Source organism: Bubalus kerabau, chromosome 4, assembly GCF_029407905.1.
Source record: "Bubalus kerabau isolate K-KA32 ecotype Philippines breed swamp buffalo chromosome 4, PCC_UOA_SB_1v2, whole genome shotgun sequence".
Taxonomy (NCBI): domain Eukaryota; kingdom Metazoa; phylum Chordata; class Mammalia; order Artiodactyla; family Bovidae; genus Bubalus; species Bubalus kerabau.
In genome coordinates this window covers 25,603,950-25,881,884 of record NC_073627.1, presented here as the reverse complement: position 1 = coordinate 25,881,884, position 277,935 = coordinate 25,603,950, and the positions used below count along the sequence as shown (strand labels likewise).

General features: G+C 50.1%; 13 protein-coding genes and 2 long non-coding RNA genes across 39 annotated transcripts in view; 9 read left to right on the top strand and 6 right to left on the bottom strand.

Moving 5' to 3' along the window:
• Window positions 1-9,801, bottom strand: part of SNX11 (sorting nexin 11) — a 30,121-nt gene extending 20,320 nt beyond the window's left edge. Inside the window, exons 1-7 of one of the 7 annotated variants that reach the window (XM_055576088.1) lie at window positions 9,513-9,796; window positions 6,054-6,108; window positions 5,525-5,611; window positions 5,130-5,230; window positions 2,958-3,053; window positions 2,534-2,746; window positions 1,556-1,800 (exon numbers count right to left, since the gene is read on the bottom strand). In XM_055576088.1, coding sequence (XP_055432063.1) covers window positions 1,556-1,800; window positions 2,534-2,746; window positions 2,958-3,053; window positions 5,130-5,230; window positions 5,525-5,611; window positions 6,054-6,095 — 784 coding nt within the window. In that variant the 5' untranslated portion in view covers window positions 6,096-6,108; window positions 9,513-9,796. Of the gene's footprint in view, window positions 1,801-2,533; window positions 2,747-2,957; window positions 3,054-5,129; window positions 5,231-5,524; window positions 5,612-6,053; window positions 6,109-9,512 lie in introns of all 7 variants that reach the window. The other 6 variants (XM_055576094.1, XM_055576090.1, XM_055576093.1 and 3 more) reach the window with 6 other exon arrangements.
• A 10,993-nt stretch (window positions 9,802-20,794) lies between these two features.
• Window positions 20,795-40,717, top strand: CBX1 (chromobox 1). 3 transcript variants are annotated; one of them, XM_055576083.1, is made up of 5 exons: window positions 20,795-21,648; window positions 36,437-36,613; window positions 37,062-37,239; window positions 37,788-37,882; window positions 39,721-39,913. In XM_055576083.1, exons 1-5 carry the CDS (start codon window positions 21,587-21,589, stop codon window positions 39,896-39,898), a joined length of 690 nt encoding a protein of 229 aa, XP_055432058.1. In that variant the 5' UTR covers window positions 20,795-21,586; the 3' UTR covers window positions 39,899-39,913. The 3 variants fall into 3 exon arrangements, with proteins under 3 accessions (XP_055432058.1, XP_055432059.1, XP_055432060.1); XM_055576084.1 differs by lacking the exon at window positions 39,721-39,913 and adding an exon at window positions 40,266-40,717 and having other exon boundaries at window positions 20,816-21,648; XM_055576085.1 differs by having other exon boundaries at window positions 20,830-21,552.
• A 6,898-nt stretch (window positions 40,718-47,615) lies between these two features.
• NFE2L1 (NFE2 like bZIP transcription factor 1) lies at window positions 47,616-60,312 on the bottom strand. 4 transcript variants are annotated; one of them, XM_055576081.1, is made up of 6 exons: window positions 59,868-60,312; window positions 57,359-58,387; window positions 52,407-52,589; window positions 51,897-51,986; window positions 51,513-51,671; window positions 47,616-50,692 (listed from the first exon to the last, which is right to left on the bottom strand). In XM_055576081.1, exons 2-6 carry the CDS (start codon window positions 57,866-57,868, stop codon window positions 49,343-49,345), a joined length of 2,292 nt encoding a protein of 763 aa, XP_055432056.1. In that variant the 5' UTR covers window positions 57,869-58,387; window positions 59,868-60,312; the 3' UTR covers window positions 47,616-49,342. The 4 variants fall into 4 exon arrangements, with proteins under 4 accessions (XP_055432056.1, XP_055432054.1, XP_055432055.1 ...); XM_055576079.1 differs by having other exon boundaries at window positions 52,407-52,622; window positions 59,868-60,309; XM_055576080.1 differs by lacking the exon at window positions 59,868-60,312 and adding an exon at window positions 59,462-59,584 and having other exon boundaries at window positions 52,407-52,622.
• A 9,179-nt stretch (window positions 60,313-69,491) lies between these two features.
• COPZ2 (COPI coat complex subunit zeta 2) lies at window positions 69,492-78,987 on the top strand. 2 transcript variants are annotated; one of them, XR_008712965.1, is made up of 10 exons: window positions 69,492-69,619; window positions 70,272-70,346; window positions 71,962-72,043; window positions 72,737-72,828; window positions 73,276-73,331; window positions 74,028-74,105; window positions 76,055-76,106; window positions 76,710-76,748; window positions 77,387-77,502; window positions 78,662-78,987. XR_008712965.1 is itself a non-coding variant. In XM_055576078.1 (9 exons), the coding sequence occupies exons 1-9, from the start codon at window positions 69,509-69,511 to the stop codon at window positions 78,707-78,709; spliced, it is 633 nt and encodes a 210-aa protein (XP_055432053.1). In that variant the 5' UTR covers window positions 69,492-69,508; the 3' UTR covers window positions 78,710-78,987. The 2 variants fall into 2 exon arrangements, 1 of the variants encoding a protein (XP_055432053.1); XM_055576078.1 differs by lacking the exon at window positions 77,387-77,502.
• A 36,314-nt stretch (window positions 78,988-115,301) lies between these two features.
• Window positions 115,302-124,759, bottom strand: CDK5RAP3 (CDK5 regulatory subunit associated protein 3). The gene is made up of 14 exons (XM_055576076.1): window positions 124,633-124,759; window positions 124,362-124,407; window positions 122,525-122,656; window positions 122,145-122,245; window positions 121,712-121,760; window positions 120,697-120,875; window positions 120,338-120,474; window positions 120,015-120,159; window positions 119,503-119,613; window positions 118,902-118,980; window positions 118,247-118,335; window positions 116,269-116,474; window positions 115,728-115,899; window positions 115,302-115,636 (listed from the first exon to the last, which is right to left on the bottom strand). Exons 1-14 carry the CDS (start codon window positions 124,636-124,638, stop codon window positions 115,571-115,573), a joined length of 1,518 nt encoding a protein of 505 aa, XP_055432051.1. The 5' UTR covers window positions 124,639-124,759; the 3' UTR covers window positions 115,302-115,570.
• A 16,163-nt stretch (window positions 124,760-140,922) lies between these two features.
• PRR15L (proline rich 15 like) lies at window positions 140,923-141,345 on the top strand. The gene has a single exon (XM_055576075.1). It carries the CDS (start codon window positions 140,926-140,928, stop codon window positions 141,226-141,228), a length of 303 nt encoding a protein of 100 aa, XP_055432050.1. The 5' UTR covers window positions 140,923-140,925; the 3' UTR covers window positions 141,229-141,345.
• Window positions 141,346-141,384: 39 nt separating this feature from the next.
• Window positions 141,385-152,851, bottom strand: PNPO (pyridoxamine 5'-phosphate oxidase). 2 transcript variants are annotated; one of them, XR_008712963.1, is made up of 8 exons: window positions 152,583-152,851; window positions 150,052-150,176; window positions 148,905-149,004; window positions 148,003-148,056; window positions 147,621-147,749; window positions 147,247-147,317; window positions 146,811-147,029; window positions 141,385-142,220 (listed from the first exon to the last, which is right to left on the bottom strand). XR_008712963.1 is itself a non-coding variant. In XM_055576074.1 (7 exons), the coding sequence occupies exons 1-7, from the start codon at window positions 152,718-152,720 to the stop codon at window positions 146,861-146,863; spliced, it is 786 nt and encodes a 261-aa protein (XP_055432049.1). In that variant the 5' UTR covers window positions 152,721-152,851; the 3' UTR covers window positions 144,454-146,860. The 2 variants fall into 2 exon arrangements, 1 of the variants encoding a protein (XP_055432049.1); XM_055576074.1 differs by lacking the exon at window positions 141,385-142,220 and having other exon boundaries at window positions 144,454-147,029.
• On the top strand, window positions 152,692-158,489 carry LOC129649084 (uncharacterized). The gene is made up of 3 exons (XR_008712964.1): window positions 152,692-153,062; window positions 157,679-157,758; window positions 157,969-158,489. It is a non-coding gene; the product is annotated as an uncharacterized LOC129649084 (long non-coding RNA).
• Window positions 158,490-159,211: 722 nt separating this feature from the next.
• SP2 (Sp2 transcription factor) lies at window positions 159,212-190,410 on the bottom strand. Of its 4 annotated transcripts, none has more exons than XM_055576071.1 (7): window positions 190,296-190,410; window positions 170,652-170,728; window positions 168,861-169,835; window positions 166,061-166,373; window positions 164,560-164,734; window positions 164,180-164,373; window positions 159,212-160,451 (listed from the first exon to the last, which is right to left on the bottom strand). In XM_055576071.1, exons 1-7 carry the CDS (start codon window positions 190,300-190,302, stop codon window positions 160,351-160,353), a joined length of 1,842 nt encoding a protein of 613 aa, XP_055432046.1. In that variant the 5' UTR covers window positions 190,303-190,410; the 3' UTR covers window positions 159,212-160,350. The 4 variants fall into 4 exon arrangements, with proteins under 4 accessions (XP_055432046.1, XP_055432047.1, XP_055432045.1 ...); XM_055576072.1 differs by lacking the exon at window positions 190,296-190,410 and adding an exon at window positions 189,858-190,066; XM_055576070.1 differs by lacking the exon at window positions 190,296-190,410 and adding an exon at window positions 182,584-187,067.
• A 17,862-nt stretch (window positions 190,411-208,272) lies between these two features.
• On the top strand, window positions 208,273-211,322 carry LOC129651276 (uncharacterized). The gene is made up of 2 exons (XR_008714080.1): window positions 208,273-208,476; window positions 210,869-211,322. It is a non-coding gene; the product is annotated as an uncharacterized LOC129651276 (long non-coding RNA).
• Window positions 211,323-238,231: 26,909 nt separating this feature from the next.
• On the top strand, window positions 238,232-244,283 carry SP6 (Sp6 transcription factor). Of its 2 annotated transcripts, XM_055576060.1 has the most exons (3): window positions 238,232-238,430; window positions 240,686-241,788; window positions 242,506-244,283. In XM_055576060.1, the coding sequence occupies exons 2-3, from the start codon at window positions 240,744-240,746 to the stop codon at window positions 242,715-242,717; spliced, it is 1,257 nt and encodes a 418-aa protein (XP_055432035.1). In that variant the 5' UTR covers window positions 238,232-238,430; window positions 240,686-240,743; the 3' UTR covers window positions 242,718-244,283. The 2 variants fall into 2 exon arrangements, with proteins under 2 accessions (XP_055432035.1, XP_055432036.1); XM_055576061.1 differs by lacking the exon at window positions 242,506-244,283 and having other exon boundaries at window positions 240,686-241,871.
• Window positions 244,284-248,399: 4,116 nt separating this feature from the next.
• Window positions 248,400-252,129, top strand: SCRN2 (secernin 2). Of its 2 annotated transcripts, XM_055576059.1 has the most exons (8): window positions 248,400-248,486; window positions 248,869-249,042; window positions 249,349-249,530; window positions 250,130-250,329; window positions 250,780-250,995; window positions 251,114-251,279; window positions 251,371-251,551; window positions 251,811-252,129. In XM_055576059.1, exons 2-8 carry the CDS (start codon window positions 248,869-248,871, stop codon window positions 251,967-251,969), a joined length of 1,278 nt encoding a protein of 425 aa, XP_055432034.1. In that variant the 5' UTR covers window positions 248,400-248,486; the 3' UTR covers window positions 251,970-252,129. The 2 variants fall into 2 exon arrangements, with proteins under 2 accessions (XP_055432034.1, XP_055432032.1); XM_055576057.1 differs by lacking the exon at window positions 248,400-248,486 and having other exon boundaries at window positions 248,707-249,042.
• Window positions 252,130-252,152: 23 nt separating this feature from the next.
• LRRC46 (leucine rich repeat containing 46) lies at window positions 252,153-257,320 on the bottom strand. 4 transcript variants are annotated; one of them, XM_055576065.1, is made up of 9 exons: window positions 257,204-257,320; window positions 256,770-256,844; window positions 256,564-256,672; window positions 255,167-255,275; window positions 254,299-254,345; window positions 253,905-254,014; window positions 253,648-253,717; window positions 253,333-253,481; window positions 252,153-253,131 (listed from the first exon to the last, which is right to left on the bottom strand). In XM_055576065.1, the coding sequence occupies exons 2-9, from the start codon at window positions 256,777-256,779 to the stop codon at window positions 252,761-252,763; spliced, it is 975 nt and encodes a 324-aa protein (XP_055432040.1). In that variant the 5' UTR covers window positions 256,780-256,844; window positions 257,204-257,320; the 3' UTR covers window positions 252,153-252,760. The 4 variants fall into 4 exon arrangements, with proteins under 4 accessions (XP_055432040.1, XP_055432039.1, XP_055432038.1 ...); XM_055576064.1 differs by having other exon boundaries at window positions 257,107-257,242; XM_055576063.1 differs by lacking the exon at window positions 257,204-257,320 and adding an exon at window positions 257,018-257,131.
• MRPL10 (mitochondrial ribosomal protein L10) lies at window positions 257,116-262,981 on the top strand. 3 transcript variants are annotated; one of them, XM_055576066.1, is made up of 5 exons: window positions 257,116-257,307; window positions 259,223-259,392; window positions 260,582-260,746; window positions 261,000-261,144; window positions 262,026-262,981. In XM_055576066.1, the coding sequence occupies exons 1-5, from the start codon at window positions 257,256-257,258 to the stop codon at window positions 262,280-262,282; spliced, it is 789 nt and encodes a 262-aa protein (XP_055432041.1). In that variant the 5' UTR covers window positions 257,116-257,255; the 3' UTR covers window positions 262,283-262,981. The 3 variants fall into 3 exon arrangements, with proteins under 3 accessions (XP_055432041.1, XP_055432042.1, XP_055432044.1); XM_055576067.1 differs by lacking the exon at window positions 257,116-257,307 and adding an exon at window positions 257,320-257,478; XM_055576069.1 differs by lacking the exon at window positions 257,116-257,307 and adding an exon at window positions 258,820-259,036.
• A 134-nt stretch (window positions 262,982-263,115) lies between these two features.
• OSBPL7 (oxysterol binding protein like 7) lies at window positions 263,116-276,429 on the top strand. 2 transcript variants are annotated; one of them, XM_055576056.1, is made up of 23 exons: window positions 263,116-264,729; window positions 266,084-266,233; window positions 266,347-266,472; window positions 266,648-266,701; window positions 267,299-267,412; window positions 267,725-267,835; window positions 267,930-268,047; window positions 268,685-268,788; window positions 269,117-269,209; window positions 269,287-269,419; window positions 269,496-269,590; window positions 269,787-269,882; window positions 270,522-270,659; window positions 271,229-271,322; window positions 271,991-272,223; window positions 272,343-272,480; window positions 273,219-273,282; window positions 273,383-273,461; window positions 274,334-274,478; window positions 274,576-274,720; window positions 274,807-274,933; window positions 275,149-275,271; window positions 275,446-276,429. In XM_055576056.1, exons 2-23 carry the CDS (start codon window positions 266,159-266,161, stop codon window positions 275,552-275,554), a joined length of 2,514 nt encoding a protein of 837 aa, XP_055432031.1. In that variant the 5' UTR covers window positions 263,116-264,729; window positions 266,084-266,158; the 3' UTR covers window positions 275,555-276,429. The 2 variants fall into 2 exon arrangements, 1 of the variants encoding a protein (XP_055432031.1); XR_008712961.1 differs by lacking the exon at window positions 275,446-276,429 and having other exon boundaries at window positions 274,851-274,933; window positions 275,149-275,270.
• The last annotated feature ends 1,506 nt before the right edge of the window (window positions 276,430-277,935 follow it).

Sequence of the window (277,935 nt, the reverse complement as noted above, 5' to 3'; positions counted from 1 at the left end):
GGCACCTCAGACAGGCTGCAAGGATGGAAGCAGCATCAGGTAAATTATACCTAACAAGGTTCATGCCCATCACTGTGAGAAGAGCTGGATTCTGCCTCTTTGGAAGACAGTCCTTTCTCCAGTGGTGAACTTGAGCTGCGCACAACGCAGGAGAGCTGCCGTGCACAGTTCTGAACCATTATTTCCACGCTGATAAATTCATGATTTATGAAAGTGACTACCGCCAGCCCTCAATGCCTCCACTGCTACAGCTTGTTAGACACCAACTGCAGCAACAGTCTTAAATACTTGAATTTTATTTCAGGCCAAAGCCCCGCAACTCTGAACTAAATGCCATGACAGTCCCACAGCACAGGCGAGTAGTAGAAGAGCCCATGGACAGGATGCGGGGGCCAGGGGAGGGAGGGGCGGGCGAGATGGAGAAGAAACACACACAGAGGCCAGGGCAGATAAGCAGAACGCCAGCGGCACGTCTCCTCCAGCTCCAGCTCTCGGAGGAGAGAATTACGGCAGCAGGAGGGCAGGACGCCTCATTGTCTGAAGGAAGGCGTGTTGTTTCTCATCTCCATCCCCAGAGCCCTCTCTCCAGGCAGAAACAAAGCCCCCACACCCCACTGGACTGAACAGACGGCCTCCCGCAACACAGCAGAGGGACACGTGGTGGCTGAAGCCCTGGGGAAAGGGAGCTGTTACTAAGGGAGAAGAAAAGGATTCAAACAAGAAAGGAGCTCAGCTAACCCTGCAGAGAAGACAGTCCATCTCGGCTTTATAACCAGAGAGGCAGGGACAGTCCAGGGTATCTTTTCCAAAACAAAGCCCCCTGAATCGTTCCCTGTCCTTTGGCTGTGACCAAACCTTTCTCTTTTGTGGATGGCCACGAGCTATTTCACAGGCCTCGGGCCCCATACAGCCAGGCCGAGGTCCTGGGATGCGCAGGAAACCCCAATGTCAGGAGTCACAGCACCGTTCCATTCAGTGGTTATGAGTGGAGGAAAAGCAAGGAGGTGGGAGAAAAAATATTCACCCCCCTGTCCATGCAAGGAGGTAGCAAGAGGCCAGCCTCCCAGAAACCAGTGCTCCAGGGGCTTCAGCAAAAACAGCCAGTTGGAACACAATGACACAACAGAAACACAAGCACTTCTGCTGGAGCAATCTCTGATAAGGTAGCTTAAAATCTGCCACCTACAGGTCCCCACCAGTCACCTGAGACAGTGCTCCTGGACCCAATAACAAACATCTAAAGAAATTCAGCTTCCAGGAGAGTAAATATGGGGTTTGGCTCAGAACCAACAACTCCTGGGTCTTGTGCTTAACTTACAAACACCTGCACAGTGTCTTATCCCTATCGAAGAAGCCTGAGGAGTTATGACCAATCTCCACAGAGCCAACTTGAGCAGAGGCCACGGTAAAACAGGAAGCAGACCAGCCTCCCACCACCAGCCTGTGCCTAACCCCACCTGAGCAAGTCTCCCTGCCTGCATCGCCTTCATCCACCTCAGAGCAGAACCCAGAGCTCCAAGGAGAGCTCACTTTTCCAAAACTGTTTCCAACTGACCAGGGTCCAAAGGCACAGCATGGTCCCCTCCCAGAACTCTCCTCACAGGCTGAGAAGCAGAGATTCCCTCATCAGGTCTTGCAAAACCACAGCATGATGGAGAGGAGGTGGGTGGGAGAGTGGGGCTCTCCAAGGGAGGAGCCTCGGCGTCAACCACAGGAGCCCACACCTCGAATGGATCCTTTTCTTCCCCGGGAGGCGGTGAGGGAGAGCTTCTCCTGCCGGGTCTTGGGAGAAAGCAACAACTGGAAAAAAGTGCGAAAGGGAAAAGGAGGGCATGAACAGGTAAACAAAAATCAACAAACACAGGTGAACGGACAACAAGTGAGGCCTATTCATACAAGGAAGTAGTATTTGGCCACAGGAAGGAACTAAGTGTTGCTATGCCCCGCCACACGGATGCACCGGGAAACGGTGCCAAGTGAGAGAGGTCTGTCACAAAAGACCACATGTATGACTCCATCTGTGTGAAATGTCCAGAATGGGCAAATCCACACACGCACGGGAAGCAGGCAGTAGTTACCAAGGGCCAGGGTTCGGGGCTGGGGAGTGTGGGAGTCACTGCTAACAGGCACCAGGTTTCTTTAGGGCTGATGAGAATGTTCTAAAACTGGCTATGATGACGGACGGCTGCATGACCTCGTGACTAGACAAAAACTACTGAACTGGACATAAAAGGGGGAGTTTTATGTATATGAATACATCTCAATAAAGTTGTCATCTAAGAAAGCGGGGGTTGGGGGAGAGGATAAAGAACAAAACAAATAAGACAGCCTTTTCTTCTTTCTCCCCAGCTTGCAATAGGAGAGCTATCTCCCAGGGACGAGTCAGCACAGACCCAAGGCCCTCTGCATGGGATGACAGGGGCCTCCTGAAAGGCCACCAATGCCATCTTCCTTTCTCTACCAATGGACACCTCACTGGCCCAGGTTACAGTAATCCTAGCCACTGGTGTCTCAGGAAAGAGCGTTCAGTTACCTCTTAGGCTGGTCTCCTTCAGCCAGGTGAGAGGAGCCCCGTCTCTCTTCCTGGGCCCAGCCGCAGTTGGACATAGCGTAGCGCAGGATGGCGTCAGAAACGGACACGGGGCTCCGGCCCTGTACACAGGCTTCTATCTCAGGCACTGAGAGCTGGCTTTGCAGGAAGAGGTGTAACTGGCTGTCTGACAGGAGGACCACGCTCTGCAGGACCCTGGGGCAGACACAGGCAGAAGAGCGCAGAGCGTCAGCCCTCACAGCAGCTGGCTCAGCCCCATCCTCTGAGGCCTTCTGGCTCCAGTGAGTGCTGAGGGCACGAGCATCTGACACAAACATGCCTGTGTGCTCCTGGGGGCCATTGTGTACAGCACACACACCCCTGCCATCCCCCCAGAGGCAAGTGCCAGCCCTCCAAGTCCACTCACTTTTCAAGAAAGTGCTGCAGACCTTGTCTTCGCTTCTCAATGAACTCATCTGAGCTGCCAAAGAAGGTTGACTTCCCAGGAAGTTCAGGTACTGGCCTGTGGGATCACACAACGTAACACATACCCAGGATAAGTAATAGCCCAGTCACTCCAGTCCCTGATCAAGGAAATCCCCTAAGAAGAGACACAAATCAACACAAATAGCATTTGATAAGCGGGCAGGGGCAGAGGGCTAACACCGACTGATGACACGCCTGGTGTCAGGCACTGTGCTAAACGTTTACAAACCTTACTTCATTTACCCTCCTCAAAACCCTGTGAGAAGGATGTCAGCACACCCACTTTAATGGTAAGGAAACAGAGAAGCTGAGTAAATCCCCCAGGCCACAGCTAGTAAGCAAGCAGCAGAGCTGGCATTGGAACCAGGCCTGGGACTTACGAACTCCATGCTGCTAGACTCCACTGTTTACAGAACCCACTCCCACCATCAACTACTGTTTCAAAAGGAAGAAACTTGGACATGGAGACGTGGAGGATGCTGGGTCCTTGTGTGTAAATTAAGGCTACCATCTCCAGTCCCCGAAGATCACACGTTTGGAATTTTCTAAAAGTAGTCAGGTTGCAACAACTCATCCACAAACTCTTCCAGCCTCCCTCACCTCTCCTGTGAGGCATGGCACATGCTTTAAAACAGCAGGCCAGACCAGAGGATGCAGGATCTGTTCAGAGGAAGTTCCGACTGGCTTACGAGGGCCTGACTCATGACGGTGGCCTCACCAATCCCACAGGCTACCTAACTGGCTAGGTCAGCAACAAAGTCACCACAGCACTCAGTAACCACACTGCGCTGGAATCACTGTCATAAACTGCCTCCAGTTTTAGGGCTTATCTGCAGCGTGTAGGTGAGGAGTGAGCAACAGTGCCTGTCCTAAGGCTCTCAGTCTGTCGTAACTCTGGATAAAGGTCTCTACACAAAAAAGAAGACAGGGGAAAAAAGAAAAATCACAATTTTTACATATCAAACGGACTGGAACACCATCCAATCAGTCCAGGTGCTCAAAGTTCCTGATAACCAGTGAAGCACATTTACACAGCCAGCAGTACCTCTGCTTAGCCCTATGCACATAAAAAGAAAAACGTTCTTTAGATTTGCTTGGCTTTGTTAGGTCAACATATTAGAAATGAGAACTCTGTCGTAACTTTTTTTCACTGACTTGAAAACATAATTTCACGCCAGTCAGAATGGCTGCGATCCAAAAGTCTACAAGCAATAAATGCTGGAGAGGGTGTGGAGAAAAGGGAACCCTCTTACACTGTTGGTGGGAATGCAAACTAGTACAGCCACTATGGAGAACAGTGTGGAGATTCCTTAAAAAACTGGAAATAGAACTGCCTTATGATCCAGCAATCCCACTGCTGGGCATACACACTGAGGAAACCAGAAGGGAAAGAGACACGTGTACCCCAGTGTTCATCGCAGCATTGTTTATAATAGCCAGGACATGGAAGCAACCTAGATGTCCATTAGCAGATGAATGGATAAGAAAGCTGTGGTACATACACACAATGGAGTATTACTCAGCCATTAAAAAGAATACATTTGAATCAGTTCTAATGAGGTGGATGAAACTGGAGCCTATTACACAGAGTGAAGTAAGCCAGAAAGAAAAACATCAATACAATATACTAACGCATATATATGGAATTTAGAAAGATGGTAACAATAACCCTGTGTACGAGACAGCAAAAGAGACACTGATGTATAGAACATTCTTATGGACTCTGTTGGAGAGGGAGAGGGTGGGAAGATTTGGGAGAATGGCATTGAAACATGTATAATATCATGTATGAAACGAGTTGCCAGTCCAGGTTCGATGCACGATACTGGATGCTTTGGGCTGGTGCACTGGGACGACCCAGAGGGATGGTATGGGGAGAGAGGAGGGTTCAGGATAGGGAACACATGTATACCTGTGGCGGATCCATTTCGATATTTGGCAAAACTAATACAATATTGTAAAGTTTAAAAATAAAATAAAATTAAAAAAAAAAAGAACACATTTCTCAGCGACCTTAGTACGTCTGCCCAGTTTTCTTCATTGTAAACTCCAGTTGCCAAGGAAGAACCTAAGAAGCCGGCCTCGGACCCAAGAAGGAAGTAAGAGAACTCACACTAAACCCGCATTTCTCTGGAGCTGCTTTCTCAGCCACACAAACTCCCGGTAGCGGCGGCGCACACAGGACGTCTTGGCGGTAAAGGCCTTGCTGTTGGTCTACAGGAGAAAGCACGTGTAAAGGGTTTGGTGGAAAAGCCCAAGTTCACACGAACTCCCCGTCATCCCTCTCACCAAGGACTCAAGTCACCAGGCCACAGTCCCAGTCAAGGGGATCCAAGCAGAGCACAGTGCCACCCAGCAGCCTGAAGACAACTCAGGCAGACCCCAGGCTCTCTTTCCTCTCCTCCTTCCTTTTCTTCTGTCAATACCTCCAGAAACAGGTTCTGCTCAGGACTGGCCCTAAGCCCTGAAAGGTATATTGATCCCAATATCAAAGTCGGATACACTTACATGAAGGAATATCTTATAATCCACATAAGAATTCCAGGAGCCCTCATTCTGCACGCGGGGGTCCTGAACACGCACAGTGATCACCTCCTAGAGGTAAGAAACGCTCCTTCAGCTTCAGCTCAGCCACACACTGAGGTGGTTCCAACACACGGCGGCCAGGGTACTCCACTCAACGCCAGCTTTCACTCCTCTGCTCATTTATTCATTCAGTTCAGCAAATATTTATTGACCACCCTCTATGTGGCAGGGGCCGTGCTAAGGCACTGGGGGCAGAACAAGGACAAAAGACAAAAATCCTTGCCCTCACGAAGCTTATGTTCTAGTGCCTTCCGATGAATAGAAAGCTAGTGGAAAGGGAACCTCATTTCTCAGTCATGCCTTCACTACTGATTTCCCTCTTCTCGCTTGACTCTGAGCACATCAGAACCACTAAGGCATCACTGTCAGAACACCACCACCGAGCAGTATCTGGATCTCCCAGAGCCCCTCAAGCTTTCAGCCAGATGTTCCCCAGAAATCACATGCTTACCTCCTGCTCTTGGTTCTCCAACATCCTACACCAAAAGCCCATTGGAAGGAAACATCTGATGAGAGACAGGAGATACAGGATCAACCTCTGTTAGTATGCATCTACTCTCACCTCTCTTTGCCAGGGCAAAACCCTGAAAATTTTTAAGCGACCCCCCTGGGGAAATCCAGGCAACTTTTTTTGTTCTTGTGTAAAATTTAAGAGGAAGCAAAAAAATCCACCCACACGAGCTACTGCACACAGTCGCTCAGTCATGTCAGACTCTGCAACCCTTTGGACTGTAGCCCATTAGCCCATTTTCTCTGTCCCTGGGGTTTTCCAGGCAGGAACACTGGAGCAGGCTGCCATTCCCCTCTCCAGGGGATCTTCCCAACCCAGGGATCAAACCCACGTCTCCTGTTGCAAGAGGATTCTTTACCTGCTGAGCTTTTGGGGGAGCCCCCACACACTCATGAGCTGGGGGCCAAGCTAAAAGCCCTGAGGGATTTACCGCCCTTCTCAGACCATGGCAGGGACTCTGAACCAGGGGCCACCTCTAGCCAAAACAAGTTCAGGTCAACAATGTCACCTCAGGCGGCCAGAACGGGCAGGCTGAGCTGTAAAACCTTTCTGCCTGAGAACTGCTGGGCCCACAAAGCACAGCTCTCTAACACCACCCCCTCCTGGCTGTCTAGAGAAAACCAAAACCCCACAAACGCCAAGGCTCCTTTCTCCCTTTGTCTTGCTTAAGCACACTCAGGACTGGAGGCAGATCTGAGTTGGAGAGTTCCGGGGGCACCTGAGCGGGTTGCCCAGTTGTGACCTTCTCTTAGCTAATTCCATTTCCAGAACCCAAGCCAATGGTTCTAATCATTTCCTCTCGACATGTGGTTTGTACCTCTGCCCAAGCACCCCAGAGCTGCACAGGTCGATTCAGGATGTTTTCCGCTCCTTTGCAAAGATTCATTAAAGCCTAAGCCACTGATTTCCCCCAGTGTGGCAGTTTACATGCGCAGCAACATCGCCCACTCCAACAAGGGGACCATGAAGGCTGAGGCACAGGGTTACTCAAGTCCAAAGGGGCCCATGATGTCACCTTCTGTTAAAATACAGCACTAATCTTGTTACTCCTAGAACCACTTCAACAGCATCCACTCTGGCTGCTCCCTCCACCCCCTTCTCCTCTCTTAAGAGCGGAACAATAAGGTTTAATTTCCCTTTCCAATTTACCTTGAAATGAAAACTGACTTCAGCCAATATGTACTGCCAACAAATGATCCAGGCTGGCTCCTGGGAAAATGAGACTATCTCTAAGCTCTCCCTGTCCTCCCCCCATGCCCATTCACACACCCACTCATTTTTACAGTCCCACAATTAATTTTAAACACATTCTCTTATTAGTTCTGCTTTACCATTAGAAGAGCATGTAATGAGTTTCCTTCTACTTTATGTTGTGCTAACACAAGGCTAACATTTCAGGAGGAGAGGAACTCGTTTACACCACAAAATTAGCAGGGCATACAGCTTTCCCAATCTTTTCTAGAATACCAGAAGGTCTCTCCACACACAAACACTGCATGCAGAGACGAAGCTGCATGATACAGGGCAAATCCGGGCTATCCTGGAAACGCTGCGCCTGCAGTGCCGTATTAAGTACACTTGCTGACATTCTGACTTTTCATCTGATGCAGTCACTACCACAAAGGCCCTGAACTGAAAAGTGGGAAATCCCAATTCCATAACAACTCATGTACTACATCCTGGATGTAAGCAGTCTAACAGCTGTAACCAAAGGGATCAGGTCGGCTCACTGTGAACAATTAATCTCCTCAGATTAAAACAAAAAAGTTTTTTTCTCTTCTCATTTCAGGCATTTGGTATATTCCCAGCACAGGAGCAAAATTAAATACACCGAAGTGTCTTTCCACAAAAGTAAGGGCAAGAAAGATGACAATAAGGCAATCCACATGCTAAGTGAAGCTCACGAATCTCCAGGGCCTTGAAAAGTTTGCGGAATTCAGGACCACAATTCAGTAACTAAATGGTCATCACTTTCAGGCTCAAGAAGAGTGAGCCAAGGGCTCTGAGAGCAAGTATCTCTCCTTTCTTTTGGGACTCACACCACTTAGAAACAAACAGCTATAAACTGGCTTAAAAAACATCCAAGGGGGGAAAAAATCCAAGGACCCCCAAGATGCTATACACGTAACCCTAAGATTTGGAGAAGGAAATGGCAACCCACTCCACTACTCTTGCCTAGAAAATTTCATGGATGGAGGAGCCTGGTGGGCTACAGTCTTTGGTTGCAAAGAGTTGGACACAACTGAGCGACTTCACTAACCCTAAGATTAAAGGGCACTTAGAAAGCTTCCAATGTAACTTTCCTTAACAACACTGGACAAACACAAAAACCTAGACTTCAAGGAATAATTTCTAGCAACTACTATTCTCCATCAGCTTCCTCCCTGTAGACCCCACTCCTCAGGAGGAAATGAAGCATTTCTGCCCTTGGAGGAAAAAGAGGAAGCTCTTAATTTTAGCTCTATGATCTGGAAGATGGATCCGTGCGTCACCCAACTAAGGACAGAGTCAGTGGCCCTCTCAGCTACTTATGCAGCGCTAACTACATTTCCTGGGCCCTTTCAATCACGTCTGAAGTTTATTTTCTCCACCTGTACCAGCACCAGTATTTCCGGGGAAAATCCAGTTCTTTGCTATTTATAAAGTAACCTGTAAGGCTTTCCAGTGTCTAAACAATTCCAGGCAGGAAGTCAAAGCTTTAGCTCCACAATTTTCACTCCCATTTAAACTAATACTTCAATACTTTCTAAAACTTCAAGAGGCATGTTAAAAAAAAACAAATCCGGTGATAAAAGTATATAAGCCGCCGAGACTCCCATCCCTTCTTGCTCATTCTTCAGCCCTTGGTGCCGGATAGCAACTCAAAAAGCTCTCCTTCTGAAACACCCACAAGTAGAATAGCTCCCCAGGTCTGACCAACATCTGCCCGTTCTCAGCCAAGCAGCTCTGCTCCATCCTTTTGTTCATCTGTAACTTGCCACTCCTTCTACTTCCAGCTAAGTAACAAAGGCAACCACAATCCAGCGCAAGAGTCTCCTGTGTCCCAGTAGAATACTTGCCATTACTCCTAGTCCCAGCGTTTGGGTCAAGGTAGCAAACTCCTGTATTCCTTACGAACGAGGAGCCAAAGGACGACGTGGTCCTTATTCCCCTTTGCCTACTAAGCTTGGGGAGTGGGAAGGAAAGATGCTTTATATATTTTATAAAACTAAATGGAAAGCCAGGTTTCCTTCCTTGGATCCGGACCAAGCACCCGTCTTCATCCCGGGAGGTGAGGCTGCTCCTTTCCTAGGATGTCCAGCAAGGTCCCCACCTCAAGCACCATTGCTGACGCTCAAACCCATGGCCCTTACCAGAGAGTAGCACCCACCCCCCGCGAACCCGTCCACGCCCCCTCACCTGAGAGCAGCGCCCACTCCCCACAGCGACACCGCCAGCGCCCCACCATATAGTAAAGAGTCCCAGCTTCTCCTTCCGGGTGAGCGGCCGGCGCCCCGGTGCACGACGGGAGAAGGCTGCAGGCACGTCAATCCCTGGTGCCCAGGGCGCCCCGCCCCCGCAGGCCCTGGCTCTTAGTGACAAGCACCTCTCGCGGCGGCGCACTCAGCACCGCCCAGGCCCGGGCTGGACTCTGGATCCCGCACCTCTCTCTTGGGGCACTGCTTGGGGGGACGAGAGCGAGGGGAGGAGAAGGGGCTCTGACGTCCAATCCGGAGCCGCGTCCCGCCCATTGTTGTTAAGCGCAGCCAATCAGTAGCCAAGAAGCGTACCTGACTGTCCGAAAGTGGGTCCAGGAGCCGAGAGGTGTGAGGGTTAGTCAGCGGTGCTGAGCGTGGGAGAATCAGGAACGTGGGAGCCTCTCTCAGTCTGGAGAGAGTGCCCGTTTGAACTCTGTAGGTTTCGGTTCCCCGGCGGAATTATCAAGGGGTCGCCCACTCAGATTCGAAAACTCGATTGTCCTAGCGAAAGCTGAACTGCGGACAATCCTGCAAACACTGCAAGTTCGTTCACTTGAGAGACAAACGTAAGGAAGGATCGCTCAGCTAGTCAGTAAAGAAGGAAGAATCCGTTGACTATGATGAAGATTTTTTTTAATACTATTGAAATGTCTTAGCAAAGGTTAATTTCAAGGGAAAAGTTACAGTCACAAATACAAGCTCTGGAATTAGAAGATCTGGGCACTGCAGTGACCTTGTGGCCCTAAACTGGTCTTAAATCTTTGTCTTAGTTTCCTCTTCTGTAAGGTGGAGATAGCTCAGAACGTAAGGTGCACTTAAAGCAACTTTTGCCAAACGTTTTTGTCTCAGGATTCCTTTACATTCTTACAAATGATTATGAACTCCCAAAGAGCTTTTGTTTATGTGGGATGTTCACTGGATTGGAAATTTAAATTGAGAAATTTAAAAGCATGTATTAATTCACCTAAAGCTAATAATGGACTTCCCTGGAGGCTCAGATGGTGAAGAATCTGCCTGCAATGCGGGAGATCTGGGTTTGATCCCTGGGTTGGGAAGATACCTTGGAAGAGAGTATGGCAACCCACTCCAGTATTCTGGCCTGGAGAATCCCCATGGATAGAGGAGCCTGGCAGGCTATAGTCCATGGGGTCACAAAGAGTCAGACACGACTGAGCAAATAAGCACAGCACACAAAGCTAATAATGGGGCTTCCCTGGTAAAGAATCTGCCTGCAATGCAGGAGACCTGGATTCAATCACTGTGTTGGGAAGATCCCCTGGAGAAGGGAAAGGCTACCCACTCCAGTATTCTGGCCTGGAGATTTCCATGGATTATATAGTCCATGGGGTGGAAAAGAGTCGGACACAACTGAGCAACTTTCACAGAGCTAATAATAAACCATTACATGTGGACATAATATATTTCATGAAATATAACTACACTTTAAAAAAACAAGTATTGAATGGGTGCTCAGTCACTTCAGTCATGTCTGATTCTTTGCAACCCCTTCGACTGTAGCCCTCCAGGCTCCTCTGTATATGGGATTCTCCCAACAAGGTTAATAGAAGGGGTTGCCGTTTCCTCCTCCAGGGGATCTTCCTGGCCCTTGACTAGAACCCGTGTCACCTGTGGCTTTTGCATTGGCAAGCGGATTCTTTACCACTGAGACACCTGGGAAGACCCTCTGAGCAGAGTGGCATTATATTACAGTTTTGCAAATTCCCATGTGCTTCCCCATTCGTTCATTGTACTGTTTTTTGGACAAGGAAATTCAGAAAATCTGGTCTCATGCAGATAACACAGCTAGAAAAGGGAGAAGTATCTTTAGCCTTCTCTGATAATTGTGGATACTTTTTTTTATTTTAATCCAAAAATGTCTTATTACTCACTCTCTGAGCTGTTACATGGGAGCAGGTGGGGTGTGCATGGGGACTGTGGACAGCAGGGGATCTCCGGGGTTGGTAAGTACAGAGCTCACACTGGACACCAGGCTGCTTCCCACACTGGAGAGATGAAGGACTTTGGAGAAATTCGTAACTTTTTCTGGAACAATCTGAAGGGAAGTCCTGCTGCCAAGTCTTGGACCCAGCCATGCCTCTTAACCTCCAATTTGTGTAAGATGCCGTGGTATCTGCACAGGTGGCCCCAGTGGTTCTGTGCTGAAAAGAAAGTTACTATTTCCCAGATGCAGCTAATGGTGGAAGAGCTACAGGAAAGGTTCCATGGTGATGGCAACCTGCAGAAGGCTGTCCAGTAAGAATGAGCACCTGTGGGGGTTGAGATGCCAGAGTCCTCCTCCTCAGAGGAAGGGCAGCCAGGAAGTCATGGAGCTCTTCTGAGGAATGTTCTGGATACAGAACTGAGTGTTGGCCCCGCTTGGGATGGGGCAGTTTGCTTACTAACTTTTAAGAAGTTACTTCTCAGATTGCTCAACCATTTCATTTGGGAACACTTTTTTGAAATTGAGGGATCAGATTTTCCAAGTGAAAGTTATCTCATTTATCAGGGCCAGCTAAGGGCCAGCTAGAGACGTTTTTCAGCTTCCTTCCAAACTTGAAAGATGCAGGGAGTGCCCAGCTTCCAGACACTCTTAATGAATCTTGCCCCCCACCCTACTTCCATTTTGCTTTTGGTAGAGACAAGAGGGAAGTTGACCACAGTCTGGTTAAGGCTAGAAAGCATCAGGCTGGAATTGTAGTGGGACAATCCCATATGGAACCATGTGGTTAGTCTCGATGTGGAAGACACCACTGATGGAGAGTAAGATGCCTGATTTCTAAGAAGAAGGGCAGTGGATGAGGGCATATGAGCCTCTATGTTCCCCATTCCTGAACAGCTCTTTACTTTCTTTTGGCCATGCCACAGAGTAAGTGGGATCTAAGTTCCCCAACCAGGGATCGAACCCATGCCCTCTGCATTGGGAGCACAAAATCTTAACCACCGGACCACCAGGGGAAGTCCCTGAATGGCTCTTTTAACCATCTTATATGCTTGGGATTCACTGTACAAGTTAAAAACAAACAAACAAACAAACCCTGGCATGGGGCATAGGTGCCAAGGAAGAGAAATATAGAATTTCAGAGAGAACAGAAACTTGCTCTGGACTCAACCCTCTTTTGTGGCAGAAAGAGAAAAGGACAGTGATGTCTCTAGTCTCTGTGGATTCACAGTAGAAAATCACAAACAGATTTGGAAAAGAACTTCACACCGAAGTCTTCAGTAAAAGGACAGATTTTTCTTCTCTCTGGAGACTGGCTTTTTCCAACTTCAAAGCTGGTACTAGCAGGTCCACCATCACTGGGGAAATAGATTTTCCTAACAGTCCTCAGGATCATCTCTCTGCTGTGGCTGGTTGGGGGCTCTTGACATTGCCCAGAGCTCTGGAGAAGTGTTCTGAGAAAGTGTATGCTGCTAAAGTCCCCTTTGAAATAGGTGAAAAGGACACAGCAGGAGTTCCATTCAGTCTTGACAGGGCTCTGCATTTAGAAGGCGGGTCTTCCTTTTTCCATCATAACACAGTGGAGAGCTAAACTCTTGATCAGGGGCAGAGACAAAGCAAGATGCCCTGGCAGGGTGCATGTTGATAGCCAGAGCTGGGTGGCCAGCTTTAGAGCAGCTCAGTGCTGGCCCAAGCAGAGCTTCTGAATACTCTTATTTGTTAGTAGCAAAACTCAACAAATGGTAGTTCCTTAAAAGTTAGTTGTAATGGGAAATCTAAAACCATTTGGAAAATATTCCTGAATTATACAGTTCTTCCAAATATTTTTTATTTTTCTTGGCCATGCCAGGAGGCATGTGAGATCTTAGTTCCCCAACCAGGGATTGAACCCACACCCCTTGCATTTGAAGCTCAAAGTCGTAACCACCGAACCACCAGGGAAGTCCCCCCAGATCTTCCAACTATTGATCCATTTCATTGTTCAGCATTTTAAAAATCACATTTATTCAAATCATCAGTAATCTCATCAATCTTGTGAAGCCATCAAGCTCACTGGTGGAGCATTTTCCTGTAGAGCAGAAAAGTTTTCCCTTTGTTACTACGTTCTTTTCTTGGTCTACTAATTAAACTGAACTAGCATATTCAAATGGCACCCCACTCCAGTACTCTTGCCTGGAAAATCCCATGGACGGAGGAGCCTGGTAGGCTGCAGTCCATGGGGTCGTGAAGAGTCAGACACGACTGAGCGACTTCACTTTCACTTTTCACTTTCATGCATTGGAGAAGGAAATGGCAACCCACTCCAGTGTTCTTGCCTGGAGAATCCCAGGGATGGCGGAGCCTGGTGGGCTGCTGTCTATGGGGTTGCACAGAGTCGGACACAACTGAAGTGACTTAGCAGCAGCAGCATATTCAAAAGCAGAGACATTACTTTGCCAACAAAGGTCCATCTAGTCAAGGCTATGGTTTTTCCAGTGGTCATGTATGGATGTGAGAGTTGGACTGTGAAGAAAGCTGAGCGCCGAAGAATTGATGCTTTTGAACTGTGGTGTTGGAGAAGACTCTTGAGAGTCCCTTGGACTGCAAGGAGATCCAACCTGTCCATTCTAGAGGAGATCAGTCCTGGGTGTTCGTTGGAAGGAATGATGCTAAAGCCAAAACTCCAGTACTTTGGCCACCTCATGCGAAGAGTTGACTTATTGGAAAAGACTCTGATGCTGGGAGGGATTGGGGGCAGGAGGAGAAGGGGATGACAGAGGATGAGATAGCTGGATGGCATCACTGACTCGATGGATGTGAGTCTGAGTGAACTCCGGGAGTTGGTGATGGACAGGGAGGCCTGGCATGCTACGATTCATGGGGTCGCAGAGTCGGACTCAACTGAGCAACTGAACTGAACTGAAGACGAAGTAATGGGAGAAAAACCAACTTGGTACTTAGGGGAAACCCATAAAAATGAGACCCAAGGGCAAGTTAGGCAATGGAGACTTCTTTGCCATCCTGAGATGAAGACTAGGATAGGGGCCTGGAGCTTCAAAAAAGGAGGCCAATTCACAGTACTAGAAAGAGAGTAGGTGTTTGGTAATTAGAAGTTTACCCAGTCTTGCTGAAAAAGTCTTTCAGGAAAAAAAAAAAAGTTATCTCTGGTAGGAGCTCTTTTTTAATACAGGCCTCCTATCTAAATTCTGTTGGGTAGTTGTTGTTAATGTTCAGTCGCTAAGTCGTGTCCAACTCTTTGCAACCCCATGAACTTCAGCACACCAAGCTTTCCTGTCCTTCACTATCTCCCAGAGTTTTCTCAAACTCATGTTTATTGAGTTAGTAATGACATCCAACCAGATGAAACTTTTTCCTAAGTCTGCTGGGTGTTACTGCCTTCAGCTCAAAATAACCCACAAGCCAATGTACCATATTTGTGGGTGGCATATTCTGCTCTACTTCAGCACAATTTCCAAAAGTATAAATTATACTTGAAAGCTCAGATTTTGTCACTGGCAGAAACACTTTCTTTCAGTCATTTTCCTTGAAGTGACAGGTCCATTTTGTCCAAATATCCAAGTTGAATGACCATACTTTTGTTATTCTTTAAAAAAAAAAAAGATATTTAATGAAAAAAAGCAGCTAGTTCAATTCACACCTCTCAGACAGTTGCACAACTATATACTTCAGTAATTAGCAGAGCTGCTCTATGTATATGTCACATTTATCACATAGAACATTAAAAAGATAGGAGAGATTTCACAAAATTAATCATTTGTACTGCTTCATCAAGGACACCCTTAAGTGAAAGTGGACTCTTGATTGTTTTATTGCATTGTAGCAGTGAAGAATATAAATATAGTATGAGTTGGTGCCACACTGCCTTGATTCCTGCTAAGATGCCAGCAGTTTCATCCGGTTTTACAATCAGTGAAAATACAAACACAACGAAAAAGACCAAATATTGTCTTATTATTATTATGAAAGTAGTTTTGACCATGCAGACTCCCTGAAACCATCTTAGGCACTCCCGGAGTGTGTCGACTATATCTGGAGAACCATAGAATATATCTGTAGAATATATCCACTCATTCATAACAAACAATGAGCCCTTTAGATAGTCTAGGCACTGTCTCAGGCCTAGTAAGTAAAGTAAAGCAGTGAGCCAAACAGGAAAATACCTTGGCCTTCTAGAGCTTGAAATTCTCAGAAATATAAGAGCTTGACATCACTGCACCATGTATTACTCAATAAATGTTTTAAAATAAATTAATTCAATAATTTTCACAAACAGGCAGTGCCCCATCTCTGTCTTGTTTTTTCAACATTTATTTCTAACACTGGATAATGGGGCGAATCCTTACTGTACTTGAAATGCAGGCACGTCACAGCACTCTAAGTATTGATCCCTTAAGAAAAACCAGTCACATCAGGGCTCTGGGTGTGTGATTTGAGAAGTACAGATAATTAAGTCCAGTTACTACCAGCAAATCACTGAGAATCAGTCTGACCAGAGGAGATAAGAGAAATAGCTGTTAAGTATATTTGCCTTTTAAAAGAGAATGCTGGTTAACCCCAAATGAATAAAAATCTTTAACAATAGAATTTCAAGAAGAAGTCAAAATGAAACAAAGAATCTCACACACCATTAGGATGGCTGCTATTAAAGCAAAACAAAAACCAAGACAACAAACCATGAAGGTGTGGAGAAATTCAAACACTTGTGCACAGGCGGTGGGACTGTAAATTGGTGCAGCCGCTGGAAAAATAGTGTGGATTTCCTAAAAAATTAAAAATGGAATTACTAATCATCCAGCAATTCCACTCTGGCTATGTAACCAAAATAATTGAAAACAGGGTCTGGAAGAGATAGCTGTATACCATAAAACCGGGAAGCAACTCAAGTGTCTGACAACAGAAAAATGGATAAGCAAAATTTGATATATACAAACAATGGGACATTCTTCAGTCTTAAAAAGAAGGAAATTTTGACATATGGTGCAACATATGTCCATATGAACCTTGAGAACATTCCAGTTCAGTCGCTCAGTCGTGTCTGACTCTTTCTGACCCCATGAACTGCAGCATGCCAGGCCAACTCCCAGAGTCCACCCAAACCCATGTCCGTTGAGTCTGTGATGCCATCCAGCCATCTCATCCTCGGTCATCCCCTTCTTCTTCTGCCTGCAATGTTTCCCAGCATCAGGGTCTTTTCCAATGAGTCAGCTCTTTGCATCAGGTGGCCAAAGTATTGGAATTTCAGCTTCAACATCAGTTCTTCCAATGAACACCCAGGACTGATCTCCTTTAGGATGGACTGGTTGGATCTCCTTGCAGTCCAAGGGACTCTCAAGAGTCTTCTCCAACACCACAGTTCAAAAGCATCAATTCTTCAGCACTCAGCTTTCTTTATAGTCCAACTTTCACATTCATACATGACCACTGGAAAAACCGTAGCCTCGACTAGACGGACCTTTGTTGGCAAAGTAATGTCTCTGCTTTTTAATATGCTATCTAGTTTGGTCATAACTTTCCTTCCAAGGAGTAAGCGTCTTTTAATTTCATGGCTGCAGTCACCATCTGCAGTGATTTTGGAGCCCAAAAAAATAAAGTCAGCCACTGTTTCCACTGTTTCCCCATCTATTTACCATGAAGTGATGGGACCAAACGCCATGATCTTCATTTTCTGAATGTTGAGCTTTAAGCCACCTTTTCCCTCTCCTCTTTCACTTTCATCAAGACGCTCTTTAGTTCTTCTTTGCTTTCTGCCATAAGGGTGGTGTCATCTGCATATCTGAGGTTATTGATATTTCTCCTGGCAATCTTGATTCCAGCTTGTGCTTCCTCCAGCCCAGTGTTTCTCATGATGTACTCTGCATAGAAGTTAAATAAGCAGGGTGACAATATACAGCCTTGACGTACTCCTTTTCCTATTTGGAACCAGTCTGTTGTTCCATGTCCAGTTCTAACTGTTGCTTCCTGACCTGCATATAGGTTTCTCAAGAGGCAGGTCAGGTGGTCTGGTATTCCCATCTCTTTCAGAATTTTCCACAGTTTACTGTGATCCACACAGTCAAAGGCTTTGGCATAGTCAATAAAGCAGAAATAGATGTTTTTCTGGAACTCTCTTGCTTTTTCGATGATCCAGCAGATGTTGGCAATTTGATCTTTGGTTCCTCTGCCTTTTCTAAAACCAGCTTGAACATCTGGAAGTTCACGGTTCACATACTGCTGAAGCCTGGCTTGGAGAATTTCAGAAGATTATGTCTAATGAAATAAGCCAGTCACAAAAAGATAATTACTGTACGATTGCATTTATATGAGGAGTACTTAGAGTAATCAAAATCGTGGAGACAGAAAATAGAATAGCGATTACCAGGGCCTGGAGGAAGGGAGGGATGAGGGGTTATTGTTTAATGGATATAGTTTCAGTTTTACAGGATGAAAAAGTTATGGAGATGGATGGTGGCAATGGTTACACAACAATATGAATGTATGTAATATTTTTAAAGTTTTATATATTTTAAAAATGGAGGAGAAAAATAATTTCAGATAGTGCAGAGGAAAATATTTTTAAAGTCCTATATTTCCTTCACTCCTTAAGTCGTATTTCAAAAGCAGCTATCTATCTATTGTACTTAAAATAACTACTGTGTACTGAGGGCCAGTTATGTGCCAATCCCCATTCCCTTTACACATTACTATTAATCCTACAGAAATGCTGCATGTTAGGTCTTAAATAATATTTTTGTATTTTATATTTTTATGGAAGCTGATGCTCAGAGAAGTTAAGCAGCTTGTCCAAAGTTACACAGCAGGCAAATAATAGAAACAGAATTAAATCCAGTTCAGCCTGATACCAAGTCCTTGTTCAGTTTTATAACATCACACTTCCTCCTTTCCTCACATTCCTTGTGATTTTGGGAATTTCATGTGACAGATATACTTCCTGCTGGAGCAATGTCACTTCAAATGTTGTCTCGAGCAAGATCATTATGACTGAGTTGCCATTACCCTTAGAAAGAAAAGAAACACTGCAGGTCTGAATAGTTTGAAATGTCATCATTCTTATGGGAAAAGAAAAGAATTAAATCCATTTAACCCCAAAAGACTTTCAAAAAAAGATTTTGTTAATGCAGAAGCTTGGAGGCTTAAGAGTTTGACATCCATCCCTGGCAGAACTCCAGAACAGATGATTAACAAGAGAGCTCTTAATTGATTGCAAATTAGCATAAACTAGCCTATGCTCTGGTACCTAAAAAGAGAAGGTGACCTTTGACTCCTTTAACTCAGGAGAGATGTAGAGCACCAGGGCTGTGATGGCTCCTCTATTCTGAAATATGCTTCTAAGAAGCAGAATTGAACAAACTAGATGCGCTAGATCTGAAACTGCTGTCCTGTGATATACAGTTTAAGAAAACCGTGACATTTAGCTTAGAAAGGAGAGACCTTAAGGAACATGAAGGCTGAATTTCAATACTAGAAATACAATATGAAAGAGGAATTAAGTTAGAGAAGAGAACTGTGCTGCTACAGAAGCCAGAAGGAAGGAAATAGGTGGCATTTCCATGGGGAAGCAGATTCAGCTCAGTATGAGGAAGTGGGGATAATAGCATTTTGTGCAGGCAGAAATATGCCTTTAGAGTTAGAAATAACATCAAATCTTGATTCCAGCACTTTCTTGCTTAATGCCATTGGACACGATCTGCCGCTTCTGAGACTTTTCTGCAAAATGGACATAGCAATTCCACCTCCCAAGATTGATGTCAGGATTAAATAACTTTGCTTTTAAGATAGCACTGTGACAATTTTTAAATAAGAAAAAAATGTATTTATTTGGCTGTGTGGGGGTCTTAGTTGCCACATGTGGATGTAGGATCTAGTTCCCTGACCAGGGATAGAACCCAGGACCCCTGCATTGGGAGCATGGAGCCTTAGCTACTGGACCACCAGGAAAGTCCCCCCATGCACGCTTTTTAAAGAGAGGATTAAATAATATTAATCAAAGACTTAAGATTTGTAGAACTGGGGAATAAGCACTCAATAAGAAGTAAGTAATAGTACTACAACTAAGTTTCTATCACTGGAATTATCTAAAACAAACTAATGTACTTCAGGACAGAGTGAATAGATGAATTTTTGGACACCCAACCCAAAAATGTCTTGAGAAGAACTGCCCTCTTTGCCTCTCTCATAGGTCTTTCAGCAAAACTCTTATGATATTGCTGAGCTGGGTTTATTCTTACATGGCAGTTCTCTAGAACCCACTACGGGTTCTAGAATATTTCTGTAGAACCCCAGTTCTCTACCTTACTCTGTACGGTACCTGACTCAGCAAAACTGTTACATAAATGCAGGCTCCTGCTTTCTGGGGTGGAGTGCAGTAGACTCGTTTCCTTTCTCCTTTTCTTCTGATTAGAAGGATATTTGAATTCCAAGTAAGGGGGGAAGGTCACCTTTTGGTAGACGTTCTGTTTAGATCCTAATTGAACAAGGAAATGTAGAGTAAGGGGGAAATGGAAAAACCCTACGAATGTGATGTGAAGAAAAGAGATGGAAGAAAGCTTGATCACCTCCATTTTCTTTCAAGGAGGAAAAGAACATTAATTTGTGTGCATGCTCAGTTGCTCCTACGAGCGTGTGCTAGGTTGCCCCAGTGGTGTCTGACTCTTTGCGACCCCACGGTATGCAGCACGCCAGGCTCCCCCATCCGTGGGAATTTCCAGCAAGAATACTGGAGTGGGTTGGTATTTCCTCCTCCAGGGAATCTTCCTGACCCAGGGATCCAATCTGCGTCTCCTGCATTGGCAGGGAGGTTCTTTACCACTGAGCCACCTGAGAAGTGAAAGTGAAAGTCGCTCAGGCTCAGTCCTGTCAGACTCTGCAACTGTAGGGAATATACAGTCCATGGAATTCTCCGGGCCAGAATACCGAAGTGGGTAGCCTTTCCCTTCTCCAGGGGATCTTCCCAACCCAGGGATCGAACCCAGGTATCCCACATTGCAGGCATTTTCTTTATCAGCTGAGCCACAAGGGAAGCCCGCATATTCACCTATTTAATCATTTATTCAACAAATGTTGATTTGACTGTCTTATGCTAGGCGCTGAACTGGGCCGAGGTTTCTGCGCTAACGGGAGTGGAGTTTTAAGTCCAACAAAGAAGACAGACACTAATTAATGACAGTCAAGTAGGGTGAACATTATCATGAGACCGAATTTCCACATGAACAGGTTTGGGGACAGCAGTCTAGCTGAAATCAAAACTAGGACACTTGTCTCAAAGAATAAGAAACAGGTTTTTTGCCTATTTCTGTGTGTCTTTGAGGAGGCTGAGTTGAGGGAAGGGTACTCATGGATATTGAGGGTTTCGGCACTAAAGCCTCCCATTCGTACAGCCAGTTTAAGGGGGAAGTTCAGGATATCATGAATGACACCTACCAGGGGGACCTAGCCTAGCTTAGGAGGTCAGGGAAGGCATCGAAGGGGAAGTACTTTAATCTCAACTATGAGAACTAGAAGCCTTATAAAGATCTGGTGAGAAAGCCTTATAGAGATCTGGTAAGAAATAAGATTCAAAATTTTCAAGAATGTGAACTACTGTCCAAAAGTGGTTTATATTTTACACCGAACATCCAGGGGTTCGTTTGTAAAACCACACGTTTTAGTTTGCTAGGTTGCAGCGTTCTGAACTACAGTCTCTTCGGCACTAGCGGTTGAAAAATTAAAACTTCTCGAAACCCTGGCAAACTGTGCGTGGCGCCGTGGAAGGCGCGCAGCACTTCGGGTCTTGTAGTCCGGGATGGACTCCGAGTCCCATATTGCTGTGCGGTGGGTCGTCGCGCCTGCGCAGTGCGGGCGGCGGGCAGCGCAGAGTGCGAGGCTCTTTTGTTCGTCCGAGGGGAGGGCCGTTGGCAGGGGCCTGCGGTACGCCGCTTCAGTGAGGGGGCTCGACAGTGGTCACCCGGCTTGTTGCTTTTCTGGTCGCCACTCCCCCGGCCGGCCGGACAAGACCCGCCAGTAGCGCGACACCGATTCCTCTCGGGCTTGTGGGCGCTGCTCTGAGGTGAAGAGCCCGCTAGAGGCGGGCAAGCGGGGGGATGGCGCGCGGCGGCGGCGGCGGCGGGAGCCCTGGATCAGGGGCCGCGAGCTCGCGGCGGAGGTTAGGAGCGGAGAGCGCGCCCGAGTCTCTCTCCCTCCCCGCGCCGAGCCTTCTGCCGGGCGCAGTGGGTAGGGCGAAGAGCGCGAGAAGATGGAGAGGGCGGGGCGGCGAGTCCGGAGCCAGAGATTGAAGCGATTTGGGGTGGGCCGAGCATTTGCGCGTCGCCCTTCGGCCTGAGTAGACCAAGACAATGCTACGTGGGTTGGGTGGACGGCTGGGGGATTGGGCTGGAGAGGAAACATAGTAAATTGGGGAGAGGACGGACGGGACATCCTGGGCGCTTGAACCAACGTAGGGAGGGTTGACGACTGTAAGACCCGAGGTTAGAAATGTAACCTGAGAATATTGGGTCCCGCCAGGGCTGCCATAGGAACTCCGCTTGCGGAGTTGCGGAGCAGTAACTTCGAGGAAATTGTAAGGGGGTGGGGGGCAGGGCAGCCCAAAGCGTAGTGCTTTGGGGAGGTCTGTTGAGTAAATTGGGGAAGGGCCTAGAAGGAGGGGTGGTATTTGCCTGGTTTTGCTCGGGGACTGGGGGTGGCGGGGAGAAACTGTTAAGAGTAAGTGGGCGGAGGTCCCGAGAGCTTTTCTGTGAGGCTTGCACAAGAAAAGGGAAAAACTGGCCACCGCTTGCTTCCTGGTTGATCGGCTGTAAGAATAATGTGTGGAAAAAAGATGGAACGCATTTTATTATCTTTTCCAGGTTTTCTCCTGCCTCCTTCACTCGGTATTTCCTTTAAGGAGTTAAAAAGACCCAGTGCAACTCTTGCTTTAGTTCATAATTACATACGTTTTTATCTGGGATTGTTGCTGGTCACAAAAGGCAGTGAAATTGTAGAAATGTGTAGATGAGTTCATATTTAAGGAATGAAGTTAGTGAGAGATTGTGAGATGGTGTGGGAAGTTGAGAGAGAACGTGGAAAAGTTCATGAGACTGTGCGATTTTTTTCCTTGAGCTCTGAAGTTTTTTAGCCAGCTTGTCCTTGCTAGAAAATTTGAACACGAAGGGAGCACTACTTTACCCCTTTTTCAAAACTTCAGATGAAGGTTTTTCTTGGATTGCTCTTGCATTCAGACGTGTTACTGGTTCGACTCTGTTGAGGTGGCATTTACAAGAAGATCAGTTATACCAGAACCTCTGGCCGGGGGTTTAAGATAACCCTTCTCAATTGTGTTAAGGCTCAGGTTGGCATTTTGGAATAGTTTTAAAAGGTCCGAGATTTTGGAATGGCTGCAGGAATACAGTTGGGAAATTAGTGTCTGTATTCCAAAGTGCTTACAGGTATTTATATGGAAAGTGATATTATTGAAGAGCCGTTGGAATCGGCCACTCCTTGATAAAGCTTTAGGGCAGTTCAGACTCTTCAGTCCTTTACAATTTTCTCTGTGGTGCTGTTTTCTTCATTGGCTGCTGTAGCCTAATTTTTTTTTTTCCCATTAAAAATGTAAATATCATATAGCTTTGTGCTTCTAGCTTCTTGATTAAAGGAGACCGAGAAAGAATACTCTATCCTTCAGTTTGACTACACGATACTAATATTTTTATCATCATCTAAAGAAAGGAAGCAACCATTCTATCTTCTGGTGACCATTTTAGAGACTAGGAAAATATTTCTTTTTGAATTCACACCACTTAAAGAGAAGTGATGCATTTTTGTCATTTTCTAGTAGTTTACCAATGAAATCTTCCCTTTTTGTATACTGTCTCTGATGGTATAACAGATTTTCCGTTGTATTTGATGAATTTTTACATTGTAGTTTATTTTTCTGGGTAGTTTTTTAAATAAGATGCTAATGGCTAGTTTATGGGTTCGTGTAGGATGAGCCATGGCTCTTGTTCATCCAAGACTAACATATAGTTCATTCATATTGTTGAATGAATGGATAGGGCTTTGAGATCTTCCTGAGAATTCCCTGTGTTAGCAGAATAACTCTGTGCATTTATGTAAGCAATTTGCCTGTTTTTGTTCTATGACATTTGGCAGAGTAAAACTGTTGCCCTTGGCATTCTTGTCTTAGCCTCCATTTTTAATATAGTCACCCAGGTATTAAATACAGAAAAGGTATGCAGATTGTGTAAGTGGCACTTTTAAATACCCTAAGCCAGGACTAGGAGAGCACTCAGGATCTGGGTTTCAACAGCAAGCTATATAGTACTTTGAATATTTTCTGTTATGTAAGTATTTTGAAAATTTTGTGTCCTTTGTATGGAGCTAGGTATTTTTCAATAGCAATGTGTATTGGAAACTTGAATAGCCTTTCCAAGGTTAATTGAAGAAGTTATTTGAATAAGGACAAAATTCTGATCGTGTAAGTATTTGAGTTACTGCCTTTAAGCTTTTGTGATTTGCTGACCAAGAGAGGATGGCCTGATTTGTCTGTGAAATTGTGCCTTTCTTTAATAGTAGCTAACACATTGAAAGCTTAACAACTGTGGTATTTGAGAAGTTAGTGTCATTATTCTGATTTTGTTTTGTTGTCTATGAATGCTTTGGTCTCTGCTTTTAATTCCAACTTAGTCATAATTCTGGTCTTGCTTTCTAATCACTTTTATTTCATTTTAAACTAAAAGATTTGCTCCTGGTATCATTGTGTCTTGCTAATATTTACAGATACCTGTGGCTTATATATATATATAGTTTTATTTACATCAGCACAATGAAAAGGAGTTAGCCAAAGTTTTGGACACATCTCAGATAAAATTCTAATTTTATTTTCACACTGATATTCTAGTCCTAGATCCCAAAATTCGAGGACAGGGGTTCCTTTAAAAAGAAAGTCCTGCTCACTGGGTATGTGGCACAAATTCTTGTTTTTTGCTCAGTAAAGTTTTCCATCTGGAAAGCATTTGCCTCACAAACAGCTACAGCTAACGGACGAACTAAAAGCATTTAGAAACATGAGTCAGAAGGACTACAAATTGAATGTTCTATACATGCCTTCACCTGCCTTTCTATGATCAGTAATGCTACTGATCATAATCCAATTTGTTTACTGAGCTTTCCCTGAAAAGCTAAGAGCTTTCAACCTCTGTTCCTTGGTTATCTGATTCTGAGACATCCATTCTTATTGCCCATATGGGGTTCAGCACCATAAGCCAGGTCCAGACCTACCTTTAATTGAGTGTCTGAGTAAAAATAAAAACAAAATGCTTTGGTAATTACAAGAAAAAGAGAAATAATACTTGGCAAAGTTGTGTAGACGTGATGGAAGAAGTAGCATTTGCTCTAGCCCTTGAAGGATGGATAAGATTTTGACTACTAGTTTTGGACAGGATAGTAGCAACCCACTCCAGTATTCTTGCCTGGAAAATTCCATGGACAGAAGAGCCTGGCAGGCCGCAGTCCATGGGGCCGCAAACAGCTGGACACACTGAGCGTGTGCGCACACACACTTCTAAGTAAAGAGCAAATCCATGCATGGAGGAAGTGTGCAGGTGTGTTCAGGTTATAGTTTTCTGTTTTGACAGGAATGTAAGATTTGTGAGGGAAGTGGGAGTCTGGAATAGGTGAATCTAAAGGGTGTTAGATGTTACACTGAGGAGTTTGGCCTTTCTAAGGAAGGAGGAGGAGACTGCAGAAAATTTTGCAGCAGTTACCTGCTGCTTTCCTATTCAGTCTACTCCCACCCAAGATGGTTTACACCCTGCCTACCTCAGAAGTGCCTCATTGCATTTGTTAACAATAGTTCCCTGGGCTTAAATTGCCTCCCTCCAGTCCCACTTTTCAAATGCTGTTGGAGCCTTACCTCAAATCCTGACTTTTCAAAACCTCTAGTCACCCTAGCTATTTATTTTTCTAAACCCCAGTAATACTTTTGTGGCTACTTATTCTTGCTTATATTTCTTTTGCAAATTATTACATACTCCTGTTATTTCTTCTGTTGAAATGAAAATGAACTTCAGTTGCTTTTGTACTTTTTTGTATGTTTTTAATCTTACAGTCCTGGTTCTGTGTCTTACCCTTGGGAGACTTTGGGAATTTTCCTGTGCTTCAGAAAGCCTTAGTTTCCTGAAATGGACTTAATAGTGTTTGTTGTGAGAGTTGAATTAAGTGCCTTTCTATGCATTAAGTGTTCAGTATTCAGCATAAGTTATATGTTATTACTAACCTTTATGGCATTTTCAAAGGCCTGTACTTCTGTGAGTCTGCAGATCCTGCTACCCTAGCCCAACAGTTCCATTTGCCTGGGTCGAAGGGGTTCCTGTGATGTGGAACTTTCAGAAGCTTTCAGTGCTTTAGCTGGAATAAATTGGTTGGTTACCTTTTACCACCCAGGCTCTCAGTAAATGCTTATTTTTTTTTACTTTTTTTTAATAGATGATATTAAAAGCTAGTAGAGCTGTAGTCATTAACTTTTATGCTGTTAACTGACTAGGCCTTGAACCTAAGCTAGAGGCAAAAGACAGGTCAGGAAAACATGGAATGGAAAAAGGAGCTAGATGAAGAAGGAATGAAGTGGGGAGTGAAATGCACAGTAATTATCATCTGGTTCTTGTCTGCTGCTCCCTCAGTCTAGCTCTTTCTACCTGGCCACACTTGTGTTCCTCAGATAAAGCAAGCTCTTCTCACCCTAGGACTTTGAACCCACTGTTCTCTAAATTTGCTATATGTTTCTAAGTTTTGTCAAGTTGTCTCCTTAAAATCTTTATTGAATTTGTTACAGTAATGCTTCTGTTTTATGTTTTGGTGGCGAAGCATGTGGAATCTTAGCTCCCTGACAATAACCCACACCCTCTGCATTGGAAGGCGAGATCTTAACCACTGCACCACTAGGGAAGTCCCATTAGTGTTATCTTGCTGCTTGTCTGAGCCCTACTCTGCAGACACATGTGTGCATACACTCCCACTCATGCTCACTTATTTGTCCACGTTAGAATATAAACTCTAAGAGACCAGGAATTTTGTTTGTGGTGTTCTCCCCATTTTTCTAGTGTCTCACACATAATAGACGCTCAGTAGATGATGTAGGAGTATGTTCACAGGAAGAGTTAATCTAAACCTAGTCTGGGGCTTCAAGGATGCTTCTTATGTGGGCATTTTAGTTAAGGGAAGTGGTTAAGTGGAAGATGGGGCAAAGGGCAAGGTAATCATGATTGATAGGGTTAGATGCAGTGGTCTTCAGTTCAAATGCAGTTAATGGTATGGAGGTCTTCATTTTTACATCAGTGGCTGCTGTTGAGAATGAACTGGGTTAGGAGTTACCTGGACAGGAGATGGTGGTTACCTGGAGTAGGATGGTAGTAGTGGGACTAGACAAATGTATAAGTTAAAAGATATTTAAGATAAAAAATCAACAGGATTTAGTAAGAAACCAGATACAGAGTATGAATAGAGAGAAATCAATGTCATAATTTTGTCCTGAACTCAGTAAAAGCTACATGAATTCTTAGACCATTCATTTAATTGAGTAATTGACCTTTTTGAAAAGTATATCTGTAAAATCAGAGCCTGAAACCATAATCTCTGAAGTTTATTATAGAACTTTATCATATAAATCATTAAAACTGACTTGGTATTTATGTAGTTTCTCTAGAAATCTTAAAATTCCTTTTGCAAATAATTCTGTTGAAATTTTCCATTGTTTGTATCCAGAATTTACTTCCTTTTCCTCACCTATCTTCATAGGAAGATGGATTCCTTTTGCCGTTTACTACAAGGTCTTTATTTTTCTGCCTGGATGAGATAAAAGAAAGAACATAAGGAATTTCTACACTTCAGGTTATGAAATGTGATTTCTCAGTTTCTGGCAGCTCTTCTCTCTCAGTATTCCAGAAATGAGATCTTGGTTTCTGTTTTGTAATTACTCGTCATTCTTATCAGTCAGATCTGGGTCCTTCTTGAGTGTGTTCTGGAGCTGCTCTGATGTTTTGAAAAACCTAGCCATGAATTTCAGCCATATACATAGGGGGAAGAAAATGGTATTTTCCCACCAAGTTCCCATTGCACTGGATTTCAGAGTTATGCTTAAAGCAGTACATAATTAATGAAGTAGAACATAGGTACAGATATGTAAATAGATAATGAATGCCAGAAGGTCATAAAAAGCTCACCCCAGAGGAATTCCATGGAGTTACTACACCTGTCTTACAGATGAGGAAACTGAGTTTGCAGTAAATACACATAATGCCTATAGGCATAGTTTTGAGAGATCGAGGACAGGAAAGATATGCTTCTGGTGCTCATACTAGCTAGCTTTCATCTGGTTAGAGGAATTATAAGGAGTCTTCAAGCAGTACTCTTCCAGTTTCATTGCTAGGAGAAAAAAGGTCTAGAGTGAATGCTGTTGAAGATGATAGAGAGGTTTTGTTTTCAAGAACATCAGTTATCACTTACTGTTCCAGCCTTATTCTAAATGGGCTGGAATAATGGGCTTTATGGAGAAAGTAAAATGTTCACCTACCTTTTCGCTAAATATAAGAATTGATTTGTGTTTGCAATAATTATGTCATTTTACTGAGGAATGTAGCTTCTGTCAATCCTCTTGTAGCAGTGGCTTTTTTCCGAGGATGTGCATCAGATCGCTTAAGGAGCTTTTAAAGATGAGATGTCGTGATCAAAGCAACACTGTTTGTGATAATAAAAAATAGTAAACAACCAAAATTTTCATCACTAGGTGAATGGTTAGAGTATGGTGTGTCCATACATATGGAATACTTTGCAGTTTAAGAATGGAGATCTTTATGGAACAATGTCAGAGATACATTATATTAAAAGGCAAAGTATAGAACTGTAGTATCTACTTTCACATGTACATCTGGGTCAGTTTACATGTAGAAGGACAAAGACAGATTTTGAGGAAGGAAACTGATTTCCTACATTAAGTAATTTTGTAATTGAATATGAATACATATATTACAATTAGAAAAACAAAATATTTTTAAAAATAATACACATACTCTATTTTTTGACTCACTGGATGTAGACTTCTGTGTTTATAAATTCCATAGGTGAGTCTTTTTCTCATTTAGGTGAAAGTTCTCTGTTCAAGGTCTGCTTTCCTGTGAATTCTTTCTTAATATAGACTCACCAGACCAGTGTGTTTTACCTTAGCATTTACTGAAAACGCCCTACTGGTCTGGTTTCAGAGGTCTGTAGATACTACCTTGTCCTCACATCTGGAGTTTGACCTTTCTGAAAGCTGGCAAGAAATCAGCTTAGAAGTTCTGGGGTAGCCCTTTATAATTCACGTACGTGATGGCAATCAGGAGCTATGCTCACATTGTCTTCTCAGATCCTTCTCATACCCTTTCACTCGGACTTCACTTTATTGCACTTCACTGTATTGTGTTTTGAAGATAATTGAATTTTTTACAAATTGAAGGTTTACAAGTTAAAAGTTTATGGCAACCCTGTGTCGGTCGAATAAGTCTATCAGTGCCATTTTTCCAACAGCATCTGCTCACTTTATGTCTCTGTGTCACATTTTGGCAATTCTCTCAATACATCAAACTTTTCATTACTGTTAAATTTGTTATAGTGATCTGTGACCAGTGATCTTTTATATTACTATTGTGATTGTTTTTGGGTGCCACAAACCATGCCCATTTAAGACAGCAGAACTTAACCTGCCAGCTGTTCCAGTCTCTTCCTCTCCCCAGGCCTCCCTATTCCTTGAAATTAGGCCATTTAATAACACTACAATGCCCTCTTAAGTATTCAAGTGAAAGGAAAAGTTGTGTCACTCACTTTAGAGGCTAAAAACTATTAAGTTTTAATGAGGAAGGCATGTTAAAAGCCGAAGGCCAAAGATAGGCACTGGTTAGCCACGTTATGAATGCAAAGGAAGTTTCTGAAGGAAATTAAAAGTGCTACTCCAGTGAACACATGAATGATAAGAAAACAAAACAGCCTTTTGCTCATATGTAGAAAGTTTTAATGGTCTGGATAGAAGATTAAACCAGTTACAGCATTTCCTTAAGGCAAAGTCTAATCCAGAGAAGGCCCTAACTCCTCATTTCTATGAAAGCCTCGCAAGGTAAGGTAGCTGCAGAAAAGTCAGCAGAGGTTGGTTAGTAAGGTTTAAAGAAAGAAGCTGTCTTCGTAACTTAAAAGTGCAAGGTGATGCAAGGGGTGCAAGTGCTGGTGTAGAAGGTACAGCAAGTTATAGAAGATCTAGCTGAAATAATTAATGAAGTTGGCTACAGTAAACAACGTATTTTCAGTGTAGATGAAACAACCTTCTATTGGAAGAAGATGCCGTCTCGTCATCTTGCTATGATAAAGTCATAGCAAGAGAGGAGAAGTCAATACCTGGCTTCAAAGGATAGGCTGACTCTATAGGGGCTAAGATAGCTGGTGACTTTCAGTTGAAGCTAGTGCTCATTTACGATTCCAAAAATCTTAGGGCCCTTAAAAATCTAATCTGACTGTTTAAAGGGAATAACAAAACCTGGATGACAGCGCATCTGTTTACAACACAATTTACAACATGGCCCCCTGCATTTTTTGGTCTTAGCAATGTATGGTACTTTCCTTATATCCCTTTTTTCCAGACTATTCTGCTTTCCAGTTTCAGACAAAAACTCTTGAGCTTTTTCTATTGCCCAGTGCATCTCCTTAACAGTAACTTTATCATTTTAAATTTTAATTTATTTCACATGGAAAAACTAATACTTGGTGTGAAAAGATCTGCTGCACACAATAAAGTTACAGTATTTTAAGCCCACTGTTGAGGCCTACTGCTCAGGAAAAAAGATTCTTTTCAAAATATTACTGCTCATTGATAATACACTTGGTCACCCAAGAGCTCTAAAGGAGATGTAAAAGATTAATGTTGTTTTCATGCCTGCGAACACAGCATCATTCTGCAGCCAGTAGATCAAGGAATCATTTTGACTTTCAAGTGTTACTATTTAAGAAATACATTTTGTAAGGCTATAATGGCCATAGATAGTGACTCCTCTGATAGATCTGGGGAAAGAAAATTGAAAACCTTCTGGAAAGGATTCACCATTCTAGATACCATTAAGAACATTCGTGGTTCATTGGAAGAGGTCAAAATATCAACACTAACAGGAATTTGGAAGAAGTTAATTCCTGGCCCTTATGGATGACCTTGAGGAGTTCAAGACTTTAGTGAAGGAAATGCACATGTAGTGGAAATGGCAAGATAATTAGATTTAGAAGGGGAGTCTGAAGAGTAAATTACTGCAATCTCAAAATAAAACTTAAACTGATGAGGAGTTGCTTCCTATGGTTGAGCCAAAAAAGTGGTTTCTTGAGATAGAATCTACTCCTGGTGGAGATACTGTGAAGGTTGTTGAAGTGACAACAAAGGATTCAGAATATTATACAAACTCATTTGATAAAGCAACAGCAGGGTTTGACAGGACTGACTCCAATTTTGAAGTTCTGTGGGTAAAAGGCTATCAAATAGCATGAGTACTACAAAGAAAGCACTTTATGAAAGGAAGAGTCAATGTGGGGAACTTCATTGTTTTATTTTAAGAAACTGTCATAACCACCCGATCTTTCATAATGTACCACCTTCATCAGCCTGCAGCCATCAACATGAAGGCAAGACTCTTCACTAGCAAAAAGATTATGACTTGCTGAAGGTGCAAATGATGGTTAGCATTTTTAGCAGTATTTTTAAGGTATATGTATTGGTTATTTAGACATAATGCTATTGCATGCTTAGTAGACTACAGTATAGTGTGAACAACTTTTCTATGCACTGGGAAAAGAGAAAAGTTGTGAGACTCATTTTATTGTAGAGGTTTGGAGGTATGCCTGTATTCAAAAACAGAATGCCTAATCCTGTGTCTGATACTTCACTGTCTTCTGCCTGCAAGCAGCGGTGTTACTCCTTTCCATTTTCTAGCTCTTAACTGTAAGAGTGGAGGGGTGTCTAGGAGAATCTCAACTGTGTTTTTTTCTCTTAAAGAGCTATGAGTTCATGACTCTTGCTTCAGATTTACACTATTCCTAGATTCATTGGGACACCATAGAACAAGTTTGGGTTCTTAAAACTGGCATTAGCCTACTTGCTAAGCAACAAAAATGCAAAATTCTGTACTTGTCAGGGCTTCCCTATTGGCTCAGTGGCAAAGAATCCACCTGAATTGCAGATGTGAGTTTGATCCCTGGGTTGGGAAGAACCCCTAGAGGAGGAAATGGCAACCCATTTTCCTAGCAGTGTTCTTGCCAGGAAAATCCCACGGACAGAGGATCCTGGCGGGTTGCTGTCCATGGGGTTGCAAAGAGTCGGACATGACTGAAACAACTGAGCACACAGCACTTGTCAATTTAAAAGACTCAGAAGACTCCTGGGGCCCTAAAAGCCAAAACTTTGTCACACCTGTTGATTTAATTAACAGCTGTTCATTTGCTAAGTTGCAACCCCAAGGATGCAGCACACCAGGCTCCTCGAACCTCTACCATCTCCCAGAGTCTGCTCAAATTCATGTCCATTGAGTCAGTGATGCTATCTAACCATCTCTTCCTCAGCCGCCCCCTTCTTTTGCCTTCAGTCTTTCCCAGCATGCGGGTCTTTTCAAGTGAGTGTGCTCTCCACATCAGCAGACTCACTGGAAAAGACCAAGTAGATTAAACACCTATACATATTCAAGGTATTAACTGAAAGAAATCATTGTCCGTCACTTCCTTATTTACTGATGACAGATTGTAGAGAGGGATCAAGTCAGATCCTTTCCTTGTACAGACTGGAGGGAAATCTCCCTTTAAGTGTTATGTTGTTTGGTCTAGCTCCTAGATCTGTGTGTGTGGCAGGGTCATTAGCTCAGCCCTGCTAGGAAATGTGCATACTGAAGTGCTATAATTTTATTAATTGTGACCTTGGGAGGTTTATTTCCTGTAAATCTGTTGTGTTATCTCTGAGGTGTCAATGACATCTGAATGGCTTATTTTATAGGATGATTTCAAAGATCAAATGAGTTGTGGTAGCACATTAACTGTAAAGTGCAATATAAATGTAAAGTATTTTTTTTCTAGGCATTTTAAATGTGGCATATCAGACTTCCCTCGTGGTCCAGTGGTTCAGAATCCGCCTGCCAAAGCAGGGCACATGGGTTCGATCCCTGCTTGGGAAGATCCCACATGCCTTGGGGCAGCTAAGCCTGTGCACCACAACTACTGATGTCTGCCCTCTAGAGACCAGCCATCCTCAGCTGCTGAAGCCCCGGTGCCCTAGAGCCCATACTCTTGCAACAAGAGAAGCCACTGCAATGAGAAACCTGTGCACCAAAACTAGAGTAGCCCCCACTCTCTGCGACTAGAGAAAGCCTGCGTGCAGCAGTGAAGACCCAGCACAGACAAAAGTTAAAATTAATTTTTTTTAATGTGGCAGATCCAGTTAAACATCTAGGTAAAAATTATAGCAGCTTAACTGATCATAGGTATTTTTGTCTGAAACATCGTGATGACCCTTAAGAAGACTTGTCCACGGACTGAGATTTCTGAGTTAATTTAGAACTGTTCACCTCTGTGTACACATTGTGATGTTCTGATATATATCTTGACCCTTTGTTCATTGATTTTGGCACTTTTTATGCTATAATTTGGCTGCCAGGATATTTAGAGAGAGTGGCAAATAGAATTGACTAATGGCATTTTTCCATTGTGCTACTACTCTGATCTGAGTTACTTTGAAATTTCCTTGTCAAGCAATTCCAATTGAGAGCCCTCCTTCCAGGTATTACTGCTGGTATTTGGAGACTGCCGTATTCAAGGAGAGGGGATTTCTCTGGACATTATCAGTTTGGAAAGTACATGCAAATGACTGGTCTGTCATAATATTTAAGGGAATGTTGGCTTGTCTGACTTCCCTGGTGGCTCAGAAGGTAAAGAGTCTGCCCACAATGCGGAAGACCCAAGTTTGATCCTTGAGTCAGGAAGATTCCCTAGAGAAGGAAATGGCAATTCACTCCAGTATTCTGGAAAATCCCACAGATGGAGAACCCTGGAGGGCTACAGTCCATGGGGTCGCAAAGAGTTGGTCACGACTGAGCGACTAACACTTTCACTTTGGCTTGTCTGAAAGTGCTTGGTTTTGTGGGAAGAGTGAGTTGTGTATTTAATCCACTTCTCTACTGACTTTGACAAATGGCTTATTCAGGACCCCAGAGATGTACCAGTAAAAAAGGAAAAAACTCACATTGGGAAGCCTGGCTGAGAATCTCCAATATAAAGAATCTAACTTGGAGACGGGTGCTGGGATGAGCTAGTCAAGAAAACTCAAGACAGAAGTGGAGGTCTATTTTCTACATTCTTCACTTCTCATTTGAACTCTTAGGACAATGAGTTTAAATAAGAGGAAAATCAAAAAGTCTCATTCCAGATTTCCCAGTAGCTAGAGATGAGGTAGAAACTGTTGTTATTTTGTAGTAGCAGGACTTTTTGTAAGACAAATACAGCTATTAATGTAGACAACACAGATAAATAGCTCTTAATTCTGAAGCCAGAGTGATAAGACTGCCTTTTCTTTACTTTCTTTAATTGCTTAGAAGAAGGTTGATTAGGGGACAGTTAACTGGTTTGGAGTTGTCTGTAAACCACTGTTCTCTTTCTGTTTAGAAAGGGAGTGGCTTCTAATTTCTGAGTCCAAACTAATGTAGGGAGTTGTGGTACCCTTTGTTATTGAAAGCTAACTGTCAATTTATTTTTCTCTGCACATTAACCAAAGACTGATGATAAATCTTGCAAAGAGAGCACTTGTTCTTGGGAGCAGCTACTACTGCAGCACTTACCCTAAAGAAAAATTAGATTTGTTTTCTTTACTGATAAAATAACACTTATCGTGGCAATCAGAATTCTGAAAACCTGAAAATACTTGCCTCCGGGAAGAAGAAACAGCCTTTGAATCAGAGGCACAATAGCCAATAATTAGCCAAAGTTGACGTTCAATGCATTGATTAGTCTGTTCAGTAACAGAGGAAAAGGAAAACTCATGTGGCACTAAAACATAGAGGGGTGGGGGAGGGGAGGAAAGCAAAATCTTGGGTATGTAAAAGAAGAGAAATGAGCAAATGTAAATGAAGAAGAGTCAGCATAGAGGTGTGTTTGAGCTGTGTGGGCAGGGGCATTGGGTGTTGCCATAGACCACACTAAAAGCACCTCAGAAAACTTTCTTCATGTGAAAAGTTCAGAATGCCTTTAGTGGAAGACGTATCTTTATTTTTAATTGGCAGACAGGTTTCTGGAAAACAGGGACAATTACTTTCTTGAATCTCCAGTCTTCAGCAATGTCTAAAATTTTCTAGCAGCCAACCAAATGTTTGTTGTTTCACTAGTCCGAATTGCTCATATGTACCGAAATGAGAATATCTCAGAATGTAAACTAACTCAACATCTGTAGATACTGTAACTGATTCACAATGGTGAGTCTGATTTTTATGAAAGGTTTATTTCATATAGTCTATAGATGAGCTCTTTCTAAATATATTCTGTCCACATGCCAGTTTAAAAATATGTAGAAGTGTTTATACTTTCACTCAGTAAGACTCCTTTCCCAAGGATGCTAGAAATAAGCAGTTTAACCCCCAAATTGGCACTGCCTTAAATACAGACATGAAACATGGTAGTAACCACTTTCTTGTCTTGGATCATCTGCCATACTTTTGACTCTATAGTTCCTGCTTGGTAGCTGATCTATCAGTTTGTAGATTTCAGCCAGTTTTGTAGATCAGTTTTATTGTATTAGTATCTTATGGCGCCACCTACTGACACAGTTGTAGGCTTTATGCCTACCCAGCAGTTAGATGAGTTGTACAAAGGACCGAAGAGAACAGATTTGTAGGGGACTGGAAAAACCCTTAGAGGTTACTGTGTGTGTGTGCTAAGTTGCTTCAGTTGTGTCTGACTCTTTGCAACCTGTGGATTGTAGCCCACCAGGCTCCTCTGTCCATAGGATTCTCCAGGCAAGAATACTAGAGTGGGTTGCTATGCCCTCCTCCAGGGTCCCAACCCAGGGATTGAACCCATGTCTCTTATGTCTCCTGCGTTGGCACGTGGGTTCTTTACCACTAGCACCACCTGGGAAGCCCTAGAGGTTATCTAGCTTGATGATATATTATACAAAAGAATACAGGTTTTGTTATCTGTGATATCTTTTTTCTCATACTTACTTCCAAAATCATTAGAGAATCTCATGGTCATTCTGGCATTTTTATGAATCTTTCTCAGACTTAGAAATAAAAAGAATAAAAACAAATGAGAATTAATGGTGGCATTCTTAGAAAAGAAAATCACATAAAAAACCTTAAGGGAACTCAAAAGAGATGGTGCTTAACAATGCAGAAGAATTGTATATATTATATATGCATATACAGAAGGGAAAATTAAACTAGATGTCTAATAAATAGGATAAGCTATTTGCCATAGTAAAAATCCAAGTCGAATACTTTGGTGAAATTGAAAAACATTCAGAAAATAGGAGAAAACATGGATCAGCGGGTTATATATATTTTAGGTTTGATGTATAGACCTTATTTTTGGGAAGATTGCTTTTCTTTCAAATTAATGTAATACTTTAGATATCATAAGTAAAGAAGTATTGGGAGTTATTTTTAAACTTAGAATGAGTATAAAAGTTTTAAGTGGATGTGCAGGCATAAAGTTTTGCTGTGAGATTAGTTGGAGCTCTTTTAGAAAACTAACTTTCTAGTTCAACATAATCAGAAAACTCTTGGCTATTGAAAATGAATAGGCATAACATTTAATAACAGCATTGGGCCCTATTAAAGTCATTTTTTATATCCCTGGTTTTCTTATCCGCATATTCCTCTAAGAAGAGTGCCCTAATGTCCTTTTTATTTCCTTTATCATTTTAGCAGCGTCATCCTTTATACCAGAAAGCTGGCGGGCACTATGGGGAAAAAACAAAACAAGAAGAAAGTGGAGGAGGTGCTAGAAGAAGAGGAAGAAGAATATGTGGTGGAAAAAGTTCTAGACCGTCGAGTGGTAAAGGGCAAAGTGGAGTATCTCCTAAAGTGGAAGGGGTTCTCAGAGTAAGTTTGATTCACCCAGAAAGATCTGTTCATCCGATCACCAACTGTCTCTCAGGAGACTGATAATGTGCATGACACAGGGCACAGGGTGCTCTGATGGGTACATTGTGACTCTGGCTTGGCCTCCATGGCTTATAGTCTAATTAGGAAAATGATCTACATATACGAAATGCTATCATGCATGACCAGTTTCTGATGAGCAGTTTTGTGTGTGGCTTAAGACTGATGCAAGTTTGCAAAGAGAAAGCAAACTTTCTTTTGAATGAGGCAGCTTTCGATTTGTGTTAATACTAAAAAGCCCCCTACCACTTACCAAGAAATTTGAACTTTGTCAAGTTCTTGGTCTTGGACAGAATCTAGTTCTCTTCCAAGTACAGCAGCTCTCGTTCTCCTGTGCCTCTCGATGGAGTGTGTACTAACTTTGTGACTCTTGTGCCTCTGGTTTCAGTGAGGATAACACATGGGAACCAGAAGAGAACCTGGATTGCCCTGACCTCATTGCTGAGTTTCTGCAGTCACAGAAAACAGCACACGAGACAGATAAATCAGAGGGAGGCAAACGCAAAGCTGATTCTGATTCGGAAGATAAGGGGGAGGAGAGCAAACCAAAGAAGAAGAAAGAAGAGGTAAGACTTGAAGTAAGAATTTTTACTAGCCCAGAATTCATGCTGCTGTCAAAGAAACTGATAGCCAGATAATTTCAGCACTTTTGTTCTGCTGCTGCTTGGATCTCAGTCCTTTTGCAGTCTTAGATAGGCTAATGCTTTAAAAATGTCTGGGGGCTCTCATGAAGCCACATAATCTACTCATATCTGAGGTTTAAGAACAAGTAAGTGCAAGGGTATTTTGTGTGAGGAGATGCTGTCAATGTTTTAATCATTTCAGGTTTTCATCCATTCAGTACCATAAAGTAAGGTACCTTTTGAGGGTGAAGAAACAATTGTGAACATTTATTTTGCTTGAGATGAATGTCCCTTTTTACACATGGGGAAACCTCAAGCACATCAAAACTTGATGGAATAATCACTCTGATTCTAAAAGGCTTGTGACTTAGAGCCAAAGAATTGGTGAAATGTTGGCAGAAGGATTTGATTACATTGTCATCAAAACAGGAGTAGCTCTAGTCTGGAAAACAATCCCATACAGTTAAAATTGTTCCATCTGGTTTTTACAGTCAGAAAAGCCACGAGGCTTTGCCCGGGGTTTGGAACCAGAGCGGATTATTGGAGCTACGGACTCCAGTGGAGAACTCATGTTCCTAATGAAATGGTGAGTCTGCCAGTGGCTCTGTGTGGTGGTGTTTTTCTCCTTCTTCTCATCTGTTCCATGTCAAAGGAAAAGAGGTAGACCTTGGAAATTCTAGTTGCCCAGGTGTGAAATCTTTAAGATGGCATAGTCCTTCAATAATTACCCTCGGCCTGACTGCCAACCTGGTCTCATGAGTTACAGGTAGGGCCCTTAGGATTCTCAGATTTTTACCCCCCACCCTTTTTTTTTCTTTTTTTTTAAGGAGGTGGGACAAAATCTAGAGTGGAGAGGTATATACAGGAAGGAATCACATTTCATTTCTGTAATAAAGGGGGAAAAAATGAAATGTGATTGAACCATCCTCCCTTTCCACCACCTTCTTAATAGAGATCGGGCTAGCCCCAGAATCAGAAATTCTGTTAACTTCTCAGGGTTAGGAAAGAATTTCTGAAGCTCTTCCTTTGTCCTGGTTAGATCCTTTCCAGTTGGTGCAAATTTTCAATTGCAAAGTCTGCCAGCAGGGGTCAGCAAGGCCCCTTTACTAAGCACAGAGAAGCCTGCTTTTCTTCACTATAACCGGTGATAATAGTACTCCATAAAACATCTTAATGAAAGCAGTTGTCCTGAGACTCTTAAGAACTATAATTAACCCAAAGTTCTCTACTCTGTCCAAAAGGAAGACTTTTCTTCCCTTTTTCTTGCTTGTTGGAAATGCTTGTTCTCCTCTCCTCAAAATGGAGCTCAATCACCACCTTTAAAATATAAATTAGGAGTGAATACTTCTAAGCCTTTGCCAAGGAAGCATTATTCTAGGGACTTTATCCCTTTATCAGTCTAGAACCTTCTTGGAAACTTGTATCTATACTAATTTCTCTCCTTTAGAAGGTGGCAAGAGAGACCTAACTTGAACACTGAAAGCCAGTGTCATAGCTGGCTGCTGCTCCTGCTAAGTCGCTTCAGTCGTGTCCGACTCTGTGCGACCTCATAGAAGGCAGCCCACCAGGCACCCCTGTCCCTGGGATTCTCCAGGCAAGAACACTGGAGTGGGTGACTAAACCTCTTCTTTTTTTCCCATGCATTCCCTAGGTGTTTATTGAACCTGACCTTCTTTTAGCTTATTTATTGCTTGCCTGTAGGAGAAAAGTTAATTTTAAGGAGCTGCATATGGGGGAAAAGAATTAATACCAGGAGTTACTCAATCCAGTTACGATACACTTGTGTGTGGCTGTATGTGACCAGTCTGAGTAATGGTAGCACTTCCTTATTGCTTGACATTACATCCCTTTGGTTGACTCACTAGTATGTGTAAAGATTATAGCTGAATGTAACTGCAAGTTAAGATTGGATGTTGATTATAAAACCAAGTTAATTTTAAAGCTATTTCTCCTGGAGAATGGAGATACTTGTTCATTTCCCTAAAGTAGCTATTTTTCTGTGCAGTGAAATGACTGAACTGTTACCTCAGAGGCTGTTGTTGGATTGTCAGCAAGGGGTAGGCTGCTTCAGGCTCCCATACTGTTATACTTCTTTGCCCTCCCATTCTCTTACCTGTTGTTCAAAAACATCCTTTCCTGGCTTACTCTTCCCTGGATCAGTGGGGCTGTGGGGCTTAGGTATACATGTTGCTGGGGTGCCAGAAGTCTGGTGTGGAGCCTCATCAGAGATCCCCTCATACATGTATCTGTCTGCTGCCTGCCCTGTGCTACTGCTTTCATCTAGGATGTTCCCAGTGGCCTGAAGAGAGAGCTTATGCCTAAGTCCCTTGTAATATGTATGTGGTTTTCAATTTTTGAGAACATTTTAAAATTCAGAAAAATATAGAGAATTACATAACAGTCCCTTTATTTTCTTCCTCCCAGTCTTGAAGCACCATTTCAAAGCACCTGGGAGTTGTGGCCTATCTGTGTGTGCATGGTATTTGGTAGTGTTAAACAGTGTGATTATGAATCAGCAAGAAAGTCTCCACCTGCATTGGCTCTGGCCAGAGCCAGACTGGTATTAAATCTTATTATCCAGCATGGTATTAAATCCTGTTAGCAGGCCAGGATCTCTCCATGGGCTTTTGGTAGCTGGGATATGGCTTTGGGGGAATATGGTAGCCTTCCTTACTCCTTCAGAGAAACTGAGAGTGTCATGTTTTTTATGTGTGGGGGTGTTCAGAGGTTCCCAGGGGTTCAGAGTTAGCTTTTGACAAAGAGGGTATTTTCAATGGGAGAAGATATCCGAGGATATTACTTGACGAAAAGCTGCTAGTAAATGATGCTTTTACCCCATGTTATCATCCTTCCCCGGCCTGACTTCTGGAATTAATATATTAATATTTTTAAAGCCCAATTTCTTGGGAGATCCATGTTAGGAGACCACCAGCACCTGGTCTCAAAGTCTCTTGTGCTTTGTTCTACAGGAAGAACTCTGATGAGGCTGATCTGGTCCCTGCCAAGGAAGCCAATGTCAAGTGCCCGCAGGTTGTCATATCCTTCTATGAGGAAAGGCTGACGTGGCATTCTTACCCCTCAGAGGATGATGACAAAAAAGATGATAAGAATTAACTTTCTTGAATACCAGCCCCTGTCACATCTGACTGTGGGTTTCAAGTGGGGAAAGAAGGAGTTCTCCTTGTCTTGACACCATAAAGGTGGCTTGAGAAGATGTCCTTTGAAGAGCCAGTATAGTTTCTGTGCCCTACAGCAGCCCAAGGGCTTCAAAGCCGTTCCATGCTGTACAGTTTGCACACCCATCCCGGTGGAGGGGAAGGAAGGTCAGTGTTTCAAGGCAACCCGTTCTGAACTTTGCTTTTAAAAAAAGCAAAGGGCCTTCTATGAAGGACAAAACATAGAATGGGATGTGGGAGAGCAAGAGATACTGTAGATCTTCAAAGAGCATCTCCACAACCCACACAGCCTTCTTCCCGATAGTGTTAACTCTGCATTTTTACAGCGTAGCATGTGTGTAGTTTTTGGCTATTACTGGTGTATTATTTGGGGTGGGTGGGGTGGGGTGGGAAAGAAGGGAGATGGGTTAGGATCATTTTTGTTAAAATTTGGGGAAACAGTGAAACAAAGGAAAGAACAACTAATGATGATTGGGTTGTGTCCAGAATATTGTATCCTTTCAAAAAATGTCATTGGCAACCTAAATGAGGACTGTGAGAGACTGTTTAAAAGCTGTGAATGCCTGAAACTTAGAAGCCAAGGTATTCCCTGCCTGAGCTTAATGCTGTTCCCAACAAAGGAATAAGAAGCTACCAAAGCTGCCATTTGGCGGATGGAAACTAGTTGAGGAGGAAAAGTCTTATTGGAGTGTATACACAGGCAGATCATTCTGTCTTAGAGGTGCTACTCATGAAACTGACAAGAAGACCCTTTCTTTTCCTATTGTGAAGTTACAAATATCAGCTTCTCCATCCAAGCCACTGGTGAGGTATTTAGGGAAGGGCAGAGAGTGGTATAGGAGGTAAGTGAGTAGGGAAAGACAAGGGCCGGTGCTCATAGGGTGGGAAACTCTTGGAGCCTCTGTTTTTTGAACTTTGAAACCATTGGTGGCAGGGTTCAGTCACTGACAGCACAAGTTCAAGAGTTGAATGATTTCAAAAGCCCTGGTCTCAGGAGAAGATAAATATTCATACTGGGGCAGTGGTTCACTTTAAAACAAAATAAATTTTTTAATCCTAAGAACTAACTAAAATCCAAAACGCTGTGAGTCATGAGATCCATCAGTTGTTGACATCGTCTTGAGCTGCATCTAGAACTCCATTGTAATTTTTAGGCGTGTGTTAGGTTTTTGTGAAAACTTTTGTTTAAATGTAAACTTCATATCAACTGTCAGTTTTTTGTCTTAATAAAACTATATAGATTTATAATCCTTGATTTTTGTCTTGTCTTGCTGGAAACTCTCCTTGCCTTTTATTATAGATTGACCCTCTTTAGGAACAACCTGCACACCTGAATGGTTTTTCAATACTATAGGCTGGAAAATCTGGTATCTGGCGTGAGTCTTCTGAGTGGTCTCACCATATTAATTTAGTATTTACTGAGCATTTACAATTTCTACAGAGACTGTCACGTCATTCTGTCCTCATACTGCTCAAAATGTGTTTAGCAGTCTGTGACCTGGTAGCAGTTCCAAACTGTGATACATTTGGAAACACAGATTTGGGGGTTAACTTTAGATCCTGACTAATGTTATCATAGATTTGTATGACCTTGGCTAAAGCCAACTTCTCCAGACTTTTCAGGTATTGGTCCTGTGATTGATCAGTGAATTAAAATGTCATCCATTTTCTGCATATAATTCTAGAGCCCAAACAGAACTAGATTCTTTTTTTTGGCTGCGCTGGGTCTTTTGTTGCTTTGTGCAGGCTTCCTCTAGTCGGGGCAAGCAGGGCCTACTCTTTGCAGCACACTGGCTTCTCGTTGCTGGGGGCTGCTCTTGTTGACAGCACAGGCTTCAGTAGCTGCAGCATGCAGACTCAGTAGTTGGGGTGTGCAGGCTTTATTAGAACATGGGCTCAGAACTTGTAGTGTACAGGCTTAAGTTACTCCGTGGCATGTGGAATCTTCTGGATCATCCACTGCACCACCAGGTAAGTCCCAGGACTGGATTCTTGTCAGTTACAAAAGGGGAAATAGGATTTCCACTGAGATCAATTCAGCTCTACTCAATAGTTAAGGCATTTGTTCCAAATAAACTGAGTGTAGGACTTTCCTGGTAGTCCAGTGGTTAAGAATCCTCCTGAAATGAAGGGGACGCAGGTTCTGTCCCTGGTCCAGGAACATCCTACATGCCATGGAGCATTTAAGCGCATTCCCTACACTGCTGAGCCTGTGTACTCTGGGCCTGTCCTCTGCAACAAGAGAAGCCATCACAATGAGAAGTCCACGCACAGCAACTAGAGAGTAAGCCCGTCCACTGCAACTACAGAAAGCCGGGGCACAGCAACCAAGACTCAGCATAGACAAAAATAAGTTTGTTTTTTTTTTTTAAACCATATTATTTCCCAGGGAAGACACTGGAATTGATAATGCATGCAATGAAAACTGAAGCGAAGGGACACAATTTTGTTATCTTTAAAAGCCAATTATCACACATTTCTAGACTCAAGAATGAAGGATAAATTCTCAAGTGATTGTTGAAGCCACAAATGCATGCAAAAGTGTTAGGGAAAAAATATACATAGACACAACAAATCTTAAGTCTCCTTTCAGAAAATATTCGTAGAGCATGTCTTCAGATGTGCAAAAACATATGTCGGACGCCTTTGACAAAACTACATCATAGACCTCTAGCCCAAGAGTCAAGGAGGTATATATGTTGCCCTAGTTACCATTACAGAAGAACAAGAGCTAACTGATTTGATGACAGAATCATTGTCTGACACTGGCAAAGCCAGTCAAGAAAAAATACCTTGCTCCTTTACTGCCTTTAGTTTCAAGTTAATAAATACAAAAACACTCAGGCTCAGGAGTAACTTTCTGCTTTCCAATGGCATTTGAAAGTTTTGACTACCAATTATAAGTAATTTTTAAATAGTTGAGTTTTTAAGTACTTATTTTCAGATGTAATCTTATATTCCAGAACTCATTCAGACTGGAGTTCAACTGATTTTAACCCTTAGCTAGTTAGCATTGACCATATGTACACAACACATTTACAGTCTATGGTCTGTGACACTGGGAATCTGTATTATAAGGTATAGTTATTTTCCTCTTAGAGAAAGGGGTAATGCTAGAAGAAATTGCTGCGTCAAAATTTGGTGGAACTCTGAAATCCAAATTTCTGCAATGGCTCCAAATCCTGAACTATGTATGGAGCTGGGCTGTTTGAGATCAAATCTATCTGATCAAGTCATATTAATCTGATGTGCATGCAAGTTAGCCTTCTCATAAAGATGTTCTCATTTAAAACTCAGAACTGATAGGAATGAACTAAGTCTAGGCTCAGTGTTTTCCCGCCACTAGAATTTGATTGAAATACAAATACCACTACCAGGCCAGCATTCAGCTTACTAAGTAAAAGGAAGTCTTGGCTTCCTTCTCCTTTTCTTTTAGCATCCTGATGTCTGGTGTGTGGTAAGAAGTTTGATATAGGACCTTAAGGTCCTTAGACAACCATCAGTCTCTGATTTGCACATCACCTTGGTATGACTGTGCAGCAAGGTTTTCTCTAAAAGTTAGTGATTCCCTAGCCAAAGAGTTCAGAGTCATTTTCTCATCCGTATGACTTAATTGACTTGGCCTTGGGCACCTCCTTTTGAGTAAACTGATGGGTATTGAAAGCAAATGAAATCGGAAAAAAAAAAAAAAAACCCACCCTACCGGGATAAAAAACATAGTTAGTAGGCCCTGCTTGAAGAAAGTAGAGCAAGGAATGTTTCTAAGGCTTTTCTTTTTTTTTTTTTTGGCTTAGGCCAGTTAGGTGGCAGAACTCTGAGGCAAGGCTAAAACATTTAAGTTTACAATATATGCTGACTAGTTTTTCTTAATAAATAGCTAGTGTTAATTCACCAACTGGTCTGAGTCTGCATTCTGACCTTGTTGGTTTGCATAGTTTGTGATAGTACCAAAGCTGCTGTTCATGCCATGAGGATTTTAAAATCCTAGTTGACTGACCAGTCCTGCCCTGTTTACTGTTTTGCACAGCCACAAATCAGGCTGGGCTACTTGGGGGCCTGGCTCTGGGACATGGGCCTATAGTTGCAGTTACTGCTTCAGCCCCTAGCTGAAGATTGGAAGGCTTGTTAAGACAACTGAATTAGCCTCATTAAATGTGTTTAAAAGGCAGAGCCCCAACACTTGGGTCTTTTCTCCCTCTCTTCAGATGAACTAGATTTTATTTCCTTGGTTAAAACAGCAACTGGAATTAGTAACAAATACCATGCAGCCTACTCCATTATACAGTTAGATTGGAAAAGAACCAGCTTTAAGACTTAATACGTCTGCACATTCAAAAAGGAAGACAAGGGTTTCTATCCTACTGATTGTGAAAATACACCTCTTCAGCAAGGGCCCATATTCTCACTCCACTGGCGACAACTTGTACACTAGATTTGTTTTTCAACTAATTCAGGCAGACATGAACTTTCCAAGTCCTAGATCTAACAAGGACTGGAACTCAAACCACACGTTAAATTTCACATGTATCCCCACATGCTCATTCTCTACTGTAAGGTTCAGAACTAGAGGAAAGAAGAATGACACCTCTGTGTGAGGAGTGGAAGTGAAAGGGGGTGTTGGTACACACAAAACGACAAGCTGAAGGTCTGAGTCCCTTTCACTTCCCAGGTAGATCAGGGATAGGAAAAAAAGGCTTAACCACTCATCATAATCAGTAATCAAACACATGGATTTTGCTAGAGCATGTCTACACTGGGTTGTGAAAATGACTTCCAGGAAGGCAGATGGTACCCCTTTCAGTACCTGCATAGCATCAATGCCCTAGAACTATATATTCAGCCTGAGCTTCTGAAGCTGTTGCTCTAGGTCAGTCCCTACTGGATGAGTTAAAATAGGGTGGTGGAGACACTTTTCTACAAGGCACTTGTTTTTCCAGCTACTTGCCAAACAGACCTAAGAGCAGGTCTGCTGTAGCTGTGGGTGGTAAAAGCAGGGATGAAGGCAGCCTAAGACAGGACTCCATGGTAAGTACCTCCTCATTCAACGGCTGTTTTTAATAGTTCAGCTTTCCCCAGGACGAGCAAGGAGTCAGCTCTGAAGGCCAGGTCTTGACACTGGAGCATGTCTCTAGATTTCTATTTTCCCCCTCAGTTCTGTGGGGTTTTTATCTATTTTTATTGAAGATCTATTTTGATACTGAAATAGCCCTGGTTTCAGTAGTGAGACCTTATGTGGAGCAGAGACTGAAACAATGGATCTGGGACTTTCCTGGTGGTCTAGCAATTAAGACTCCGTGCAGGGGGTAAGCGTTGGATCACCCATTGAGGAACTAAGACCCCACATAGCCTGGGGGGGAAAAAAAAAAAGGATCTACTTCCACTGCCTTACATAGTTGAAGATGTGTGGGAAAATCAATTTGAATGACACCTAGAACTAAAGTCAAGACAAAGCAAGCTTTTGACCCCTCCCCAAAAAGACACCCAGAAGTTTGGTCCTGAGGCCCACTCATCCCCCTATGAACTCCAGGACCTTGCGTCACTTCCTGTCTCAGGTGCAACAGCTTTCACAGGCCTTGCTTGAGTTCTCATATCTTCTTCCTGCCAGAAAAAGCCTTGAAGCTGGAACACCCACTCCACCTGCCAACAGCAAAAAGAGGTCAGCCCCACAGCAGTGCTGACCAACTTGGCCCAAAGCCCCAGCTAATCAGCAAGCTCCCAGACACAGCTGTACATCTCTCCATAAGGGGACATGAGGGAAGGGGGTGACCAAAACATACTTTCTCAGACCAGAAGCAACACTAGCAAAGGGGAGGTAAGGCCTTTTCTCTTAAAATCCTTAAAAAAAAAAAGTTTTAAAAGTTGCAAAACTAAAGTTAAAGCCTAATTGTGTACTAAACAAAAATACATATACACGTTTCTAGAAAGAATTCAAAGACATTACTCTGAATTTTACTTGTCACAGTTTTCTATATATTTTTGTCAGCAGTTTTTCCAACTTAATTTTTAGCCTTTTTTTCCTTTAAAATCTGTTTTATTTGGTTTACAGTCAGTTTTGTTGTTCAGTTGCTAAATTGTGTCCGACTCTCTGCAACCCCATGGACTATAGCACGCCAGGCTTCCCTATCCTCTCCCAGTTTGCTCAAATTCATGATTCATGTCCATTGAGTCCGTGATGCTACCTAACCATTTCATCCTCTGCTGCCTTCTCTTTTTGCCTTACGAAACAGCTCTTACTTGATAGGACGGACCAACCCCTTCCAACTAGAGTTGGGGCAGGAGAGGGTAGGAAGCCATTGTAAATTGAAACAAATTAAGAGCTCAGCCTTATTCCCAGAATTCTATTCCACCCTACAGAATAAACTCTAGTAGCAGCAGCAGCAGCATCACGGAACCAGGTCACACAGTGGTACATGGGGAGTTCCAGATCACAGGTTTCATGATGGAGAACACAGCCTCCAGCCCAAAACCTTGTCTGGTAATCTCACAGACTGCCAAGTGGCCGTTCATTACTTGGGCATTTGTAAAGTACCTACCATAGATGGGCATGAGGCAGTTCTAAGAACCATCTGGTACCTTAAAGCATTCACCACTTCATACGCTTTTGGTTTTTTGAGGGAGAAGATTCTGGTCACCTCAGCCGGAAAGGATTTCAAATGCCTTAAACCCTGGGGTCACATTGTCTGTTTCTCTAATTCTGGGGCCCTGCTGTTACAATGCAGTGCTCGGCGTGTGCCAGTCCGTCCATCTCTCAGGTTTCCATCACTCTCGTCACCGTGACTACACTCCAGCTGGCAGGTGGGACCACCAGAGAAGTTAACAACACAGTCAATGTTAAAAATGTAGTTTGCCGCAGGGGGACAGGTAATGAGCTGGGCCATATGACAAAACCCACCTAGCCCTGTGAGAAAAAGTCCAACGGACACTGAATTCTTCCTCTAAAAGGATTCAGCTGGCAAACAAAAAGGTAATAATAAACTCCTTTTTGGAAGATTTAATGCAGTTTTTAAGACTGCATTGTCAACCTCCCCCACTCTTCACCCACCTTCCCATAAGAGCTTTGCCTTAGCCACATGGTCAGTGCTCTCCTCTTGGGGCCTATTTCCTTTACACTCAGTTTAAATTCAAAATAGGGAAAAACTGCACTTGAGAATGAATCATTCATTTTATTTTATTTTGTCATGTGCTCACAGCATCTTTCTTTCTCTCTCTCTCTCCTCTCCCTGGCAGGTCACAGAGATAAATTAAAAATAAATCTACAAGGAAATAATTTATAAAAGCACTTCCCAGGCTCATGCCTTCTATCCCTACTGCTCAGTTAGAACACCTCCCCCTCCAAGTGAGGAAGAGAATCAGTGCTTCCCCCACTTGAACTCATTCCTGTTAGTCTGGGGCAGACCATGCTCTAGACCCAGGCAGAGGTGGGGACAGCAGTAGGCAACAAAGACACTGGGGTCCAGGAACCACCTGGTCACCTTGGCACTCCCCTCTCTGCCTCCCCCAGGCAGTCCGCCGGAAGCTCTTGCTAAACCGGGGTACGGAGAAGCTGCCTGTGGCCAATAGCCTTGCGGAAGGGGTACCCTCAGCCCCTCTTACATGCACTTCTCATTCTCCTAGAAAGAAACCCAAAAAGAAAGCAGACAGAGACCTCGGGACAGAGGAGAAAAATCCCAAGTGTTCACACGATTACATGGAGTCTTTATGGCAAAGAGAACATTTAGCAGCTTTGAATATTGGGGTATCTCCTTTTTACTCAACACAAGCATTCTAGACCCTATAAGTGAAACAGGGCTCAAACCCTAAAAAAAAATCAAAGCGCAAGAAACTCTAAAAGGACTAGTTTTTGTCGTTGTTGCTGGGTTTCATATTTTTTGTCTTTCCAGTGACAAGCCCAGTTGGTAGGGGAGGCCTGAGGGAAAGGTCACTCCCCAGTGTTGTGCTGAATACTGCCTGGCTTCTCCACATCACCCCCCTGCCTCAGAGCAGCTCCCAGGAGGCTGCAGGCCCAGCACCCCAGCTGCAGAACTCCAGGCAGCCGGTGAGGGGCAGGGGCACGCGGGCAGGAAGAGAACAGCGTTCGCATGCAGGCTCTGATGGAGATGTGGGAGCCTCAGCGCAGGGGTGACTGGGCACAGAGGAAGTTGGATGGCAGGGCAGTTGAGTGACATGCTTGGTTGGGGCTGCTGCAACACAGGGCCTGTGACCCTTGCCTGTTTACTATTTCATCCTAACTCTTCAAGTCAGTGTCGGGTCCCAGTGGCTCCCCTATGACCAAAACCTCACAGAAAATATCATCCAAGAGCTCCCCTTCAGGGATGCCAAAGTGCAGGGGCAGGAGAGCTCAGAAGCCCCTTCCAGAACCCACTCCGTGTTCCACCCCTCGCCTGGGGTGAAGTGGGGTTTACTCACACCAAATGATCTAGTCTCCCCTAAAACCTGATGCCTGGAATCCTGGCCAGAGCCAACTTAACCTGCCCTTTGATTTTCTTCCCGCTTTGATTTTTCTTCCCCTTCTTTCCTTCCCTTCCTTCCCGGAAATGAGACTGACTTTCTACTACTTCCCCCTCCTCTCACAAGTCCCTTCCTTCCCATCTGCCGGCCTCCAGCAATGCCAGCACCACCCCTCCCCTGAAGGAAAGGGGCAGGGGTGAGGGCCCTGTCCACCCAAACGGTCTGGCCACTTCCACCCCCCTCAGCGGGGGAAGCTGAACCAGACAGCGCCTGCCTCTTCCTGTCCACTGACCCGCAGTCATCCCCTCTGAGAAGATCTATTGGATAAGAAGGCATTAAAGTCCCCGCTGTAGGTCCAGGTCCAGGCCCAGCCCTTCTCCAGTTCCCATCTCGGTGAGCGTCAACCCCCTTCCTCCCCAGGCTCACTTTCTCCGGTCCTTCGGCTTCCTCTCCTGCCGTCGGGCCTGCTGGTCGGCCAAGGTGCGGGGGATGAGGAGGACGCTGCCGTCCCCGGCGTACTGGAGCGCGTACTGACTGGGCGAGTAGGGCCGCCCGTTCTCATCCCGCAGCCGCCCAAACACCTCCTGGTACAGGCTCTGGACCTTCTGCTTCATCTGCCGCAGGGACCGGAGGAACTCCACCTTCTCACGCAGCAGCCGAGCTTTATCGCGCTGCAGGTCCTCCACGTCCCGCTCCAGGTTCAAGATGGTGTCCAGCTTGCGCTTGCGGCAATTCTGCGCCGCCATCTTGTTCTTGCCGCGGCGCCGGATGTCACGGATGAGGCTCAGCTGGGCCTCGCTCAGCTGGTACTTGGACAGCAGCTCGTTGAACTCCTCCACCGGCAGGTTGATGATCTTGTCGTTGGTAAACGGGATCTTCATGGCTCGGGCTCGATGCTCGTCCCGGCTCATCTGCTTGTCCAGGAAGTCGGCCTGCTTCTCCTTGCTGCCCTTCTTGAGAGTGCTGGGGGGTGGCAGGTCGGCGGAGTCGAGGGCACTGGGCGCCATGTTGTACGTGTGGTTGTGCCCAACGTGCTCCAAGTAGGGCAGGCAGGAGAGCTGAGACGGGTCCTGGTAGCTCATGCGGCAGAACTTGGAATACTCAGGCTGGTAGCCCACAGCGCCCTCAGCCTCTTCCAGATCCAAGGTCTCAGAGTCTGAGCTATAGCCAACTGCACCTTCCTCAGAAAAGGAGGAAGAGGCTGAGGAAGAAGCAGAGGAGGACGAAGAGGAGGAAGAAGAGGAGGAGGAAGAGGAGCTACCTTCGGAGCTGCTCAGGGAGGAAGGGCTATGGCTGGAGTCCAAGGAGAGGCCTGAGTCAGAATCAAATTCTTCTTCGAGCTGGGAGGCCTGCACTGGGTTAAAGCCTTCTTCTATGGCCAGGTCCATCAAGCTGATTTCATCCAGCATGGCTTCATCTAATAGACCCCCCAGCGGATCAGGCAGCTCAGGGCCAGCTGTGTCGTTGGCCGTGCCATTGAGCTGTGGCGGAAAGAAGAGCCCCGCCAGGTTGGTGGAACCAAAGGTGGAGTTGAGGCTGGTGGAATTGCTGGGGACCAGCGGGAGCAGCGTGGAACTGCTGGCCACAGGCAGGCTCTCCACCTCTGGGCTGAAGAGTGAGAAGTCCTGGCTGCAGCCCCCCAGGGATGCCTGATGCAGGCTGACATTCTGATTGATGGGAGTGTTGGGGGCAAGGCTGTAGTTGGTGCTCAGTGGGTCTCCTGGAGGGGCATTATACAGGACTTCACTTGTTGATGTGTTCACTTCCATGGCCTGGGAGGAGAGACGAGCGTCACCATTCACTCTGGGCAGATTCCCTCCCCTGGTGTGGCTGGGGGCTCACACTAGCAGGCACCCAACACAGGCATGGCCGCCTGGGTATAAATGCAAGAGATGGGAAACCAGAGCCCATCAAGTGGGGCTGGGAGCAGCCTCAGTTCCCAGCCCCACTTGATCTACCATGCCTGGCAGAGATGGGTTCCTCCCTGTGAACTTCCCCCAAGGCAGGACTGATGGGCTCCCGGTCACCTCTGGTCAGACTCCCCCAGCATGGAGGGAGAGGAAAAAAGCTCCTGACACTGCAAAATCAGCACAGTGAAGAGAACACCTGGGCCTGCAGCGAGACAGCCTAGCTGCACCACTTGCTGGAAGACCAGAAGCATTTCACTCAGCCTCTCTCTGAGTTCAGTGTCCTCACCTTTAAAATAATAAAAGGGCTGGCGAGATGATGAGAAGGCCAAGTGACATGACAATGGCTGCAAAGGACTACAGGAATGTCAGCCTGTTTTAATGCTCAATCTAGGAAACCGCTAGCCACATGATTACCTGCCTGAAGGAAAGGAAGAAGGTGCACCTAGGAGGCAGGCCTGCGTTAGAAGCCTCAGTCCCAGGGCTGCTTTTCCCAAACCCCAATCCTGACTGCACCCACTACTGCCCCAGTGAGACACCTGGACAGTGACATCTCAGTATCCCCACTTTCCTTATCAATCAGAAAGGTGTTACTCTTTCTTTACCCAGAAGTGGAAAAGCAACTGAAAATGAAGATACCCCACACAAAGTCCGACATGTTTGTGCCTGGTTCTGATAATCCTACCTGCATTTCCATGATGGACATGAGATCTTGCCACTGCTGTTCCAAATCAAATGGCGACTCTGTCCCAGTCAGCAGAGGAGACAAAAGGTTGTTCTGAAGACCTGGGGGCTCACTCTCACTAGGCACTGCTTCTGTTATGCTGGAAATGTCTGCCGGAAACTAGGGCAAAACACAGAGAAGGTTTAACAGGGGAAGAGGAAAGACCACCTTCTGCTTCCTCCCAGAGACTACCGCCTGAGGCTCTGTATCTTCCTTCCTCTGCATTCACCCCCAGCAGCCAGGACAGGGCCAACACCAAAAGCTGGCCCCTCAGGCAGCCGCAGACACACACCACGTGCAGGCTACCCTGCTGGCTCAGTGGGCTCTCCCTAGAGTCCTGCTCACCTCAGCATTCTCCCCAAAGGGGCAGGTGGCCTCCAGCAGCCTAAGGCACTCTTCCAAGGACAGGGCTGTCTGGTCCTCCCCACCAGGCACCTGTGGCAACAGCAACTGTTAAGTCTGACTGACCCAGGCCTTGGCTGCCTGTGGGCCAAAGCCCCTTCCCCAGCCTTTCCAAGGGAAAGCTGGAAGGAGGCCTTGTGTGGTCGTAGGGCTACACTCTCCCTACGTCCCCAGGCTGTCGGCTGGCCGCAAGTCCCAAACTCCAGGGGAGAAGAGAGAGAGTGGGAGGGTTCTGATGCAAGCAGAGAGCCACTAGGTGCTCTGCCTCCCCTGTGCTGTTCTTTATAAGGTGTGGTCCCTCCACTGCTGCTGCGGCTCTTCCACTCCCACTTCCTCAGCCACCACTGTGACTTAGAGATCCCAACCCAAGAGATACACATTCAGGCCCATCCCATACACACACACTGCCTTCTCTAAAGAGAAGTTTCTAGAAGTAGGCAGAGGGGGGAGTACCTGCTCAGGGAAGCTCTCCCCAGTCTCTCCATCCACTAGCAGGTTTCGTGCCAGAGCTTCTGCACCCTCGCCTGGCCACGTGTCCTCTTGCTCGGCCCCATCTCGCAGTTCCTTATCCACATCCTGCTCTTTCTGGCGATGACTGTAGTCAAAAATCTCACGCCCAGCCCCCAGGTCAATATCCTGTCGCCAAAGGATGTCAATCAGATCTATGTCCTGAAAGACAGAGCACCATGACTTTAGCTATGGGGTCCAGGGGCCCCTCCCTGTCCTGTCCCTCAGAAGTCCCTCCAAGCATCGCCCCAACTACTCCTGGCTGGGGTCGCTTCCAATCTACACCTGCCAGCTTCCACTGCTGTCCCCTCCGCACCAGCAAGGATTCGTTCATCTACTTCCAGACACCAGCCTCCAAAACAAAAGAGAGCTAGCAAAAACCTCTGCATGACTATCATCACACTAGCCTGTGCACTTAGGATCTGGACCAGAAACACAGCCAGGCCAAAAGGCAGGGCAATCTCACCACAACCTAAGAAGGGAAGGGTGAAGCAGAAGACACCTCTCATTTTGGCAATAGGAATCCCTTAAAACTTGGTTTGTAGGAAGATGGCCATGGCAAGCAAGGGTGAACTGTGAAGCCGAATCGCTTCGCAGTGGCCAGGCTTGCATCAGCCTATGGTGCCATTGTATTTGCATAAAGGGGTGGGGTGGCCTGGAGAGGAAAATCCCTGCATTTGCAACCACCTGATGCAACCAATGACAACCACAGGCTACCTCCAGCCCTTCCTACAGCCATTCCCCCTTTCCCTGGCTGAGGCAGGAGTACGGATGAACACCCACAACTCTTAGCCCAGGCTCACCTCAAGATCCATCCCTGCTAGAATGCCCACTCTCAGCTGATCCCAGCAAGCCGCCTCAATCCCCGGAGAGCCTCAGGCGGTCAGATGATCCTCACTGGGCACCCCACCCCTGCCAAGGCCAGCCCCACAGTGTCCCCTCACACCAGTGCTCACTCCCTTACCACACCCCAGGACTCACTGACTGCCATCAGTCAACCCACTCAAGGACATAGCCCCCATCACCGCCCAGCCACAACTGCCGCCTTGGGCACCAAAATGCCTCCCTCCCACTCTACCCTGGCGCCTGCCGATCAGTTCCTGCTCCAACTGCCACCCCCATTGCCACCCAGCATACCAGCATACAACCCCAATAAATAAGAGACATTTGGATTTCCTATACATTCATGTGGCTGAAGAAACCCTGAATTGTTGCCTTCTGCTCAGATGTTAAAAGGCAGATACTTTCCATAAAGCATTATCCTTAGTTTAGAGCTTAGACCCACCTCCCTAGCTCTGACCCGACATCTCTTTCCCACCGTAACCCTAATTCTAAGACCTCCCAGGTGTCTCCCACACCCCCAGTCTCCCCACACACACCAACCTGAACAGAAGCCCTGGACCCAGGAGCAGAGGGGGGCTGGGCCACCCGGTGACCAGCCACCAAAGAGTTAAGGGGCCGGCTCCCTTTGGCATGGCCCCCACCACTGTGAGAGCTGCGGTCCAGGCGGGTCATGGTCTGCGAGATGAGCCCCAGGGCAGCTGGTGCCGGGCAGCCGGACAGGGGGCTCCAAGGAGCTCTTGGCTCTCAAGGAGCAAACCAGGCTGGAAGGGTGGCCCCTTGCTAGCTCCGAGGGGCCCAAGGAGGGTGCCCCGCCCGTGCTGCTGCCTGGGCGGCCCAGCCCAGCCCCCTTTCTCCATCCTGAAGCAGCCCCCTCCCACCTCACAACCCCAGTTCCACTCAGGTGCCTGGCAGCCCCCACCCTGAGCTCACCGCAGAGGCTGCAGTGAGATGGGACTCCCACCCCATGCTCCGTGCTCAAGCTGCAGAGGAAAGCAAGCTCCCTCCTGGGCCTATCCTCCCGCTCCTCCCTTTCTCCCCCTTCCCATGCCCCCCAAACTTGTTACCTAGGCTGCAGCAAGGAGCCAATCCCCTCCCCCTCCCACCCCGCAGGTCACTGCTGAGGCTGCAGAGAGCCAATCCCCTCCCCCAGGTCAGCAGCTGGGCTGCGGAAAGAGCCAATCCCCTCCCACTGTCGTTACCTAGGCTGCGACGAGAGCCAATCTCCTCCCCCAAGTCTCCGCTGGAGATGCGGAAGGAGCCAATCCCCTCCCACCGCCTGTTACCTAGCTGCAGCCGGGAGCCAATCTCTGCACCAGGGCAGCTGGAGAAGCTGCCGCAAGGAACCAGCCCATCCCTGGGCCGCCTCCGTCTCCTCAAGGAGACGCACCCAGGGGCGGGCAGCCCCACCCAGCCCAGTCAGCCAGCCTGGGTGGCGCAGTGAGAGAGCCCTGGGGGGAAGGGGTGCCACTCTCCCTCCTGTCGCATCCTGCTTACCCAGCCCACTCAGGACTGGACAGACACTCCTCCTGCAGCTTCCCTGGGAATCTAAGTTCTTCCCTGGAAGTGGAAGGAGTTTTCCCATTCCTCCCTAGGGCTGTGGCCAGTCATCCTCAAGCCCAAGGATCAAAGCTAGGCTGGGCAGGAACCCAGTGCGCCCAGATCCACTGGGAACCAGGGGCTTTGTCACCCCAGAGCAGGCCAGATGAGAGGAAGGGGGAAGCCAACCACACACACAGGCAGGGATGTCATGGCGCTGGGCAGGCCTAGGCAAGAGGGAGACAGGAGCCTGAAGGCCAGCATGAAGGGTGCGCTGCAAAGTCCAGGACACAGAAACATCCCCTGCCCCCCCACCCCCACCCCCCTTAACCCCAGCTGTTTTCAAGAGCATTCTCTGCCTGAGCCCCAGCTCACATCTCTAAAGCAGAAAATAAGACCCTGGCAGAATCAGGGTCACAATTCTGGCTTCCATCCTCACTGCTGCTCCCCTTGCACCTAAGGTCAGGTCAGGGACAGTATGTTCTCCACGGTCACAGACTGCTCCTCCTCGCCTGCTAAGAGCTGTACACAGGCCACCCCCCGCTCTGGGCAGAGTGCCAACCTCGAGGGGAACCCTATCCCTGACAAGAGCCTGGGCTATAGCTGTCCATCGAATAGGCCTGGCAGCAGGGGAGTGCTGCCACCCCGGGGATAATGCCAGCTCCAGCAGTGCCTGTCACATGCTCTGGACCTGGGTATTTTTATCCCTGAGTTGCTGAGGAAATGTTGTTCTAGACACAATAATCCTCCCTTCCCCCACACCAGCCTGGGCCCCTAATGCTAACCCATCCTCAACCTCCAAAGGGAACAGTGAAGGCCTGGGGTCAGGAAAAGAATGAACTTCATGAAGGCCAAGAAATGCTGGGCAGCAGGGTCAAAGTCCCAACTCATCGAATTATGTTGAAAATGTCCCATCCCATCCCAGGAGAGCTTCCTGCAGGAAGAGGAATGAAGCTATGCCTGCAGGGTTCCCAGGAGCAGAGTTCCCAAGCCCAGTTATACCCAACCCTTGAGGAGCTACCATGGGGTAGGAGGATGGAAGAGGAGGCTGGGAGGCACACTTCTTTAGATCACTGTGCCAGACTGGAGCCCATTTGAAGGAAAAGAACAGAGGAAGCAGAAGAGAGGTGGCACTGGAAGAATCTCAGCACAGGCTCTGCAAGGCAAGGAGTGCTCACAGGCCCCTGGCTCAGATAACTCTAGTCTCCCTCAAAGGAGAGCTAGTTTGAGCCAGCTAAGCACACAGCAACCCTGACACCATGGACATTTGCGGCCAGGTCAATCTGTTATTTAGGGGCTGTCCTATGCTTTTTAGGAAATTAGCAGTATCCCATGCCTCTCCCCACTAGATCCCAATTACACCTTTTCAGTTGTGACAACCAAATCTGTTTCTAGACACTGCCACATGTCCCCTGATACCACAAAATCATCCCCAGTTGAGGACCACGGGCCCAGAGGAAGCCACATGATTTGACACCACTACATGATTTGACAGTCACTAACATTCAGAAAACTGAACTCAAGAACAGACTTGAAGGCAGGATGGGAGGCAAAACCTGGTCTGATTGGTAGAGAGAGCCAAGTTCTACAGCTTCGATAAAGTTTCAACGTATCTCCACACCCTCTTCTTCCCAAACACTCCCCCCATGCACCCTTGCTTCAAGACTCAGCCCTGGAAAACCCAGCCCAGTGCAATCCCTCTTTCCCTAACAGCTAGGCAAGCAAAGCAGACCTTTTTCCAAGCTCCTTAAGACTGCACGGCAAGACAGGGTCAAAAGCAGAGTTCAAAGCCATCTTATCACTGGTGGAGCAGGAGCAGCAGAAGCCATTTAACACTCTTAAAGGCAACTGCATCACCTTCTTTCCAGAACAGAATGTCAGCCACTCGTCAGGAGTTCAGATCTCTGACAGTTCAAAGCAAGCTGACTTCAGCAGCAGAATGCAGTTTCTCTTCTAGCTTCCAGCCCTCCCGTCCCTACTCCCTACAGTGGGCCTTTAGCAAAGAATGGGAGCCTGGCCCTCTCCTGGCCAAGAATAACTATCTAAATCTACCCCCTGGCTCAGGCCCAGGAGAGCCGACTTATCAGGACCTTACAACAACATGCCTGACCACAAAGGAGGAGAACTTTAGGATACGTATGTGTGTTTTGCTGTGGGGGGAGGTACAAGGCAACAGTCCACAAAATATCTGTGTCTTAGCAACAGATATACAGCACATCAAAGCCCATCACAACATGACTCCCTCCCCCACCCCAGGCCTCTAGGACTCATGTTGAAATCCAAGCAGTAAACACACAGGCATGTTCTAGGAACCTCCCACTGCCCTGACAGTACATTTAGAGGTGGGTCGATTCTAGTCTGACAGTCCAGCCCATTCCTAACCAAGAACAATACCCGAGACTCCTTGGAACCTCTCTGGTTCTTTACAGGGCTTAGTACAAAAACCATACTCTTTCAGGACCAGCCCAACCCACCCCCCAACCCGACCCTTCCCACCACCCCTCCACATTGCCACTAACCTCTTTGGTTAAGTCTCCACTGACTGGAGGGGCTACAGCTCCCAAATCCTCCAAATCTTCACTGAATCCCTGCTCCGTTTCACTTTCTCGCACCCCGTTGTCTGGGCCTGTCACATCTTGGAGACCACTGGAACTCTCGAGGGCGAGGCCTGAGCTGGGCTGGCTGCCAGAGACAGACCCCTCTGGATCCCGATGGACCAGCCAGGCGTTAACCTCAGTAGTTGGCACCTGGAACCTGTCCAGGGCCCTCACCTGATTGAGGAGTCGCCGGGCAGTGAAGTAATTGTCCAGGTCTATGCTCTTGGGGTGGATACCATAGCCATCCAAGGTATTCCTCAGGTTGTGGAACTGGGTCTGAGTATAGGCAGAACTGGGCCCCAGGATGATCTCCCGAAGCGGGGGTAGCTGTGAGGTCAGGTAAGTATCCACGTCCACCCGCACCCCAATCAAACTGAGCAGAATGGTGAACTGGAGGAGTCCTTCCGTTAAGTATTTCTTCAGAGAAAGCATTGCTGAAGGACCAGAATGTTTATGTTTTTTGGTTTTTAAATCTTCTGAAAGACAGATCAAGGCCACTGCTCTGCTGCTCCAGCCAGCAAGTCACCCTCCTCAGTGCCAAACCCTGTACCCCACCCTGGCAGAAAACAGGGGCTGAGCTCCCTGATGGCCTCAGAGGAAAACACGCCCCTTGGAGCCAAGGCCACACTCCAGACCACATTCACTTTTCCCTTCTTGACACCTCACCTCTGAAAGTACAACTGTTGCTAACCCAGTCCAGGCCCTCAAGGCCCACGTGACTTACTGTCTCCACAGTCCACATACAGTCACTTCCTCACTCACATTAGTTGTCCTCTCTGTAGATTCTGCAGATTCCACCGCAGGCTGTTCTCAGAAACAGCTGATGATTTTTTTTTCCCCCCTCCTTCTCCTTCCTAAGGTTTATTTTCTTTGGCTGGAGCTACAGGCCTTTTGTCTTGGGTCAGAGTGTCCCGCCTCCTCCACGCTTACCAGGGGGGTTTCCAGAGAAACCTGAAACAGGAATCACAAAAGCAACGGGATAAGGTTCTATATTTTTCACACCAGGTTCAAGGCAGAAGGTAGGAAACATATTAAAAGGCCACTTTTATCTCTTTATTAAAAAATAAATCCAGTTATTATACTCCCAGAAAAACCACAAAATCCTGTACAAATAGAACAACTATGAAAGGAAGGTACTGCTCACAAGAGATCTCAATATCTGGATATTAATTTTGTGATGCTCTAAAAGGTAGCTCATTTTAGATAAGCAGATAATGCCCAGGGCATCCAAAATATTTTACATGTTATCTGATTTACCAACCCTCCCCCACCCCATTACACACTACCCAGCTTCTATTTTTAGCATGAGAAGTCCATTTCCTATCTTAACATAAAGTTTGTTTCCCATCTCTCAGGATAAAACTGCCTATAATTCTTGTCCCTTCAAGTTCTTAAGAGGAGAATTTATTAATGCGTGGGAGTGTGAAAGGACACCACCACAGAAAAGAATAACACCTTTTGTTTCCCAGCTTTAAAATCTGATTTCTTTCCTATTACTTTCACATAAAAAAAAAAAAAGTGGGGGTACTGGCGGGATGGGAAGGGGCCTGTGATATGATTATTCTGTCCAGAATCTGAATACGCATGTTTTATTTTCATTCATGTGACCTTCTGATCCAAATTAGAAGGATATGGCCAACTCTTCAACCCAGACAGCCAAGTGGGGAGGGAGTAAACCTGCCTTTCAGTTCTAGTTTCTACTTTTGAGCTTCCATTAACCTTATAAACCAAGACATAGCCCTCTGATCTCCAAGGCTATTACCCACCTACCAACTTCATCCTAAAGGGAAAAAGACAAACACACACATACCCAAAGACAGACAGAAAGACAGACACACACACCCCTTATCTGGTTAGAGTAAACGTAACTGCGACCCAGAATTCCTGCTTACACTACCCTCCAGTTCTCACGCAATTTACTACTAAAAACCTCCCAAGAGCAATTAAGTTCCAGAAACCGGACAACGTCCCTTAAAGATCGAGTAATGCCAGGTCTGAGCCCGGTCCCACCCTGCCCCCGGATACCCGAGTCCGGCTGGGACCAAGTCGCCATGCCGCTCCTGGCGCCTCGGCTTCTAGCCTTCTGGGCAGCAGCGAACAAGTGCTACTTTTCTGGCCTTGACCCACCGGGACGGCCAAACCCCACCCCGCCCTCCGCCCCTATGGCCCCACCCCGCTCCCAAGCATGGGCTTAACACCACGCCTTCTCAGGCCCTCAGCCCTCCCCAGTCCAACCCACCCCGGAGCTGGAATTCTCCACGGCCTTTCGGCCCCTCCCTGCCAGGCCCAGGGCCCGGCCCCGAGGCAAACCCCGCTCGGCCGCCCGCTCCCGCCTCCTGCCCCTGAGCTCCACCCCGCCGCCCTTCACTCTGAAAGCCTCGATCCCGCGGGGCTGCGCCCCTCCCGTTAGGGAAAGAAATGTGCTTGATACCCGCTGCTGAGCTCGGCGTCCGCCGCTGCCACCACAGCAAGCCCTCAGCCCGAGTCCAGGCCTTGCAGCCGCCACCGCCGGCCGGCCTAGAGCTCGCCAGCCTCCGCTTCCCTCCCCGCCCCCTCCTTCCACCTCACTCGGAAGCCCGCCCTCCGCATCCTCCCCGAGAATACGTTTCTCCAATCAAAGAGCCGAGATCGTGGCCGTCGCCGGATGTCGCTTTGACTGATAGTAAAGAGAGCCCAATAACTGAGTATGCCTCCTTCTCCCTTTACCGGTTTCTCAAGACTGACATGGTCCATGGCCCAATAGGCATGTAGGCCCGCCCCGCGGCGTGGGCCCACCAATAAGTGGGGCGAAGGCCACAGCGCCCGGTGTTTGGGACCCCTCGGCCGTGCTTCGGCCGCAGGCGGAATTACAGCCTGGGCATGGAGTGAAATAAACGGGTTGAGCGCTTCCAGTGCATTCTTTGGCGGGTATAAGGGCTTAGGGCTGAGAATGGGAGGTGGTATCACCGCCGGAGCGCGGAATCCCCCCATTGAGGGTTCCCACGGTGACTTGCAAAAGTCCAGTGAGACCTGAGAGGCCGAGGTAGGGCACAGAGCATGTGTTTCGCGTGGTGTGGACGCTCGTGCCGCCATCTTGGGTGCTGGAAGCGGAAACCGCTCTCCCAGCTTCCGCTCCATGCGGGCCTGGCACTGGGCCCTTTGCCAGTCAGGGATCGCTGCGCCCCGTGTCGGGTGCAAGTCGTGTGGACGGGTTGCCACTACAGTGTTGGGACGTTGGGGATATGAGCGATGTGGCATAATTGGTGGTTTTCGTCACGATACAAACACCTTTTCCTCTGCTCTTCCCCCGCCTAACTTGCCACGCAGGTTAGTTTTGCTTTCCAGAAACTCCTCAGTTTCTAGTGTTCTCCAATCTCTTCTAACCAACATCTTTGATTTCCGAACGTTGGTTTACTCCAGCATCACCTTGGGGAGTTTTTAAGTTTGCATATTTTGAGGCATCACACCAGAGTTTCTAATTCACTTACCCTGGGGTGGCAGCGTGATAACCTCGCCCGTTTAGTAAACGACCCATAGTGCGAAGACCCCTTTTAGACAAGCACTGAGTTGGAGTTCGTAGCACGTTGTTTCTAGCTGTGGGACAAAGAGGCGTCGACTCAAATTCTTGACTCCCTAGAAGATCCTGCTAATCTAGTGGGCAAGTCATTGGTCCTTGTGCAACGAAGGACAAGGCCAACTGATAACTCATTTGATGAGGTCGAGTCCATCACATGTTTGGAGTTAGGCAGCTAAATCTGGGATGGTTCACAGATTATAAATCATTTTCACTATACAGAAGTATAACCATTGAATTCTCTGAAAACTATTGAGCTACCCATTTCAAAGATGGATTCAGAGAGCACATGTTTTTTTTTCTCTATTTGTCTTCCAGAAAATGCTAAAATATGAACTCCATTGAGGACTAGAATTTTGTGCATTAACGGTTGAATCTTCAAAGCCTAGAACTGTGCCTGCAATAGTAGACACTCAATAAATACTTGCTAGGAGTTCCTCAGGGGTCTAGTGGTTAGTGACAGGGGCTTTCACAGTGGCCTGATCGGGAACTGAGATCCCACAAGCCCACAGGGTAGCTATAAATAAATAAATAAAATCTGAAAAAAAAAAAAAAAAAAAAAAAAAAGCCTTGCTCAATAATTGAAGGGGAACTCAAGCAGCCCTGTGATTAAAAGTTCTTGTTAAAAACAGAAATTAATCCTTGGAGCAGGTGTGGTTTTGGAGGATATGGCATATTATCAAGGAAGTGGATGGCCATTCAGCCCCTGAATAAGACCAATATTGGATAAAAATGAAGGAGAAATTAAGGTGAAATCAGTAACTCTAAAAATATATCAAGGGGGTTGAGAAGAAAATATTTTAAAACCAAGGTATTAGAAGATACCAAGGCTAGACTAAAGTTACTGGGCTTAAATACAAGACTATTTTGAGAAGATAGGAGGGACTGCATATGAAGTGTGGCCATCTGTTTGACATAGCAAATAGAGAACAAATTTAAACCTTGACACAGTTCTGAGAAGACAACTGAGCAATCTTTTATCTAGGGGGAGTCAGGGAACCTTAGCACCAACAGAATTGAATGTGTTGGACAGTCTGTATTTTCCAAGTTTCTTTTGAGCTGCACAGTAGGGTACCAGGTGTCTGGGATGAAAAATAAAGTCATTAGTACATGTAAGAGTAACATGAAATCAAGATAAATGTTTATTGAAATGGCAGCTGTGGGTGGGAAAGCTACACCAGGGACATCACATGTGATATTCTCACATCACTGTGGAAGCCTTAATTCACTTGGTCACTTTTTAATCACTCACAGGTTTTGCCCTCTTACCCATTGTCTCCTTTCCTTTCTCTCCTTTCTGGGGTCTTGGGTCTGGAGAGAGTTGCAGGCACTGAGGATAGGAGGGGCTCCCCGTTCATCCTTAGAGAAGGGGTGGGAGAGGTGTGGAGAGGTCTTTTGTTTTGCCCACACTATCCTGTTCATTCTCTTTTCCCTCCCAGCTTCAAGTACTATGTTTAAATGTGTATAATAATTATTTGAGCGTAAAGTGGGAGAGAGCTGAATTGGGAACTGTTTTGCTGGTTAAAGAAGGACTAGGGATAGTCAGAAAAAGTTTTCTGCTTAGCGGTTACTGAAAAGGTGGGAAGAAAAAAAGGAAAGAATTGCTGGCCCATTGCAAGGGCTAATGAGAATCGAGATGTAGAGACACTGTCAGCAGCCGGTGGTGAGGCCTGGCAGGGTGTGGGTGCCCAGGATATTTAATAGTACTCTATGCAGGAAGTGGAGATTGAAAGACTGTCTTCTCTTCCACTCTGTCTATAGAGTTTCAGATCAAGTCTGAGCAGGTGCAAACCTCCTTCCCAGAACCCACTCATTAACCTTGTAAAATCCAGGGTGTATCCTTCTTCACCCAGGAAGCCTCCCTCTCCCCCACATCCCCCCCCTTTCTCTGCCTGGAACAGCTGTTAACAGGACAATTACCCAAGAAGCAAAAGAAAGATCCCGTGCTGATGTGTCATCAGTCCTGGTATATCCATTAAATCAGACCGAGAAGCCCACTGGAAAAAGTGAGCACATGCACTCACTCCCTGAGGGAGAGGCTGAGAGCCACCAGTCGAACCAGGCCCTGCTGAGGAGACGCAATCCAGGCTGCTCAGGAGAAAAGGCAGTGGGAAGCCAGGAAGCTAGTTAGTTCTAATGCACAGGAATTCAGGGTCATACAAAAAGCCAGCTATCCTTGGATATCCCTCCTTGCCCCAGTGATATCTGTGTTGACCCACCTTCCTCCCTGGGGAAAGCTCTACCGTGCAGGCATCCTCCAGTCATCCTGCCATGATGGCTTCTGCCAAGAAACCCTGGGAGAAGGGCACGTGGGAGGGCAGACTGGTGCGGCTCTAGTTCTTCTGGAATAGCAGGAATTGCTTTTTCCCCTAAGGGGAAACTCAAATCTTTCTGCTCTCTTGTGGTTTCTTTAAAAATGTTTTTAAATGTTGTTAACCTATAAATATTTTTCACCACCACCCCCCCAACTTCCAACTAATCCAGGGGAATCCTGAGATTTTCTTACAGCCCTTTTGAGAGATTTTAGGACTACACCCTGTCAATACTAAATGTTATCCTGTTTTGCAAGGAAATCAATTAGTTCTCCAGCTAATCCAGACATCTGGCCCCCTTTCTTACATGGTAAACATCATTAGCAAGCTTGTTACCATTAAACCATCAAAAGAGGTTCTACAAGCCGGTCTCTTCCCTGTGTACCCCTCCCACTGCTGTCTTAGAATATTGCTTCTCAACCCTGGCTGCACATTAGAATCACCTGGGGAGCTTGTAAAAATTATCAGTGCCCAGGTCCCACCCCCAACCAATTAAATCAGAGCCTCCCAGAGCAGCCCTAGGCATCAGGATTCTGTAAAAGCTCCTTAGGTGATTCTTATGTGCAGCCAGAGTAGAGAATCACTAGCTTGGAGCAAGAATCCATGTTGAGTAAAAAAGAACAGCAGTGCTAATCATGGGCACAGACTAGAATCACCACCTGATTTTAGGATGTGTTCTCTCTCAATCCTAACATGTTCTTGTCCTGGACCTATCCAATGAAAATGCTTCACTGATCATTCACATCTTGGTCTAACATTTTACGAAGCTGAGTTCAGTGGTCCTTGTATGTCTCACCGTGTTGTCCCAAACAGTGTTGGGTAATTCTCTTTGTGTAGCTCTCAGTGTGACATGTCACAGTCAGTGAGGTGTTACTGTGATGTGGGAAAAGTGGGTGTTTTAGACTCGGTTGCATTCAAAAACTTACTAGTTGGGCCCTCTGAGATGAAATGGAGATAATACACGTATTCACCAAGTTTGAAAATCTGATCCTGTGTATAAAGCCACTCATGCATGGGTAGAGCTAAGGGTGAGGTCCCTTTTTTGCCCAACTCTTTCTCCAACCCACCTCATAGCCTGGTTATCCCAGAGAAAACCAAACGTCGAAGATATGAGAGCTATCCTTAGATGGTCAACTGGAAATTCATCCTGCAGAAAAAGGATGGAAGCTTTCGTTTTTTCTCTGGAGGATGCCACAAGCACATACAACCACACCTCACATTGCACACACACCTCCCCCTCTTGACATTATAGCAGGAAGGAGAGAGAGAGGCTGTTACCCAAGGGAGCTGTTTCTTCTTGTCACACAAGAACAGATGCTGAAATCCTAGGACAGACAGCACTGAAATGTGGCAGCAGGAGGGTGAGTCAGAGGAAATGGAATGGTCTTACCTCCAAGATACAACCAAGGCCCAGAGGGAAACCTATTTGAATCACTAGCCTCCTGGAGACTCCAGAGGGCAGGGACATGTGTGTGTGTGTTTTCACGACCAGTTCTGAGTCCAGCTTCTCCCTTGACCTCAGCTGAGCTTAGAGATTTGCGCAGCACCTCCTCCTAGCACAACCTGTTCCCCCCACCCCCAAGGAAGGAGAAAGCCGGGAAACAGCAAGCCGCTTTCTTTTTGAACCCAGCTCTGGCTTCTTCTTTCCGAGAAGGCTCTCCAGCAACTTTTCTGTTGCATTCGCATGCTTCCCAAGTGCTGTCAGCCTTACACTAAAGTCCTTGTGGGGTGATGTTCTGTGGGGGCCATTGTCCCAACACCATTCACACTGAACTTGTATGTTTACACAGAACCCCCATTAAACGGGTGCCCCAGGATGGAGAGGCCCTGAGGAGGGAAAGGGATCAGAGGAAGGAAAGGAGTCCTAGGTTCTCTGTTGAGGGAGTTGACTAAAGAGTCATCGTTGGCAGAAATCTCTTCCTTGAAAAATTCTATTTGAGCGCTCTGGATTTACTTATTTCCCAGGGCACTTAAGCAGTAAAGCAGTCCGGATGATGTTAACAATAGCAGCCCAGGTGGTGATGCTGAGTACTTTGTGGTTCCTAAGCTTCTCTCCCTGGCCGCCTCTCTCATCCCCAGCCCCTCTGTCCTCTCAGCTAGTCTCCTGTAACTGACTCCTCCCTCTTCTCTACCGGAAGCCACACCTGCTAAGTCCCCGGTCTTCCTAGATCTTCCTAGATCTCCTCTCCTGCAAGCTGACCCTCTCCCACTTTGGGTACCATCCGCTATACAGAGGCTAGAAAATGCCCCGGAGGCTTTTGGATGCTGTCTTTGTAAACATGAACTAATAATGGACTAGGTCACAGAATATTAAAGCATGGAAATAATCAAATCAGGATTTTTAATAACATATTGAGCTGGCATGATCATTGACATAACGTCTGATGATCTGGAATCCAAACAAAATACTGTCTTTTCCGCCATTATACCAAATAGCACTGATTAATGTTCATTATTATAAGTCTGGTAGCCTGCAGGGAAGATCTGGATATGCCTTCTACATCATCATAAAAAGACATTCAGTAGATGTTTCCACAGATGTCTGTGTGGCTTTTCCCCTCATTTCCTTCAGCTCTTTGCTCAAATGTCACCTTGAAGGCTTTCTCAAATGACCCTAATGAAAATGGCAATTTCCCCGCCTCTCCCCAACCCCTAACATTCCTGATACCCTTTCCAGATCAATTTTTCTTCATAGTATGCACGCATGCTAAGTAACTTCAGTCATGTCCGACTCTTGTGACCCTATGGACTGCACCCCACCAAGTTCCTCTGTCCATGAGAATTCTCCAGGCAAGAATATTGGAGTGGGTTGCCATGTTCTCCAGGGGATCTCCCTGCCAGGGATTGAACCTGCATCTCTTAAACATCTCCTGTATTGGCAGGTGGGTATCGCCACCTGGGAAGCCCCTTTTTTCACACAGTGCTTATCACCAATTCAAACATTACTATTTTATTCATGTATCTGTGTACTGTGGGTATTGCACAAAAATGCATGCATACAAATACTTGAATAAGCTCCATGAGAGCAAAGATTTTGTTTACTTTGGCTGCTATTGCGTCCCAGTGACTAAAAAAGCAACTGGCACATGGTAAACACTCAATAAATATTTGTGCAGCACATAAAATATGGTTTCATTGAACCTGCCATGTGCCAGGCCCTGTTTGGGGCACCAGGGATTCCACAGGCACATTATTTCTGTAGGACATAACACGTGGTGCAGAGAAGGACCACACATTTGTTTGTAAACAAATTAGTAAAAATGGTATTTAGAGATTAAGTACAACAAAAGTAGGGTGCTGAGACCCAAAGGAACAGCAAAGACCTATCAAGTTAGAGTTGGTGGCTGTTAGGGCCTTTTGGTGATGACATTGAAGCTGAGACAAATGAGATAGCTTGATACTATTCAGCAGAGGAAACCCTCATTCCCCAGTCACAGGGGATAAGTGAGTGTGGTACCCAACATAAGATGACCTGAAGAGAAGAGTGGAGAAGAAATTCTTGGTCTGAAACCTGGGTTCCACCTCCATTCAACTATTGATTAACTAAAGGACCTTGAAAGATCACACAAACTCTGAGTTTCCCTTCCTTAAAATGGAGGTGAGAACACCAACCTCATAGGTGTAAGTTATATAATGTACCTTAAAGAGTTTAACTGTAAAATGCATGCCTATCAGTTCAGTTCAGGTGCTCAGTCATGTCCAACTCTTTGTGACCCCGTGGACTGCAGCACAACATGCCTCCCTGTCCATCATCAACTCCTGGAGTTTACTCAAACACACGTCCATTGAGTTGGTGATACCATCCAACCATCTCATCCTCTGTAGTGCCCTTCTCCTCCCACCTTCGATCTTTCCCAGCATCAGGGTCTTTTCAAATGAGTCAGCTCTTCACATGAGGTGGCCAAATATTGGAGTTTCAGCTTCAGCATCAGTCCTTCCAATGAATATTCAGGACTAATTTCCTTTAGGATGGACTGGTTGGATCTCCTTGCTGTCGAAGGGACTCTCAATAGTCTTCTCCAACACCACAGTTCAAACGCATCAATTCTTCAGCGCTCAGCTTTCTTTATAGTCCAACTCTCACATCCATACATGACCACTGGAAAACCCATAGCCTTGACTAGACAGACCTTTGTCAGCAAAGTAGTGTTTCTGCTCTTCAATATGCTATCTAGGTTGGTCATAGCTTTTCTTCCAAGAAGCAAGCTTCTTCTAATTTCATGGCTGCAGTCACCATCTGCAGTGATTTTGGAGCTCAAGAAAATAGTCTGTCACTGTTTCCATTGTTTCCCCATCTATATGAAGGGATGGGACCAGATGCCATGATCTTAGTTTTCTGAATGTTGAGTTTTAAGCCACCTTTTCCCTCTCCTCTTTCACTTTCATCAAGACGCTCTTTAGTTCTTTTTTGCTTTCTGCCATAAGTGGTAGTGTTATCTGCATATCTGAGGTTATTGATACTTCTCCTGGCAATTTTGATTCCAGCTTGTGCTTCATCCAGTCCAGCATTTCTCATGATGTACTCTGCATATAAGTTAAATAAGCAGGGTGACAATATATAGCCTTAACGTACTCCTTTCCCAATTTGGAACTAGTCTGTTGTTCCATGTCCAGTTCTAACTGTTGCTTCCCGACCTGCATACAGATTTCTCAAGAGATAGGTCAGGTGGTCTGGTATTCCCATCTCCTTAAGAATTTTCCACAGTTCGTTGTGATCCACACAGTCAAAGGCTTTGGCATAATCAATAAAGCAGAGTATATATTTTCTGGAACTCTTGCTTTTTCGATGATCCTACAGATGTTGGCAATTTGATCTCTGGTTCCTTTGCTTTTTCTAAATCCAGCTTGAACATCTGGAATTTCACGGTTCACATACTGTTGAAGCCTGACTTGGAAAATTTTGACTATAGTGATGGGTGACTATATAGACTGGAGTGGGGTGCCATTGAAGTACTGTTAATTTCCCACTAGCCTTGAGGATTCTGAAGCTAAAGTCCTCTAGTATACTTAATGGGTTTCCCTAGTGGCTTAGGCAGAGAAGGCAATGGCGACCCACTCCAGTACTCTCGCCTGGAGACTCCCATGGACAGAGAAGCCTGGTAGGCTGCAGTCCATGGGGTCGCTAGGAGTCGGGCACGACTGAGCGATTTCACTTTCACTTGTCACTTTCATGCATTGAAGAAGGAAATGGCAACCCACTCCAGTATTCTTGCCTGGAGAATCCCAGGGACAGAGCAGCCTAGTGGGCTGTCATCTATGGGGTCGCACAGAGTTGGACACGACTGAAGCGACTTAGCAGCAGCAGCAGCAGCAGCAGCAGCAGTGGCTCAGGGATAAAGAATCTGCTTCCGATGCAGGAGACAAGAGTTCAATCCCTGGGTTGGGAAGATCTTGGAGAAGGAAATGACAACCCACTTCTGTATTCTTGCCTGCAAAACTTGATGGACAGAGGAGCATGGGGGTCTACAGTCTTTGGGTTTGAAGGAGTCGGACACGACATAGTGATTAAACCACCTAGTATACCTAGGCCAAAGGAACCAAAGCATGGCAAAGCCTGATGCCATTCACAGGTGGAACATTTGAACTGCTGGGTATCTTGTCTCATTTCAGATTGTGTCCGTGTCTGCAGAGGTGTCCGGGCGCCCTGACCCCCTTCCCCAAGTGGCGGGAGAGGCATGGGAGAAACTCTACTGCATAGAGGGGTCTCTCTAGAGCTGTCCTCATCTGCTCCCGCTGCTAGGACCTGTCTCTGAAGTCCAAAGAATGACCTGATGTGTTTGTGCCAACGGTACCTACCAGGAGTCCAGAGACAAACTGGACTTTGCCTGTGTTTTCTGACGGCCTCAGGGCAGCCTGTGGACGTCGGTGCAAACCAAACCCACAAGCCAGAGAGAAGGCAGGAGAGGGAAAGGGGGCCGGTCTTGGGAGAAACTGAGGATGCCAGGAGCTCTGGGCTTTGAGGGGCCGAGGAGGGCGAGGGGAAGGAGAGCCAGGGGGAGGAGAGCTGGGGTGTGAGCGCAGGGCGGAGAGGGCGGGAACAGAGAGGAGGGAGGGCGAGGAGGGAAGGGCCTCGGGGAAAGGAAAGACACGCGCGGAGGGGCTGAGAGGGGCGGGCGCGAGGCCGGCGGCCGCCGGGGAGGAGCGGCGGCGGCCCGGGGGGCGCGGGGCGGGGCGGGGCGGCGCTGTCAGCGCGAGGCAGCGAGCGGAATGCAGCGGCCAGAGGCCTGGCCACGTCCGCACCCGGGGGAGGGGGCCGCGGCCGCCCCGACTGGGGGCCCGGCGCCGCCCGCCCGAGCTGGGGAGCCCGCGGGGCTGCGGGTACGGAGCGGGCGGCGCCGGGGGCCGGGGGGCGCCAGCTCACGGGTCGGGCGCCGGGGAACTTGGTGCCGCCGGGACTGGCCTGGGAGGGGCGGCGCCCGCGCGGGCAGAAAAGTTCCTCCGCGCTGACTCGGGAGGAGGCCGGTGCGGCGTCCGCGTGGGCGAAGTTCTGGAGCAGTCGGAGCGGGCGGGGGACGGCTCGGCCGGGCTGGATTGCGTCTCTCCCGGAGGGCTAGGGAGCGCGGGGCCGCCCCGGCGGCGGGCTGACGTGTGTGCTTCTGGAGCCCGACGGGCCAGGGCGCCGGGGGCCGCTGGAGGAGCTCGGCGCCGCTGTCCCCCCGGCCCAGGTTCTGTGATACACTCCGACTCGGGCTCTGGAGCAGTCAGTGCATGACAGAACTTGGGCCCGGACGGACCTTCTGCACCCAATGGGCACAGCGCCCACCCGGGGCCTGCAGTGGGACATCTGCCTGGGAGGGGAGCGGGAACCCGAGTGGTCCATGTGGCATAGGGTTGGGCCGGAACCAGCTGTGGACTTTTGGGGCTGGGGTCGCTGGCCTGAGGATGGACTCCTGGGATCAGCAGATCCCGTAGAGCCAATGACACGGGTCTGCGCTGGCTTAGGGGCCAACAAAGCTCTCCCCCGTGTCAGTTGCAGGAACCTTCCCTCTACACTATCAAGGCCGTTTTCATCCTAGATAATGACGGACACCGCCTGCTGGCCAAGGTAACCTCCCACCCTCACCGGAGGGCCCCTGAAGACACTGTGCCACAGGCCCAAGTCCAGAAGTCCCCACCCAGCTGACTCACCTGGCAGGAGAGACCCCACTGTGGGCTCTGCAACACAGAGCAGCTCAGCTGAGATCCTTCCAAAGGTCATTCTGTCCATCCTCCTGCCTTGTCAGACTGCTGGCCCCCAAAGGGGGGAGGGGCTGTCTCTTCTGTTTCTACTCATGTTCCCCAGAATATCTTCTCACCGTCCTTTACACTGGCCTGGGACCCTGGATTCCTGGTCCCCCAATTCTGAACAAGTACCCTCTGCTTTGCTTTTACAGCTTGGTAAACACTAAGGATTTAGAACAAATAGGATTTTATAGCCCAGATTTTAATCCAACTCTTTCATAAATGAGGAAAAGGTAGTCTAGAAAAGCTAGAGTTGCCTGGAGTCACAGGTACTAATATCAGAGCGAGGGATCCAAACTCGGGTATTTTGACTTGAAGCTCAGGAGGATGATTTTATCTGCACCAACTATTCAGTTATCTGGTATATATGCTAGTGATCATGGCCAGGACAAACCAAACTAGAATGATCCAAAAATAAATATCTACCATCAACACAATTAACTGTAGTGGGGCTGTGACCACCTAAGCTAGCTATGAAATGCAATGCAGACTTTTTAGATTGTTTAGGCTGAAACTTTTTGTCTTCATGACATTGCAGTGAGCCTGTTGACCACAACAGTGGCTGGCAGGGAGACCACTAATTTGCCTGCAGATGGGGCACTAGGTGGCAAAATCTACATTCAGAAAATGGAAGCTGAGCTGACTGTCCCTTGCCCTAGCAGATGGTCAGAGGTAGCTCAGCAACCAAAGGTTCCAGGGCCTCCTCCCGGCAGATCACATCCATGTGCAAATGCAGGAACTGAGTCAGAGAGAGTGTCTTATCAAACCCAACAAAACAACATTGATTTCGTTAGGCAGTGTGTGCCAGGAACTCTCCCTTAGAGAGTTCATCTTTCCCATAGTTGTCATTCTTGTTTAGTTGCTAAGTCGTGTCAACTCTTGCGACTGTAGCCACCAGGCTCCTCTGTCCATGGGATTTCCCAAGCAAGAATACTGGAGTGGGTTGCCATTTCCTTCTCAGGGGATCTTCACCATAATCCTGTCTGAAGTCAGACCATCACTGGCATTGCATCCCAGCTCTGTCCCTTAAACTGTGAGGTGTCAGGGAAGTTACCCCATCCATATAATGTGGATAATAAAATAGCTGTTATGATATTATTGTGGTAAAGAGCCCCTGGCTCTGCCTTCTTTCCTGTAGACTCAGGTTAGTGTAGAAACAGTGTGGCCTAGTGACTGCCCCAGCCATCTGCTGAATGCACAAAGGCCTCCAAGAAATCAGGACAGGACTCCAAAAGCAGGCTTCAAAATTCCTCTACTTTTTATGACTCTCTTTGCTCAGAATTTGTGTTTAGGGGGAAACAGCAGACAGGCGTAGAGGGCAGTCAAAAGGAGAGGGGGCATGGCAGCAGGGTCCCACTTGGCCAGCACCCTGCCACCCATCCAGGGAGGAGCCAGATCCTGTGGAACGGCTGTCACTTTTTCCCTTCCTTTCCTCCTAGTATTATGACGACACATTCCCCTCCATGAAAGAGCAGATGGCCTTCGAGAAAAACGTCTTCAACAAGACCAGCCGAACTGACAGTAAGTGTCCTCCTCTTCCTTGCACAGAACTCTCAGATGCACACCGTCATCTCCGCCTGGACACAGCTGTCCCTGTCGGCCTCACATGCCCACAGGCCATTCACTTTTCTTCAGAGGTGCTTTTTCCTGCCTTTCCCAGCTGTTCCCTTTTGCCTTCTGATGAACCTTCACCCTCCTCCCCGTCACCAGCACACACACACCCACCCCCCACCGCCATCTGCTCCCACCTACCTGCTTCTGGCATGCCTGGACTCCTCTCAGTGGAAGAGGCCACCGCCAGCCTGGGGGGTCAGAGGCATTGCACATGTGGGTGAAAGGTCAGCCTTAAACCAGGTTTGTTGACTTCTCAGAGTGGGGCAGTCAGGTGCTAGGAATGAAGTAAAGGGTTGGAGCAGGGACGCAGAGTAGCCCAATGGTAGTATCCCTAGTGCAAGTCTTTCCAAGGGTTCTAGTCTTTGCAAGGATTCTTTTTTTGTTTGGCCACTGCTTGTGAGATCTTGGTTCCCAGACTGGGGATTGAATTCGGGCCCTTGGCAATGAAAGCACAGAGTCCTAACCACTGGACTGGACTGGAATTTCCTTTGCAAGTGTTCTTGGGAAGAAGAAGGAAATAGGGGGAGAGGTGCAGAGCTGGAGATGGGCAGAAGGGGCCAGGCAGAGGTGACCAGAACTGAGACCCCGTTTCTCTTCTAGGTGAGATTGCATTTTTCGGGGGCATGACCATTGTCTACAAGAGCAGCATTGATCTCTTCCTGTATGTGGTGGGCTCATCCTACGAGAACGAGGTGAATTCAGGAGGTTGGGGAGACAAGGAGGGTCTCTCTGTGGGGGAGTGGCTTGGAGTCTGGGTTAGAATCTGGGTGGCTCACCCTTGGTATCCCTGCTTCTAGACTCTGGGGAACTGGAAGCCTCCAGAATGGTTCTTTCTGGAACAATGCATATCCATGATACCCCTCCGATTCCTTGGGTACCAGAAGGAGTCCTCTGCCGGGAGCTTCTGTCTCTATTATACATCACTGGAGAAGGATGTATTCAGTGTCCTACAGCAGGCACTGCAGTGCTTCCCAGTTCGAACACGGGGAGGGACCTTCTCAGGTCAAGTTGCAGCCAGGCTCCAGCCTTGTCCTCCCTAGAGAGGGGCAGCTGTCCAACAGTCAGGTTCTGGGGTTTCCTCTGGCCTTCTCAACCTCAGTCTCTCTCGTTTTCCTCCTCCCATATCCACTCCTCACCAGCTGATGCTCATGTCTGTTCTCACCTGCCTGTTTGAGTCCCTGAACCACGTCCTAAGGTGAGTGAGGTCCTCTGTCCTCCAAGGCTCCCATCCCCCAGACCTTGGTACATCACAGGCAGGATGGTTCCCTGCTTTTTCCTTAAGTCTCCACAAGATGAAATCTGGAGCCAGAGCAACTTCCTGCAAGGCCCCTGCCCTTTATCTGATGAAACAATGGTATGGCCAGAAGATGAAGTCTGGAGAAGCTAAGTGATTTGCCTGAGGTTACAGGTTGTTTATATCAGAACCAAGATTCAAACTCAAGGTTTTTTGACTTGGTGCTCAGGGTGATTTTCCCTCCATTCCCATTCAGTGATCTGGTATCTAGTCCAGTGAACATGGCCTGGGTAAATCAAACTCGGATAACCAAAAATAAGTGTTCACAGTCGACATGTGTAACTACAATAACACTGTAGTACCTGAAGTGCTCTAGGGTGGAAATAGGATCAGTGCCCAAAGCAGCGGGGGCGGCGTGGGTAGAGTTGAGCATGAGGGGCTGAAGGAAGCAGACCTGTCCTCTGCTCAGGAATCCCTTGCCCAGGTGCCACCCTCACTCCCCTTGACATTCTCCTTCCCTGTGCTTGTTGGGGGACAGGGGCTGGAGGGTGGGGAATGAGGCAGTCTTTGGAGAGAGCAGGTCCACCTCACTAAGGCAAGGACCTGGCTCCTCCCGGCCATGCCACAGGGAGGTTCCAGAGCTGTGTCTTCTTTCAGGAAGAACGTGGAGAAGCGCTGGTTGCTGGAGAACATGGACGGAGCCTTCCTGGTGGTGGATGAGATTGTGGATGGCGGGTGAGGAATGGGAGAGGAAAAGGGACTGGTCAGGAACCCTCACAGTGGGAGGTGGTCTTGAGGGTCATCAGCTCGAGGTTGCACCGAGCACGTTGTTGGCTCTCTGGCCAGCTTCTCCCTCTCTTTCTCCAGCATATTCCCTGTGATCCCATCCCCCAACCCCACTCATGATGATGGAAGTTGACTTCAATGTTAGCCAAAGTCAAGCACACAAGAAAGTAATCTGATGTCAAACTATGGCTGACTGTTGACCAGGCAAGGTTTTGGGGGAATGGTTTGCTCTCCAATGCCCAGGAGAAGCAGGCAACACAGACACCCGCCCTTCCTGGAAAGACTTCATTCAGGCAGAGCCCTGCGGCAGCTACACCTCTTGCTCTTAGAGGTTCACTCCAGCATCAACTGCATGCATGACCTGGGCTAGTTGTTTATTTTCCTTCCTTTCCCTAGCTTTGAAATGGAGACAATAAGGAAACTGCCTCAAAGGATGTGGGATTAAATGAGGTGATGCAGGTGAAGTTCATAGTTCTCCTTCAGTAAATCTTATCTCCTCTTATTGGTATAAGATTATAGTCTTAGGAAGCTGGGAGCGCTTATGAGAGGTTGGTTAGTGAATTTCCAAGGGGGGATTGGGCAATATTCAGGGAGAAAAAGAAGTTCTGGCTCTGGGGCAAAGGATAATGGAAACGGATCACCTGTGAGACATCCACATGCCTGTGATTACCTGCATTTAATGGATGAGGAAACAGAGGCTCAGAGATTTAAGTGACTTGCCCAAGGTCACATGACTAGGGGATGGCAGGGCCAGGATCTAAAACTTGTGCATGTTTCCAGAGATTGTGCTCTTCCCGTGGCACTGACGCATATTGCTGGGGGACAGGGGCCCCAGAACATGGGGTGCTGTGGGATTCTTCCTGCCACCCCTCCCTCCTTTCCTCTTTGTCTGTTGACTGCCTGCTGCTGCTGTTGCAAGGCCTTGTGCTAATTGCTAGGACCCAACAGTGAGGGAAATAAGACCAGGTTTTGTGGAATATAAAAGTTGTATATAAAATTTGGTGTGGAACTTCTTCAAGAAACACAGTTACAAATATAAAATGAGGTGCAGGGCTTTCACAAGGGAGATTGTAAGTTTTATCAGCTTCCCATCTGTACTTTTAGAAGGCCCAGTTTTTGCCCCCCTTTCCCTCCAGTGCAAACAGGGAAGCATTCGTGGAAGCAACATTTGGTCCTGAACCTTGGCCTGGAATGGTCGCTGTAAAGGACCTCTCGTGAGGGACTTCAGGCTACAAGTGCCCCTGTGATGAGCCTGGGAGAAGGTCTCTCACTTCCTCTGCCCTATAGGAGGCTCACTGGGTGAGGAGGAGCAGTCACTCAGTTCCTGTGGACCCTTTCTCACCCACAGTGACCAACTCTTCCCCCCTGCACACCCCCCAGGGCATCATCAAAGAGTGCCAACTAGCCGAGAAATGCCTCCATAATTGGGTCTGTCGAAAGGGAAGTTAAAAAAAAAAAAGGGAAGGTAGATTCTGATTTTGCGGTTCCTTTTCTTTCATGTATAGCACAACCCCATGGCAGAAAATAATAGTGAAACCAGATAGGGACCCCAGGGGGCTTCTCTTCCTTCACTGCTTCTGAATCCAACTTTTCATCCCAGAGGTGAAGTGAACTTTCTAGAGCTCTCACTTTTTGAGCCCCTGCTTTTGACAACCTGATCGATCTACACTGGACTACCCTGGCCTGATCTCTCACATGTTTGCCCAGTGATGACAAAGTATGTCAGAATCAGGGCTCCATGGTGAGGGAGAGTTCTGGCTTGAGGAATATGGGCAGGCCAAGTACCTTGGAGGGGGGATGTTGCACGATATGGCAGGGAAGCGAAGGGCTTAGCAGGGAGCGGAGTCCAAGGAAAGCATGGGGCTGATTTTCCTCCTCATTTCTCTCTCACTTTGTAGCGTGATTCTGGAGAGTGACCCCCAGCAAGTGATCCAGAAAGTGAATTTTAGGGTAAGAGTCATCCTGCATCCCCCCCCTTACTCCCATCTCCTCCAGGCTCCCCTTCCCATCCTCTGTCCTTCCTGTCTTCCCTATGTCTGGGCAAAGGGAACCCAAGCTCCTCTAGCAGAAGCAGCCACTGGGTTGATGCATTTCTGGAGGGGAGCAGCAGTTTGGAGGGATGTCAGCCAGTAAAGAGATCTCTGTCCTCTTCCCTTGGCCAATTACAAATACCTCACCATCCTCCCTGGTGGGAAGTACAGACTGAGGAAATAAATAAATCCTCACAGAGACACCTGGTGGCTGCCTTGCCTTGAACTTGGCCTTGGAGGGGAAGAGATGGAATCTCCCCACCCAGTTTGGCTTCTCATGTCTGGATGAAACCTTTCCTGTCATTTTTAATCCCCCACACTCTCCACCCACCATGTCCCAGAGACATCCCTGAGGATGCTGGTTTCCAAGGGCTCTAGAACTTCCCCTAAGTGATACACATGCAGTTCTGGATCCCCTGATCACAGCATCCGCTCACACCCACAAGCTCCTTTCTCTCACCTGTCTTTCGTCACCAGCTACCCTTGCCTTGGCCTGACCACCTTGATTCTGCTTCCCCCATAGGCGGATGACAGCAGCTTGACGGAACACAGTGTGGCCCAGGTAGGCCCTCTCCATCTACCTTGGCCAGAGATGGGCTAGAGGGAGGAGAACAGAACATCCCAGGGGAACCCAGTGGGGCTCTCCAGGCAGAGAAGTCAGGGATGCAGGAGGGAAGGGATGACTGTGTCAGGCCACCTCTTGGAGTCAGTCCACTGCAGGCTGCCAGGGTCTGCATGGCAATGTGGAGCTTGGGTATTAATAAATGATGATGCCTTCCCAGCAGTTCACCTTATCTCCTAGCTGGGTGTAGTTGGGTCAAAGCCCAGGAGGAGCTTCCCACGCTGGAGATGGCTGGGTCACTTGTTCCCCAATCAGTGTGGGGGCTCAGGCCTCTGGAAAGGATCCCAAATAGGAGTCTTCTTCTAACCCCTCACCCCTGCTCTTTAGGGTCCACACTGAGGTTGTTAAGGGACACTTAAATCCACCGTGGGATCTCATTCTCACCGCTGGCACAACCAGTTTGGGCTGCACCTTGTCCCTGAGTGTGGAAAAGTCCATGCCCGCCAGTCCCCTGCATGGTCCTATCTGATGGTGCATGTGGGACAGGGCTGAGGTTTCCAAATCTACGGCCTGACTGGTTTCCTGGCTGCTCAAACTTCCTACTTGTCAGGCTTGACCTCCATTCTGTCTGCCCACAGGTCTCTCTGCCCAGACTAATCCTGCTTTTATGGAGCTTCCTGCCCTGGCACTAACTACCTCATGCTGTAGTGGCCAATGCTGAGATGGGCCCATGCCATTCCGTGTAGGGCTCCAGGTGTGGTGCCCTTTGCTGTACCTGCCCTTCATGCTCACGCGGCCTCTCCCTTCCCAGTTCTCCTTGCCTCCTTCTACCCTGATGAGATGAATGCAGCCACATGGCAACTTTCAGGGCTAAAGAGGTTAAGGGGCAATGAGCAGAGCAGATAAGAACAGGGGCACTGGTGTGAGTCATCCAAAGGATGTATCTGCCTTACCACCTACAAGCTGGGTGGCCTAGGGCAAGTTATTCTACCTCTCTGGGCTTCAAATAATCACAGGACACTCCTTATAGAGTTATTATGAAAATTAGATAAGCTAAAGCATGGAAAGCTCTTGGCATACATCCTGTTTTCCATGGGGGAAAGAATGAAGACATAGCACTTTTAATGGAATTCTTGCACCAAGGGATGTGCAGGTAGTGAATGGGAGATGAAATAAGGAGAAAGGTAGATCTTTACTGAGAACTGCAGGAGAACTCCAGGTCCAGGCTGTCCCTGAGAGAGGAGGGGGAGTGGGGAGGAAGAAGGGACATACAGTGTGGGAGTGAGGCTGGATGGCTGGAGGGACAATCTAGGGACATAGGTGGGGTTCGCACTGTGTTTGCATGGCGTGTGCACAGTTGCATGGATCTGTGTAAATGTGGGGCTGAGGTGGTTTCGCAGCAGGATATGAAAGTGAACACATCTGAGTGCAGGTGGCCTTCAGCAGAGCCTGCCCAGGAGCCCTTTGCCAGCTGTGCCACATCAGCAGCAGCTTGGGGTGGGGTGTTGAGGACTTACTGCCAGCCAAAGCTAGAGCTAGGGGTTTGCTGAGGTGTCTGGGTACAGGAAGTGTCAGGCCTGGGCCCGCCTCTGCCTGGACGTGGCACTGCGGGTGGAAGCTTGCATGGCATGGTGTGGGGAGACAAGGCTGCTGCCACACCCAGGGCTGTAGATGCTGGAACCAGAGGGCAGGCTGGGCCAGCTCCCATCTGGGCTGGTTGCTGGCCGAAGCCAGTTTGGGCGGCTCTTTCCGTCTTGATGGCCCAGCCCCCTTAAAGCAGGCAGAGATGAGCTGCTGCCACCTAGTGACTGGGGGTTGCCAGGACATGTATCCCCCCACCCGCCACTGCACTCTTAATGTACTTGAATTCCACCCAGTAATTCTCTCAACCTTCCACACCCCGCCCTCCCCAGGTTCTTCAGTCTGCCAAGGAACAAATTAAATGGTCGTTACTGAAATGAAGGCTGTGCATTCAAGGCTCCTGCCCCCAGACCATTCCCCCAATCCTAGCAAAAGCACAGAGACCCCAGGGAACACTAGAAACCCATGCCCTCCCAGAACTGACTCCCGAGGTCTCCAGCCAGGGACTTGAAATGCAGAGATTTGGCTTCAATACTGAGTCACCCCTTCTCCCTCCCCTGGCCTGCCCTTTGGGCATTTAGAACTAGCTGAGTTGCCTTAACTCACACCTTAGGCATCCCTGGCCCCAGAGCCCAAATAAACCTGCTTTTGTCTCCTGCCAATGGTCTCGTTCTCTTTTGGCCTGGGAAGTGTGTGTGTGTGTGTTCTGATAAGGGCTTCTGCACTCTGCGGCATCTTCCGGATGCCCAGTACTAGGTGTATCTTTGTGGTTGTATGATTGGGGAGGAAGTGGGTGAAGGGAAAGGAGACGATTTAACTTAAGTGAGGCGGTGCGTCACTGACACTGGGGCCCTGTACGTGGTGTGGAGGTCTAGGTATGATTGTGACAGGGTGAAAGAGTCACGATGGGAGAAATGGTGCACTTGGGAAGAAAAGAGCAAAAGATACTACACACGTGGTGGCCGCACTGGGATTCTTCAACTCACTTTTTCCATTTTCAGTCTCCAGAAGGGAAGGGCGTAAAGGTTTCCTCTGGACAAACTGAGGAACAGCACGCCTGTTTTTCTTGGCTTGCCCGGGAAGTTGCCGCGGAAATCCAATGCTGGCATATACCCTGGGTACTAGAGCGCTGCAAGCCTGGCTAGGCCCAGACACTAGGGGTGAGGAGACACCGACCCAGCTTCCACCTTGCATTTGTGTCCAGAGCACCTAGTGCGCCCGAGGGTGAGAAGAATTGCAGGTACAGGAGAGGGATCCTATAGGCAGATGAGAAAGATGGAGTGACTTTCGGGGGTCACGACTCCTCTCTCCTTGTTCCAGAACCTCTCCCTTTTCCCTTTTCTGCGTGGCATACAGAAGTCCCAGAGAGTGTCGATAACTTTCGGCCCGGGATCGCTAGTTTCCCCAGATCCAGAGCCAACTGCAGATGCAAGTTCACGCCCCGCCTTGGCTCCTCCCCTAGGCGCCCACCGCCGCGGGGAGCCGGGTCCGGGTCCGACGACTTTATCCACGATCCTATAGCACCACCTGGAGGAAAAGGTGGGGAACGCGCTCCCTCCGAGTCCCGCGCCCCGTACTAACTCCGCCCCCAGGGTGGGACAGACCCCTGCTCCGGCGAGTTAATCGCTAGCCTCCAAATTTAGCGGCAGGGCGTTGCCCTAGCAACCAGCGGGCGGGACCCGCCCTGCGAGCTCCGAGGCAGGCACTGCTCATGAATTTCCGCCTGCCGCTGCTGAAAATGATAGACCCTGGGTGTTAGTAGAAGCAGTCCCTGCGTGTCGGCAAGTCCTACATTATAAAAAAACTCTATACAATGGGTATTTGTAAATGGGCCTGCCTACTTTTGTAATTAGAGAAAATAATACAGTTATATAAACAAACAGATTATAAACACTTTGTACACAACCATTCCAATAAATAATGCAACCCTGAAAAAGAAAAAAAAAAAAGTGCAGTTAAGTGCTGTAGAGTTCAGGGGCCAGTGTGGCGACGGGAAATGAGAGATTTTCCAGAAATACTTTGGCTAATGTTCGGCTTCATCCGGTGTCCGGCTCCATCCACCGCCTCTAAATGACCGCAAGAACCGGAGGGGCAAATTCGCTTCCTAGTAACCCTTCGCGCCCAGCTGGGTCCTGCAATTTCAATTGTGCAGGGACTGGAATGGGAAGCCCCGGCACTTCACACAAACTGGCTCACCGAATACTATGCGGTGCTTGCCCATTTTACTGACAGGCACACCGAGGCTCTGAAAGATTAAAGTGTTTACGACAGTTTCCGCAGAGCCGGGACCGCTGGAAAGAGGCGGCTTTCCCACGCTCCCAATCCTAGGGTCGTCCGACCCCCTCGCCCACACAGGGACTACACTGGGTTAGGAGGAATGAGTAGAGGGGTCGTGGTAATGCGGAGAGGCAACCAGAAAGGTGTCCTTGCCCTTTATGGCCAAAGGACTCTGGGGAGGGGGGCTGCAGCGAAGCAGCCGACCCACGCCCGCGGCGGGGAGGGGACAGCTCAGACGGTTGCGCAGAACCTCGGTTGGTGGGAGGGGATACGGGAGGTCCGGGGAGCGCCGGCAGAATGGGGGTCCGGGACTCCAAGTTTGCAGGCCTGGCTCTCCCGGGGCTGAAGCGGACAGGCCTACTGCACCCCCAGCCCCTTCTCGGCGCCCGCAGCCTCGCGGAGCCGCCAGATCGCCTTTGTCTGGGAGTTCTCTCCGCTGGCCCTGCCTCTCCCGCTCTCCCGTGTGAGCGCGGTCTGAGGCGCGCAGCACGCGAGGGTCGGGGCGCCGTCTGCTCTCAACCCCTGGGCTCCTTTCTGCCCTCGTGGGCTACCCCGCGGGTCTCGAGTATCTCTGGGTAAGGGGCTTCAGGGCGCCCCCATTTCCTCCTGTGAATTGGCACCGAGGACGTCAGTAACCCAGCCGGAGGGCGCACACTGAAACACTGGCCCGGGGCTCAGATGTAGGGGGGACGCTATCCACACCTAGACCGAGCTATGGACACAGAGGTAGTACCGCCAGGCCCTTGGACCCCTCTTTATACTACACTGAGCCGGCGGTCCCCAGCTTTCCGGCCATTGGCTGGCAGGAAGGCTGAGCTGGTCTGATTGGCCCGTATCCAGACAGTGATGGATGGCTCCCGCCTGACTGGACCTCGGCCGGGTGGGTGTCTGCTTCGTGGCTCAGTTTGGCAAAGGCGGGACCAGACAGGCCTGGGAGTGTGTTGGTGGATGAGCTGGAGATCGCGTTAAAGGATCAAACTTTCTGTGCTCAATCTCCCTTTAAACTCTACAGAGAAAAAAAAAAAAATCTTACCCCTGATTTCTCATAGATACTCTGTAATTCCGGAACCTGATGTAGGCAAAATTGAATCATTTATCCAAAGCATTTTGGGCACAACCCTACGGACCTCACTTTCACTCCATGGGCCTCCATCATTTAACGATATTCGCGCATTCCTTTCGTTCAGTCAAATATTTGAGTGTTTGCCAGGAGCCAGGCAGTAGGGAAAGAAGGGGAGGAAGACTGATAAGCAAGTGATTGGGCCCAGAGGTGGCAGTGGGGTGGGGTGGAGGATTGAAAGGAGAAAAGGGATGACAGATATTTCAAGGTAGAAATACCTTTTGCAATCAAATTGTGTTCTTTATTTTGATCTGAATGGTGTTAAAAATTCAGTTTGTGCTTAAGACTTGTTCTTTCCTGTAGGTAAGTCATACTTCATGACAAAAGAAAAATTAATCAAATGGCTGCCATACTGTACCCTGTCATCAACATTTGTATGGTCCTCATCTGTTTCCTAATCTCTTCCTCATCTCTATCAACTAAAACTGGAAAATATCTTCCATGAGGATCCACAGAAATGAGAGTTATTGTGAAACATGTGTGGACCTCATATTGTACATACAGACCAGTGGGCTATCCCTCAGAACAGGCTCTTCAGTAAGAAAAGCAGTATTAACACAAATAATAATAATAAAAGTAAAATAACATTTCTTTTGAAATAAGTCATTTCAATAGACATTTACTAATTGGCTGTTTCGGTTCATCTTGAAAGCAATTAGAAACGTTGACACAAGAGACTATGTTTTGTAGTATTTGGCAGAAAGAAGTTGGAGAAAGAGACACCGTAAAGGGAGAAATAGTGTAAGCAAAGCAAAGCGGAAGAGAATCTGTCTAGGGAACTGCGGGTAGGCACATGTAGCTGAAATGGAGGATGCAAATCTCTGTGGGGAGGCCTGGATATGTTCAGACTTGAAACTCCTCACTAAACAGGTTGTGACGGGATCAAGGGCAGCGTTGAATGGCATGCTAACTAATTACTGCCATTTACTGAGTTGACTAATCTGTGCTCCTTAGAAATCCTACTGTCTTCAAAACAGGCTTACCAAGTAGATGCTGTTAGATTTATTTTTACAACTGAGGGCCCAGGATTTGGGATAGTTTGCCTCAGGGCACAGGTGAGATTTAAACCCAGGCTGGTCTGACTGACTCCATTGCCCACTGTTCTTGGACCACAGAGTCTGGTTTGTATTCTGAAGGTAATGCTGCTGCTAAGTCGCTTCAGTCGTGTCCAACTCTGTGTGACCCCATGGACTGCAGCCCACCAGGCTTCTCTGTCCATGGGATTTTCCGGGCAACAGTACTGGAGTGGGGTGCCATTGCCTTCTCCCCGAAGGTGATGGGGAGCCATTAAAGACTTTGAAGCAGTTAAGTGATACCAGCTCAGTATTTTAAGCAAAGAACTCTGCCAGCAATATGGAATGCTTATCGAAAAGGGAAATAAGAATTTAGGGTCAGCATAAGACCCACAGAAGGCAGTCATTTCATTATGGTCCCTTTCCATTCTTTATCTAAACAGTGCCATCCAGCTGGATTGCACATCTTGTCACCCAACAGGTTGCAAAAATCAAGTCCACTCAGAATTTGAAGAGTTAGTGCTTTTGAATTAATTTAGATAATTGCAGGCAATCATTCCACAAAAGGGCTTCCAAAAGGACCGTTTTGTTAGGGAAAATGATTGAACATTTCTGTTCTGAATGGTGTATTAAAAAAGTAATAAACTGGACTTCCCTGGTGGTCCAGTGGTTAAAAATCTGCCTGCCAACACAGAGGACACGGGTTCGATCCCTGGTCTGAGAAGATTTCCCCCATACCGCAGGGCAACTAAGCTCATGTGCCACAACAACTGAGCCCACGTGCTCTAGAGCCGGTGCTCCACAATAGGAGAAGCTGCTGCAGTGAGAAGCCTGGGCACCACACGTAGACAGCAGCCCCTGCTCTCTGCAACTAGAGAAAGCCCACGCAGCAACCAAGACCCAGCACAGCCAAAATAAAATAAATAAATAATAAAAAATGTAAAGTAATAAACCAGTTATTACCAGTGGGAAGAGGAAAAGGGGGAGGAGTAAAATAGGGGCAGATGATTAATAGGTACAAATTACTAGGTATGAAATAAATAAGCCACAAAGATATATTGTACAGCACAGGGAATACAGCCAATGTTTTATCATAAGTATAAATGGAGTATAATCTTTCAAAGTTGTGAATCACTATGTTGTACACCTGAAACTTCTGTAACATTACACATCACCTATGCCTCAATAAAAAGTTTAAAAATAATAAATCCACTCTATAGCTTATGTATTTGGTGCACCCTTATCACCCTCACCTACATCCACTCTAAAAATAGACATACATCAAATGAAAGAAAAAGAAATGGCGCGAGAGATCTGATTCCTTTTGACCAGGCCCACAATTTCTCTTTATCCCAACATCTGACTTTTTAATTAAACTTTTTATTTTGTATTGGAGCATAGTCGATTAACCAGGATGTGAGGGTTTCAGATGAGCAGAAAAGGGACTCAGCCATACATACACATGTGTCCATTCTCACCCAAACTCCCTCCCATCCAGGCTTCCACAAAACATTGAGCGGAGTTCCCTGTACTACACAGTAGGTCCTTGATGGTTATTGATTTTAAATGTAGCAGTGTCAGTCTGTACCTGTCCATCCCAAACTCCCTAACTATCCCTTCCCCTCATCCTTCTCTCTGGCAACCTTTTAAGTTCATTCTCGAAGTCTGTGAGACTGTTTCTGTTTTGTAAATAAGTTCATTTGCATCAAGTCTTTTTAGATTCCATATATAACGTCATGTCATATGATGCTTCTGCTTCTTTGTCCAGACACCTGATTTTTAAGGCTTTGAAAATACACATCTTATTCTCCTGGGTGCAATGAGCCCTCATCCAGAGAAACCTGAGGATAGAAGAAAACCCTGAAAGTCATGGGGGCAATGTCCCTGCTTCCGGGCAAAAGCTTCTTAGTGATTGACAGGGATTCCTGGGGTGGGTATGTTGGGGAGATATGGGGACATACGTGGAGACATGGGTTCACTGACAGAATGATTGAAAGAGACCGGCCTCAGCTGCTCTGAGTCTCGATGGATTAGGGATCATCCCTATCCCTCCAGCTTCCCTGGTGGATCAGCTGGTAAAGAATCTGCTTGCAATGCAGGAGACCCAGTTCGATCCCTGGGTTGGGAAGATCCCCTGGAGAAAGGAATGGCAACCCATTCCAGGATTCTTTCCTGAAAAATTCCATGGACAGAGAAGCCTGGTAGGCTACAATGCATGGGTAGCAAAGAGTCAGACACCTAACACACTACCCCTCCAGAGGATCCAGCCATGTGTTCAGAAAGTTAGAGGGCTTCTGGTACAGTATCTCCTGAGAAATGGCTCAGAAAGGGCAGAAATCAGAACTTGGTTTTGGGGAAGCGGATGAGATTTTTTAAAACGTTGAAAACCAAAAAATAGCTCTGTGTTCTCTGAATGACTGCAAGTAGAATGGACTCACAGGTCTGTCCAGAAGATGGCGCCATAAGACCAGCTCCACATCCTTCCTTCCTGGCCGCGGGGGATCAAGATGAGGCCTTTGGAAAGGCCGGCAGGAACCAGATCTAGCTGAGCTCTGTAGTCCATTCCTAGAGACGCCCTCGACCACAGAGCAGAACCTGGCCCCTGTCGGTGGGGTGGGCGGACCTTGAAGGGCAGAGGGGGTGAGAGACCCTAGGAACTAGAGGCAGTTATGCTGAGAAAACAGGGCCCCTGATAAATACAGTGTCTACAAAACCAGACCTCTCTTCCAACACCCCAGATTTGACTCCATTCAGCTGGAAGTTGAGGGAGGGGGCTGAAGGGCTCGGACACTGAAGAAAGCCTAAACTTGGAGATAGGAAAAGGAAGTTGGGTGATTCTAGGAGAAGAAATGAACAGCTGAGGAAAGTGAAGCTCAAAGGATGATTTAGTCAATGTCACAGAACTAAGAAGTCACAGAGCTGGGTCAGCAGTAAGGGTTCCTTGAAACCCTGCTTACCTCCCCTTATCCCTGTGCTCTCTGCAGAGCCTCAAAATCTAACATTTATACACAGAGTTCCCCCAATAAGGAGTGCCTTCCTGGGCAATTAAAACAAAATAAAACAAGGCTTCTGGATTCAAAACCCCAATAGACTTTTCCTTTGCTCATTTTCAACCAGATTTATTGAGATATAATTTACACACACTGAAATTCACAAATTTTAAGTCTACATATCAGTGAGTATTGACACCTGTTTGTAGGTAGGTTATACAGATTCTAAGTGCAATAACTCCAACTCCAGGAGTAAAAATAAATACCTCCGATAGTGGTTTTATTTTTACTTCTTAAATTTTTCGGCTGTGCCGTGGGGCATGTAGGATTTTAGTTCCCTTACCAGAGATCGAACCCACGCACCCTGCATTGGCAATTTGGAGTCATAATCATTGGACCACCAGAGAAATCTCCAATAGTGGTTTGGGGTTTTTTTAATAATGAAATTAATAAATGAATGTCATCAACTTTGTTTCCTTTCAAAGAAAGGAGGGAGAATTTATATACAAAATAGCTCCTTGTACAGGTTTCTTTAAATAAGACTCAAGTAAATAACTCACACTTGTCAGGTTCTGTAAAAGAATTCTGTTTTCTTCACATATGTAATTTATTTTGCCATCCCAACCTCTGTGAGGTAGGCAGGTGGGTCAGCCCTGCTTGACAGGTGGGGAAACTGAAGCCACTCTCTGGGTCCTGGGAGCAGAAGCAGAGAGGTCGGAAAGCTGTGGGCTTTACTTTCAATAAAGTTCTCTCTTCTGTGAGAGCTCTGCCCTGGCCCCAGTGGGGCCTTCCTGTTTGCTCCCCAGTGAACCCAGAATGTTTGCTGGAGCCAGCAAGATGGGGCATTGGGACCGACAAAATGGCCGGGATCGGGCTACTGGGTGTGTGGGTGGAGGAAGGAGATGGAGAACAGACACACCTCCCCAGATTCCAGGAGAAGCTTTGGGGGCAACACTGAAGTGAATCAGAGAAGGTAAGAGCCCTGGAAAGCCTTGCAGAACAGAGCCATCAGCCCCCACCCTCCCCCCAGTGAGGATTAGGATGTAGGGCATCTTCCTGTATGCCACAAGGATGAAACACAAGTGTTTAGGAAGGCTGTAGAAGCATGCCAGGATGCTAGTCCAGGCACACGATGAGTATCTAGGACCTGAGAGTAATACTACTCCATCCTGAAAAAATGAAAGGAAAAACGTGTAGGTCTCTAGCTTTGAACACCTTTTTCCTCGGGGTGCATTTGGAGTCTCCTTTAAGTTCTAGCCAAATAAATTCAGAGAAGCCTAGGTGTTGCTGGTGGGAAAGAGACAAAGAGGGCCTAGGAAGGCAAGAAGGAAGTAGCAGGGGAGACACAGGGGCCTGAGGCTGAGAGACAGCCCAAGACTTGGTAAGGCTCTTGTCGGCCCTGCCTCCTGTGTGCACAAGCACCCCCTCCAAGAATGGGCCCTCCAGAGGATGCTTAGCTTAAAGCTGAGACCCTGGGCAGCAGCAGGGAAGGGGGATTTGGGGTGTCCCAGCGCAGATCAGCTCAAGGGAGTCCCAGGCTCAGAGTCTACTGCGTACAAGTTGCTTAGAGCTCTGGGTGACCAGAGAGATAAGGAGTTTCCCTGATGACAATCTTTCTCTTCCTTCTCTTTCTGACTCTCTTCTTCCTTCCACTCTCCTTAAACCTACAGAATCTCTTAGGCAGCTGGGATCAACATAAGCTAGGGACTGATCCGTGTACAAGGGAAGTCGGGGAGCCTGGAAACAGCAGAACCTGGGAGAGGAATCTGTGTACAGGGCAAATGAGGGGAGCCTAAAAACAGCTGAATCTAGGGAAATAGAACTGCCTAGTGAGAGAGCAAGGGGGTTCTGGAAACTGCCGAACCCAGGGAGGCCAATTTGTGTACTGGAGAAACATGGGGGAACCTGGAAACAGCAGGATCTGGAGAGATAGTTCGTGTACAGAGGGCAGAGAGAGAGAGAGAGAAGCCTGAAAACAGTTGAATCTGGGGAGGTAGATTTGTGTGCAGGGGGAGCACGGGGAGACTGGAAACCGTACAATCTGGGGAGACAGCAGTGTACAGTGGAAGCCAGGGCAGTCTGAGAACAGGGGCTCTGGAGGGGAGGGATCTGTGTGGGATTACAGTTGGGGGGTGGGAGTGGGTGGAACCTGGGGGATCTGATGAGGCAGATGGGGGTGGGGACACAGGCAAGCACAGGAGTGTCAAGAAGGTGGTCGTGTGGAGTGGGGGGCACAAGGAGACCCCTTTCCAAGTAGGTTTGAGTTAGATGCCTTTGCAGCCCCTTCTAGACAGGGCAGGACAAGGGAGCAGATCTCCAGTGGGGATTCAAGATTTCACATGGCGAGAAGAGACGGGTCTTTGTGGACAGTTGCTGACCTGGTCCTAAATGAGCAAAGCCTGGAATTTCCTAGGGGAGCCAAGGCAGGCAGAGGGGGTGGGATGAGCCGGTTGAATAAGCTGCCTTGTCCCCATCTTCCCCACCCTTCTCTGAGAGGGACAGGCCTCTTTCTCCCTGTCCACCAACCAGCCTGACCTCTCCCCCCGACCAGTTCACTTCTGAGTGACAGACAGACAATGACAGAGCTGCAGACAATCGACTGAGGGAGGGCCCACAAAAGCTCCCTTGCCACCCCCTGCCCCCCAGAGGGGCCCTGAGCTAGCAGGCCGACGGGAACTGTCACTTCACTGGAGCGCCTTCAGGTGACAGGCCTTCAGGAGACAGGGTGATGTCGGGCTGAGAAAGGCCTGAGATTTTTGGGATTCTGCCTCTGCCTCTTGGAAACCAGTTTCCCAGGCAGTGGCCTCTGCAAGGGGAAAGGGAGGGGCCGCAGCGGCCTCACAGCAGAAAGCGAAGCCGCGTCCACTCTGTGAGCTGTGGGATCTCCGGCCAGTTATGCTCTCTGTCCGGGTCTCTGTTTTCTTGCCTGTAAAATGAAGGATTGGGCTCAATCTTTGAAGGCCCCGTGACTTGAACATGTGGATTCCTGGTAGACTCAGGAGAGAGAGCACAGAGAGAGCCCAAAGTAGCATTTCTCCTCATTCGTTGGCACTGCTCAGGACTTCACAGCAAACACACCGGGCGAGGGGTATGGGGGGGGGGAGACTGGCGTTTTGGATGCTGTGGGAGTGTTGGCGCGAGCTTTCCCAGGCCTAGATGAGGACTTTAACACTTATCACTCCGAGGGGCCCCTTCCCTTAAAGCAAAATTATTTTTTGCTCTAAGCCCCTTGGATTTCCTAGCTGGTGAGCCAGCCTGGAAGGTGGCATCCACACCCTGTCTCACATGTTTAGCCCTGCTTCCATGTAGGCCTCACCCCAGCCCCGATGTCCTCTTCTTCCTGTGGCTGCTATTACCCTGTTTGTCCTTAAGCCAGGGATGTCTGGGATCTTGTCACAAGGCTCAAAGTCTCAGGGAGAGGACCCTCCTTGCCCAACAGAGACCTCTCCAAATATCCCAAGGCCCTGAGGGCTCACAACGGCCCCTCACCCACTGCCAAGCCTGGAGACGGTTCATGTGCACCACTCGCAAGGCTGCCTGCTGGGCATGTAGCTGAGGCAACCATAGACCTACCCACCACCAGTCTGGATGAGTGCAGAGTGCACTGGCTATTGATGGGGAAGGGGTGGAAGTAACATGGGACTAACTCAAGCCATGAAGAAGGCAATGGCACCCCACTCCAGTACTCTTGCCTGGCAAATCCCATGGACAGAGGAGCCTGGAAGGCTGCAGTCCATGGGGTCGCTGAGGGTCAGACATGACTGAGTGACTTCCCTTTCACTTTTCACTTTCATGCATTGGAGAAGGAAATGGCAACCCACTCCAGTGTTCTTGCCTGGAGAATCCCAGGGACGGGGGAGCCTGGTGGGCTGCCATCTATGGGGTCGCACAGAGTCGGACACGACTGAAGCGACTTAGCAGCCGCAGCAGCAACTCAAGCCAGGCCTGCATCATTTGAGTAGCAGACACATGCCTCTCTACTCCTCTTAGCCTGAGAAACCAGTGGGTTTAACACAGAGGCACAGCTTGGACTGATGCTCTGATTGTTCCAGAAACCCTCTTCACCTCTAATCTGTGCAGCAGAAATTGTTCCTAGCACTTTCAGAATCAGAACGGAAGAGTCTTGCCCAGGTGGAGGTGGACTAGGGTTGCTTGCCTCATCTCTCCCTCTCCCTCTCTCAGCCCAGGTGACCTGCCTCCGCATACCCAAGCAGGGAGGGGAGGAGGAGTCTCTGGGGACAGTACTGGGAGCTGGACCCCTGGAATCCAGGGCCACCAAAGATGGTCTCAGGTGCACAGAACCTCTTCCCAAGGGGAGCCGGTCGTCCCTAAACACAGGAGAGCTCCTCCTCCCTCTCATTTCTCTTTCCTGGCACTATCAAGGATGTACCCCAGTTTTTAATGAGCCCCAAGGCTGTGGGAGCTGGAGGGGTAGTGGGCTGGCCAGAGGAGGGTGGGCTCCGCCAGGAGGCAGGGAGGAGGGGGAGGGGATCTGATTAGAATCCGGGCCGTATGGCGAACGCTGCGGAGATGGAGGTAATCACTGAGCGGGCGAGACAGCATGCTCAGCGACAGCAGGCGGCCGGGCCGTCGCCATGGCAACCGCGGCCTCCGGGGCGCGCGGCTCGGCGCTGCTCCGCGTCCGCTGCGGAACATCTGCTTTGCACTGGGCTGCTGGGAGCCGGGGGGCGCGGGCGCGGCTGCTCCCTCCACCCCGCAAAAAAGAAACAAATTAGGCCAACTGTCCAATGAGGGGCCGCAAATGTATTTATTAATGCGAGGGAAAGGTTGTTCCGGAGCGCAGTTTGATTAATGTTTGAGTCTTCAGCTTGTCAGTCTGGTTTTGTCTCCCGCAAAAGGGGAAAGGGAGGGGAGGGGTGGGGGGCTGGAAGGGGAGTGGGGAGGAGAGAGACAACAAAGCGGGAGGGGATGTTAATAGCCAAATAGGCTCTTTTTCATGTTTCCCTCAGCCTGCCACCCTTGATGGATGGCTCAGACAGAGACCGGAGCACATCAGGGAGACGCGAGCCCCTCTGGAGAGCTGGGGGAATGGAGGAGAGAGGGGGGCTGCTGGAGCCTGGTTGGGGTCTGCCGGGAGGGATCTCCCGGAGGGTGGCAAGGAAAGGAATGGCCCCAGGAAACAGGCAACTCCTGGAGAAACCCGAGGAAATTTTCATCAACTGTTTACAAGTCTGCCCTGTTTGCAACCTCGGGCCGAGACAACACCGGAGGGGGAGGGTAAGGGTGAGGGTGATGTCCCCTCTGGATTGCATGGAAGGCAGAGAAGCTTTCGCCTGTCAGTTAGGGAGGGGAGGAGGGAATACGGCTCCATAGCCTTCTTTTCTTTCCTCTGCTGTGCTCTCTGTGCTCGCCCCTGCTCCACCGTATTTGCCATCTTCCTGTTTGCCCCATCTTCCCTCCCTCTCTCTTTGTCTCTCCTCCTATTGTTTCTTTCCTCCATCCTCCCCTCCTCTCTTGGTGACATCAGCTGGCTGTAATAGGGCCTGCCTTGCTGAGGTGTCTTCTGTGAACAAGTCTGAACACACACAATGCACCCTGTTTTGTCTCCTCTTTTCTGGAGAAGGAACAGAATGCCCTATTGGAACCCCAAAGTTGACCTCAATTATGAGAAAACACAACCCTACTCCTCTTTCCTCCCCACCAAATCCTCCTCAGCCCCAACCCACTAGGAATGCTGGGCGGAAGCTGAAAACTGTAGATTTCTAGCCAGGCCTGGGACTCAGAAACACTGGAGCCGGTCTGTAAATGTAGATTGTTCTGAGGTTTGAGACTTCCTCTCTACTATCATGTGCCAAAAAACAAAAAGAAGAAAGTAGCCCTTGAAAGACCAGGCAAAATTCAAATATGACTTTGCAGCTTATTTTATCTTCTTTTCATGCAAGGATTGAATGTGTACACCCAAAGAGTTTTGCAAGAGTGAAGTTATTAAACATTAAAACGCTGTTTGAGCAGATCAGAGCCCCACTTTCCTTGGGAAAAAAATGTTTATTTATTATCATCAGCATCAAACATTATTTAAAGTTTTGGGGTGGAAGGGTTACCTTCTTTGTGGGTGTAGCATGGTGGTTGAGAGCCAGGGCTCTAGAATCAAACCATCTGGGTTGAATCCTGGTTATTCTACTCACTAGCTGGATGACCATGGGCAAATTAGTCAGCTTCTCTAAGCCCCAGTTTCTCATCATTAAAATGGGGATTATAATTGTTCCTAGATCACTGGGTTGTGGAAGGGATAAATTAGATAATCCACATAAAGTGTAGAGCATTGTGTCTGATGATTATTGTGTGCTCAATGCATGATGGCTGTTATATTATTTGGTTATAGACCCTTTCAAACAAGCTCCATGATCACCAATACTGAATATGCAGTGTCCCAACTATATAAATGGCATTACTTTAAATATGGGGCTTCCCAGGTGGCCCTAGTGGTAAAAAACCTGCCTGCCAAACAGGAGACCCAGGTTCAGTCCCTGGGTCAGGAAGATCCCATGGAGAAGGGCATGGCAACCCACTCCACTATTTTTGCCTAGAGAATCCCATGGACAGAGGAGCCTGGCAGGCTACAGTTCATGGTGTTGCAAAGAGTCAGACACAACTGAAGTAACTTAGCACACACACACACACACACACACACACATTAAATATAAGAAGATAGGTAAACATGATGTCTACTCTTCCAGAGCTTACAGTCTTTCTTAGGAGAAAGAGTATATACGTTAAATTTACGAATCATCTAAGGAGTCATGTGCCAAGTGCCAAAAAAGTAGTATAGATACCAAATGCTTTCAACACTGAGCTCTGAGAGAAGAGAGGAGAGTTGTAGGATTTGGAGCTTGGGGTTCCCCGAGCCATGGATCCCAGGTCTATGAAAAAGTGAGTGATGGAGTGGAGTGGTGTGGAGAGGGAATGAATGACGACAGCAAAGGCCGAGAAGAAGGCTGTTTGTGGATGAGTGAGTTTGGCTGGATCTAAAATGGAAACTTGAGGAAAGTATTAAGCACGGATTTGTGGGGCAATGTATATACTGTGTGTGTGTGTGTGTGTGTGTGTGTGTATATTTACAGGGAAAATTAGTCTAGTGATAGTACATAGAATGAATCAATAGGAAAGAGACTGGAAAGCAGGGAACCAGTAAAGTGGGACCTGGACCAGAACGGAGAGGAAAGAATAAATGTGAGAGGGACTTTCCTCATGATCCAATGGTTTAGAATCCACCTTCCAAGGCAGGGGACACTGGTTCCATCCCTGGTCAGGGAACTAAGATTCTCACATGCCACAGGGCAGCTAAGCCCACACGCTGCAACTAGAGAAGTCCACACACCACAATGAAGACCCAGCACAGCCAGAAAAAAAAAAGAGAAAACAGTAAACCTGAGAAATGTGAAGTAGTTTGATGATGGATCTGAAATTAGGAAGACAGACAAGGAGAAGAAGAGCAATGAGGCGCTAAGCTCTAAGGCTGTGAACCTGGGTGCAAGGGAGGAAATCCACAGAAGCATGGTTTGGTCATCATTAACCTGAATTCTGGTTGGAGACCAAGATGCCTTAGTTTAGCAAATCCTGTACAGCATGCTGCCCCAGGCTTGTTAATGTGCTTTCATATTTATTGGGTGTCCATGATGGAGCAAGTGGGTGGGAAGTCAATGTTATCCATCCTCCATCAGTGTGACCACATTTTGAGTTGTTGGGAATTGATTACCCTGTACATCTTCGTTGGTCCACCTACCTCCCTCATGCCTGACCTTAGAGGTTAAGGGTTCATCCTATGGCAAGTATAAATAGCTCTTTCGGGGAGCAAAACCTGGGGCTCAGCTCCAGCAGTCCAGGACTTTTAACAAATGGGCCAGGGAGAATGTGTCTATCGTGAAAACCTTATTCTCTGGGAGCTGAAACTCTAAGATGGTGTGCAGTTTGACTATCAAGTCATGAGGCAAATTTATAAGCAAATATCCTAGGAGTCATTCCTCTCTTTGAGGAAGTTTCCTCCCAAGCCATCTCACCCGCTGCCTACACTTGTTACAAATGCATCTATTGCTTGAAACATTTGTGATGGCTTCATGGGAGTTACCTTCAGAGTCTGCCCCACGTTTGTGTTGCTCTCCTCAGAGGTGCCAGATCTTCATCCTTGGAAGGTGGGATGTTTTGACTGTTTTTCATAGGTTGGCATTTAAAAAAAGAAAAAAAAAGCTTCCAAACTGCTTTTAGCAAAATGTTGAAATGAAACCACAGCCTCCTATGAAGAGCTTGGCTACTCAATGATCCCAGACTGGCTCCTGGACCGGGAGTGAAGGGAGGTGGGGGTGGAATCGCTGTAAAGCACATTGCTGAGGAAGTTGATGTAATTTGAATATGGACTGTGAATTACATAATAGTCTTGCAGCAATGTTAAATTTCTGAATTTTGGCAACTATACTGAAGTTGTTTGTATAAGAGTATGCCTTTGTTCTTGGGAAATACATACTCAAGTAGAGAAAAAGGGACAGGAGGTCTCCAACTTCTCTCCAAAACTCAGAGAAATTATGCATATATAAACATGTGGACAGAGAGGAATAAAACAAATGGAGGCGAATGTAAACAGTGGGTGAATCTGGTAAAGGGCAAACGGGAGCTCTTTGTACTATTTTTGATAGTCTCCTGTACTTGAATTTGATCAAAATTAACAGTTACCAGAAAACCAACTACATCCTCCATTTGAAGGAGAGACTCATTTAGATATTGATTCTTTCAAAGTAGTCCTTTCAGGAGGCACAGTACTTCATGGAGGGTGAATGAAGACACGGAAGACAAGCTCATCAGATCTGAGGCTGATATAGAGCTAGTTAATATTTTAGGTGACAGGTTCAGGATCTGAGACCTCAGTAGGATGGAAACATTGGTCCAAAATCGAGCATAGTGAAACATAGTATTGCTCTATCGGTGTTAGTTGAATTGAGTGAGATGAAATTTTAAAGGGTTAAATGGTAAGTTTTCTATTCATCACTAAAAACATTAACTCAGTAGAAGTGAGGACGACATGGTCTAAGGGTGGCATATCCCCTAACAAATCAATTTATTCGACTGCCACCTCAGTATGCTGATAGGATAGAAAGGTTACTGTGATCTGTAGTGGCCATAAAACATTATAGATTCTGAGCTGCATTAATAAAAATACAGTATCCAGAACAAGGGAGGTAATAATCTTTCTCTGTCCTGTGCCCATTGGACTTTAGAGAATCCAGTTTAGGTCTGGGGCTGTATTTATAAAGAAAGGCATTGCTAATGAAAAGGGGTACCTAGAAAAAAAATAGTGAGATTTTGAAATGAGAGCAGTTGAGGAAGAGCTGGAGGAACTAGGGATGTTTAAATCTCAAGGGTTCCTATTGGTTGCCTTCTAGACATTGGGTTGGCATCTGAACTGAGGAAGAAAAGTTTACACATTCTCCATTGCTTCTCAAAGTAAGAATAGGACAGAAGGATGGAAATTACAGGGAGACTTAATACAAGAAAGGATTTTCTAAATGTTAAAATAGTCTGAAGATGGAAAAGGGTTACCTTGTGAGGTAGTGACTTCCCTGTCATTGGAAGTATTCAAAGAAATATACTATGATGGCCACTATAATAAGAATTCTTGCAGCAGGAAGGACTCTGGGTTAGATAGACCTCTCTAGTCCCTTGATATCTTAAATTCTAGGTAATCAAGTTTAGAAAAAAACAACCCAGCAACCTCATTATTCTGTCGTCTTTATTACAGTATGTTTATAGAAACTGCCCGCAAACCCACTGCTTGTATAAGGCTGGGGAAGCTTGGATAAGAAGCTTCCACATTCTAAGTTCTGCTTTTCTGCCCCTGCCTCTATTCCAGCCCTTCATCTGCATGTTGATTGCCTCTGCCCAGACTTTTCATAACTGCCTACAGAATGGCATTTCCTCTGAAAGATTTGTAATGATGACAATTTTAGGTGAAGTTCCAGGCCCCCTACTAGGCTGACTCTAACCCACGTTTCCAGTTGCTTTCAGAGACAGTTCCTGTATGTGAGGAACGTAGTGGGAGTCCCAGCACTCCTGCTTCAGGGGGCAGAAAGCAGGGTAGAAGTGAGTTCTCAACCCCAAGTGGACCTAACTCTGCTGGATGGACTGCAAAGCTTAAAATCAAAGAAAGGTAGAAAACAGAGATAAGAAATAGGCTCCACTTCTCAGCTATAGTCGCCCCCCAGTTCTTTCCTGTTTTAATCACAGGAAGAATGATTAGTTGGCCAAGGAAGGACAGGGGAAGAAAGCAGATGAGTTTTATCTGGCTGGGGTCTGCCTGACCGCAGCCATGTGACTACCTGGCTGACCTGGGGTCTCCATCATGTCCCTGCCTGTCCACAAGACGGATCAGGCTGCCCTTCTCCCGCCCTCCCCTCGCCTCATTCCAGGAGAGGGTTGCTAGGATAATTAGAGCCTACTGGTTTCTCTCCTTCTCCCAACTGCTCCAGGGTCTTAGAAATTTTCTTTCTTAGGGGACTGAGAAACTTCTTCAACACTGTAGCAATTTAGAATCTGGAAGATTCTTTCCAGCAGAAATAGTGAAGTTAGTTTCTCAGAAATCATCCCTAATTTTCACCCAGTGTTAACTGGTAATCTCTGGTTCTGCCCTTCATTTGAGAAGCACAGAGCCTTCCCCCTGCCACCGCCCCCCGCCCCCATACCCAGGCCTTCTCTGCTATCCACAAAGCTGCTTCCCTCACAGGCGCCAGCTCTCTTATTCAGCATCAGCGTAAACAGACCTGGATTTGAATCCTTGTTCTATCCATTGTGAACTCTGTGACCTTGGGAAGATTGTAAACATTTCTCAGAGCATCAATTATGACACTTATAAATGGGAATACTTAAACCTACTTCACAGAATTTTAGTAACAATTCAACCAAATAATATACGTAAAGTTCTGAGCCAGTCACTGGCCAGATCCTCTGGCTGACATTTGTCTGTGTTAAGTGGACCAAACAAAAGGAGATGGTAAAGGTTAGGGAAACAAACCAGGAAGGAAACTCAAAGAAGAGATGTTGAAAGGGATGGATCTGCTTAAATATGGGAGGGATGGCAAAGAAGGAGAAAGAAAAGGGAGAAGGAAAGGAAAGAGAGGGCTTTCTGGAGACTGGCCTGCAGAGACTGATGGCAAGTTGGAATGAACAGAGCAAGACAGAGCCGGGGAAAGGGACAGACAGAAGATAGGGGTGGACAGACAGATGGGAAAGGAAGATATAATGACAAAGATCAGGGAGGAAACCCAGCTGGCTTGAGGCAGACAAGAGGTGCTGGAGAAGAGCAACAGAAGGAAAAGGGAAAACGGGGGGTGATCAGAATGAGATGGGGAAGTCGGGGCAGGACAGACAGACTGAGAGCGGGTGGGGAAAGCATAAGACAGACAGACAGATGGCAGGGATGAGAGGGTGCCCTGGGTTGCCTGCATTCTGCTGTGTTTACCAGCTAATTGAGTTAAATTGTTGTCAGAGATGTAATTAAAGGGTAGAGAGAGCTCTCTGGCAGGCCTGAAACAGATGGAGGGGGCTTTAATTGGTAATTAAATTCTTCCCTGGCAGCTGAGGAAGGAGCCTGTGCTTCAGCCTCACAAGGCCACGGGTGGCCTTCCCCCCTTCCCGGCCCCTCTCAGGGGCTCTTTGCGGAGGGGGCTGAGCTCCACACACCAGCAGCCAGGCGGGCAGGAAGGCCCGGTAACTGCAGGAGAGTGCCAAAGCAGCCCCGCCCGCCAGGGCTGGCTCAGCTCCCACGGGCTAATCCGAGCAGACCCACCCCCAGCCTGCCCCTGCTGACCTCCCCGCTCCCACCCACCGATGAATTCCTCCGTGGCCCCAATTGCTTCACTGGGGATCTCACGGAGAAAGAATGGGCTCTGGCCCCGCATGCGGATTGGCTTGGGAAGGGTTCGTTGGTTTAGTCAGGCACCCAGGCAGACCCATCTGTTGGCATGGCTCCCATGAGCCTCTCAGCATCTGCCCCCTCCCCACTGCCCTCCCTTCCAGGAGGCGCTGTGCAAAGATGCTATTCTGCCTGGCACATCACTCTCTGGTGCTGACTCTGCCCCAGCAGCGAATACGACAGGATGGGATCAGCAGCCGTGATGGGCAGATTGGTTAGACTTTCTAAGATGTGAGCATTTAGACTAATCAGCTTTCAACTCCAAATCTCAGGCTGACCTGTATTTCATTGGAGAAGGCCCCTTGGGATGGCAGATTTCCCTGAAACCCACATGTTCTCTACGTGTTCCACTTCAAAGAAAGAGATAAGTAAAAAGGGAGAAAAGAGACAAGGCTTTTAAAAAGAAAGCTGAAAGGGAAGTTAGGCAGAAATAAAACCCAGGGTAGACAATGTGGAATTATTGTAAAATGCATGGCTGACTGTGAGACAGTAATACAGTGCTGCTCTTACAAAAGCAAGCTCCGTGCCGGATGCATAAATAAAGAAGCTGGGGGTCATTCTCTCATTATAGCTCAGCTGATCAGACAAAAGTTCTTTGTCTTGCTTTGGACTCCATGGAGCCCAGACAGTCATGGAGGCGCTTGGAGGGGTTTCTGGGAAGGGCCATAGAAATGACAGAAAGCTTTAGCTGTGTGGACATTCACTCGGTCAATTGAGGCCCACTCTGCTGTCTTACCTTCAGCCCCCACATGCTGTTCTCTGCTGAAAACAATGCTCCCACCCTTCCGTTCTCCTTCCTAGACTATCTCCTTCCTAGACTATCTCCTTCCTAGACTATCTCCTTCCTAGACTTCCAACCCTACTCTCATTTCTTAAAGACGCTCTCCCTCCCTCCCTCTTCTCAACCCCGACATCTCCCTTGTGCCGCATCCCAATACTGCTAGTTTCGTTCTGATTCCCTCACAAGGCTGTAAGCTCAAAAGTCAAGGATCAAGTTCATTTCACTCATCACTGTCTGCCCAGCACCAAACATAGGTCCTGGCAGTTAGTAGGTGCTGAATTAATTTTTGTGAAATGAAGAAATAAATCCAGAACATTCAGCATGCAGGCAAACTCTGAAAGTCATCAGTAAAATTATTATATAGATAATGAAAAAGATATATATATATCTTTTTCATTATTATATATATAGATAGATAGATATTATATCTATATAATCTATCATATAGATAAAGAAAAAGTGAAAGTGTTAGTCGTATCCAACACTTTGTGACCCCATGGAATTCTCTAGGCAAAAATACTGGAGTGGGTAGCCATTCCCTTCTCCAGACGATCTTCCTGACCCAGGGATCAAACCTGAGTCTCTTATGTCTCCTGCATTGGCAGGTGGGTTCTTTACCACTAGTGCCACCTGGGGCTTCCCTGATAGTTCAGTTGGTAAAGAATCCACCTGCAATGCAGGAGACCCCAGTTTGATTCCTTGGTCAGGATGATCCACTGGAGAAGGGATAGGCTACCCACTCCAGTATTCTTGGGCTTCCCTGTGGCTCAGCTGGTAAAGAATCTGTTCGCAATGCGGGAGACCTGGGTTCGATCCCTGGGTTGGGAAGATCCCCTGGAGAAGGGAAAGGCTACCCACTCCAGTATTCTGGCCTGGAGAATTCCATGAACTATATAGTCCATGGGGTCACAAAGAGTCAGACACAACCGAGCGACTTTCCTTCTCTTCAGTGCCACCTGGGAAGCCCATTATATAGATGAGACGGCTAGAAATGCAGCAGAGACTTAGCTTAGCTGTGGGAAAGCACTTTAAAAATATTCCTTTGCTAAGGGAGAATGAGGACATCTCTTTTAGAAAGAGGACAAAGTTTAATTGATGATTCAGCACTGATTGTAGCCCTCTATCTCGACTGCAGCAGCCAAGAGAGAAAACCTCTCCCCCACTGGAGATTTTGAAATCAGTAGGTCTAGGCGTAGGGGCAAGAAATTGTTATTTTAAAAAATGTTCCCAGGTAATTCTGATGATTTAGAAACCTCTAGATTAAATACCAGATTTCTTTCAGCTTCGAACATTTGTTTTTCTCTTGCTTGTCCCCACCTTTCCACCCCCACAAGAATGAATCAGCTGATTCTAATAGGCTGGAAAGGAGGCCGGCTTTGGGAATATTGACTTTTGTATTCGTCATGGAACTTAGGTGAACACAGGAATGAAGCCTGCTTGTCAGGTGCAAGCACTTTCTCCTTCCCGTGTCGCCTCTGTGGCCTGTCACTTAGACCCACCGCATTTAGAGCTGGCACGAATCTCATCCTTCTGATGTGACGGTTTACGAGTCCTGGACTGGGGCAAGGTTTGGTGGGGAGAGGGCACCCCTGCTTTAACTAAAGTGATTCTGCTCCTCTCTGTTTTCATACCTGTCACGTAAGAGCTGTTCCACAGTGTGTTGTTAAAAGTTTAACAGCCAATTCTTACTGGGGTGGTGATAGAGAAGCTCCAATCTGTAGCATTTTGCAGTTTCCGTGGTGTAAATACTCCCACCAAAGCCCATTTCAAGCTAATAACTGGAAGTCACCCAGCGCAAAGTTAGAAATGCACATCACAGGCTCGTAGAGCCCTTGAGTGGTGGTTTAGTCACTAAGTCATGTCCGACTCTTGCGATCCCATGGTCTGTAGCCTGCCAGGCTCCTCTGTCCATGAGATCCTCCAGGCAAGAATACAGGAGTGAGTTGCCATTTCTTTCTCCAGGCGATTTTCCCAACCCAGGGATCAAACCCCAGTCTCCTGCGTTGCAGGCAGATTTTCTACCAACTGAGCCACCAGGGAAGCCCTTGAGAACCAGTGCAAATTAGCCAGCCACAGCACTAGCTTTGGGCCTTCTATCAATATTTAAAAGAAGTGAGGGGCTTCCCTGGTAGTCCAGTGGTAAATAATCTGTCTACCAATGCAGGAAACACAGATTCAATTCCTGATCTGGAAAGATCCCACATGCCGTGGAACTAAGCCTGTGTACCTCAACTACTGAGCCTGTGTTCTAGCGCTCAGGAGCCACAACTGCTGAAGCCCACGTGCCCTAGAGCCCGTTCTCTGCAGCGAGAGAAGCCACTGCAATGAGAAACCCGCACACCACAAGTAGAGAGTAGCCTCCTCACCGCAACTAAAAAAAGTCCATGCAGCAGCGAAGACCCAGCATAGTCATAAATAAATAAATAAAATTTAAAAAATAAATAAATAAAAGAAGTATAAAGACTATTGTCTAGCACTACCTTTTAAAGATAAAGCAACTGAGGCCCAGAAAAGAGTTGCCAAGGCTCATCCAGCTAAGCTGAACCAGAGTCCAAGCCTCCTGAGGCTGCACCACGAACCTGCTCAGCCTGAACTAAAGAGCTGGGAGGGAAGCCAGAAATCACTGCAGGTGGTCACTCCAGGGACAGACAAGGTCAAAATAGTGGCCAAAGAGTCTTGCAGCCAACTTTTGCTGGGTATCCAGTGAAGACTAAGCTTCTCCGTAGTCTTCATGGGGTTATAAACAACCCCCCTCAAACCCAAAGAGCCCTATTTTCAACCAACCTCATTCCTGTCCTCAGGGAGTGAATTTCTCCCCCCATCCCCACCAGAATGGCACATGAAACACCCTCACCCCTTTCCCCAAGTCAGTCTAATTCCCAAACCTACTGAAAACCTTTGGGCAACACGTCGCGTGTTGAGCAAGGTGGAAGAGGAACTGGGCAAAGCAAGTGCTTTCAGGCAAGTCCAGGAATGATTACTGAAGCAGCTGTTTTTTGTTCTTCCTGGGTATGAAGCAAGGAGGGAGTGTGGTGCGATGCCAAGCTAAGGGCCTCAGCCTTCTTGAACCCTGGATTTTAGCTCTGGCTCCACTACTCGTTGGGTGGGTCTCTTCCCCTCTCTAGGGGTCAGTTTCCCCAGGCGTGGAATGCAAGGTTAAAGCTGATGCCTTCCAGGATCTCCAGCTTATAAAATTCCATGAATCACTAAGAGGAAAAATGCATAGGAGACCCCCTCCAATGTTTCTTCTCCCTCACCCTCACCCATCATCCCGCTCTTTTCCCTGCTTCCAAAGGACCCTTTCCTTACATCTCTGAAGATGCTCCCCACTCTATATAGGGTCTTACAGCCAACCTTTGCTGTGTATCCAGTAAAGACTAAGCTTCTCCTTAGTCTTCATGGGGTTATAAACGACCCCCCTCAAACTCAAAGAGCCCTATTTTCAACCAACCTCATTCCTGTCCGCAGGGAGTGAATTTCTCCCCACTCCCCACCAGAATGATACACGGAGCACCCTCACCCCTCTCCCCAAGTCAGTCCAACCCCCGAACCTACTATAGGCAACACCCCACAAAGGCTCCCACTCTCTGGTTTCTCTACTTGGATAGGAGACTTGGAGTCTCCCAGGACTGCCTTAGGGCTGCCCCAGCCAGGCAGCTGGTCTCCTGTTTCCTAGAGATTCTTTGTGTCTGTGTTTCTTCCCAGGGAGCTGGGGTCACGACGCCAAGGAGAAAGAATACGAGGTGGTGGATCCTCTTTTTTTTCCCAGGCTCTCCTCATCTCTCCCGCCTCAAGTCTGGTTGCCAGTGGAGGGGAGAGAGGGCTGGGGTCGGGGGGAAGTGGCAACAGAATCCTGTGCCCTCCAGGCCTGTATTGCAGCTTCTCCCTCAACGGTTCCTCCACAGAAGGAGCGCAGGTCATACCCAGCAAGGGCCTTTATCACCAGCCTGGCCCTGCCGCTGTCTGATAGAGCCCAGCCCTCCCCCCACAGATCTCATTAAGGGGTCGCCGCTTATGCTTCCCAGCCGCCCCCCATCCATCTTTGGCCACGGTTGACAGACTGGGCCCCGGGGCTGATGTCCGGCAGGTGACAGGGTTAATGGCAGAAGAGGGCAGAGGGCAGAGGCCAGCCAGCTCACAGGGGTGGGAGGGCAGCCTGGGGAGGCCCTGGGTCCATTCCAGCTGGGCAGCCCCTCAAATTACAGCACCTGGGGGAGGGATGAGTCCTGGACCATCCATCCCTGGGGAAGCAAGGTGGATGGTGTCCACCATCTAGGGAGCAGATGGTGGGAGGAGAGCCCCTTAGCCTGGGAAGAGGAGGAGAAAGAAGCTTATTAATAGAAAGGGGAGACGGGCTAGCAGGAGAGGAAAGAGAATCTCTATCTATGTGGGCACATTGAGAAAATTGCTTCCTGGATCCCAGGTGGCTCCTTGGCGAGAAACGCATATCTTGCTGACGTGAATGGAGTCAGGTGAGTGTTTGGAGTGGCTGCCTGTGACCCATCTTGCTTTCCCTCTTAGCCACCTAGTACTGTGGCCCAGCGCTGTAGTTAGGAGCAGGCTTCTAGAGTCAAACAGAGTGAGTCCAAACCCTGTTTAGATCCTCCCTCTGGGAGGCCGGGTAAGTTACTTAACCTCTCTGAGCCTGATTTCCTCCTGCTGTGTAATGTATCCAGCTCCTGTGAGGATGAAATAACATGATGCATGGAAAACACAGAACCTGGTCCACCCTGAGTGTTCAAAAAAATTTTAGTTGCCCTTGGTAGTAAGTAAGAGTATTGTTACAGTATTGCTATCACTTCTGTGGCCTCCTCCATCCCCAGGCTTTTCCCAGGCCTTCTGCCTTGGGAGCTCCCCTTGCGTGACCTCCTGCATGCCCAGGATCACCTCCTGGCCTGCTCTACTCACTCCCAGGGAGCTCCTGAATGCTGCTTTGGGGGCAGCTGCCCCCCTCACAGCTCCCAGAGGAGAGGCCCTGCAGGGGCAAGGGTTCGTCCCTCCAGGCCTTTGAAGCCTGGGGAGGGGAGGGGTTGCCCTGTGCTCCTGACCTGGGGGGCCAGGCTCAGCCCCCCTACCTCCCACCGTGGGAGGAGAGTCAAGGAACAATGGGCCGTGGAGCATTGGCTCCAACGCCGGCCAGCTGGCATTTAGGCGAGGGGTGGGGTGGGTGTGGGAGCTTGCCCTCCCCACAGCAAGCGGAAAGTCCTTCAGGAGAGCTGGTGGTGGCTGGGGTCTCCCCACGGGGGCCCCGGATGTCAAGGGTATGGTAGAGAGAGGAAGAGAGGGGTTATTGCAGCGCCATGTCCTGGGTTGAAATTGTCCAGAGTCCTCCCAGAGGGGGTGCTGCAAGCCCCTCCTCAGTTCCAGGGGCCCCCTCAAGTACACCCAGATCTCAGGGTGGGCAAAGGCACCAACCAGCACGTCTCTGCCCTCCCTCCTAAGCCTGGATGGAGTGGCTCCCCCGGTGCTGATTACCTCCATTAGGCCCTCAATCTTGCGAGGATAATACATGGCCCAGGCTGGGCTGGGGGAGGAGGCCCCTCTGGCAGGGGAGCCAGGAGGCCGGATGCAGGGACCTGAGCAGAATACCAAGCAGCCAGCCTGCCGGCCAGCAAACCTAGGCCAGGCCCAGAGAGGCAAGGAGTGGGAATGGGGGGGAGAGGGGGACCGGGGTCTGTCCCGACTGTCCACAGCCCCTGGCCACCTCTCTACCCTTATGCCAGCTCCACCAATTACCCACTATGGTTGAAATCCTAGGGCCTAAGGGGGGACTTCTCCTTGGGGGCCTCACCTTCTCCAGGCCCATCAGTCCTTTGTGGCACCAGATCCGGGTCAGCAGGAAACAGCAGCATCTGCCCCCTCAGCTGGACCACAGCTCTGCTCAGCTCAGAGCCTCTGAGGATGACCCAGCGAGACCAGAATCAAAAACATCTTGGTAAGAGTGGGAAGACTCAGAACATGAGAAGAGTCTACCCTTTCGTTGTCAAGTGAAACCAACTATCACATGTTCTTCCAAAGGCAGCATTGCCAGGATGCAGCCGGCTCATTGCTAAATCCAGTCCCCTGGGGACGTTGCCAGCTTCTTCTGGTTGCCCATGCCTCTAATCTCAGTTCATCCCACCCCAACTTCTTTTGCGTTCCTCTGGGAAAGCCTTTCATGTCACCGCATCTGACTGCTGTGTGTTTGACAGTGCCCTTCCACCACCCAGGGGCGCATCTGAGTCTCCCACCCTCCCAGGTGGGAGGGCAGGTGTTACTGTCCCCAGCAGGCAGCTCAGCCTGACAGTGAGGGGCTTCGGCCCCGGAGTTAGGCAGACTGAGGTTGCAGACCAGCATCCCTTCTTACCAGCTGTGTGACCTCAGACAAGCTTTTGAATTTCTGAGAACCTAAGTTTCCTTTTCTACTAAATGAGGATTAAACCAGTATTATCATACACACTCCTGAGAATTCATTAAATAAGACAATACTGGGAATTCCCTGGTGGTCCAGTGGTTAGGACTCAGACCTTTGAAAGCCTTTGGCTTTCACTGCCAAAGGCCTGGAGTTCAATCCCTGGGTTGGGGAACTAAGAACCCATAAGACGTGTGGGGCAGCTGAATAATAATGATAATAATATAAGGCATTTAGCACAATGCCTGGCACATTATACATGCTTAAAAATGGCACAGAGGAAAAAAATAATTTTTAAAAATCCTTATCTAATAGGTGAAGAAATGAGGTCCCAGAAACCAAAAGATTGGGCTGAATCATAGGACTAAAGATGGTGTTAAAGTGAGGCCTCTGGATTCTCAGTCAAGTGCTCTGACCACCACCACACCCGATGGGCGCCTTCTCGCCCCGCCTCAGCTGGTTCTTTCTCACCCTCCAGCCCCACCCCTCAGCCAGACTCCCCAAGTTCTCCTGCTCCCAACTTTGGGGCAGCAGGCCCTGCTCCAGACTCTGAGGTCTCTGTGCATGTGGAAGGACAGAGTGGAACTGTTTGCAGTAATGGGAGCAGCAGTCAGAACTCAAGGCCCATAATTCACCAGTGATCAGATGTAGGGGAGGTGCCAGGACAGTTATATTAATAACCGTGTCATTAAAAATTTGCAAGTGATGTTCTCATAAAGCTTGAGGTGGTTGGGGTGGTTGGGTTTGTTTATTTATTTATTTTTCCCTGCAGGAACAAATAGGGCCACCGAGGGAGAGCATTAAATTATCTCCTGAAATGATTCCAGTAATAAGTTGGGCGGGTTAGGAGAGCTGTTGGCAGCTCCCATCAGACCTCCTTCAACCTTTCTGAACTCCTATCTTTTACTTGGCCTTGTTTTATAAGGGGCCAATGACTCCCTTCTGGCTTAGCTGTGTCCCTTGTTTAGAGCTGCTGTCTATATAGGCAAAATATGCCTTTTTTTCATCAACAAGCAAGTGAGAGTGACCGTATATTATTCCTTGCCAGAAATAACAATGTGCTGTATGACATAGAAAAGAGAGGGAACTTGTAGGGACAAAGACTGAATATTTGAAAGTTCGGGAAGATCAGGTCCACAGAGACCCAATAATAATAACATCAATAACCCTCATAACTAACATTTATGTAACGTGGACAACAAGCTAGTTTCCCTCTGGGTGCTTTGCACGTGTTAAACCATTTGATCGTCATAACTGTCGGCAGTATTATCCCATTCTACGTGAAGTCTTACAGTTGGTAGGTGGTGGAGCTGGGATTGAGTCCCAGCCATTCTGACTTCCTAGTTTGTGTTTCCACCAGATCCACTGCCTCGAATATTCTTCTCCGGGGATGGGGATTCCTGGCTTGAGCTAAGTAGATCATTCCTGAAGCCTGAGGACTCCTTCCTGCCTAATACAGTCACAGTTCTGCTACCTGGAGAACCTCCTCTGAGCCGGAAACTAAGCTAAGGAACATGTTATGTGCGTGAGCTCACTTAGCATGTTACCCATGAGGTTGGTGCTATTAGTGTTCCCATCCTGCAAATAAGCACATCAAGGCCCACAGGGTCTAAGCAAGCAAGTACCAGAGTCAAAACCAGGCTGACTCTGCACACCTTGCTGCCCTGTACAGACAGCTTCTCCCACTTCCCACACTGAGATTTTTATGATTCCGATATTCCAGATCAGGTTTGACCAAGCCCCATTGCCAGGAGTTTAACTCATTTCTAAGATGCCCAGATTCCCAGGGGTGGGGTCCCAGGCCAGGCGACCCAGCCTGAGCTGCAAAGACAGGAAGACACAGGGAGTCTTTTAATTTTACATTAAAAGAGAAGGTTCCCTCCCCCATGCCCGTCCTCCCCCTACACCCCCACCCCCACATGCCCCGCCTCAGCTCCATTCCAATCACATTGGAGACCCCAGAGGGGGCTTGACCCCTGTCCTCGGGGGAGGTCAGCCGGGGTGACCCTGCCTATGTGCAGGATCCCATGAGAGAGGCCCAGCTGCAGGCCCCGGAGGGCTGGAAGCGCACCGGAAACGAGCTCGGGGTCACCGGGGCGGCTAGGCTGAGGAAGGGGCTTCCCTGGCCTTTGTGAGCTGATGGGCAGGGAGAGATTAGTTCCACAGGCAGCCCCTGTGTCTCCAGAGAAAGGGGCTATTATGGAGCAACTCAAAATACAGGGCACAGCCCACCACACCTCCCCTTTTATCGCCATGGAGATGAGGGAGGCTGTGGAGGAGGGAAGGGGGTTAGGAGAGCAAAGGAGGGAGGGAGAAGCCAAGGCAGGTGGAAAGGGAGACAGTGGCTGGAGGGGAGTAGGAGTGGAAGCCAGGAGGAGGGGAGCGGGCCGGAAGAGAGAGCTCTGAGCCTTTCTCGACCCAGGAAGCTGGTGGGATCTCTTTCTCATCGCTACCTCTCACATCCTGCCTTCCGCAGGCCATCGCAGACACTGCCTGGGGCTACCAGAGCAAAGAAGGGCTTGCCCACTACCCTGCCGCTGGCCCTGTGACCTTAGAGGGCGAGGGGTCTGACCATCTGGGATTACACGGCAAGATGGCCACATGGAAGGCAGCTGGTGAACAGCTGCTAGGCCTTGTCCAGCTTCCAGACATACCAAGTGCCCCAGTCATTGACTCTCAGAATCATCCCACCAATCTCCCATCCTCTGCAGTGTCCGCACCAGATACTGACCCAGTGCCAGTCTAAGGTCCTCAGTAATGATGACTATCTCACCTGTGTCCTGTGGAGCATCTTTAGTTGTCATAAAAGGCTTCCATATATTAGGCAGAAACCTGCCTCCCTCTTACCTCCACACACAGACCTAGTCCTGTCCTCTGGGGCTGGACAACTGAATAAGGTAGGCATGTAATAAATATTATAGAAAGGAAGGATAAAAGTCTGACACTTCTTGACATGAAATATTTGGGGAAAGCTGCTGAGAAGGTAATTTCTTTGAAAACAAATAAACACACACACACACACACACACACAAATCAGTCCATAGTTTAAAAAAATATCCAAAGTTAACTAGAAGTACTGGGATGGGAAGTGATTCCAGCCTTCAAACACCAGGTGGGCAGAAGACAGAACATTTCAAGAGGCCAGTGTCCGGGGTGCTGCCCTGATGTCAACACAAGGCCTTTGTATGTTTCAGTAAACTAGGCATCTGGTAACAACATAGCCCAACAGACAGAGATGGAGCCCAGAGTCAGAATTTGCCTGGGTGTAGAGGCACAGAGCTGCAAGCTGCGAGCTGGAGAAACATCCTCCATCCCAAATAGGATGTTCTTGAAAAGAGGGGCCAGCTCCTAGCAAGAAGCCTGAGGCCATGCACACTTATGTAGAAAGGAAGGGAATGCCCTCTTTGAGAGCTGGAAGTTTCCAGGCAGGAAGATTTGTGATCCCATCGTTTGAAGAGACTCAGGATTCCGGGCTGACTGGGGTTTTCCAGTTGGCACGATTACAAGTTCCATCTGGCACTCTGGGGAGCCTGCCTGGGAAGCCTCCAGCCTAAGACCCTTGTTCCAAGGTGAGTCAGTCATGAGGCTGCGCAGGGCGGGAGAGTAGAAGAGGGACAGGAGGAAGAAGAAGGTGGGGCTCTCTCGTGACCTTCTGGTTCCTCCCCACACTGCGCCACGTGGGGAGGCCTAGGAAGCAGGTGCGCAGGCAGACACGTAGAACAGGTGCCGTTTGGGTGTGCCGGGCACCAGAGATAAGCTGAGGCTGTGGTCATGCTAACAAAGGCCACATTCTGTGTTTGACAACAGTTGTTTCAAGATGCCAGGCCTCAGCAGATGTTGGAGACGGCCCTGATTCTTGCATTCGAGAGAAAAAGGAGAGGAATCCCGGGCTCCCTGTTTGAGCCTTGGCTGTCAAGGAAGGTAGGCGTCCCTGCTGTTGTCTCTTCCCATTCAGCACTGGGGCTCCTGCCCAAATGCTCATGTCCAGATTGTATTTATGACTGTTTTAAGAAGGAGTGACAGAGCCTTTTAATATCCCTGACAGCCCGGGATGTTTTAATAGATGGTGGAGCTGGGCTGCAGGAGTCAAGAGAAGAGAGTTGAGTCGCTGAGCGAGCTGTCAGGCCTGGTTTCTATGACAGACCTACTGATCCACTTGACGACGACAAAGTAAAATACGGGGCCGTGTCTCTCCTCGGCCCCGTCAGCTTGACAGACAGTCCGTCACCGTTGTATGTCATCTTTCACCTCCTATTCACTCAGGCTTAGGGGACCTTCTCTAACGGGGAATTCCTACAGAATTTCCACCCTCCGGAGCATGAGGCCTCCATTCCACTCACCTGGAATGCCAGGCACCAGCGGCCTTACCCAGGTTTCTGCATTTCAAACCAAACTATTCCACCTACAGTTGTGCCTCACTTGTTGTCTATTAGAGGTGACTGTAGGTGGCTGGTCTTTGGCTCTATAGGTGACCCAGGATGGCTCAAAAGTCAGACAGAATGAGTGGTGGGGATGGTTGTACAGCAATGTGAATGAACTTAATATCACTGAATGGTGCCCACAAAAAGGGTTAAAGTGGTAAATGATATGTTCTGAGCTGGGTCAGATATCTTAACACACACACTCGGATGGGGTAAGAAACAGAGAGGGCTGCCTTGAACCTTTTGACTCCTGATTTGGGTGCTGGACTCTGTAAGCTTATAACCTGTATAACCTGTAGCAAGACTATTCCTAGGGTCTCTACTCCCATAAATGGGGCTTCCCCGGTGGCCCTAGTAGTAAAGAACCTGCCTGCCAGTGCAGGAGACATGAGATGCCGGTTGAATCCCTGAGTTGGGAAGATCACCTGGAGAAGGGCAGGGCAACCACTCCAGTCTTCTTGCCTGGGAAATCCCATGGACAGAGGAGCCTGGAAGGCCACCGTCCATGGTCCACGGGGTTGCAAAGACTCAGATACGACTGAAGTGACTTCGCATGCTCTACTCCCATAAAAACAGTCCCTGACCTCCTTCTCCTTCTCTGTCTCTTCCCAAGTCCCTGGGCTCAAGGTCATTTTTGGAGTTGAACTTCTGGACACACATTTTCAGCCCCAGGTTTGGGGCTAAAGGCGCTGTGGTCACACCAACAGTAGGTCCTGGCAGGGGAAGCCAGAGAGTGCTCACACTTTTGTTGTCGAGGAACAGAAGGCAGCAATCCAGGGCCACTCCCTCATTCTTAGGGCATGGAGTGCTCCCTTCCCTATGTGTTAAGTTGCACTGGATCTGCCCACCTACCCAATTCGGGGCTCGCCTCCCTCCTACTCCACAATGGCAACGACGACACAGGTTAAGGGTCAGACTTCTCGATCCCAGCCTCCTGGGGGCTGCAGCTACACACCAGCGCCTCCCTCCACCTGCACGGCCCAGGGCTCTGCGTTCGAGTCCTCTGCCAGGAGAGAGTTAAGGGCTCGGGTTTAATTTGCCCGTTAATCACAGTTAAAAGAAGTAATGAGCGTCTCCCCAAAGCCTGGGTGTTTCTCTGCAGATTAAGCAGCAATTTGCATAGCCCCTTTATTCATCCCCGCCTCCCCCTGCGGGGCGCTTGTCCTTTCAGACACAGCCAAGCGAAGCCTGCGGCGAGGGCTTTGACAAATGGCTTTGCTGCGCAGGGTTTGGGCAAGAGGGAGGGAGGGGAAGGCTGGAAGGGAGAGGGCAGCTCCCGACAGTAATGGATAGCTGGGGCGTTAAATAGTGCAGAACTTTTTATTAGACACACAGGAGAAGTTTAAATATTCACACTGGTTTTCTTTGGAGCCTGGGGGAGGAGAGAAGGGTGGCAGGCAGGACAGGTATGAGTTTACTCAGGGCCCATGTACCCAGAAGGGCCCTGCTCACCACCTAGAGGAAGGGCACCTGGAGGACACAGAGATCTTCGCCAGGGTCAGCTGGCATCCCAGGCTTCTTTGCCCTGAAGCAGGCTCAACACCCTCCTGCTGCGCCCCCATACCCACCCACCCCCAATTTGCTAGAAACCTGGGAGTGGAGCCTGGGCCCTGATTACCCAGGGTGCAGATCAGCTTGTTCAGAACCCAGCATGTGGGCAGCATTCAGTAAGCGGCAGCAGACCTGGGTCAATGAAGCCATGAAACTTCCAAGAGGTTGAACAGCAGCCCTCTTCTCTGGAAGAGTCCTCAACCAAACAGGGATAGGACAGACCGGCCCAGAAGATCCTCAGGGCAGGCACTATCACTAGACAACTGTGGATCAGACTTAATCTGACCATTGGTTCATTTTTAAAAGCCTAATTAAACCCAATTTTCCTCCCAAACTTCTTTATGGGACTTTTTTTTTTTTTTTTCATTTGTGCACCACGTGATCGTAACACGTCATAAAATGTCATATAATCATAAAATGTCATATAATCATAAAATGTCATAAATGATCTGACATTTTGGAAGTCAGAGTAAACTGAGGGATCACTAAGACAACTGAAGTTCAGAGAAGTTAGGTTTGAGATTCCAAAGTGTGCGTGCTCAGTCATTCAGTTGTGTCCAGCTCTTTATGACCCCATGGTCTGCAGCCCGCAGACTCCTCTGTCTACGAGATTTTCCAGGTAAAAATCTTGGAGTAGGTTGCCATTTTCTCCTCCAGGGGATCTTTCTGCCCCAGGAATCGAACCCAGGTCTCCTGTACTGCAGGCAGATTCTTTACTATCTGAGCCACCAGGGAAGCCCATAAGATTCCAAAGGGAAGGGCACAAAAGGGAAGGAGGCAAAAATGAACGAAAGTCAGCCCCTGCTCTTAAGCAGTTCCGTTTGGGGCTCAGCCCATGGGAAGGCAGTCACGTAGTCGAGAGATGCTCCCTGAGTTCAGGACATCTGCAGACAGTGTCAGGGATGCTGCCTAGGAGGGGGGGACTCATTCTGCCTGGGAACTGGAAACGAGTGTGGGTCTCATCAGCTGGGTCTAAGAGGAGGGCTAAAAGGACCCCAGAAGAGGTCTGGGGGCATATATGGGTTTGGTGTCTTCAGTGGATACCCAGCCTGGAAAGGCAGGTGGACATAGGTGTCAAGGGCTGCCCTGTGACATTGGGAATCTGGGGAGCTGAGGGGGCATCCGAATTTCTAAGTAGGGAAATGATTAGGTCAACAAAGCACACGAAAAAGGTGGATTGGAGGTGAACAGGCAGAGCCGAGAGCCTGTTGATAGAACAGAGATAGGAGATAAGAGAGGGACACAGGGTGGGATGCAGATGCTGATGGGGGTGGTTTGGGATGTGTTGGAATATCCAGGACATATGGAACTGGGACCCGAACGGAAGTTTCTAACCTAAGTCCAGGATGTTTGCATCCACCACCCCTCACAAGCTGCCAGCAGTCTTTCTGCACCAGGTACCCTCTGGGTGCCGCCCATACTCACCATAGCTACCTACCCCGAGGTTGTCTTCCTTTGTCCTCATTTCACTGGTGAAAAAATGAGGTGCAGAGAGGTCCAGGGACTCACCCAAGACCACACAGGTGGCAAGAGTGGAGCTGGGATTTTACCCGGACAGTCTAGCTCTAGAGAAGATGCCAATCACCACTGTTACCGTTATTAGACTGTGTGTGCGCGCATCCATGTATGTGTTTGGAGTAGTGGGGAGAGGAAATAAACAAATGGCAATGAAAAGATGAAGCGGGAATTCCCTGGCGGTCCAGGGGTTAGGACTCTGTGCTTTCACTGCTGAGGGCCAAGACCCTGGTTGGGGAACTAAGATCTGGTGGTGGCCCAGGCAGGGGTAGGGTGCGGGGGGAGAACTTAGTAACAGGACAGGCAAGCGTAAATGAAAAAGCAGGGAGAGCTGCAGGATCCACGCTTCTAGGGGAGAAACTGTAAGGAACACCTGGGGAATTAACAAGAAATTAACAGACACAACCAGGCAGAATCAGCTCCTGCTCCCCTAGGGCCTGGGGTCTGCTTTTTCTTTGGTCCTCTGCTCCGGGCCAGTCCTCTGGAGCAGATCATACTCAGAGGAGTGAGATTTTGGTCTCAATAATACAGATAACCCCTGCCCCACACAGGCCCTGGGACAGTCGTTCTGGGTGTACAGGACCCATCTCCCTGTCAAGCCCTTAGCTGAGTGGCCGGAACCCAGAGGAGCGATCATTAGCACTCTACTTAACCCACCTTCATGGTTGGCCATCACGGGCTGCAGTGCAAAGGAGATCCTACACTTTGAGAACCAGACTTGGAAAGGACAGAGTCTATGCAGGAAGAAAGGCTTCATCTGAACAGAGTCATGGTAAGTGGGCTTGACAATGCCTGGATTTGCCTGGGTGAAAGGATTTTGGAAAGGTGATACTTTCCTTATCTGAAGCAAGTAATGACATGTCTTAGCTAAGCAGTGAGCACCTTAAATCTTCTCTGGAAAGAGGTGGTGCAAAAGCAAACATAGAAGTAGAATGCTCTTGGCAATACAATTCTCATCCAACAAAGGACTGTAAGTGTAATCTGGGCCCATCTCCTCTCTCTCCCTGAATGTTGTTTTGGGAGTTCCAGAAACCTGACTGCTCAGAACTTGGTCTTCAAGCTCCCCAAGGAGCCTCTTCCCCACCCCCCACACCCCCACCCCTGCTTCAAAGAAGGAAGTTAGGACAGGAGGAAGCATCCTTAACATTGTTTCACAAACCCAAAATAAGAGCTCACATATGTCCAGCGAGCACATACGCTGTGCCAGGCATTGTTTTAAGAGCTCTGCAGATGTTAACTCATTTAATCCTCACAACCACCTCTGAGATGAACAGGCAGGAAGCTAAATGCAATCAGAGTGATGCTCTGGGAAATCTGAGAGCAGGTTGGAAAGACACAGAGTTGCCTTCTGCGGGGTCAAACAGCCAGGCGGGCTCTTCAATACCATTGGGTGGTTGGGGAAAGCAGGACCCGGGAAGCAAAGCACAGGGCACAGGCAAGTGGGGCTGAAGGCTCTGGAGAACAAACCCTACATTATGGTTCTTTTAAGAAATCAGTTACAGGAACCTACAGCTAGATGGGCCTTGATTTCACCAGATAAGCAGTGAAATGGGCCCGGTACCCCCTGAGAGAAGTCCCTTAGCCACACTGCTTACCAAGGTGACCAAAATCTGCTGAGAAAACCTATCAAACCCACTTCTTGTCTCCTGCAGCCAAACAGCACCTCCAACATCCCTTATTGGCCCCATGCAGGGCAGAGAAGGCCAGTGAGGTGGTCTCGAGGGCAGGAGCAAGAGCTTAGCAGGCCTGAACCCAGCCTGCCGTGGTCACATGACCACAGGGTTCTCCCCAAAGCCCAGTGCCTGTGAGCAAAGAGCCTGTGTAACAGCTGGTGATTGGATGAGGGACATTAGTGGGCAGGGGTAGCATGCCTCAGTGAGCTGATGGCGGCCGCAAGGGGTAGGTCAGAAGGCCAGTGGAGCCAGCAGCCAAACAGGTGGGGCAGGAGGTAGCCGACATTCTCTCAGAGAGGAAAGACCCCAGAGCCGCAGGCAGCTCCCCAGCTGAGGCTTCACAGCGCCTGAGGGTGGGACACGCCCGCTCAGGCCCCAAAGCCCTTCTATTCCAAGGACAGTTGTACCTGGACATTCCACACCAATGTCTTTCCTTTTTCAATTCCTAGACTTCCAATCCCCGCAAAAGGAGGTGAACAGGCAAAGACTGGGGGGAAGCGATGGGCTGACATTAATTGATAGGAGCGGCTTCGAGCAGTTCATGCGGCCTTATCTCTCTCTCTCTGGATAGCGTGTGTCCGCCGGAGTCCGCGGGGTCGGTGATTAATAGGGGCCATCACTCACTGTCCAGGACGGCTGAAAGGCAGCAGGGAGGGGGCGGCCCTCCCCAGAACTGAGATAACAAGCAGCAGGAATAATGAGTGGTGTCACTCCACTTTTCATTTTGATGGAAAGTCATTACGGGAGTCAACGCCAGCGACAAAGAGCCATGAATCAACTGCTCTGCTATGAAATTAAAATCGAATTGCTGGCCACCCCCAACCCCTACCCTTCCTGGGAAATGGGGATGGGTAGGTGGCCGGGGAGAGGGGTGCTGGCCTAGTGTGGGCTGTACCCAATCACAGAGCAGGCAGTTATGGGTGGGAAGTGGACGGGCAGCTAGCAAAGGCGACAACTCCTGTCTCCACCTTGTTGATCAGACCTTTCCTTCCCAAACCGCACTCTCCCTCTGCCTGGAGGTAAGCTGTGATTAAAAGGAAAATACAGCTTTGCTGGCTCCAACGAGGCTGCCACTTGACTGCTCCCCTTGGGCTTCTGGCCTGAGTGGGGCAGTCTGGGCCTGGCCGTGGAGAGAAAGGGCCCCAGCTGACTCAGCTACCCCAGAGCCCCTTGCTGAATTGTTTGTAGATACTAATCTGTGAGGCCTCCCTGCCACCAGAGGCAAAGAGGAAAAAGACCCCAACCTGGTACCTCACAGGATCAAGAACCCCATGCAAATGGGTACACAGCCTCAACCCCAGGCCCAGAGACGGGCACTGTCAGTAGGGAACAAGAATCTCTCTCTTTTATTAAAGTCCAACTACATTAACAAGAAGGAGCAGAAGCCGTGATTTGAGGCTGAGGGGCCGCAGGACCATCAAGACAGCCTCCTGCAGAGAGTACAGAGTGCTGAGATCACCATCCGGGTGACAGTTCCATCACGGGGCCTTCCATCCTCCAGTCGGCTTAGTCTCTCACCAGGAAGGGCCCCACGCTGTCCCTCCTCCCTCCTGAACGCTGAGAAGATGGGCAGGAACAACAACGGCAGTAGGTCACAGAGAGGTTCCCATCAGGTTCACGGGGCGCCCATTGTACCTCTTGGAAATGTCGGCTTCAATCTGAAAGACAGTGATACCAGGTGGGCGGGAGGCAGAAGGCAAAGGGGCCTCGCTCTGCGGAAATTGGGCAGGTTTGCCTCTCTGCTCTCACCAGCTTCTGCAGCTCCTTTGTCTTCTCCAGCAGCAGATCCAGCTTGGGCTCCAGAACTGCCTGCTCTTGGAGGGCTTCCTGTTGCTTCTGCACCATCAGTTCTTTCTTCAAAGCCAGCAGCTGGGACTGCTTCAGCTTCTGCTGGAGGAGCTCAGTCACTCGGTCCACATACCTGGGCAGGGCATTCACGTAAGTGTTCGGTGTCTCTGGGCAGCCTGGGTGTCCCCATCCAACTGCTAGAACAGGGGAGGCTCAGTCTCTGTTGGCCGCTCAGCCTCCACATCCGTCAGTCCTTCCTTGTATGGAATGCCACTCCTACTTCCCCATCCTACCCAGGACGCAGATTCTGCCCGCATATTTCAAGCCACCCCATCTTGCCCCAAAGAGAACCCCCAACCCCAGTTGGGGTGGTGCAGTTATGGGAGGCAGGGATGAGGTCCAAGGGGTCACGGAGAGGAGGAAACAGGAGGCAGGGCCACCCAAGATGGCAGCACCCTGCAACATGCCCTGGAATAGCCCAACATCAAGGGGAAAGCCAGACCTTGGTGAAGCCAGGATCATAAACAGGTGCTGCATTCGAAGACTTGTGAGCCGGCCAATCAGATCCTGCAGTGCCGACACCATGGCGACCACCTTTGCCTTGGTCTGGCCCTGCAGGATGGCTGGAGCCAGCTGGAACTGGCTCACAGACAGGATGTCTGCCTCCTCACTCATCTCCACTGCTCTCTGGGACAAGAAGATTTCGAGCTGAGGACAGAAGAGGATTTGGTTCAAACTGAGAAACGAACTCGGAAGCTGGGCCCTCAGCCTGCTCAAAATAAAGAATAAGGTAAGGGTTGGATTCTGGAGGAGGCACAGTAGGGGACTGCCTGGTGTGGTATAGTCCATGGTGTCGTATAGAACTGGACACGACTTAGCGAATGAACAGTGGCTCGGACTGTAAAGAGTCTGCCTGCAATGCAGGAGACCCATGTTCAATCCCTAGGTCAGGAAGATCACCTGGAGAAGGGAATGGCAACCCATTCCAGTATTCTCGCCTGGAGAATTCCATGGACAGAGGAGCCTGGTGGGCTACTGTCCATGGGGTCACAAAGAGTCAGACACGACTGAATGACTAACGCACACCTAGTGACTGAACAACAGAGGAGCAGTTATTTCCTCTGAGCATTTCTATTGCTAGAAACTCACCAACTGTAAGGCAGGAGTTTGGGGCAGCCTCCACCATCACCTTTCAGCCCCTCATTGCTGCCTCAGGCCTTACCTAACCCAGGACCACCCCCTCCTCCTCCCAGGCTATGGATCAGATAACTACGAAGCAGAGATTCAAGGGGTTCTCTCTGCTGAATGAAGGTAATTTCATGGGAAAAATGAGATTCAGGGAACAGGAATCCATGTTTGAGAAGCCCTAGATTAAGAAAAGGCTAGGCAGAATCTGAGAACCAGTCACATATCTTGTCAGTTTTATTCACCCATGGAAACCTGAACTAGACTGGTGAGGACAAGACCTTCCATGAGGCCCTCCCCTGCCAGCAGGCCTGAGAAGTGGACAGACTCAGAAATTAACTAAGGCAGGCCCCAGCTTCCTAGTACCACAAAGAACGTCCAAGAACACCAGCTTCTTACTGTGGGCTGCCAGACACCTCAGCCACAGAGATGACATGAGACACAAATTGCTCCAAAGCCCCAGCAGCTCCCAGCTCCCTTCAGCCCCCCAGCTCCCCTGCTCGGCCTCCTTGTTCATCACGTGTGCAGGACACTTCCGCCTCCAAGCTTCTGTGTCGCTCCCCCTGCCTGGAAGGCTCTTCTGCCGGATGTGGGCGTGGCTCTCTCTGCAGGTTTTGACTTACTGGTCACCTTTGCAACAAGGCCTTCTTGACCACAATCATAAAAACAGGCCTTCCCGGCAGCCCCATCTCCCTTTCCAGATCTCCTTCTCCATGGCACTCTGTTAACACCTAACGTGCTGCATATTTCACTTGCTTGCCTTGTTTCCTGCCTGTGTTCCCCACTAGACCACAAGCTCCATGAGGTCAAGGATTCTGCCTTGTTTTCTGCTCAGTCTCCTCAGACAGTGCCAGGGGTTTAGGAAGGATGATAAACATGATAAACACTGCTGAGTGAATACGTGCTCAGTCGCTTCCGTTGTGTTCAACTCTGCGACCCTGTGGGCTGTAGCCAGGCTCCTCTGTCCATGGGATTCTCCGGGCAAGAATACTGGAGTGGGTTGTCATGCCCTCCTCCAAGGGATCTTCCTGACTCAGGGATCAAACCCATGTCTCCTGCGGCTCCTGCATGGCAGGCGGGTTCTTTATCACTGAACCACCAGGGAAGTCCGTTGAACGAATGGAACGAATGGGAAGCATCCTGATGCTCCAGAGTGAATGGGAGTGCCCCTGCTCTGGAACACTGAAAGCACTCCGCATCCTTCACAGAAACAGGAGGGTCAGGTCAGGTGTTTAGAGCAATACCGCCTATGCTGGTGCCAGGCCTCCCCGCACATCATCCAGAGACAAAAGTACCTCCATGAGCTCATCAAGGAACTGATTCCGGGTCTCAGAGTATTCAAGAAGTGTCAGGGCATCCGGGCCCCTGGCAACACCTTCGGGAGCTGCCAGGAAGAGAGAGAAGTGATAAACTGGCTAAAGACTAAACAAGACCATTGGTTTGAGAAGTCCTGGTGCATTAATATGGACACAGACACTACACTAAAGCCACTTCCTGTTCCAACCCAAGAAGGAAGGGTCACCCTTTCCCATTTGTCGCAGCCCTAATCAGGCACCAAGAGCCAACTGCAGTCTGTGAGGAGGACCACAGAGCTGAGTTCCAAAGAACCAAGCGTGCCTTCCCTTTGGTGGGCATCAAGTCTCATCCTGCACTGCCCTCTAGTGGCTCAGATCACCGTCACAGCCTCTGGGGCCAGGTCAGGCTTCAGAGCCGGCTAGCCCTCTCGGAACATCCCAGGCAAAGGCTGACCCGCATTCGATATCCAAAGCATTGAGAGTTTCTAGGCTTCATTTTAAGAACTCTTCTCTATCCACTACACTCACATCATCAACAAGATTTTGAAAAAACAGGTAACTGTATGAGAAGCGCAGTCTTGGCAGCGTACTTTTTCTTTGCTTCTAGAGACACAGGGGTACCCTCTGCCAGGGTTTCAGGGAGCGACGTACTCACCCTGGGTTCCAGCTTCCAGCACGGTGATCTGCAGAGCAGTGGCATCGTCTCCCCAGTCTATCTCATCACCCCCAGCTTCCTGGGTGGAGAGCAAAGAAACCCTGCAGTGTTGGGAGAACTTTCCCCAGCAAAGGGAGCCAGGATAAACTAAAGCCCTCAATAAGCCCAATGATGGCACATTTCAACTGTATGAAGAACCTGCAGCCCTGATGGAAGTGGCAAAGATGGCAGTGGGGCCTATGCATAGAGGTACCACCTGCCTATACCCCCACACCTGCCCCAAACACCAAGAGAAAGAGGTCAAAACTCTGACATGTCACTTTGGAAACTGCCTCCTCCCAAACTATATGTGGTCCAAGAGCTGTGAACTTCAAGTGATGTCTTTAAAGAGAAAGAGAGAAAACTTTTTTTTCCCTTTGGCCACACTGAAAGGCACCCAGGATCTCAGTTTCCCTGACCAGGGATTGAACCCTTGCCCCTTGCAGTGGAAGCGTGGAGTCTTAACCACTGGACCACTAGGAAATTCCCAACATGTTTCTTATGACCAAAACAGCAATCACAGAAACTCCTCAAGAGAGATGGACCAAGAGAGCATCCCAACCTTTGAATCCGATTCCAGGGAGATGCCCCAGTCAATTCCAGCAGTCTGGGCAGAGATGCCAGAGTCAGCCCCTTCAGAAGCCACCTCCACCCCAAAGTCACCCCAGTCAATCTAGAAGGGAAGAAAAGTGTTAGCTCAAAGAAGATGGGTGAGAAAAAGGGGCCTGCCAAGTTCTTCCAGGTCTCAGTACGGAGCACCGGCACACTGTTCAAACATAATGGCCTCCAAGCTTCCCAAAGACAGACTCTCGTCTGTCTTCAGAGAGCTCAGGGGACTGAAGGGTTCCCAGTTCAAAGCTGACCAGCCTCCTGGGCCTCTTCAGCACTCATCTACCCTGTCGTCTCAAGAAAGCCAGAAAAAAATGAAGGAGTAGGGCCTTCTGGGCCCTTCCACCTACAGTCTCTCTCACAGGAACACCCCTTTCTTCCCTCTGGACTCTGAGTTCAAAGGGGACGGGGGAGGACTGAACCGTGTACGAGGGGAAGAAGCGGCTCTCACTCGGCCTGTCTTACCGCATCTTCTTCCACCTGCTCAGGGGGCTCCTCAAGGTGTGGTCTCTCCACTGCCGAGGGCTCCGTGCCCGTCCTCCACTCGTACACTGTGCAGTTCCCCCGCGTCTGCACAAACCGCAGCATCGGCAGCACCTGCTCTGTGGGGCTGCAATGGAGCATGCCGCTGACCCTCCTGCTGCCCCTTGTGAGGCCAGGCCCACTGCTGGGCCTGGCACTCAAGTGTCACGTGGGGAGAGCACAAGTGGAGAAGACAGCACAGCCGGGGAAGCAGCTTGATGGTCCCCGCCCCTCCTCCACGGGGGAGAAGCCAGGGCCCTCAATACCTTTCGCACACAAACCCCACACAGGCCTGGTACAGGTCAATGGCCTCGCCCAGGGTCTGGGCCGCCGCCCCGATCTCGGCCAGCTGACTTGGTAGGTCCTTCACCAGGGCCAGCAGTTCTCTTCGGACATTGTCCCCCTAGAGAGGATCCACGAGGTGGGCTTAGACAAAAGTGGTGGGAAGTGGAGTCCAGCGTATTAAAGACAATGCCTGAAGATTAAAGATGGGCAAGAAACTGGCCCAAGAAGGGCCCAACCGGCAGAGAAGGAAAGCCTTCCCCAGAAGCAAAGGCACTGGGCCCAGGAAGACAGACAGAGGCCCCAGGCATGCGTCCCTCCGCGGGAAACCTGGGCTGCTCACCGTGATGCCGTACTGCTTGCACGAGTGGTAGAACTGCTCCCTCATCTCGGCAGCCCCCGCCTGGCCCTCTTCCTCCTTGCGGCTGTATTCTTGCTGCAGCTGCTGGCACTTGGTGATCTGCTTCTTCAGGGAGGGGATCTCATAGTTGACGTTCCGAACCAGGAGGCTGGAGAGCTCCACTGAGAAAGATGGGCCCAGGATGTTCACTCCAGACCCCCACACCTAAGGCAGGCACGCCCCAAGGACATGCGCAATACCCTGGCCTGGTGGCGAAGAGCACGGGGGTTGACCTCCCAGCTCCTCCCCTTCCTGGCTGTGGAACCTAAGATAGTCATTTAACCTCTCCAATCCAGTCCTCAACTATAAAACAGGGGCAGTGATATTTATCATGAGAATTAAGAGAATTCATATAAAATACAAGTATAATTCCTTGCATTTAGTAAGTATTAATATTTGGTCAATATTAGTCCAGTAGGCTGCAGTCCATGGGGTCGCTAAGAGTCGTGTCACTTTCCCTTTTCCCTTTCATGCATTGAAGAAGGAAATGACAACCCACTCCAGTGTTCTTGCCTGGAGAATCCCAGGGACCGGGGAGCCTGGTGGGCTGCCGTTTATGGGGTCGCACAGAGTCGGACACAACTGAAGCAACTTAGCAGCAGCAGCAGCTATTATAATTATTTACACTGCTAGCAAATACAACCCAAACTACAGTCAGCCTTTTAGTTATTCTCTCAGGCACTTGATACAGGCCCCAGGTCAACCTGTGCTTCTTCCGGGGGAGCTAGTCATCAAGAGGTGACCAGCAGAAGACCCATAAGCACCCGTCCAAATGCCCACAACCTGCCTGGTGGTCATCCTCCTCCCAATACTCATTGAAATTTATTTTCCCACCTCACTAACATCTACACACCAGCCTCTCCCCTCACATGAACTGTACCTCTAGAAGCCCAGTGTCTCAAACTTCGAGGAGGGAGCCTCCCTGTGGACACTGGGACTCCCAGGTTGGGCCCCTTACCTAGGTAGGTGTTGTCCTTCTCATAGAGGGCTACGATCTCCTGCCAATCCTAAGAAAAGAAACAGGAAGTGAGCCAGGAGAGCAGCCACATCCCAGCTCAATCCCCCAACAGGGGACGCTCTCCCAGTCTCTGCATCCTCATCCTCCTTCATAATGCTGGCTAGACCACCCACTTTAAGAGTATGGTGCAAACGAGCGATTCCCAAAGTAAATGTAAACCCAGGGGTAGGGGTCACAAAGAGTTGGACACGACTGAGCGACGGATACTTTCACTTTCAGGATCTACTTTTGGCATGAACTATGGGGACAGAGAGAAAGTTGAGGAAATACTCCACCGGGATATCTCCAATGGATCCTCAGCGAGACCAGACAGCCTCTGGCCCCCTGGACCGGATGCCTCCAGCTGCGCGTTACCACCGTCATCCATACTTGCCTTCATTCGCTGTGAAGAGTACCGGCCGAAAATATTTTTGGTGGAGGCTTCAGTGCCTTTGAGAAGCTCCACAATTCTTAGGCAGTGGAAGTAGTGAATGTCTGGAGAGCAAAGAAAAACAAAGACTTTGGAAATAACAGTCTCTAACCCACCACTGCGGCCACCATATATGGCTGACTCATGTATATGCCAGTAACTTTAGAGGGCACAGCTCTCCCCTTCATCATTCTGTGTTGAAATAAACCAGCATCTATACCCCAAATAGAAGCCTCTCTTTCTTTGGAGGTCAGTCCTATGACTAAAGAAAAGGGAACAGCTCAGCAGATATATACCACCCCAGGAAAGAGGAGGGTCCAGTAATGCAGCCCTGAAGCACTCACAGGATCCAGAGAGCAGCTGGGCGATCTCTTGGCTCTCCGGCATGTCCTGGATGGCGGCATTGATCTTCTCTCGGATGGTCAATACCAGACTCTGCCATTTCAGGTTGCAGTGCCTTCTGTCTACCAGCCAGTCTATAGCACAAACCCAAATTATAGCATTCCCATGGCCAAAATTGCATCACTCATTCAAGTGAAATATGCTAAGGCATTGGCTAAAAGTTGTACTCATATTGGTTAAGGTGTGGGGGGTCACAGGAAGATGGGAATGAAGACAGGCTCAAAGGGATCCTTGGGGCTAAACAGATTCCAGCAACCTAACTTTATCCACAATGTGACTTTTATAAAGTAACTGCCTCAACACAGGGTAAAGGAAAGCTTTGAATTGGTCCTGACATCAAAGTGCCACTTTGGACCACTCTAAATTCTCCATGATATTTTTGCTTCCATGGATAATTATATCTTTCTTACTGACAGAGGATGCCATTCAATTTATACTTTCTCAGGGCTGGGATTAACCATGACAATGAAAAATCCAAGATGGTTACACCAAATACCAGATGAAGGAACAACTGCAAAGCCCCTAAGGACTAAATAATACTGGACTCCTCTTACCAGGGAAGCACCATCCTGCACATATGAATACCAATGTGACTGACCTCCTGGATTCTGGGCCAGACCTGTTTTTAGTTGAGGGTATAGGTGAATGAGAGCCATGTACATTTCCTCATAGGAGAGAGCTAAGACCTAGACTTTGTGGTCAGCTGGTCCTGGCTCTAATCACCAACTTTCTTGGGCAAGTCTCTCAACCTCTCTGTGCCTCAGTTTCTCTACATGTAAAATGGGGAAGATAAATATACTGAGTACAAACGGTAAAACACTGAATGTAGTGCCTGGCACATGGCAAAGGCTCAATGAATTGCAGTGATCTTCATTTTCATAATGTTAAGCACATAAAACAGCACTTGGTATAGAATAAACCCTCAATAAATGGTTGGGTTTCGGGACCAATAACAAGCATGTACATCAAGAGTGTACAGGTCCTGAAGAGCTGGGACAAATCCGAAATGAAGTTAAAGATGCTCCACTAAGTGGCCACCTTGCCCTTGTTAATAAATCTAATTGGTCAAACACTGGGAGCCCACACTAGTTATCAGTTATATTCCCATTGCTGCAGTCCACTAAAATCTTCAAAAACAAAAACTATGTAGATGTCACAGAAGTAGAAGCAAAGGGATGACATAGTCAAACAGATGTCATCTTAATGACACGACTGGCATCAAAACAACTAAACTCAAAGACCATTTAAAAATCCAGGAGCTGTGCGCCGGCCTAGAGGGGTCAGAGTGAAGAGGTCCTTCCCTGGCTCTGAACTGGAGAGAAGGTATATAGACCCGATACAGACACCAGGGAGATGGCCTGGCCACTAAAAGGTTTTATTTTCGACTGGACCTATGTGCCTCTTCCTCCTAAAATCAAAGGTAAAAATAAAAAGGAAGAAAATTGTTTTTCCAGCTTAATACAATACTGGAACCTGACAGACTTAGGTTCTAACTTCAGATCTGCCATTCAGCAGCTGACCACCTTTAAGGTAAGCCTTTAACTCTCTGCTGTCCCTGAAAGATATGATTGACAACATGTTTTATACGTTAAAACAGAAAACACAGGTCAAGTATAGACTCTAAGCGTGGTTCCTTCCCGCTCCTTTTACTGAGGCAGGTCCAGCCACAGATGGGAGCACAGAACACAGCGAGTGGTCGGCGCTTCCGCTGTTGCTGACAGAGGGCAAGGGGGCCAGGTCTCCCCTTGACAGGTAGTTGAGCGGGGGCGCCCTTCCTACCGAGTAGCTTGCTGGTCTGGATGTCGATGGGCACGTGCTGATGGTCCTGGCGGGAAACACGGCGGGGAAAAGTGCGTGAGTGCTGCGAGCGGACAAGCCACTCGCGCGCTCACTTCATCCCCCCAACCGTCACCCTGCGGGGCCAGCACAACGGGACGGGGAGGGCCGCCCCCCGGAGAGAGCCTGAGGAAGCAGGTCAGGAAAGGACCGGCTGAACTCAGCCCAGGGGCCCCAGGGCAGCCCCCCATTTCCCCAGTTGCTGTTCCCCCACCTGCATCTTTCCTTCACTTCCGTTTCCGGCCTCCGACCGGGACACGCCCCGCCTACCACTAATCCAGTGCTGTTGTGGCTGAGCCTCGGTTTAGGCGCAGATGGGTCTTCTCTGGCCACGTCACCGCCTTCCTCAGAGCCAATCGGGACGCGCGCTCCATCCCAGGCCTCAAGCCCCACCCACCCCGGGGTTCCGAGTGGCTGAGCCCGGAAAGGGCGGGAGAAGAGGAGCCAGCCAATGGGAGACGCGAGGCGGGCTCAAGACCTGGCGGGAGCCGGGGCTCCAGGAAAGGGCTGCAGAGGCGGCATAATCCCGGCAGGAGGCGCCCTGGAGCTGGTCCCAGTCGCTTCCGGCCAGGCAGGCACGGAGCCCTCTGCGTAAAGATTAACGAGTCTACCGACAGGGTCCTAGCGCCTACTGAGGAACCTAGAGGTCCTTGATGTTCTTTAGATATGCTCAGTCGTATCCGACTCTGCGACCTCATGAATAGGAGCACTCCAGGCTTCCCTGTCGTTCACCATCCCCCGGAATTTGCTCAGACTCATGTCCATTGAGTCGGTGATACCATCCAACCATCTCATCCTCTGTCGCCCCCTTCTCCTCCTGCCCCCAATCTTTCCCAGCGTCAAGGTCGTTTCCAGTGAGTCAACTTTTCGCATCAAGTGGCCAAAGTATTGGAGCTTCAGCTTCAGCATCAGTCCTTCCAGTGAATAGTCAGGGTTGACTTCCTTTAGGATTGACTGGTTTTATCTTGCAGTCCAAGAGACTCTCAAGAAGAGTCTTTTTAGAAACGCCCTCATTGCCTCACTTTACCGTGGATCATGGTTTAGAAGTCTTTTGTGGCACTTTTGTCACACATTACCTTCTCACTGAATTTATGTAATAGACAAGTGTTGAACACCTGCTACGTGTTATGTGATTAGGGCAGGGATCGGGAGGGAGGAGGGTCAAAGGAGGCATCCCAAAGATAACACCTAAATTGAGTGTTAAAAGAAGAGCTGCAGAAAGAGGGAGATGTGGGAGTGGTGTTCCAGGTGGAGTAGACTGTACAAAGCTTTGCAGGCTTTGCAACGAGGTGCAGGGAACAAGAGGCAGGCAAGACTGGCACGATAACTGCAGGAGTCCAGTGTATAATTAAAATGCCCTTGTTAAAAATTATGAACTGGACTTCCTTGATGGTGCAGTAGATAGGAATCCACCTGACACTGCAGGGGACCTGGATTTGATCCCTGGTCTGGGAAGATGCCACATGCCTCAGAGCAACTAACCTGTGTGTTACAATTACTGGGCCCGTGCTCTAGAGCCCGGGAGCCACAACTACTGAGCTGGTGTGCCTGGAGCCTGTGCTTCGCAACAAGAGAAGCTACCACATTGAGAAGCCCGTGCACCACAACTGGAGAGAGTAGCCACCACTCTCTGAAGCTAGAGAAAGCCTGTGTGCAGCAACAAAGACCCAGTGCAACCAAATAAATAAATAAATATATATATATATATATACACACACACACACATATATATATATACTGCATAGGTCTCACACTTATGAAGCTGGGCCTTCAGACAGGCCAGCTTCTGTGCCATGAAATGTTTGAGGCAGGGGTTGGCTGGAGAAGGGACTGTAAAGGCGGAAGGGTGGTATCATATCATATCATCTCAGGAAGGAACTTGGACTTCACCCCTGCAGGGAGAGAGGAACCACTGGAGGGTTTCAAGGCTTTGAGGCTTGAGGCAAAGAGGGACCTGTACAAACTGACTGCAGAGACTGATGGATTCGTGGGAGGTAAGGCTAAAGGCAAGGAGACTGTTAAAAGGTTATTATGCAAGAGTTAGAGCTTGACTTGACACAATGGCATGAGGAGGAAGAGAAGAACTAGATTTCAGAGATGGTTTGGAGGCAAATGGACAGGTTTGGCAGTTGGTTGGCTGTGTGGGTGGAGACTGGGACAACAGGGTGACGCATAGGTGGTTGAGTGGGAGACCCCCCACCTAATTCAGGGATGCGGGATGCTGAGCATCCTGCAGGGGGTGAGGAGGAGGGCATCTCAGCTTTGAACTTGTGGGGTTGGTGGCCCAGGGAGACTCCCCTGTGAGAAGTGTGCAGGAGGCACTTGGGTCTGCAGCTCTGGATTTCAGGGGGCTGGAGATACAGCTTTGGAGAGCTAGACTGACTCATCTGCGGTCCAGGTTGTGGCTGAAGCTGAGGGAGAGCATGAGATGGGTCCAGAAGTGCAGAGGAAAGAGGGTGAGAGGAGAGAAGAGAGAGGGTGGGCAAGGGGTCTCACAGGGCTGGATGTGCCATTTTGTACCCTTCCCCTTCCAGGTTGTTAACTCCTCCAGGAGGCTCTGCTTGAGTCTTTCTAAGTGACCCATCTCCTCCACCACCTCTGCCCAGCACATCACTTGGGGCTTAGTAAATTTTTTATTGAACTGTGTGATGTGATAGGGCAGTGAGAAGACCTAGATTCCTGCCCAATGAGATCCTGGGCCATTTTGATAAGCTCTCTGCCAGCCACGGTTTCCTCAACATGGAGATAAAACATCCTGACCATCTCAGGGTATTTCTATTTACAAGCTTAAATAAACAAACCCACTAGATGTATGTAACTCTTTATAGTTTACAACATACTTTCATAGATTTTTTTTCTCATTATTTGCAAACTCTGTGTGTGTTTATGAAACAGTAATCATTATTGTTATAGAAGGGGTTGAAAGTCTTCCATAAAAATGGCTCATAGGGCAGAACTAAGAGCCTCTTCAGGGCTCTCTCATGGGAATTTGGCTCCCATCGTAGAGTCCTGACTCAAGCTATAGGAATGACTGGAGCTTCCCCATGATTAAACAAACTTACTGGGTTCCAACTATGTGTTCCTGGCTCCCTGGGACATCCCAAGAAGCATGGCCCTGCCCCACCCTCAAGGTGCATCTCTCCTCCTTGAATCAACAGGCAGGGCAGGGCAGGGCAGGATGAGCCTGGAAGGCCCAGCCCTGGTAAGGTGGTAGAGGCAGAGACCACCAGCACTTCACCCCCAGCCTCTCGAAGCACCCCAGGTGACTCATGCAGAAAGAAGTGTGTTTGAGAACAGCTCTGCCCGGGTGCTAGCGTCAGGGTGGTGGCCCCAGAGAGGGTAGGGGTGCGGATTTTGTGCAGTATCTGCACTGTTCATCCTTTTCTGAAGCCATCAAGAGGCTCAGGGCCAATGGGCAGGTAAGCACACAAGTTGTCTGGCCTCGAGGGCATCGAGATCCTTGGGGCTCCCATCCTCTGGATAGTGGCAGGGAGAGGCTGTGAAAGGCTCTGACTGTGAATCTCAGTTCTCTGCTGATTTAGCAGGTGGGGTGCTGTCGTGGGAGGGGTAGCACTTAGGAAGGTGAGGGAGAAGCTAGGAGGCCTGTGGAGGCTTTAGACAGGAAAGCACAGGGCCCCGGGGTGCTGTGTATGCGGGCTGCCTTGCCATCCTTTGCTGTTAGCTTGCTTATTAAGTGATAGTCTGTGCCCAGTGCCAGTGTAGATCTAAATGTTTTACAAGCCTTATCTAATTTGATCCTTCCAAACAACCTTATAATCTGGGTACTGTTATTAGCCAGGTTTTAAAGGCAAGGGAGCCAAAGCTCAGGTAATTAAGTAACTTGTCCGAGATCATAGAGCTGGTAGTTGGTGAGGCTGGGATCCAAACCCAGGCCTGTCTGGCTCCCCCGCCCGCATTCTTGTTCTCCGTGGGATGTGGCTTCTCCGGCAGCCCTGCCTGCTGCATTCACGCAGCTGGGCCACTGCAGCCGCAGGTTCTTCCTCCCTCCTCTTCGGCCTGATTCCCACTTTCTCCCCTGATGTTGTGTCAGACAGTCAGCACCCCACCCTGGCAATTCCTGGCCTTTACCAAAGTTCTTTCTTACCACGCCCCATTCTGGGCAAGAAGGTCCATTTCTTACATCTATAAAAGGAAGGCTTACCCTTGGCATTCAGATAATCCATTTATTTTATCTACCATATGTTTATGACTTTATGGTCCATGTCTTATGTGTGTTTGCTCACAGTAACACTGACTGTGCTCTGTGTGTGTGTGTGTGTGTGTGTGTGTGTGTGTGTGTGTGTGGTGTGTATCTGCCTGCTGGGCTGAAGGCTCTGAAAACTCAGCATTCTCAGCTGGCCTCTTGCTGGTTGCAGTGTAGTCTCTGGGTTGGTCTTTGCAGTCTGTCTCCCCAGCTAGTCAGTGCGCACCTTGTGGGCAGGGAGTAGAGGCCTGTTCATCTCTGGGACCCCAGCCCCTGGTATGACCTGGACACTGAGTGTCAGCTGCTTAACGGATGCTTGTGGAGGACGGAATGAGAGAAGATGCAGCGGGTGCAGGGAGGTATTTAGCAGTGAGTGGGGACCATGATCACTCGGTCTGGGGGGAGGGCTGTGCATGCCCTGGTTCTTTTCTTCACCCCTCCCCCTACAGCTCAGGACTTGGAGTCACTTGGAGCTCGAGGGAGGAATTTCAGGCGAAGATATTAGGGCTGGTTAGCTTCATAAGTTAAGCATAAGCCAGAAGGTCCATGAGGTGCCAGTCAGCTGGGTGGTGCTCTGGGACCCATGATAAACCCTGGCCACCATGCCCTCTCCTTCCCTTCACCTTTGTTAGTCGTCTAAGGGAAAATAACTCACTGGGGAGTTTCATGAATTGGGTTCAACGTGCCATCTTCTGAGGATTGCCCCTGCGTTCCATGGTTTCTTCATCCCCATCATGGCGGGTGGAGGGAATCTGCTCTTTCACGGGAAGAAAACCAAGCCCATTGCCACACCTCTCACCTCTTTAGCCTCCCTTCTCATTCTGTTCAGTGTTAGTTACCCTCTATTTGTCAAGCACTATTTGCCAAGATGGGCTTTCCAGGTGGCTCCATGGTAAAGAATCCGCCTGTCAAAGCAAGAGAGTCAGGAGACGTGGGTTCAGTCCCTGGATCAGGAAGATCCCCTGGAGTAGGAAATGGCAACCCATTCCAGTATTCTTGCCTGGAAAATTCCATGGATGGAGGACCCTGGAGGGCTACAGTCCATGGGGTCACAAAAAGTCAGATGTGACTGAGCGACTGAATGCACTTGCCAATGTGTTGGAGACCTTAACATGAAGACACGGTCTCAGCCCTCAAAGGAAATGACTGTATGATATGTGAGAGGCCCACCACATTCTAAATCCCATGACAGCACATCCAGAGCCTAACTCTGTGCTCATACATAGTAAGTGCTTAAAAAAATCCATACAGACAAAATAAGAGGGATGCTTAGAGGGTTAAAGAAACAGAAAAGGGGGAATATCCATCTCAACTGGGGGTAAAGGCATGAGATGCGGATGGAAACCGTCAGAGCAGATTCCTGGGAGAAGTAATACTTGAGCTGAGTTTGGTAGGATGGGAACGAACTATGGGAGGAGGGAGAGGATGGAGGAGAGACATGTAAGTGATGGGTGTCATCCTAGGAAGAGGAAGTAAGTAACATGGATAAAGCACATAGGTGAGAGACGGCATGAATGTTCCACAAGAAGTCTATTGTGGGATATTTATGGGAAGAGAAATCAGGTTGAAGAGACTGGCAAGATGAGACCACGAGGAACACTCAGGTCCCTGATGAAGGGTTGAAATTTTATCCTGTAGATCAGATTTCCCAACCAATAGGCAGCCGATATCTGTCAAGCTATAGAGTTGTGCCAAGAGCCCAAGAATCCATAAAAGCAGTTGTATTATTTTAGTGCTAGAAGGACAACAGTGGGCAGGTGGAGATGTTTTTCTGTATTGAGAAAGGATCTTTTTAGAGGACAGGAAACCCAAATGGCCAATACATGTGTGAAAAGACTCTCAGTCTTACTAGAAACTCAGTGTATGGTTAACTGGGGCTGCTGTAACAACTTATCACCAAACAGGTGCTTTAAAGAGCTTCCCTGGTGGCTCAGATGGTAAAAAAAATCCACCTGTAATGTAGAAGACCTGGGTTTGATCCCTAGGTTGGGAAGATCCCCTGGAGGCGGGCATGGCAACCCACTCCAGTATTCTTGCCTGGAGAATCCCTGTGGACAGAGGAGCCTGGTGGGCAGCCCATGAGGTCCCAAAGAGTCAGACACGACTGAGTGACTAAGCACTGTGCTGCACTTAAGGTGCTTTAAAATAATAAATATGGGACTTCCCTGGTATTCCAGGGCTAAGACTCTGGGCTCCCAATGCAGAGGCCCTGGGCTCAATCTTTGTTCAGGGAACTAGATCCTGCACGCTGCAACTGAAAATACTGCATCATGCAACTAAGACCCAGCACAGCCAAATAAATAAATATTGAAAAATAGAATAAGGACTTCCCTGGTGGTCCAGTGTTAAGGATCTGCCTGCCAATGCAGGGGACACGGGTTTGATCCCCTGTTCGGGAAGACTCCACATGCCTTGGAGCAACTAAGCCCGTGCGCCATGACTACTGAGCCCACGCTCCAGAGCCCGTGGACTGCAACCACCAAGCCCTCACGCTGCAGCTACTGAAGCCCGTGTGCCTAGAGTCCACGCTCCACAACAAGAGAAGTCACACAACGGGAAGCCTGGGCACCGCCTCTTCTCATTGCAACTGGGAAAGCCTGAAAAAAGTGGTGAGGACCCAGTGCAGCTAAAAATAAATGGATAAAATAAAATAAAAAAATTTTAAATAAATTAGAAATGTATTCTCTCACAGTTCTGGAGGCCAGAAGTCTAACATCAAGGTGTCAGCAAGGCTGGTTCCTTCCACAGGCTCTGAGGGACAGTCTGTTCCTGCCACTCACTCAGCTTCTGGTGGCTACAGACAATCCTTGCTGTTCCTTGAGTGGCAGCTGCATCACTTCATCCTCTGCTCTTGTCATCGCATGGCGTTCTCCCTTCATGTCTCTCCTCCTGTAAGGACACTAGTCCTTGGATTTAAGGCCCACCCTAATTTAGTATGTTCTCAGCGACTTCACTTTCACTTTTCACTTTCATGCATTGGAGAAGGAAATGGCAACCCACTCCAGTGTTCTTGCCTGGAGAATCCCAGGGACGGGAGGCCTGGTGGGCTGCCGTCTATGGGGTCGGACAGAGTTGGACACGACTGAAGCGACACAGCAGCAGCAGCAGCTTAACTAATTATGTCTGCAAGCACCCTATTTCCAAATAACGTCACACTTCAGGATTCCAGGTGGACCTGAGTTTGGGGGACAGTATTCAATCCAGTGTACTAGAGCATGCTAGAGACTACTCGCTCAGTTGTGTCCGACTCTTTGCGACCCTGTGGACTGTAGCCCACCAGGCTCCTCCGTCTATGGGATTCTCCAGGCAAGAATACTGGAGCGGGTTGCCATTTCCTTCTCCAGGGGATCTTCCCGACCCAGGGATAGAACCCAGGTCTCCCACACTGCAGGCCGACGCTTTAACCTCTGAGCCACCAGGGAATCCCAGGGATCGAACCCACATCTTTTACGTCTTCTGCATTGGCAGGCAGGTTCTTCACCACTAGAGCCACCTGGGAAGCCTCAACCCAGTGCTCTAGGGAGAAGTAAATATATAAGACACAAAAATGATTACTTCACTTCCGTCGCATTGGCAAAAATGTTAATGTCTCTGTCCTGGGTTGTGTTCTCCAGAGTAGGTGAAGTTTAGGGGGCAAGATGCTTACTAGGGATCACTTCCTGTGAGAGGAACCAGACAGAAGCAGGATTGAACAGAGAGAGAAATCCAGCTGTAACGCAGGCCTTACAGAACTTCCGTCAGTTTAGTGAAGTGAATACGGCTCCTCGGCATGTCCTTCATGGGGCTGAAATGGCTGGACCTTACATCCCTAGAAGGGCAGGCCCTTGGGAGAGATTCTCTCTGCAGCTGAGGTGGACCCTGGAAGAGCTGACAGCTGGAGGCCAGCAGCTGAGGAAGGCAGTAAGTCCTTCTTTGCAGGGTATTCTGGTTGGCACACTCACTACCAGTCTGACAGTACAGAAATGGTCAAAATGAAGAGTGTGGTAGGACAAAAAAGTCATCTTCCAGTCCCCCGCCCCACCCCCGCCAAGATGTCCACATCAAATTACTGGAACCTGTGGATATGACTTTGTTTGAAAAAAGAGTCTTTGCAGATGTGATTAAGTAAGATCATCCTGGATTGTCTGGGTGGACCCTACATACTCTCCCGAGTATTCTTTTTTTTTTTAATTTATTTTTGGCTGTGCTGGGTCTTTGTTGCTGCCCCGGGCTTTCTCTAGTTTCAGCACTCAGGGGCTACTGATGCACAGACTTCTCATTGTGGTGACTTCTCTTGTTTCGGAGAACGGGCTCTAGGGTTTGGGCTTCAGTAGGTGTGGCAGGTGGACTTAGTTGCTTCATGGGAATCTGGGAATCCAACCTGTGTCCTCTGCAATAGCCAGTGGATTCTTAACCACTGGGCCACCAGGGAAGTCCCTCTCCCAAGTATTCTTATAAAAGAGAGATAGAGAGAGATTTGACAACATGAAAGAGGGGAAGACGACGTGAGGATGAAGGAGACAGAGAGGGGAGTGATGTGGCCGCAAGCCAGGGAATGCCTACAGGCACCAGAAGCTGGAGGAGGCAAGGAACTGTCCCTGGAGACTCGAGAGTGATCATGACCCTGCTAAGACCTTAGTCTTGGCCAGTGAAAGTGATTTTGGAATTCTGACTTCCAGAACTGTGAGAGAATACATTTCTGTTGCTTAAATCCATCGAGTCTGTAGTAATGTGTTACAGCAGCCACAAGAAACTAATACAAAGAGTAATAGCAAAATTGCTGGTGGGGATGCAAGTTGGTGAACCCAACTCAGAGGCTCTATCTTAGAGTGCAATGAGGATTCAGAGTTCTAAGTATTTGCACAGTCCGCATGAATACTGGCTGCTCATATTCCCACTGCCCACTGAGGTCTCCTTGAAGGAGAGCAATGGCAGCCCCTCCAGTGGCAACTTCAACACCCACCTCAGACCTGCCCTGCCGTCTTCCCAGCTGTACCTGGTATAGCTTCTGGAGACCAGTCTAGCGCCTTGCCCCACTTGCCCCTCAACCACGCTGGCCACCCCCAAACTCTCATCTTCCGGCCTTCCAGAGGAAGGGGAGTGCTGAGGAGGATGGCAGGCCCTCCCTTCTCCCTGCTTTGGGAAATAAATATCCCTGGAGCCTAGATCTACTCCCTGGACAGAGGTCAATAAATTAGGAATGATCTTTTGGGCCAGGTTAGATCTGCAACCCAATGGGGCCCCATGGCTGCATGTCTAACAGGGCACCAAGGTCCTTGAGACTCCCTTAGGTGTATTTTAACTTGCTTTAGCCAACAAGGGCACATTTTTGAAAACTTGCACATTTCATGTTTGTATTTGAAATATCACACTTGAACCTAGCTTTAAGAAGGTGTGTTAAAAGGTGGAAAATTTTAGAAAACAGTACAGCAGCCTTGTGGGGGTGATCTGTTTAAGGGATAGTCATAGTTTATAGCCTTATCTCAAACTCCTCTCCCAACCCTGCTCCTCCCAGAAATAAACCTACCAAAGGTCAGGGGTTGGGCCTAACTTCCCAGGCTGGTCCCTCCCAGGATGGGGAGCTGGGGCAGGCCTCTGCTCCTGTACCTGGCCCTGCTGGCCTTCTCTGAAGGGCAGGTCACGTAGGCATCCGCTTAAATCCCACCCACTGGGGTGCCTCCTCCAGAGTGGAGCTGAGAGAACAGAATTCTGCCCCCTCTGGATTGCACACATCAGAAAGGCCTGGATTTTGAAGCAGGGTGGTGTGGGGTGAGAGGGGTGAAGGGAGTGAGTGTTTTCAGCACAAGCGCCTTCCTCCTGTACAGATGGAACAGTGTCCTGACCCTTGGTTACACTCCCCAAGCTAGTGCTCATCCCATCATCCTTCTACTATTTTCCCAATACCTCAGTTAACTTTTTAGCCTCTTCAGTATCTTCTGGACTGGACACTGACTCTCAACCAGGCTTTTGGAGAAAGTGACAGATCTAGAAATCTTCCTGGGACAGCTGTGTATACCTCTGACGAGAGTTAGGAGAACCTTACAAAACAATATCCTTCATTCTCATAGATCCCCAGGGAGCTGATAACACATCAGCAAGTGAGCGTAGCTGAAACCGCCAGAAGTGAAATAAATGGGTTTTCTCTCACATTTACCTGGGACAAGTGGCTGCAATAAGAATTTCTTTTTTTTTTTTTTTTTAAGAATTTCTTAAAGACAATATTTATATTTCTTATTTGTATTTTAAAGTTTGCATTAAGTACTAACTATACGCCAGGTCTGTATCAGTGACAGACATCTCGGGGCTCAAGGAGCTAACATTTTTTTTAACTTTTTATTTTATATTGGAGTATAAATGACTAACAATGTTGTAACAGTTTCTGGTGGACAGCAAAGGAACTCAATCATATAGATATAGATATAGATAATAGATATATATAGAGATATATATACACACGTATCCATTCTCCCCCAAACTTCTCTCCCATCCAGGCTCCCTCATCACCTTGAGCAGAGTTCCCTGTGCTGTACAAAAGGTCCTTATTGGTTATCCATTTTAAATAAATATAGTATGTACATGTTGATCCAAACTCCCTAACTATCCTTTCGCCTCATCCTCTTCCTTCTCTAAGTCTGTGAGTCTGTTCTGTAAATAAGTTCATTTGTTTCATTTCTTTTTAGATTCTGCATATAAGGGATATCATAGGATATTTCTCTCAAGGCGCTAACATTCTCTAAGGGAGGCAAATACGTGACTGGATCATTACATTACTATATATGTATATGTGTGTATGTACACACTTAATCAATCATGGTATATGGCATGTTAAATAGAAGCATGTGAGGAAGCCCAGTAGGAGTAAGACAATTCTCGGGGGAGTAGGGGGCATAATAATTTAGGCCTTGAAGGATGAATAGGAGTTTGTCTGGGTTTACTCAGGGGGTGGGGAGACCATTCCTAATCTCGTCCTCTTAGACAGCTTCCATACCAAGGAAGGCAGGCAGAGAAAGGCCTTGTGTGCACGTTCAGGGAGAGTTTGGAAAAGAAAGTGCAGACTAGGAGGGCCAGGCCAAGTGGGTTCCACTATGGGCCATGGGGAGTCTCTGCAGGACTGTCTACCTGAGGCCCAGGGACACAGGGGCTGTTTAGGATGGAGGCAAAGATGAACTCAAGAGGCCTTGAGAAGCTGAACCATGTAGACTCAGTGCTGAAGGTGTGGGCAGGTTTGAGAGCTGGTTAATTAGAATTTAGAATACAACTTGGAGGGAGTGCCAAGGATGGGGGAATTGTACGCTTTTCCTCTACCCAGTGCCCACCCCCCACCCCACCCCCACCTCTGGATCTCCTCGGTCCTGGAATGGGCCATATAGTCCATGGCGGAAGGCAGAATTTCAAGGTCTTTTAAGACTGCTTCTAAGCGAGGGAGGCAGGGTTGTAGACACTTGAGGTTGTGGTGGGTCTGGAGAACCTGGCCTAAGGAGGAGCTGGTGCCACTCAACCCCCTTCTAGGGAGAACTTGAGGAAAAGCCTTCAGGTCAGGAGGGAACCACAGCCTCCCACCCAGCACCCGCCTGAGGCTTGGGGTGGAAGCAGGCAGCCTGGGAACCGGTCTGCCAACCAGTTTGACCAGGGACTGGTTTCGACTCTTGAGTTCAAAGCAGCTGGGTGCTCCCGTTTCTCCCGCCAGCCGCCAGCCGGAGCAGCGGCCCTTAACCCTTTCTGGATTGTGCCTGGGGTAAAGTCCAGGTGGCAGTTCATGCTGGAGAGGGGTCTGGCCTCTTTGGGGCATGGAACAGGTAGGGATGACCTCAGTTATGGCTGGGGTGCAAACAGGCCCCTGAGAGTGGCAGAATGAGGTGAGAGGCTCCGGGGTTCTCCCCACCCCCGACTTCCCTTGGGGTTTCCTCTTCCTGGCCAGGTGGTCCCTGGAGGACCCTGTCTTCTGGGTGGGTGCAGGGGCGCTGGGATTGGATTTCTGGGGTAATGAATATTCATCAGCTGAGCCGGCCTCTGTTTACTTAGCCGGGAGGGGCTGGGTTTCAGGTTCACCTTGACTCCCGGAGCCACAGCGGAGCAGGTACCGTCCTGCACCTGTTTCTCAGCACCTGCTGCACAGCTGCTGCTACCCAGCTCTCCCAGCCTGAGCCTTGCCTGGCGCGGCAGTCCGGAGGCACCCCCACCTCCCCCAGTCTCCCGGGGCGCAGCTCCTGCACTCAGCTCTTCTCTAGGGAAGCTCTCGCCTCCAGCCTCCCAGCAGTCGGGCTCACAGGTACCGGCAGAGGGTGGGGGTGAGGGGAAACCAAGGCATGGACTTCTGTCCGGGGGCTCAGTTCTGCTTCCACAGCTGATACGCCCAGCTGGGAAGGGGGATCCAGGCATGCCGGCTCCCATCTCTAGGTGGGCAGGCAGAGCTCGACTCATCCCACTGGTTTCTTGGAGTCAATCCAGGCCTCCAACAGAGCTCCTTCTGGGAAAGTTTTACTCCAGAGCAGTGATCTATTAACTCTTGCTGGACAGGAGCTTACCACCTGCTACCCCCTCCCCCGCTGGAGGATGTTTCTGGCTGTCTAGTAGGAATATATATCCCTGTCCTCTCCAGGGTACCTGAGTGTCACACAGAGTGGAGAAGTACCACAGGGGCCATGCAGAGGTGCAAGGAATAGAGGTTCTGAGTTTTGTCTTACTGCAGGAAGCCGACTCACCCCTTCAATGCCCCCCCCACCCCCCCACCCCCGCTTCCAGCCTTCCACCTCCACCCCAGTCAATGGTTAACTTGTTCCAGCTCAGAAGGAGCCCAACCCTGTCTGGGCAAGGCCCTTAGGGCAGTTCACAGAACCCAGCTGGCATGGTGGGAGCTGTCCTGGGGTGCCCACATACATGCCAGGGTGCTAACCACCATAGGCACGGGGTGGCAGGCTATCCAGTGAGGCCCTTGTGGATTCCCAAGCTGTGCAAACAGTAGAGGTGTAACTTGCATCTTCAGGGCTGATTTCTATCATCTGATGGATTGCAAGGCCCTGGGGCAAGGGCCTTGCCCTCAGTGCGCCTGCTCAGGCCCTGCAGAAGCAGCTATATCACCAGCTGCTGAGTCTGTTCAAAATTCCAAGTACATCCCCTCCCCCAGGTACCTCTAGCCTCCTGTGACTACGCGTGGGCATGCGACTGTTGGCCTCTGGCTTTTTGCAACTTTGGATATCGGGAAAGTTTGACTGTTGTGTCACATTTTTTTTCCTAAAACAAATCAGACTTTACACAATTTTGAGGTAGCTCACTATTTAAAAGAATCTTGTAGCCCCCTTGTTTTGAAAAACAAAGAATAGTCCTCTAATTTATCTATTCTGCAAATTCAGATTTCCATAGATTTGCCTTGCTTAAAGGGCTAAACACCTGCTTACTGGTGTGTCATGTCCTCCTGGACAGAAGGGACAGCAAGGCCTAGCAGAGAGTATTTTGGAGAGACCAGAATTCAAGGCCAGGAGCCAAAGGCACCAATACTTTGGTGCCATGGTGGAGGCTCCAGGGCAGGGCCCAAGGGCTACTCTGACCTCTTTCTGTGGTTTTCTGACAAGTGGCTCCCTTTACTCCAAGGAGAGTTAAGACCCATGAATGCCAAGTTCAGAGACCTGTTAAAGTGGTATATTTTAAGTGGCACAAGCAGAGGGTACTCTCATGGCGCAAGGCAGTTTGGTGGTTACTGTTGTTTCAGGAGCTGAATCCTCCATTCCCCAAGTTCCTTAGCAGTCCCAGATGGGCCGTGGTGGGGTTGTGGGCTTTGCTCCAGACCAGGTGGTGACTGGGGCACCCATAGGCCAAGCAAGCACCCTGACCCTCCTTCCTGGCCCTCCCCAAGGCTCCTTCCAGAAACCTATTCTGGAACACCAAGTTCTGTGCAAGGCTGTGCTAAGCCCAGGTGGGGCAGGCTGCCAAAGCAAAGCTCTCAGGCTGTCTCCTTGGTGCACTCACCTCTCCAGGGTGCCCTGAAAGTATTTACCTGACCACTTACCCCTCCTTCACTTTCTAAGTGGGAGCTGCACTAGATCTCCTTGGGATTTTCTTGCTTCTTGAGCTCAGCTCGAGGGACAGAGCTGGCAAAGTGGGATCTGCTTCCTGGACAGAGAGGTGGGGAGGAACCCCCTTGCTCTGGGCAAGTGGATGGATATATGCAGGGCCAGGGGACAACCACGACAAGGAGGCCACGGATGCAGGCACTCGGTTCATTTCAAGCTAAGGTCAGCATCCTGTTTTCATTTCTTTCTTTCTTTTTCTTTTTAAATACTTTTTTGGCTGAACCACACAGCATGTAGGATCTTAGTTTCCTGACCAGAAATCAAACCCATGCCCTCTGCATTGGAAGCACAGAGTCTTAACCACTGGACTGCCAGCAAGTCCCTCTTTCATTATTTATGAATTTGACCTGCTCCCCCTCTAAAAAAAGCTCCAGGCTCATTATGGAAAATCTGGGAATCAAAATAATAAAATAAAAAATTTATATATATATATATATGTAGAGAGAAAGAGGAGAAAACATCCCATATTCCTACTACCTAAAGAAAACCAATATTAATCATTTGTCATATTTCTTCAGGTCTTTTTAGAAAATGTAGTTAAGACCATCAGTTTTTAAAAGTAGGTGATATATTTGCCTGACCTTGGGCTGGTTGATCATCTAGCTTTCCGATATGCTGTGGCTATTGCACTCTCCTCCTCAGGACTTGCACAGCTCACACTGATACCAGCTCCAAGCTCGCTGTGCTCTCTACATGACAGGCCAATGAATCAGAGAGACGAGGTGTTGAGGCAAGGAATACAATTTTATTCAGAAAGCCAGCTGACCAAGAAGATGGCAGACTAATGTTTCAAAATAACCATCTTTTCGGGGTCTGAATGCCAGGTTCTTTTATGGATCAGAGATGGCAGGGAGGAGGAAACAAAGTAAAAAGGCCATTAATTTTGCAAATATCTCCTAGAATGGCAAGCCTCAGGCAGGGGGGTGTGTTGGTTTTTTCCTTCCTGCCATCTATGGGTGGACAGGGTTCTGAACAGAGGCACTTTAGTTTAACAGTCAGGCAGAGGGGCAGGATTCTCTGAGGCAGGCCATTATGTAGGATTATAATAACAAAAGCAATGGAAAGCAAGTCAAGGAAACAGTTTCAACATGGAGCCAGAATTGACTTCTCCCTTCAGACCACCAACCTCTCCAGGCCCAAAGATGTTTCCATTTCTCATCACTCTGCCTGCTCTTTCATTGATCTTAATATCTCTAGCCTATACTCTCTTTTTCTTGTGTCCAGATAGCTTCATCTGCCAAAACTTCCACCAGCTCAGGCAGCAACTTCATGGAATAGAAAAGGTGAGGCCACTACTGTGTCAGGACACATCACGTTGTCAGTGGAGAAGCTTGGATTTCAGAACCCTGCCCCACCTCTCATGGGGTACCCTTATGGAGGGTCCAGCCTGTGATAACCAGACACCACATGTACCTCTTGGCCCCACCAAACCTCCTTCCAAGTGTTCAGGTTTCCTTCAAACTCCTGTCCTTATAGAAGCTGTATGGGCAAAGGGAACCACCCCTCAATAAGTTTTACTTTGCAAAGCATGTCTACTTTGTGGGCAAGGATTAACATTAGGGCTGAACGTTAGGTCTGGAAAGGACAGGTGGACACAAGGTCCAAAGATGTACCTTGCCAGAGGTCACGAGGCTGGAATAGTTCTCGGGACTTCCTACTCCCAGCCTGATGTTTCTCTCCCTTATAAAAACCCCAGCTGCTTCCTCAGCCCCAGTGGTGACCACTGGGAAGTCCAAATTACTCCGAACATCGCAAATCCTGTTTAATTTTGTAATGAATTCCAAAGAAAATGCATAGGGCATTTCTGTCTGTCTGATACCAGCTGATCACCTGTCTGCTCCTGGCAGCAGGGCCTGGAGGCATAGCGGGAAGAGCTTGGGAAGGTGGCCAAGGCCTAGTTACTCTATGACTTGGCAAGCTATTCACACTCCTGCAGCCCCAAGGGGCCTGGAGTGTCAAGCTGTCTGGCAGCGGTATGTAGTTGTCCCACTGTCCCGTCCGCCTGGCTCAGATGGCTTCCCCATGGATGTTTTCTTGACCGCCTCTTCCCCAGACCCTTCTCTCTCCTCATGTTCACCAAAAGGATTGCATCGCTTACCTAAATCCTGGGTTCACTTGGCCCCACCTTCAATTCTATCAAGCCTGGTTGGGAGACTAGAAAGGGCTGCTCCAAGGCCCCTACCCCTTCTCCCCACTGACCCCTTTCTCTACATCCCCTGCTCCTGCAGGAAGCCCCACACTCAGGTCTGGGAACGCCATGACCGAAGTTGGTTGGTGGAAGCTGACCTTCCTGAGGAAAAAGAAATCCACTCCCAAAGTGCTGTATGAGATCCCTGACACCTACACCCAGAGTGAGGGTGGTGCGGAGCCCCCGAGGCCTGACAGTGGGAACCCCAACAGCAACTTTAACACCCGCTTGGAGAAGATTGTGGACAAGAACACCAAGGGCAAGCACGTCAAAGTCTCCAACTCAGGCCGCTTCAAGGAGAAGAAAAAGGTCCGAGCCTCATTGGCGGAGAACCCCAACCTCTTTGATGACAGGGAGGGCAAAGGACAGTGAAGGGGGCCGAGGAGGACGCTAGCACCTTCCCGCTCCCTGCCGTCAGCTGGGTCTGAGACAGGAGCTCACCACGCTGGCCTCTTTGGCCACAGCTGAAGCCGTGGGGGGACTTGATGCCTGCTGGCAGGAAATGTCTGGTTTTAGGTTTGTATTTATGTGCTCTGGCTTTCTGGAAGGCCTGAGAGATCCCAGGTCCTCCCGCCCTCCCCCACCACATACAAAGGCACTTCAGTTCAAGGTTGAAAAGTCCCACTTGGGAAGGACAGCCCTCCTGGAAGCACTGGCAGCGCCAGCAGGGAGGTGGGCGTGGAAGGAATGGAGCAGGGGATCCGGACAGACCTCACCCCCTGCCGGGGCACAGGGTCAAGGGTGAGTTTAAATTACTGCTCCCTCTACTTTCTCTACCTGTGATTATTCTCTGGATCAATTCTGAGTGCATTTTCCAGAAGCCACGTGATGGGGGTGGTTTCCTGGAGCTGAGGTGGAGATGATGAACTTGAGTTCACCTCCTAACTCAAGTGGGAAACTTCCTGGAACTTTGCCCCCAGGTGTGAAGGGGGAGGGGACCCTGGCACTCCCTAGGAGGTGCTGCAGAAGGCTGGACCAGGGACCCCACAAGTTCTGCATGCACCCTCAAAGGGAAAGTACACAGCCCCTCGGGTCTAAACTTGGAAAGGGGGTGGGAAGTTCTGGCAGGAGCCCTCCTATCCCTATTAGTATTTAAGATGGATCAGCTCCAGAGATGAGTACTGGAGCCTTGAATTTTGTTCAAAAGAAAAAAAATTGTAGGTTTCTTTTTGTAATAAACAATGCTGCAAAAGCAGAGAACCTATATATGCTCTTGTCTTACATTTACTGAAAATGCTGTTTTTCATGACTTTACTCTTTTTTACTTTGTGTTCAAACTGTTTCTTTTGAGCATCAGGAAAGGTCCCCAGGTGAAAAAATATAGTGCACGGGGCACTAACTTCACCACCAAGCCATCTTAGCATCTGGAGATGGAAAGCGCAAAGGAAGGAGCTAGTTATACCTCAGCAACAGAAAGGCCTTTCAGGTGCTCCAAGAGAATGGAGCAGACCTCTGGTGACTGACCCCCAAATCTCAGGGGTTCAGTTTGGGATCCAGATTCAAATTCTGGTTCCTCCTTTAGCAGCTGGGTGATTTGGGGAACATTAAAAAACAAAAACAAAATCTCCTCTGAGCCTCAGCTTCCTCTTCTGTAAAAGGGGCTGTACTAATATCTATTTCACAGACAGTGGCCAGTTTAGGCTTCCCTGGTGGCTTAGTGGTAAAGAATCCATCTGCAATGCAGGAGTCACAGGAGATGCAGGTTTGATCCCTGGATCTTCCCTGGATTGGGAAGATCCCCTGGAGGAGGGCATGACAACCCACTCCAGGATTTTTGCCTGGAGAATCCCAGGGACAGAGGAGCCTGGAGGGCTACAGTCCAAAGGGTTGCAGAGTCGGACATGACCGAAGTGACTTAGCACACGTACATGGTCAGTATCACATGACCCACAAGTAGTCCTATGTATGTGCCCAATGCACATCAGGTTTCCTTTCCTCTCTTTTATGAAGGAACTCCACCACAGCTCATGGTTCCGTTTAAGGATGAAGAGAGAGCTTACTCCCTATGCTGTTAGGTGGAGACCCTCCTCAAGCCCCAGGAGCCGAGAACTGGAAAACAATTGGCCAAATCTCTGGAGCTCATGGTGGGAACAGAAAGAGACCAAGGTGACAGCTAAACAATGTGATTCTGTGGCTTCCAGGTCAGCTCCTCACAGGCTGCTGGGCCACCCCAGGGAGGTTACTCAGGACGTTTACCAAAACAAACAGACCTGTACAAAGGGGGCCTTTGTTAGCTGGGCTCACCCAGGCCAGAGGCAACTCTGAAGAAGAGGGAGGGAGCCCAGGGACTGGAGGGAGGGAAGGCGGGCTCAGGTATATGGCCTTCCCCCAAGCCTCTTCCCCATCCCGCCCCACCACTTGGAACTTTCTAGGGTCCCCACAATCATTCAGTCCATAAAGCCTCCCATGGAGGAGCTGACTTTCCGCCGACTGCAGCTCTGCCCAGAGTTCGCAGCTGATACTCAGAGGGTTTATAATCAGCCGGCTCTGTGGTGAGTACCCCACGAAGTTCCTCCTGTAAGCCTCTCATCATAGGTGCTGTCATTACCACCGTTTTCTAGTTTTCCAGTGGCATTAGCTGAGGCTTAAGAGATCAAGTCACTAGACCTGGGTCAGGAGTTCCTAGTGGCAGAGCTCGGACTGAGGCCAGATCTGTGCATATGGCTGCTGCACCACACAGCCCCCTTCCCCCTGGATTTTTATCTGCTTAGGGAAGGGAAGCCTGGCGTGCTGCAGTTCATGGGGTTGCAAAAAAGTCAGACAGGACAGAGCAAATGAACAACAGGGAAGGGAAACTGAGGCTCAGAACAAGGAAAGGAGTACAGTCACCTTCTGCAGTGGGAAGGTGGGGAGAGAGGGCCATGCCTGGGCCTTGCGGTCCTGGGAGGCGAGCATCCTCTGAGGGGGCCGCCCAGAATCTGGAAGCAGTGAGGAAAAGCCAACCAGTTTCAAGGGTGAGACCCCAAACCATAGGGACCTCCCGCTTCAGCCATCCTGAGGTTGCCTGAGGCAAGGGGTGGGGAGGGGCGAGAGGCTGGGCCCCAGGCCACTGACCTGTGCTTCTGTCTCATACTGGCAACCACCAGGCCACTATCTTCCCTCTTAGGTGAGAGGGTATGTGGGTTCCTCAACCCTGTGCATGCCACTCCACTCCACAGCCCCAAAGTGATGGCCACAGAATCTCCCATGAAAACTCCACACACATCCCTAAGTTAAGGGATGGACGGACAGGCTGGGGGCAGGCAATAAGAGCCAAAGGAGACCTGGCTGCCCAGGAAGTCAGTGCCCAGGCAGCCACAAGTGTTCACCAGGCCAGAGGAGGAGGAAGCAAGAGTGCAAATATGAAAATATGAACAGGAACGGGAGAGGCCACGCTTATTGACCACAGTTTCACTGGGACGGGACCCAAGAGGGGAAAGGGGGCAGGAGGGGCCAACTAGAACTGGCCTGTGCTGCCTAGAAGGGGCCAACGCTGGGCATCGGGCTCCCCCTGCTGGACACCCAACCTCCCCAAGTGGAGAAGCTTAAGGTAGGAGGAGTCACTTATATTCTTCAACTCCACTCAAACATGGGGGTGGGGAATGAGACCAGGCTAGATTGAATATTTACATCATGCATGGCTGATGAACTTTTATTTTAGACTTGGCACAGGGACTGTCAGACAGAGGAAAGGAAAGGAACAGCTGAGACCAGGCTCAAAGCAGGGGATATACACAGACCCCATAACATAACAGGACAAGGTAGAGAAGGGCACTCCAGCACCCTCTCCTGCAAGTGGCCACAAGGCTAGCACTGTGCCTTCCTGCACCCTGGCTTAAGGAAGCTGGTGGGGGTTGGGGGTGGTGAACACCCAGAGGGCCGCTCTTGGAGGAGGCAGTCAGTAACAGACGCCAAAGCACACACCCATACAGTGGAATGAAGCGGTTTACAGAGTTGCAAGCTCAATGGCCAATGTGTGCAAACAGTCAGTTCTCTGATCCTGGCTTAGTCACAGCAAACATTTGCCCAGCCTAGCTCCTCTCCGTAGCCTGGAGGCCACTCATCCACGTTACCCCTGGACACCAGACTTGTGCTCGAAGACTATAGCTCAGCACAGGCCTCAGCCAAATGCTACCGAAGAATCCAGCTGCAGCTGCAGAAGTGGTTGGTTTAGAGGTTGAGGCTAATCTGGTTACCTGGAAGCAGGGGTGGTCCTGTTTAAAGCAGCGTGGGATTCAATGGGTCTGGGGTAGGCTCCCAAGGGAAGCTAAAGGTGCTGGCCTGTAGACTACACTGCAAGTGAATCAAAGTCGCTCAGTCATGTCTGACTCTTTTTGACCCCATGGACTATATAGCCCATGGGATTCTCCAGGCCAGAATACTGGAATGGGTAGCCTTTCCCTTCTTCAGGGGATCTTCCCAACCCAGGGATCAAACCCAGGTCTCCTGTATTGCAGACGGATTCTTTACCACCTGAGCCACAAGGGAAGCCCAATGCAAGTAGCAAGGATCTATTAACAGGGGCTCTCAACCTTGGCTACACAGAATTCCCAAGGACCTTTGAAATTTCCCCAAGTCCAGCGTGCACTCATACTGGTCAAATCACCTCTGAGAGTGGAACTGAACAGCAGGGTTTTTAAAGCTCCTGGGTAATTCCAGTGAAAACCAGTGACCTAGGAGTCATCATCAGTAGGGGTGGAAGGGAGGTAAAGGGATGTGTGTCAGAAAAGTATAAGCTCTATTATTTAATTTTATATCTGGAAAGTGAAATACATATAAATGTATGCATATACGTATTTCACATACATATGTGCTGTGCTAAGTCACTTCAGTCGTGTCTGACTCTTTGCGACCCTATGGACGGTAGCCCACCAGGCTCCTCTGTCGATGGCATTCTCCAGGCAAGAATACTAGAATGGGTTGCCATGCCCTCCTCCAGGGGATCTTCCAGATCCAGGGATTGAACCTACATCTCTTACATCTCCTGCACTGGCAGGTGGGTTCTTTACCACTAGTACCGCCTGGAAAGCCCTCACATACATTGAGCTTTTATAAACAAATGTGGAAAGTAAGGCCTGATGAGAATCTTCCTGACCCACAGGTACTAGCATGAGTTCCTTCTACAAAACTCCTGTGTGACAGGGACAGAACACTCACTAACTAACCTACTCCCTCTTAGGCAGCTCCAATTGTTTGAAATTTCTTCCCATATTGAGATGAAATCTAACTTCATCTAACTTCCACCTATGGGTCCTTTAGAGCTACAGAGAATAAATTTAGTCTCTTTTCCATATTGCTCTTCTTCAGATAATGGAGGGCAGCTATCAGTTGGGTAAGAGGTTTAAAAATATCCTATTAGTAAATGAGTTAGTTAAGGTTTGTTATAAGCACATCAATTCTGACTTGGTTTAAGCCAAGAAAAAATAAATCTCTCTTTTTTTTTTTTACAGACAATGGGTTTTCTGAGGTAGGAGGAGGAATTGGACAACCCCAGGCATGGGAAGAAGGGATCCATGGATCATTCAGAGAATTGCAAGAGCAGCAGCCAGAAGTTGCTGTTTCTAGGCCACCATTATTTACTTGGCTACAACAGCTCCTATGCCCTGAGTTTCTAGATTTCAAATTTCAAATTTGAAAGAAAAGAAAAACCGATTGGCTAGATTGCCTCAGGTGCTTCTGCTGGGACCAATCGGCTCTGGTCAGACTCTTGTCATGTGATAATAGACAAGGCCGCTGGGGCCCCACCCCCTGTCACACCAGCCCCACTCCTACAGGGAGCTAATCCAATAAATCATAGTTAAGGTTGAGAAGATAATCACGAGGTTTTCTGTTTGTGATGGTCTATGCCACTGTTAAACTCCACTAGACTAGCTGACTACGGAGAATTCCAAGGGTAAACACTGAAGGGCCCTGACTATAAGAGGCAGGAAGGGAAATGGGTTGAGTTTAGAAGGGTCTGGCCCCACATCCCATACCCTCTCTGGGGCACTGGCTCCAGCTCCACTCAGTGCCAACAGATTGGGAGTCAGGGCGCAAGTCTCTCATAGACCCAGTCTTCCTCGCCTCGGTGGGTCATGGGCCCCAGAGGGGAGTCTTTGGTTAGTAGGCCTCGTCGAAAGACGATCCGGTCGTGCAGGCGGTTGGTTTGGCCCTGCCAGAACTCCATCACCTGTGGGTACAGGATGTAGCCACCCCTACAAGGAGAAGTAGACGGTTTGGTGCTCTGTGCATTTTTCTAGCCAGGCAACCCCCACCACCCTCCACACCATGCCAGGGTCCTGTGAAGGAAGCTGCTGGCATCCATCTGACAAGGGTTTCCAGGGAGGAGTATATCTGTAATTCCAAGCATGGCTTCAAGGAAGCATGAGGGTCCCAGTGTCCCTTTCTAGGTGACCCCCCCCTATCACTCACCAGTATTTTGGCTTTGGCACCTCCTGTTCCTGGTAGAGTTGCTCCAGTTCCTTATTTTTCTTTCTCAGATACTGTCCAGGGGAAGGAAATGAAGGAAGGGCCAGACTCAGTCAGTGATTCATTTAATCACCACTTACAGGGCCTGTGCTCCGTGCCAGGTGCTGGGGACACAGGTGACCTTCGGGGGCACAGTTCAACAGGAGGGTCAGACAGACACAGGAGGCCTGACCCCTGCTCCCCATATTCACATTCCCCAGGGAGACTATCCATTTCACTTTTCTGGAGAGAGAGGGCCCTGGCATCCCCTGGGGACAGCCTCTGGGGCTGAGCCAAGGCACCCACCACTCAAAGGACTGAGGAGAAGCCCCACTCACCTCCCGATCCGGGATCACAGAACTCTGGTGACTGACCACAGCCCCAATCTGGCTGCTTTTGGGGCGGGAGTGGAAGTAGCATTCAGCCTCCTCCTCAGGCAGCTTCTTCACGGGCCCCTCCACACGCACCTGCCCAGGGATGGCCCTGGTTAGATAGCATTCAAGGCCACCTGCCTTCCTGACCAGCACTGGCTCCAGTCTTCTTTATTCTTCTCTTTATCCACTGCCCCATTGTGCCTGACTCCAGGTAGCCCAGCTAAGTGAGAGTCATTTGAAAGGCAGGATGTTTACGCAGCCTGGGGACCTTCACCAGGTCCAGCCATAAACTCACGCCCCTCCTACCTCCAGTCCACCCCCCGCTGTCCCAGGAATTCTCACTCACCTGACGGTGCAGGGGCTCCCAGTAGAAGACAAGGGAAGCAAAGGGATTCGAGTCCTGGAAATGGAAGAGAATCCACAGACGGTCATCAGGACAGCAGAGAGGAGGCCTGAGCACAGGGGGAAGGTAGGGGGTCTGCACCACGCAGGCCCACTGCAGATGCATTTACTGTAGCATCTCGTTAAGTCCCCAAAGGTAGGCCTACTTTTACAGGTGTGGAGATAGGCTCAGAGAGGTTCTCTAACACTCCCAGGTTCACAGAGTCAATGGAAGACCTGCATTGAAAACCTCAGCCAGAGGGACTACAAAGTGAGGCTTGCCATTTCTCTTACCCACAGATTTGCAAATCCTCTGAAATGCACATTTGACTGCACTGGACTTGGGGGAGAGCTACTCATTTTGGATTCATTAACTGAACACATACAAAGTGCCAGCTTTGTGCTCAACACCAGGACAGGTGCTGGGGGTATAACAGAGACATCTCAGAGGCAGTCCCGCCCCCACGAAGCTTACTGTTTAGCAGAGGACATAAGCATTAATCACATAATCTCCTAAATACATGCAGTTAGAAACTAAAACAATGGCAGAAAGGAAATTTGTAAATTATAGTGACCGAAGTGAGAGGGGCTGGCTCAGCCTGGGAGTCCAGAGGCTTCCGTGAGGAGGTGACGTGGGGGCTGAGACCTGAAGAAACAGGAGCTACTCAGATAAACAGCTAGGGAGGTGGAGGTGCTTAAAGCTTGCCCTCATTCACAGCAGAGAGAAGGCAAGTGCAAAGGCCTCTAGTCAGGACAGTGCCTGAGCGCGGCTGGCAAGTGGACTGGGGCAGGGGTGGCATGAGTAGGCGACCAAGAAGCCAGGGCTGGACTCTGCAGGCCCAGGAAGGGTTTACCGTGAACCCTCACCAGCTCTTTTCCCTTTCGACTCTCGAAGTTTGTGAAGAAGCGGAAACCATCCTTGCCAAAGCCCTTCAGCAGCACCATGCGGGCAGACGGTTTTCCATCTCTGGGGCAAAGAGCAGAGCACCATGGTGAGAGACCCTCCCCACAGGATGTCTGAGCACCCCTACACCTGTGCCTCCTTATTCTGCACTCTCTGGGCACTCAAGCTGCCCCATGGGAGTTTGTCCCAGAGGTGCAAGCATGACTCCATTGCCTAGGGCCCTATAATGGACTGAAGTGGGTTCCACTAACATTTTTGAAGCCCTCACCCACAATGTGACTGTATGTGGAGATGGGACCTTTAGGGAATGATTAAGGTTAACTGAGATCCTAAGAGTGGGACTTTAATCCAGTAGAACTGGTGTCCTTATAAGAAAAGGAAGAGACACCAGAGAACTCCCTCTCTCCCTGCATACACAAAGGGAAGGCCATGCGAGAACACAGCAGAAAGGCAGCCATCTGTAAGCCAGGACTCGAGAGAGGTTTTGCTAGAAACCAACTCTGATAGCACCTTGATTTTGGACTTCTGGCCTCCAGACCTGTGAGAAAACAAGTTTCTGTTACGCCACCCAGTCTCTGTTAAGGTGGCCCAAGCAGACTAGCTCTGGGGGGTATCCAGGGGCACAGTACAAGAGCCTTGGCTCCAAAGCCTTACACTTTAGTGAGGAGGGGAAGAAGAGCTGAATATGAGGCTAATTCAAGAGCTGTCTCAAGGGATTTATGACTGATTGTCAAATGAATGATACAAACCAGCACTATGCTAGATTTTAAGAGAGGGAGATGGCTTTATGGAGATCTACCTCCCCAGATGGGAAATGGGGAGACTGGGAGCTGAGGGAGACCAGGGTGTGTGTACTGGGAGGTGGAAGCATCAAGGGCAGAGATGAATGAGGCACTACATTTTATCACTAAATGGAATTGAGTCAAGTCTAATCTTTGGTTTACAGGTAAGGACACCGAGGCCAAGAGAGGACAAATTACTTGCCTGAGGCCACACAGCATGTTAATAATAGAACTAGAATCATAAAGTTGTCATCCATCAAATTGAGAGCTTCCTAAATTTCCTACTTCATCTGCACCCACCTACAGAAGGGCCCACGGCTATGCCTACCTTGTACACGTAGCCAGACACATGGCGTTGGCTTCCATTATGTCAGGACACTGAACAGCCTCCTCGAACCAGGCAGCAAACTGCTTCACAGGGTCCAGGGAGGTCAGATGAGTCTCCTCAAATGCCTGGGAAGGGAGAGTTTTGTTTCATTTTACAAACACATAGAGTGTCTACTGTATACATGGCTCTGTTCTAGGCACTTTTCGAGTGTTAACTCATTTAGTCCTCATAACAAAAACCTGTCCCCAGGAAGGTTCTGTTAGCCTCATCTTATAGGTGAGAAAACAGGTACAAAATGGTGAATAATTTGACAAATCAGAGTTTCATATAACGGGTGTCAAACCTATTACCTGGGAAGCCTAAAAAAAACAAAAACAAAAACAAAACTCCTGGGCTCCACCGAGTAAATTCTCATTCAGCAGGTCAATTGCAGAAAGGGGGACCCCTTCCAGGGCCTGAGAGCGGGCTCTTGTCTGACACTCAGAAATGAATTGTCCAAGGAGGTACACTTGCTGTCAAAACAAGACTTTATTGGGACAGAGGGCCCGGGCGGCAAGCAGCAGGGGAAGGGAACCCAGGAAACTGCTCTGCCACATGTCTTGCAGTTTCATGTTTTATGGTGATGCTGTTGGTTTCTGGGTTGTCTCTGGCCAATCATTATGACTCAGGGTCCTTCCTGGTGGCACGCACGTTGCTCAGCCAAGATGTATTCCAGTCAGAAGGATTCTGGGAGGTGGGTAGGACATACAGATTGTCTCCTCTCTCCTTTTGACCTTTCTCAATTCTTCTAGTTGGTGTTAGCTTGTTAGTTCCAGGTTCCTTCCCGGGACCTCTGGTTTAAGATAACTCATGCAAGTGGTTACTTTGGGGCCTGGCCAGGGCGGGCAGTTTGGGTCAGTCGTTCCCCTAACAAGTCTGAGATTTAATGAAAAACTGCATGTTTAACAAGCATTTCTGGAAATGTTCACATGTAACTAGATTTGGTAACCAGGCTCTGGGCCCTAATTCCAAAATAGTTCTCTTGGTTTCTCATCTGAGGAGAGAAAAAGAAGATCCAGGAGCTTTCTCCTGCACCCCTAGGTAAGTTATTCCTCCTCCTCAAAGTGTTATTTATTTATCAAACATTTATGGACTTTCCTGGGGTCCAGTGGTTTAAAACCCACCTGCCAATGCAGGGCGCTGGGGTTTGATCCCTAGTCTGGGAAGATCCCACATGACGGGGGGCAGCCACTAAGCCCATGGGCTGCAGCTATGGGAAGACCACACATCTAGAGCCCCATGCTCCCCAGTGAGAGAAGCTTTTGCCCAAGGAAGACCCAGAGCAACCAAAAATAGACAAAATAAATTAACTAGTTACATTTAAAAACAACAACAACAACAAACATAAGCTTTCCAAGTGGCTCAGTGGTAAAGAATCTGCCTGCCAATCCAGGAGACACATGTTCTAATCCCTGGGTTGGGAAGATTCCCTGGACAAGGAAATGGCAACCCACTTCAGTATTTTTGCCTGGGAAATTCCATGGACAGAGGAACCTGACGGGCTTCAGTTCATGGGGTCGCAGAGTTGGAGAAAACTGGTGACTAAACAAGCTGATTATCACTGTTCTAGGCACTTTTTCTCAGGAGAAGGCAATGGCACCCACTCCAGTACTCTTGCCTGGAAAATCCCATGGACGGAGGAGCTTGGTAGGCTACAGTCCATGGGGTCGCTAAGAGTGGGACACGACTGAGTGACTTCACTTTCGCTTTCACTTTCACGCATTGGAGAAGGAAATGGCAACCCACTCCAGTGTTCTTGCCTGGAGAATCCCAGGGACCGGGGAGCCTGGTGGGCTGCCGTTTATGGGGTGGCACAGAGTCTGACACGACTGAAGCGACTTAGGGGCAGCAGCAGCAGCAGCAGCAGGCACTATACTAGCTTTACTACTTTGGCCACCTGATGCAAACAGTCGACTCATTGGGAAAGATCCTGATGCTGGAAAGATTGAAGGCAAAATGAGAAAGTGGGCAAAAGAGAGCAGCAAAGGATGAGATGGTTAGATAGCATCACCAACTCAATGAACATGAACCTGAGCAAATTTTGGGAGATACTGAAGGGCAGGGAAGCCTGGCCCGGTGCAGTCCATGGGGTTGCAAAGAGTCTGACGCAACTTGGCGACTGAACAACAGAGGTATTTTACAAATATCAAAGTCCATAACATCCCCGTGAGGTCAGTGATATTACTTGTGAAGTGAGGAAACTGAGACCCAGAGAAGTGAGTAAACCGCCCTAGAAGTGTGCCCAATGACCTGCAGGATTCCTTCCAGGCAACCCCCGAATGAGCGCCCTGAGTGCCTATAACGAGCTGCCTCTGGAGTCCACCTTCATCCTGGTTTCTCCAGAAACCCTCCCCCATTGATTGTCTTTGAACCCCCGCTTCTCCTATAGGGGTAACCCCGAGCCCCAAGAGGTGGATCAGAAACCCCAGAGGATCCCTTCCATGCCCCTCCCCTCGGGAGATGACTGCGGAGGCCCTGCAGGGCAGCGGCACCTCTGGGTCCCCGCGGTAAGTCTTGCGCATCGGTCCCAGGTCCATGGCAGCACCGCGGCTGCAGAGGTGGCGGAGGCAGCGGGGCCACTCGGCAGGTCGCCCAAACGTCACGATGACGCTCCGCAGCCAGAATGTCATGGGGCCGCTGGCCACGTGACTCGGCGTGGCTCCGCGCTGGGTTCCGTTGCGTTCGGAACCAGTGTCTTAGCCGGGGAATCTCCCGGCAAGGAAGAATTTATCAGTCACCAAGCCAGGCCGACAGCCTAAGTCCTCCGAGCCACTGGGAGCCAATGGGAAGCCAGAGTCGGTGGAGGGAGCCGGGAGCGGAGAGGCCATTGGTTGGAGTTTTCCAGGAGCGAGGCCAATTAGAAACAGAACAGAGGAACCCGGCAGCCAATGGACGGCGCCTCCCGGGGCGGGAGCAAAGAGACGAGGAAATGCTGTCACCTCGGTTAACACGCACGTGGAGGTTTGTTAAAGGTATAGGGACTGCAGCGGCCCAGGCGGGTGGGGCAAGGGAGGAGCCCCTGGGGGCTTGTGGAGATAGTATTAAGAAAGAGGCCCGCCCCTAGCAGATGTCCGAAGGCTAGCTTAGAGATTGGCGGTCTGGAAAGGACAAACGGAAAATGGAATTAGGGGCCAGACTCTGGAGACACAGAAAGGGGCGATCTGGTGGGGGGATGAAATTTGGGCTCGAGAGTGGGAGAGGTTGAAATGTGACTTCGGGTCTCATGGGATAGGCGTGTGTATATAGTGTGTGAGTATGGGGAGGTACTCTGGTGTCTGGGAGGATCAGTTGGGTCAGGAGAAGACTATGGGTAAGAAAGCAGATGGCCTGATGGGAAAGGGGAAGAGGGAAATGTGGGATCAAACTATCCCAGATGAGAACCATCTTCCTCTTTCAGCTCTGAACTGCCGCTCTCCAGCCTCATTTCTGTAATGCAGGTCAGAGCATGCTCCTCCCTTTCCTCATGGTTTCCTCTTTTGTGGTTGCCGCAGAGCTCATACTACCCAGTGTTCCAGTAGATGGAAAGATTGCCCCACCGCTCCAGGCCCACCTCCCTCTTTATTGTTTCTCCTTTTTCACATTTTGCCCCTTCTAGGTAGTTGGAGTCACCAACCATAATTAAAGGCACAGGGGAGCAGGTTGCCATGCAAAGTCACTTCCAGGCTGTGGACTAGGGGCTGAGTAATAGGACACTTGCCAGTGCCCATTCCAGCTTTGACTTGGCTGGGCAGCCTAGGGTCAAGGCCTCTCTGTAGTCCTTCCTGAACATCAAGAAGGGGAGCTGCAAGAGCCTTTTAGGCAGGCACCCCAGGCCTGTGTCAGGTAAGGGGAACTTCCCTGCCCTGCCCAGGTGTTTGCATTACTGCTGAGCTTCATTAAGCCCTGCATTAGATGACTGTCATTCTTTATTACGTGCACGTAGCTTGAGCCAAATGGCATCTGGAAGACAAATTTGCTGCAAAGAAATAATTCATCTCAAGGTTTAATGATGTTGATCAATGGATTCTCCACTGGTTGAAATTTTTTTGTGTGGCCATCATTTTTCTCTATTGACACAATTGAGAGAGAGGTGACTGGACTTTCTTTCTTGTTGAGGTTGTTCTTCCACATATGACCATTGCTTCCCTCCTCCCTGCATTTGAACCTGGATAAGCAGTGATTAGTACTCTTCAGCTCACATGGTTTTGTTCATGGGGGCTACACTCTTAGCACTGCTGGGTTATGCGACCCTGGGCCCAGATTCTGGGGCACGAAGACTAGGATCATTTGAATGGCTTGCTTAAAATTTAAAAGCCAAGGGCTCAGTGTAGTGGGGAAGACATGTGTTAAAGACCAGGCACTGAGCTAGGTCTGAGAATATGAAGATAAAGGTGCATGGTTCCTGCCCACAGGGAGCTTACACTCTATAGGGGGAGACAGATGTGTAAACTAAAGACTTACAGGAAGTTTAACAGATGTATCTGCAAGGTAAAGGGAGCAAAAATGAGAACGTGGTCTCCAAGGGTTACGCAGTTGGGAAAGGCTTCATAAAGGGAACAGACGTTTGATTTGTCTTAATGAGTAACTGTTCTCCAGATGGGGAAAGAACAGTCATTCCAGGAAGAGGGAGTAACTTGAGTGTGATACTGCCAGAGCAAGGTGGTGAGAAAACAGGCCAGGCAAGGAGGCAGGGGCTAGGTGACAGCTAAAGATCAGACAGGTGGCAAGGGCCAGCTTTAGATATCTCTTCTCAGTTTTCATCCTGTGCTGCTGTCGAACCAGGGTGTCTAATTCCTAGTTTTTTTAAGGCCAGGTAGCAAGAAAAAGAACTAGATTCTGACAGCCTCTTCCATCCTTGGCTGTTAGTGAGGAAATTTACAACTAGTTGCCTTTTTTTTTTTTTAACTAGTTGCCTTTTTATATTTCCCCTTTGTCTTGAAGATAATCAGTAGGCTTGTATTGTGCCTTTCTGCCTAGTGGAATTTGGTGTCTAGATCACAAAGGGGCCCTGCAGTGCAAACCAGAGGGGGGACATGATGCCCGCTGTGGGTGCTGCTCCTCCTGTGACCCCAGCAAGGGGTTTGACTGCTTGGGAGAAATGAATTTCTTTTTTACTGCTTTTCTTAAATATTTTGCTTACCACCCCCCAACTTTGTAAATTTACTAATCTTTTCTTGGAGGTCTTTAATGAATAGAAGCTATATTGCAATACTGCATTGTACAGAGACACCCCAATTTCTCAGTATGCAGCAAAACGTTGGAGACTTTGTTTGGGGACTATGCCTTGCCTGTTTTCTATTGCCTATTATTTCTTGCCTGTTTTCATAAATGCATAAATGCTTTTGCATTTATGTTCTTAAATCACCATTTTTAGTCTAATTGTTTATTAAATTATACATTTCAGTTACATCTTGGTGGCTGGATTTTTGTTTGGGGACTTGGCTCTGGTTACCAGTAGGTGATGGGCAAAGGAGGGTGAGGCAGTGGCAGGGAGACATTGGGAGATGCTGTTCTCTAAGCTAGAGCTGGGAGTGGGGAGCCTGATGCCTGAGTTTGGGGGGTATGAAGTAGAGAGGAACGATTTAACTCAGCAGGATGCCTTTAGGTGAGCTGGGCGGTGAATGAAAATGAAGTTGCTCAGTCGTGTCCAACTCTTTGCGACCCCATGGACTGTAGCCTACCATGCTCCTCCATCCATGGGATTTTCCAGGCAAGAGTAAGGGAGTGGGTTGCCATTTCCTTCTCCAGAGGATCTTCCCAACCCAGGGATCGAACCTGGGTCTCCCACATTGTAGACAGACGCCTTACCGTCTGAGCCACCAGGGAAGGTGCTATTCTTTAAAGTGAGGGCATGTTGGAGCAGAGGTTTCAGGGAAAGATGAAGTCGCCATCAGGCCTGTTGAGTGTGAGGGTTTATGAGACAACCACGTGTGGTCAGGTTGAAAAAGCCCTTCTGAAGCTGGGGGAGAGGTCTAGACTGATGGGATGGTTTAGGTGTCATGAGCCTCCAAGGTGGCACTTGAAGCCATAGGGAAGGATGAGAATGTCTGGGAAGGGAGGGGAACCTGGGGGAGTTAATAATGCTTATGCAGTACAGCCCCCAGCTTTCCAGGGAACCAACAGCAGGCTGAAACCAACCCCAGGTTTACTGGGGGCCCAAATCTCAGGAATTCTCTGGCCCGGCCTTGGGTGAACTCAGCCTGGAGCCTCAGAACGCACAGAGGGGTACTTGGTGCTCTGTTGGCAGATGCCTGAACCCTGAGTGTGGTTACCAGGGGACCCAGAGTGGGGTGCAAGGAGGCTGACCCTTACCCAAGTGTCCCGCTTGCAGTTATGGGGTTAACCCCTCATGTGATCCTTTTCACGTGCTCACGGGCTGCTTCCCAAATATGTCCCTTTGTTTTCATATGTGTACCCCATGAGAAGCTCCTTCATGGGAAGGACTCCTTAATGTCCCCGGCTCCTTCTCACAATCCCAGCCAGGAAATGCTAATGTGTAATATTTATGCATAATCTGCTTTTCTTAAGCTTCTCTGAACCTAGTGAGTGGAGCTTGGGGTTTTGGGCATCTGGTAGGACTGGAGGGATGTTAAGGTTTCCAAGGCTGAGTGAGCTCTGGGGCGTCTATCTTAGCCCCAGCACTGAGTGAGCCACAGGAGCGGGAGGAGGCCTGTTGGGGTCTCAGCAGGCCCAAAGGACATGACCTTGTGGCTCCTTAGTTTTATTTAAGGACTCCTGGTCAATTGTCTTGGCCTGACCTGTGGTCATTTATTTCCTCTTTCCCAGGATCCCAGTGAGCAGGTATCTGATGCTCCTCTCCAAGCCCTGATTCTCTGCTTCTCCCTCCGTTCTTTGCTTTCTTTTCACCCACACTCCTGTTCTTTATTCCATCCTCCCAGGCTCACTTCCTGCTCTTCTACTCCCTGAGGGCCCCTTCACTAGGAAACCCAACTGTCACCTGTCCTGAGATTATTGCAGTTCCTTGAGTAGCAGTTCCCAGCCCCAGAGACCTTGGTCAGATCACAGAAGGTCCCTGACCCCCAAGTTAGATTCCCTGAATCCACCACCATCTAGACCTCGGCCACGAGCCCCTGATGGGTCCAGTGACCTGAGCTGCTACAGGTGGCTCCCATCATTAAACTCAAGTGCAGGGCCTCAAAGGGTAATTGTCAAGATGGGCTTAGTAGTTTGAAGGATGCCTGAGGTCTACTTGCTGGTTTAGTTAGGAAAAAATCGTGCCTGATGTGCCTTCAGGAGAGGAGCGTCTTTCCCAGACCCCTTTTATTCAGCCTCCTAATCCTAGTATCTGGGATGGGTGAGCTGCAGCATTGAGCATCACTGAACAGACAAGAGAGGTGGCCTTGGAGCACTGGACCCTGGGCGGGGAACTCCGTGTGACCCCCACTCTCACACTGCTGGGGGTGGCCTGATGGGGGTGTCATTTTCAACCAGGGCCAATCAGGTGTCCTGGGGAGGCCTCTGGCCTGGAGTGAGCTTGGGCTGCATCACTCTAACAGTCCCCACCCCTGCAACTCTTAAGTCTCAGTAAGGGATAGATTGAAGCAGATGAGGGCTAATTAGCCACTGGGTCTCTCTGTTCTTTCCTCAGGCCATTAGCCATGCCAGGCAGAATACATCTTCCTGCTCCCCTTCTAACTCAGGCGTCCCATAGGAGGTAGAGATGATCAGGTATGTGTCTCACTGGAGAAGGGAAACCCTGAGTGACAGCATGCGTTGGCACCTCATTTCCAAAGGATGCCGAGGATTCAGGTCAGCTTCCGCCCTTGAAGCATAAACCAGTTCCCAGGAAAGGATAGTTCTTTGTGGCTGAGAGCAAAGCCGGTGGGGAACATGTGGCAGAAAGAGATCAGTTGTTAACATTCCCCTTCTTTCCGCTAGTCCCAATCCAGGAGACAGTACGGCAGTTTTCTGGTCACATGCTCCACGCTCGAGAGTGATGAATATACCTCATGTCTTCTGCCTCCTGCCAGTGCAGCGATGAGAGGTGGGGCTGCTGGGCTAGGTAGGAGGCTTCATGTCAGGGAAGTCAGTGGTGGGTCTGGTATCACTCAAAGGGCTTAAGTATGCTTGTTGGACGGGCCTCCCTACCTTAATAAAGAAGTCATCAGGGCAGACAAACCTGTGATCCATCTTTTTATTTCTTCAGCTGATGTGAGGGTGTTCAGGCTCTAAAGACAAGATGTTTGCTTGCAAAAATGCAGGCTGCTGGTGGCAGAGGAAACCGAGTGAAGCAGGTGGAGAGCTCCAAGCGAGCCCTGCCACTCCTGCACAGAACGCCACCATGGCTGGATCCTTCTGAGGCTGGTTACGAGGAACTGTTGATATAAGAAAAGCACATACCATCCTCTATATGCTTGAGAACAACTTGTCTCTTCTCCTTCAGCCCAGATGCTCTTCAGGCCCTTCCTAGGTTTAAACACAGGTACTGAACTGGCTCTAATGTCAGCCTGCCTACCATCACGAGGCCGGATCCCCTCATAGCCTTGCCCCATCCCCACCCCTCCAAAAATTCAGATCTGCAGTAAAAACCAAAATTAGCCTGCTGCCTTCCCTGGGGTGCTGGGGTGAGGGGATAGAAGAAAAACAGAATCTGTGGCCAGGGTTCTCTCTCGAGCTGGGTTCTGGCCTGGCCCTCCACCCTGGGAAGGGGTCTTGGGGAATTGTTTTCTCCCGATTCTTTAGCCTTCTGCAAGTGACTGAGGTGAGGTCCTTTTGGGTTTCTCTCCCAAGCTTCTTATTAACGGGCTCGGAGGCCAAAGCTCTCCTCCAGGGGTTGGAGAGTTGAGTGGAGGAATTCACATGCTGGTAAGGAAGGCATTGCTATTGACTTGAGCCTGTGGACAGAGTCTGCCTGCTTCGATCTGGACAAAACCAGGCAAAACAAAGCAGAAACTCCTGCACCAAGCCCAGCCCTCTGGAGTCCCACCAGGTGGTCTGGGGGCTTGTGCCAATGCCAGGTCCGTGTGGCTGAGGCCCTTTCTGGGCTGCGTCCTGGATTTGCCAAGGTCAGAAGGGCAAGGCCCCACCCTGGTCCCAGTGTGGATTGCTCTGAAGAGACCAGGGCTCCCTTCTCAGGATTCCCTGCTACCAGGGAAAAGACAAAGGAAGCTGCATTGCCAAGTTGCAGATTTTGCCTCAGGCAACTAAATTTATTAGCAAGAAAAAATTTTTGTCAGCCCAGCGCTGACCAACAAAGTACATCGTTAATAAAGGATAACAAATCTGTCACTTAATTCATAAAACATACCTCAAGCAGTTACAACTAAAAATAAAGTTGGATTTTTGTTTTAATTTAAAAGCCTCAAAAATAACAAGCAATATGTTTTTAAACATGTAGTAGACACAATTGTCTATTATACAATATACACTGTACACAAGTAGGGCTTGGGCTGGTCAGGGTAGGGGAGATGATGGGGAGAGGGACGAGGTTCCGGATGGGAAGGTGTTTCATCTGAATCCAGATTCGAGTTGAAATGCTGTGTCATTTAGAAAAGAGAATTGCTAAGTGAGAAAAAAAAATTCATATGCTCATCATTGCCCCCCAAAAACCCTAAACTAAAAGCAGGCATGGGGGAGGTGAGTAACAAGGACAGGAAGAAGGGAGCAATTAAATAAACTTCTTTAAAGCACACACAATACACAGTGTTCATCATCGGAAGTAGAGTATAAGGCAACGTTCTCCATAGAAAAAGAAGGGAATCAGGGAGTGGGTGGGTAGCTTTACTTTTTAAATAGAAAGTTGGAATGTGCTGGAGGAGAATCGGGGTGGGGTGGGGCGTGTGGAGTGGAGGCGGACTGGCTGCCAGCGGAGCCCTGGGTGCAGGGCCCCGGACGTCCAGGCGTCCGCAGTGGCCGAGGGGGCCAGAGAGGTGCAGGAGAGGGAGGGGGCATGGCACGATGCGACTCCGGCAGTGTTGGGGGGAGGGGGCTCACTTTGCTCCTCGACGGAGTGAAATTCATGTTTTTCCTTTGGAAATAAGGGTTCCCACTCGTCCTGATTTAGAACGTCTCATTGGGCATGGCCAGTGTCCATGGTTTGGGCAGGCCAGGAGCTTGTGGTGAGAGGGGAGGGCCAGGGCGGAGCCAAGGGGCTTCAGAAGGAGGTGCATATGGGGCAGCAGAGCCCCTTCCTGTGGGGACAGTCGCACAACAGGAACGGGGGTTGAGGCGGGCCCATGACAGCGTGGGCCTCCTTTCTGCCAGAGGCCCAGGCAGGACACGGGCAGGTCTGCATCTGTGGGGCCTCTGCCTCAGTTGGCCTTACAAGTTCTTCGTGACCAGGTGGGTCTTGTAATGCTTGGTGAGGTGGTCACTCCTCATGAAGCGCTTCTGACACTGGGCACACTCGAAGCGTTTGTCCCCTGGGAAGAGGAGATGCCTGTCACTCACAGATATGTGTCCCTCTGCCTAACCCCGGCTCAAAGTCCTCCCCATCACAGGAAAAGCCCTCTCCCCTCTGACCTGCCAGCCTGAGCACTAACAGCCCGAATCACACCCACCACCTGGGCTGGGTTAGCTACTGTTCTGAGTATTGACTCTGAGGCTACAGAGGGTGGGTGAGACCTGCCCCTCCTACTGGCCTCGCGTCCCAGGCCCAGGCCACGTGTCTGCTCACTGGGAGCATCTGCCAGAATAGCAGTTCTCAAAGCATGTGCTGTGGACCACTGGAGGCAGCCAGGTCTTAAGTGGTAGACGGATGAACATTTTTCTACTTTATAGTTTTGTATTTATTTGTCAGTACATTAAAACACTTAGCTATGGTCTCAAGTCTGTGATGTGAAAAGTTAATCCTTCACTGGAAATAAAAGAGTAAAAATAGTGAAATGATTTAAGGAAAATCATTTGTTAAATAACAGTAGGAAAGCTGGGAGCCAGAGGGCCTGGGCTGAACCAGCTCCACCAGTCACTGGCTATGTGACCCTGCTCCCGCTCCATGCCTCAGAAAATGGGCAAAATCATAGTACTGTTCGCATAGAGTCGTATGGCAATTAAATTAGTTAATGAGAAAATGTCTAGGAGATTGCAAGACTGAACATCGACATCTTAGGAATCAGTGAACTAAAATGGATGGGAATGAGCGAATTCAATTCAGATAACCAATTCTTTAGAAGAAACAGAGTAGCCCTCATAGTCTACAAAAGAGCCCGAAATGCAGTACTTGGGTGCAACCTCATAGACAACAGAATGATCTTGGCTTGTTTCCAAGGTAAACCATTCAACATCACAGTAATCCAAGTCTATGCCCTAACCACTGATGCTGAGGAAGCTGAAGCTGACCAGTTCTATAAAGACCTACAACACCTTCTAGAACTAACACCACAAAAAGATCTCCTTTTCAGTATAGGGGTGGAATATAAAAGTAGGAAGTCAAGACAAACCTGGATTACAGGCAAGTTTGGCCTTCAAGTACAAAATTAAGCAGGGCAAAGGCTAACAGTTTTGTCAAGAGCACACACTGGTCATAGGAAAAGACCCTTTTCTAACAACCTAAGAGACAGCTATATACATGGACATCACCAGATGGTCAACACCCAAATCAGATTGATTATATATTCTCTGTAGACAAACATAGAAAAGCTCTATACAGTCAGTAAAAACAAGACCTGGAGCTGCCTGTGGCTCAGATCATGAGCTCCTTATTGCAAAATTCAGGCTTAAATTGAATAAAGTAGGGAAAACCACTAGGCCATTCAAATATGACCTAAATCAAATCCCTTGTGATTATACAGCAGAGGTGATGAATAGATTCAAGGGATTAGATCTGGTAGACAGAGTGCTTGAAGGACTGAGGGTGGACGGAGGTTTGTAACCTGTACAGGAGGTGGTGACCAAAACCATCCCCAAGAAAAAGAAATGTAAGAAGGCAAAATGCTTGTCTGAGGAGGCTTTACAAATAGCTGAGGAAATAAGAGAAGCAAAAGGCAAGGGAGAAAGGGAAAGATAAACCCAACTTAATGCAGAATTGCAGAGAATAGCAAGGAGAGATAAGAAGGTCTTCTTAAATGAACAATGCAAAGGAAAGGAAAACAACAGAACGGGAAAGACTAGAGATCTCTTTAAGAAAATTGGAGATATCAAGGGAACATTTCATGCAAGGATGGGAACGATAAAGGACAGAAACAGTAAGGATCCAACAGAAGCAGACAAGATTAAGAAGAGGTGGCAAGAATACACAGAAGACCTATACAAAAAAGATCTTAATGACCCTGATAACCATAATGGTTTGATCTTTCACCTACAGCCAGACATCCTGGAGTCTGACATCAAGTGGGCCTCAGGAAGCATTACTACAAACAAAGCTAGTAAAAATGATGGAATTCCAGGTGTGAGGAGATATTTAAAATCTTAGAAGATAATTCTGTTAAAATGCTGCAGTCAATATGTCAGTAAATTTGGAAAACTAGGCAGTGGCCACAGGACAGGAAAAGGTCAGTTTTCATTCCAACCCCAAAGAAGGGCAATGCCAAAGAACGCTCAAACTACCGTACACTTGGGCTCATTTCACATACTAGCAAGGTTATGCTCAAAATCCTTTAAGCTAGGCTTCAGCAATATATGAACTAAGAACTTCTAGATCTACAAGCTGGGTTTAGAAAAGACAGAGGAATCAGAGCTCAAACTGCTAACCTTTGCTGTAGAGAAAGCAAGGGAATTCCACACACACAAAAAAATCTACTTCTGCTTCATTGACTACTACTCCTTTGACTGTGTGGATCACAACAAACTAGAAAAATTCTTACAAAGATAATACCAGACCATCTCACCTGTCTCCTGAGAAACCTATATGCAGGTCAAGAAGCAACAATTAGAACTGGACAGGGAACAACTGACTGGGTTCAAAATTGGGAAAGGAGTACAACAAGGCTGTATATTGTCACCCTGCTTATTTAACTTACATGCAGAGTACATCACATGAAATACTGGGCTGGATGAATCACAAGCTGGAATCAAGATTGCTAGGAGAAATACCAACAATATCAGATATGCAGATGATACCACTATAATGGCAGAAAGTGAAGAGAAACTAAAGAGCCTCTTGATAAGGGTGAAAGAGGAGAGTGAAAAAGCTGGCTTAAAACTCAACATTCAAAAAAAACTAAGATCATGGCATCCGGTCCCATCACTTCTTGGTAAATAGAAGGGGAAAAAGTAGAAGCAGTGACAGATTTTATTTTCTTGAGCTCTAAAGTTATTGCAAATAGCGACTGCAACCATGAAATTAAGACACTTGCTCCTTGGAAAGAAATCTGGACAGCATATTAAAAAGCACAAAAAAATAAAAAAATAAAAAAAAATAAAAAGCACAGACATCATTTTGCCAACAACCGTCCATCTATTCAAAGCTATCATTTTGCCAACAAACGTCCATCTATTCAAAGCTATCATTTTTCCAGTAGTCATGTACGGACGTGAGAGTTGGACTATAAAGAAGGCTGAGTGCCAAGAAATTGATGCTTTCAAATTGTGGTGCTAGAGAAGACTCTTAAGAGTCCCGTGGCCTACAAGGAGATCAAATCAGTCAGTCCTAAAGGAAATCAACCCTGAATGCTGGAAGGACTGATGCTGAAGCTGAAACTCCAATATTTTGGCCACCTGATGCAAAGTACCAACTCACTGGAAAAGACCCTGATGTTAGGAAAGATAGAAGGCAAAAGGAGAAGAGGGCAACAGAAGATGGGATGGTGAGATAGCATCACCGACTCAATGGACATGAATCTGAGCAAACTCCTGGAGAGAGTGGAGGACAGAGGAGCCTGGCGTGCTGTAGTCCATGGGGTTGCAAAGAGTCAGACATGACTTAAAGACTGAACAACAACCACAAAAACATGCTTGGCACAGTGCTTGTTAAATAACTACGCAGCTGTGGCAGAAGTCATCAAGGCCATGCAGTGCAAGTGACCTCATTGTGGGCAACACTGTGAAAAAGGCAAGGCTTGTGAGAACCTCCCGGGTAGTCCTGCACTGGAGAAGCAGTCTGTACCCTGCGATCAGTGTGGCAGTACCGTGGCCAGGCCAGGAATCTCCATGTCGCTGGTGGGGAGCTGACATGGGGGTGGGTTGGAGGGCGCTGCAGGGGAGGGAAGCAGACCTGTGTGGGTGCGGGCATGCCGCTGGAGCTCGTCGCTCCGTGTGAACCTCTTGCCACAGAAGAACCAGTTGCAAACAAAGGGCCGCTCGCCGGTGTGCAGGCGCACGTGAGCCCGAAGCAGGGACGTCTTACGGAAAGTCTTGCCGCAGTCGGGGATGTGGCACACGTGCTTCTTCTTGCCCTGCTCTCCAGACCTGGGAATTGGGTTGAATGGGGCAGGACAGGATAGAGAGAGGACGTGGGGTCAGGCCGGAGAGCACAGGAAGGGGAAGAGGCCAGGTGGCGGGAACTGCTGCCTCGTCCCCTCTCTGTGTTCCAGGGAGGGCTTGGGGGACAGGGCACACGCTGGGCTGGCCACCTGGCCAGTTGCCTCGAATTACCTCTTGTCCCCGTCCTTGCAGTTGGGACACGTGCAGGCCATGCGGCGCCGCTTTTCCCCAGGCTGGGTCTCTCCAGCCAGGGCCTGTTCCATCTGCAGCTGGATCTGGGTGGGGCTCAGCCCACTGATGGTCAGGTTGTTTCCAGAAACATTCTGCACAGTCAGCTGCTGCTGTCCTATGGGAAGGACGGGGGCAGAGTTCAGGGTGAGGAAGCTGAAAGGCACAGAGGAGGGAGCCTGACCCGTCTGCCCTCCTGCACAGGGTGAGGTTGGGAGTCATAGTGGCTAACAGTTTTCAGCCTGCTGTGTGCCAGATACCATTTTAGAGATCTTAAATGTTGGTGATGGACAGGGAGGCCTGGCGTGCTGCAATTCATGGGGTCGTAAAGAGTCGGACACGACTGAGTGACTGAACTGAACTGAAGCTTCATAAGCCCATGAAATAGGTACTGCTGCTGCTGCTGCTAAGTTGCTTCAGTCGTGTCCGACTCTGTGCGATCCCATAGATGGCAGCCCATCAGACTCCCCCGCCCTTGGGATTCTCCAGGCAAGAATACTGGAGTGGGTTGCCATGCCCTTTTACAGATGAAGAAACTGAGGCTCACAGTCACACAGCCAGAACTTGTAGAACTTGGATCTGAACCCAGGTCATCAACTTCATAGTCAATGCCCAGAACCACTATGCTACACAGGCTGAGGTCACTTCCAGACACTGCCCACCTGGGTCTTATCTTGAAACGCTTTTCCAGAATCTCCTCCAGCTTTAGGTCCTTGTGAGACACCAACTCTGCTCCCAGAAAAGCATCCAGGAATTATTGTTCATAGAGGGAGAGACAGTGCCTTGCCCTCTGGAGTAAATCAAGTCCCCCAGGACTTGCACAAAGCCATCAAAGCAGGGGAGTGCCTGCAGTTGAACTCCTCCCAGCTGCTAAACCAAAGGTTTAAGTGCCTAAAGTGCTAAAGTGCCTGAAATTCATTTGAAAGGATTAAGGGAGGAGATTCAGACAGATTCAACTACTCTGAATAGTACCCTTCACCCAGCTAAAGAATGCAATGAACCATTTTTGCTCAGTAACTAGTGTTTTATGATCTGCAACGTGGCTTTCATACTGAAGATATTACTAAATATTGCCACCAAACTGAGTGCCATTCAAGCCAGTCTTGCTGCCAAAGGCTCCCTTCTCTTCTATCAACCTTAAGTCAAGGCTTTTCTTCAAGTACCTTTACCCAGAGCCTCCCTTGAACATGTCTTTGGTCTGCACCAAACTATTCTGTATGCATATGTTAGCTGTAAAGTTTTACTGAGTGTATCTTATGCTCTCCATCATATTCAAGGTCTTTAGCTGTTGGAAGGGCCAACATGTGTCTTAAACTATCTCACAAAGCTGCCATAAGGACCAAGGAACATGCTTTTGAGATGGAAGGGACCAGGCAAACATCAGGCCTATGTGTGGGACGCGCAGGCACGCTGCCCACACCCCGGCCCAGGGGACTTCCCTCACCGCCAGTGTTGGTGATGGTGACGGGCACGCCCTGGACCTGGACACCGTTGATGTTGATGGTCTGCATGGCCTGGGCTGCCGCTGCCAGCTGTGCTGCGTTCAGGCTGATGATGCTCCCAGCAGGAGCGATCTTTGGCAGGGGTCGTTCTTTTCGGAGAATTGCAGCCGAGTGCTTTTTGCTGGTCCCACTCAGATGGGCAGCACGGGATGCGGGGCTACTACAAGTGGTGGTGGAGGCAGTCGCAGCTGTTGCTGGGGGGCTGTCCTGGACAAGGACCGTCTGTACCTCACCAGAAGGCGTACGGATGTAGACCTGGGAGGGGCCAGAGAGAAAAAGTCAGTGCCCCCTGAGAGTCCTGGCACCTGCCACGTTTCAATGCAACACCATCTCCCTGCCCCAAGGAAGAAATGGGGACCTCTTTGTCCACCCAAGTCTTCTCCAACTAGCCCAGACCTACATTTGCCCGCTGCTGATGCCCAACAAACAGGGCTGATGGCATCCCTGTACTAAGCTGACAGATGTTATCTGCTGATTTGAAACAAAACAGTTTACTTAGCATAGAAAAATATAATGCCAAATCTCCGAACTGAAGAATTAGAAGGCAGCTAAATGATGATCTCACAAAAGATGCACTGTGAATGCTCTTCGAACAAATGAAATCAGCCTTTAGGAGATCCTTTTGCCACAAAGGAATCACTGGGGCAAGTGGTGAGACCTGAATGGAGTCTCTGAATTAAAAGTTAGTGTGCATCCTTGCTGGTTTCTATGCTTGATGGTTGTGCTGTTGTTATACAGAATGTCCTTCTTGTGTATAAGAATTACACACTTTCTATAAAGCATTCGGGAGTAACAGGGGCAAGATGGCAACTTATACTCAAATGATTTGTTAAAAAAAAATTCTGCTATGATTTTGATTGGAGTTATTATTTTTTTTGATTGGGATTATTTTTGATCCTTGGATTATTTAGAACCATATTTCTCAAGTTTAAAGCAAACAAACCTCATGTTATCTATTATTAAGTACACATCTCATCCTCAATTTTCTGGTATGTGCCTGCCCCTTTTGAAAATCATTGCTAAAGAAAAAAAAAATCATTGCTATTTTCTGCATATCTGAAATTTCTGTTACTAGAACATTTTCTTTCTCACAATATAGAGCAGAGTCCAACACACTTTTTCTGTAAAGGGAAGATAATACATACATATTTTAGGCTACGCAGGTCTTGAGGTCTCTGTCTTACGGTGAATAACCACACAAATTGGCCAGATGTGACCTCAGGACTGAGGACTGCGAATATCTCTCATAGAGAGTACAGTACACATTTTTAAAAACATGCATATCCTTTGACCAATTTTAGGAATTTATTTAGTGATAAGATTGAAATTAGCCTAGAAGATCCATAGTTAATAGCTGGGTTTTAGCTGGATAACAGACAGTACCTCAGGAAATATACGATCATTAAAACATGACGTTGTAGTGCTAAATCTTTCTGCACATGTATTCTTACTTCCTTAGGAGGACCCCGATTTTAAGCCCTGTCTCCATCAGTCTCAAGACCCAGGACCTTAGGGGAGAGAGGGAGGCACCTGGAGGCTGCAGCACCTGAGCAGTCTTGCCTCAGTTCTTCACCATCAAGGTAGGTCCGATAAGGGAGGCTCACACGTGCTACAACAAATTACACTGATTCATAGAAAGCCACTTGGCAGTGTGCAATATACCAGAAGGGAGGAGGCACTTGAGGGCAGGCCTCGATCTCCTCCCCAGGTGCTTCTCCACCTGCACAACTCCCTACTGTCATCACTCACCCTGATGCCCTGGTTCTCTCTCTAGACAGCTGGATTATAAATTCCTCCATGGCAGGAGCTGGTTTTTTATATTCAAAAAGAAATCCTTACACATTTTAACTGTAGCCCCTGCTACACATAACATAGTGAGCCAGGGTGGAATAAGGGAAAAAAAGTGTGGGTCTGAAATCTGAGTTGAATCCTGGCTCTTTACGTTGAATCCACTTATTTGTGCTCTATTAGATCTGGATATTAATAATTTCTCTGAGTTTCAGGTTCTCCATCTGCAACATGGGCCTAATCTCTGGCTTTTACTAAATTTACACAAAGTATAAATGCTGCCCTGCAGAGCCATATAAATTTGAATATTACAGCCCCCTAATAAATGCCAAAAATAAGTTCCTGTTTAGGTCAGCATCACAGATGGATGTATCCTAAATGTTCCTGCTATAAAGCTAGGGAGGGGTGCCTCTTCTAAACTTTTGTCATTAACAATGATTAGCATTTTTCTCATTAGTTTTCTTACTTTATATAAAATTCTATGGTTCTGACTAGAATTTTTTCACTCTTACTATCATTCTGAGTATGTAGTTCTAGAATAAAAAAAATTTTCTTTTTTGCGGCATGTGGGATCTTAGTTCCTCTACAGGCATTAAACCTGTGTCCCCCTGCAGTGGAAGCAGAGTTCTAACCACTAGATTGCCAGGGGAAGTCCCTCAACTTTACATATCTGCCACCTACTCATCCCCCTACCAAAAGACTCCCCTAAAGGAAGTTTTCAAAATATGGGTATATATGCATGTTGTACTTGATTTCTAAAGATAAGCAGTATGTGGCCCTACAATCTGGCAGAAATGGGCCCTTACTACCCATCCCAAACAATCCTGACTCCCAACGCTGAGGTCAGATGGGAAGATGCATCAGCATCACCTAGAAAAGTGAGCCAAGTGGAACGGAGCATCAGACATTTAGAGCTGAGGAGAGGGAAGTGCTGCGGAAAGGTCAGCATGGTACCTGAGTAGGTGATGGCTCAGCAGCCTGGATCTGGAAGTTCTGGGAGGGCTTCTGGGGGACGGTGGGGAGTGTGGCGGACGCTGCCTGCACCACCCGCAGGGCCTGCTGTGGAATCTGCACCACCTGCTGCTGCTCGGCCTTGGGGGGCACCACCTGGACCTGCTGGACCACGGCTGGCTGGCCCCCGCCAGGGCTCTGAACAATGAGCAGGTTGTTTCCTGCTTGGATGATGTTGTCTGCGGTGGTCTCGATCAGCACCGTCTCCACCTGCTCGGCCACGGCCACAGGGGGCTGGGCGGCAGGAAGACTCTTCTTCCTGGCTTTCTTGTTAGTCTTAGACAGCGGGGCAGGAGGGCTCTCTGTGAGGAGCTGAGTGGCGGCCCCGGGGTCGCTGGTGTTCACGAGGTTGTTGACAGGCAGAGTAAGGGTCACATTGCCACCGCCACCTGTCAGCTTCACCACATTGGCCCCGCTCTGTGCTGGAGCGGTGGTCGTACTTGACTTCTGGACAGGGGCTGGCTTGATGGGGACGGGCTTGTGACTGGACGGGGACGGGGTGATGATGGCTTGGTTGGTGCCAGGGATGATCTGGATCTGGTTGGTCAGACTGGGCTGCACCTGGATGGTCTGAGGACTGCTGGCCTGGATCTGAGGGACCGCCTGGTACTGGATACTGGTGTTCGATCGGGTCCCTTTGTTGACCACGGTGGGATTCTGGATGGCGAACACCAGCTGCCCCCCAGGGTAGGACGTGCTCAGCTGTGACCCCTGAATCTGAAGTATGTTTCCCTTGGAGGACAAGATTCCAAAGCTATTCTTGCTGGGGCTGAGAGGGAGAGGGGCGGGTTTGATAGGGACGAGTTTCCGTGGAGTGGGCTGGGGGGGAGCAGGAGGCGTCACCGCAGCTTCAACAGCTGGAGGGCCAATTTTGCTACATGTCGCGGCAAGCAGCGCTAAGGGAGATGGCTGGGAGTCCTGCAAAACACCAGGAGGAGACCAAGAGTGAGATGTGAGGCCTGCTGCCCAGCTGCCCCAGCCTTTAGGATCCTCTCCTCCTGGCAGGCTCCTCCCCACCTGACGAGTGGGGTGCCAGCATCCTTCCCTTGCAGTTGTCCCAGTCTCCCCATCCCCAGTGGTTTCTCCACTGAGGAATTAACAGAGAAAAGGTGGAAAGTGTCCTTCTCAGGAAGGAACTCCCCAGAAGCACCCTTGACAGGATGAACTAGCAACATGAGCTGACCTCTTACTCCCTGGGCCTAATGGTGTCTGATGGGGACCTGGAATCACCCTCAGCTTGTAGACGGAACTCTATGAGCCTCCACCCCACCCCAGCGATAAAGGATCCTTGGGTCATCAAGTGAGGAAGCGCTGAGGCAGGGAAGGAGAGAAAGACAAGCGGAGGGGACAGGAGGAATAAACCCTTTGGAAAAACGTTTTCCAGTGCTTGGGACATGACATTTTCGATGGAGGAGGGCTGCTCTTTTGAAGTTACAAGGAAAGAGCCTCTGGGGTACAGGGACAGTCTCTGTTGTCCTTGTATGGTCAGCGGGGACTGGTGGAAGGACCTTGAGTTGCATCCTGCTTTTCCTCCTGACTCAACTGTTGCACCTTAGATGAGCTACCTTGGTTTCTTAGGTCAGAAAAAGTGAAAAACTGAACGCTCCTTGGTCTCATAGCCTTGGGGAGTTATAGTGAGCCAGCACAGAGCTTCAGTTGTGGTTTCATGTCAGCTTCAGCAAGTCCTTGCAGGCTAATGCAGCTCCCAACCCTCAGAGCCCACTGCCCACTCGCCTGGGTGGTAGAGGCAGCAGGCTGCAGGTAGTCACTGGGACTGACAGCGGCAGTGGCAGCCATGCTGGTCTGTGGATCTGTTGGAAGAGAAGAGATGGAGTAATACTCATGGTGCTTGAAAAGAACCCAAGTCCCCTGCCTCAGATTTCCTTTTTGCCTCTATTTGCTGTTGCTTCCCCATGAGAGGCTGATGGCCTTTTCCCACACTACCCTACTCAAAGTTAGCAACCCTACAAAGACCTCTCTCTTTCTCAGACTTAGCCATCCAGGCTGTGAGGACAGCTGGTCCTCCACTGGGCTGTCTTCCAACCATCAAAAAGTCTAGAAGAATGTAAAGATACCGAGACTATAAGAACATGGGCTTCAGTAACTAAGCGGTGCCACCTAATGGAGCCCCCTCTGCCAGGCACTGCTGACTCTCCCCAGCCAGACTGGAGCCCCTATATGGTGGGCAGGGGCGTCCCCCCCCAGCTATTCCTGTAGCTCTGACAAGGCCTTCTGCTCACGCCTGCTGTAACCAGATGCCAAGCCAGTCTGGGAGAGCAGCATCGCTGAGCTGGGATCTCTGACAAGAAGGACACATCCACTCCATGTAAAAGTCTAGATCGCTTTATGCTCAGCCTTTACCACATGAACACAATGGCCTAGGTATCGAGCTATACACATATATAGAGCGAGCGAGCGAGCACACATATGAATAATTGCTTTAAATGAATTTATAGTTTTACATAGCATGATAGGCATGGCCCCATAGTATCACCGAGACTAGGAGAGTTAATAACTGAATGTAATGAGAATGAAAATATCATAAATCCTACTTTTTCTTAAATGTGTATGTAATTCTATATATGAATATAGCAGTGGAAAAAATCTATTTAAAAAAAAAGGCTAAAATGTTAAAAGCCATTATCTCCTGGTGGTAGATTTTTGCTTCATTTAAATAATTTTTCCCATTTTTCTGTATTTTCTCATTTTCCCCACAATGAATATACTCTACTATACTTTCGTTTTAAATAGGGAAAATAAAGAATGCTGAGGAAGTAATGAAGGAATCTCTACTCTGAACTTAGGTCTAATCTAAGAGAAACAGAAGACAAGTAAAATGGAAATCAGGGGAATTTGAAACTCTAAGCCATCTTATAGTTTATAGATCACAAGAAAAAGAGCACCATGCAGAGAGTCAGACTTGTATATACCTCAGACCTTTGGAAAGCAGGTTTCAGGAAGTACAGAAACAAGAAGGGTATCACTCAGAGATGGAAAGAGGAAGAACGGCTCAGGCATTGAGCGACTGGAACCACTCACAGTTTGGCTGGTCTCTGGCTTCTCTTTGGGAGAATGATTCTTAAATGAGAAAAGGTAAAGAAAAGGTAAAGCAGGAAACTGCAGCCCAGGACAGGTTAGTAAGCAGGCTTGTCAATGCCTTAAACGGTTTCCAGGCCCCGAGGCCACATGAGCTGCACTCCACAGGAGGCAGAGACTTTGCAGCAGACTGTGTGAGGAGCCAGAGGGCAGCTCTGGGCAGATCGCACAGGTGGATCCTGAAATATTAGACACTGATCCTCAGCAAAACCCTAGAACAAACGACTGAACAGCGCTACAGTTACTAAGGTAAGGAAGGCAGTGATCTCAAGGAATAAGCATGGGGTTGTTAAAACCAAGTCATACTGAACAAACCTGTTTCTTTTTTATGGGGTTTTGGATGGCTACACTGAGAGAATAGTATACAAAAGCTGTGTATCAACACGGCATTTGATTGAAACGGTCATAGTATTCTAATGAACAAGGGAAAGAACTACATGCAGGATAATAGTCTAGTTTGGGGGCTAAGCTGAACATGCCTCCACCCAAGCGCTGAGATCCAGTCTGTCCTGAGCAGTGTGCTGCTGTGAGGTCATCCAGGGTCTCCTGCTAGAGGTGGGTCTCCCAACCGGGTCGGCAGGGTTCCCCTCGGAGGCTTTTTCTAGCAGAATGTTTTATTCTTGTGTTTTCACTGCGATGATCATCTTTTAAAAATGAACATATACTGGGACATCCCTGGTGGTCCAGTGGTTAAGATTTCGCACTTCCACTGCAGAGGGCATGAGTCTGACCCCTAGTCAGGGCTAGGATCATGCACTGACTTGTGAGGCAGCCAAAAAAGATGAGATGAGTAACTACAGATGAGTAACTGCTGCTTAACCAAGATTTGCACATTTCTGAGCCTCTGTGAGTTGTGCACAACTGTATTGGTACCAAGTGGCACCACTCTAACTACATGGGCTTAAGACAACTTGATTCTGCACATTTAATTCAAGGCACATTTATGCAAAGTGATGGATGATGGCTCTTCAGAAGCCTCGGAGGACCACGTCGCTGGACACTAGAGACTGCAGGGTGGGTGTGCAGAACTCAAGGAGCCAGGGTGTCAAATCTGTGCTGAACGTATACTGACAGCAGCAATTTAGGTTCAGTCAACTTTTCCCCCCAAATGATGCTGTTGATTTTATTGGCTTTTCTTTAGTTATTGAATTAATTTTATAGGAACTACATCTATGAACTGATAAACAGATTGTTATACATAATTACAGTAGGTTGCAGCCTTACAGTGTAAACAACCTAAGTTGACTGAAAAAACATCTTCCCTTTAGAGCAGTGTTTAAACTATTTAGACCATGAACCACAATCATAAAAACAATTTACATCAAGACCCAGTATATGCACATACACCCCCACATACTTCCCCGTCCTGTGCTCATGCAGTAAGAATTTCCTGAAATAAAATTTGCCCTTGCTACATGTGATGGGCTTTGATATTTTTCTACTCTATTTCACTTTTTTAAATGCCAGTTGTGACTCACTAAATTGGTTTTGTGCCCTACAGGCTGGAATCATGGCTTCAAAGCAGTCTATCCACCACCCAAGTTAGGGAAACCATGCAAAAGACCTAGAAGGCAAATTAACTTTATGGATGTCACAAAACTGAGGATTGTAAACACAATGGGTATCTGTACGAGGGTTCAAAGAGAACTTAAAAAAACCGGTATGTGCAGTGCTTAAAAGCATGAGGCTCCAGACCAAAATGAGCGTTCAGACTGTGGGACGGCCGGGGCATTCCTCTCCCAGCCTCAGCGCACCACCTGTAAAACAGAGGTAAGGTCGTCCTGACACAATTCTAGGAGGCGTCAGTAATGAAAAATATTGAGCCTAGAGTGGGTAATCAATAAATGGTGGTTTAAACTTTGAAGTTGAGTAAACACTGCATTTGAGTTAAGAAAAAAAAAAAAAAAATCACACGTATATAGGACAGGAAGACAGAGCTTAATCGTGTTTCTTAAGTGAAAAAGCCCCAGTGGTTTTGACTCAAAGTTATATGGGAAGCAATAGAACCTAGATGTGGTTGCCAAAAAAGCTACTGCAATCTTGGGCTGCATTTCCAAAAGTTCAATCATAGAAAATAATAGTCCTCGTCTGCTCTGTACTGGGCCCCGCCTGGAGTGTCGGGTTCCGTCCTGAGGGATGTTTTGAAAGAGGGATTTTCAAGCGGAGCTTGAGGGCAGCTGTGGTGGGGACCAGGATACCAGAGCAGCAATATCCACCAGGACATCTATTCCACATATGTACTGAATGAGAAGAACCAAGACTTTGGGGTGGAAATTTCAGTTTTCTAGAGGGGAGAACTTTCAAACACTGGGATCAGTTGCCTCTTGAGGTAATGTTCTCCCTTCTCTGGAGTCATTTAGCCAGAGGTGCAATGTGTGTCCCTCCGGCGGGGTGGGAAGGTGCATGAAATGATCTGATCTGAGAATTTAAATCTTTTTATAATCCTTAAACCTCACTGCAGATAAAAACACAGGATGAGTTGGTTGCTGGCAGGGCTGGGAAGGGCAGGCAGGGGCTCTTCCAGGAGGCTCCCCTGGGCTCAGGTTCACTTAGCTAAAAATGGCGAATGACTCTCCCTCTGACATCCCCTGTTATGAAACAGGACGACACCAGGAAAGGATAGAGCACAAACAAAATGAAAACTGGCCCAGCGCTTATTCACCTCCCTTTCCCATCCCTCTCCCTCTGCGGTCATTAGCACCCTGGAGTCAAAGTGTCTAGAGATTCCGCTGGCCTGAGTGGCTTTTCAGTTAGGAAGTTACAGCAGAGTCCTGACGCCACTGCAGAATGAAATCCCAGGATGTGGCAGGGAGATGAGTCTCCATTTTGGTTGTCCAGCTCCACAGCCCGGGGGCCACAAAGCTCTGCGAGACTCTAAGAGAGAAACCACTGGTTTGAGATCTAGAGGAATATTTCAGGGGCCGGCCGGGGAGGAAAATGAAACCAACCAAGATGGTGCGGGGAGAACGCCCTCAGTCTGTGCTGGCGTCAGGACTCTGCTGTAACTTTCCCCTTTCCCTGTCTCGTGAAGTTTTATGGTGATTTGCTATAGCAGCAATTGCAGCTGTCTTAGGCTCCAAGGAAAATTTCCAAGGCTGTCACACAAGGCTTCCAGGCAGGGGCTAGGGGGGTGTTCAGTGCCTGACGGGTCCACCCTTGATTTTCCTTTTCCCTATACTGGAAACCAACTTAATTCCAATTTAAAACCATGAGTGTCTCAGATCTGGATGAACATACAATGGTCTCCACCTCCATTCCTCCAGCTGTAGTTTCCTCATTCCTTGGCCAAACTTAGTGGAAAAGCTGCCAGCACCCTGCTATCCCCCTCCTTTCTCACCTGCTCACTAGGACTTGCACCCCAGGTCTCTGCTGATACTGCACTTGCCAGGCCACCAGGGGCCCCCTCATTGTTAAATTCAATGGACCCCTGACCCTTTGACCATTCCCTCCTCTTGAAATCCCCACAGATTTCCTCCTACCTCTCCAGCCACCTCTTCCCTTTGTGGGCTCCTTTTGCCATTCCTTCAATACGGATGTTCCTCATTATCATCTTCCCCACCCAACACCCATTCCAGAAGTGACTGTGCCCACTCACATGGCTTCAGGTACCTTTCCCAGGTTGATGAGCCCCAGGTCTATGAATGGGCTACACATCTCCCCTCTGAGTGGTGGACCAGTACCTCCAGCCCTCTGTGGGCTTTTCACCTGGGTGAAAAGCCAGAGAACTGCCAATGCCGAGCTGTTACCTGGGCCCTTTCTCTCCCCGGCCTGCTCATCCCCAGTCACCACGGGCCTCCTTCCAGATCCCTGAAGAGCCTCCATCTCTTCCCAGTTCTCATCCCTGCCCTGTCCTTGCTCAGAACTTTCTTCTCTCTTCACTAGCTAACACGACTCACCCTTCAGATCTCAGGCTGGTTTTTTTTCCCCTCAAAATCTACTGTGTAAAAGGCATGTCATTCCTCGGAGAGGCCTTCCAGGAGCCTTGAGATGAGGTTAACTCCTCTGGTAATTCACCATTCATTAAATCATTATGGGCTTAATGTCTCTCTTCCACACTCACGGAAATCAGGGGGCTCAGGTCTGTTTTCACTGCTGAGCTGCTACATCAAGCCTATTACACAGCACAGTGACACCAGTGCCTGAAGGCTGAATGGATAATAAATATTTCTGGTTAACCAGCCCCTCTTCTGGTACTTCCAATCACAATGAAACCAGAGTTCCATCCTCATCACCACCCAATCATCAAGTCCTCCTGGGTCTCCTTCCTAAATATGAATCTCTCTCCATCTGCCTTATGCTAGAGTTAACCACCTTCAACCCAGCCCGGAATACAGCCCAAAGCCTTCAAGATGGCTCCCTAGCCTCTGGCCTAGCCACCTCTAATCCAGCCTCCACAATCTTGTCTGAACAATCTTTTAAAATGTAAATTCACTCAACTACTCCCCCAGATTAAATCCTTCAATCAGTTCAGTTCAATTGCTCAGCATGCCAGGCCTTCCTGTCCAACACCAACTCCCAGAGTTTACTCAAACTCATGTCCATCGAGTCGGTGATGCCATCCAGCCATCTCATCCTCTGTTGTCCCTTTCTCCTCCTGCCCCCAATCCCTCCCAGCATCAGGGTCTTTCCCAATGAGTCAACTCTTCGCATGAGGTGGCCAAAGTATTGGAGTTTCAGCTTCAGCATCAGTCCTTCCAATGAACACCCAGGACTGATCTCCTTTAGGATGGACTGGTTGGATCTCCTTGCAGTCCAAGGGACTCTCAAGAGTCTTCTCCAACACCACAGTTCAAAAGCATCAATTCTTTGGTGCTCAGCTCTCTTTACAGTCCAACTCTCACATCCATACATGACTACTGGAAAAACCATAGCCTTGACTAGACAGACCTTTGCTGGAAAAGTAATGTCTCTGCTTTTTAATATGCTATCTAGGTTGGTCATCGGAGAAAGCAATGGCACCCTACTCCAGTACTCTTGCCTGGAAAATCCCATGGACAGAGGAGCCTGGTAGGCTGCAGTCCATGGGATCACGAAGAGTCGGACACGACTGAGCGACTTCCCTTTCACTTTTCACCTTCATGCATTGGAGAAGGAAATGGCAACCCACTCCAGTGTTCTTGCCTGGAGAATTCCAGGGATGGGGGAACCTGGTGGGTTGCCGTCTATGGGGTCACACAGAGTCGGACACGACTGAAGTGACTTAGCAGCAGCAGCCAGTACTCTTGCCTGGAAAATCCCATGGGCAGAGAAGCCTGGTAGGCTGCAGTCCATGGGGTCGCTAAGAGTCGGACATGACTGAGCAACTTCACTTTCTCTTTTCACTTTCATGCATTGGAGAGGGAAATGGCAACCCACTCCAGTTTCTTGCCTGGAGAATACCAGGCACAGGGGAGCCTGGTGGGCTGCCGTCTATGGGGTCGCACAGAGTTGGACACGACTGAAGCGACTTAGCAGCAGCAGCAGCAGGTTGGTCATAAATTTTCTTCCAAGGAGTAAGCGTCTTTTAATTTCATGGCTGCAATCACCATCTCCAGTGGTTTTGGAGCCCCCCAAAATAAAGTCTGACACTGTTTCCACATCTATTTCCCATTAAGTGATGGGACCAGATGCCATGCTCTTGGTTTTCTGAATGTTGAGCTTTAAGCCAACTTTTTCACTCTCCTCTTCCACTTTCATCAAGAGGCTTTTGAGTTCCTCTTCACTTTCTGCCATAAGGGTGGTGTCATCTGCATATCTGAGGTTATTGATATTTCTCCTGGCAATCTTGATTCCAGCCTGTGCTTCTTCCAGCCCAGCGTTTCTCATGATGTACTGTGCATAGAAGTTAAATAAACAGGGTGACAATACACAGCCTTGACGTACTCCTTTTCCTATTTGGAACCAGTCTGTTGTTCCATGTCCAGTTCTAACGGTTGCTTCCTGACCTGCATATAGGTTTCTCAAGAGGCAGGTCACGTGGTCTGGTATTCCCACCTCTTTCAGAATTTTCCACAGTTTATTGTGATCCACACAGTCAAAGGCTTGGCATAGTCAATAAAGCAGAAATAGGATGTTTTTCTGGAACTCTCTTGCTTTTTCCATGATCCAGTGGATGTTGGCAATTTGATCTCTGGTTCCTCTGCCTTTTCTAAAACCAGCTTGAACATCTGGAATTTCACGGTTCACGTATTGCTGAAGCCTGGCTTGGAGAATTTTGAGCATTACTTTATTAGCGTGTGAGATGAGTGCAATTGTGCAGCAGTTTGAGCATTCTTTGGCATTGCCTTTCTTTGGGATTGGAATGAAAACTGACCTTTTCCAGTCCTGTGGCCACTGCTGAGGTTTCCAAATTTGCTGGCATATTGAATGCAACACTTTCACAGCATCATCTTTCAGGATTTGAACTAGCTCAACTGGAATTCCATCACCTCCACTAGCTTTGTTCGTAGTGATGCTTTCTAAGGCCCTCTTGACTTCACATTCCAGGATGTCTGGCTCTAGGTGAGTGATCACACCATCGTGATTATCTGGGTCGTGAAGCTCTTTTTTGTACAGTTCTTCTGTGTATTCTTGCCACCTCTTCTTAGTATCTTCTGCTTCAGTTAGGTCCATAGCATTTCTGTCCTTTATCGAGCCCATCTTTGCATGAAATGTTCCCTTGGTATCTCTAATTTTCTTCAAGAGATCTCTAGTCTTTCCTATTCTGTTGTTTTCCTCTATTTCTTTGCATTGATCACTGAGAAAGGCTTTCTTATCTCTCCTTGCTATTCTTTGGAACTCTGCATTCAGATGCTTGTATCTTCCTTTTTTCCTTTGCTTTTCGCTTCTCTTCTTTTCACAGCTATTTGTAAGGCCTCCTCAGACAGCCCTTTTGCTTTTTTGCATTTCTTTTTCTTGGGGATGGTCTTGATCCCTGTCTCCTGTACAATGTCATGAACCTCCATCCTAGTTCATCAGGCACTCAATCTATCAGATTTAGTCCCTTAAATCTATTTCTCACTTCCACTGTATAATCAGAAGGGATTTGATTGAGGTCATACCTGAATGGTCTAGTGGTTTTCCCCACTTTCTTCAATTTAAGTCTGAATTTGCCAATAAGGAGTTCATGATCTGAGCCACAGTCAGCTCAGATGAATTTAACTCAGATGACCATTGTATCTACTACTGTGGGCAGGAATCCCTTGGAAGAAATGGAGTAGCCATCATGGTCAACAAAAGAGTCCGAAATGCAGTACTTGGATGCAGTCTCAAAAACGACAGAATGATCTCTGTTCATTTCCAAGGCAAACCATTCAATATCACAGTAATCCAAGCCTGTGCCCCAACCAGTAATGCTGAAGAAGCTGAACGGTTCTATGAAGACCTACAAGACCTTTTAGAACTAACACCCAAAAAAGATGTCCTTTTCATTATAGGGGACTGGAATGCAAAAGTAGGAAGTCAAGAAACACCTGGAGTAACAGGTAAATTTGGCCTTGGAGTATGGAATGAAGCAGGGCAAAGGCTAATAGAGTTTTGCCAAGAGAACGCACTGATCATAGCAAACACCCTCTTCCAACAATACAAGAGAAGACTCTACACATGGACATTGCCAGAGGGTCAACACCAAAATCAGACTGATTATATTCTTTGCAGCCAAAGATGGAGAAGCTCTATACAGTCAGCAAAAAAATCCTTCAATAGTTTAGGCCAAAAAAAGCTGCCCCTCCCTGACCACCTCCCCCCTCCCCGCCCCCAACCTCTCCTACTTTATCTCTTGCCCTTTCAACTCTCTCCCCAAACATTTCAGGAACTACAAGACATTCTCACCCGGAGCCTAAGCACAGTCTCTCCCATTTGTCTGGCCAACTCCAGTCCTTCTTCAGAGCTCCTGTGTAGCCCTCCTGACATCTGGGGCAAGTGCTCCCCACGTGTGAGGCAAGTGCAGCTGCTCTGTGCCAGTGTATATGCACCATGGGACCCTCACAGAACTTTCCCCCCGCAACAGGGCAGGGAGCGCAGCTCGTTCTAGAGCTCTTTCCATAGGCTGCCTCAGGGAGTACCACGTAACAGGAAGAAGCTTCAGACAGGACCCTGGAGCCCTGGCCATCACACTGGGGGTTGTTTCACTAGTCTTTCACTTGAGAATACCACTCTTGAGCCAGGGAATGAGAGAGAAGGGAAACAAAGAAACACAGCTGAGAAAGAACTTGGCTCAAATTCCATAGCCAGGCCTTGGGGGTACTTGTTTTTACTGTGTCGTGGGGTCTTACCACCCTAACTATGGCGTTCTTGGCTGTCTGCTATGCTATTTCCCCTAGAGGAATTTCACTCTGTGCAAACAGTTCTTCTGTGGCTATTTTGGTCAGCTCACCTGGGCCTGAAGCCAGCAACAGTTCCTAGGCCCAGTCCAGTTGCCTAGCCTGGAAGAATTCAGAGCTGGTAAGGGAAAGACTAAACCATAGCTGGTTTTAGGAAACTAAGCTGGACCTCAAAGGGAGCTAAGAATGGACTGAGACAGAGAAAGGATCAAGAAAGACTCTAAAATACTCTGAGCAAAAATCCAACAATTAGAATAATCATATAAAAGAGATCCATAACAGTAGAAGGAATTTCATTGATTTTCATGAAAAGAGAATAGTTCCAGGTGTGGCTATTGCCAGAGGCAAGTAAAGACTGCAGATCCTGTCTCCACCCACTTATTGAGCCCTCCAGTCTTCTCCCAACTTTGACCTCAGCCTCAGCCCACGTGTGTGTCCACAATTTCACCAAGAAGACTTCCTTTATCAGCCAAGATCCGTTATTTCTCTCCTTATCGAACAAAACTCCTCACAACAGCCACTGTACTTGCTGTCCCTCATTGCTCTCCTTCCAGTCTTTCTTGAACCTGTTTCAGCCAGGTTGCCCCTTTCCATCCACACCACAAAAATCAGCCCCACCACCAGGGACCTCCACTTTGCCAAGCTGGATGGTTAATTCTTAGATCTAGGCTTGTGTTATCTGACAGTTGGCCCCTCTTCCTCCTTAAAATAACATCTTCACTTGGCTTGCAGGGTGGCCTATTACCCCTCTGGCTGCTTCTTCTAAGATTCCTTGGCTGGGTCTGTCTCTCAAATTCTAAATGCTTAGTCTGCTCCAGGGCTCAGTCTTAGGTCCTGTTTTTTTTTTTTCTGTTACACCTGTTTGTTGGGGGATTTCATCTAGTCTGGTAGCTTTAGAAACCAATCATATATATAGGTTCATACAGACCTAGTCCGGGCTTCCCTGGTGGTTCAGTGCTAAAGAATCTGCCTGGAATGCAGGAGACACAGGTTCGATCACTGAGTCGGCAAGATCCCCTGGAGAAGAATATGGCAACCCACTCCAGTATTCTTGCCTGGAAAATCCCATGGACAGAGAAATCTGATGGGCTACGGTCCATGGGATTGCAAGAGTCGGACACAACTTAGTGACTAAACCACCACAGTTCTGATGACTCCTAAACATATATTCAGACGTGTATATCTTGACTGCCTACTGTTATCTCCCCTTGGATGTACTGGTAAGCAACTCAAGCCTGCCCTAGCCCCAAAGAGGGCTCCTGTTAGCTCCCTAATTCTGTGCCTCCTTCAAACTTCCCCAGGGCAGTGAATGGAACTCCACTTTTTCAGCTTTTCAGCCCTAAAACCTTGGGAGTCACCCTCGATCTTTCTTTTTTCCACTCTGTATTAGTTGCTCAGTCCTGTTGGACTCTTTTGTGTCCTCATGGACTGTAGCCTGCCAAGCTCCTCTGTCCATGGAATTTTCCAGGCAAGAATACTGGAATGGGTAGCCATTCCCTTTTCCAGGGGATCTTCCCAACCCAGGGACTGAACCCGGGTCTCCGCATTGCAGGCAGATTCTTTACTGTCTTAGTCACTAGGGAAGCCCACTCTCTACTTGTCAAGAAACACTTGAGCTCTATCTTCAAAATATACACAGAATCTGACTGCTTTCACAACCACTTTTTTTTATCACCCAGGTTCAGGTCCCCATCATCTCTCGCTTGGATAACTGTGAAAGTCTCCTAGCTGGGCTTCTGATTTTGTCCCTGCTGGTTTTATTCTCAACCAGCAGCCAGAGACCCATCAAACGTAAATGCGATCCTGTTACTCCTCTCCTCAGAGTCCCTAATACATACTATCTCCCAGTCAAATTAAGAGTCAAAGTCCACACCATGACACATAAGGGGTCCATGTGACCTCTCTGACTTAGCTGTCACTCTCTCTCACTCACCGCTTAGGCCATGCTGGCCTCCCCGCTATTCCAGTACATGCCAGCTAGGGCCCCTCTTCAGGCCCTTTGTACTCACTGTTCTCTCTGCTTGAGTTCTCACCGTCTCCCCTCCCCAGATTGTTGTTTAGTCGCTAGGTCATGTCCAACTCTTTACGACCCCATGGACTCCCCAGATTAAGCCTGGCTCAATCCCTCCCATCCCTCCTTCAGGGTTTTCTCAAACTCCCTTCTCTGACAGCCCTATGTAAACCATACCCCTCATGTTCTCCTGTCCTCTATTCAGTTTTCCCCTTAGCACTTCTTATTGTCTGATATCCACTAGTTACTTAATGTCTTCTACCAGATGTACCTTCCTTACCTACTGGCAAAGAAGATGCTTCATATATAGAAAACCTGCAGATCTGCATATCCTGGCACTAGGTGCTGGCATCCACTCACCAGGTCAGCTCAGCCGATCCAATCGCAGAAGGAACTCAACTCTGCCGGTCACCTCACATGGGGACAAGAGTGTGTGTGTGGACCAGCACAGTCGAGTCTTTCTCCTGGACAGAAACCTCAGACGTGTGCCTCATCACCACACACCACATGCCGCATCTCAATGCCTCTTTCAATGAACAGGTACTGGGGAGAAATTCTTTCACAAGTGAGTTAAGACGACGCGGGTCCCTGCTGTCTGAAGACCTCTTATCTGTCTCCACCCTGCAGCTCTCTCCTGAAAATGGGACTGTATCATTTGCTAGCTCGCATCCTATCAGACTGGAAGGGACCCTAGAGAAGTGAGTGGGGACATGGAACAGCCAGCAGGGGATGGTGAGAAAGAGTCCCAGGCAACGGTACAAAAATACTGGGCCTCAGAACACTGCCAAAAACAGGAAAGAAGAAACCAAAACACACTTTTTCCCCTCTAAAGAATATCATTATGTACAAATTTTATGTACATGCTTTCTCTGCTTTGACACATTTGTGAGTCACTCTGTACATTCGTCTGGGACACAACTGGTTAAAGTTAGTGGTGACTTCATTTCCCCTGGGACTAGACAGTCACCATTTATTCTTTTGATGGCTGGGAAATGTTTGGGTCTGTTCTGAGACTAGTCTGAGAAGACTTCCAGTTAGACACTAGCTGGGGGCAGAAATAGTCCATATCCAATCACACGGCCCTGCCTGCTGTCTCTTCCTCCTTATTCACACCCTCTGAAAGGCGGCTTTGTGGTTCCACCGAGTCCCCTAGGAGAGATAACAAACACCCCACAGAGGAAGCTCTAGAAAGAGGACATTTGGGAGTGTGCAGGCCAGTGCCTGCTGCTTTCTGAGCCGTTTTCACTGCGTGGCTGGGATGAAGAGACTACCTAACAGCCTCAATCATGGCATGGGGACAGATGCATCCAGTGAGGTGGGGCTTCTGGCTAGAGACAGCATGCAGTGCTGATGCGGAAACAAACTGTAGCTCAGGGGAATGAGATGGGCAAAGGGAGGATTCCGTTGGGTCTGCAAGCACCTTCTTCCTGTGCCAAACAGCTCTGACATCTCAACGTTGCTTAGAGTTGCTCACAGAGGGTAAACTGAGAAGCAGCAAAACTGAGCACTTTGTTCTTTGTACTCCTCTGCTCCTGAGCAGCACTCATCTCCCAAGAGCACGCCAGCTTGAAGGCCAAGCTGATGAGAAGCAACCCCCCCAGGCCAGTGGGGGCCTCAGAATATCCAGGAAGAGTGTAAGCTAGACGAGCAGTGGAAGTGGCAGTGTCCCCAAGCTGCCAGAGCTGATTCAGCTTGCTTCTGGGCTCTCTTCTCACCTTGAGTGAGGCAATACAAAAACCCGTTTTCCATTTCGGAATCCTATCAACTGGAACAAATCCACCAGTGGAGCATCTTCACAAGGGCAATCTCTAACCTCTTTCCTACTCAAACAGATAGTGCCCTTGAATTAGCACTGCCCCACGTTTTCACCTTCTTCATTCATCTTTCCACCCAGCTTCAACAGACAACGGGCAAACTGACAGCAAAGTGAGACCTCCCCACCCTGAGGTCTCCAAGAGAATGCTGCTAGCCAAGGAAAGATCTGATAACTGAAGAAGTAGTTCTTAACAGAGAAAAGTGACTCTGAACTATGTTTCAGAAATACAAAGATCTAAGTGCTGACTCTGTGTAGAAAGGAATAAAGAAAAAGTTATTTTTCCTTCCTTCAATAGAAGGAAGTCACTTGAGGAGATCCATGTGGATTCAAAACAAAAGCAAAGCAAAAACAAAAAAGCATCAACAAATGCATTCCATAACGATATCCACTTCTCAGCCCATCTTGGCCTCCAGCCCAGCTGGTTTAGAACTTGCTGGGAAGACATTCACAAATCCAGTTAAGCTGCTCAAAGGGAAACTCCAGATATAACACCCAATACACTAATAAGAAAATACTAGAGCGCCTCCGAATAGATTTTGCTCTAAGTCTGCAGCTCACGAAGTTTCAGATTGGACAATGTAATCATTTAAACTCAGAAGTACTCATATCTCTACATTTTCTGATACTCTATGCACCCTTTAAAGCAGTTTTTCTCTGCACCTTTCATTCTGTGGCCATTGTCTATCTCCTGCAAAATAATTCCTAAATTTTTCAATCTCTCGACATAAAGCTTTCAATTTGTGTGTTGACAGAAAACAAAGGAGGTAACATTACATCTTATAAGAATATGTTACATTTCATCATAGAAATGTGGGTGAGCAAGGTCTATAAGATTGCTAAACCCAAGCCAACACTAGGGTCTACTGGTTAGCTGCAACAAGCTTAAATGTTTTCAAAAAGGCCTTGGTTGGGCAATCCTTGCGTAAAGCAAGCTTGTGAATGATCATATACCTATAGCGAAAGCAACTGTTTAGGCTACAAGAGACTGTGCAACTTCTCCAAAACGCTACTATTCACCAACAGAAGAACTAGCAATTTCAAGGCCAAAGATATCAAAATGAATTGTCCTCTCTGCTGTTATGACAGGAGGCTCCTTTACCCAGACATTTGTCAGAATCTTCTTAACGCTTCTTCTCTCCTCTGACAGGCCTGCAGAGGCCCAAACTTAATAGAATCTGAGAGAAAAGAGCCTATCGGTCTATAAGAAGCCAAATAGTGAGGCCAAACTCTTCCTCCTGGCATCAGTTCTCCCTGCAGAGCTGTGAAGTGACGCTCCAATGATGAACTAATTCTACTTGGGTCTCCTGGACAAAGAGACCATGTCTTTACAAGCCTAGCCCAGAGGGTTCATAATTATGTCAGACCAGCTTTTTTTTTTTTTTCTCATTGTTGCTGCTTTTTAACAAAGAGGTTAAGCCTCTGTATAACCTAGTGGAAGAACCAGAATTAGAAAACTTACCAATCACCCCAGCCAATGAGAATCCATTTCCAACAGGTATTAATGCCTGTTAGAAGCCACTGGTCTGACAGAGTGTGGTCCACTGGAGAAGGGAATGGCAAACCACTTCAGTATTCTTGCCTTGAGAACCTCATGAACAGTATGAAAAGGCAAAATGGTAGGATACTGAAAGGGGAACTCCCCAGCTCGGTAGGTGCCCAATATGCTACTGGAGATCAGTGGAGAAATAACTCCAGAAAGAATGAAGGGATGGAGCCAAAGCAAAAACAATACCCAGTTGTGGATGCGACTGGTGATAGAAGCAAGGTCCGATGCTGTACAGAGCAATATTGCATAGGAACCTGGAATGTCAGGTCCATGAATCAAGGCAAATTGGAAATGGTCAAACAGGAGATGGCAAGAGTGAACGTCGATATTCTAGGAATCAGCGAATTAAAATTGACTGGAATGGGTGAATTTAACTCAGATGACCATTATATCTACTACTGTGGGCAGGAATCCCTTAGAAGAAATGGAGTAGCCATCATGGTCAACAAAAGAGTCTGAAATGCAGTACTTGGATGCAATCTCAAAAACGACAGAATGATCTCTGTTCGTTTCCAAGGCAAACCATTTGATATCACGGTAATCCAAACCTATACCTCAACCAGTAACACTGAAGAAGCTGAATGGTTCTATGAAGACCTACAAGACCTTTTAGAACTAACACCCAAAAAAGATGTCCTTTTCATTATAGGGGACTGGAATGCAAAAGTAGGAAGTCAAGAAACACCTGGAGTAACAGGCAAATTTGGCCTTGGAGTATGGAATGAAGCAGGGCAAAGGCTAATAGAGTTTTGCCAAGAGAACGCACTGGTCATAGCAAACACCCTCTTCCAACAACACAAGAGAAGACTCTACCCATGGACATCACCAGAGGGTCAACACCGAAATCAGACTGATTATATTCTTTGCAGCCAAAGATGGAGAAGCTCTATACAGTCAGCAAAAACAAGACCAGGAGCTGACTGTGGCTCAGATCATGAACTCCTTATTGGCAAATTCAGACTTAAATTGAAGAAAGTGGGGGAAAACCACTAGACCATTCAGGTAGGACCTAAATCAAATCCCTTATGATTATACAGTGGAAGTGAGAAATAGATTTAAGGGACTAGATCTGATACAGTGCCTGATGAACTATGGACGGAGATTTGTGACACTGTACAGGAAACAGGGATCAAGACCATCCCCAAGAAAAAGAAATGCAAAAAAGCAAAAGGGCTGTCTGAGGAGGCCTTACAAATAGCTGTGAAAAGAAGAGAAGCGAAAAGCAAAGGAGAAAAGGAAAGATACAAGCATCTGAATGCAAAGTTCCAAAGAATAGCAACAAGAGATAAGAAAGCCTTCCTCAGCGATCAATGCAAAGAAATAGAGGAAAACAACAGAATGGGAAAGACTAGAGATCTCTTCAAGAAAATCAGAGATACCAAGGGAACATTTCATGCAAAGATAGGCTCAATAAAGGACCGAAATGCTATGGACCTAACTGAAGCAGAAGATATTAATAAGAGGTGGCAAGAATACACAGAAGAACTGTACAAAAAAGAGCTTCACAACCCAGATAATCACGATGGTGTGATCACTCACCTAGAGCCAAACATCCTGGAATGTGAAGTCAAGAGGGCCTTAGAAAGCATCACTACGAACAAAGCTAGTGGAGGTGATGGAATTCCAGTTGAGCTAGTTCAAATCCTGAAAGATGATGCTGTGAAAGTGTTGCACTCAATATGCCAGCAAATTTGGAAACCTCAGCAGTGGCCACAGGACTGGAAAAGGTCAGTTTTCATTCCAATCCCAAAGAAAGGCAATGCCAAAGAATGCTCAAACTACCGCACAGTTGCACTCATCTCACACGCTAGTAAAGTAATGCTCAAAATTCTCCAAGCCAGGCTTCAGCAATACGTGAACCGTGAAATTCCAGATGTTCAAGCTGGTTTTAGAAAAGGCAGAGGAACCAGAGATCAAATTGCCAACATCCACTGGATCATGGAAAAAGCAAGAGAGTTCCAGGAAAACATCTATTTCTGCTTTATTGACTATGCCAAGCCTTTGACTGTGTGGATCACAATAAACTGTGAAAAATTCTGAAAGAGATGGGAATACCAGACCACGTGACCTGCCTCTTGAGAAACCTATATGCAGGTCAGGAAGCAACCGTTAGAACTGGACATGGAACAACAGACTGGTTCCAAATAGGAAAAGGAGTACGTCAAAGCTGTGTATTGTCACCCTGTTTATTTAACTTCTATGCAGAGTACATCATGAGAAACGCTGGGCTTTTCTTTTTCGAAGCACAAGCTGGAATCAAGATTGCTGGGAGAATATCAATAACCTCAGATATGCAGATGACACCACCCTTATGGCAGAAAGTGAAGAGGAACTCAAAAGCCTCATGATGAAAGTGAAAGAGGAGGATGAAAAAGTTGGCTTAAAGCTCAACATTCAGAAAACCAAGAGCATGGCATCTGGTCCCATCACTTCATGGGAAATAGATGCGGAAACAGTGGAAACAGTGTCAGACTTTATTTTGGGGGGCTCCAAAATCACTGGAGATGGTGATTGCAGCCATGAAATTAAAAGATGCTTACTCCTTGGAAGGAAAGTTATGACCAACCTAGATAGCATATTGAAAAGCAGAGATGTTACTTTGCCAACAAAGGTTGGTCTAGTCAAGACTATGGTTTTTCCAGTGGTCATGTATGGATGTGAAAGTTGGACTGTGAAGAAAGCTGAGTGCCAAAGAATTGATGCTTTTGAACTGTGGTGTTGGAGAAGACACTTGAGAGTCCCTTGGACTGCAAGGAGATCCAACCAGTCCATCCTAAAGGAGATCAGTCCTGGGTGTTCACTGGAAGGACTGTTGCTGAAGCTGAAACTCCAATGCTTTGGCCACCTCATGCGAAGAGTTGACTCACTGGGAAAGACCCTGATGCTGGGAGGGATTGGGGGCAGGAGGAGAAGGGGACAACAGAGGATGAGATGGCTGGATGGCATCACCGACTTGATGGACATGAGTTTGAGTGAACTCTAGGAGTTGGTGATGGACAGGGAGGCCTGAGTGACTGAACTGAACTGAGAAGCCACTGGAACACTGACATCATCAGCCCATTTGATAGGTTGTCTGACATATTCGCCCCCTTCATCGCACACAAGAATTTAAAACAAAACAAGACACTGCAGTTATATTCATTATTGCAGACAACAGGTTTCTTTATGCTATCAAATCTAAATTACTCCTATGGTGTGGATTCTACCATCATTCCCTTCAAAGCCTCTCTATGAGCTGGCCAACACCCTAAATGTTCTAGCCTGAAAAATCATCCAAAATACCAACTCAACACTTAGTCCTCCACTGTCATACTTAATGCCTTCTGAGGTACAGCATGCAAGGTTACTGCATGCCAGTGTACTGCCCAACAGTCATCACTCTTCTATCTGCAATCAAACCCGTGTAATGGTGACCATGGGTCAATTCACTGTTTAAAGCGGATTTACCAGCTCCTCCCTCCCTTTCTCTAAGAAAGCAACAGATAAGTGAGCAAGAAGTCTCAGAAGAAGACACAAACTTCGGGATAATATGCACTGAGAAAAGCCAGACTGAGGCCCCCTGGATCAAGTTAATTAAGAAACAATTAAACATGACAGTATCTTGGAATCAAAACCAAGGAATGCTGTGAGGACAGGTTTCTCAATTGCTCAGAGGAGAAGACACAATTCCTTTTCATCTAAAATTAGAAAGCCACCCAGAACATAAGCCAAGAAGCATGGGTAGAAGGCTGAGAATCATAAGCTAGCAATGGGCATGGAGGTGGGGTGGAGGAAGAAAGTAAATATCCATATTGTTTTACTTTTTCAGTTATTCATTAGGTTTGCTCCTGGCCTTTGGGATTCGGCAGTTCCACCCTCCCCACCCCCATGGGATATCAGGCAACAGGCTGGGAGCTCTGTCCACAAGTTCTTAAACGTCTCACAATTCTGATAAGCGTTGGCAGATATCTAGCTGGAAGCTCAAAGATGCAAGAGAAAATATTAAAAGGTTTCTGCCCACTCCTCAGTTTAAGGCGAGAGGTCATCTACTTAGGGAGTGCCCTTGTGTCCTGGTACCATCTCTAGACTTTCTACCCAGAGAACTACGTTGGCTTCCACGCCCATCAGTGCCCATGTGTTGGCGCCGTCGGAATTTCAAGTATTCCCCCGCCCCTCTCTGCACTCGGGAGAACACTGAATCGCTGGTGGGCACCTAGAGTCAGAATGCAAGAGGGTCCCGGAACACAGGACAAGCGCACAGGGAGCCGACCGCCTCCTCAGAGCAGACCCAGGCAACGTCCCCGGGCCGGGAAACACTCAGGTGGGCCGGCGACCAGGCAGACGGGGTGCCAGGTTTGCCCTGGGTGCCCGCTCCTCTCGCCAGCCCCGGAAGCGCCTCCCTCCCGCCTAGCGGGCTCCGAGGGGGCGGGGAGTCGAACGCCCCCTTCCGGGTGCCTCCGCCTGGCTGGCCAGCCCCGCTCCTCCTCCGGGCGGGAATCCTCCCTCCCCGCCCCTACCGGAGCCGGGCCCCGGCGCCAGGTCCGGCCCCAGGGGGGAACCCCCAGTCCCGGCTCCCTCTCCCTGCGGCCTCTGCCCGTCTTCCCGACCCTTCAGAGCCGGGAAGACCCCGCCGGCAGCGGTCAGGACCCACCGCTCATTACGACATCTTCCTCCCTGGCCTCCGCCGCCTCCGCCGCCACCGAGAGCCTGACACCGCCCGCCTAGCACCCGCCAATCCCGGAGCCTGTCACCGCCCGAGCGACGGCAGCGTTCACCAATAAGAGCTCGGTACATTGGGGACCGACAGCACTATCAACCAATCAAAGAGAGGCATCTAGAGCGACGTTGCCTTGGCCAATAGACCTGTGAAATGTCACTGACGGACGGTAGAGGGCACCAACCGGAAGCTTACTGAAGAGTGAACGACATGTTCGCCAGCCAACTGAAGGGAGGCAAAGTCCCACCTACCAGGTGGTTGATGGACAGCAACAGGAAGCTAGATGGGGAGGGGCTTAGCTAAGGAGTGGTTTTGTATTGGTCGTGGTTGACCTTCCACCCACCTTTAATCCAGAAGATGAGTGATAGATCTGCCCTAAAGCCAATCAAAAGTCCTCAGGGTGAGGCCGACAAATGCCCTATAAATAGCATCTACTTTGATCCTAAATCCAGCGTTGCCCTGGTGTGGTAGGGGCGTCTCGTTCTTCTGCTGTTCAACCCGTTGTCTGGTGAGTTGAAAGCCACCAGCCTTTTCAACCCGTTGTCTGGTGAGTTGAAAGCCACCAGCCTTTTATTCAATTTTTTATCTTTCATCGCTTCTGAAGAGGGAAGTGAGCCTTCAGGCGACTTTATCAGTGAGACATTGGCGGCAGGCACAATAGCGGGAGTTGGGGCTGCGTGACACTTCTCAAAGTATTTTCACCGTCTCAGTTCAAATCCCTCATAATCCTCTCCTGGTTATTGCATCAACCTGCCAACGTGGGCATCAGAATCACCTGAAGCTCTCTAAAAGATTCTAGGATTGCCTCTCGTGTCCGGCGCACGACAGAAATATGTATTCTAACGAGCGCCTCTGGTGGACAGAATTGGCCTCTGCCCCCACTTACCTCCTTGAATGAAGTGCTGTGAGTACAGCACTTGGCAGGCGCGACCTGGGTAGGTTTATCTTCCCTATAAGATGTGTAACTTTGGAACGCGTTAGTGAGAAGGAATCCACTCTGGTGTCAGACCAGCCTGGGTTCGAAACTCGCACGGCCTACTTACAAGAGAGGCAGGGTACCGAAACTCCGTGCATCTTATGTCCTCATCTGTGAAATGAGGCTGCTCACACCTACAACTTAGAGCAGGACTTTCCTTTTTTTTTTTTTATCATAACCCCACAGTGAGAAATACATTTGCATTCTCACCCAGTACACTTATACTCCTGTGAGTGTATGATAAAATTTTACAAAAACAATACTTACCCTTCCTACCATGATCCACTGATGTTTTTCTGTCTTGTCCTATCTTTTTCTTTCTTCCCTCCCTCCCTCCTTTCCTTTTTTTTTTTTTTAAATATTGAAGTCTAGTTGATTTACAGTATTATGTTAGTTTCAGGTGTATAGCACAGTGATTCAGATATATATATGTGTGTGTGTGTTTGTATTCCTTTTCAGAAGGAATGTATTCCTTCTGAAATACATACACAGTGTGTGTGTATTCTTTTCCCTCATAGGTTACTACAAATTACTGAGTATAGTTCCCTATGCTATACAGTAGGTCCTTATTGGTTATCTATTTTATATATGCATGCATGTTCAGTTGCTGAGTTGTGTATGACTCTGTGACCCCATTGACCAGGCTCCTCTGTCAGTGGGATTCTCCTGGCAAGAATACTGGAGTGGGTTGCCATTTCCTTCTCCATGGGATCTTCTCAAACCAGGGATCAAACCCACATCTACTGCATTGGCAGGTGGATTCTTTACCACTGCACCACCAGGGAAGTTGTTATTTTATATATAGTAGTGAAAGTGTTAGTTGCTGAGTCATGTCCAATTCTTTGCGACCCTCTGGACTGTAGCCCATGGGGGCTCCTCTGTCCATGAAATTCTCCAGGCAAGAATACTGAAGTGGGTAGCCATTCCCTTCTCTAGGCGATCTTCCCAACCCAGGAATCATACCCAGGTCTCCTGCATTGCAGGCAGATTCATTACCATCTGAGCCACCAGGGAAGCCCTATGTGTATATGTTAATCCCAGCCTCCTCCTATTTTATCCCTTCCCTTACTTTCTTTTCTTGATCATGACCGGCAGTTTGAATAACATTATCATGAAGGGTTGATGTAATAAAATACAGAGCAGTATGCCCAGTATATTGTAATTGTTGAATAATTGTTACTAGTCTCTTCCAGGCTATCCCTTTGAAAAAATAGGACTTCAAAAGAATTCACTTTTTCAGTTAAGATCCTTCATTGGCTCCCTTCGCTGTTCTGGATAAAAAGTCCATACTCCTTTCTAGGCAAACAATGGCCTTCACACTCTTGGTGTATCTTGCATGTTTCATCTCCCTCTGCCATCCTATTCTCTTTCCATAATCCTACCTTTTTGCCTCAAGAAAAGGTTCCACAGTTCCTAAACACATACTCATCTATTTCCTGTCTTACTTTTTCCTTCCTTTTTCCTGGTAAACTCCTGTGCATCCTTCAAGAACCTGCTCCGAGTTTGATCTCCTGCTAAGCCAGATCCTTTTCCTTCTCTGGGCTGTTCTTGGCACAGGCAAAGAGCTTCACTCTCTCACACTGCATTACCCACTTTCATTCTTCTGACTGTAGACTGTGGACTGCAGTGGAAGTTTTGAGGCCAGTACTAGAAGACTGGCAAGAAATGTATGCTGAGCTAAAGAATGAATATTTGCATACAATTACATCTACATATGACTTGTTTATGTAGACTGTACATTCTGTTCCCATGCCATTATTCAAGGTAAGATTGCTTCACTGTTGAGCCAAAGACTCCACCCGGGTTCCATGAGTCAGCTACTTTAGGGTGCAGGGATTTGAGGGGCGAGGTGGGGTTGAATTTCCTGCTGGGCTGCTGCCAAACCTCTTGTGAGATGAAAGCTGGGGCCGCTGTGCTTCTTCCACCCCAGAAGCCCCGTCATGAAGCCAGCAGAAGCAGGAGGGATTTGTATGTGTGGGTAGTGGGCAGGGTGCAAAAACTTCGAAGAATTTGGCAGCAGTTTTGAGTAGTTTAAATGGTTCCTTTAAAGACCACCATGTTTCTTGTTTCCACCAGAGGTACAGCTGAGGAAGGGGGCACCTGCCATGGAGAGGACCCCCTTGTACTTTTGCCTGGACCCTTGGAGTCTTTGAGCCTCACTTACAACACACTAAAGCCATCACACAGTTTCTCTTCCCACAGATTGCTTCCCGCAGATGGCCCCCAGACTCTACAGAGAGGACAGGCAAGGTTGCCAGCTCCTAATGCCTGCTTTCCCCTGGCTGCTCTTTAGATTCACTGCTGCTGCTGCTGCTAAGTCGCTTCAGTCGTGTCCGACTCTGTGCGACCCCATAGACGGCAGCCCACCAGGCTCCCCCATCCCTGGGATTCTCCAGGCAAGAACACTAGAGATTGTTTAATAAATTCTAAACCATGGCCAAGAAAATCAGTATCTCTGGGGGTGCAACCCTGGTGAGGGTATTAAGTTCCTCAGGTTATTCCAACAGGCAGCTAAATTAGAGAACTGCTTGTCAGCCCAAAGATGTTTTCTGGTGGGGGTCCTCAGGTAAACCACTATGAATAGTCTATAACCTCCACCTGTACCCATTCCTGTCCCTCTTCCTGAGTTTCTCCCCTGCCCATCCTACCTGCTTCGATCTCCACGGAGCCAGGGCAGACAGGTGGTTCCAGCTGCAGGTCTCAGCATCAACCAGGAGAAGAATCTCTTCCATGGGTGCATCTGGATATAGCTTCTCCTTTGGTGATCTTCCATGGGTGCATCTGGACATAGCTTCTCCTTTGGTGATACCTGCCTTATTTCCAACCACTTTCAGCCTCTTCCTGCTCTAAGTTGTCACTTTCTCCCCATTTCTAACTTGTAAAGTTAACCTGTTCTCCACCGCTAAAGTCCCTCTATTTGTCTTGTCCACCACAGCTCCTTTCACTCCCAGCACATTGCTTGATATATAGCTGGTGCATGGTACATGCTTGTTGACTGACTGAATGACTGCATCTGGAGGAGTCCTTGGGCCTAGAAAAGAAAACAACGGTCTCAAAGGCCCTTGCTAAACCATCTAACTTCCGGGAAAACAAAATCGAACTTTTAAGTCCCACCGTGATACTCCAGGCTGGTTGTATCTACCTGGGACTTACCACCCCCTGCCCAAAACTTCCCGCCTCCTGTTCAACTACAAATGCCATCTCAACCAAAGATTACCCAAAACGTCCTGCCTGATAACATTTCCCTTATCGCTTCCACAAACCTCCCTTTAAATATGAAGCCTCCCTGATCCATCTCGTGCTCAGCCTGGTCGTTAGGCCGACTGTCGCCCCTCCTTGCCTGAATAAAGGTAACCTACCTCCGTTGAGGTTGTCTCTCCTTTTCTGCCTTGGCCGAACTATACCTTACATTTTTGGTGCCGAAACCCGGGAGAGGGCGCGGCACTCCTGTGTCCTGTCTCTCTCGCTCGCTCTCGCTCTCACTCTCACTCTCCCTCTCCCTCTCGTTGTTTCCCCTGTTCCTGGAATCTGGAAACGTGAACTCACTTTCTGCCAGGGCTCATAAGTTCCCCTCAGGGACGCCTAGTGCCTTTGTGAGTGGTGCAATCCTTGTCCTAAGGCTTTATTGGTGCTTTATGTACCCACAGGCCTCCGGCTCTATCCCCTTCTCTCTCTCTCTCTGAAAGCCTCCGGTATAGGGAACTCTTGCCATTCGACTACTCTACATGCAACACTCCACTCAAGCCGGCCCCTAGATTAAGGTAAGATCTGGACGGTGTTCTAGAGGCACCCTAGAACCCAGTCCTCTCCGGGTCCTGGGGACCCCTGGCCTAAGGCCACTCTGTAAGCAACCGTGGGGGATGCTCCACCTCGACACAGAGCTCTCTTTTCATAACTCCTATTGTTATGGATGACAACTTGAACTCCCAATAGGAGTCTCTGCTTGCCTTTCAATTATGGGGTCTGGCCAGTCTGTCCCAAAAGATTCCCCTCTGGCCTGTGTTCTCAAAAATCTCAAACCGCTCTTACTCACTGAACTTAAAGCTAACCGCTTAAAACAACTCTGTATACAGATCTGGCCTCAATACCAATTGGACAGTCAAGACCACTGGCCTGAATTTGGCACATTTGACTTTAACATTCTTCAAAATCTCACCGACTTCCCTAAACGGAATGGCAAGTGGTCAGAGGTCCCATGTGCCCAAGCCTTTTGGGCCCTTCAGAGCAGGCCCTCCTTATGCAAGGCCTGCTCCACCCACAAGGTCCTTCTATGCAGCTTGTCTCCCAAACAAAAGGGCTGTTCTTCAACTAACCGCCTATGGTGCCTTCCGCACCCCTGGAGCTTGACCCCACTGACGAGCCCCCTCCCTACCAGCCACACCTCCGACCCTCTCCTTCCCCTTCATCCAGCTCACCTACTGACTCCGAAACCTCTCCTGACTCTTCCCTCAACCCCACTACCGCATCTTCCTGACCCCGACCCCTTCCCTCCCCCGCCCCACCCCCATCCCCCCCCCCCACAGGGTCAGTACCCACAGGGTCAGTACATGTTTCCCCTGAGAGAGGTGGCAGGACCAGACGGCCCCACCCAAGTCCACGTGCCACTTTGTCAGACATGAGCCAGATAGAAGAAAAGTTAGGATCATTTTCTGAAAATCCTACCAGATACAGAAAAGAATTCCTGAGACTCTCCAAGACCTATAACCTCACGTAGAGTGACATATATTATATCCTAAATGCCACTCTCACCCCAAATGGAAAAGACCGTATCTGGCAAGCGGCAAAAGCCCATGCTGATGACTTACATAACCAAGACCTGGATAGCCCAGCTGCTGATGAGGCGGTGCCTCAGTTAGATCCCCACTGGACTTACCAGCCCAGTGACCCAGGTATCAGGAGACTCAATCATATGATTACCTGCCTTCTAGAAGGAATGCAGAAAAATACTCCCATACATGTCAGTTATGATAAAGTCAGGGAAATCACCCAAGGGGCGGACGAAAATCCAGCCTTATTCTTGGCATGCCTCACAGAGGCAGTCCAGAAGTATACCATCCTAGATATCACCACCCCTGCTGGGTTACTGTACCTTCATGTTCAGTTCATCAGCCAGTCCGCCCCTGACACTAGACGCAAGCTTCGACAACTAGAGAAGGGCCCTGAGACCGCCCACAAAGAGACCTTCTAGAATTAGCCTTCAAGGTGTTCAATAATAGGAAGAGGCTACGAGAGAATAAGACCGTGAGAGAAAAGCTAAATATGCCTTTTTGGCGGCAGCAATTAAGGGAAGAGATCAGCCTGGCCCAAGTCATCCTAGACTGGGGCTTAAGACCCACCCCCCCGGACCCTGCTTCCAATGCAACCAGTCAGGACACTGGGCAAAGACATGCCCAAACCCACAAAAGCATACCCAAACTGTGGTTGTTCGGGACACTGGAAAATGGACTGTCCCCAGGGACACCCTGGCACTCCTAGGGAGGACCCCACCTCCCAGACCTGGAGAGTGGGATGTCCACAGGGATGCCCTGGCACCCCTGGAGAGATCTCCACTTCTCCCCAGAACCCCAGCATAACCCTACGAGAGTTGTTCCAATGATGGGATCTGGGTTCCAGCCCCCTGGCCCGTGTCCTGGACACAAGCTTGGAACTTAGGGTAGACGGGGTAGTGGCTGGTGAAAAGACCTCCTTTATAGTAGACACTGGAGCCACTTTCTCTCTCTCAACTTCCTACTCTGGCCCAACTCAAGACTCAGAACTCACAATAAAGGGGGGTCTTTGGAGAAACCTATATGCAGGTCAGGAAGCAACGGTTAGAACTGGACATGGAACAACAGACTGGTTCCAAATAGGAAAAGAAGTACGTCAAGGCTGTGTATTGTCACCCTGTTTATTTAACATATGCAGAGTACATCATGAGAAATGCTGGGCTGGAAGAAGCACAAGCTGGAATCAAGATTGCCGGGAGAATATCAATAACCTCAGATATGCAGATGACACCACCCTTATGGCAGAAAGTGAAGAGGAACTCAAAAGCCTCATGAAGAAAGTGAAAGAGGAGAGTGAAAAAGTTGGCTTAAAGCTCAACATTCAGAAAACCAAGACCATGGCATCTGGTCTCATCACTTCGTGGGAAATAGATGGGGAAACATGGAAACAGTGTCAGACTTTGTTTTTTTGGGCTTCAAAATCACTGCAGATGGTGATTGCAGCCATGAAATTAAAAGACGCTTACTCCTTGGAAGGAAATTTATGACGAACCTAGATAGCATATTCAAAAGCAAAGACATTACTTTGCCAACAAAGGTCCATCTAGTCAAGGCTATGGTTTTTCCAGTGGTCATGTATGGATGTGAGAGTTGGACTGTGAAGAAAGCTGAGCACCGAAGAATTGATGCTCTTTAACTGTGGTGTTGGAGAAGAAGACACTTGAGAGTCCCTTGGACTGCAAGGAGATCCAACCAGTCCATTCTAAAGGAGATCAGCCCTGGGTGTTCTTTGGAAGGAATGATGCTAAAGCTGAAACTCCAATACTTTGGCCACCTCATGCGAAGAGTTGACTCATTGGAAAAGACCCTGATGCTGGGAGGGATTTGGGGCAGGAGGAGAAGGGGACGACAGAGGATGAGATGGCTGGATGGCATCACCAACTCGATGGACATGAGTTTGGGTAAACTCCAGGAGTTGGTGATGGACAGGGAGGCCTGGCGTGCTGCGATTCATGGGGTCCAAAAGAGTCGGACATGACTGAACAACTAAAGTGGAGTTCCCTTAAGGGCAAAAATCAGCCCTCCATTACTCTGTCAGTTTTGAAAATTGACCCTCATATACTCATTCCTCATAATGGCTCAGCGTCCCATGGCACTCCTAGGGAGAGATTTGTTATCCAAATTGGGGGTCTTTATTACCATACCCCCCCTCTATAGAGTCTCTATATTCTGCATGCAGATGGCACCTGGACTGTCCCTATCCCTCACCCTGACCTTCCCTTGGATCTACCCGCCTTAGACTCCCAAGTCTGGGACACTGATCACCCATCCATAGCCAAACATCATCCCCCACTCCACATTACCCTAAAAGACCCCTCAACTATAATCACCCAACAACAGTACTCTCTTACCCCGGAGGCCCACAAGGGACTTAAGCCTATCATAGACCATCTTCTTCAAGTCTCCATCTTAATTCCTACCAATTCACCACACAACACCCCTAATGCTGGCAGTAAGGAAGGGACCAAACTCTTGGAGACTGGTCCAGGATCTGCGAAAAATCAACGAGGCCACAATGCCGACATTCCCAGTAGTCCCTAACCCTTACACCCTTCTGTCTGCCGTACCCCCGACTGCAATCCACTTCACGGTATTAGATCTCAAAGACGCCTTTTTCACCATCCCCCTCCACCCCCTCTCCCAAACCCTTTTTGCCTTCACCTGGCAAGACCTCAAGACTCATGTTTCCCTACAACTAACATGGACAGTTCTCCCCCAGGGGTTCAGAGACAGCCCCCACTTTTTTGGACAGTCTTTACAAAAGGACCTACAGACACTCGACCTAGCCCCGAGTCATCTCCAATACGTAGATGACCTCCTCCTTTGTAGCCCAACCCGAAAACTCTGCCTCCAACATACTGCCAAACCTCTTGGAACCCTGGGATCCTGGGGTTATCAGATATACCGATCCAAGGCCCAAATAGCCCAGACAAACGTCACCTACCTGGGGCTCTCCATATCCCACCAACAAAGAACTATTCCCCCAGGTAGAATCCAGGCCTTGATTAACTGTCCACTTCCAAAAACAAAAAGGGAGCTCCTGTGTATCCTCGGCCTCCTAACTTTTTCAGTAGCTGGATCCCTAACTTCCCCCTCATTACAAAGCCACTCTATGAGGCAACTAAAGGATGTCCAGATGAGCCCCTCTTTAACCCCTCTTCGCTGGCCAATCCTATTTGCCAGCTCACCCAGAGCCTCCTCCAAGTGCCAACTCTCCACCTGCCAGATCACACTAGACCATTCTTTCTATTTGCACAGTCCAACCAAGGACAGGCCCTGGGACTTCTGTGTCAGTGGGCCAGAGGTACCTGGGCTCCCATTGCCTATCTGTCAAAACAGCTTGACATGGTGACCCAGGGATGGCCTCCCTGTGTACAGGCCATGGCTGCTATTGCAGTGCTCGTACCCAAAGCAAATAAACTCTCTAACATGCCCCTTTAACAGTTTGTTCTCCACACACCTTTCGAGACTTACTATCACATCGAGCGCTTCTCTCCCTTCCCCCTTCCAGGGTACAGGCCCTACATGCCTTTCTCCTCAACCCTCAGCTCTCATTCTCCCCCTGCTCTTCCCGTTAACCCTGCCAGCTTATTACCCACGTCCTCTACAACAGACCCCCTCCTACATAGCTGCAGCCTAACAGTAGATCTTACCCAAAACCCCTTCCAACATTTAACAGATCAGCCCATCCTAGACCCAGACACCCCACACTGGTTCATTGATGGCAGCTCTCAAAAATCCCACCCTTTGCAGCAGGATATGCCATCATCCAGGGGACCTTCGTCACAATCATGGGGCCCAGACAATTGAAGCTTCACCTCTGCCACCTCACACCACCTCCCAACAGGCAGAACTGATAGCTCTCACCAGAGCTTTAACTCGGGCTAAAAATCTAAGGGTTAACATCCACACAGACTCCAAATATGCCTGTAACATTCTTCACGCAAACATCCTAATATGGAGAGAAAGAGGTTTCCTAAACCAAAAGGGATCCCCCACTATTAATTCAGACCTGATCCACAGACTTCCTAGAGGCAGCACTCTGACCAGACAAAGCCGCCATCCTCCACTGTAGGGGACATCAAAAGGGAAGTCTCATATCAGCCTACAACAATGCCACAGACCAGAAGGCAAAGGAGATAGCCCTGTCGATCCTTCCCTCCAGTCCCCTGTCATCTTAGCCCTGACTCCATCCAACCCTCCCACCACCAGAGAAATCCTCTCTTATCTACACTCACTCTTTCATCCCTCGTCCAAGACACTCCAACAGTTCCTCCTCCATAACCACTTCCCCATGTCGACTGCTGGCCAACAACATTTAGATAACCTTACCCGCTCCTGTCAGACAGGTCAACGTACCAGTCCCAGTTCCAAGCATAAACCTACACCCTTTCCAAACCATCAAATGCGAGGCAGCCTCCCAGCACAGGATTGGCAGACAGACTTTACTCCTATGCCCCTGGTTCAGAGATTCAGATACCTCCTGGTCCTTGGGGACACCTTTTCGGGATGGGTAGAAACATTTCCTACCACAAACAAAAGAGCCCACACCGTGGCCCAAATCCTCCTCACAGAAATTATCCCCAGGTTTGGCTTACCTTCATCCCTACAGTCTGATAAAGACCCAGAATTTATGTCCAAGGTCACCCAACAACTTGTCCAATTCTTACAGATACCCTGGAAATTTCACATTCCATTTCGTCCCCAGTCCTTAGGAAAGGTAGAAAGGATGAATAGAATAATCAAAGAAATTCTTACCAAACTATCCCTCGAGGTACATCTGGATTGGACTAAACTTTTGCTGATTGTTTTCCTCAAAGTACAGGCTTTGCCCAGAAAGCCCCTGGGGCTGAGCCCCTTTGAGGTGATGTACAGAAGGCCCATGCTCCCTCCTGGACTCCCCCCCGAACCGTCTCCCATACCAAGCTTCCTACACTCCCCTCTGCTGATGGAACTCTACAATACCCTCTAGAAGTACGTCAACCACAACTTGCCTGCCCCTGACCCCCAAACCCCCTTGCCCCCTTTACAAACTGGGGACGTGGTCTACCTGTCTAATAACCCACAGGGTGACCTAACCCCAGAGTGGCAGGGACCATTCAAAATCCTCCTCCTCACGCCGACTGCAGCTAAACTCAGAAGGTCACCTCCTGGGTACACCTCTCGCCTGAAACGGGTTACCTCCGACCCTGCTCTGCCCTCCTTAACTGACTTATCAGGTCTCCCTCACAGGACCCACCTCCTTAAAATTCACCCGGCGACAACCCCTGTCAACCATCCAAGAGGACACTGAATGACCCGGACACTCCTTAACCTACAACTGTCCCTGACCCAACTACTACAAGACCTCTGGACCAGCGCCCCGACCGGAACCTCCTTCGAAGATCTGACCACCCCGGTGTCTCATCCATGGCTCCAGGGGACCTTCTACAACCTAAGTCCAGAAGAAATTGATTTCTTTACTCTCATACATGAACACTGTTCCTCCTCAGATTCAAGCAACCACCAACTTGGGGCCTTCTGCCCCTCACCCTGACTGGCCTCTCCCCTTCTCTCTAACTATAACTGCACTCTTAATCTTAGTCCTTGCTATAAGCCCAGTAACTGTCTCCCCTCGGGACTGGTCACCTAGCCTTCATCTCTTCGTCGATATCGCCTACATTGTTAGCTGTGTTCTACTCCTAGGGTGCTATTTCCTCCACACTGCCTAACTAACAGACCCATGACTCCCCCTGTTCCTTATCCTTCCTGCACTCCCCTGCCTTCTGGCTAGTCCCTGCCCCTGCTCAGACATCTATTCCTATGTTCCTTCCTCATGTTATAATATGGCTCAAAGACCATGAACCTTGGGGGGGGCAGAAGTCTAAATCCCTACTCACTGTTAAAGTACAGAAGAGAGGGAATTTCGTGAGCACCTGCCATAAGCTAAATGGAAGAAATGTATGTTTCTATCCCATTACCCACTGGGGGTACTCAGACGGCAGTGGCTGCTGCTGCTGCTGCTGCTAAGTCACTTCAGTTGTGTCTGACTCTGTGAGACCCCATAGATGGCAGCCCACCAGGCTACCCCGTCTCTGGGATTCTTCAGGCAAGAACCCTGGAGTGGGGTGCCATTGCCTTCTCCAACGGGAGTGGGGTACTAGATTAATATCGGGAAAAGAAACAAGAACAAGTCATAAAGAACATAATTTCCCAGTTACAGGCTACCCCTGAGCCTTATAAACGCCTAGACCTCCTTTCCCAATTACAGCGTCTCCTAAAACCTCCCTCTGACAACCAACACCTTACCCGCCTTCTCAACTCTTCCTTCCAATTCTTCCAGTACACACAACACACATCCCAGTGTTGGATATGCATGTCACTGTCTCCCTCACCGCACATAGCAGTTCCCTTACCCTCAACCTGGTTGTCACAGGGCAACTGTACCTCCCTTCCCCAACAAAAAACTACACAACTCACTGGGCCAGTCTCTGACCATGTCCTTCTCTCAGCCTCTTCAAACCTAACCTGTATTAACTACTCTAGTCCCAACTACACTGGTCTTACAAACTCCGCTCCCTGCTCCTGTTCCACTTGGGTTCTCTGGAACAGCACAAATAATTGCACCAACCCGGGAATCTTCATTCTCTGTGGGACCTACGCATATTCATGTCTCCCCCTTGACCCCCTTGGACCTTGCATCTTGGTCTTCCTGACCCCAGGTCTAACATTCCTCAGAGAAGAGATAGAACAAATAGTCTACCCCCAAGGGGAACTTTCCCACAGGAAAAGACGAGCTGTCATAGTCCCCCTCCTGATTGGGACCGGCACAGCAGCAGCCCTAGGCACCGGGACCGGGGGCATCTCGACCTCGGCCCATTTCTACTACAAGCTGTCCCAAGAACTTAATGAGGATATGGAGCAGGTAGTGGAGTCCTTCGTTTTGGTCCAAAGACAAATTAACTCATTAGTTTCTGTGGCCCTACAAAATGGGCGAGCCCTGGACCTTCTCACCGCGGAAAAGGGAGGGAGCTGCCTTTTCCTAGGAGAGGACTGCTGCTATTTTGTTAATGAAACGGGCATAGTCCAGGGCAGAGTCAAAGAACTTAGAGACAGAATCGAATGCCGAAGAAAAGAGTTACAAAACCTTTACACTCCCCAAAACCTGTTCCAACTGGCCCTCCCTTGGTTGCTCCCTTTCTTGGGACCATTGGTACTTATCATTTTATTCCTCTTATTTGGACCTTGTCTCTTCAATCTCTTTCAAAGGTTTCTCCAAGAATGAATTTGGGTCATCTCTCGAGACCAGGTCAAGATCATTCTTAAGAGCCTCACCCCGACCTCAGGAAAAGGAGACCTGGGCCTTAGGACGATCCTCCGTTCCAGACCCAGAACCATCGTCCCTATCCAGCAGGAAGTAGCCAGAGAGATACAGTGCCCTTTTCCCCATTTCTTATGATTTCAGGGTCTGGAATGAAGGAGTCCTTGGGCCTAGAAAAGAAAACAACAGTCTCAAAGGCCCTTGCTGAATTATCTAGCTATGTGGGAAAACAAAACCGAACTTTTAAGTCCCACCCTGGTGCTCCAGGCTGGTTGCATCTACCTGGGACTTATCACCCCCTGCCCAGAAACCTCCCACCCCCTGTTCAACTACAAATGCCATCTCAACTAAAGATAACCCAAAACGTCCCACCTGATAATGTTTCCCTTATCGCTTCCACAAACCTCCCATTAAATATGAAGCCTCCCTGATCCCTCTTGCGCTCAGCCTGGTCGTTAGGCCGACTGTCACCCCTCCTTGGCTGAATAAAGGTAACCTACCTCCTTTGAGGTTGTCTCTCCTTTTCTGCCTCGGCCCAAACTATACCTTACAGCATCCTTTTAACATTTTTCATGTACTGAGCTCCTTCTCTTCCAGTCCCGGCTTCCTCCACCTCCACTTCACTTCTCCTTCCTTGTCTGTCTCTTAACCCCTTTCCCTCTTCATTTTCCCATGTTTTCCCTGCTTCCTGACATTTTCCTTTTCCTCCTTTTCTGCATGTGGTTGCCCGCATCTGATTCATCAGTACCAGATAGTGAGCATCTATCCCTGAGGATGCCGAGGGCACCAGAGGGAGGGAGGGATGGCTGCAGAACCACAGTCTTTGCCCTCAAGAAGCTCCACATTCCTTCTGGGACCTCTTATGAAAGGAACCACCTGGTGCAGCTGCTGTTGGATGTCCAGAAATCAGAAGAATATCAATGTCCCAGCACTTAACTTTCTGTTGATCCTCACTCATCACTACAACCCAAGCTTTAGTGTTATTTTTGAAGAGTTGCAGCCAACTCAGCCTTCTACAGGCTGCTCGTTCTGCCTTAAGGATTTTCCCAGTAGCCTCTGCTTCTCTTTCCCTCCTCTGATTTTCTACATTCTCATCTCCTCTTGCCACCTACAGAAAAATCAAAGTTGCAGACTTTTCAAACCATTCCTGACACTCTTACATCCCAAGAGAAAGATTTGATGGGACATAGACCTAGTTTAAATGAACCATTGTTTTTTTTTTTTCTCCCAGGTCCATCTATGATTTCAATTATCCAGATTTCCTTAGTCTTTTCTGAGCACGAAAAATTTAACAGAGGCTGTAAAATGTATCTCCCGGATTTTACTTTGGCAGCTACCCCATCCTCACTCCAGGTGCGCACACACAGTGACCCCTCCTTCTCCACTACCCAGAGATGCCTAGCCTAATACTGACTCATCAACTCTCTCTGTCCCGTGGTTCCCCTGCCCAGACCTATGGCTGTCCTCCACCAACTGCCATGGAATCTTCCAGCGAGGACATTCCACTCATCCTTCCCCACAGAGTTCCTCCCCTTCCCCAGCTTCTCCCTACTCCCAGTCCCTTTGGGATGAGCTCTGTGAATCCTCCAAAAGGCAGCCCCCACAGGATCCTTTTAGGATGGAAGGCACTGGCGGCTCCCCAGCCTTGGTGTGTCGCCACCAGGGGGCGTCCAAGGCATTTCCAAACGGCGGATGCTGGGTGTTTTGTTTTTTTAATATTGGAGCAGAAAGACAAGCTTGAAAATCCAATTTAGCAAGCATTCATTGAGTACCCACTGTTTGCCAGGCTTGTGCCCTGATTCGCCTGAACACAGAGCACGTTCCAGCCTCTACAAAAGACTCCTTGAAAAGAACCATTTGCCTCTCCAAGGAATCATTTTCTACCAACCAGCTCCTCTTACTGCCTGTGGTAACAGCATCCTCTCTCCCCCTCGGCCTCTTGCCTGCGTCCAGCCCCTCCCCACCCTTCCTGACCTTGGGAACACAGCTCCATGTCTGCTTCTCAGAGCCCAGACTCCCCACAGCAGACTGGAAACATCTCTAGGAACGCAGAGCAGTTGTGAAGTTCCCTGGGCAGGCACTTTCTCTTCTGGGTCCCCAACCCCCTTCTGTCAAAACTCCATCTCCTTCTCCGTCACTAGCCTCCTGAGAGTCCCCCAGACCCCCTGAGTGTGGAGAGTGGGCATTGAGTGAGGCCATTATCTGGGACACTGGGCTCAAGAGCACGACTTCTTCACTTGGGAGTTCCGACCCAGCTGGCAGAGACTCGGGAAGTGGTGATAACAATAACCATAATAATATTAATAATAACGTTGGGGCCCACGAAATGGCTGTGAAATCCTCTCTAATGATCCCTTATATTCATAAATCTCCTTCCTCCTAGACACTTCAGAGCCATTGCCCAACGAACCCTGCTAGCTTCCCTAGGAGGGACAATTAACCCCCTATTTTATGGTTGGAAAACTGAAGCCCTGAGAAGGTGAAGGAGTTGGCCGAGGTTACGCAGGGCGGTAGTGATGGCAGAATTTGTGAAAGTAGCACTCTCGCTTTCCTGTCCTTTACATCAAGACCCACCTAAGTGTGTGTGCCCAGGAACACACATTCTCACTGTCCATCCCAAATCGGCCTTGCCAGGGACCTCAACGTCTGGGAGACGCCGGAATCTGAGTAAAGGATTGTTGCCTAGGGCAACAAGGAGGGCCATCCTTGTCATGACCAAGGAGGGTGTCTCAGGGTTAGCCAAGGTTCTGGGGAAATCTGCCTCTGTCCTGTTGGACGCATCTGTGTCTAGCAGCATGCCAGTCACAACCAGGCCTTTCCAGACTTCAGGACTCGTGAGGAAAGAAGGGTGGGCTGCTTGCACAACAAGTCCCCCGCTGACAGTGCCAAGGACGTGTTCATTCGGAAAACCAGTATGGATGCAGGATTCCATTAACCCCATCCAGTCACAATATTAAGGATGGCAGTGCGGCCCCAGGAAGAAGAAGAGATGTGGTAGTCCTTGGGGGGAAGGAAAAAGTCTCCCAAACAAGAATAGCAGTTATTTGGCCTACATAGGAAGACACTGTGGTCATCAGCAAGGAAGGCAGGGAGAGCTGCTGCTGGCTCGGCTGACTGAATCTCAGCTTCACCAGGAGAGTACAGAGAAGTAAGGAGATGAGTTTTTCTAGTCTGAACTCAGAATGGAAAGGGGGAATGCGCTCTCTTTTGCAGCAGGAGGGAGTAAGTTTATCTAATCTAAGAGCTTCCTGGTTTACAAAGGAATGCCCTGGAGCCAGTGACAAGGATGAGCGCGGTGACATGCAGCCAATGTGAACACAGGTTCCAGTTAGCTTGGATACTGGGACTGGGAGAGTCACACGTGGGTGGGTCCCTCCTTGGAGAGCAGTGGAGACAAGGGTGACCGCAGCCTGGCCTTGATCCTTCCAGTCACTGATCCTTCCTGACAGGGCCCCCACCCACCAGCTCCACTCCTGACTCTGGTCGCATCCCCGAGCCCTCAGGGACAGTGACTCCCCCAGCTCCTGGTTCCCCGACTGAAACCGAGGCTGCTCATTGCTGAGATTTTACTAGAGTGCCCAGCTGGATCCCACCTTTGATCTGGCTTCAAAAAATTAAAAAAAAAAAAAAAAAGCAGTACCAGGAGAGTAATTTTGCCGACCTGCTGGGAAGGAAGGCAGGCTGGAGGCAGGTCCTGACCAGCCCGACCCACTCCTCCTTGGGCCTATCATCTGAAGGGGGCTAGGGGCCAAGGGAGCAGAAAGCCCTCTTTCCCCTTTGACTCCCCCCTCCCTTCTGGAGCGCTGACCTTGAGTTTGTCCTCCTTCCCTGCCCTGCCCACCTGCCTGCCAGTCAGAGAAAGGCTAAGAGGGACAGTACAGCTGCACCCCACCTTCTCCTGAATACGGGGCTCCCCACCCCAACCTCTTCCCTGGTGGACTGGATTCAAGTGGTGCCCTGCTTGGACTGGCAGTGCCTCCATCTCCTCCCCACCGTGCCCCGGCCTGGTCCTGGGGGTGCTGACCCACCACTCAGGGTGGGGCCTGGCAGTGAGTCTCTGTCCACCTGGCTGGGCACCCGAGACATTACTCAGTTAGCTGTCTCAGCGCCAGCTCTTGTCTTGGGAGGCTGGACTAAGGGGCGTGGAACGGAAGGCTAGGCTGGAGAGAGGGTGGGTCAGCCTTTTATGGGGCTTCCTCCCCGTCCCTCTCCCTGTGGCGCTGCCAGCCTGGCCCAGGATTTCCATCTTCTGGCAGCAGCCCCGCCCCCTCCCAGTTCAAAGGCTCTGGATCTCCACCTGTCCCACGATGCTCACCGGCCCCTTTCAAGTGGTTTGCAGTGCACCCCTCCCCCACCCAGCTGAAATTTAGGGCTTCTCAATACAGGTGCAGGGGACGTGGGGGACCAGGATGATGGGGTGCCGAGTCCAGAGTCAGGGAGGAGACCAAAATACACCCTTGAACCAACTAAACTGCCCCCGGTGTGGAGCCCTAGACACAGATAATCCTGCCACGGGTGGGGAAGGAGCCAGAGGTTTGGCCCAGGGGAAAACTGGCAGCTGAGTTGAGTGGGCAAGAACTGAGGGTGTGGGGCTGAGTCAAGTGCCTTCCACTCCTGAGAGTCCCAGCTCAGCTTTTTGGCTCATTGGCTGATCCGAGAGACGGCCGCTGAGCTCCGGGGTTTTCGTTGTTTGTGTGTTCTTATTGGGCCATCCTTATCTCCCTTCAGGTAACACTCCTACCCCAGGGACACACTCTGAAAGCACTCCTTAAATGTTGAGACTCTTCCAGAATTGTCGGGAACCCACCCGCACTCCTGCCCCCACTTCCAGGCCACTGTTGCCCTTTCCTTGTCTGGGAAAAGGGACCCTGGGAGCTTGAGCCCCACGGTCCCCAGAGGGAGGCACTCCTGGAGGTTGTCCCCTCTTCCTCCCCACCACATAGCCCCAGGCACCTCTCCCTGACCTGAGGGCAGAGAAGAGTCCAGGGTAGGGGAGGAAGTTGGGAGTCACCTGGTGGGGCGGGGTCCCCGCAGTGATAACCATCTTTCTGGCAGCTCCAACCTGTTCTCGTGGTGAGTAATTTTTTTTTCCTAGAGGAGAAAGGTGAAGGCTTTGGTGAGGAGTTACCCTGGCTCTGAAGTGTCCTCACAACTTCCCCAGGTCCCCTCCAGGCCTTGTGCAAGAGCTGTAAATCTCTCACCACCCACAGGCCTAGGGGGTGGGGGGAGGCTGCAGCTGAGACTTTCATGTTTGGAGGTTTTATGCATTTGCTCCTCAGTCAGGCTCCACAGCTCCCGCCTGGGGCCTCTCCCCAGCCTGTAAAAATCCAGTCCCATAAATCTCAGCTGCCCCCCAGAGGCTAGCAGCGTTCCTCCCACTCCACCCCCTACCCACAAGCATCCCCCCACCCAAGAGACAGCAGACACAGAGCAGCCGCAGGGGATGGGGAGGGGGCAGAAAAAGTTCTGAGCAGGGCACAACAGTTGGGTGAGGGGTTTTCCTCTCTTGCTGCAGCCTAGCTGGGTCCTGACCCTGTCACTGGGTGATCTGTTGCGGCAGCTTCCAGCGCTGGACGGGCTTCTGGGGAGTCCCTGATGGGGAGCCCCTGGCCTCCACTGCCTGCCGGCATCCACCTGAGCCTCCTGAGACAGGTGGCTGTCTGTCTGCCAAGCCCCCAGGTGCAGTCAGAGGTGGCAGGCAGCCCAGTGACTATGCCGCTCTCCTGGATCAAAAATGGGGAGCCTGAAGAATGGGAAAAGGTTATCATGGCTGAGACCCAGAGGGATGACCTGCATGGTCCAGGGGGATCAGAAGTAAGACACAGGTCGCAGCTTCGAAGCCTGATGGGGGAGGCTGGACACTCACCCTGGACCGAGGGGAGAGACAGGGTCTCAGGTTGAAGGCCCTGGGGAGTCTCAGGGCAGGGACAGGCAAGGAAGGGATGGGCTGGTGTCCGGTACAGGAGGGGCTCAGGAAGGACCAGATGAGAGCTGCAGAGTGTGCAGGGTGTTTCCCAGAGGAGGGAACAGTCTGTTCAAAGACTCCCAGGGGGAGAAGACGCAGCCTGGGCGGCAGGTTTGCCAGGAATGTGAGGAGCCTGTGCTTGGCTCTGCCCTTCCTAGAATCAGAGGTAGGAAGAGAGGAATAGCTTTCCTGCTGAAGGTCAGGAGAGGCAAGGTGGGCGGTGGGAGAGAGGGCTGGGGGGAGCAGAACACAGCCTCTACAGCAGAGGATCTCCCATCCTGGGGTCTCACTGACCCTCCTGGCTTTCAGGGTTCTCTGGCCCAAGGTTAGAAGCAAGTAAGTGCAGGTGTTAGTCACTCAGTGTCCGACTCTTTGCAACCGCATGGACTGTAGCCTGCCAGGCTCCTCTGTGCATAGGGATTATTCCCACAAGAATACTGAAGTGGGTTGCCATTTCCTACTCCAGGGGATGTTCCTGACCCAGGGATCAAACCTGGGTCTCCTGCACTGCAGACAGATTCTTTACCATCTGAACCACAGAGAAGTCCTAAGCTTAGAAGGGGTGTCCTCAAAATGGGAAGGGAAGAAGCCATCCAGCGTAGGTGACTGTGCAGTCTCTGGCTAAGACCCAGGTAGACAGGTCAGGTCCATTATCCCCAAGAGGAAACAAGAAGAGCTGTGTTCAGCATGGGCAATCTCGGAGAAACCCTTGGGAAACCCAGCTTCTCTGCCCCAGAAATCATCTCATCCACCCCCCACCCTGCTTCCCCCCATGTGGAAATTCAGCCTGACTTACATCCCATCTCTTCACTCCCATCGCCAAGCTAGGAAAGTGCTAGTGACTACAATCATTCAACATTTATTACATGCCAGGCTTACATGCTCTAAGTGCTTTGTATGTGCTTAGCCCCACTTTACAGATGAGAAAGCTGAGGCACAGTGAGCTTAAGTAACCTGCCCAGAATCAGTAGCTGGATAATGGCACAGTCAGGTGCAGCCTGGCTTTGGAGCCCGTGTTCTCCTCCCCTGCCCTCTACCTCAAGGTGCTGCGGCTGAGGCCAGAGCAGAGAGCATGCCTGCACTCCTCCTGACTCCCACAGAAGCCAGGGGGTGGTATCCTCTTTCCCAGGTTAGGAGCAGTGTGGCCTACCTACCATTCTGGTCCCCTCTGGGGCCCTTTGCCTCCCCGGGGATGCCTATTGCAGAAGCAGTATCATGGACTAGCAGCTGACTCCCACTGGATGCCTGCTTCCGCTAGCACCCAGCAACCATGGGGAGGCTGAAGTAACAAAAGTGAAACCAACTCAGCCGGTTTCCCGCCCCCACCAGGGGAAGAGGGAGCAGCCTCAGCTGGACAACAACCAATTAGGCACTTTTTATTGCCCACATTGAGGACTGTCATAATCCCCAGAGCTTGGCCAGGACGAAGAAGAGGAAATGGGATGGGACGGAAGTCCAAGATGCCTTCAGAGTTCATGCTAGCCATCTCTCTTCTTTCAGGTGGGAGAATGTTCTTCCTTCAGGAGAGGCCTGCAGCTGGGGAACTCAGAAGGTCTTCGTGTTTCACAACAATTCTTCAGCCTTGGAAAGGGGTTTTCTCTTGTCCTCGGGGAAGAGGAATCCCAAGTCTGTTTATTCCGGGGATAGGGTCGGCAGGGACCTAGGCTCACACCTGGGACCTGGACACAGACATGGAAGCCTCTGGCTCGTACCAGTGGGATGTTGGCATTAGGGATCAGGAAATTGCTGTTTTTTCAAGTACAATCTGACTCTTCTCTCAGATCACCAGTGCCCTCCTCCAGGCTGAACATTCCTCAAGACAGGTGTTTTGGGACTTCTGGTGGTCCAGTGGCTAAGACTTCACCTTTCAAAGCGGGAGTGTGGGTTTGATCCCTGGTCGGGGAACTAAGATCCCACATACTTTGTGACCAAATAAATCAGTAAATAAATAAAACTCTTTTAAAAAGAGATGTCATCCCAAGAGAGGGCCAGGCGTTTGTCCACTGACCCTTCCCTCAAGTGCTCAGAGCCTTATCCACAGTGGGCACCCCACCCCCTGCTGTCTATCAAACAATGATTCTGCCTTTGGCCTAAAGGGAGACTGGGAAATGTAGCCATAACCTTCCTCATCTATAAAATGGAGTAATAATAAGACCAACCTTAGGGTTTGTTGTGAAGGTTCAACCAGAAACTGTGTGTGCTTGATCCACAATAAGAGCTCAGTAAATGAGAGCTTTCATTAGCTCTTTGGGCAGCTGGCAAAAGGGAAGAGACGCCTTCTTGGGCAGCAGCTTTCTGCCAATCAGAAACTAGATGGGACCCCAGTCTCCTAGGTTTAAATGGGAGTAGCCAACACCAACCAGCCTGTTGGTTCTGTGTGGGTCTCTGCATGTCATTGCTTCAGAATACTGGGGAGAGGTGTGGTGGTTTCTTTTTCTTTTTTAACCACACTGCATGGCTTTTGGATCTTAGTTCTCTGACCAGGGATTGAGCCCGGACCAACACAGTGAAAGCACGAGTCCTAACCACTGGACTGCCAGGGAATTCTCAGGCATATGATGGTTTCTTTGCTAGGGTGGTGGTGGTCTCAAACCCAACAGAGATGTTCATTCAGCATAGGCAGGAGGATGGACACAATGACCTCTCCGAGACCATGGATTCTAAAATCAGTTGAAGGAGGTGAAAACACACCCAAGCTGAACACACACATCTTCTCTGTTGTGAATCGAGAAATGCCCCTGAGTTCAGAGTGGTCCACAGGCTGCTTCCCATATTAATACTGCATCTTGTCACGTGGAAGGGGACTTTGGGGTTGACAGGTTGACAGATGTCAGGAGGAAAAGGAGGCACTGCCTCCCCAGCTGGTTCTGCCCTGAGTAAGGACCCTGGGTGGGGCTGGGCAGGTTGACACTTGGCTTGGAGCCAGGGCCCTCAGGCGGGCAGGACAGGCCAGTGGGAGGAGAAGGGAGAACCGTGACAGTCCAAAAGAGATGGGGCAGACCCTCTGCCCTCTGTCTTGGCCTCCAAGGAAGAAGCAAGTGGGAAGGGGAAGAAAGGCAGGGTGGGATGAGGCGCTTTTAAAACTCTTGGGGGAAAATGCTTTTTCTTTTTCCTTCTTTTCAAATTAAAAGTCTCCCCCACTCGGAAGGAAGCCTTTCTCATAAGCTCCTCTCACTCCCTGGGTTTACCTTTGGGGTGATCTGTTTACAGGACTGGAGAAATGAGTGTGCCTGCCTTCCTCCACCCTCATCCCTCCCCAGGGCTGGCTGTTGGCTCTGCCTGCCAGTGGGCAGGGTCCTGTGCCCAGCACTGGGAATAGGTCCAGAAGGAGACTGTTTCAGGGAGCTCTTGGTTAGGTAGGGGAGACATGGTTCTAGACCACAAAGATTTCCCAGTCTGAGGGGAAAGACAGAACACATCCCTGATTCGTCATCAGAGTCCAGAAACAAGGACATACAGCAAATGAATGAAATCTTGAGGTGGTGCTGGAAAGATGGGGAGAAAATCCAGCAGAGGGGCTTCCTAGAGGAGAAGGTGAAGGAGATTTAGGGGGAGAGGCAAGTGAGTGTCACTTATCCTTAAGCTATGCCCATTTATCTGAAGAAGAAACTGCCTGAGACTTCACGGTAAATTTCAGCTTGGTTTCCAAATACCCCCTTTTTCCCAGGCTGGGGGAGGTTGCAAAGATAAGGTGCAGAGGAGGGGAAGCGGCAGAGAGCCGGACAGACCCGAAGGGGAGGGGGTAGGGGAGTGTGTCATTTGGTGAAGTTCCTCCCTGGCCCATGGATGACCCAAAGTCACTGAAATGACAGAGAGAGGCAAGTTGAACAGGTCCCTGTCTGGTGAGTCAGGGAGCCGGCTGGCCGTCTGATCCTATGAACTAAATCCCCAAATCTCTGGGATTTTAAAGGCTCCCCGTGTCCAGTTTTGACCACCACGTAGGAATCTGCCCCCTCCCTGACCCCCTCCTCTTCCTGCTCTCTGGCTGCTCTCTGACCTCCAAGCCTGGGGCCTGAGGGACCTGTTCTCTCTGGAAGGCTGAGTTACTTCTCCCCCTGACCAGATTTGGGGTAGACCTGGATCAAAATGTCAGGATGAAGAGGCCATGCAGATGGGCACAGGGCAGGGGAGGCCAGAAAAATCTGTTGTCCAGCTGCTGAGAGACCTGGTGACTGCTGGATCCCACTCCAGTAAATTCCAGTGGAATTTACCCTATTTAAGAGAGTGCCAGGGGCGGGAGTATGTCATGGGAGAGAAGGAAGAGTTCACAGGGGTCCCTGGAGCCCCTCTGTGTGGGTGTTAATTACCATTAGAGGGAGATCATTAGAAACAAACACTGCAGGGACTTTCCTGGCGGTCCAGTGGTTAGGCCATCCAGGCCTCTGCGCTTCCACTGCAGGGGCCTGGGTAAGATCCCTGGTAGGGGAACTAAGACCCCACAAGCAGTGTGGCAAAAAGAAGGAAAAAAAAAAAAAAAGAAGGAGAAGGAGGAAGAAATACTGCAGGGAACCAGACCCTTTGGCTCTGAGTCTGACCCCTTGGGGACATCAGGAATCTCCCATAAGTCCCTGCTCTAGGGAGGCCTAAGCCAGGCCAGCCCAGGGGGCTCCCCAGACACTTCCAAATCCAGACACTTGAACTGTGTGGCCTCTCCATGGGAAGGACCTCCTGAGGTGGTGTCTAAACCATCCCCCTGTTCCCAGGCACATTCATAGGAGTGGGTCTCCTTGGCAGAGTCAAAGGTTCTGTATGCCCCATTCAGAGCAGGGTGCGGCATAGGGGAGCAGGACACGAAGTCCTCCACTTTGTTGGAGGTAGACCCTGAGCCCTGGACGCTTCTCCCCCAGGCTCCAGGAGCTGGCACCGCAGGCCTGCGCCCGACTGGCGGGGGAGGCTTGGAGCCTGGCTGAGCCCCAGTCTTAGGAGGGAGGGAAGACGGTGGCGAGGGGGTGGGATGTCTCTTCCGCCTGGTAGATTAGTGACTCTGAGACAGGAGAGGGCCTGTCACCGGGCCCATAAATAAAGCAGCTGAGTCTCTCCCTCCATCTGTGTTTATCTGTCTGGCCTTGAGTTTCCGGGAGAGGAGATGTCTCCGCACCCCCAGCATCAAACGCCAGGCGCAGAGGGGAGGGGGGCAGCTTCTTCCCTCCGCTCTCTACCTCTACCGTTTCTGCTTCCTCAAGCCCTTCCTCTCAGCCCCTCTCTCTTTAGCATGGTCACTGACTCCAGGAGGACCTCTGAGAACAGGAAGAAGGAACAGGTGGGGTGGGGAGTATGGCCTGGGGTCTGTGCCAGACGGCTCTGCCATCCCGCCCGGTTGGTGCTGACCCTCCATGGACTTCAGAGAAGGTGCCCTGCTCCCCATGGGAGGGGAAGGGCAGGAATCAGCAGGCTGCGGTGGAGCAAGGCCCTCCTCAGGAGAGGGAGCCAGGCCTGCTCCTTAGGAGAGAGGGACCGTGAGGGACCAGCTAGCCGCCCTGAGGAGATCCTGCACCTCCGCTCAGACCCCCAGCTCATTCTTCCTCTCAGCACTCTCCTCCCCTCTTTCTGCCTCCCAGGGGCCTCAAAACTCCAGGATGTTCTTAGAATTCAAAACATACCACCAGGGATTTATAAAAGACTTTTGAAACATTAATCTTTTTTTTTTTTTTCATACTTATTTACTTATTTGGCTGCATGGGGTCTTAGTTATGGCGCACAGGTTCAGTAGTTGCAATGCGTAGGATTTAGTTCCCCAACCAGGGATCGAGCCCACGTCCCCTGCATTGCAAGGCAGATTCTTCTTCTCTTCTTCTTCTTTTTAATTCTTTAAATATTTATTTATTTATTTGATGGCTGCAATTTGTCTTTGTAGCACAGGTTTCTCTAGTTGTGGAGACTGGGGGCTACTCTCTAGCTGTGGCTGCTTTTGTTGTGGAGGACGAGCTCTAGGACCTCGGGCTTCAGTAGTTGTTGTACATGGGTTCAGCAGTTGTGGCACACAGGCTTAGCTGCACTGAGGCCTGTGGGAGCCAGTATCTCCTGCATTGCAAGGCAGATTCTTCACCACTGGACCACCAGGGAAGCACCCCCTTTTTAAAAATTTTATTTATATATTTTTGGCCACACCCTGTGGAACTTCCCCAACCAGGGATTGAACCTGTACTCCCTGAATTGGAAGGGTAGAGTCTTAACCACTGGGCTACCAGGGAAGTCCCTACCAGGGTTTTCTATCCCCAGACCACTTGCATGGATATCACTGGGCAAGGGGAGAAATGCTTGTCTAAATGCACATTCCCGGGACCTCAGAGACTGCCTAAATCAAGAGGGGCTTGGGACCTTTTGTTTTAGTGAGCATCGCAGGTGATGCTGGTCTAATTCAAGCTTGAGAACAACCCCCTTGTGCTAAATGAGGGCGGGCACTCCTCACCACACCTGCAGGCCCAGCTCAGTTCTTGGGACACAGTAAATGTTCAATAAACGCCTGTCAACTGAATGTATTTCTAGCGATTACTCCTTCTTTCACTCCAGCTTTCTTCCCTGGCCCTCTCCAACAATCCCAAATCTACACTTCCTACTTTCTGCTGAGGTGGTAACCTGTCAGCCAGACCCCTCAGTGTCACAGGTCTTTAAATAGATGTCACCTGCATTTATCACTGGCACTCACAGAAACACTCTAATAGCAGGGATTTTAGGTTCGTGAGCAGATTGGTGGGGAGGACCCACTGGGGCAGGTGAGGCCCCGCAGAGTCGACTTGGGGAACCATCTCTGTCACTCAACTACAGGGAGTATGGTGGGGTTTGGGGCTCCTGTGCAGAGGGCAAGGAGTGGCAGGAGCCAGAGAAGGAGCAAGTCATAGAGAAGGAAAAGTGTATTAATAGAAACTGTGTGAAAGAAGCCCCACAGGCTAGATGAGGTCCAAGGAAGAAGAGAGCATACCTGTTGCACAACTCAGGTCAGTGGCCTTTGGAATCTTCCAAAGGCCCCAGCATCCCAGCCAGGAAAGCATTCTATCTAAGCCTCAGTTTCTCTGAATTGCGAATCACCACCTCTGGAAAGAGAGGCAAGTCTCCTTCAGATGTGGAGCCTCTTTGTATCAGGTTTGCATTGCATTTGCATTAATTTTCTTGGGCTGGACCAACAAATGTAGTATACGAATTAATACCAAGCGGCAGGTTCCCAGGTAAGGAGTCTCTCTGAGGTGAAGGCAGAGAAGCTGTGGATGAGCGACACTCAGGAAGATGCATGCAGCGTCAGTGGCCCCTCCACCCCCTCAGGCTTACTCTGACAGGTTTTCCAGCCCCGGAGTAGAGAGGATAGACTAGGACTTTCGGATCCCAGACACTGCCGGCCCCAGGAAACCTAGGAGGGCAGTGAACAAGGGACCTCCAAGCATTCTGGCGGTGGTGAGGGCAGTTCTAATGAGAAGTGTTCTCAGACCCCCCAGGGCAGCAGAGAGACTGAGAGCCAGCCCCAGGATCCCACTAACAAGGCAGATGGCAAATATTTGCCCTGAGGTCTTAGAGAGGGATGACGGGAGGCAGGAGGCTAGGAGAGGAGGAGGGAGGGTAGGAGGCAGATTGCAGGCCAGTTTCCTGAGGAAGAGGCAGAACGACCCCCAGGCAGGAGAGGGAGATGGCAAAATCAGCCACCTGGCCATGGCACGAAGTTGAAGAAGAAGTTGAGAAATCAGCCAGTGAAGAGCTGGGAGAGGCAGACTGTCTGGGTCCCTCCTCCCCTGAGAAGGGCCCCTGCTGAACAAGGCTCTAGGCAAGTCAGGGAGGCAGAGTCCTCAACCCTAGGGGAAGGTCCTAATCTGATGGTAGAGACACAGTTCCACCCAGGTGGGGGCCTCTGTCCCAAGGACACCGTCCAGGCCCTTAGGAAGGCCCTAGTCCAATGGAAGAGACACAGTCATTGCCTGCAGCCTGTGCTGGGGGCAGGGGGCGGGGGCAGAAGGGGATATTACACACATTCTCAAAATTACTTAGGAGTTCTTTCAGCAACAATAACAACACAGCCAAACTTAGGGGACAAACAATGCCTTTCACAGACGGAGGGGCCCCAACATAAGGGAGCAATCAGTTCAGCAGGCTTAATCAGGAGAGGCTTCCTGAAGCAGATTCTGAGCGAGATTTTGAAGAGAAAGTCAGGGGTTAGGGGTTCACTCTCCATGGAACTGGAGCAGGGAAGGGTGGGAGCTGATGGGGATGAAGATGGGGATGGTGGTCTCAGAGGTCTCTGAGCAACAACACCAGATGGCCCTGAGACATATGGAAGAGCTTTATTCCAGAGGTGGTCCTTTGACATTCAGAGGAACCAAGCCCTAGAGAAGGGCTTGAACCTAGAGAAGGGACTTGAACAAGATAACCCAGCAAGTTAGGGGCTGAGACCAGAGACCAGATTTTAGGGCTCCTAGTCTGAACTCTTTCCCCTCCCACAGTTGGCACATGGATAACCTAGGGTTGTTGTCAGAAGGCTCCAGGAGCCCTGCCATCCTCCAGGTGGGCTCTTAGTGCAGGGGAAAGTACCTGAATTTCTTGAGGCCTCTTTTTCCCCATCTGTACTTTGGGCTCTTTCATCTAAAGAGGGGAAAGTCCTTTGCAGGAAGGCCCTAAATGAATCCAAGGTATTAACAGGACTTAACTAACAGTTTTCCTGTAGCAAACATGGGTGGGTGGAGAGTCGGGGGTGGGAGGTGGGGGGCGGGGGGTAGGGTCAGCGGAGGCTGAAGTACTCCCAGCTCATCAGGCATATCTCACTTCCAAAAGGGCCTGATCCGAAGATTTTTGAGGGGGGGCAATAAAAGAAGACAAATTTGCATTTGATTTGCATATCAACTGTGTGAATTCCAGGTCTGGCCACGTGCTCTGGAATCTCCCTGGCTCCTGCTCCCTCCTCTGTGGTTTCCCACCTGCCTGGGAGCCTCCCGGTTGCCAGTTGTGTGGCCACAGCTGGGGAAGAGGGGTGAGGGGGGTTCAGATGCTGGCCACTGGCTTCCCCAGGACTCGCACAGAGTCGTCCGCGCCCCAGCCCCGCCCTGGGTCCTGCTCGCCTCGCTCTCCTGGGTGCCCAGGAGGCCTCCCCGAGGCCTTGTGGGAGGCTCCGGGCTGGCTGAGCGCTGGCTCTAATCATGCTGAGGGCCTCCTACAGCTCTGCCTGCCCCAACCGGGACCCCCTCTGAGGGTAACCCAGCGGGAGTCCCTCGGGCCCCCCTGCCCGCGGGGGCCGGTGAGAGCGGTCCCTGCTCTCTCAGCCCCCGCGCCCTCGGCGAGGCCGGGTGCTCAGCGGCAGTGGGCCGGCGAAGGGCTGTCCCCTCCCACTGGAGCCAAATAATTGCCTCCTGCTTTGTTGTGTGGTGTCTGGGGCCCGGGGCCTCTCATTTGTGGGGACGTGCTGTGGCGAGAGCCTCCCAGCGTAATTACCCTCCTCCCCATCGCCGCCGCCGCCGCCACTGAGCCTCCTGCGTCCGCTGGGCCTTACTCACCCCCGCCGGCCTGCAGCTCCCCCCGCGGCCCAGACACAGGGAACTCCCCTCCCCGGTCCCCAAGTGTCCTTTCCCGGCAAACTACCTCTCGGCCTCCCCCAACCCACCCTTCCACGCCCGCAAGCCGGAGTGGGGAGGAGCAGTCCCGGCGATGGCCAGGGTCTTTGTCCGGGACAGGGACCTGAAAGGCTATTTCTGATCTGGACAAACCCCCACCCCTGTCCCTGCCCCGCAACCTGATCCAGGCCTGGGCTTTGGGCACGTGCCTCGCTTTGCGCAACATCTGGACAGGCGCTGCACCTGTCCGGACTCGCTCCCAGGGAGGGCTGGAGCTACCTGCGACCCTGATACCTGGAAGAAAACACTCCACTCTAGCCTCTTCTGTTTTTTTTTTTTTCCCCCTCCCATTTGCCATTTCTCAACCACCTGTTTACCCATTTGCTGTAAAGGAAAGGAGGAAAAGAGAGAGAGAGATTGAGAGAGAGGGCCTGAGGCGCACCCAAAGACAAAGGAAGAAACAGACACACGCAAAGAAACAGAGACTACGGAGAGCAAGAGGCACACAGAGACAAAGGACAGAGAAATGCAGAGGCCTTTACTTAAAACGGTGACACAAGAAGAAACAGAAAGAACAAACAAAATTAGAGAAAACAAGCTCCTTATTTCTTGTATTCTATTAAACCTTGGGTAACTCTTGGAGCATAGATCATTGAGGTTGAATGAAAGTTGGACTTGGAGGATGAAGGGAGGTAGTAAGAAGCATTGAGATGAGCCAAGACTTTTTTTTTTTTAATTGAAGTGTAGTTGATTTACAACATCATGTTAATTTCAGGTATACAACATAGAGACTTAATATTTTTATAGATTATACTCCAATTAAAGGCACTACAAAATAATGTCTATATTTCCCTGTGATGTACAAAAACTCTTAAATTATGAAAAGACAGTCACATATCTCAAAGGTTGGCTCACAGTAGGTGTTCAATCCATCATTGTTGATGGCAGATGACCCCTCTCTTCTGAAGCTCCAACAACTGAAAATTTGAATGCCATTTATAGGGATGTAGGATGGACTTGAGGGGGACTTTTCAAGCATAAGAACCATTTGTCATTCAGCAAATATTTATAGAGCTCCTACTATGGGCCAGTCACTGTTCTGGGTGCTTCTGATATAATTAATGAACAAAACAAGGGTCCTTGAGAATACTTCAGAAGGTCAAGGACTCTGCCTGCTGGAAGGAAGCTCAGAAAAGTACAAATCCCTCTTAGTGTGTTTTAGTGGAGCTGCTTAGAGAGGATGAGTTCAACGGATGCTGAGATTTGCCAGAAGACTAGGGAAGGTGGCTCTTGGCTCCAGGTTATGGAGACCGTCAATCAAACCAGTGGGCACCAGGTCTCCCCACTAAGTTAGGAGCAGGAAAGAGTGGGTCCCTCCTGAGGTCACATAGCACAGGCAGAGGTTCAGTGTCTGATATGACTGGGTTCTGGGCTACCCACTGAGAAACCCAGACATTTATGCCAACCAGACAATGTCAGGGGAAGCACCATCATTGTGTTCGTGCATTTCTCTCCTGGTTCTTTCCTTGGTCTCTTCACACACGTCTTGCCACCTCAGTTATCAGGAAGTTGTCCCAAAGGTCCAGCTCAAAACCCTCTCCCTCAGTGGCAGTAGAAGAAAGCAATGCCTCCTACCCTTTTCCAGGGTAGAGGAAAGACAAAGAAGCAAGGATGTCATTTGATGAGGTGGAGACCAAAGGCTTCTCCACGAACACCCCTCCACCTCTCCCCAGATACCTCTTTAGGCCCTGAAGCAGAGGAGGAAGATGAAAGGGACAGAGCTGACCTTAGGGGATGGGGGGGTGGAGAAGGTGGGAGTGGACTGGAAATGGATTTCAGGAGCAGATAGAGGGGGTGGGGCAGAGGAAAGCAGAGATTCTGACAATCTCATTGGTTCCCTGGGCATCAAAGCATCCATTGGCTTTCAGCAAAATAGCAGTGGTTAGCGTGTTAGTATGAGTATTGGGGGGGGGTGGCTGGAAAAGGGGTACAAGAGCCTCCCCCAGTGTGTTGACTCTGTACAGTTTCTTATCCCCCTTCTTATCCACACACACACACACAGTCCAGAAATTCTCCAGGAATCTGGCCCCACTAGGTCTTCATTCTGGAGTGATCACTATGATCTTCTAGCCGAGGAAAGAGACCAATATGAGAGGTCCTTCAAGGATTCATAAAGCATAGTTTTGGCTTGATATGTAAAAATCTTTTAATGCAAACATTTATTGAAGTATGAGATGCATATAGAAAGGTGGCTCAAGAGGAAGATAGGATATGTGGCTGATTTGTCTCGTTGTAAGGCAGAAACCAGCACAACATTGTAAAGCAATTTTCTTCCCATTAAACAATAAATTAAAAGAAAACAAACAAAAAGAGAAAGGTGCCACAAGTACATGATAGAAGTAAATTAAAAAATGAAGTGAAAATTCACAAAGTGAACACACTTGGGTAACCAGCACTCAGCTCAAGGAACAGAATTTGACCAGCACCCCAAAGCCCTCACTGTGTCCCCTCCAGTTATTAACCCCTACCCAGGAGTAATAGAATATTCTGACTTCGAAGAGCATATAGGTTTTTTTTTTCTGATTTTTCGACCATCATGTAAATGCAGTCATGTAGTGTGCTCTTGGTATCTGGCCTCTTTCACTGCAGGAGTTTGCGAGATTCATCCTTTGCTAAAGTTTGAACCCATCCATGAGGAGACTGATGGGATGTATCAGAGATCATTCCCTTTGGGTCTCAAACTCAGGCTCCCCTGAGATCCCTTTCTGTATCCCCAGTTCCCAAACAGGAAGAACACTCTGGGAGACCTTGTTCTCTCGGGGCTCCTATCCAAGCAGGGATCTGGGAACTGCTGGTCCCAGACCACACCCCTCTAAAGGGACTCAGAGGAAGTCCCCAACCTGGGCAGGGTTAATTAGATGGCGCTTTGAGATCTCAGGATGAAAGGACTGCCTAGGGCCATTGTCCTTGGCCTGTTGTCCAGCTTGGCAGGGGAGGGGAGGAAGTACGCTACCCCCTCAGGCCCAGGGATGGGGCATCAGCCTATTGGGGTTGGCACCGCCAGGTTCTGGAGGATTCTCTGCTCTGAGAAGCTCCTGCCCAAAGAGGCAGGAAGCCCAGGGCCGGGAGACTGGGGAGAGGGGATTCAAGGGCCCACGCCCCTGGGGTCTGCCTCCCTGCCTCCCGGGCAGCGCCCAGACAGCCCGGCTCTGGTGCCGTGTGTGGTTTCAGGATAAGCTGCCGATGCCACCCAGAGCGCCCTGCTGACAGACAAGGATCTCACCCGCTTTCAAAGACGCCCTTTCATCTGCCAGGGCTAATTACACCTGCAGAGAGGAGGAGAGGGCACTGGAGCCAGCCCCCTCCCTCTTCCCCCGTCCCAGCTCCCAAGCCCCCTGCCTCAGGAGCCCTTCTCCTCCCTCCCATCTGCCTGTTCTAAAGCCCCAGCAGCAGCCTCAGCACCTGCCAATTATGGCTCCTCTAGTGACAAGTGGCCCTGACTTCTGGGAGGGAGGACCCGTGAGGTCAGCTGGCTGGAGGGTGGGCCTGTGTGTGTACAAGAAGCTTGGGGCTTGGGGGGTCTGGGTGGCATTAGGAGGGTTGCTGAATGGCTCTAGAGAGTAGGTCCTGAGAGTGTGAAAGTTCAAGTCCCCAGCGGAGGCAGTTTAATGGTGGCCATGAGCACCTGGGCTCTGACTCAGGAAGCTCTGGGTTGGAGTCTGTGTTCCATTACCTTATCAGCTGCAAGACTTTCCTCTCATTTATTCAAGCCTCAGTTTTCTCTCCTGTAAAATGGGGATATTAATACCTACCTCACAATGATTGTGAAGCCCTGAGCCTTTAGCAGGAGTGCATCTTTAGAAAGGGAAAGATGCCACACTATGTGAAAAGACTCTCGGGACCCCCAAGACTGAGTAAGTCCCCATAGTACTTGATGTCTACTCCTCTGCAGCCCTTAGTGCATGCTTGGCAACAACCTGTTTATTGGTCTGAGTCGCCTATCCCGTCACCTTGCAAATTCCCTGAGGCGCCATATTGGATCTGCCTCCAGCCCGGTGCCCAGAACACAGCAGGTGCTCACTATAGGGTCTGCAGGTGAGGGAGGGGGAGTGTGTGATGGAGGCACATGAGTGCAGGTCTCCTCTGGAGTGAGGGTCTCTGCGTGAGCATGTGTGTGACCACTGCAGGTCACAGTGACACCATGAGGGAGTATGTCCGTCAGCACCAGCACACGTGGTCACTGTGGGCCGACAGGGAGTGGAGTGACTCCGTGGTATCTGTCTGTGTTTGGTTCTGAATGAGCCTCTCAGTGAGTGATGATCTATGAGAGTGTGTGGATGAGTGCAAGTGTGTGTGTGGGTGTGATGGCAGAGGATCGACGTGACTGTGTGTGAAGTTGTGTCTGGAGTCTGAGGGTGGTGGGGGCCGCATACAAGTCTGACTGAGCCTGAGGGTTGGTTTAGGGTTTCCACGGGTGATGAGGTCTTTAGAGGAGCAGAAAAGGTCCCCAACCAGGGGCTTCTTCCTTCCCAGGCCCCTCACCTCAGGGCTGGGAGGGAAACACCGTGCGAGCCCACTCCCTAACACCACAGCCCTCCTCCCTGTCCTGGTCCGTGGGAACAGGTGAGGTGCTGGTGGCGAGTTTCTTTGGGAGGCCTTGGAAGCTCAGTGGCTCCAGGGGAGGGGGGCGGAGGAGGGTCAGAGCCCCCTCCTGCCCTGCCCTAGCCCTGACTGGCTGTAGAGCCAAGCAGTGATCTGCCCTTGCATGGAGCCCTGATTCCACACTTCTAGTGTTGGCTGGGGGGCTCTATACTCAGAGCCTTATTGGTCCTACTACCCCAAAGCAAGGGAGTTCTTGGCATCTAACCCAAATTTTCTATATGCCAGGCCCACCCACACCCTGCCCTCCCCTTGTCAGCATCCTTACATGGACACAAACCACTGATGGTGGATACCCTGGATGCTCAAGTCAGGGGGCACCATCGACATCACATTTTTGCCCCTTTCCTTCTAAGCGTCATCATTTCTCTTCACCTCCCCACGTTCCCTCCTCTGACTCTATGCATCTCGGGAAACACAATTGCCCAAGCTCATCCTGACAGCAGGTCCTGCTGGGAGTCTAACTGATTCTCTTCATGTTCTCAGGCCCTGTTTGGGGGCGGGTTCCAGGCGGACCCCACTGGAACAGCGTGATGAGACGGGATCTGACGGCCGGCTGAGGTCACTGGCCACTGAAGTACGTCAGCAGAGGGTGTGTATGTCCCAGCTGGCCACACAGCCTCCTTTCATCCTTTGTTCTGCCTGCCCGGCCCATTCCCACCACGGATTCTTGGATTCCCAGCGTGGCATGTCCGATGAGCCAGAGTCTTCGCCCGGACATGATTCTTTCCATGCCCTGCCCTCTGCTCATCTCCTCCTCCCTGTCTCTCTTCCAGCCACTTTCAGGGTGGAGGGGTGGGGGCAGTTGCTTGCAGTCTGCCCCCGCCACCTCCACCATCGCCCCTCTTCTTACCAAGCCCCCACTGGCCACCAGGGGAATTGTGGTCAGACACAAGGAAGTTTGTTTGTTTGTTTTTTTCACAAGGAATTTTTATCAGGAGTATCATGTGGCAAGGCCCTACTTCCCTTGGGAGCAAGGGAGCGCTGGTCAGTGGGTTGGGAGGGAAGGGAACACGTGTGCCTGGGCAAAGAGTGGATGGGGGACTTCTCCCTTCAGCTCTTCATGTTGTCCCCGGCACCGTTCACCACAGATGTCTGGCTGCTCCTGTCTGGCAGCCAATCCCCAAAGATTTCTCCATTCACCCTGGCATAAAACTGGGTTTCCCACATCCTAGAAATGGTTGTTCACATTGGACCCTGCCAGCGGCCTGTCTGACCCCGTAGTTGTCCTGGCTCCCAGCTCCCTCCCAGGCGTCACGATGCTGCCCCAGCCTGAGCCCGTCTTCTTCCTTGTCTCCAAGTCTCCAAGTATTCTGTGGCTTGGATCTTTCACTCCAGGCATCTCCTCACGTCTTCCTTCCCCTTCTTTTCCAGGGAGTCCTCACTCGACCGTGCTTCCTCCTTCCTTCCCTGCCCCTTCTCCCCAGTCCTGATGCCCTGTTTTCTCAGCCAGAGTCTGCCCGGGTGTGCACTGAGTCTTGCATAAGTAAGCCAGGAGCTCCCTGAGGATGGGGCCTGTACCTCCCACCTCTCTGACAAGAAACACACCAGGGATAGGAACCTTGATATTTTCCTAATTTCCAAAAAAACTCCATGAGGGCAGGGCTGGGAAAAGTGAGGGAGGGAATTAGAGGGAATTATCAGGAGCTGATGGGAAAGAATTGACAGGAGCTGAAGCACAGATAAGAACGGAGTCTCCCTGAGCCCTGGCTCCGGAGCAGGGCAGAGAAGAAGAAGGAAGAGTCTTGAAAGTTGAGAGGGGAGTGGCGGGGTGGAAAGAGAGACAGTCTTGGTGGCTTCTCTAGCAGGTCTGACAGAAGGTTCCCTGGAAGAGTTTACCAAAGTGAAGGCCCAGAGAGGTGAGGTTTCCTGCGGAAGCCAGCCCTGGGGGTCAGTTGTTGAGATGGAGGGAACCTGTGTAACTGGTCCCTGTTTCTTGAGCCCTATAAACCTGGCAGTATTTGGATGCCACGGGCTCACTACGGCCATCCCAAGTCAAAAAGTTCTCACTGAAGTCTCCAGGCATCCTCCAGTCTTGGCCCAAGAGAACCCATTGGGTTCTAATCCTGGATCTGCCATTAATTAGTTTGCTGAGTGATCTCTGGCAAGTCCCTCCACTTCTCTGTGCTTCCCTTTCCTGTCCCCACCTCTCCATCCCATGAACAGGTGCTTGAGGGAGGAGGTGGTTAAAGAGTCTTTTTGCTGCCGGTGGTCAGAGCCTGTCTCTGGTCAGTGGAGGGGGTTGCCAAGGAGGACATAGCACTGTTTTCCTCCTAATGGGGACATTACTCTCTCCACACCTCCTCCCTGCTCCTCCTCAGGTGCCTTCTGGGCCCTGGGCCCCCTCCCCTGACACGCCCATCTTCCTGCCCATCTGGGGCCCTGCACGGGAGCAGGAGAAACCCTCTGGGAGAGAGACTAGCCCAGCACTCCTGATGAGCAATAATTTGTTTTATGACAGAAAAGGAAATTGTCTTCAGTTTCACAAGAGTGAAACGAATTCGTTTGAAGTAGTTTGCCCTGCGGCAGGCAGGAGAAGGTTTCTCCTGAGCCTGTCTTCGCACTCCTTCTCCCCCTCGCTCCCTCTTCCCTTCTAATTACTGCAGCTTCCAAGCTGTGGGCATGAGTTGATGCCAGGCTGTCAGATGCCAACTGCCCCAGGAGCTCACCTCTTGGGTGTGGATAGGGGGATGGAGCCACGGGAAGAAGGTAAGGTGGCTCTCAGTTCAGCTTCTGCCATACCCCAAGACTGGCACCACCATGGAGGGAGGAGGCGGGCCAGGGCAGAGGGCAGCTCGCCAGGGCCCAGGAGGGCCAACAATTCCAGGCTTGGGAGACCACTAGCACCGTAATGTCCAGGGAGGGGTCTGTCACGGCCTGGTGGGCTTTGCCTTATGGACCACCTGTGTCTCCTGATCAGCCCTCCTCCTCATCCTCTCTGATTGCAGCCTAGAAGTTGAACTCCTTGGTGGCATCTGGGCAAGTGAATGCACCATGGCTACCTACTGGCATCACAACTCCAAGATTCATTTGGGGGCAGCCAGGATGGAGAGGAGAACACCAGTAGATCACCAGTGCTCCCACTAAGAAGTCCAGTGGGCCAAAAAATCATGGGACCCTCCTAGACACATTCTAAGGTCCCCTTCCTTCCTTCCTTCCCTCCATCTATCCATCCTTCCATTCATCCATTCAGCAAACTCATAAAGCCTTCATAGAGTGCCAGGCACCTTTCCAAGAACTGGGAGGGAAATGATACACAAACCCCCTGTCTCATGAAGCCTGCTCTCCAGCAAGGGGTTTGTTTAGCTACAGAGGAGAGGGGCTGTGCCCAGCCTGGGCCTGGGACAGAGCAAACACTTATAAACATTTGCCCAATCTGAATCAGAGGTGACGCTACAAAAGTTCAGCTGGTGAAGGAAAAAAGGAACCCCTTGTTTAACCCCTTCCCTGCCATCTCCACCTCCAGACTCCCTTCCTCTCCAGGGAGTCCTCCTGCAGAGGTCCTGACTGAGGGTATGAAGCAGGAGCTGCTGTGTAGCAAAGCATGCAGACGCCAGGCTCCAGGCTGCCAACCTGGCACCGCTGCTTGGCGCTGGGCGACCTCTAAAACAACAAACTTCATGTCTCTGATTCAGCACTTCCTGTTTGTCTTGATATTATCTCCTGTCCTTGAAGCCCACAGGCCCAGTCAGGGATAGGGTAAAGGGCTAGAGCTCTAGGGACTCCGAGAGAGGCAGAGGCTAGGGGACTCTCCCCTGGAGGTTTCTAGTCTGTTTCCAATGGCACCAGGCAGAGGTTAGTGGTCTCATGTTCCAAGGCCCTCAGTGAGGAGCCTGAACCCCTCCCTATCCACTCTAGAGGAAGTTTCTAGATTCTGGGTTCTGATTGTCGCAGGTTCTTGGAGCAATGATACACCTTCCCCTCTACAACTCTTGGTTTTCTGGACACTGCAAAACAGGGGGAATTCATGGTGGAAATCACCGCGATTCACTGACCTCTTTCATTTTCAACATGGCTGGAAAGTTCTTGATGTCTAACTTCAATGCCTTCACTAGCCTTTGGGGAATGACTCTGACTTTAGGTGCTTTAACCCCTATGTCTTACGTGTCTCAGGTTCCTGAATCAATATTGTAGGCTCTTTACAGATGAAGCTTCTTCTAGACTTTAAAATCCTGCTGGGACCAGCTGTCTCCCATAAAAGCAGTCCCCCACTGTGTGAGCATGTCCACCATGTTAGGCATCAAGATGGCGGCCCTGTGGGTGGTAGGATCAGGGCAAATTCCAGACAGGCCCCCACCCCGGCCAGAGGGGCAGCCTCTGCCACCCCCAGAGCTCCAGGTAATAACCTAGGGGCCACGCCAGGCTCGCCAGCACCTGAGCCACCGGCAGCAGATAATGACTGGGGAGCTGGGCAGGCAGAGCCAACCCCTCAATCAGGAAGCAAATTAAAAAGGGGAGGAATCTCCCAGACAGACCACAACAATGAGACCGGCCCCCTTTCCAGGGCACTGCCTGCCTTCCCCCTTCCCTGTCAGATTTCGCCTGCCAGGTCCTGAAACCTAGACCTCCCCTCTAATTCTCCTCTCGTGCAATCCAACTGGAGGTTGTCCGGATGACCCTGGCTGCAGGTTGGTGGGCAGTGCCCAGCTGGCCACAACACAGGACACTGGGCCTCTCAGTGAGCCACATCTGCCAGCCTGATCTTGGGTTCCTGACAGGGCCCTGGGCATAGTTGGGGGTGAAAGAGGAAGGGTCAGGGCATGCTTTTGTGATTTTGGTGCTCCATCTTGATGCCCCGCAAGGCAAACCCCGGGTGGCTGAGACAACAGGATTTATAGATAACCCACAATCCCTGGCCTGGCAACCCCTTCTCCTCTGCAATTCAGTTCAGTGCACCATCAATTTATTGCACACTCAGCACTAGTCATTGTTAAGAGATGCTGCAGGGATACAAAGAGGAACAGAAAAACTCCAGTCTCTCAAGGGGCTCGTGTGCTCACACACACACCTCTAACTGTATCACCCATCAGGCCGTGTTCAACCCTCTGTATTTTAGGACTCTGGGGGAAAAAGGGTAACTTAGAGAACTGGGAAGTCTTCATAGATGAGGGGAATATATGAGTTGGGCTTCAAAGGATCAAATAGGAGCTCACAGACAGAGAAATGAGGAAGAGCATTTCAAACAAAGAAGACTATGGGGTGTAAAAATGTATGGACAATAAGGATGAGAAGCAGCCTCCTGTGGCTGGAGCCTGGGAAGTGAGAGGGGTGAGGTTGAAACGGTAGGCCAAGACCCGATGGGGAAATGGGGCTTAAATTCCAGGCCAAAGTGTATACCTGGTCAGATTTCGCCTGCCAGGTCCTGAAACCCAACCTTCCCCTCTAATTCTCCTCTCGTGGGATCCAGCTGGAGGTTGTCTGAGTGACCCTGGCTGCAGGTTCCCTGTTAGACTTCCTCTTATAGGGAATGGGGAGCTATTGAATGTTTTTAAACTGAGGCATGACATGATCAGCATCTGGTAAGAAGAACTGTAGCTGCCCACAGAGGGTCAAAGGGGATTCTGTTTTTTCTGCCTCTACTTTTCTCCATGGCTGCTATGTAGCCAGCCCTTTCTCCCAGCTCCCACTCACTATCTTTGCCCCTTTTGTCCCAAACAAAGAGTTTTGTCCAACTCTTTGTTCCAAGCAGGCTAACAGGGCAGAGCATTTCACTGCTCTAGCTCTCACTCCAACCCTTCATGTCCTTCCACCTCCATCACACAACTGGGGAGGGGGTGGGACAGCTGGTGGGGAAGCTGGGTTCACTTCCTTCATGGATCTTCGGGGATCCAGGCGCCTGTTGTGCTTTACCTCCTGACGCAGATTTCTGCCTTCACCACTATCCTCCTCAACTAAGGAGCTTCTGGAAGCATCGATTCCAGGGAAGTAGTTTTCCAGTTCCCTCAGCTGCGGCTTATGTGCCCTTCTCAGAGAAAGGCGCTGTGCTGAAGACCCTGTGGCATGAAAAGGACATGGTTCCTGCCCTCCAGGAGTCTACTGACCAGTAGGGAAGGTAAGACAACCCCATGGAAACAGCGTGTGGAAATCCATGCTACAGAAGTTCAGAGGAGCGAGGCAGTGACATGCTTCTAGGAGGTGATTCCACAGAGAAAGCACGAGCCGGGAGCGTGAGGATGAGAAGCTTTCTTGAGGGCATAGGCGGGGTGACGGGTGGAAACAATTGGAGCAAAAGTAGGAAGGCTAGACATGTTTGGTGAAGATTAAGTCCAGTGGGGGCTGGGCTGGAGGGTTTGAACAAGGACTAGTGCAAGTGAAGACTGTGAAGGTGATGGAGGCCAAGGAGAAGGTCTTTTTCTTTTTCTTTTTTTTAAGGAGGGTCTTAAATGTCACAGTCAGCACTGGGGAGCCACTGGACATGTTTGAGATGAAAGGCAGAGTGGCATTTCAGGATAATTAATCTGTTATTGGTCTGCAGGACAGTTTGGGTGGGTGGATACAGAAGTGGCAGAAAACCCCTGCTGCTGCTAAGTCGCTTCAGTAGTGGCCAACTCTGTGTGACCCCATAGACGGCAGCCCACCAGGTTCCCCGGTCCCTGGGATTCCCCAGGCAAGAACACTGGAGTGGGTTGCCATTTCCTTCTCCAATGCATGAAAGTGAAAAGTGAAAGTGAAATCGCTCAGTCGTGTCCGACTCTTGGCGACCCCATGGACTGCAGCCCACCAGGCTCCTCCATCCATGGGATTTTCCAGGCAAGAGTACTGGAGTGGGGTGCCATCGCCTTCTCCGAGAAAACCCCTAGGAGACCTAAAAACGAATCCAAATGAGAAGTAATTCCTGGCAGCTATTCACCCTAGTTGGCCCGCTATCCCCCTCAGAACCTCCTACCAGTTAATAAACCCTTGCTGTGCTTTCTTGGGGAAAAAAAAAGTAACTCCTATCACCAAATTGGCACTTCCCTAGAACTTTCACAGATCAGTGCTCATTCATTCATTTGTTCATTCATTCATTCAATAAATATTTAAGCAAAATTTGTTGTTATTGTGCTCAGTCATGTCTGACTCTGTGGCCCCATGGACTATAGCTGGCCAGGCTCCTCTATTCACCCCAGTTTTACAGGCAAGAATACTGGAGTGGGTTGCCATGCCCTCCTCCAGGGGATCTTTTGACCCAGGGATCGAACCCTCATCTCCTGTATTGGCAGGTGGATTCTTTACCACTGTGCCACCTGGGAAGCTTTTAAGCAGTGCTTGCTAAGTACTAAAAACTGTTTCTTCATTCCTTTCTCCTCTCTGTCTCTATCTCTGTCTCCCTCACTTACTTTCGGCTTTGAAGACAAAGGTAAACTTTCACCCACACACGTCTGGGGACCTTAGTCCAGCCTCCTCCTCAACCCCTCCCCCACCCCCCACCCTAGCTAACCCAGTAGCTCTTGTCTTTGGAGCAGGTTTATGGGGGAAAAATGAGAGAAATAACCGCTGTAAGGATTTGGAGGATGGCATGAGGTAGGATAATCTGAGGGCAGGAGGGTAAGCAGCTTGGGCAGCAGAAAGCTCTTGATGGCAGGGAAAAGCAAAGTTGAGAGCTGAGTGTAGAGGGGACCTGGGATGTCTGGGGGAAGGAGGCTGGGGAATGAGGACAGAGGTGGAGAGAAGAGTGGGAGACAGGCCTCTGGGTGAGGATGGGGGCCAGGAGGGAGGAGGGACAAATTAGAGAGCTGGAGAAGGAAGTAGAGTCTTAGCAGCTAGAGGTGGGTGAGGGAGGAGGTGGGGACTGGGAGGCGAGGGCAGAGGAAATGGGCCCAGGCACTGGAGACAAAAGTCTGCGAGTCTGAGCCTCTGAGGAGCCACCTGGAAGGTGCAGGCAGCGGCAACATCAAACTTGGGATCGGAGGGTTGGCTCTGGGAGTGAGCTGGAACTGGGCGGGGGGTGTGTGGCTGGAGGGGGAGCTGAGAGCAAGAGAGGGGCTTGAATCTGCGATGAACCCTGCTGGGTCTTCGGCTTCATCCAGCACCCCCTCTTTCCTCTGAGCGCTGGAAGCCTGGGCTCCAGAGTCCCACCCCCCACATGCAGGTTGGGGCCCCGTCGCACCACCCACCCCCACTTTCCTACCTCGTCATTGGTGGGAAAGCACTTTGTTCCAAGGTGCGAATAGAGAGGAGGAAGGGGGTCTCCTGTCAGCTAGGGTCCAGGTAAACCAGGATCTGGGTAAAACCCCTCCCCGCAAACCAGTCAGGGTCTCCAGGCACTCTCTACTGATCGGAGAGCTGGGGAGGGGTGTGGGCCAGTAGGTCCAAGCCAAGGGCTTCATCCTTTTCCTCCTCCCAAATCCCCCACCCCAAGATTCTCCCATTTTGGACTGGACCTGCTACCTAAGCATATGGAACCGATTGAAAGAATTTGTATGCTCACCTTATAATTTATGCAAATCAACTCTGTAATTAACTATAATTTGGAGGCATCCTTTGGTATTTGAGACATTTATCCATGAGGAAATGCCCTAGTGATAATGCTCCCGTATTAACATTATTTACTCCACCTGTGTGGTCTCCTCGGCTTGTTTCCCCCCTCACTCTGATTTTCTGGGCTGGAAGGTGGGGAGGGACAGGGAAGCCCCTCCCTGGAGCCTGCCTCCATCCTGACGCCTGGGCTCCCCCAGGGAGTTGTACATGAGCCCTGTCCTCTTAATTTTGCCTGGGATTAAAGGAGAGGGTGCAGCCGTGACTCCTAAGCCCCTTACCACTCTACTCTCTCCTGCCTGATGGGTGGCTTTCTGATGAGCTTTTTTGCACTCTTAAGGGCCTCAATGTTCTCATCTCTGAAATGGGTAGAAGAAGGACCTGTTGGGGCCTTTACAGGATAATTACTGAAAAGCTAATGAAGGGACTGGGAATTCCCAGTCTAGAGATTTCTGGGGGTGTAGGGGGAGGAGCAGGACAAGAGTTCAGGGTGCAGACGCCCTGACTCACCCTGTGGGAGACTTGGTGGGGGAGGTGGTAGGCAAGCCCTGGGCTATTGGGATCTGTGCATGTGTAGGGGGTGCACAGCAGCTCCTGTTCCCAGTGCCGAGGGCACTGGGCAATGGTCAAGAATGGGATGTGGTCACATGAAAAGTCTCCAGGCTATTCTATGTGGGTCAGAATTCCTAGCTTAAGAGAGCTTTGGGAAACTGGTCTTAGCCTGTTTCATCTGCTTTCCCCTTCCTGATCTTCTGTCCTTCTCTCCTCCAGGACATGCTCCTGTTAGTCAGCGTGCCTAAACACACAACCACTCTACCATTCAGTTTGTGTGGTTGGGGACCATGTGGGTCCACCTAAACCCACCTCTAGGCCCCTTCTCCCTTTGTAGGCTGTGTTCCCAGCCTCTTCACTCTCCTGGCATTCCAGGATGGCGGACCTCCTTATAGAAAGTTCTTGGCTGGGCTCAGCCTCTGGTCCTAGGTGAACTCTTGTCCATCCCAAGCTGCCCCACCCTATCCTAACTCAGGGAGAATGTCTTCCCTTCCTATTTGACAATGAGAGAACCTAGATCCAAAAATGTGAATTACATTGGACCCTCCTGGCAGTTCTGAGTTGAGAAGTAACTGAAAGGGGAACAAAAAAAAGGAGAAGGAACAAGGCTCCAGCAGAGAATGAGAGACCCACCTTAGCTGCAGAACAGCCAGGAACACTGCTGGGGAGCTCTTCAGGGAGGGACCACTTGAAGGGGTGTGTGTGTGTGTGTGTGTGTGTGTGTGTGTGTGAGGTCTTAAAAGTGCCTTCTTTCTTTCCCCTGTCCATGGAGGAAACAAAAGGAGGGGGATGGAGTTGGAGAGCTCCTGCCATGCCAGCTCTTTCAACTGGCGATGCTCTCATTTCCTCCATCCTGGGAGAACGACTTTGTCCCTCTCCCATCACCTGTCCAACCTCTGGGGAGGGAAGGATGTCCAGCATCCCCCCATACCCACTCCAGCTGCCTCTTCCAGCTGAAATCCTCCTTTCTTGGCAGATGTCAGAGACTCAGATCTCAGCCCCACCACTCCCCCAGGACAGCCGGGGGCCACTGTTTCCTGGATTATCCTAAAAGCTTCCGAGGCCGTGAGGACTTGGCAGCTTCCCTGCCCGAGTCTCTCACCTCCCCCTCTGGATCTGACTGTTGCATCCTTTATAAAGCCTGACTCTTCCATCACCCCCACTTGCCCCTCACTGCTGCTGCCAACTCTGGGCTCCATGGACTGGTAAGAGGGGCTGTTTGTGTCCAGTTTAGGGCACCAGGTCTCCACTCCAAAGTTGGACTCATTGAGAAGGGGTTAAAAAGTTAGATTCTCTCTGAACTGGGGAAGGGAACATAAGAGGGAGATCTTGGAGGGGTCTGCATGGAGAACAAAAGAGGATTCTTGGAGGTCTCTGTACTGGGCTGAGATCTGACGGAGGATTTCATTTGGAGAAAACAGAAGGGCTAATATAAATGCAGGGCACACACTCAACCACATGGAAGTCCATACATGATAGCATATCTGCAAAAGTTGTAAGGGGGAAACAACCGTTCATGTCCTGTGAGGACCATCCTTTATGATGGAGGAGAGAGGACCAGCACCCCACATTCCAGCCCTAAAAGTACACACAGGTGTAGTGAGTACACACACATTTTTAGGCACACACACACACACATAGAGATGTACTAGCCTCAGTTGGGTTCATCTTTCAGAGTGAGAGTGATGCTAGGAACATTTGGGTTTATAACAGAATTAGTACACAAGTAGTGCATTGGGAAGACCCCCAAAGAGGGAAGGAGAAGGAAATAGCAACCCACTCCAGTATTCTTGCCTGGAAAATCCCAGGGATGGATGGAGTAACCTGGTGGGCTACAGTGTATGGAGTCGCAAGACCGAGCAACTAACGCTGAATGCTAAGTGCTTGGCCCTGGGTAGGCTCTCAGTAAGTGTTAGTTCAGTGAATAAAGGATGATGAAAGAATAACATCTGACTCGAGCTCTGGACTCAGTCCAGTTTCCCAGGAGCTTGGGAGAGGTGAGGGGGTGGGCAGGAGGGGATATGAGGAAGGTATTAGTGTCTGTGATCACCAGCTTGCTGAGTGCAGCCTGAAGTAGAGAAGAGCAAGCAGCTAGGAGACCAAGAATCAGGAGACTGGGGTTCTGGCCCCTGCTCTGCTTCTAACTTGTGTGACTTTGAGCTACTTGCCTCCCCATTCTGGGATTTAATTTCAAAATGAGGGTTTGCACTGGACAATTTTTATGGGCAGAATAGCTTTGATATTCTCATAGTACAATCTCTACAGAGGGACACTTGAGGTTTGGAAGGGACCACAGCAGACCAATCCAAGATGGGACCGGTTTGTCCTATCTGAACATCAGGCTCTTAATGGCTCTGTGCTGGGGAATATTTTAAGAATTTCGTCCTCTCCACCTTCAGGATCTAGGGAGCCAGACTTCCAGGACCATCACTACTGCTGAGGCCAGATTGAACAGGGGGCAAAGTGTGTGCTTTAGAGCCTGACAGATCTGGAGTTGGTTTCCTTCTCTGTCTCTTAACAGCTCTGTAATCTTGGGCAGGTCATTTAACTTCAGCTTCCTCATCTGTACAATGAGGGGGGGGGGGATAATAACAACTACCTTGCTGCATGCTTATGAGAATTAGAGATGTTTGTGTGAAGCAACCGGAGCACAGTAGGTGCCCAATAAATCAATGCTGGTTATGATGAACATGGAGACCAACAAGGCTGCTCCAGCTACAAAGTGGATTGCTGACTATAAATGAGGCATGAGAAGGAGAGGAGTGGCAAGAATGGGAGACAGACACTTTTGGCAAAATCTGTTTACCCCCTCAGGGGGACGAGAAATGGCCCAAGCCCTGGACAGATCTCGGTGGGCAGCGTGCTTCAACTATGAAGTGAGATATCAAGGCAGTGGGCAGGGGCGATCTTGGCAGTCACATTAGACTATGAGCATCATTAAGTAAGGAAACTCACAGCAAGTGGGACATTGAAAGGGCTGGAACCAAAGGAACAAAAGCAGAGGGGGATCTGGAAGAAAGAAATTGTCCTGAGTCAGAGGCAGAAACCCAGGGAGGGCAGGAAGTGAGGAAGGCTGACTTTTCTGAGACAACTGCTCTGTTGTTGAATTTCACAATGACAATGAGCTCCAGGCAGATGGAGGGTCTTTGCTTCTGGGAAACTCAGGTGGCTATGGGTCAGGACCGGGCGGGGTTAAAGGGGGGCAGGGTGAAAGCGCGGTGGGATGTCTATCATCCAGGGGCAGTATACCTTTCCATGTTCTTTCCAGGGAAAGATGGAAACAGGAAGACAAGACAAGCTGGTGCCTATACATAAATGAGAGAGGGGCTCGGGTATCCCACCAAGAGTTAGATCTGTGCTCAGGCGTTAAACCAGAGGTCAGTGGGCTGTTGGGAGGACGAGGAGGGGGAAGAGAATTCCTAGGGGTCGAATCAGACTTAACCCAGAAATTCGAGTAGCAGGCTCTCCGATGTGAGCCTGTAACTCCGTTCCAGAGGTGGTTATGAACTCAAGTGCAAATCCAAGTCAAGATTTGCAGGCTGAATGCATGGAAATAAAACCATGTGGACAGAAAGGGGGTGTTCATTTAGCTGTGGCCACAAAGACCCAGAGCCGTTGTTGAGACTTGACATCTCAGGGGCCCAAGAGTCAGGAATGAAATCCCAATCAGAAAGTGCAATCCCTGACACCTGGGCGGCGCCGCTCGGCTTCCTAAGTGCCCGCCCGTCCTTTACCCCACAAGGGCGGCTGCTCTAACCGCATTTCACTCATGAGGAAACTGAGTCTCAGAGCAACCTGATTCACCAGATCAGCGTAGCAAATGCAGGGCTAGAGACAGAATTTAGATCTGTCAACGTTCAGCCCAAAGATCTTTGTGAATATACCTTAATCCAAGAAACATTTGCTGGGAACCAACTTATTTAATAATTATAACACTATAAACGATACCTTCCCTTTACTACAAGCTTACCAGGGGCCCCACGGGTTAAATGCTTTAGGAACATCAATTTCTCCAAGCCCCAGGAAACTCTCCCAAATTGTACCCAGGTTATCCAGATGAGGAAACTGGGTCTTACAAACGAGGGATTTGCACAGATGAATCAAACACTGATTCTGGATATGAGAATGTGTATGTTTGGTGGTGGAGAACCGTACACAAAAAGATCGATTTTCAAGTGCCTTGTGGACTCAGTTTGGCAGTTTAATAGTTGCACTTACTATTCAGGACAGGTAAACCAACTGCGGTGGAACCGGGGCTCTATCTGTGAAAATGAATCAGCCTAAATTCCACTCAGGCTGTATGAAATAGATGTAAAGACAGAAACGAAATTTTAAAAGCAGATGGCAGAGCGCATGGGGAAAGCCAGCCGGGGCAACGAAAAAAATTAGGAAGTTGATCAGAATTCCCCCTGCAACAGAAGAGTCACTTCAGGAGGTCGAAGCGGCAAGTACGGGGAGGCACCCACTGGGAAGGGAGCCTCCTAACCCGGCGACCAGGCCAGGCTGGCGGGGAGGAGACGGGAACTCCCCGACTCATCCGCCCTGGTTATCTCAATCAACTCCGATCTGGACAGAAGTTTGCAGGTGGGCGTCGCAAACGCCCTGAAACTTTGCAGAGGGCTGCACTGTGCATTTGGTTTTCTCAGAGGAATCCAAGACCTTTCCCCAAAGTTATGGACCTTGGGTTTAGACATTCAGATGAGAATTGGGAAGGAGTGAGGCGAGGGGTCGCGCAAATCTTTGCAGAAGTGTCCTTTTCCCAGGCTATCCCGGCTCCTAACCCAGCTTTCACAGTCGGGTGCCCCAGAGGGCGAGAGGGGCTGGGCGCAGGCTGAGAAACTTCGGGTCCGAGGGGAACGCGACTGCATTTGAGACGCGGACCTGGGAGGCGCTGGGGTTGCTGCCCAAGGGTAGATGGAGAGTGAGAGCTGAGGGGGCAGGTAGAGACCGACCAGACGTGTGGGAAGAGGAAAGGAGGAGGTCGCTCAAAAAACGGTAAGTAGCCAGAGAGTCGGGAAGCAAGAGAGAGCGCAAAGAACCTGGAAAGGTGGTGGTCGTGGAGAGAAGCGGCTGGGGGAATGGTGAAGGAGGGCAGCGGCCAAGACCAACTTCTCACGGCCCAGGCCTGGGGTAGACCGGACACATACTCGGCTCTCAATCCTGTTTCTTTCTTTCCTCTCCGTTCTGGGGCAGCTCTGCCCAGCCGGGGTGGACGGGTGGGTGGAGGGCCGTCGAGGCAAACGGCGCCCTAGGGTGACTCGGTATCACCCTTAGGACCCACCTCCTCCTCCATTCCCGCAGGGTCTGAGTCCTGCGCGCCCGCCAAACTGAGCCAGCTCGAGGGCAGTACTCCGCTCGATGGGGCGGGCCCCAGAACCCGGGAGACACTCCGCCCAGGCCCCTCGCCCCAGCAGTGGAGGGGCCAAGGAGGAGCAAGGGAGGGGGCGGAGTGCGACCTAGTTAGAGATCAGCCCCCCACCCCCGCCCGCCCGCCCGCCCTCTGCCCCGGGCCAGGCCCGGTCCGGCCGAGCCCGCAAGGGTTAAAGGAGGCCGCAGGTGAGGTGGGCGGGGCCGTGAATTCGGGGAAAAAGGAGCGCAGGGCAGAGGATGAAGGCAGAGAGCGCGGTGAGTCACGGGCGGAGCTGGCCTCGCTCGCTCGCTCGCCGGCTCCCGCCCGCCCTCCGCCCTCCGCCCTCCCGCCGCCTCTCTCCGCCCCTCCTCCGCCGCCCGCCGCCGGGTCTGCTCGCTGCTCTCGCTAGCCCTCGGCTCCTGCCGCTCGCCGCTGGAGAGCCTGCTGGCGCGCGGGGGTCAAGAGCGCCCTTCGGGAGCGCGCCAGCCTGCCGTGGCCGGAGCCCGAGCGCACACTCGAGGTAGGAGCCCCCCCGGGTCGGGGCGGCAAGGGGCGCGCGCACCAGGGATCTCCTCGGAAAGACGTGCCCGGAACGCACTGCAGCTTCCTCTGGCCTCGGGGGAGGTGGTCCTAAAGAATCTGAGGAGTTTAGAGTACCGGCGAAGTGAAAACGGGGCGGAAGGGAGAGGCTGGAGACTGGGGAAACTGGAGCGACTGGGACAGCTGGAGGACTGGAAACTTGAGGACCGGGAGTACGGAAGTCCTAACCACCTGAGCTCCGGTGATGGGAGAGGCAGCCGGCGGAAGAGGGAAGAAGGGTGTCTCTACCCTCCTTCCCGCCTGGGGAGCCGCAAGCCCGGGTACGCGCCCGGCTGTCTCCCTTACCGAGATCTCGATAGCAGGCTAGTGCATCCTAGGATTGGGCTCCCTGGCCCTGTGGCTGGAGAGGCCACTCTGGAGCCTGGATCGTTAGCTTGTCCCCCAACCCCTACTCCAACCCTGGGGCAGTTCCCAGGCGCCAAAAGCTATTAGGGTCCCAGACCTCACTGCTCCCACCCAGCCCCTTCTGGGCTGCCCCGCCTGGGCCTGAGGCTCTGTTTCTGCCGTTTCACCCAGTTCCTTTCTTGTGGTGAGGCAGCAGGAGCTTGAGTAGGCGCCCTAGTTCCCTTCTCCCTGCCTCTCCCAGACAACCTAAGCGACCTCCCTGGTCCCCCAGAAGCAGAAGATAGTAAGGTCATCCAAATACTGATTTGGGAGGGGAAAACCCCTGCCCTAAACCACTGTCTCCTCCCGCCACAATCAGCGAAGGTCCAGGCACCCGAACTCACACACTCCAGGCATCAGGGCAGGGATCCCAGATCTTACTGAGAGGTGGTGAGATGAGGGGGACCTTCAAGTGACAAGTATGTGTTCCAGAAAGGGGCCCACTCTTTCTGGAGGGGAGTGGTCTTTGGTTTCCCAATGGTTTAAGGAAAGAGAAATAGACCAGGAATGGAGAGACCTGGTTCACAGAGATACATACTAGCTGATTGAATGAATAGATTGAATGTCTTTTTTCAAGTGACTTTTCCAATTATGGCTGTTTCCTCTTCTTTAAAATGAGAATTGAAAAATAAAATAAGAGGATTGGCCAGGAGCAGTGGTTCTCAACACTTGGTTGCATGTTAGAATCATGTAGAGAGCTCCTAAAAACTATCCAAGTCTAGAATGCACTCCCTGTATAATATCTCTGGGTAATTCTTCCTCTTAATTTCTGTGCTATTCTGGCTTTTCCTGTTGCTTCCCCTACTCTGTCCCCGAATCCCTTACAGGGGTGGCAATTTTATCTTCCTGAGCTTGCTGGTAAGCTCGTCTCTGCCTGACCCCTTCTCCGGGGAAGCAGACCCCTCCAAGCTTCATATCTGGGTCTCCCCTAGATTGGAGGAGGGCAGAGGTAGCAGCCAGAAAACTGACTGGGCGCTGGTGTAGGTCAGGCCAGACAGGAGGCTGAGCTTTCTCTGGTGGAGAGACGTTCTCTGGAAACTGGCACTGTAGCTGTACCCCGGGAAGGTGAAGTCCCCGGTAGAGAGAAAGGGAATGGGGGCCAGGTATGGGAATGGGTTTGATGGGGCTGAGGCAATCCAGCCAGGCAGGAAGCTGGGGGGAGTGGTGTAGGGCAGAGAAATGCTCTTCTTCACTGAACATGCCTCAGGGATGGAAAGAGAGCTCTTTTTCTAAAACCTCGGAACCTGCTTGGGGCTTTGGGAAGTCAGGTCACCTTAAGTTTTGGGTTAGAACACCTCCTTCTACCCAGCTGAGTCCTGAGTTAAGGTGGGGACTTAAACTGGAGATGAGCCTAGATTCTCCATTGTGGCTGGCAGCAGATCTGCGGGGGGGGGGGGGGGGGGGGGGGCGGGGATTTTGGGGGAGGGATATGGGAGCAATGCCACTGCCCCTCACACCCAGCTGGGCAGCTAGGATGATTCTAGAACTGTAATCTAGGTAAATCTGACCTGCTCACCTGGGACCAGCCCAACTCCCTGGATGAGCTGGGTCCTCTAGGAAGGATCACCTAGGAGAAGGTGAACTTCTATCAGTGTCTGCCCGCGGTGGAGGGCCTCACACCCTCAACCCTTCCTAGCACTCTTAACTGGTCTTTAGTCTACAACCAGAGGTTCTTTCCCCACTTTTCACCTGGGGGTGGGAAAGAAGCACTTGGCCCAGGAGGGGATCTGGGCTGAGAAGGAAAATGAGCCAGTTACTTTCCTCACTTTGTCTCTTCTTTGCCTCCTTTAGGTCCCACCTGAGGTGCCCTTGACTATCCCTGTCCCCCATCCCACCCCGGATCCCGGCAATGCTAACCGCCGTCTGCGGCTCTCTGGGCAGCCAGCACACGGACGCGCCTGCCGCCTCCCCGCCGCGCCTCGACCTGCAGCCTCTCCAAACATACCAGGGCCACACGAGCCCGGAGGCCGGGGACTACCCCTCCCCGCTGCAGCCTGGAGAGCTGCAGAGCCTCCCGCTGGGCCCCGAGGTGGACTTCTCACAGGGCTATGAGCTGCCAGGGGCCTCCTCTCGGGTAACCTGCGAGGACCTGGAAAACGACAGCCCCTTGGTCCCGGGACCCTTTTCCAAGCTCCTGCAGCCGGACATGTCACACCATTACGAATCCTGGTTCCGGCCGACACACCCAGGCACCGAGGATGGCTCGTGGTGGGACCTTCATCCGGGTACCAGCTGGATGGACCTCCCCCACGCTCAGAGCGCGCTGACCTCACCGGGCCACCCCGGGGCGCTACAGGCTGGCTTGGGGGGCTATGTTGGAGACCACCAGCTCTGCGCCCCACCGCCCCACCCACATCCGCACCACCTCCTCCCAGCCGCCGGAGGGCAGCACCTCCTGGGGCCTCCCGACGGGGCGAAGGCGTTGGAAGCGGCAGCCCCAGAGTCCCAGGGCCTGGATACCAGTCTGGACGGGGCGGCCCGGCCCAAAGGCTCCCGGCGGTCGGTGCCGCGCAGCTCAGGCCAGACCGTTTGCCGCTGTCCCAACTGCTTGGAGGCGGAGCGACTGGGGGCTCCATGCGGGCCCGATGGGGGCAAGAAGAAGCATTTGCACAATTGCCACATCCCAGGCTGTGGGAAAGCTTACGCCAAGACGTCACACCTGAAGGCGCATCTGCGCTGGCATAGCGGCGACCGTCCCTTCGTGTGCAACTGGCTCTTCTGCGGCAAGCGCTTCACGCGTTCTGACGAGCTGCAGCGCCATCTCCAGACCCACACCGGCACCAAGAAGTTCCCCTGCGCCGTCTGCAGCCGGGTCTTCATGCGCAGCGACCACCTGGCCAAACACATGAAAACCCACGAGGGCACCAAAGAGGAGGCAGCCGGGGCAGCGGCGGGTGAGGGCAAGGCTGGCGGGGTGGAGCCCCCCGGGGGCAAAGGCAAGCGGGAGGCTGAGGGCAGCGCGGCTCCCTCCAACTGAGCTCCTCCGTCCTGCCTCCCCGCTGGTCTTCCCTGGGGCCATCAGAAGAGAGCCCTCGGGCCCGATGCCCTGGGGGGGGGGTGCAGCTTGAGTAAGAGGAGAAAGTGGTTATTTATTGAGAGGGAGGAAAAGTGGTGTGGGGGTCAGGGAACCGGGGCGCTAGGGGTTTCGTAGTCTCTGGAGCTGGACGGGACAGACGCGTTTGACTGTTTTGACTGGGCAGGGAGGAGCTGCGCATGCCGGTCAGTTCTCCCCTTCCTCTCTCTACTTCACTCACGCCCCTGGGCTGGGGGTTGGGGAGGGATACCCCTGTGGCGGCTGGAGGGCGGAGGGCACAGGTTGGAGGAGACGGCGTGTCCCAGGAGCAGAGGGGAGTCGGGCCGCCCCGGGCGCTGGGGGTAGCTGTCTGGACACGTCCTTAGCGCCTGGGAACTGGGACATAAAAGGGCCTCCAGAGCCGCCCTGCGCCCCGGGTCCCTTTCATCCCCCTTAGATTGCTTTTACCCCAGGGTTTCCGGAGGAAGAGCTGAGATGGGGTATCAGAGGCTGGGGGTCCCCTTAAGGGAGGAGATTCTATCTGGCTGGGAGCGTTGTCGCCACAGAAGTAACGCCTTTGATGTGCCTCCTTATTAAGCCTTCCAGACCCAGTCTGATGGAGCCATGAAGGAAGAGGGGAAGAGGGCCAGAATCCTGCGACAGCTTCCAGCAAGACCGGTGGGGTGGAGGAGAGAGCTAGATGTGGGGGTTGAGCAAGGAAATCTCTTAAAAAATGGGAGAAAGCAATTTGGTCAGGGAGTGGAACTAAGCCTTTCCCTCTCTAACTCTGATTCAGTCCTTAACTTTTGATCTTTATAAAAATAAAGTTCAGTAGCCCACTCTGATCTGTTACCCCAGGTAGGCCTTCAAGGCAGCCAGGAGACCCTGCTCCAGAATTGATGTAGTTCCTCACCCTAGGTCCCTTGGCATTTGCCTTCCCTTTAGGGATAGAAGGAAGAGGGTTATCTCGGCTGCGTGAGGTTAGGTGGGAATGTCCACCTCCAACTGTTTGGCTCTGAGTGGAGAAGTCTGTCCCTGCCTGGCCATCTTCTCTTCTCTGCTTCTTAGCGGAGAAGCTAAGCCCCACTCTTTATTTAGCTCGACCATCCCCTTTCCCGCTGCCTACCAGCCTTGCTCCTCCTGTAGAGTGTGTTAGGAGGCTCCCCTTCCAAATGAAGAGGTTCTCTCATTGCAAAAGGTCTGCCTTCTGAGGTGATGTCCAGGAAACATCCCTGTTCCCTTCTTTAGATGCTAAAAATACATCCTGATGGTGATTCTGGAGTGGGGAACGTGGGGCCGGGGGAAGCCAGCAGAGGCTGAGCCAGGCACTTGGAAGGAAGCTGATGGGGGAAGGGTCTGGTGGGCCATAGGACCCTGGAGCTAGTGGGCTTTCCCAGGCTCCAGATAGCGGTCTTAAGGTTCCCCCTGACCTCCTTTTTCCCTGCCCTTCTTTCTCCACCCAGAGCCCTATGCAAGGGTTAGTTGTGTATTGATTTTTTAAGTTATAAGCAAAGGGTATTTTATTTAATATTAGGACATGTGTGTGCATGTTGTGTGTACCTATGTATGTGTGTATTTCTGTGTGTATGTGTGTTTCTCTACTGAGCCTGGGGTCTCCAGCCAGGGAGACCCCGTCTTGTTCAACCCAGCCAAGGTCCTCTGGCCTAAGGCCCATAGCATCTTTTCCTTGGGGATGCTGGAGCCCAGTCCAAGGACTGGGTGCTTTTTGGGAAGTGGGGCTGGAATCTGGCGGGGGCGGGGAGGGGATATGTTTGTGTAGAAGAGAGCCCTTCTTATGAGGGGTAGGGTGACTCTCCCTGAAGGACCCATGGGGTAGGTTAAGAAGTCACGTCCTTTCTTTATGCTCCCTCTGTCCCTACCTCCTGCTTATCTGACCAGAGGTCCCTTTCCTTGTGGAGAGAGTTGGGGGCAGAAGAGAATGGGCAGTGCCTGCAGGTTGCCTGGCCCGGTGGGAAAGGGGGAGGGAGAGAGGGTTCCGTGGGCGTGAGATGTCGTTTTCCTCCACCCATCGAAAGCAGCCACCCTCTCCCTGTGCCACCAGGATAGTCTTTCCCAGTGACCATTCTCAGGGGAGCTCCCTAGTGGGTGTTGGAGAGGGGGTGTGGATGTTTCCCCCATGGAGGCCCCGAGCTCTAAGGTGTGCGGGTGAGGGCTTTGGATAGGTTTTTTTCTGCTCCCCTCTTTTATAGACCGAGGTTGCTTGGCTGTCTGCCCTCTTCTAGGCAGCCCCCTAGAGGAGAAATGTAGGAATTTTTTTTTTTCTTTAACTGCTGTGAACCCACTTTAGGGGGGTGGGGGGAGGAGGAGGAAGAAGCGGCCTGTGTTTTTTATGCCATAATAAAGTCATCAACCACATCACTGCTTCATTTGTCTTCCAGCTCTGGCTTCCTTTTTGACTCAGGGTCCCTCAGCAGTGAGGACCAGGCTGGCTGCAGGGTGGGGTGGACACTTCTCTTTCATCCTGCAACCCTGGGCAGCCTCCCCTCCCTTTGTTTGGGGGCAGAGCTGAGCTGATTGAAGGGTCGGATCCTGCCTTGCCCGGAGGTTGTTGGTGCAGGAGGAGGGTGGGGTTCCCTCGGGGTTGATAGCTGGGCTGACTGTTCTTCCCTGGTCGTCACCTGTGGAGATGGAAAGATTCTAGATATTTCCTTCCTCTTCCATATGCAAGCCCCTTCTTTAGCCTCCCCCACCAAGAATGCTGGTTCCCTGCCTTCCCAGAGATGGCCAGCCTCTTGGCCCCCTCTCCCCGCCCCTGTGGGGGTGTGCCTGTCAATCAGGCCTTCTGGTTGTGAGTGAGGTGGGGGTGACTGACAGCGATTTCTTCACCCAGGATGATCCCTATCAGGGACAAGGTGATGAAAGGCAGCCTAGCTATCTGATGGGCTCCCGCCCAGCTGGAAAGTATGAAGGAAAGGTTCGTACTGCAGCTCCCAGCTAGAGACCCGCCACAGTTACACAATCGCGGTGTGCACAGAAGTACCTCGCTGGGTCCATGGGGCACCCCCAGATATGTGCGAATGCATACTTTTCCAGGCTGCTCCGTGCCTGGTGCACAGTCCGTGCCTGACACATGTCAGAGTAAAAGCCTCATGACTCCAGAGTCCTAAACCTAGGAAGGTTGATAGGGATCAGTTTTTAGCTCCAAGGGTGCAGAGTAGGTTACTATATTCTTCCATCTTCCCATCCTACCTGATGACCAAAATTGTCTACCCTAGTGGGACTCCTATTCCCCTCACTCTAATCCTAACCGACTTTCTCAGAGCCAAGTCTGGTACCCAGGTTGGCCAATTCCATCACTTGTTTGGGAGAGTCTGATGTCCCAAAATTTCTTAAATGGCATCAGCATGATTTGGGGATTACAGTGGAGAGCAGACTGGTGAGGGGGTCAAATGTTTATTTTCATATGCTGCTGGACTTAGACGCCTGGGTGGAGGCCCATTCCTGTGACCTCAGGCCTACTCCACTCCCTGCAACTCTTCTTTTTGTCTTCCCGGTTCTGGGGACTCAGACCCCAGGAAACTGGCGAATCCTCCCCTCCTGTCCCCCATCGCTGCCCCCAGGGGACAGGAGGGCAGCTGTGGGGCCGGCTGGGCCTGTCTGGGCAGGGCTGGGGCCGCCCCTCCTCCGCTTGCAGCTCCTCCCGCTGACCTGCATTCTTAGCGGGGGCCTTTGGTGGGGCTCTGACGATTAGTCGCTGGCCCTGGCAGCAATGCTGCCTGGCTGCCCCCTCCCCCCGCAATGGGGCCCGGGGCCACCTCTGACCCCTCAGTTCTGTTGTCCCAGGCAGGACAGTCCTAGAGGGGCTGAGAGCAAGTTTGGGAAATAAGAACATGGGTCTTACCCCTCTGGGCAACGTCTCTGAGCCACTCTCTTCTCTCCTGGGAAGTGGGAGTCGAAGCCCTCTAGGGTGGGTGAGTGGAGTCAGGAACGGGAAAGTGACAGGGGAACCAGCAGCCTGGGAACTGCAGCTGGAGGCTGTGCGTATGGCCCCAGGCCTCTCCTCCTGCCTGTTCCTGCCCCCCAGCGGGCACCTGGAGAAGTGCACGACATGAACTGGCTTTCCAGCCCAGCGAGGCGGCTATTCAATGTTGATCACCACACAGCCTTGATGTTTGCTTCTAGAATGACGTCCACTGGCAACCTCAAGAACCGCCCCCCGCACCGCCCCACCGGCCGGCCCCCCGCCCCGTACATCACACCAGAAGCATCCTTCACTTCCCATTAATCCTAGCGAGTCTGACTGTTTAGCATCTGAGCAGTATGGGTTTGAAAAGAATCTCAGGAACCAAGTAGTCCAGTTGTTCCCCCTGGAAGAGGGCATATTAGAACCATCCATGGAGTTTGTCCAGATACCGGGATTCACGCCCCAACATCCCACTAAATTATGTCCCTTGGGGGTGCAGTAGAGCAGCACTTCGCAAACTTTACACCTGGGGGTCCTGTTAACATGCAGATTCCCATTCAGTAGGTTTGAGGTGGGGCCAGAGATTCTGCATTTTTAACAAGCTCCCAGATAATGCTGATGCTGGCAATCCTCGGACACTTTGAGAAGCAGAGCATTAAAGTATTGACCTATGCAATGGGAGTTGTGTGGTTGAAATCTAATTCCTCCTCACCCCATCCATGATTCAGAACCAATGATCTAGTCCAACGCCTTCATTCGTTACTGGAGACACTGAGGCCCTTGCAGGTAAAGTGACCTGCCGGAAGAGGCCTGAGGCGCTATGTTATAGCAGGAAAAAGGAGCAGGATGAGATGCTGGTCTGCACAGTTCCAGGTAATGCCCTTCTCCCTCCAGCCCAGCTTCTAGGTCAACCTTCTGTTCAAGTGGCAGTCCCTTTTCTGAAAGTGACACCCATTTCCCTGGAAATAGCACCCTCTTGGGAACCAGCCATGTTTATCTGGAGGCAATCAGAAGATGTCTCAGGACTTTGCAGTGGTTAAGAATCCACCTGCCAATTCAGGGGACACAGTTCAATCCCTGGTCCGGGAAGACTCCACATGCCTCCGGGCAACTAAGTGGGTGCGCCACAACTACTGAGCCCACCTGAACTCCAGAGCCCCACCACACATAAGAGGAACCACCACAATGAGAAGACCAGGCACCCCAACTAGAGAGCAGCCCCCTCTCACTGCAACTAGAGAAAGCCCGCGCACAGAAACGAAGACCCAGAACAACAAAATATAAATAAATAAATAATCTTTTTAAAAAGAAAATGTCTCAGATTTCAGATGTCCCAACAGCCTTATCTTGTAGGTTTTCCCCAGCCGTCACTCCCACAGCTGCCCACAGCCTACCTTCTGGGGAAACCTCAACCTCCACCTTCATTCTCATCCCAGGAATGACAACAGGCTGGGATGCTGTGGCCAGATCTCTGAGCAGCAGCCCCGATTGGTTGGCAGGGTGGATGTGGGCAAAGTACATAACCTGCAGTGTCTCCTCTCTCCACATTCCAGAGGGCTCCATAAAGCAAACGGGAGTGAGATCCATTCACTTAAATGCTGGTTATGGAGATGATTTATACAGGAAAATGACCTGGAAAGCAGAATATTTGAGATCAGAGTCCACCTCCATATGGATATATGCCCCCTTGGCCAAGATTTCTCCTTTGCTGTTTCGGTTACAAATCTTTGGACTAGAAATTTCCAAATTTTCTTTCAAAGCTAACCTCCAATGAGTTTGAGCACTGTGGGGCAGAATTGGCCTTTGGGGATTCGGAATGGATTTTGTGCATATGAGTTACTTGCTCAGCTGTGTCTGACTCGTTGTGGCCCCGTGGACTGCAGCCCCCTAGGCTTCTCTGTCCACGGAATTTTCCAGGCAAGAATATTCCCTTCTGCAGGGGATCTTCCCCACCCAGGGACTGAACCCGGGTCTCCCGCATTATTGGCAGATTCTTTGCCATTTGAGCCACCAGGTATATATGCCTTAAACTTTTTTAAGGAATTCACTTCAATTATTCCCAGGCCTCCTGGCCTGTGACCACACCTGTCGATCTTTCTTTCTCTTTGATCTTATTTCTGAGGGGTTGGAGAGGGGGAGGTGGGAGATGGGGAGGAGCCGGGGGAACAGGGTATGACGGGGATGCGGGGATGCGGAGGAGGGTGCACCAGCCTGGAATTGTGCCTTTAGGTGACAAGTAGCTGAGGTTCTTCCTTAATCTCCAGATGCCCTAGCTGTCCACATTCTCTAACGAATCAGCCAAGTTTTCCTTTCTTCCCTTTTCGCGTGGGCTTCTTTCCACCTCCGGCTCCCTGTCCCGACAGTGACCCCACTGGAGAAACTAGCGGATTCGTCGCAGCCTTTATCGGGCCTAAAAGCTGCACCCGGGTAGGGCAGGCAGCAAGCAGGACTCCGAAGGCCACTTCGCTCCAAGAAGTGGTGCTGGCGCGCACTCTGCTGGAAAACGGCAGAACTGCAGGCGCTCGATTTCGACTCCGCCCCCGAGGCCAAAGTCTTCCAGGTCACTTCCAGGAGCCTCCGCCCCTGGGACAGACCTTACCTGAAGCGGAGGCTGTAGGACTCCGGACTAAGCTGGGAATTTGCACGGAGAGAGGGTGAGGAGTATAAAGTGTTGGGAGAGCGAGAAACGGGCCGACAGAAGAGGGGCTTGGGACTCTTGGAGAGAGGTTGGGTAGCGAGGGAGCCGCTCCTGCGACTGCCCTGAAGTGTCACGTTCCCGAGTACAGCAGGGCCCTCGGAGCGTGCGGTCTGCGCCCGTCTGCCGATTCCCAAACCTGGAGCCCGTGGAGAGTGTGGGCGTTTCCTTCGCGCACGCCGAGCAACGAGCATGCGTGCGGTGCTGTGCGTGGCAAACCCGTCGCACTGTCTTCCCGTAGTGTCTGCACGTGTTGGGAGGGGTGCTCGCTAGGACCGCTCCCGGTCAGGATGGTGGAGAGGTGGCTTGAGAGGGACACACGCATCCCCATCTCTCCCCAGATGGCATCGTGGAGCCCTGACACCCCATGTTCCTGCGACTGCTTTGTCTCGATGCCCCCGGCCTCGGCTCTCCCAGCCGTGATCTTTGCCAAGAACTCTGACCGGCCCAGGGATGAGGTGCAGGAGGTGGTGTTTGTACCGGCAGGCACGCACGCCCCCGGGAGCCGCCTCCAGGTGGGTTAGGCCTTCCGGAGTGCTGGGAGGTGTGGCAGTACTAGGTATTCTTCTAAAACCTTCCTCCTCTGTTCCCCCCACCTGAGAAGCTACCAGATGTGGTGAAAAGAACATGAGCTTTGAGTCTACTGATTGGGACCTAGCCTGTTATTTAGCCGCTGTTGACCTCAGTTTTCTCATCTGTATAATAGGGATAATAAGACCTTCCTCAAAGGATTGTGTTGGGCGATGGGTTCAGCGCCACCACTTTAGAGGTACCCTCCCCCTTTCTAAGTGGATCTCCCTTTTCTCCTCCCTCATCTCCAGTGCACCTACATTGAGGTGGAACAGGTGTCCAAGACCCATGCTGTGATCCTGAGCCGCCCTTCTTGGCTGTGGGGGGCTGAGATGGGCGCCAACGAGCATGGGGTCTGCATTGGCAATGAGGCAGTGTGGACCAAGGAGCCAGTCAGGGAAGGGGAAGCCCTGCTGGGAATGGACTTACTCAGGTGTGGACCTGCCCTCCTTCATCCCCTTGATACCCCAGAAATCTGGGGCTGAATACTGACCCAGGCCACCCTCCCTGCCCCCAAGCACCTCCCCTTTTCTGCCCACTTTGTCATCCTCCCCAGGTAGGCTGCCCCCTCCCCTCCCCTCTCCTGGCCCCATCTCCACAGTCTGGTGAGGAGCTCCCAAATGTAGCCAGCTCTGGGTGTCTCCTGGCCCAGAAATAGGGCAATGGTTTAACTTTTTTTTCAATAGAAGGAAATTTTTTTCGAGTGAAATCTCATGAAGAATTTTGGTTTGTAAAACCAGTAAATGATAACGGATAAACCGATCACACGAATAAACGAGAGCCGGCAGCTGGAGCAGCTGCTCTGATAGAGATTGGAGGGCTCAGGGCATGTCTTCCTCCAGAAATGTGCTTCAGTCCATTTCATGAACCCCTCAGAGCACAGCTTGAAAACCACAAGCCTATAGATGGTGGTGATTTTCTCTGTGACTTGGGCTCATCACCAAACCTCTCTGGGACTCTTCTGTCCACTGAAGCTCTGCCATCAGCACTGATACCCCATCGCCCTTCTGTCCCCTGGACTCTTTGTGCCAGGCTGGCTTTGGAACGGGGCAGCTCTGCCTGGGAAGCCTTGCACGTGATCACAGGCTTGCTGGAGCGCTACGGGCAGGGGGGCAGCTGCTGGGAGGACCCCACGCCATTCTGCTACCACAACACTTTCCTGCTGGCCGACCGGACTGAGGCCTGGGTGCTGGAGACGGCGGGGAGCCTGTGGGCTGCACAGAGGATCCAGGGTGAGGGGCCTGGCGCTGGGGCCTGCCTCCCAGAAGCATTCTCCTTTTGGGGTGGGAATGGTGGTGGGGGCAAGGAAGGCCCGATCCAGGTGCAAATGTCTCGGATGGTGGGGACGTTCAGGGACATGGGAGATGAGCCCTCTCGGGTACCTCACCTCCCCCTTCACTTGCTGGAGTCCTTTTGTGCTTCATTCAGCCTGCATCTTCCTCTGGGGAGCCTTCCTGGACTTCCTGGTGGCCAGGCTTCTCCCTTATACACAAGCCGGGGTCCCTTCATGATGATGCTCCCTGCAGCTGCCGGCTCTCGTTTATTCGTGTGATCGGTTTATCTGTCCCCTCCACGAGGGTTGTCTTGTTCTCTTCACCACTGTGTTCTCAGCACCTAGCTGAGTGCCTGGCACAGGACAGGGGCTCAACAATATATGAGCGACCCCCCCATCTCCTCTGCAGAGGGGGTCCACAACATCTCCAACCAGCTGAGCATCGGCTCGGACATCTCGGCAGAACACCCTGAGCTCCGGCCCCACGCCCAGGCCCAGGGCTGGTGGGACGGGCAGGGCACCTTTGACTTTGCCCAGGTCTTCTCCCTGAGCCAGCAGCCTGTGCGCATGGAGGCTGCCAAGGCCCGCTTACGGGCTGGGCGGGACCTGCTGCAGCAACAACAAGGTCAGTGAGTGGACAGCGTGGGGCCCAGCTCTCTTCCCTCCCACAGCCTCGGGGGCTTACTCTGAGGCCGGAGGGCCCCCTTCTGCCCCCGGGGCCCTCACTGTGTCCTCCTTGGCAGGGGGTATCACGGCAGAGGTGATGATGGGCATCCTCAGGGACAAGGAGAGCGGCATCTGTATGGACTCTGGGGGCTTCCGCACCACGGCCAGCATGGTGTCCGTGCTGCCCCGGGACCCCACCCAGCCCTGTGTGCACTTCCTCACTGCCACACCAGACCCATCCCGGTGAGAGAGTGGGGAAGCTGGGGGGGAGCGCCCCAGGCAGGGGAGACGGAAGGGTACCAGAGCCCTTATCCTTCCATCCTTGTCCCACTAGGTCAGTGTTCAAACCTTTCATCTTTGGGATGGGGGCAGCCCAGCCCCCCCAGGTGCTGTCTCCCACTTTTGGAGCACAGGACCCTGTTCGGACCCTGCCTCGATTCCAGACTCAGGTGGATCGCCGGCACCCCCTCTACCGTGGACACCAGGTGGCCCTGGGACTGATGGAGAGTGAGCAGGTAACCCCGGGGAAGAGGGGCTACCCTGGGGGATGACGCGCTTCCCCCACCCTAACTGGGACTCTGGAAATATGAGGGGAACTGGGAGCGAAGGAGACTCTAGAGCTGAGGAGAGGAGTCTCTCCCTTCAAAGACAACCCTGGAGAATGTTGGGTGTATATCCTTTCTCCTGCTTATGTGAGATGGCAGCCATCTGCCCCTACTCCATAATCCGGAGGGAAGCCTGTCCCGGGGATTCATCGCCCCCTTTCCCGGGCAGGCTCGGGGGCAGCAGCTTCGGCAGAAGCAGCGGGACCTGGAGCAGGAAGGCCTGGCGGCTGTGCGGCGGCTGCTGACCAGGGAGTGTGCTCCACCCGCCCAGGAGCTGGGCGGCCTCTTCCAGGCCTTTGTGGAGAAGGAGACCCAGGCATATGCCTGAGCCTGACCCCTCCTGACTTGGCCTGGGGTGCAAGGGGCTGCAGTGGGCACAGGACCCCTAGGGTAGAGGCTAGAGCAATCCCCTCACCTCATCCCCCACCCCAGCCTTGTTCTGAGTGGCCAGGTTGGCCTTTGCTCTAATAAATATGTTTTATTTTCTTGTTCAGTGTCCAGCTCCAGTGGGGGTGGGAGGGCCAAGAGAGGACAAAGGGCAGCCCTGCGGTGGCTGCAGGGCCTCTGGGAGCCTTGCTGGGCAGCACATTCTTCTGACTTAGGTGGTGGAGGAACCTGGGAGGAGAAGAGGGGGCCCCCAACATGTGGGTGTGGGAACATGGAGGGGCATGGCTGGTACAGCAGGTGGCTGCTCATGGGGAGAATTACAACCACATGTTTTTGGTTCTTGGCTTGAACCTTGGAAGGGCAGTCCCTGGTGGGGGACCGGTGGTATGTGATGTGTCTACTGTGAGATGGCATCTCCACCAGGCAGTGCCTATCTCCTGCCGGCTCAGAAGCCAGGTGGGGGCCCTGAGGTGGGGCACCAGTCCTTTGGGCAGTTCCTGAAAGATCCTGTTCTTTACAATCAGGCTCTGTATTCCTGCTATTGTTTCTGGGTGCTTTTTACTGACAGCTTCCCCTGAGATGCCCCAAGGGATGCGGAAGACACACGCAGGGCCTAGTGATGCTTTATTGGGGACAGGCTCCTGCCACAGGCCAGGCCTCTCAGGCTGAGGGGAGGCCCACTCCTCGTTCCTCCATGTGCCTGGGGCTTCACTGATAGCAGTAGGCTGCATTTCACTTCTTGATTTTTTTGGTCACAGTTTTGGTTGTGCTGGGGGCCCCAGCCAGAGAGGCCTTGGGGGCTGCGGCCGCTCTGGCCCCCTTCCTTGCCTGCATAGTGCTTTGCTGGCCCCTGGGAGCCAGAGGGCACAGTCTCTTGGTGGTAGAGGAGGCCTCTGGCAAGGAAGCGGGCTCCGGGGTTGTCTCTTTCTCTTGTGTGGGGGTGACGGAAGGGCTGCTGTCCCCAGCCATGGGCGCCCCTGGCAGCGGGGGCAGGTCTGTGAGGGTGGGCTGAGTCTCCACCCTCAGCTGGTGCTCCAGCAGGGCTGTCTGTTGCCTGAGCTCCCGGTGCCTGCTCATTCCCTGCTCCAGCTCCTTGAGGAAGCCTGTGAGGGGTGAGATGGTGGGTGGTGGATAGAGCCCCGGGTTTGGCAGAAGCAAACTCTCCCCTACCATCCCTAGAGGGGAGGAGACAAGGCAGGTTGGGAAGGACTATTCTGGCCCTGGGACCACCTCCCCAGACACTGCCTGTCTTAGCTTCTCCCGGACCCCACAGGGCAGCTGCACACTTTGGAAAGCAGGGTCACCTCGTTCTGAGCAGAATGGGCCTCTCAGCTCTGGGAACTCCTCATCCTCATCACTCAAGGCTGTATCTTCCTCGTCCGAGGTCCAGCGCTCTGCCACAGGCTGCCCATCCAGGTCTAGGAGCAGTGGCAGGGCTTCTGTCAACAGCTTCCTGCGGAGCGGAAAGAGCAGAGGTTACCCAGGAGGGCACCCTGGGTGTGGAGCTGGGAGGATGTGCAGACACAAGCCGCAGCAACCACACCGGGAGGGGCGGTGTTCTTGAGCTAGAAGATGGGCCTGTGGTCAGGTCAACACGGGAACCTTTAGTTCCTCCTCACCTGTAGCCATCCTGGTTGGTGCAACTGTTTCCAGTCAGGTTGAGGATGAGAAGGCTCTCGGGGAATTCATCTGCACACAGCAAAGAGGCGGGGATGAGGTTTGCACCCCCACCTTCCAGTCCAAAGCCACTGCCCCTTTGCACAGCCCTCTAAGCCCCCTGGAGGATGTGCTGCTGACGTAAGCACAGGGAGGAGGGCAGAGAGGAGGGAGGGCACCCCAGGACCTATTCCATGAGCCAGGGCAAGGGCGTTCCTACCCAGCTTCAGTGTTTCTATCAGGTTCTCAGAAAGGTCCAGAAACTGGAGGTGGGGGAGGTCACAGAGGTTTTCCACTTGCCTAATTTGGTTTCCTGCCAAAGACAGGAAGCTGTAGGGGAAGGGAGGGGGAAAGACAGCTGAATCACAGAACAGCTGGAGGAAGGGATGGGGGCCCCAGGTGCCCGGGCCCCCCTGGCTCAGCAGCTGGACGAGTGGGGACATAGGCCCTCCTGGGGTCAGGGAAGCAGAGCTAGGCTTGTGGGGTCCTTGGCTGACCAGCAGCTGGGCTTGGGGACATCTGAGCCAGTTTTCTGGAGTATTACCAGGTTTCCTCCCCTTCATTCTAGCTCTTCTCCCCTCCCCCAACCCTGCCGGAGCCCTGGCACCATGTACCGTAAGGAGGGGACGCAGGCCAGGTTCTCAATTCTCTGAATCTTGTTCTGCATGAAGAGACCAAGGTGGGGAAACCAAGCTAAGGTCAGTTGAGTGGGGTCCCTTTAAAGGGACAAAGCCCTAAGACCATGTCTACTCTTGAGGCTGGAGACCTGGCCCTTTGGGAATGATCACCCCACTCCTTGAACAAGTCGTGAGTGCCTTGGGATGATTTGCTTTCTCCAAGTCGATGGCTGAGGACATAAACTTGGGGCTGGCTAAACTTGATTTAAGTACCCTGATCACCCTACAACCTGGACATCAGAGAAAGGAAACCAAGGGAGGCCAGGAAACGGAAAGGTCTTGGTCGTGGACTGCACACGCAAAGGGGAGAGCAAACCTGTGCTACTGTGACCTGGCCAGTGTCCGTGGGGGAAACTGGGAGGGATCTGGGCATATTCAACCTGGGGGAGCCCAGAGATTAACCGCTCCCATTCCCACCCCCACCAAAAAGCCTTCAAGGTTCTGAAGGATGCAGAGGAATCTTATGCTTCCCTCTTCCTGTCCTTCAAAACAGGAAATGGACTTGAGCTGTATAACATGAGAGATTTAGGACAGACACCATCTAGGACTTCTAGAACAAGCAAAGTGTCTGATAGAAAAACAGTGATTTAAGAGCAAGGTTAGGATCTCTTTTGGGTGCATTGGTCTTTCAATTCAACAGAATTCCTGATTCATCTGGAAACCATTTCAATGAAGGTCTGCCTGCCTCAACACCAGTAAATGGGCAAGATGACCTGGTTGGCGTCTTTCAGATTAAACAGACATGGCTCACAGGGGCTGGAGTCCCCTCCCCAGGGAGAAGGAAGGGCAGGAGGCAGGACATTACCCCTTGCAGATAGAGGCTGTGAAGATTCTGGAGGCCCTCTAAGTTCCTGATAGTGGTAATTCCCTCCCGGTCCAGGCGAACAGTCTGCAGTTCAGCAAGCGTGTGGAACCTGGGCAAACGGGTGCTGTGATGGAGTGCCACTTCTGTGGTCTCTTAGCAGGAAGATGGAGGGGAGGGTGTTTTAAGGAGGGATGGATGGCTCAGTGACTCTGATCAGATGTCAGGGACACCTGCTTGACTCATGAGGTGGGGTCTAGATTGGGAACCTGGGTTGACTTGGAGACCTCAGTATATATCAGTAGCACTGGGAAGGATAAGGGTGAGAGGGGAGTGAGAATCCTTGGACTGGGAAACTGGGTGATGGCAGCTATGGTTCCTGCAGATGTGGGGGCAGACTTCCTCCAGCCAGCTTGGGTTGGGGAGGCAGGGGCTGGGACAGAGAGGAGATGCTTCCTCACATCCCTTCTGAGTGGTCCATGGAAGGAAAATCACTTGTTCCACCCATCCATTCGTTAATCCCGCAACATTTACTGAATGCCCATTAGAGACAAATGAGAGAGTCCCTGCCCATCAGTACTAGGGAAGCTGGCCAAACATCTATGACAAGTGGATGACAGAAGCATGTGCAGAGGACTAAGGGAGTAGACTATACATTGAATCCAGAGGGATTCAGGGAATGGTTCCTGGGGGAGATGACACATTAGTTAGGAGTTAGACTGGAAGGAGATGGGGGATAAGAAGGCATTTCAAGCAGAAGGAATAGTATGTGTGATTCCAGCCTTTCTTCAACTGCAATGTGCCCATGAACCCCTTAGGGAGTCTTGTTAAAGTGCAGATTTTGATTCAGTAAGTGGGCCTGAGATTCTTCATTTCTAACAAGCTCCTAGGTGATGCAGATGCTGCCCACCCACCCCAGCACCACTCTGAGTAGTAAGTGCTAAGCTGTGGGAACATGGGGTCTTAGAGGAATCACACTTACGGAGAGTGGCAAAAAATAAGGTTGAAAAGGCACCAGGCTAAAGTGTTTGGATTTTATTCTGGAGGTGCTAGGAAGTTAAGGAAGGTCCTGTCAGGGAGTGTCTGATCAGATTTGTTATTTAAAAGGATTATTTTGGCAACAGTATGGGGTGCCTGGACTGGAGGCAGACAGACTAATTAGGAGTTTGTTGAGAAGTGATGACTTTAGACCCTTATTTAAAGCAACTGAGTGGGCATGGTGAAAAAGAGATAGAATGATTTTTAAGGAGGAAGAATCAGTTGGACATTGCCACTGACTGAATGTGTAGAGTAAGTAAAGAGAGGGACAAAAGTAAGTTGACAAATCAGTAGAGCTCAGGGGACTGGTCATTCTCTGTGTTTCAACGTTCCAGCACCCCTTTCCTCTCCGGTGCACTTACATCTTCTCTGACAGATCCTCATCTTCAGGGAAGGCCAAGTTCCGCCTAGTGATGAGGGCTTCAGTAATGCACACGCCACTGATTTCCTCTGGACTCTGGGAAAGTCTAGCTGTGAAAAGATGAGTCCAGTTGTTACATTTCCTTGTTCTTGGGGGCCTGACTCTACTGTTAACCAACTGTTCTACCCATCCCACCTCCCTACTCACCTCCAGGCATGATCTAAAAGTTGCTGGCTTGCAGAGCTATTGGAACGAAGAGAAGTAGAGCAGCTTGGACAGCCCCTGGGAATGGAAGAACCCAGGATGGTATGAGGAGAGAGAAACTCAGAGAATTGGGGGATAAAGGAAAGGGGTTGGTTCAGAGCTAACTGTTGGGGTGGGGCAGAAGACGAAAGTAAATCGAGGTGTAGGATCTGGAGTTTGAGGGGTGTATAGGGGCTTTCCAGGCCGCCTACAGGGGGATTGTAGGTAGATAACGGTGCGGACGGATGGAAAGAGCGGCTCGAGGCGTCGTTGCTAGGAGACCGGACGCCTGATGACGCACCGGGGAGGGCGGGCTCTCAGGTGCCGGGTTCGGCGCATGCGGATTGCTGCTCTAGCCGGCGGCTCCTCCCTCCGCTTCCGGTCCTGGGACTACCCACAATTCTTAGGTCTTTCCGTCGCGCTCGTCTCCCGGTCCTTCTTCCGGTGGCGATGGCTGCGGCCGTGGCTGGGATGTTGCGAGGGGGTCTCCTACCCCAGGCGGGTAAGGAGCGGCCCACGTCTTCGCGGCGCGTTCTGGCCGATGCTCTCTATTCGTCTCCCTCCTCTGCTGCTGGTCCTTTCCCCAAAGTTCTGATCCCAGACAGCTCCCGATGACTGTAGATATTAGATTAATGAGTGATTTTTGAGTACCTTATATAGACCAGGCACAGTGGTAAGTACTTTACATGTATTACGTCGCTTAAACCTTAAAGCATCCTATGAAGATCTCTGGCCTGATCTAATTTCCTGTGATTCCAGATTCTAGTAATAACAGCAACACAGCAGAAGCCTCGGGGACAACCACAGTACTTATTCTCTATCCCCTAGTCTGCCTGCCTTGTTTAGGGTTTAAACCCATTACCCAGTTTTTTCTGCCTCCAGAAATTAAGATCTCAGGCCTTCCGTAGCCACCCTCTGCAAAGAAGGTCTCCCCTGTTAAGTCTGTATCTGTCACCCTGTTTATTGACCCCTTCGCCTCTTCACACGCTGTAATTTTGCATTTGTTTGTCTTCTCTATTAGACTTTAAACTCCATCAAGGCAGGACCGTATTCATTCAGCATAGCCAGCAGGTGGCATGGTGCTTGACATTAGTAAGCATGCTGTAGATATTTGTTTAATGAATGATTTTGAGTACCTTATATAGACCAGGCACAGTGATAAATACATGTATTTCATTTAAACCATAAAGCATCCTATGAAGAAGGCATTCTCTTCCCCTCTTTACAGGTGAAGAAACTCCTTGAATGGTCAAGGTCACAGCCAGTAAGTGGCAGAAGAAAGATTGAAAATTGGCTCCATGTGTGTCAATTCTATCAATAAAACTGCAAAAATTTGGTTCCATCTGATACAGAGCTTGTGCTCTCAACAGTTAGGATTTGTGGCCACTAGCAAGAAAACCTCTCACTTCAGCAAAATCTCCATGCTCTCTGATTATTAGAGCCACCTTCTGACTGAAACTTCCCCTGAGATCCCATCCTAGGCTTGGGGAGGGCTGAAAATGGGAAGCTGTAACCTGAGTCCTTTTGTTGAGAATGAAGGGGTTTCTTTGGTCTTGGTATCTCGAGTGTCTCCCTTGTCTTCTGAGGGGTGCTCTGCAGCAATGCCTGTAAAAAAGAAAAGTAGAGAGGAGAAAATCTTGTTTGGGGGGAGATGTGAGAACAGTATAACTTTTCCCTCCTGCTTCAAATCCTGGGGGAAGGAGTAGTGCTTAGAGCAGTGATTCTCACACTTCAGCCCTCATCAGTATCACCTGGAGGGCTTGTTAACACACTGTTCGCTGGGCTCCTCGTCAGAGCTACTGACTCAGGAGATCTAGGACAGGGCCTGAGAAGTTGTATTTCTTACAAGTCCCTGGGTGATGCTGATGTTGGGTTGGGAGTTGGTGGTCGTGCATACTTTGAGAACCACTGGCTTAAAGTTGGCAAATTATGGCAGGGCTGGTCACTGTCTTTTCTCCATAGTTGTATTAGAAACAAGCTACATCTGTTTGTTTACATAGTGACCATGGCTGCTTCCATGATACAGTGGCAGAGATGGCTCTCAAACATAAAATTTTTGTTTGGTCACTTAAGAAAAATTTGTTCAACTCTTTCCTTTTAAAAATGTGTTCGAAGTACTTTCTCCTTTGTTCCTGTTTTTCCTCATCTCTGTGCATAAAGAAGAGCTGGAGAAGTGGGTTCCTCCAGGATGAAGCACCTGAGCTAAGGTCACCCATTAAAGAGAAGAAAAGGTTTGCAGATTCAGGCTTTCCAGCAGACAGTTCCTTGTTCCACTCAATGCCAAGGCTAGCTTTGTGAGCTCCGTGCATAGAGGGTGCTCTTTAGTCTCTGGAGCAGACTAAGGTTCTTTGTCTCTGGGATAGACTAAGGCTTCCAAGAGGCTACATCTCACCACATGGCCCTTTTTTTTCTCCCAGGCCGGCTGCCCACCCACCAGATTATCCGCTATGGCTCCAAGGCTGTTACTCGCCACCGTCGTGTGATGCACTTTGAGCGGCAGAAGCTGATGGCTGTGACTGAGTATATTGCCCCCAAACCTGTCGTCAACCCAAGATGCCTGCCGCCCCCTCCCAGCCCCCCACAGGAGGTGAGGAGGCTGGGCATGTCGCCTGGTGGTGGGATGGTGGATTAAAGTGATCTTGTCTCTGTGGCCATAATGAAGTACCACTCCAGGATATTGTCATCTACATTGTTACTTCCCCACTTTGATTCCAGAGTTCAGATCCTTTAAAATGAAATCTGCCCTTGATTCTCTGTTGGCCTCTTGGACTCAGTGGATTGGACAGGTGTGGGTTTCCTTCACTCTTGTCTCCAAAAATGTGTGCTTGAAACTCTCCACATAGGTGAGGGGAAGAGAGACCATCCCACTGATCTTGAAGCTTCCAGATTTTCTTAGAGGAACAATACAAAGTTTTTGGTCCTTGAAAGAGGGCAGAAAGATCAGTGGAGTATTGTTAACTTGATGGTGGTTTTCAACTCCCCAAGTTCTCAACTTTGAGAAACACTGTCTTGAGAAAATGAAGTCTTGTTTTGTGAAAATACCTCAATTTTGAATCAACACTGTAAAAGAGTAATCTTGTATTTAAATTGATAAAAGAATTCAACATGAGTACAGTGTCAGAGGGCTAATTAAGTAATTTTGACAATATTATTATCAAAATAACATTAGCTGGGTCAGACTGTTGTCCATTTCAAAGGGACTGAGTGTTCTCAGGTGTTAAAAACACTGCTCTAGGCACATGGAACTCTGTTCAATGTTATGTGCCAGCCTGGATGGAAGAGGGGTTTGGGGAAGAGTGGCCACATATATATGTATGGGTGAGTCTGTTGGCTTTTCATCTGAAACTACCACAACAGTGTTAATCAGCTGCACTCCAATACAACATAAAAAGTTTAATGTTTGAGGGGGGAAAAATGCTGTTCCAGGGGATTTCCTGGCAGTCCAGTGGTTAGAACTCTGTGCTTTAACTGCCAAAGGCTTGAGTTCAGTCCTTGGTCGGGGCACTAAGATCCCACAAGCCGCATGGCACCATAAAAAGATGATAGTATAAAATTTTAAAATAATAAAAATGCTGCTCTGAAGCCTGTAGTTATCAGATGGAAATGAAAGGGTGGAGTGAGAGAACATGTTTCTGAGAGTCAGGGGCCCGGTTCTCCTTCCTGTGCCCTAATCTTCACTTGGGCATCACTGGGAGCTCTGGCACCCATCCCTGAGGGAGTAAGGAGTACTAGAAGGGGCAGCTTATGTCCCCTTGGTCCTCCCTTCTTGACCTCAGGAGACAGGCCTCATCCGGCTCCTCCGTCGGGAGATAGCCGCAGTTTTCCGAGACAACCGAATGATAGCTGTCTGCCAGAACGTGGCTATGAGCGCGGAGGACAAGCTTCTCATGCGGCACCAGCTGCGGAAGCACAAGATCCTGATGAAAGTCTTCCCCAACCAGGTAGGGAGCGGACCCTCATTCCCTGCCTTGTTCCCCACCCGCTCCACCCCCATGTCAGACTGCAGCATCTCTCCCAAGAAGTGGAATTCCCAGCTCCCTTCCATGGCAGCTCTCTAGTCCGGGGCCTGAACTGTGTTAGGGCTTGAGGAGACCTTCATTAGCTTGAGCCCACAGCCTGGTGTGGCCTGTGATCAAGGTGGGTGACTCTTCCTCCTACTCAACGCCAGTAAGCCCTTCTCTCCTGCCGGTCCAGATCCTAAAGCCCTTCCTGGAGGATTCCAAATACCAAAACTTGCTGCCCCTTTTCGTGGGGCACAACTTGCTGCTGGTCAGTGAAGAACCCAAGGTCAAGGAGATGGTGCGAATCTTGAAGAGTGTGCCTTTCCTGCCGCTGCTGGGTGAGCAGCCAGTTGGGGGTGCGGCTGATGTGGAGTGGGTGCTCCAGCAGCCTGGTGTCACCTTCAAGGCTCGTGTGGGTAAAAGTGTGGCCATGCTTGGAGGGGACCCCTCCTCACAATGGGGCGTGCCTGTGTCACTCTGGGGAGGGGAAGTTCAGATACCTTGAGTCTAGTCAGGGGTGTTTTGTTGTTTATAGTCACTAAGTTGTGTCTGACTATTTTGCGACCTTAAGGAGTATAGCCCACCAGGCTCCTCTGTCTATGGGAATTCCCAGGCAAGAATACTGGAGTGGGTTGCCATTTCCTCCTCCAGGGGATCTTTCAGACCCAGGGGTTGAACCCGGGTCTCCTGCATTAGCAGGTGGATTCTTTACCACTGAGCCACCAGGGAAGTCCAGTAAGGGGGTAGTGGGTGTTGAAACCCACACAGATGAAGGTACTTAAACAGGCCAAGGGAAGGGTGCTGAGGGACAGGATTCCTCTGATGCTGAGAAACCCTGGAGGCGCTTCTTCTAGAGAATTCTGATTTCACAGTTATCTGTTGGTGGGGCAGGAATCTGTGTATATAATACAGATAATACAAATCCCGCCCCCGCCCCCGCCTCCATCAACACTCCATGGTTCTTCAAGGAAGTTTAGGAGGAAACACTGATGTTGTGGGGGTTACATAATACATGGAAGGGTTTTCCAGGAAGAGTTAGGAAGGAAAGGAGGGGACTGATCTGAAACACTGGGAGTGGGGTGGGACACAGGTAGGGACTGGACCTGGGGGAAGGCTGGGAGGTAGAAAAGGGCGGTGAGAGCAAATTCCTAGGGTGGAACCGTTGTCTTTGAAGAGGAAACTCCTGTGTGGGAGCCTCGCTGATCCTGTGTTCCTCTAGGTGGCTGCATTGACGACACCATCCTCAGCAGGCAGGGCTTCATCAACTACTCCAAGCTCCCTAGCCTGGCCCTGGCACAGGGGGAGCTGGTAGGAGGGCTCACCCTCCTCACAGCCCGGACCCACTCCCTGCTGCAGCACCACCCGCTCCAGCTGACTGCCCTGCTGGATCAGTACGCCAGACAACAGCACGAGGGGGACCCCGTCATGCCAGCCAGCGTGCAGCCAGATCCTCCCAACCCTGTTCAGGACTCATAGCCAGCCTGCCCATAAATACATTCTGCCCTGTTGGCTGTCGGAGGCATGGGGAACTTAGGGTGGGGAGTGGTGGTGTTACCTGGCTTTTACTGACAATGATCTCTTCCAGTACATGGCCACCCAGAGATGTAGGGGAATTTCATTTCACATCAGAGGCTTGTAATCACTATCTTTGTTCCTAGTTTTCCTAACTTGGGACCTGATTGGAGTCATCTCTGTCCGTTTTCTAGGTCCAAGGCGGAGAAGCCCTGCCTTCTGTTTTCACTGTGCCTCGCTGCACACACCTCCCAGCCTAGCCCCTTGTGGCTCCTACGTGCCAGAATAGCTCAGCTGAGTAGGTAATTGTGCTGAGAATGGCATCTGTTGAGAGCCTGCTGTGCCAGGCCCACTGCTAACCACTTTACATGTGCTAGTTCCTTGATTTCTCACATAATTATCCCCATTTCACAGACAGGAAGACTGTGGGGAAAAGAAGTCAAATGGCCTGTGAAAGGTCATGCTGTTAGTAAGAGGCAGCACAGGCTGAACCAGGTGCTTTTCAGCTGTGAGGAGGCGCCCCTGGTTTTCTGCACGAGAGCTTTCTTATTAGGGTCCCAAGAGTGCTTTGAGTGTTCATTCGGTACCTCGGGGTGTGTCATGTCATGGGAAAGTTGGGAGCACTGTTTTATGATAAAGTGAAATACATTTTTCTTAACTGTGTTTTACTGTTTATAAGCTTATCCTCCCAGTAGACATATTCCCAAGGTCATCTCTGACTCACCTCCCTTCCTAGAACATCTCCGTCTTCCCATGTCCAAGCCCGCCACTTCCCTGTACCTGCTCCCTCAAATGACACTGCTTACATGCTTGTCCTTTTGAAGGCAGCCGCCCGCTTTACCAAGTAGCTGACTTGTCTCAGGTGGTTCAAAACAAAAGAGCTGACGGGGAGGAAACCAGGATTCTGTTTCAATGACGGAGTCTGAAGGCTCTTAGTAGGAGTCCTCATCCAGGTCTCAGGGAACTGAAAGTTTCTCATGGAGGATGTTTAACTTGGAGCCCGCCCTTGTCCTTGATGGGAGCACGTTCCGGGTGGACACGGGCGATGCACGGAGGTGGCCGTGGAGAATTTCTGGGGCTTGGAGCAGTGCCGCAGCTTCCTCAGTCCTGGGCAGATCTGCGGCAGCTTCTCCTTCCCTGGTCCAGGGTCAACTTCCCACCGTGCCCAGCTCTGCCCTTTGCCCAGGGATGCTCAGTCAACATAAAGTGAACTAAAAGGCCTTGAGGCTCCTGGGTGCCAGAGCTAGTCTGGCCAGTGCTGCCCAGTGCTCTCCCTGGCTCCAGAGCCCTGCCAGGTGCCAACAGTGCCCTCCTGGGGTGGCAGGAACGGTGCCGAGGTTCTCAATGGAACACAGAGTACGCATCTTCTGAGAGATGTAAGACCCTGAAGGGTAAGCCGAAACCCAGGCGGAGACAGCTGGATGGGAAAGTGGCCCACGTCACATTGGCAATCAAAGAACCTCAGACTGCACCCTTCACCCGCTGGCGGTGCCTGAGGCCACACCATTCAAAACCCACTTCTTTCTAGAAAGGGGCTGTACTGCACTTAAAGCTGTCAGTCCAGTTCACATCCATTTGAATAAATTCCAGACTTTTCAGCAAGAGCAAGTTTTTAATTAGAATTGAGCAGCTGGACACTACTCTAGCAGAAGGGCAAAGGCGCTCAGAGCGGGAGGCTGAGCTAGCCCTTTACCAGCCAGCCTGTTACTGCCCTGGACCTGCTCCTGATCCAGACTCGGTAGGCCGGGGGTGGGTAGGGGTGTCTTACCACCTAGGTGCTTCCAGCCCCCATGTGTCCTGACCTGGCGGCGCATCACCCCAGTGACAGCCTCACTGTGGCCCTCTTAACCTTGACCGCCCTGTGACTGTGGCCTTGGCACCATCAACTGTGTCCCCTCGGGGCATCCCTCCCTTCCTGTCAACCTGATAGCTCTGCTGGCTCCAAATCTAGCCACCTATTTTCAGTTGTAAAATGAGAAGCGGGGGTTAACAAGGAAACGGCCTTGGGTACTAACGGGTCAAGGCCATGCTGGTATGAGTAAATTCTTTATCACTGCTGGCTTGAGGCCAGCAACTCCCCGGTACTATGTGATCTATCTGGAACTGTGCCCAAAGGGGACTCTGTCCTCACTCCCAAGCCTGGGCACTGGGGAGTCGGCTCAGCCCTGAGTCCTCCCAGGAGCAGGGGGGCAGAGCTGAGCGGCCGCCTGGAGCTCGGCAGGAGGAGGGGCCGAGAAGGGGGAGGTGAGGAGATCCGGCTAGAGGGGAGGCTCCGACGTCTCCTTCCTGGTTCCTGCTGCAGCTGCCGCCACTGCTCAGCTCTGAGAGCAGGGAGCGGGTGGCTCGGAGACCGTGACTCAGAGGCGGAGCGGTGCTCGGGCCAAGGAGCACTGGTGTCCATGGACCCTGGGGTAAGGAGGCTGCTCTGGCATCAGCTGACATTCCCTGAGAGGGCTTCCTCCCACCTGAAGCTGGTGGGTCACTGCTCTGGAGATGAGGGCGGGAATGGAGCTGGAAAGAGGGCACCTACCTGGCTCACCTCGACCTGCGCCCTCCGTAACAGAGTCTGCTCCTCCACGCACAAGGAGTGAGGGGCCGGGATCCCATGGGGCCAGGAAGAGGGTACAGAGATGTCCCAATACTGGAAGAGTTTGGTAACTTCCAATGGCTAAATGCAGGAGTTTCCCCCAGATCAGCCTCTCGTAGCGTAGCATGGACCCCTCTGCCCTGACCTTCCCACCACCCACACCCCCCATATCCCTGTCCCTCCTGACCCCCAGCTCCTCAGGTGCTTGCTAGCTCCATCGGAAGGTGTGAGCTGTTTTCCCAGCCTCAGGCCAACCTTGCCCCTCCAGTCCCCTCCCCCATCTCTCACACACGGAGTCTCATGCATTATTGATCTCCCCGTGGAGTCAGGATGGCCAGGACTGGTGCCCAGGGCGCCTGTGGGCACGGCTGAGGGACCAGTGTGGACCTCAGCATGCGTCTCCATCAGCCTGTCCCCAGCTCTCTCCAGGTGGATGGTGTTTCTCAGGAGCCCCAAGGACTGGGATGGAAAAAAGGAGGTTGTGGGGCGGGCGGGGCGTGGTGGACCGAGGGTCCGAAGTGGGCATCCTAAGAGGATGATTGATGGGGAGCCCAGGGGAAAATGGGGGCTGTCTCAGGGATCAGTCTCTCCAGGCAGAACAATGGGAGCCCATGAACTAGAAGATATGGAGGTCAGTTGGTCAGGCAGCTGGGGAGCTCTGTATGGAGCTGGGGTCAAGGATTGGGGGGTGCTCTGTAAAAGGTTGATGGCAGGGGCGTCTGCACTTCTGTGGTGGTGGTGGTGGGGTTGGGATCCCGAGGAAGAGGGGCTGGGGTGAGATCTCGCCTGCCCAGTCCCTGAATCCCTCTGCCCTATTTTGGAGGCTCTTCCTTCACTGCCCGGCTCACCTCTGATTACCCCAAGGGAATCCTCCAGAGAAAGCACCCAGTGTGTCCGAGAGCCAGAGAATGTGTGTGCCTAAGGTGGGGCGGGGCGGACTTTTCGAGGTTTTCTCTTGGCACCGGCCTGCCTGCTGCGCACTCTGCCTCTCTGGGCAGCGGCCGCAGCTGGAGGGTGTGGGCAGGGAGACCTGCCCAGAGTGGGGATGGGCTCGGGATGGGCTTGGCAGGTGAGCGGAAGATGTGCTGGGGCTCTCAAGACTCAGAGGGAGCAGGAGGGGTGGAGGTGGGGAAGGTGACAGTCAAGTCTGCGCTAACAGCATTTCTCTCTGTTTCCAGGGCCCCCTCAGGACAAGGTGACGTCCCTCCCCTTTTGCTCTCCGTCCACAGCAGGGAGTGGCCACTCCCTTCCCCATGGACTTCCAAGAGTGGGACCCTCCCTCCCTGGCCGAGAGCACTCAGTCTGCAAAGCCCAGCGGTGCCCAGCAGGTCTGAGGGTGGGAAGCGGGCGGGGGCGGAGGGCGGGGGGCTGGCCCTCAGGGACAGACAGATGTGGTGGCCTCACCGCTCCCCACCCCCTCACCCTTTGTCCTGAACTGCAGGCCAGTGAGCTGTGGGAGGTGGTGGAGGAGCCTCGGGGCCGGCTGGGGGCAGAGGGTATCATGCCCGAGAGGCAGGAAGGCCACCTGCTCAAGAAGAGGAAGTGGCCTCTGAAGGGCTGGCACAAGGTAGGGTGGCAGGGCAGAGGGAGGGGCCAGATGCAGGGGCCGGAAGGGATGTGGGGCCGCTGGGCAGCGCAGGCTGTCTGTGTGTGAGGAGAGACTTCCGTGTGGTTGCTCTCCCCACACCCTTTCCTCTCCGCGCCCCCCACCCCGGTCCTGTTCCCTCTGGGCATCCTCACAGAGATACTTCGTGCTCGAGGATGGGATTCTTCACTACGCGACAACTCGGCAAGATGTGAGTTGGGGCCTCGGCTGTGGGTGTGAGAGGAGGGGGCCCTGGGCAGGCAGGGGGCTTCTGGAATCCCCCAGAGCAAGGCCTGAATCCCAGGTGTGCCGTTTTCTGGATGTGGGGTCTTGGGCAGGTTACTTCCCTGGGTCTCAACTCCTCACCCCTAAGGTGGAGAGAGGGTGATCACCCACTTGTAGAGTCTTTGTTGGGTGAGGGCTCTCGGGACAGTGCCAGGCTCAGATCAGTGCCCAAGACCGAGGGGCTTTATCATCCTTGTCCTCGTACCGTGCTCAGGCAAGAACGAGAAACTAAAGGCCTAGACACCTGGGTTCTGCAGGAGGTTCATCGTCCTCAGCCCTGCCTGCAGACTCTTGAGGGTGGGAAGTGTTCCTCGCCCTGTGACTCCCTGGAGCTCTGGTTGTGACGTGACGTAGCAGGCTGGCCAGTGCACGGGAGGACGACTGACATGTCCTGCTGACACTGTCACTTGAGCCTGAGGGTGAACCTGCTGCCTGACCTTCGAACCTAGCGTGACCTCAAGGGGATGGTGGCCCCGGTGGCCTCAACTCACGTCCCTTTCCCTCTTTGGTCTCACCTTCCCAGATCACCAAGGGGAAGCTCCATGGCTCCATTGATGTCCGACTGTCGGTCATGTCCATCAACAAAAAGGCCCAGCGTATTGACCTTGACACTGAAGACAACATCTACCACCTCAAGGTGATGTCCGTGGGAGGCAGGGGGTGGCTTGCCCCCCCAGCCTGGCAGAAGCACTGGGTCACGCAGGAGAGAGGGGCAGGGGCCGAGGGGCCGTCTGAGTTTGACCAGAGGGGAGTTCCCACCATGTACAAGAGCCAACGGCAAACTGGCCCTGTTGGTTCTTATGTGATCAGGCACAGAGAGAGGCCTTTGCACCATCTGTGTGCTGTAGGGAGAGATCCTGCCTGCCTGGGGACCAGAGCCCCAACTTCTTGCCCCTAGAAAGCAATCCTTCCCTTCATGCGTCCCTCTCGTTCTCCATCACCTCTGCAGATCAAGTCCCAGGACCTGTTCCAGAGCTGGGTGGCCCAGCTGCGTGCCCACCGCTCAGCCCAGCACCTGGATGTGCCTCGAAGCCTGCTGCCCAGCACCACCCACCGGAAGGTAAGATGGGCCCCAGGGCGGGACCCGGGCATGTGAGGATTCAGGCTGAGACTCAAAGAGGAGCCGCCTTCCTGACCTTTGACTCGCCCCACAGGTTCCCAGTGCCCAGCCTCCGGTAGCGGGTAGTGCCTCGGCTCTGCCAGGGGTTGGACCTCGGGAGAAAGTGTCTTCCTGGCTGAGGGACAGTGATGGGCTGGACCGCTGCTCTCACGGTGAGGGACCCCTGGCCTCCATGGGGAGGGCCCGTGCTCTTGTGTCTCGGTGGCATCAGCAGTCACAAGGAGGAGAAAGTGTGACCTCTTTTCCTGCTCTGGGAGCCCCCGTCTAGTGGGGGCGACAGCCTCTGCCTCTAGGCTGATCAGGTCTCCTGGGCCCTACCCCCAGAGCCTCAGGCTCACAGAGATGGCGGGGCTTGTGCTCTAAGCACATAGAGCTGGACACAGGGCTGGGACTCCTGACAAAGAAGATCCTGGGTGCCAACACAGGGAGGGGGCCTGAGGAGGAGTACCAGGGAAGGGGTGTGTTCTGGCATCAGGTTCCTAGAGCTGGGGGCTGTGATGTTGGCCTGGGAGAGGGAAATGCAGATGAGTCGGGAGAGCAAGGGTGAGGGCCGCCTGGCTTGTGTGGAGGCAGCGGAGGTGAAGTGTGGTCTGGGGACGGAGTGCAGACTGGGGTGCGGGTGCTCCCTGGAGGCCAAACCAGAGGGTGGGAGCCGGGAGTGGCTGTGGGCTCGTGAGCGGGAGAGGGAGGCAGTGTCGGGACTCCCTAGGCTGCTGGTGAAGTCTTTGGAGGAGGGAGGGGAGCCGGCCAGTGTTGGGAGAGGGCCTTCCTCATCCATCCTTCCCACAGAACTCTCGGAGTGTCAGGGCAAGCTCCAGGAACTACACAGACTCCTCCAGAGCCTGGAGTCCCTGCACCGGATTCCCTCGGCCCCTGTCATCCCCACGCACCAGGTGAGGTCCAGACGGAGACAGGGGCCCGCCCCAGGCTCTCTCCCCTCTTGCCCCATTCATCTCCATCACCTCCCCAGACAGGTCCCCTGTCCCCCTTAAATGCTGCCACTTACTGGAGAGCCACCGTCTCCCAATTGCCCCTCCCCACTGTGTCCAGACTGCCTCCGGGCTGTCTCTCTGCCCCTTTGGAGCGACCCCTTCCCCCTGTGCCCAGGCAGCTGCCAGGCTGTTGGTCTTCTGCCTCCTCCTCCATGGCCGTCCGCCTCTCTCTTGGCTTTGGGGGTCTTCTCCACCCTGAGACCGAAACTCACCCACCTTGACTTGCCAGGCCTCGGTGACGACGGAGAGACCCAAGAAGGGGAAGCGGACCAGCCGCATGTGGTGCACACAGAGCTTTGCCAAGGACGACACCATCGGGCGGGTGAGGTGGTCCCCGAGACGCTGGGTGGGAGGCGCTGAAGGAGGCTGGGCCCTTCCACCCTTCCCCTTCACCCACAGGTGGGTCGTCTCCATGGCTCAGTTCCCAACCTGTCTCGCTACCTGGAGTCCCGAGACCCCTCGGGCCCCCGAGGGCTGCCGCCCCCAGACTATGCCCACCTGCAGCGCAGCTTCTGGGCCCTGGCCCAGAAGGGTGAGTGTGAGCTGGAGCAGGTTGAGGGAGGGGGAGAGAGAGGAAGGGAGTCTGATTGCCGGCCCTGCCCCCACAGTGCACAGCTCGCTCAGCAGCGTCCTGGCCGCCCTCACTGCTGAACGGGACCGACTGAGGGACCTGCACCCGGGTTCGGAGCCATCCAGGCTGGGGGTGAGCCTGGGGATGGGGTGATCAGTGGGAGGAGCGGCCTGAAGATGGCAGGCCTGGGCAGGCCTGGGGGTGGTCGCAGGGCTGGACCAGGAAGGGGGTTGGTTGAAGCAGGTCCTGCCTGACAGGCCTTCAGTGTGTGTGTGTGGGGCTTCCCCTATCCCCATCCTGTACTGGCTCCCTCACTCTCTCCCCACAGGTCTCTGAGACTTCGGCTGGCCCGAGGCGCCTCCACTCGTTGTCCATCTCCTCCGACACCACTGCAGACTCCTTCAGCTCCCTCAATCCCGAGGAGGTGGGAGCTGGGTGGGCGGTGGGGCCCTCCTTTCTCAGCAGGAGTGAAGGCAGAGTTCGCTTTCAGACCTGAAACTCCAGCCCCTTTCGCAGAACACAGGCAGCAGCCATATCCAGATCATTTCTTAATAATGTGTAGAGCGCTTTTAAGTCAGGACCTCGTGAGGAAGTCGATTCTTACCCTCAAGTTCACAGATAAGGAAACTGAGCCTTAATGGATCTAATAATGGGCCCAGGCTCCTGTACTATATGGGTTTGCACTTGGCTGTACTGCATGCCGGCCTCGTGACCCTGAGTCTCCTAATCTACAGAGTGGGGGTGATAATGGCACCTACCTTGCAGAGTGAGTGTCGGGACTGAGTTAACACATGCCAAGGGCGTGGAGCTGGGCTCAGAGCCAGTGCCGGGAAGTGCAGGCATTTATTGTGGAACCTGTGTCTCTTCACTCCCAGGCCAGGATCTTTCCCCAGGCCTCATACCCCATGATGCTCACTCCCCTCCACATCTCCTCCTGCTTTGCACGACTCAGACAGTAAAAGTCCCCAGTCACACTTCTTCTTGAGGGAACTGTCTGACCAGGGGAGCCTGGCCCGACTCTCCTGGCTGGGCCTCAGGCCAACACCAGTCTTGCTCCCAACAGCAAGAAGCTCTGTACATGAAGGGGCGAGAGCTGACCCCCCAGCTGTCCCAGAGCAGCGTCCTATCCCTTGCTGACTCCCACACAGAGTTCTTTGATGCCTGTGAGGTTCTCCTCTCTGCCAGCTCTTCTGAGAATGAGGTGAGGGAAGGAGGAAGTTGCCCGTGAGAGGGGAGGGATCCTGGGAATAGAGGGCTGGGGTTCCGGGAGACTAGAGTCAGTAGATCCCCAAGTCCTTTCTAATCAGCTCAGCCGCTCTCTCTGGGAACATGGCCAGACCTGCTGGGTTTGTGTGGCCCTGCTTGGAAATCTCTGCTGAGGACCCCTCTTCCAGTTTGATGTGCTCCATCTTCATGGGTTCTCCTGAAACTGCTGCCTCAGCTCCACCCCCAGTCATCTTTCTGTGACCCCATTTCAGCCTCTGCACTTCCTTGACCCTTGCCTTCCCAACCCTGGACCCCAGGAATCCCTTACTTGCCTCCCTTCATGTCCACCAGGTCCCTGAGCTGGGGACCCTCCCTCCCAAGGTGGCAGGGCACACCATGACACCAGGCCTCCTGGGGCACTGTCTTAGGGTTCAGACCCCCCAAATATGTTCTCTTCCCCTTCCCACCAAAGGACTAGCTGGGCAGATTCTCGCCAGGCCCTGGGTACTGCCCAGCTGCCCGGGGAGGCCTAGTCTGCCCGGCCTGTCATCTGTCCCGGCCCAGGGCTCGGAGGAGGAGGAATCATGCACCAGTGAAGTCACCACCAGCCTGTCCGAGGAGGTGCTGGATCTCCGGGGAGCCGAGCACTGTCAGAAAGGTGCCCACCTGGCAAGGAGGAGGGAGGGCTGGAGGTGGGCCCAGAAAAGGAGTGTGCCGGGCCCAGGCCCCTTGGGAAGTCGTTCCTTGTAGGACTGGTGGGCTGATGGCTTTGGACGTTGACTCCAGGGTGACTCTGGAAGTGAGGAAGGCTCAGCTATGAGCTGGGTTCCAGCGGTGGCTCTGGGGGGTGGGGCTGGCTCAGCTTGGGGCCGGCCTCCACACTGGGCTTCTGAGGAGGCTCATGTGGGCCTCCGTGAGGCAGGAGAGCCCGCTTTGCCACCTTTTATTATAGCAGCCTGGCTTTGTAGTGTCATTTTACTCCCAGGTGCCTGTTTCCTTGTCTATACAGTGGGCTGGATAATCTGCATCCTGACCTTGGTTTCTGTGTTTATGAAAGGGAGTAGAAACCAAGGATGGGACTCAGGAAGGGGTTCTGGGGTGCAGGGTTTCCGTTTCCAACAGTGGGAAGCGTCCTCTGGTTCTTAGCCCTGTGCCCACCTAAATCCCCGGGAGCTCTCAAGAGTTAGCCCCCCGCCACATGCCCCAGCTCCTTGTAGTGAGTCGAGCCTGGAGCCTGGGAGTGAGCACACCTCAGGGCGCTGCAGGAGCTTAGGAGGGGCCCCGATGTGGTGTGCAGTGGAGAGGGACCGGCGGGTTGTGTTCCAGGAGCAGCCGTGGGGCCGCCCCGCCGCCGATGCCTGCCGGCCGCCAGCGGGCCCGGCACTGACGTGAGCCTGTGGAACATCCTGCGGAACAACATTGGCAAGGACCTGTCCAAGGTGTCGATGCCAGTGCAGCTCAACGAGCCGCTCAACACCCTGCAGCGGCTCTGCGAGGAGCTGGAGTACAGCAGCCTCCTAGACCGGGCCAGCCGCACCGCCGACCCCTGCGAGCGCATGGTACGCCGGCCCCGGCGGCTGCCACCTCCCACGACGCGTCTCCCAGCCCCGTCCTCGCCCGGGTGGGGTGGCCGTGGGGTAGCATCTCCTTTGATCCCCTGGTGCTCCGCCCCCTTTAGGTGTACATTGCAGCCTTCGCGGTGTCTGCCTACTCCTCCACGTACCACCGGGCGGGCTGCAAGCCCTTCAACCCTGTCCTGGGGGAGACCTATGAGTGTGAGCGCCCTGACCGAGGCTTCCGCTTCATCAGTGAGCAGGTGCAGGCGGGAAGAAGCGGGCTGGCGGGGGGGCCGTGTGGATGAGGCCAGGGAGGATCCAGGCTTCAAGGGGCCAGGGCAGGGGTGAGAACACCTCGCAGATGGGCAGTCAGGAAAGGAGGTCCCTACTCCTTGAAACACCTGCATCGTGTTCTGGGTCAAGGAAGCTCATAGAAGGTTATTCTTGAGCTCAGTCTTGAAGGGTGGATTGGAGTTGGCCAAGTGTGCAAGGAGGTGGGAGACCATGCTGTTCCAGGCAGTGTAAAGGGATGGATGGAGCACATTTGGAAAGAGTTAGAGACAAGGCTGGAAGACAAGGCAGGACCAAACCTTGAGAAGCTCTGTGGGTGAAGATAAGGAACAGTTGATTGGTTGGTTTTTAAATCCTGACGGTCACAGGAAGTCATGGGAGGGTTTTAAGCAGTAGAGCGACATTCTTAGAATTGCACTTTGTAGAGAACACTCAGGCAGTGGTGGGCGCCAGGGGATGGGGAGAGGCAAGGAGAGCCCTGGAGGGGAGTGAGCGAGAAGGGAGAAAGTTGGGGCTTGTGGGAAAGGAGAGGATGATGGAATTTGGGTGGTGGCCAAGGATGACAGGGACAAGAGACCTGGAACTAGCTGGTCTTCTGGTTCACAGGGGAACTGGGGGTGAAAGTGAGGGGTGTTGGGGGCCTGGGGTCAGGAGCAAGACTCACGGTCCTCAGGAGCAGCCTCCAGAGAACTTCTTTGCTCCTCAAGGTCTCCCATCACCCCCCCATCTCAGCGTGCCATGCAGAATCTGAGAACTTCATCTTCTGGCAAGGTGAAAGTTGGAGCCGGGAGTGAAGGGCAGATGGGGAGGGGCTGGAACACCCTCTGGTCTTACCTCTGCTGTCGCGCTCTCTCCCCCAACCCAACTCCAGACATGAAGTGGAAGAACAAGTTCTGGGGCAAATCCCTGGAGATTGTGCCTGTTGGGACAGTCAACGTGAGCCTGCCCAGGTGAGTGTTCCTAAGTGCTGGGCAGCCGGGCCCAGCCCACAGGCCATGCTCCGGGCTGGGATGGGCAGGTATCCTGAAGCTGCTCGGGGTGGGGCAGTGTCTGGACACTTTACAGCCATGTTTACAGCAGATGTCAGTAAAAAAGGGAAAGTCTTAGAGCTGGAAGGGCTCATCAAGGCCATCCGACCAAGAGGCTTTCACAATTTTTGACCATGACTCACAGTAAGGAATGCATCTGAGACTTGAAGCCAGTGTACTGTAACACACACACACACACATACACACACACACAGAAACCTAAAGTAGTTTTAGGACGAGTCACAAACTCTATTTGAAGCACCCGCATCTAGCTCATGTTACAGATGGGGAACTGCAACCAGAGGCCAGTATGAGGGGTGAAGGAGACCCTGGGCTTCAGGGTCAAGAGTCCTGGGTGGGAATCTTAGTTCTGCCACTTAACAGTTATGCAGCAGCAAAAATACTTGAGTCTGCTCGTCTATAAAATAAGAGTAATAAGTAATAGCCAGCAGAAGTGGGTAGTAAACAGGCTGTTGTATATGATCAGCCCACCGTGGTCCCCGGCATCCAAGAGTAGGGACCCTGTCTGTGTTTTCACTCCCATGACTTAGGCACTTAGGAGCTTTCTCAGCAAATGGAGATGTGCTAGTTGAGTACTCTCTGGGAAGGCTGCTCTACTTAATAAATATGTCATCCTTCATGGAAGGGCCACGAGCTGGAACCAGGACGCCGGGGTTCCTTCCCCAGACCCACGTGACCTGCTCGGATGAGAGAGACACTCCCCGGGTCAGGGTAGCACTTGTTCCCCAGGGCCAGCCAGCTGCCCCTCACCCACCCTGCTCTCTCTCGCTCAGGTTTGGGGACCACTTTGAGTGGAATAAGGTGACGTCCTGCATTCACAACATCCTCAGTGGCCAGCGCTGGATCGAGCACTACGGGGAGGTGCTCATCCGAAACACGCAGGACAGCTCCTGCCACTGCAAGCTCACCTTCTGCAAGGTGGGCGGCCCCCTGCCCCCACTCCCTGCCCCAGCAGCCCCTCCACTAGGAGGGGAGGGGACAGCTTCCTAAGCCCCCTGCGCCACCCCCACGCCAGGCCAAGTACTGGAGCTCCAACGTCCACGAGGTACAGGGGGCCGTGTTCAGCCGGAGTGGCCATGTCCTCCACCGACTCTTTGGAAAGTGGCATGAGGGGCTGTACCGTGGACCGCCGCCGGGCGGTCAGTGCATCTGGAAGCCCAGTAAGTGGGGTGCTCGGGGCGGGCTGGGCAGGGGTGAGGGCAGCTGCGCGCAGTCCACCTGCCCCAGCCCCCTGCCTTCCCCCTAGACTCAATGCCCCCAAACTATGAGCGAAACTTCGGCTTCACTCAGTTTGCCTTGGAGCTGAATGAGCTGACTGCAGAGCTGAAACGGTCCCTGCCTTCCACGGACACGCGGCTCCGGCCAGACCAGAGGTCAGTGCCAGGTGGGAGCCACTCTGGAAGCACCGGGCTTCTCCCTCCCCACGGGGGTTTGTGCACAGACCGGGGACTGTATCCTTCCTTCTTGGTGTTGCCTCAGGGAGATGGGACCTGTCTGAGGGCAGAACTGGGCAGGGACAGAAGCCTTGGATTGATTTGGGGGCCCCTGAGGGTGGGGTGGTTCCACTGACGGAAGTCTGGGTGCCCAGGTACCTGGAGGAGGGGAACATACAGGCGGCCGAGGCCCAGAAGAGAAGGATCGAGCAGCTTCAGCGAGACAGGCGCAAAGTGATGGAGGAGAACAACATTGTCCACCAGGCGCGCTTCTTCAGGTGCCTGTGTGCCCCCTCGACCACCACCCCTTGCTGCTCCGCCTTTCTCTGAACTCTGAACTCCCCACCAGTCCCTTGCTGCTTTGAGTGGGGCCCATAGTGTGAGGCAGCATCTCGGGACTGGCCTCAGTGCTGGAAGCTCACCCCTCCCCTTCCCCGGCCCCTTTCCCCCAGGCGGCAGACCGACGGCAGCGGGAAGGAGTGGTGGGTGACTAACAACACGTACTGGCGGCTGCGGGCCGAGCCGGGCTACGGGAACCTGGACGGGGCCGTGCTCTGGTAGCCCAGGCCCCGGGGGCAGGAGGCCTCGGTTCCTCCCTCCGGCCCCCACGGACACATGGACGGGGCCAGGCTCTCCCACTCGCTGCCCTGGAGACCGAAGGGGCAGCCCTGGCTCTGGCCCTCTCCCCTCTGCCGGCCAGAGGGGCTTCATCTCAGCCCATCTCCCACCCCTTGTTTGAGGTGGGAAGCAGGATTCCCCGGTCTTGTTGCCCCCAGACAACCGGCATGTAAGACCCTCCTTGCTCTGCCATCCGCCTTCCTTCCCTCCTGGGGTTCCTGGGGGAGTCTCCAGGCCCTCAAGATCTTCCCCATTTCAGTGCCTTCCTAGGACACAGGGGACCCCTTGATGCTCCCCAGGCTTCCTCGGCCCAGGACTCTGGCCCCTGCTGTGAGGCTGTGTGGTTGGAGTGAGTGAAGGAGAGGGGATGGCCTTTTCTCCCACCCCTGTCCCTCCCATGCCCCATCTCTAGCATCTTCTCTCCATGCCCTGGCCCAGGGGGGCTCCCTTTGCTTGGCCCTGGCAGTCTCTCCCGTCCTCCCGGATCCCCTTCTCCCAAACCACAAAACGCCTGCAGCCGCCAGCTCCTTCGTCCCTGGTCCTCAAGTGGCTTCCTTCAGTCTCAGCTCAGCGGATCCCCCCAGAGCAGGCAGGGCAGGAAGGGTGCCTGGCCTCTGACCCACCAGGAGTGAGCGAGCACGTGTGCGTGTCTGTGTAGAAGTGTGTGTCTGTGTGTCTGTGTACTGCTTGCGGGCGAGCAGGATTCCTCATGTAGGCCGGACGTCCCGCTGCCGTTGCTGCTCATCTTACCAGTCTGCCTCTGATAAAGGTGAATTGCTATGACATTCCAAGCTCCAATAAAGACTGTCTCAAACTTTGGCCTGTGAGCATTCCTTTAAAAACACGTGTGCTCAAGCTCAGGCTTTCCTCGAGGCTCAGCTGGTAAAAAACCTGCCTGCTAATGCAGGATGCACAAGAGACTCAGGTTCAATCCCTCGGTTGGGAAGATCCTCTGGAGAAGGAAATGGCAACCCACTCTAGTATTCTTGCCTGGAGATTCCATGGACGGAGGAGCCTGGAGCTATAGTCCATGGGGTCACAAACAGTCAGACACGACTGAGCGACTTCACTTTCTTTCACTTTCAGAGCCTCCAGTCACTTCCATTTTAATGCTGGTTTTCGGGCCGATATTTTAAAAGAGAAATAAATTTCAAATACATCCATTGCTTCTGAGTTTCTCAGGGAAAACCCAGACTCTTCAACCAGGCAGAAACCTGTGTGGTCCCTGTCCCCCACCCCCAGCATCCTTGGTCAGGTCTGTGCTCACCCTCTCACTCCCTCGGTGACTTTTCAAGGAAAGGATGCGGGGAGGGGAGGGACAGGAAGGGATGGGAGAACAGGGCAAGCTGCATTTCTCCACCCCACCCCCACCCCCACCTCCCAGGTCCAAACCCCAGCCCTGTTACTCCAGAGTTGTTCTGACCTTGACCAAGTGCTTCACCTTTCTGTTCAGAGATTCTGTTCCCTCATTTGGCTTCCTTTGTGTCTTAGAGGAGAAGGTATGTCCAGGCTCCTGATTTCATTAGTGGTCTCCTAGCCCCTCAGCCCACCCCACTGTCCCCTCAGGCTCTGGTATAAGGGGTGTCCCAAGAGGAGGTCATGCTTTCCAAGGGGAACAGAAAGAACAGAGGGGTCCCCTGAGCTAAAACAGCCCCTCCAGGGCTAGTCCCTTTCTTCTTCCTGCACCTCCAGCCCCGCCCCCACCCCGCCCACCGCCACCCCTGGGAGGGGTGTGGTCCACATTTCCACAGTTTATTTACTGAAGGTGCTAAAAGGAACAGGTTTGTCCTGACACCATGCACCAGAAATAACCTCAATCCATTCCAGAAAAAGCCAAAGCCTGCACACATTCAGGATCTTTTTAAAACAAGATGTGCTGTCTTCCTCCCCGACCCTTTCTACCCAGAGTCACACACAGCCTGACCGACAAGCCTATGTTCAACTCCCACATGTTTTAAGAACTAGAGTTTCAAACAGACCGAATTCCAAAGGTATTTTTCTAATGGAGACAGGAGACTAGGCGCAACTCCTCTGCCCACGGGAACCAGGTCATCTGTGGCTTTTGCCATGGAGACCAGTATCCTCTCTCCTCCCCGGTGCCAGCTCAACGGTGGGAGGGAAGGTGCTCAGGCTGGTTTTGCTCCTCCTGTGGCATTCCTGCTGGAGGACCCTTGTCTCTCAGAAGCCCTCCCCACCCAGCCAGGGTCTGGTACGTGGCTGCTGATGGGGGCGCTCGGGCGGGGCTGAGGGGAGCCCGGATTTCTGACTGCAGGCTGTGCTCAGTGGACAGTGTAAAGGGGAGGAAGCGACTGTGGGTACAGAGG

Coding starts and splice junctions, on each gene's coding strand:
- OSBPL7 (XM_055576056.1), top strand. CDS start 266,159: ATGGACTTCCAAGAGTGGGACCCTCCCTCCCTGGCCGAGAGCACTCAG. Junction 272,224..272,342: donor CCGACCCCTGCGAGCGCATG/GTACGCCGGCCC, acceptor CGCCCCCTTTAG/GTGTACATTGCAGCCTTCGC. Junction 272,481..273,218: donor TCCGCTTCATCAGTGAGCAG/GTGCAGGCGGGA, acceptor TTGCTCCTCAAG/GTCTCCCATCACCCCCCCAT.
- SCRN2 (XM_055576057.1), top strand. CDS start 248,818: ATGGTGGAGAGGTGGCTTGAGAGGGACACACGCATCCCCATCTCTCCC. Junction 250,330..250,779: donor GGCTGCACAGAGGATCCAGG/GTGAGGGGCCTG, acceptor TCTCCTCTGCAG/AGGGGGTCCACAACATCTCC. Junction 251,280..251,370: donor GCCACACCAGACCCATCCCG/GTGAGAGAGTGG, acceptor TTGTCCCACTAG/GTCAGTGTTCAAACCTTTCA.
- NFE2L1 (XM_055576079.1), bottom strand. CDS start 57,868: ATGCTTTCTCTGAAGAAATACTTAACGGAAGGACTCCTCCAGTTCACC. Junction 52,623..57,358: donor GTGGAGACTTAACCAAAGAG/GTTAGTGGCAAT, acceptor TCTGTCTTTCAG/GACATAGATCTGATTGACAT. Junction 51,672..51,896: donor CCTTTGGGGAGAATGCTGAG/GTGAGCAGGACT, acceptor GTTTTGCCCTAG/TTTCCGGCAGACATTTCCAG.
- SP2 (XM_055576070.1), bottom strand. CDS start 182,632: ATGCAGATCTGCAGGTTTTCTATATATGAAGCATCTTCTTTGCCAGTA. Junction 166,374..168,860: donor CTGAGCCATCACCTACTCAG/GTACCATGCTGA, acceptor GGCCCCTCCCAG/GTCTACATCCGTACGCCTTC. Junction 164,735..166,060: donor CACCATCACCAACACTGGCG/GTGAGGGAAGTC, acceptor TCCTTCCCATAG/GACAGCAGCAGCTGACTGTG.
- PRR15L (XM_055576075.1), top strand. CDS start 140,926: ATGACCGAAGTTGGTTGGTGGAAGCTGACCTTCCTGAGGAAAAAGAAA.
- LRRC46 (XM_055576065.1), bottom strand. Junction 255,276..256,563: donor GAGGATCTGTCAGAGAAGAT/GTAAGTGCACCG, acceptor CCGTTTGCCCAG/GTTCCACACGCTTGCTGAAC. Junction 253,718..253,904: donor GATAGAAACACTGAAGCTGG/GTAGGAACGCCC, acceptor TGCTGTGTGCAG/ATGAATTCCCCGAGAGCCTT.
- CBX1 (XM_055576083.1), top strand. CDS start 21,587: ATGGCGCGCGGCGGCGGCGGCGGCGGGAGCCCTGGATCAGGGGCCGCG. Junction 21,649..36,436: donor GCCGCGAGCTCGCGGCGGAG/GTTAGGAGCGGA, acceptor TTATCATTTTAG/CAGCGTCATCCTTTATACCA. Junction 36,614..37,061: donor AAGTGGAAGGGGTTCTCAGA/GTAAGTTTGATT, acceptor CTCTGGTTTCAG/TGAGGATAACACATGGGAAC.
- SP6 (XM_055576060.1), top strand. CDS start 240,744: ATGCTAACCGCCGTCTGCGGCTCTCTGGGCAGCCAGCACACGGACGCG. Junction 241,789..242,505: donor GGCAGCCGGGGCAGCGGCGG/GTGAGGGCAAGG, acceptor CTCCTTATTAAG/CCTTCCAGACCCAGTCTGAT.
- PNPO (XM_055576074.1), bottom strand. CDS start 152,720: ATGACATTCTGGCTGCGGAGCGTCATCGTGACGTTTGGGCGACCTGCC. Junction 148,057..148,904: donor GTCGAAAGGGAAAAGAGCTG/GTGAGGGTTCAC, acceptor TTCCATTTCCAG/GACTCGAATCCCTTTGCTTC. Junction 147,750..148,002: donor GGGAGCCCCTGCACCGTCAG/GTGAGTGAGAAT, acceptor ATCCCTGGGCAG/GTGCGTGTGGAGGGGCCCGT.
- CDK5RAP3 (XM_055576076.1), bottom strand. Junction 122,246..122,524: donor CCAGCTGCTCTCTGGATCCT/GTGAGTGCTTCA, acceptor TTTGCTCTCCAG/ACATTCACTACTTCCACTGC. Junction 115,900..116,268: donor ATGATCCTGGCTTCACCAAG/GTCTGGCTTTCC, acceptor TGCCCTGCCCAG/GTATGTGGACCGAGTGACTG.
- MRPL10 (XM_055576066.1), top strand. CDS start 257,256: ATGGCTGCGGCCGTGGCTGGGATGTTGCGAGGGGGTCTCCTACCCCAG. Junction 257,308..259,222: donor GGGTCTCCTACCCCAGGCGG/GTAAGGAGCGGC, acceptor TTTTTCTCCCAG/GCCGGCTGCCCACCCACCAG. Junction 260,747..260,999: donor TGAAAGTCTTCCCCAACCAG/GTAGGGAGCGGA, acceptor CTGCCGGTCCAG/ATCCTAAAGCCCTTCCTGGA.
- COPZ2 (XM_055576078.1), top strand. CDS start 69,509: ATGCAGCGGCCAGAGGCCTGGCCACGTCCGCACCCGGGGGAGGGGGCC. Junction 74,106..76,054: donor GATGAGATTGTGGATGGCGG/GTGAGGAATGGG, acceptor CTCACTTTGTAG/CGTGATTCTGGAGAGTGACC. Junction 76,107..76,709: donor TCCAGAAAGTGAATTTTAGG/GTAAGAGTCATC, acceptor CTTCCCCCATAG/GCGGATGACAGCAGCTTGAC.